This window comes from Melanerpes formicivorus, unplaced genomic scaffold, assembly GCF_026170545.1.
Source record: "Melanerpes formicivorus ecotype bairdi unplaced genomic scaffold, bMelFor1.0.p_v2 SCAF_1, whole genome shotgun sequence".
Classification (NCBI taxonomy): domain Eukaryota; kingdom Metazoa; phylum Chordata; class Aves; order Piciformes; family Picidae; genus Melanerpes; species Melanerpes formicivorus.
Genome location: NW_027142353.1, coordinates 54,622,169 through 54,845,294, shown reverse-complemented (window position 1 = coordinate 54,845,294; position 223,126 = coordinate 54,622,169). Strand labels below are relative to the sequence as shown.

The window sequence follows — 223,126 nt, the reverse complement described above, 5'->3', positions numbered from 1 at the left end:
TAATTACATCTACCTTGATGGACTTTGCAGTTACTTTGGTTTAATGATTTTTCAGCAGAGAACCAAGAAAACTGCTGTAGGAATGGCCTTAAAGACAAACATTGCTATCAGCTGCTTTTAGCAAGCCTTGTCTCAGCACAGGGTAATGGCTTGGAAATCATTACATATGCTCTTCAAAATTGTTGCATCTGAATGGCAGGAGCTGTCAGGGGTTTTAGATTGTTGTTCTAATTACCTTTGCTAGGAGTGGAGTATGGCCAATGATCATGAGATGGATGGTCAATAAAAGAAGATATACACAACCTTATTAGCAGAGCAACTTCCAGACACTTTTTCAGGCCCTCATGAGTTGGTGTCACAAAAGTCTGGGTTATGTTTATAGGCAAAGGCCAAGGTTAACTGTCTCTAGTGAAGCTGCTCATTGAAAGTATATATTGGGCCTTCTGCCTTATTTCTTGTGTGCCAGAAATGAGGAATTTGGCATGTGCCTGGTTCTGCCAGCAAAGTCCCTCAGGATCACCTGGACCTCCTTCCTCCTCCTGATGCAGTTTCAGTTTGAAAAAAACAATCTAGGAAAAATAGTCAATAAATCTATATCATCTTGGTTTTCCCCTCTGAGTACACTCCACCTTGCTCTTCTAATCACTGCCCTCTCACGTTTTTCCTTCTCAACTGTGCTGACACCATACTCCAGTGATGTGGACACCTTCCAGCTTTGCTTGTCTGTGGAGTGGTTTGTCCATCTTTGCCGGTGGCCAACTCTGAATGCTTAAAGCACTAAAATGACTCAGGTAAAACCTTGTTCAGGTGACATCTCCTGTCCATTCCTACCCTACCCCCCTGTAACTAGGTGGCACAACTGTAGCATTAACAGAGGGAGGGTGTGATGGGTGAGGATCACTTTTCTGGTGCAGCCAGCAGTAGAAATTATCTGGGGATGTCATATCAATTCATAGATTCACTGATTGCATTGGGTTAGAAGGGTCCCTCAAAAGTCATCTTGTCCAAACCCCCTATAGAGAGCAGGGACATCTCCAACTAGATCAGGCTGCCAAGCGCCACATAAAGTCTGATCTTGAATATCTCCAGGGACAGGGCCTCAACCACATCCCTGAGCAACCTATTCCAGATTCTACCACTCTCACTGAAAAGAACTTCCAGCTAATGTCCAACCTAAATCTACTCTGTTCCAGTTTAAAACTGTTCCCCCTCATCCTATCACTACAAGCCCTCCTAAGCAGTCCTTTCTCAGCCTTTTTGTAGGTCCCCTTCAGATACTGAAATGCAGATACAAGGTATCCCTGGAGCTTTCCCCTCTCCAGGCTGAACAGCCTCAACTCTCTCAGTCTGTGAATATAGAGTCTATACGGGGAGTGGGGGGGGTGTGTATGTGTACAAACATATACATGTGCACACACACACCCCTGTTTTTGCAACCAGAGCCTAAATATCTAATAGTGGGAGTATGTGAATTCTCAGCCTTAGGTACTCACCAGGACAACCAGAAGTCAGTTCTGACTGCAGTGAACAAAACCTAGTGCAGATCTAAGATTAAAAAAAACCCAAAAAACAACAAACATCATCATGTTGTGCTGACAGTTTATAAACTTTTGGCATATTCTCACAGCTACATGTTCTCCACCTAGTGAGAATAACTGAGTTCTGAAAAATATGCAGAAACACACTAAATATTCCCATGTTTTCCTTACAGACTACATGACATACAGTCATCTATTGGTTTCTCATTTCTCCTTCGGTACTCTAACAAAAAATGTCTCTGCTGCCCGCAGAAATCATCATGTAGCTTCTAAAAAAACTCCCAAGCACAAACACAAAACACACCCCAAAAAAACCACCACCAACCAAACAAGAACCCCCCCCGCAAACCACGACACAAGCAGCACTATTGCTGCATGAATTAAAAGCTCTAAAAGCTCTCAAATAACTTGAAAGTTGATGGTATAGAAAGATCTTCAGGATTTAGCCTGATTGCCAGACCATGAAATGAAATACACAAATGAGCTCACCATGGCCAGATGAATTGCAGACTCCTTAGAAAGCCTATTGATCACAATGTCCTACTACAGTGTTTGTTCAGAGTATGTTTTCCAGTCATCTGATCTGCTTCACTAAGTGCTCAGACCGTGCCTTTCACTTTGATATTGGAGCACTCAGGACACATCCCACTGCAGCAGCAGTACATGGGAAGCCTGGGAAACTCAGCTTTGAGGTGAACCAAGAAACAGAGATAAGAGCTTGGATATTGGAAGGAGGGGAAAAGAACTGGCAAACCCAAGTGTTCTGCCGGCACCGAACTTGCCAAGGTAGTTTTAATGAAAAGATTTCAGCAAAGTGTGTTATTTTGTTAAGGCTAAGGAATCACAGCAAAACATAATTTTTGACACAGCCTTGAGAAGGAAGGGCACACTCAAGCATTTTCAGATGTGGTCCCCTGCTCTGTCAGAACAAGAAGAAACGAAAAACTCCCCTGAATCAGAGCAGTAAGTTCAATCTGCAGCAGTGTTGGACATTGCTCCAGCAGGTTAAGTCTTTTCACTCAAATTAATAATCATAGAATTGTCAGGGTTGGAAGGGACCTCAAGGATCATTTAGTTCCAACCCCCTTGCCATGGGCAGGGACACCTCACACTAGATCAGGTTGCTTAGAGCCCCATCCAGCCTGGCCTTAAAAACCTCCAGGGATGGAGAACACACCTTTTGGATGAACCTTTCAAAAGGTTTTGCTTTTGTTCCAAAGAAACCAGTATTTAGTCCTCTTTCTCTAAGCCATAGTACTTTAACAAAGTCACAATTCTCTGATAGCTGGAGCTTTATTAATGCAGAAGCTGCATTTGCATTTACCTCCAAGGAGGACTGTGGGAGCTGTTTGCCAGCACAGTGATTGCGGATGCATATGGCTGGATAGTAACCAGGATGGAGACCCGGAACCAGGTTTAACAGTTGTTTAAATGAACTTGTAGTGGGAAACAGTGTAGCTGTTACTGGAAAACCAAGAGAGGAGGTGATGACTTGTTTGCTTTAAAATAATTAATTTTTTTGTACAAAAAGACAGTTGATGCATTTTTGCATCACAGAGGCTATTTTGTGGACAATAAAGAACCCCACCACATAAAAAGTTAAAACTGCACAATAAACTTTGAAAAGACACAGCTGAGGGACTTCAGCATTGGACATTATTTAATTCAAACATGTACAACAACAGAAAAAATAATGGGAATGTCAGTTTTGTACTTATTTCCAGAAAATAGATTCATTTGACAAACAATGTTCCAAGAGTCAATAAACCTTGTAATGCAATTACTGCAGAACGAATGCGCATCAAGCTACTGCAGTCCTATGCGCTGGACTTCAGCTGTCAACAGCCACTTAATTCATCTGCTCTGTAGCCAGGGTACTTCAATTACAACACGTGTAACAGCACACAGATGGAAAGACACACAAAGCAATGCACGGAAGAGAAAAGGTTACAAAACACTTGTCCAAATAAAATATTTATATGCAAGTCATCCCCAGTATTTACAACAAACGGTTTTAAATTAGAGATCGGTCAGAAGGCATCTCCTACATACAAATGCCACACATACAGGGGGGAAAAAAAAAGGCAGAAAGGCAGTCAAAGTAAGGTACTGCGTTAATTATGGCTAAAGACCTTTGGCTCCGAATCTGTTATCATTATTTTCCAAAGACAACTAAAATGTGGAACATTTGAGTAGTCTCTCTTTGAACTCCGTTATTACACTGACCACTAAAACTCAACATGAAATTTAGCATGGCAAGAGCCACTTGTAAAACAATCTTATTATTTTATACATCAGATGCTCTTGAGTTAGGTGCAATTATGGGTTGGCGTTCTCCTAACTCAGAGGGAACGCATTTGAGGACAATTGTATTTTACTGCGTCTCATGCATAAAGTCTGAGGTTATCTGCTCAGCAGGCCGTCGGAAAGGCGCTGGCTGTGCTTTATCTCAATGAGGCACAAATGTGCTTAGTAGTTTCCCCTAGATTTTTATATAGTAACTTAAAGCATTCAAAAGCAAGAGCAAAAGAACAGATGTTGCCATCACACCTGTCTAGTGGAAGTTTTGTCATCAGAAGGAGGATCAGGGCAAGACTTGCTAGAATACAAACTTTTATATTTTAGTTGCAACTCTTTTCTTCCAGGAGACTATAGCATCAGGCTGAACCCAAAGTATTTGCCTGTGTTTGTTGTGTTTTCATTTTTCATGCAGCTATAATGTGTCTTAAAGATTATGGTGTAGTCTAAATTTGGCCCATTTTGGTTTATTTTATCTCAATCTGCTGCAAAGCCTGATTTCAAAGAAGAATACAGAGAATATTACAAACCAACCGTGTCTACATGTAGAATACCATATGCAAAACTGTCCTGAGTTATTTGCACCATGAAACACTTGCTTTTTATCTCTCTGAAATTCACTTCTTGAGATAAAAAATGCTGCATCCAAAACCATGTGCAAACATTCCTGTTCAGTTTTAGGGCTAAGGCACCAGCATTACTACAAGGAAACAGACTTTTTTAGCAGTGACATGTCAGATGATGCATCCCAAAACTCTCTGCCCCCCAGTACTCCACAGAACTGAGCCCTGGAAGGAAGTAGGTTTTAGCAAAGACACATATGTAAGCGTGGATCTCATAATGTCTTCAGGTCCAGCAGGGAAAATATCTGGGTGAGTGCTGCAATCCAGCTTCAGACATTTATATTTTTTTGCATCTACAATAAACCTTTCAAAATGTGATTATAAAAAACTTCATCTCCACTTACACAGTACATGCGCCGCTTTGGTTTGCAGGCCTGAATGTGGCAAGTGCCCACAAAAATGGGCATGTGAAAAACACAAAAGGGTTACTCATTTCAGAGGAAGGGCATGTATCCATGCCTGCATTTGGAAGTCTGCTCCTTGTGTTTAAACTGAGCATTTAGAATTATCTCTGAAAAAAAAATCTGCACAGAGATGGCTTGTTTTAAACATCAAAAGAAAAATACAACCCAGCCAGCTTTTTCCACTAACTTTCCCATGCATTTTCTTTAAGCTGGACCATTGAAGATGTCAGTGCATATTTCCAGTTCTTAACTGTTTCGGGTCATCTTCCAATGCTATGGAAAGCACAAGCAACGAAGTTCACTATGCAGTGAACAATTTGGCTGAGCATCACCAGACTTTGCATTATTGCTGAGCTATATACACAAGGCATTTGAAATGTACAGTTGTCAAAAGTATGTCATTTAAAATCAAAACCACAAACCTGGGCTTTGCAGGAGTTGCCACAAAGTTATCAGATCACAAAATCTAGTGACTAGTGGACTTCACAACACTGATGATAAATAAAAATATAGAGGTAATCATAGTAGTAGGAACAAATACATGTTTGAAATAAGGCATTTTACATTGTTGTTAAGATGCCTGGCCTCTAGCCCCTTGTTTGTTCTTCATATATTACAGATTCATGACAAAGCTGATTGTGTCCATTGTCAAAGAATACCCTTGGATCTGTTCTTATCAGATAATGCCCCTAATCAGCAGCATAGGATAAAGTATTGTGAAGACATTCATAGCAAATCAGTTCTGCAACATATGGGATCTTTCTTTCCTTCCATATTACTAGCAGTCTTGTCATCCTTAATGAGACCTATCAAGCAGAAAGGATCAGTGCTGCAAATATCAAGATCTTTTTTCTTCCTGGTGGCTTTTAAAAGGTTATTCTCTCAAATCAACTTCACATCACTAGGCAAATCGTTGCAATGCAAATCATGTATTGCATATGCTGGCCAGAGCTGACCTGTCAGGGCCTTCCCATTCCAAACCAGTCTGACAACTCTGAAACAAAAATCCACACAATTTCTCTGTCCCTTCCAGTAAGATTTTCTCTTTCTTTGTGAAGAAATAATTGGTCACAACCCATTGTCAATTGACTGTGTATAAGAAGCATGGATCCAGACTGCGTCACTATATTTACATGACCATTCATCCATTTCCTACGTCAAACTATATGAATACAAGTGTGAGAACTATGTAACACAGCCAGCAGTCAGCATGTACTGCCTCAACTCTGACTTTGTACATTCACATTATCTCTGTCAGATAATAAAAAAAAAGGGGAATAAAGTACATTTTACACAAGAGAAATAAGCATATTGGAAATATAAAGAAGCATCTCTCAGGCAAAGAAGTGCGCAAAAGGTGATATAAAAGCTCTATACTGAAGAGCATACATGCATGCAGTATATTGCTGTGACTGAAAGTAATCAATCTGAGATGCCCTGGGCTCCTCATTTCCATCCGTGTGCAATAAATGCACAGATCTTTACGGTCCATTTCACACTCTGTTCATGTTTCTACATGACAGAATAAAAGGTTCCTGTTCCAATCTGGAATATGGTAAGGCCTTGTGGGATGTTCTGCCATTTGGCAATTCAACAGAAGACAACAGGAAGGATTAGGGTCCACTACATTCCGCAGCAGCTGGTTAATCACATGTCTCCACCTGGTTTTAATGGAATGGATGATCTCTGCTCAGTGCTCCAAAAGGAAGGAGAAAAATCTCCTAAGATTGCTCATACACCCCTTAGGAAAAATTCCTCCCTACCTTAAATTTGGCCATCAATATAAGGTTAAAAAAAATGAAATGTTACAATGACCTGCATGACTCCATCACTACTTCAACATAACTAAGAAACAGAGAAGAAACACTGCTGCTTCAGAGTAACAGCAAACTTTCTTTGTCAGAAGGAAGACTGCTCTTCATCAGTAATGCTGACAACATTGACTTCAGAGCAGTCTTAAGGAAATTCATTCTTCTAGACAAAGGTGCTATTTCTGGCTCAAGGGAGCCCAAGGTTTTCCCTCCAAAACTGGAGATTCACTGAGCTCGAATAAGCTTAACCATATCTCCAAGGTCTTCCCCTGGAGCAAGTATCCCTCCATGCCAATATCCTTTCCAGGTCCTTGGCCTCTCACTTTTTAAAGGGGGTGAGTTTGTTGAAGGTATGCCAGAAGAGGGATGGCTTCCTCTTGGGCTCTGCCAAGGCAAAAACCTGCTGCTGTGGGATGCTGGTAGGCACAGTGATGTGGCGCTGATGAATAGGATGGAGGCTTTGGTGTGGAGGAGGCACGGGGCACCCATTATAGCTGACACCTGCAAAAGAAAACATATAAGAACGTGTATGAGTCAGCTAGCAGAGCAACCAACACTGGGAAAATTTAAGGATAGGACCAAGGGAGAAATTCAACTGCCAATAATGCCAGTATGAATTTTGCTATGATCTTGAACAGAAGCACGACTTAAAGGTTACCTTTCCTGGTGTTGGGCTTTTTAATTGCTGCGTTGATTTGGTTTAAGAGAATAATACCAGTAAAAATAACTTTACAGAATCACCAAAATTAAGCAGCAGTTTCATATAGCCTAGCTATGTTGTTTGCATAAGTAAATTCTGGTGTTTCAAAGGTATGACTTAACAGAGTAGCTACTCATATTTCAGTCAGTCCTCTGAATAAGGCCAAGTAAAATATTGCTACCAACAAAAACATTATTTCTTCAATATGGAAAAGAGTTTTCCAGGCTGGTGTTCTCCGACTTTGACCTTGGTGGATTCTGAAGAGAATCTCCTGATCACAATTTTCAGCCACTCCCCTGAAAATCTAGGTAGGTTTTATAGGTATCTAATTGTCATTAAAAGTATTTCATCATATTAATCCCATGGAGCAGAGGACTACCCAACATCAATTCCTTTACTCCTAAACTCAGACTTAATTTATGTTCTCACCACACTAGAGATTTACCCATATTTGCCTTCAAGAGGGAAAAGGACAAAGTCACAACACATTTTTTTTTGAGAGAAAAGGAATAAAAAAGCTTTTCATGTTTCTAGTCCATCCTTCCTTATAGTCTAGGGCAGAAGGAAGCCATTTTAAGTGTGTCATCAGAAATACAGCAACAGGTGACTTTCAAAGAGAACTTTAGGATACTTTAACCAAAGCACAGAACTGCTAAAGAAGAATGAGCTGTTTGAGTAAAAGCAAAGGAAGGAGTTTGTAACCCTCATTCCTGCTTTAATTTCTGGGTGCACTTATTTACATCCTTAAATGAACCACTTCCCTTTCCTCTTGGGTTTCTTCTCTAATGAAGAGAATTACATGGAATTACATAGAATAAACCAGGTTGGAAGAGACCTTCAAGATCATCGCGTCCAACCCATCAACCAATCCAACCCACCTAAACAACTAAACCATGGCACCAAGCACCCCAGCAAGTCTCCTCCTGAACACCTCCAATGATGGTGGCTCCACCACCTCCCCAGGCAGCCCATTCCAATGGGCAATCACTCGCTCTGTATAGAACTTCTTCCTAACATCCAGCCTAAACCTCCCCGGCGCAGCCTCAGACTGTGTCCTCTTGTTCTGCTACTGGCTGCCTGGGAGAAGAGACCATCATCCGCCTGTCTACAACCTCCCTTCAGGTAGTTGTAGAGAGCAATAAGGTCACCCCTGAGTCTCCTCTTCTCCAGGCTAAGCAGCCCCAGCTCCCTCAGCCTCTCCTCATAGGGCTTGTGTTCCAAACCCCTCACCAACTTCGTTTCCCTTCTCTGGACTCTGAAGGAGACTGGGGAACTGATTTAACATAGAGTTTACAAAGGCAATGGGATTTGATCTAAAAAATGCTGATTAATGGAAATTATTTTAACTCCATGTAAGCTGTGAACATTTTTGTTTTATATTGAAGAACTCAACCGTAACCAGCCTGTGCTATGTCCTAACACAAACAACACTCAAACACAGTAAGAATGTAAAGCAACTCTGAACACTCACCTTTCATTTTTCCATGCCTTGACTTACGGGCATTCTGCATGGCTTGTTTCTTCTGGCTTTCTGAGATTTCCATTCCTATGTCAAAGTGTAAAGTAGGGCACTGGTATAAAAATACTGTATCTAATACCTGATTACATTAAATTAAATTAAACAAAAAATTAGTAAACTGTATTTTAATCAATTTTGTAAATCTTAATATGTCTGAAGGTTTTAGAACTATGTTTGACTTTGTCATATGAATTTAAAGATAGTTTTTCACTAGGATAACAATAGGAACATTAATTTGACTGTAGATTACTGGGGAAAGTGGCTTTCCACTTCCTGTGAATGGCAGTCACTGGGGAACTAACCACAGAGAAAGTTCTTTTTATAGATCAATCCAGATTACAAGAGATCTTTTTAAAAGTGTAAATAGAATAGAATAGCATAGAATAGAATGAACCAGGTTGGAAGAGACCTTCAAGATCATCGCATCCAACACCATCTAATCAACTAAACCATGCAACCAAGCACCCCATCCAGTCTCCTCCTAAACACCTCCAATGATGGCAACTCCACCACCTCCCCGGGCAGCCCATTCCAATGGGAAATCACTCTCTCTATGAAGAATTTCATCCTAACATCCAGCTTAAACCTCCCCTGGTGCAGGCACATTGCTGGCTCATGTTCAGCCTACTATCAACCAGCACCCCCAGGTCCCTCTCTGCCTGGCCGCTCTCCAGCCACTCTGACCCCAGCCTGTAGCACTGCATGGGGTTGCTGTGGCCAATATGCAGAACTTGGATGTGTTAAATCTCATGCCATTGTATTCTGCCCATCTGTCCAGACTGTCAAGGTCCCTCTGCAAAGCCCTTCTACCCTCCAGCAGATCAACACCTGCCCTCAGCTTGTCTGCAAATGTACTGATGATGGACTCAATCCCCTCATCCAGATCATCAATGAAGATATTAAAGAGCATGGGGCCCAGCACTGATCCTTAGGAGACACCATTAGTGACTGCTTGTCAGCTGGATGTGGCACCATTCACCAAATTAACACCTCTGAAAGCTACAAGCCACTTCTGAAAGTAACAGATCACAAATGCAGATCTCTTTCTTTGTTTCACTCACTCTGAGCTAAACTGGGATAACAAATTAAAGTCACTGGCATCGCAGCAGTACAAGTTGTGGTACCTTTCCCTCCACTCAGACGAGACATAATCTGCCAGGCACCAAAGCTAGCTGTGATGTGGCTGTGGTTGCATAAGACTGCAGCTGGCTGTGTTAGACTGTGTCTGGATCCATCACTCCACTTTCTCATGTAATTACTTGCACACTTGTATGATTAACATGGTGCAAGTGGTCAACCCTGTGCAATTTACTATCATACCACAGGTGTATGATTCATGTGTGCTGAGTACAGAGATGCCAGATATCTGTTCTGAAGGTTGACACCAGTACAGGGACTCCAGTTTCCCCTCTCTGTGTGCAAGACAGTTAAGATACTTGGATATGTTGCATTGCAGAAGGAGGCAATAGGGTGCATGTGATGCCACTCATTTCACTCACATGCCCACGAAGAGCACAGAAGTTGTGATCGAGATGAGTGTCCACTTTGGTTCCATTTTGCATTTTCCTGCAATCCCCTATACTTTCAAAATCCTCTTTAATTCTTTACCTTGAACTTAAGAAGTTAGTAGAACTCAGCCTATTAACTTACAACACAGTAGCTATGATGTGGGGGCAGCAGAAGTTTAGATTATTCTTCAGGACTTTTGTTTTCCTTTCTATAAACATGGAAACATAAAAGAAAGCCATTTCATCAACAGAGATCAGACCACTTTGTTAGGGTTACTATTAGTGGTTTGGAGAAGGATTTTCTGGCTGTGGCCTTTTCTCCCATATATTCATAAAAGCTAAGAAAAGCTAGATATGGTTTGAGGAACAGTGACTCGCACCAAAGTGTCTTTGAAAATAGAAGTAAAATGCCATTTGCAGTTCTGAATTGGAAGAGTATGTATTTGCTTCCTGAGTGGTTAGATTAGAGGCTTTGTGTGAAGCCCAGCAAGATAGCTTACGAAATCAACAAGATAAATTTAAACCTGAGGTTGAGAATACTGGTGCCTTCCCATTGGTTTTGGCTAGAGGAAATGTTCAATTATGCCCCAAAAATGAAATTTTAGAAAAGAAGCAGTCTTCTGGGTAATGGAGGAAACATCCAAGCCACTGTGACTCATAAGGCCAGATGGGCATTAGCTGTTAGAACTCAATTATCTTTCCTCTAGTTCATGATACCTGTGCCAAAGCAAGTACAGTGGAATAATGAGTTGTGACATTCAAAAAGCAAGTTTCCAGAAGGCTGGATGTGACATGGGCAGAAAAGACTGCACATGCTCCCGTGCCACTATAAAAAATACAGTTTCTCATTATACTGAATTGTCTTCATTATATTGCACAGTCCCTGAAGAGCAGCAAGCACAATGGATCCTCCCTTGCAATCCTTGCACTCAGCACCATGGGAATTTGTGACACAGCCCTAAATATGAGTTAGTGCTATTACAACAAATCTCACTGTTATCACTGCCACTGCCACCACTGTTACACTGTTGCACTTTTGAATATAATACACTGATGTTTATGAGGTCCTGGTAGAATAAGTAATGACATTAGGGCTGTAGCTGTTTCAGTTTGCAGTTTCCTCATTCTTGTGAATTTCTGCAACAGTGTCACTTAAAAGGAATGGTAATGCCCCACTGCCTGCACAAGACAGACCTGCTCCTGCCCAGGGCATGCACTAGTGTGAGCCTCAGAAGTATCCTGACTTACAGCATTTAACCCTCACAACATACTCTCACGGTACTCCATAAAGCAACCACTGCACAAGGAGGTGTAGATGCAGATTTGAAGAGTGCAGGAATGCTGCTCAGGAAGGACCGGAATGGAAATTGTTCACCTTTTAACTTCTTTTACTCAATCCTGATCAGAAAAGTGCAGGAGCAGTTATTTATTCCATATCATCCTTCCATAGGACTACAACTGTTCTCACTGTATGCTTGAAGGGGAAACTTTCTATAACCTTATTGTAGGAGGGATTTTTTGGACATTCCTCATCAGATCATCTGCATTAATTGATTACCTACTTGCCACCTTCACCCTTTTGCAATATCCACTTTATTTTAGAGTTCTGTTTAGGTCAGCTAGAAAAGGCAGCCACCACTCATAGTTTCATAGTTTCATTCAGGGTTGGAAGGGACCACAAGGATCATCCAGTTCCAACCCCCCTGCCATGGGCAGGGACACCCCACACTAGATCAGGCTGGACAGAGCCTCATCCAGCCTGCTCTTAAACACCCCCAGGGACGGGGCCTCGACCACCTCCCTGGACAACACATTCCAGGGTTTCACCACTCTCATGGTGAAGAACCTCTTCCTCATGTCTAGCCTGAATCTCCCCACCTCCAGCTTCATTCCATTCCCCCTAGTCCTATCACTACCTGAGATCCTGAGAAGTCCTTCCCCAGCCTTCCTGTAGGCCCCCTTCAGATACTGGAAGGCCACAATTAGGTCACCTCGGAGCCTTCTCTTCTGCAGACTGAACAGCCCCAACTCCTTCAGTCTGTCCTCATAGGGGAGGTGCTCCAGCCCTCTGATCATCCTTGTGGCCCTTCTCTGGACACGTTCCAGCACCTCCACATCCCTCTTGTAATAGGGGCTCCAGAACTGGACACAGTACTCCAGGTGGGGTCTCCCCAGGGCTGAGTAGAGGGGGAGGATCACCTCCCTCGACCTGCTAGCCACACTCAACCCCATGAGCACAAGAAGACTAAACAGAGCAACTTGTGAAAGCCATCAGTATGGAGCACGACAGGATCATAATGTCACACTGTGATGTTCAGCACAGAAGAAGAGTTTGGTTTGAAAAGTTTGGAAAGCTTGACATGAGATAAGCTAGGGCTGCTTCTTTGTTTACTCAAGACTAGAGGTGATTTGGGTTAATTGCAAGAGGCGGTGCAATAGAGAAGAGTTAAATTTGCTTTTAGAATCCTTCAGCTTATGAACTATCTACAACACATATGGAGGAAATCTTACTTTCGTTATATTAACAATTGCAAACAAGAGAAGGCTGCTATGCTCAAAAGGTTTATATTTGTAATCTTGGGGTTATTCCTGCCTTGCTGTTCTTCTGACTTGGTGTTTTAAATGAACAAGGAATATGAGATTTGGAATCTTGTTTAAATGTTAAGAATTTCTGAGTTTTTCCACTGAGCTGCACTTCCAATTTTAACCTGCTGTCATCCAAAGCCTGAGCCTGGCAAGTGTTATACAAAGGAGCTCTCATGCAGTCAACACACACAGATGCACTAATATTTTCATTACTTATTTGGGAATATGGAAGTTTTTTCTTATTAGTGTTGTTGTCTTCTTTGTGCATGCTTTACCAATGGAATTTTGCCGGAGCTTTTGTCACTGATCTTAAAGGAAGCGTGAAAAGATGAAAACAAAATAGCAATCCTAAATGTACATTCACACAAGAGACCTCAGAGTGTCCCACAGAGTATGGGTCTAAAGCTGATCCTAGCATTTGCTTTACTTTTTTCCCCTGCTCACTCAAGGTTAGGCTTCATTTCTCTTTTTATTATTGATTGGTCTTTATGAATTGCATCTTGTCATATCTCATTCTGCTCCATAAAACACCAGAATTACACGAGCTACACTGTGCCACGGATGTCACAGCTAACTGCCCTGGACCTTTGTCCCACAATGACATGGTAAACACACCTGAATAGGCTTCACTTACACAGCTAAAGGTCATGTTGGGTAAGAAAAATACACCAAACCCAGAAGGTTGAGTGCACATCTGCCCAAAGCATAAAGAAGTGTAAAAGCAAGCACATTCACCCTTGGTTTTACCACCTTTTAGAGAGGAAATCCTCCTACTCACCCATCTCCTTATCTTCCTGAACTCTTCTTCTTTCACTTTCGCATGCCTCCATCCATCTCTTTTTATCCTCCTGTTTTTTTGCACAGAATAAATGAATCTCTTCTGTTGCTCTGTTTATTATCTTAAAAGCATTCTTGATATTAATGTTAAAGTCCTTGTCTCTGCCATCTTCAGTGTCCACAATTTCCACCTCATCCATGTCAATACGATCTTTATAATACAAGATGTCCCTCCTCAGTAAGTCCTTCTTGCAGAACACAAGCTGATGGTCAAAGAGGAAGAAAGTCCTCTGCTGGCTTTTGCCTTGCTTTGATATTTTGGTCAGTTCTCCTGAATGGATCAGTTCTGAGCTTCGGGCTAACACATCTGGCCCCTAAGAAGACACACATAGATAGGTAGCAAGTAAATAATATTTTAAGATCTTTCTGTGTGCCTAACCAGTTTTATAATCAAGTCTTATGTTCACTTGGGGTTTTTGTGTAGTTTTGTTATTAGATTTGAAATTGTCACAGAGTGCAGATAACCTCCATGCAGTCAAACTCAAGGAATGTGATTCTGCTCTCCTTTATTTCTGCATAAATCTGAGGGAAGCTCAATAAAATCAGTGAAATAGGTTCGAGTTCTGACACAACTACCAAAAATCCAAAGGAGATTCTATAGGTCTAGCATTTTAAAAAGATCCTTTTTTTTTGTCATCTCAATCCAGTGTCATCTCAAAGAAAAGTGTCCATGTTCATAGATACTGCTCTTCCTCATTTACAAACAAGGTAATCAGTAACAGAATCACTGCAAATAAAGCAAATGGACTTTTAACTTAGCAATGTCCAGTTGGAAAGTAGACACCATAAACTACTTACTATGCAGAAAGACACATGCTGGAAGTCACAGACAGGACATGAAGTACTGTACACAGTACCTTTGCCCAGGAAAGGGGCAGGCTCTTACCTCCCAGTCTACGATAGAGACTTGCCAACGTGCAATCTTGTCTATGCTTTCTAGTCTTCGTTTTCGCTCATTGATCAGGCATGCCACATTCTTCATAGCCTCATATGCAGCTTTTATATTGTTGTAATCACTGTGAAATAAATGTAGGCACTTTTCAAAGATCACTTATGCAATGGATGTGATGCAATCATAAACTGTGACACAGTGCTTGAAGTATCAGCCTGTGCTGATCCATCTATTCAGGGTACTTAAGTAAGAGAAACCTGACTCTCAGCTATCCTGACCCTTTCACAGAGTCTGCACTGCTAGGCTTTGGAAATAACTGCTAGAAGAAGGAAGAGGAGGTAGATTAATTAACTGCAATGGTGTCTCTGCTGAAAACAATGGTAAAATTCCCATTGACCTCAGTGATACTTACATTTCACCCCAAAAAAGTTGTTTCAAAGTGAGATTTTTGTAGGGTTCCATTGGGAAGGGCATTAATTTAATCAGTTTTTACAACTGTATTTTTAATGTCCCATTTCCAATGGCTGTGTCAGTGAATGCAAACAAATAATGCTATATGGACAGAAAAAGGTATCCAAAGCAACCTCAAACAGGGTGAGCAAAGAACCAAGAATGCAGCACCAGAGAGGAATTAAAGGAGAAAATGCTGACAAAGTGGCCTGCTTTCATGCAACTAGTGTGCGAGAACCAAGACTGTCATTTTCCCCTGCCTGCTCCAGGTCAAATGCAAGCCTCCTGCCCTTCTTCCATTGGTCTGCTCCCCTCCTTCTTTCCCTGACCTTCTCCACATACTTATGAATCTCTGCAATCCGTAGGCAGGTTTTTGTTCCCCTTTGAAGAGCATCCATCACTCCTTCACCCCCCCTCAAATGGAGTCTCTGAGAAGAGAGAAGGAAGGAGACGTATTTCTTGCCTTAAGCGTCCCAGCAGAGCAGCTGCCTTCTCTCCTTTATCAGAACACCTCTTGCAGAAAAGGCAGCCAGAAGTAGAAAGCAGCACAAGCCAGAAATAAACCCTGCAAAGGGGTCAGCCTTGCTGTCCTTTTTATCTGCTTCTGTCTCAGTTCCTATTTTCATCAGCTGCTGCTGATAGATGCACTCCCCTTCTAAATCTATGTCTTGCTCTCCTGTCTATATCTGTGGAAACTCTTTTCTGTCACACTACACACAAAAAGTGAGATTAACAATAACAGGACCCCACTAGCATCAGGGAGATATCATACAGGGTGACATCCATGCTGCTACTCTTGCACTTCTTTATCTCGGTTCCTTCTTCCTCTGTTAGTGTGTACATTATTCCACACTTGCTGGACTAGCAGGCTGTGCATGTCAGATCTTCAAATGTTTATGAATACAAAACAAAAAGCCACCAAAAAAAGCTCAGCTGGCTGGAGCATTAGCAAGGCTCTATGAGGGTATAGGTCTGGCTGTTTGTGAGCATCTCTGTACGCTGGGTGCCTGTCTGTACTTGCAGGCATTTCTGGATGCTGTATTACAGAAAAGGAAAAGAGGTACTATGGGTGAAAGGTGGTAAAACCTTGCTGTCACTTCATCTGCAGGTCTAATAGCTCACAGAATAATTCTCTAAAATTAGCAGCAGTGAAAGAGGCACTTGCAGTAGTAATTGTTCTTGCAGGACTTCCCAGGTAGCCACAGAACTAGATGGAGGCATTTCACACCTGCATGTCAGCACTTCACATCCCCTATATTTTGCCCCTGGCAAAAATCCCACAGTCTCCAAGAAGAGTTTCTCAAGGTTAAAAAAGTGCAGACTGTGGCTAGGGAAGAATCGCCTCAGGCTGTGTTTGGACTTCAGGCACAGGGGTCACAATGGAACATTTTTCTTGCAGTTGCACACAGTGAAAAGGTAGACATTTAAAGATAAAATCTTAACTTGGTCAGATTTAATCAGCCATGTGGTATACCAGAAATGCTAATAACCTGCAATTTCATTTATCCCATCTGAAAATCTAATATCTAGATTTTACTGCAAACAAAGGCAGTATTTATTACTAATAACTTTCTAAAAGGCATTACTCCCAAAGTTGCTCAGACTCTGTTTTTTTCCTAAGGCACTCTTTACTTTTTCTTGTATCCACATTTATGCAGCTTCTCACTTTCTTCTGTGGATTTCCTTCTCCTTTGTCTCTTTGGCACACTGGCTTCTTCTCTGTTTTACATCCCTCTCTGAATTCTATTTCAGTACCTTCTTCCTTTCCTCCTCCCTCTTTCACTTATTCCTCATTCTATCTTGAATCCTGTCAGCCCTCTGTACTGCATTTTCAGATACTGTTTTAGTTAGTATTTGTGATGGTTTAAAGATGCCTTTCTAGTTAGGAGCTCCAATCTATAATGATCAATGGGAGTTTTGTTTCTGATCTCAAAAGCCTCAGTGCTGTGTCACCCAGAAAGTTTAGGTATTACTAATATTATAAGATTTGGGTTTATTCATTCTCTCACCTGTGCTCCTGAGTGGTGTATTTGAGCAATTCTGCAAGCTGCAGAGGGTACTTGCAGATTTTCTGAACGGGCGTGAGAAGAAATCCATCAATGGCAATGTCAATCATCTGCTGAAGCAGGCGACAGGCCTCAAAGAAGTGACGGTACTTGCCCTGCTTCATTAGTCTGGAAAGTTCAATGCAGGCACTGGGATGATTGTTGCAGTACTCTGAATAAATAGCAAAGCCTTCTTGCTATTAAAAAAATAAAACACACCAAAGTTTTAGCCCAAGTATTTGCCTATAAAGGAAGAAAGATATTTTTGTAACATCTATTGTATCTGATTAAATAGAATAGACTAGACTAGACTAGACTAGAATACAATAGAATTAACCAGGTTGGAAAAGACCTTTAAGATCATCGAGTCCAACCTATCATCCAACACTATCTAGTCAACTAAACCATGGCACCAAGCGCCCCATCCAGTCTCTTCCTAAACACATCCAGTGGAGGTTACTCCACCACCTCCCTGGGCAGCACATTCCAATGGCCAATCACTCTTTCTATGAAGAACTTCTTCCTAACATCCAGCCTAAACCTCCCCTGGCGCAGCTTGAGACTGTGTCCTCTTGTTCTGGTGCTGGTTGCCTGGGAGAAGAGACCAACCCCCACCTGGCTACAACCTCCCTTCAGGTAGTTGTAAAGAACAAGAAGGTGTCCTCTGAGCCTCCTCTTCTCCAGGCTAAGCAACCCCAGCTCCCTCAGCCTCTCCTCATAGGGCTTGTGTTCCAAACCCCTCACCAGCTTCGTTGCCCTTCTCTGGACATGTTCCAGCAAGTCAATATCTTTCCTAAACTGAGGGGCCTAGAACTGGACACAGTTGATTTTCTATGTTGTTTTCAGGCTGATCAACTTTGAAAATATGCAGAACTCTACTTTGTAACTGTCAAAACTGCATACCTTCTGTGTAAAGCACACAGAAATACAGGCCTCTATTGAGTCAAGATAACCAAACCCACTTTAAGAAGAACTTTTCTTCAGGGAGGACAGCTATAGGCTTAGCAAATGTCTATCATGAACGCACAGCCTCCTTGCTCACCACCTTCTTCCCTTATTTCCTTCAGAAAGTTTTTGCATGCCCAATATGAGATCACTGCAAAATAGTCCTGCTCGTCTGTGGTTACCACAGTTTTGGAAAGGAAATTTAGAATTGTGTACAAAGTTACATGAGTGCTAAAGATGAGGAGAAATGTACACACACAAAAAAATGTTAATTATATAATTTCACATTCTGAAGTGCTGTCTATACATAATTGAGCATTTGATAAGCATTTTTTTACTACAACCCCTTCCTACCATGGCAACTCCGCATTTTCCTATCACATCTTGTTAATTTCACGAATAAAACCGATCTTTGCTACATACGTGTTGAAGAAAACATGACCCTATTTCACTTAGATGAGGCTCCTCTTTGTTGTACTGTTTCTCCAGATCCTTCAGAAACTTCCTTTGGAACTTGTAAATATCTTCAATATTTCCAAAGATGGTGCTTAGCTGAGCTGTGGTGAACATTCCTGTGTGCTTGCGACACTGACGAATATAACCCTGGAAATGAAATTTCAAAACCCTCTTTAGTCTGAAGAGGTGAAAACAGGTTCAGTCCTGACCAAGCACATCTGAGCTGGCAAAAGCCCTGTGATCTATGGGCAGGTGAGTGGTTTCCCAGCCATGCACATACACACGGACATGCAATGTCAGATTTGCATCTGAAACATTTACATGTTGATTCTTGCAGTCTGCAAATGAGTCAGGGAACCAGAGCCCTGCAGTGTGTGTAAAGCCCATTTGCCTCTCCTTGTTGTGACTCCCTGCCAAGCTGGAGATGTGCCCAGTCTCAGACCCTATCCATGCTACTACTTCAGCTGCTGAGCTTTCTCACAGCAATTTATCCATGCCATAACAGTTCTTCCCTATGCACATAAGAACAAACCCTAAACCTTTTATTATAAACCCAATTTATACTAGGGCTAAAGTACCAGTTCCTTAACCAGTAGTCAAGTATGGCATAGTCTAAGCAAGGGAAGCAAAAAAAGAGCATATTACAATGCATTCAGAATGCTGCTGCTTGGTAAAATCCATACAGTATTGGCAGGAAGTAAGTATTATCAAGACTGCATACTAAAATACAAACACTTTTCCATACTTCTTTTCTTGTAAGAACATCACAGGGTCCCATTCACTTTATCATATCCACTGTTAAGGAGAAACACAACTGAGCCCTCCAGTTTCAAAATGCCCTCAGAGCAAATGCTGCTCTTCCATCAGTAACCAATATTAGATCACATCAGCAGTCACATAGCTAAGAAGCAAGGGTACAATCCAGGACCTCTTAAGGCTGAAACATGCAGCAGTAGCTGCCAGACACAGCCAGCACATCCTCAGGTAGCTAACTGTTCCTCAAACCTGAGTGTGGCAAGGAGGAGTGCAGAGGCTGAATATGCAGGAGCAGCTGTGCTCATGTTCTCGTACCAGTTACCTGCTGGGGTACAGATGAGTGCAAAGGTTAACTGGCATGACCTGGTTATCTGGTTATCTTTTGCTCCAGTGCTCTCAGGCGGGTTTTCCCCAAATCCGTTTGTATAAAGCCTTGCAATTGCTGCAGTGAGGTTAACCAGGAAGCAACTCTGAATATTGCTTATTGTTATGAATATTCCTGTCTCCTCCACAGCCATGCGCTCTGGGAGATGTGCAGTGGCAATGCTGCAAGCCAGCCACTTCATTCACTAATGTTAGGAGGATGACTCTGACAAGGAAAACTAATTCCTGTGCAGCTCTTGAAATCTGGACTGCAGACGTTTCTTGAATGCATTTTTGGATTACCATCTGTAGTTGTTCTGGCTGTTCTGGCTTAGACTGAGTATATTTCAGTCATATGTCCTGCTTGAACCACCCTACAGATTCCCTCTGAGGAAAGCAGACCATCTCTACCTCATATGTTGAACATGGACCATCACTTCTCTCTCTCCTTGGAAAATGTGTGTTTACACTCTTGTACTAAACTCAGAGTTATGTTTGATTTTTTAGAAAGGAGGTATGGGCTGTATCTATTAGTTATTTAGATCAGTTTAAGAATTGATAGGTAAGTAAAATATGAAAGTCATGCCCTGGAACTTGGCTAATCATGGCAGCAACACAGCTTTGTGTTCAAACTCCATTCTGATCTTTTAGGCACGCAGACAAGCTTACTAGTTTAAATAAACACTGAATCTAAATGACAAAACTTACATTTCATGTTTTGAAATTGGCCAATTAAAAACCCATTTTTACCTTTTCATTGTATTTTCCCTTTCTTAAAGTGCATAAAGAAAGGCTGATCTAAAAAAAAGGCAACCAACCAACCAAAAACCACCCCATGTTACTGCCCATGAAAGAATGTAATGATGAGCAAACTAAGGGTACAAAGAATATTTTGGTAGGTTGCTTAGCACCCTTCCAGATGCTAACAACAAATACAAGTCAAATGCAGGTCAAGTGTGTCACTGTCCACGTCAGCAAAAGCAAACTTCAGTGAAATGTACTGAGAAGATTCTTGCCCACGTGTAGGCCTTCAGCAAAATTTGAACAAAAAAAGCAGAAAACCCCCTCCATTTCATGGGTCAAACAAGGAAGGTAGTTTAATAAACCCCATGAAAGACTTCTTTGTAGCTTCCAGCAAAAATCACTGAGGGGAGGGGGGGAATCTTTCCCAGCAAACACTCTCTGCAAGTTACTTTTGAGAAGTTTTTTCCCTGAACTTCAATTGATTTTATTAAAGTTACTCTAAGTTTCCTATCTGAACCCAGAGGTAAAAAGTTCTACATAAACTGGACTTCCTTCTCTCATTACTATGGAAATAACAGCCAGATAAGCAAAGCACATTTCCATGTCAAAAGTGGAAGGGTGTTTAGTTTTTGTTTTGTTTGTTTTTAAAGGAACTGTTTCCTTGTGGCAGCTTGCAGAGAGGAAAGCTTTAAGAGGACACAAGAAGGACCTGACTGACAGCCTCAGAAGTGCAATTTGGAATAGTGTGATATGAGAAACCACTTTAGCTCTGAGCTTATATGGGATGTTTTGTTCATATGAGGTCATCAGAATGTCCTCAGGTTAAAGCATGTACCTCACAGATGTCCTTGAGGTGCTTGATATAGACTCGTTCTGTGTTCATAATTTCCTGTATAACGTTGGTTCTCATCTGGTCCTTGTTTTCAGCTATTTTCTGACGATGCTTGCTAATATCTGCATCTTGTTCTTCATCCTGGATACTATTACAATTTTCTGGCACTTCTTCCTGATTAACTCGCAGCTGCAGCCAGAACAAACAAAGCAAGTTAGAGTAGAATAGCAAACTTTCACAAAATGTGATAAAACAGTTACAAACTTCTTACAGAGAACTTGCTACAGGAACGTTGCCATTCTCACCTTACAGAGAGGAGTCCACAACTGGATTTCTCTCATTCTGTCCACTGCACATTCAAATAAAGTGTTGACATTTCTGTCTGGTTAAATACATGGCTGTCTACTCACAGTATCTGAGAGATAACATGTTGTGTTGCCTGTGCATTTTTCAGACTTAAGCTTACTTCTTACCCACACTAATAGTTTATGTGCTATTTTTGCCAGCCCAGCACACAGGCAAAAGTTACAAGCACAGAAAACTCACTTTTCATCAGTTTCCCCCTGCCCCACTTCCCCATCTATATGATGTGGATAACAGCATCTGCTTTTCCACCTTTTGTCTGCTTTCCCATTTTTTGGCTGGAGATCTAGAAAAGGAAAGGCAGGAAGCATCTATTGCATGTAGTACTTCATACAGTGTAGCCCAAGCTTCACCAGAGGCTCTCAAAAAGTACTTTCATCTCTCAAACATAGTTCAATTTTATAGTATTCAGGAGTTACTCTGCCATTAATCTGGCTGAGTTCTGAATGGGGACTTCAAACTGTGAACCGGATTCCTATACAGTGTTGTGATAATAAATGAAGCCCTATTTTACCAAGAAATCCCTGCAGCATAGATTTCTCCACTTCCATCATGAACTGCTGCATCTTGTCTCTGTATACACTGATTGCTCCTTGTTGAGCTTCCTGCCACCCTCATTTCGCTTGAGAAATTCCTTTAGTTACAAAAGGACCACATAAAAGAAGAAGCCAGAGTGAAAGGCATTAAAGAAGTTAAGAGATTTTGGGGTGTAACTCTATTGCTTTTTCCCTTGAGAAGCCATTAGGAGTTATGTTACTGATGTTCAGATACAAAGATGCTAAGAATCACAACCTTCACTTAAATGTACTGCCAAGGCCATTGCTGTGGTCCTCTGCTGGGAATCTTATGTGAATGGTTCAAAAGCAAGAGTCAGCTACTCACTCTGACAAAGCTAGCTGGAAACCAGGCTTCCTTGTCTTCATTTCTTCCCCACCACCAGTCTTTGTTGGAAGCTTCTAGAACTCTAATGACATCTCCAGCTTTGAAGCCCAGCTCTTGATCATCCATAGTCACATGGTCCCAGAGAGCTTCTGCATAGACAATGCTGCCATCGCTGATCAGCTGAGATGGGAAGAAATTGAGGTTGTGAAGGACAGACAAATAACAAACTGCTTATGAATTACTAAAAGATCAAAATACCTCACTAGAGTGCCCATGATTACTCCTACTACAGGATAAAATTCAAATGCTGGATTTTCAGAATTTTCATAGAATTGCTAGGGTTGGAAAAGACCTCAAGGATCATCCAGTTCCAACCCCCCTGCCATGGGGCAGGGACACCTCACACTACATCAGATTGCTCAGAGCCACAATTTTGTGTGCATATTTATTATTGAGAACAATAAGAGTCTTACTCCAGAGCAGTTACATAGGCTAATGATTTACACTCCCAGTGAGGTACTAGTCTTTGTGCTCTTCCCTTGGCATCTGCTCGTGGGCCCTGCCAGAGACAAGACCCTGGGACTGCTGGGTTCTTTGCTATGCTGCCTCCTGCTATTGCACTTTTTATTAACATGAAACCTCAGACCTGTGGAAAACAGACACCCACCCCCCCACCCCCCACCCCCCCCCCCCGTTGTTACAGCAACGCAAGGCCCAGGACATTACCTCATTAATTGCTAGCTGTTCCCCTCCAGGCTGCAGGTACCTGGGAGTGGCTTGGCAGAGCTCCTCGTAACTGTAATCTTCCTCACTGCCATTATCATCCACTAAGGCTGAAGATTCAGTCCCACCATCTGCAGCAACTAAAACAAAGGTGCAACAGCTGTTTGCTTCATCTTTTTTATGATTAGGAAGAAAAAACCAAAACCAACAAACAATGCAAGAGGAATCACTAAGAAGTTGCCTTTGTTGTCACTAATATAACAATAACAGCAGAGGAGGAGGGCAGCAGAGCTCTCAGGAAAATCACTTTTCCACCATGAAACACTTTTTATTCTTCTTTGGAATTTTCTCTTGTAGCAGCTGATAAAAATTAGAAATTCTGTCTTCTTTTTTTTTTTTCCCCCCATGAAAAATAGGATTACAACCAGTGTATAATTTTTTACCCAGAAAAAAATCTCAGATGCCCTGAATCCACGCTGTTTCTCACATGGCAGATGAGACAGCTCCAATAAACCACTGCAAGGGGGCTGCTGTCAGCCCTAGACTGGGTGCAATCACATCCTCACATATTACATCCTTTGCAGGGGTGTGACCACCCAACACCTCTGTTCCCAGTGAGGGGTGCACAGCCCACAGAATGCAGCCCCTGCTCTGAGTGAGCTGCTGTCACCTCTCCCATGTGCCAGGGGAGGCTCCATCAGGACTGAGATATTTACAGGGAGGCCTTAAGGGACAGGGAGTCTAAACTGAGCAGTGAAACTGCCTGAGTTAAAACTTGTTCTGAATGCCCCAAATCACAAAGAAAAACTTGGTTTGGACTTTATCTTACTACACAGCTGCACAAACCAAGAGAAATGTCATGTACGTGACTGCCACTACGCACATGTAAACCTGCAGTTACTGTGTAGAACTGTAAAGCCTGTTTGAGATACGTCACAGGGTGGTCAATCCTTTTGGTGATCATCTCTGTGCTGTCAGATAAATAGGACTAGGGACTGGTATCAGTACCAAGCAATACTCACTGACTCACACTGACACTGCTCAGTGACAGACCTTTCCAGAGGAGGTTTGCTTTTGAAAGCCAGTTTAACCAGGTCGGGAGATGAGCTAATGATAAAGCAGCATTGTGACCATGTTAGTTTATCCTCAGAGCTTTATTCCTATGGCAGGCCTAACCCAGGGATTCTGAAGATCATACAGTGATCAAAAATTAAAAATAAAAATAATTTTTACAGAATTCTGGATGGGCTGCTAGCATTCAACTCTTTTTCTAATGGTTTCTGTCTCCCACAGAAGTTGCATGCAGTCTACAGAGCATCCCTCTCACTCCAGAGAGCCTGGATGTACAAGTGGACTTATTTAACCTTTCCCTTCTACCTAGGAGCAAGGCTGAGCAGCAGGGCTCTGACCCTGCCTCTTCGCTGCTCTGCTTCAAGCCTGGGTATCGCCTGCCTGACGAGCTCTGGGCTCCACATGGCTGAGTCACAAAGAGATGACTTCTGGCTTTACTCCACAAACCTACACAACTAATAGGCATGCCATTGCCTACCCATTATTCACCTTACAGGAATTCACTCTCTTGTTATGGGTGTTCATACCATCACTAGCATCTTTTGCCATTTGGGTGTTAACTCGTACGAGATCTACTCCCCAGCATTTTAGATACACAAGCACATGAATGGTATCATCTGCCTAACCAGGGAGGATGTAGAATCCCTATTTCTTTAAAGGATTTTTTTTTTTTTCCTTATGGAATCATAAACCTGAGCACTGGTAAACTTTGAAAACAGACCTGGTGAAACTCACTGAGACTGCTTTATTTCTGTATTTATGTTTAAATCTGCAAATGCATAATACACTGTGTCAATTTTTAGATTATAAAGCAACACTAAATATATATATATATATATATTATATATATATATATATAATATATATATATATATATATATATATATATATAAACTCCTTTATACATCTTCACTGTAGTGCCAGTACTGCCTTACTGCCTTTTGGTTTGTTTCAGTTACAATAACACATGAAAATAACCCAATTCATTTTGGCTCCAGATGAAAAATGACTGATCTGAGGACCGATAGCTGCTCATTATTCTGTACCAAATCAACAAGCTTACATTGTCTTCGTAGTTAAGACTCAAGCAAAAGCCAGTCACTTGTATTCTGTGTCTATTCCTCTATTGTTTATAGACAGAAATATCAGAGGTTGGGGGAGTTGGGGGGCTTTCCCGATCACACCAACAGGATGCAAAAGCTTAGGAGCCAGCATGGGGTTCTCATCTCGTAGCAGTTTGGTCACTAGTGAGAGGCAGCAGGCTGCCGTGGATGACACTGTATAGGTGTGATCAGAATCAGCCCCCCTGACTGCCAGTTCAATCTAAAAACACTGCAAAAGAGAGAGTATGTTTTACTCACACGCACCCATCTGAAGGCTCTCCAGACTCCAAAATCGTGCCACTCCCCCCCTGGCTACCATGCTGCCGTCAGACTCGACTCCAGGGCAAGGGTTTGACCCCTAACAGGTGATGCTCGGTCCTGAAGGGCTGGCGGAGGATCACAAAAGGCTCGCAGCTACCCACAGCGTGAAGAACCAGCCTGTTTGCTGCCTTCAGCTCCCGGCTTTGCCTCGGAGGCTGAGCCTGGCTGCGAACTGCCAGCAGCGTGCGCTCAGCCTGGCCACCGCCAGCTCCTGGCTTGCTGACATCATGGGGTGCCCTTAGGGAGGAAGTTCCAGAAAAGAAACAAAAACCTGGCTGCCTGGCCCTGGCCACGCTGTGCCTGCAGCCGCCCAGACCGCTCCCAAAGTGCCTGAGTGTCTCGAACACAGCAAGCCAAGCAGTACATTTGTTTTTCATTAAAGCTGCTTAATGTGATTTCAATCTATATTCAAATGACTGCAATTCAAAGGGAAAGACTATTTGGATGGGAGCTGGGAGTTCCTTGTATTACAACACTGTTCAGAGTATCGGTGTGTCTGTGTTACACTATACTGATTAAAATCCTAGTAGAAGCAAACAATGAGGGTATTTTTTGCACTTCTCTTGCTTAACAGGCAAATGCTGTATCATTATTTAGGGCACAAGCAGCCGAAGTGTTAAGTCTCCCAGAAAAAGAGGGGAGGATTGAAACAGTTTCTCAAAGTAGTAACTTAATTCAGTTGCTCCAGAAAATAGGGAATGAAGTAAGAAAGCATGCCAATAGTCCAGCTTTGGGAACGACCCAATACAACCTCATTCATTCACCATGGGTCAATATTCACCACCTTTACATCTTTGTGGTTCTACAGCGAAGCTGGATGAGTTCCTGCACTGAAAGGAAAGGCAGAAGCTGCTCCCATCAGCATAGTGCAAAGCCTGCTACAAGCTGCTCTTGTACAAAGCACTACATTTATGATTTGGAAACCTCTATAACTTTTATGGCTCATTCTTTACCTCCAAACCCTGTTGCTCAGCTGAATCTGTCCTTTAGCTGGGGACTGCAACCTCCAGAGATGTGTTCACAAAGCCCTGGAGGGATTTCTGCACACAGCAACCTCTCAACACCCACGCAAATCACGTGGTTTTCCCTAGCACTGCATCAGACAAGAGAAGAAAAGGCCAAACATCGCCCTGCAATATTAATGGCATCTTCCTACAAAACTCCAGATTGTGCTGCACTGCACAGGAGACTGAGAGGAATTCTCTTCTGCATCCCCAAACGTACCTAAGATTTCTTGCTGCATGGACACTTGTTGTAGAGTACAATAAAAACAGGCTACTGAATCACAGAAACGTTCATCTGGGGAAAAGACCCTCAGGATCACCAAGTCCAACCACTAACACCACTCTATAAAGTTCACCCCTAAACCATATCCCCAAGCACCACATCCAAACAACCTTTAAACACATCCAGGGTTGGTGACTCAGCCACCTCCTTGGGCAGCCCATTCCAATGCCTGAACACTCTTTCTGTGGGGGAAAAAAAAAATTCCCTATGTTTTATGAGATGTTTATACACAGCCCCACACATTTTTTTAGACACAAGTCTTTAAAAACAAACAAACCAGCAATGAGAAGTCATGCTGAAGTGCTGGTGGCCCTGGAACCCACAAGTGAAGGCTTCATGCTTTAATCAGCCAGGGCAGAGCACAAGCTCTCTGCGTTAAACCCCTATCTGCATGGCAAAACCTGCTGAACGGCCAAAGGACAATGAGATCAAACCCCACACAGTTCTTCTAAAAGATACCTTAAAAGCTATCTCTTAAAATGTCATTTGGTTTGATTCTTGCAGAACAGAATGGACTGCTGTGCTTTTGCCTGATGACTAACACAGTGCCACCCTGGGATGCTGCCTGGGGAGGGAGGGTGGATCTATTCTCTCTCCTCTGCACAGGCATTTCTAGCAACTGTGCAGCCACAAACTGCACCACAAAAGTACTCGTTTAGGGTGAGCTGGTGGTGGGTTTGTTTCTTTGCAGGATCAGCCAGGGACAGGAGGAGGCACCAGCTGTCCTTTGTAGTGGCAGTCCACAGTGACCCTGCCCAAATGCATACTGAGCTGGCTTACCCACTACACAGGGCACTCTGAAAGGGCTGTGGGTAGCACATACTGAAATAGTAAAGAAACAAGAGAGTTTACTCACTTCAAGACAATCTAGTTCTAGATATCCCTCTGGGTAGATACCCTGGGGTAGACCAAAGGTCCCTCCCACCCACTGTTCTGACAGCATCCAAGCAGCAAATGCCCAGAGAAGAACATAAAAATAGATGAGGCATGTAATGGCTTTATTCCGATGTAGTTTCCTAAATTCCAGCTATCTGCAATCAGAGTCAGACCTCTCTTGGGGCAGCAGTGATACATCCCAGCTTAATGAACTGAATTTTTCAAACCACCTTCTGAATTTCTGTAAACTTTTGAGATGTGAAATGTCATGTACAGCAATTAGCTTCATTATTTAACTTTATAGACTGTGGAAACTATCCTTTATTTTGAACTTGCCATCTGATGATTTCGTTTGGTGCCCTTTAGTTCTTCCACTACTGGAAACAATAACTATTAATCTGTTCACTTTTCCTATGCCAGTCAGACTTTTATTCCCCTACTGTGCCTTTTTTTCAAGTTGCAGAGCCCTAACCATGTTAATCATTCCTCACACAGGCACTGAATAAGTTTCCTTGTCCTTTTGTCTTTCTCTGTATCGTCCCCTGTGAAAAATGCTTTTTGAGGTGGAAAGGAAAAGGGAGATGCCCCCCACATGCTACACCAGTGGAACAATTGGGCTTTCTGTTTTGTTCTCTATTCTATTCCTACAAATTCCTACCCTTTTATTTACTGTTTTGACTGTTACTATGCACTGAGCTGGCATTTTTGGATTGCGAGGTCTCTTCCTGAATGGCAATATGGCAGCTCAAAGTCCATCCTTCTGCCAGCATACCAGCTCCTGCTCCTCCATGCATACACTACCTTGCATTTATCAGCACCAAATTCACCTGCTGCCAGTGCAATGCATTGTGTCTTGGTACCACAAACTCCTTCTGCAACTCCCTCCTAGCAGCTTATGCACTTACTACCATGAACAATTCAGCATACAAACAAGAATTTCAAGCTGTACCTCCCTACCCACATTATTTGTCAAAACATTTAACATCCGATTCCACTCAGGAGCTCTCTCCTTAAGAAAACTGACCGCTTCCTCCTCTTACTCAGCGCTTACTCACCTGTTTAAGCATGGGAGGATCTTCCCTCTTATCCCAGCCCCCTATTAAGAAATATTTGTAAGAGATCTGCAGTGTGCCCAGGCAGCCAAGAGGGCCAATGGCATCCTGGCCTGCATCAGGAACAGTGTGGCCAACAGGAGCAGGGAGGTCATTCTGCCCCTGTACACTGCCCTGGTTAGGCCACACCTTGAGTCCTGTGTCCAGTTCTGGGCCCCTCAGTTTAGGAAGGATGTTGACTTGCTGGAGCGTGTCCAGAGAAGGGCAACAAAGTTGGTGAGGGGCTTGGAACACAAGCCCTATGAGGAGAGGCTGAGGGAGCTGGGGTTGCTTAGCCTGGAGAAGAGGAGACTCAGGGGTGACCTTATTGCTCTCTACAACTACCTGAAGGGAGGTTGTAGACAGGTGGGGGTTGGCAGGGATGCCTCCTACTAGACCAGGTTGATCAAGGCCCCATCCAACTTGTCTTTAAACTCTTCCAGGGTTGAAGCCTCCACAACTTCTCTGGGCAACATATACCAGTACCTCACCACCCTTGTAGGGAAGAACTCCTTCAGTATGTCTAATCTAGATCTAACTTCTTCCATTTTGAAGCTATTGCCTTTCATCAAGTCCTGGCTCTGAGCCTGATGTTACTGGCAGCACTTCAGGTTTTTCAGTCCTGAGTTGGTATACAACACACCAAGGCAGCTGGCAACAGATGGGATACACCTGTCTCAGAGAGGGAAAAATGATCCTGGGGCAAGAATTAACAGGACTCACTGAAAGAGCTTTAAACTGTATTGGAAGGAAGAAGGGGATATAACTGGGCCTGCTAGAGATATCTCCAGAGGAAGCATGCCAGTGTTTGTAGGATGGTGTGCTAGTGAGGACCATTTTTCTACCATCTCTGTTATTCTGTAATCTCAGTGGAGGTAGGTGGTAAAGATCACAGAATCACCAAGGTTGGAAGAGACCTCAAAGATCATCAAGTCCAACCTGTCACCACAGACCTCATGACGAAACCATGGCACCAAGTGCCACGTCCAATCCCCTCTTGAACACCTCCAGGGATGGTGACTCCACCATCTCCCTGGGCAGCCCATTCCAATGGCTAACAACTCTCTCAGTGAAGAACTTTCTCCGCACCTTGAGCCTGGCACAGCTTGAGACATGGAGCAGCAAAGATGCAAGGGTTATTGATGAGTTAGAAGCCAAGGAAACGCCTGAGAATGATCGGGTAGGAATTAGGGCTTCCACCCACAAAAAAGTGTTGGGAACATTAACCTGTCTGAAGTGCATCTACAGTAATGAACATAGCATGGGCAACAAAAGAGAGGAGTGTGGCAGTTTTAGGCTGATGCCTAGGAAATTGTCCACAGATTGAGCAGAAAGTGGTAGAATGTAAATAAATTACCACTGGATGCAAAAGAAGAATAATTATAAGGTCTAAATAATCCCATTGGTCTGATAGCTAACATAAAGTTAGTTGGACATCTCTCCCTTTCAGGGCTTTATCCCATTGTTACTCCCCCTGGTAGATCTTTGAAAACATGGAGCATGTCCAGAGAAGGGCAACAAAGCTGGGGAGGGGTTTGGAGCACAAGCCCTATGAAGAGAGGCTGAAGGAGCTGGGGTTGCTTAGCATGCAAAAGAGGAGGCTCAGGGGTGACCTTATCGCTCTCCACAACTACCTTAAGGGAGGTTGTAGACAGGCGGGGGTTGGTCTCTTCTCCCAGGCAACCAGCACCAGAACCAGAGGACACAGTCTCAAGCTGCACCAGGGGACGTTTAGGCTGGAGATTAGAAAGAAGTTCTTCAAGGAAAGAGTGATTGGCCATTGGAATGTGCTGCCCGGGGAGGTGGTGGAGTCACCATCACTGGAGGTGTTTAGGAAGAGACTGGATGGGGCGCTTGGTGCCATGGTTTAGTTGATTATGTGGTGTTGGATGATAGGTTGGACTTAATGATCTCAGAGGTCTTTTCCAACCTGGTTAATTCTATTCTATTCTAAAAGGCCAGAACCCGCTCTTTTGAAGTCCAGCTTTCTGCTCACCCTCCTTGTTGTCCTAAAAAGCCTGAATTCACCCATTCTGTGTCTGCCTTTGGGTTTCACATTCCCCACCAGCCATTCATTGTTAGTGAGAACAAGGTCCAGCATTAGTGCCTTTTCTCACTGGCTTCTGAACCAGCCAGAGAAGGAAATTGTCATCAACGCATTCCAGGAACCTCCGTTAGAAGTCTTGGTTCCTGCAATTTGTTACTATTCATTTGGTTACACCAAAACTTTTACTGACATTTTGACACAGATCCTTATCTAATTTGAGCTCAGGTTTCATTTCTCAGTCACTTACAATGCCTACAAACTGTCTGGCAGTCCACCAGGCACTCATCTTTTTTAAAAAGGACATTGGTTTTAGATATCCTGTAGCTTTTCATCAAAATTGCCAGAGGGTTTGTTGGGTTTTTTTCTGTTTGGATACAGTTCAGCAAGCTGAAGGATGCCTTTTTCTTTTTAATTTCCTCCCCCAATAGATTCTTTTTCCCCTGTGTTTAATGACAGAACCCTTTTCTAGTGTTTCCAAATTCTGTTTTGACAGGTGACATGGATTTGCTCTAAACATCTAATATGTTGACCTTGAGCACCCTTTGTGCTGCCTGCAAACACTCAACACAACTTTCTGCTCCTTTCAATTCCTTTGTTACATAAAGGACTTTGCTTTTATTTACTTTCCCTCTTCTAAGTTTTATTACTCTACTGGATGTTTTCAGTCTTCTCACCCCTACAAGGATATTTGCTCACAAAGCATTGTGGACACAGAGGGCAAGATTCGCTGTCTGTCTGTATTTGGTCAATGAACAGCATCCTAAGTTATCCATGTCTTCCAGTCAAGGTCACCTAGTTAAGCTTAGAAGGCTGTAGAGTCAGATGAGACACATCCCATCCTTACAAAACAGCTATTATGTGTGATCCTGCACATACCTCAGGAATGGTTCAAGAGTTGCTTCCCTTCCTGTAGATCTCCTGATTAGCTGCACCAAGGATTAATTTATGGTACACCTAAAAACCATAGCATTGTTCCCCTTAGGAGTGCTTAACCCACACAATAGCAATTTGAGTCTCCTTATAATGACTGTGCTTGCTGCCCTTGAAACTTCTCTGGTGGCTTTGATTTGTCACAGTTACTATCACCATCCTGGTGATTCTAAGTGCTTCAAAATTTAATCCTGTCATGATACTTTTTTCCTGTTTAGACATGGCATTCTAGTCCCCATATCCTGGGGCACTTGAAGATCCAGTCATTTTTTTTATCTGATTTGGCTCTTAGTCTGTCTTTAATACATTCAAGAACCTCTTTCACTGGTACAATCTTTTCTGTAATTCCTGTACAGCTTGCACAATGATGATAGAATATGCTAGTTATGCCCCACTGATGATCATCCTTCAACCAAATGTCTGATGTGTGCCATCTAGCTTCTTCTAAAATATGTTTACTTCTCCATCTTACTTTTTAAGCTTTCACTACTACTGATAGGGTTGCTTCTATTTCTAAATCCCATTTAAACGTCTGTCCAACTGTTCCTGAATATTTCTTGCTTAAGTTCTGTTAGCTTCTGCCTCATCCTTCATTTGAGAATACAGTGATCACTGACATCAGCTGTAAAGGGTGCACTGTCCTATACTGTGTATTATTTCACCTTCATAGCTGCTGATTGACAGCCGCCTAAACATGTGTGGCCAGCAGGAGCAGGGAAGTCATTGTGCCCCTGTACTCTGCATTGGTTAGGCCACACCTTGAGTACTGTGTCCAGTTCTGGGCCCCTCAGTTTAGGAAGGACATCGAGACACTTGAACGTGTCCAGAGAAGTGCAACAAGGCTGGGGAGAGGCCTTGAGCACAAGCCCTGTGAGGAGAGGCTGAGGGAGCTGGGATTGTTTAGCCTGCAGAAGAGGAGGCTCAGGGGTGACCTCATTGCTCTCTACAACTACCTGAAAGGTGGTTGTAGCCGGGAAGGGGTTGGTCTCTTCTCCCAGGCAACCAGCACCAGAACAAGGGGACACAGTCTCAAGCTGCACCAGGGGAAGTTTAGGCTCGAGGTGAGGAGAAAGTTCTTCACTGAGAGAGTCATTTGTATTTGGAATGTGCTGCCCAGGGAGGTGGTGGAGTCACCATCCCTGGAGGTGTTCAAGAGGGGATTGGATGTGGCACTTGGTGCCATGGTCTAGTCGTGAGGTCTGTGGTGACGGGTTGGACTCAAATGATCTTTGAGGTCTCTTCCAACCTTAGTGATACTGTGATACTGTAATTCTTTGTTTAGACACTGCTCCATAGTCTTTGATTTGCATGTTAGCAGCCTACTCCTGTTTTGGTTTAGAAAACAAAGCATCTTTTTATTTCAAACATTCCTCAGTTTATAAATAATCTCAATCACCCTCTTTTTAATACAACTTTCTGCATGAATGTGTCTAGAGGTAAAAAGGTCTCTCAGTCTGACACTGAATGTGCTATTGGCAGCACTTTGGACAACTTTACCATTGGGGTTCTGGTCTTTTAGCTTCTTCTACCTGACAGCTTCAATTTTACCTCTCTCCAGTGCTTGCCTCCTGTCTATCAGACTCTCCCTGGTACCCACCCACCTACAACTATCACCTCCACTCTGGAGTCCTCAGGACTGCCTAGATGCTTCATCTGATGAACCATCAGCTTTCAGCACCTGCTACATCCTGTCTGCATCACGAAGCCCAGCTATCTATGCAACTAAATCCCATTACCCACCAACATAGCTTTCATCTTTTCCTATCAGCTGCAAGTCCCATCCTTCAAAGTGTCACATAACCATCACATTCCAGTCCAGACCTTTTCCTGTCCCCAGCAACACTGGGACTGCTTAGCCTGTGGTAGTGAATTTCAACATGCCCCTTCAGGTCTTCTTCCTTGAGCTTTTCAGGCACTCTGTCCACAAAACACAGTATTCACCATGGAGCTGCTTGCAACATCAGACATATTCTACCCACCTCCTGGTAATCACAAATACAGCACTCAGTGTAGTAGCCTCGTAATTTATTTCCTGCACAACATCCTCACTTTTTGGGGTGGAGGAGCAGGGACAGGGCAGCAAGGAAATGGTAGCCTAGAGGGAAGTGATCAGTAACTTCTCTTTGTTCACTTCCATGGCTAATAACCTATCCAAGGTGGAGTTTATTTATCTGATTGTTGATAGGAATGGAGAACCTGAAAATCTACTCTCCCCAGGAAGCAGCTGGTTTGCACCTCAGTTCTTGGGCTGTGCTCCATACAGTTATCCAGCTTTGATGAACTGGCATAAACTTGATCATAGTTTAATGTTGCAGGCAAATATCCAGGACAGGAAACCACTTGAATTAAAGACATCTGAATTGATTAATCTAAATGTCAGAACCCTCATTTGAGTGAACCAGCAGATATTTGTGACAATTAAAACAGCTGAGAGAGCAATCTACCTCATCCAAAAGCAGTTCCTACTCTAACCTTCACTGAGCACAACCAGCACTACTGTTTTAGCACTCTGGATATCCTGCTGGCCTCCAGCCACCACAGAAGAAAGGAACAAGTCTCCCATAGGTCCTCTGTCATATCTGCCAGCTGCAGGCAGATGCTCAGGTACCCCACACAGCACTGGACCCTGGGGTGGGTAACTGAATCATGCCTTCACTATCTGTAACAGGTGTTCTAATGGATAACTCTTATGTAGGTACCTACATTTTGAGTAAATTTATGCGACTTAAACATGAGCTGAATCCCATCCTACCTGCTCGAAGCTGAGACTATCTAAAGGAGTTTGCCAATTAATTCAGCCAAAATCAAGTCCCACACCACAATGAGCAAAATGGATGGGTTAGGTTTTTAAGACACTTTAAAAAATTGCTCTGCTGTGATAAAGAGGTAATCTCTTTAATATCATTAAAAACTTGTAACCCTTTAAGCACAAAAAGTAACATTACGTCTTCAGGGAATTTTCCCTTGCATGTTGCCCTGGTTGTTAATCTCTCTCCTACAGTATGATGATTTTTTTTTGTCTTGTGCCAGCTGTTTCTCTAAAATTTTACACCTCCAGTTCTACCTCTCATTGTTGTGGAAGCAGACATACTGTGTATTTGGCTTCAGCAGGCAACTAAAATAAGATACCTCTGGTTTTCAGGGCTTGGGTTTAGAATTTCTTTCTATAATAAAGGGCTTTTGTGCTTTCAAATTTCACTGTACACAGGCAAACAAAAACCTCTCACATGTTCAAAGACAAGGAAATGCCTCATGAATATAAGAGAAAAAGGGGAATGATCAGAATATGTGACACCAGTCACTTTACTGTTTCCTGTTGGAGCTACTTAACGAATCTTTGCAATTGCTGTGCAAAGTCCACAATATTGCCAACTTGCCTTAAAGCTTCGATTTCAGCTTTTCCTGCTCAACTTCTGTGTTTATTGTAATGGGGCATAAAAGTCATATCTACCATAATCAATATTGCTTCCGCTTCATGGTCATGAAAAGTGGCAGATATCTTGCTTTGTGTATTTGTCATACTGATGTTTATGTTTAGGAGACCAATTATTCAAAAGCTAAATAGCTGAAACGATAATATTCTTGGGCAGCTGTCTAGGTAACTAATATTGTTTCATGTGGTTTCCAAATATGAAATGGAAAGGATAACTGAAAAACAGGAAAATAATTCCCAGTCCACACTACTTAAAGCACCTTCTTGTTTTCAAAACTAGCTCATGGTAAACTTGTTTTTCTGTGAGTGGTGTTTCTGGAATCAGGGACTGAGATACCACATCACCTCAACACGGGTCACAGCATTAGATAGCTAATTTACCTCCATGTGTAATCTGAATCATAAAGTATACTTAGGTACATACAGCAAGGACACACTCCAGGCACGGGTATTAAAGTAGTTCCCAATATTTTACTACAATATAAATTAAAAGGAAAATACAAACACGGCGTATAAAATGTGTCCCATTGCTGCAGTTAGAAATTCTCAAGTCTGTTCCTTGGAGAGCACTTTCTGCAAAGAATTATCATGCTCTACTGAAGAGCAGAAAATGCAATTTTACCAGCTTCTTACATAAACTGAGGGAGCTGAGGGACTTTTTGAGCAGAATTTGGACATCATTGCAGCTAAAACTCAGTTTAGAACCATAAAAAACCAAGTACTGACTAGGAAATCTATGTTTAATTTTAATAAAGAAACACTAAAAATGCTATTTGTTAGTTTCCTACTTTGGTCACAAGAAGCCCTGATCCAGACACCCTTATTCTTTCCACACAGAGGCAGAGTGAAGGTTCCCAGTAGTGTTTTGCTCACTGTCAACAGTGAAGGATATGAAGTGAAAATTGTGCTTTTATTTTTGATCCCTGGCCACTGAAACGTGAACAACTGTTCAGATTATGTTCACAGAGGTGTGAAAGAACACAAACAATATTAACCCAGGTTGTTCTGGTCCCACTTGCCAGGAGATGTTCCACTAATACCAGATATTACTTTCTATTAACACAAGAGAGTGGTGCATGTTAATAGTGAACAATTACAGCAAAAAAATACATGGAGGACATCAGAGAGTGATAAAGGGTAATGGTTCCAAAAAGACAATCGTTCCAAGAACCTATCCATCATGTGCCATAACCATGGTTGGGCTACCCCCACCACTGAGTATGCAACTGCACACAGTTCTCTGAAACAAGTTGCTTAATTATTTAAGGCTTGCCTGTCAAGGTAGCTAAGCTGTATGCATGGCAAACAGAAAATGAAATTGTATCTTACTTTCTTCATATCCTATTGTCTTCAGGCATGTGTATAAACAGTGGAAAATACAGGAGCATAAGTAGTACAAAAGAATAAACCATAGCAGTGCCAAACAGTAGATGTGAAAAACAAGTTTTACGTGAATGCAACAGCTACTAATGGGAAACACAAAACAAAGGAACTTAGTTGGGGTCTACTTTGCCACTGAGTGAGTCTGCAACCTTTCGTGTTCCACACTACAATCTACTTCCTAACCAAGATGGATTATGAAATTGAGGTCTAGAAAGTTAAAAAAGCCTTGTCCGTCTTACCATTCGATGTTCTCATCTGCCGCCTTCGCCCAACGCGGTCCAGGCCAATGGGGGTACTTTGTGAAAAGGTGAGCGGCCGGAACCTGGCGGAAACAGCTTTGTAAGGGGGTACCTGGTGTGCTGGAACAGGTGGCCGTGTTGCAGGCTACAGGGAAAACAGGAAAATCCAGTATTAGTAGAGCTACCAGCAAGTCCAACTGAGCTGTTTCTTCAGATAGTCAACCTAATTACAGGGGCAGTAAACCCCCCCATTGCTTAAACCACTGCATACCATGTCCATCAGCACCACAGAAAAGATTTTATTGTGTTGCAGTTCTCTGTTATATTAAAAACTCCTGAGCCTTCTGCTAAGATCAGAAACAGTCTATAATTTTGATCTTGCAATACTGCATGCCCAAATGCTCTAGGACATAACTGCTTTGGGAACAGCCTGTGCAATACTGGTTGGTGTTGTAAACACACACCTGAAGGGAAAGCCAAGACAAAAAGAATGACCAGAAATGCTACAGCTGCAAGTTGGGTTCACTTGCTGGGACACTTGCTTTCTTCAAATAAATGTATTGCTTTTAAGTAAAATAAACATATTTTACAAGACAAAAATAATTGTCTAAATGTTCCTCTGTTCTGAAGTTACCAGGAGTCTCGTTAAAACAGGTAATACTAAGTTGACTCTAACTTTACCTAGAAGACATTTTTGTTACTTAAAATCATTCATTTGCTTAATCATGACTAGAGAACATTCCCTTGTTTTATTTTGCAAACTGAATCTAACTTTATGTTGTCCCTGAACTACTCCACATTAGCCAGGCTGAATGACCTTGCATGAACATGCAACATAAACCAGCCAGACCTCAGCACAGCAGCTTCAGAGAAACTTATCTTAGATCTTCTCTTATCTTTCAGTTGTTTAGTTGTTACTGTTCACAAGCCCTTCCATCAAGTACTCTTGAAACATCAGGGATGGTTTTTAAATGAGCTCTCTCTTGACACTGTTACGAAACCAGTGATTTAGTATTGTTTGAAACCATTTTCTCACACCTAAGCTGTCAGACCAAAACAAAATACAACCAAGAAGGAATGTGCATTATATTTTTTAGGCAGTGTTTCTGCAGGATTTCAAATCTTCTAAGAAAATAAATCATCAATGTGAAAATCAGTCTTTGACGGCCTCACATAAAATGCTTCTAGCACATGTATTCCTGCTTCATGAGTCCTTCTTACATTCCAGCTACAAGTTTACTTTCTAAGGTGATTGCCAAAATACCTCACTGGATATTGAATATGATTTAACTACCACCTCATCTTCAAATCTCATTTCCTTAATGCTTTAGCAATATACCAGGATCCCATCACTGAGTAACTCCACAAAGACTAAGTCTAGTAGATTGGATCAAATAGCTAACAGAAGTGATGGCTGTTACTATATTCAAATACCTGCCTGATTAAGCAACAAAGCTATTTATTTCTGGGCAACTAACATTTTCTTGTAATGCTTTGGTCCAGTGGTCCAGATCCCTTCCCAGGACAGACAAGGATGTGCTGCTACTCAGTGGCAGGCCTGGGACTGGGAATGTTCCACAGTTTTGCTGTTGTCCCCAGTGACCAGCAATATGCTCATTTAACCTCAGCCAGCCCTCACAGCAGCATCAGTCAGCTCAAATAGCTGCTTTGATGCGTGCTCCTCCATTAATAAACTGATGCAAGCAGGGTTTGAAGAGAGATCAACTTGTTTTCAGCAGTAAATGAAGGGCTTGGAGAGAGTTAAGTCACTTACATGGTACAGCAAGGATTATGTGTGTTGTCAATACTTACTAACTTTTGAAATCCATCTACTATTCTTGAGCCTAAAATTTATAATAATCATTTTATTCCTTTTTTTTTTTCCTCCAAGCTAAGCAGTGATAAAATTAATTTTACAATGTTCCAGTTACATAGGGTTTGAAACAACAGCCTTTGCTGGTTCATTGCTTTCAGTTGGGAGTTTTGCCTCAAGATGCATTTTTTCATCAGGCAATTATAAAGAAAAAAAAAATGCAATATACAAGAAAAATGCTCATGCTAAAAATTGCTCTTCACAGGAGACTGAAAATTCTGCCACTGTTTCAGCATTGAATTTCAGGCAGGGGAGTACCACTAAACTTCCCAGCAGGAGATTAAGTGGCATGAGAAAGATTGAGTGCATTCAAAATCCATTAATAACCATTAGAATCACTTTTTTTTTTGAGCATGCAAATACTATTACTTTTTTTCTGTTGCTTTATCAGCTTGACAATTGCTTTAAGTAGAACTCCTCCAGCTTCTCTGGAAAGTGGGAAACTCGTGATCAGCACAGTGCTACAAAAGCCTGTAAGACTAAAGCTCTGTAACCAGCTGCAAGCAAGAGTCACCACGACCAACATGCAAGTTCCTCTACACATTGCACGCACTCCAGTGACAAAGGAGCTATTTTTATCTTTCAGAAGGTTTATATTTCTCACTTTCTCACCTAAGCCAACAGAGATGGAAAGTAAGAGTCTAGGCAGGGCTCATGTACTAAACCAACCATGTGGTATTTTCTTACAGTCTTCCTAAATTCATTCCATCAGGTCAATTTAGTGCAGATGTTTAATATTGTCAGTTTTCTCTAGATTCTTTATTCCATTAATTTATCAATATATTACTGCTTTTCTTAAGCAGGATCTTTATTATTTTTAAGTATCCTTGCAATGTCAATACCAAGATTTTGAACACCACAGCAATCCTGAACAGGCCTGTTTTGGGGAAAATTGAAATGTTCTATAAATAATGTGTTGTTGTTATCATGTCTGTTTGTATTCCTCTGTTCCTCAGACTCTGTACCCTGCAAGGAAACTAAACACACAGCTGTATTACACACAAAAAAAGCTCCAATGTGAGACACAATGACCATTCCAAGGAAAAGAGATAGTTAATTTACAGTACAAATAAGATTATGCCAAAGTCAGCATCAGTTTTATTCCATGCTGGTTTGTTTTTTAACAAGAAGACAAAGTAATTAGTCACCAGGAAAGCAGAATTGTAAGTACACGGATGTCAGCTTGACAAAAGGGAAGGAAGAGAAGGAAGCAATCGTTCTATTTTCTAGGCTGAAGATAGAGACAAGGAAGTGAAAGGGTCTTTTGCAGTTTGCAGAGAGCACATCTCGTATCTTACTTGTGTCAGCAGACCTTCTATCTCTTCCGCCGGACCGCTTCCATAGAAATTTACCCCACCTATTACAGAGATGGGTCTTCTTTTTCTCCCTCTGTGGTAGCCTACTGTGTTGCTTTGGGTCACAGGCTCAAAGGAAGCCAGTCCTGGCTGATTTTCTCCGTCCATGCAGTCTGTTGGAGACTCCACCGCAACAGAATCTTCTGGTATAGATAAACTTCTAATGGATATTTGACCGTAGTCTGAGAGAGGTCTGGGACGAGATCTTCTTCCAGAGCCCCATCTCCTGGGTATGATCTTTTGTGTGTCTGCCTTTTCTTCATCCTGGGATGGGGACCTCTTCCAGTGGTCATCAGAAACAACCTTTTTAAATGTGAACAAGTCAAATAAGCCACAGAATTTTCTGACAGTTAATCATTTGTCAGTTTCTCACATGGCAGATCTACTTAACATTGCTAAAATGAAAAAGTGCCCAGAAATGCAACAAACGCAAATGACAATTCAGGAAGTAACTCTGCAAAGGGTGTGATGTTTGTGCTGAGTAACCATGAACATCTCTAAACAAACATGACTAAGAACACTAAAAACTCAGCAGTACAGACAGACCCTATGATAAACACTGAATTCACTGAATGATGTCTTGGAAAGACAGCTCTGGCACTCACAGGAGTTGTTCCTTTGTACAAGTAGGCTGCTACATGTAAGACCACTAAAAATAACACAACCAGCATGCTGTGTTTCTGGACTTTTTACCAAAGCCTGTAGTGAGAAGACAACAAGCAATGACTTTAAACTGATAGAGGGTTTAGATTGGACATTGGGAAGAAAATTTTCTGTGGTGAGGGTGGTGAGATACTGCAACAGATCCAGTGGATGCCCCCTCCCTGGAAGTGTTCAAGAATGGATGGAGCTTTGGACAACCTTATCTAGGAAAATATTTTCTGCCCTTGGAAGGAGAAGATCTTCAAAGGTCCCTTCCAACCCAAACCATTCTATGATGTCCCTCAGATTTACCTTTATTCAGTAATGAAAATAAACAGGAAGGCTGTGGTTTGACTGATTGCCGATCCCAGGTAACTGTAAGTCGATACCAGTATGGGCAGTTGCACCACCACCCCCCCCCAACCACTCACACCCACACTCTCACTTGGGTCAGATCTAGAGATTGTGCAGCCACGTGAGAATTGGGTGAGCGAGCTCATCCAGTTTAGAACAGAGAAGCTAATTTTCAATATGCCCAAGGAGGTTAGAGCCTAGGATTTGTTAGTCTACATAGATCTGGACCTAGTCTACAGACCATGACCAGAGACCCATTATAACACAAACACAGGAAAAACTGATGGCTTTATAGAGGAAGCTTGGAAAATCAGCATGTTGTTCCTATTTAACAGCACATCTAGCTCACAGAGGTTAATGCCTACAGATATTATAATTGCACTGGTACTAAAAGTTTGAAAATAAAATAATATCAATTGAAGTACTTGTTAGGGGGAATATTGTTAGGGATCTCAATATATTTGGAATAATACTGCTGCAAACTTTTCAGGCAAAACCCCTGCAGTTTTTTTGTGGGGGAAAAATAATAATAATAATAATAATAATAATAATAATAATAATAATAATAATAATAATAATAATAATAATAATAATAATAATAATAAACCCTAACATTTTCTATTAACTTTTCCCTCAATTTTCCAAATTCTCATTGTTTTCCTGACTGCTTTATAATGAGCAGAAAAGAAGCAGAGAAAGTAAGATGGCTGATTCTGGGCTGGGTGGCAGCTTGGATGAATGTCTGATGGAGTGAATGATAAACTCCAAAGCACTGCTGAACAAGTGAACCATGAGCCAAGTTCTCATACAAACGATGAACCAATTCTGACTTTCTTTTTCAAACAAATCAGCCTACTTCTTTAGACTGCCCAAGTGCATTCCTGACTATGTGCAAGAAAATAAGTACTCCAAAAATGAGAGGCATTATTTTGTCTACCTCTGGCTACATCTTCTTCATCTGTTTCAGACCAGATGAAGGCATTTCAGGTATTGTATAATCGAAGTAAACATGCAGCCAGGAATCAGCTTTTTACAGTGATGCCTGTGAAAGAGAACTAATCTTCTGTCACCACCTTCTTCTCCACCTACCATTTTCAAACAGGTTAGCACAACCAAATCACCTGATAAGAGTGGACAGATTTTGCTTTTTGTTTGAAAGACTGGTTAAGACAAATTTCACTATATGATAGCACTTCAGCTAGTAGGCAGAGCTCTTAAACAGTCAGCATGTCGATGTGATTACTGCAATTAAGGTATTTGAAATTATCAATGTCATGCACTGCTCTACAGCAAATTATTTCACTTACAGCATGAGACTTCTTCTAAATAAACCACTTGCATAAATTCTGATTTCTATGGCATCACACCTGTCACTCAAGCATGCTTGATTTTTCTTTGCAGACCTTAGCTCAAGACCAGTTTCAACAGCACAAACAATTGTGCTGAAAGTAACCCTCTGGCTGGTACGCTGACATAACTTCAACAAAGCTGTCTCTTAAACACAGCCCCTGCGAGGTCAGAGCAGCTGAATTACCAGTTAAATACGGTTCTTACCTCAGAATCAGACACAGGTAAAGGGTCTCCACATATGCAGTGACTGAGAAAGGAGCTCATGAGAGTCATTTCATGTTTTTGTTTTGCAAAGACTTCTCCGCAAGAGCTACAAAAGTGACAACGCTCTCTGTGTAACCAGTCAGGCAAAGTTCATCCCATGATCCTGTACTTTTAGACTGAAGGAAGGACACGTCATATGTCATCTCCTAATCTGCTTTTTACACCCTTATCTTAAGCAATAACATTTGCACAGAGAGGACTGCTTTCCTTCTGCAGCACTCCACCTACAGTAGTGATCCAAATGACAGCCAGATTAATTGCTGCTGTGCAATAAGCAGTGCTGAAGGACATGTGCTTTCAGGCTTGGATCTATAAGCTGCACTGAAGAATAATAATAAAACACAAAACAAAACCCCCTCATAGCAAAAATCAGGAAAAAACAGACTAATGACCTCACATTCCTCTAAGTAGCCTAAGCAGGACTTGATATCAAGTAGCCACTTACTAGTAAGAATAAAATACCCAGCACACAACTCACAGGCTCCAGTACTGCAGTCACTTAAGCATAACTGTGATTCTTGACATCAATCAAATAATTCTAAGGAAATAATTCTGTTCCACTTGTCACAGGCTTTGTACTGGTGCAGTGCCACTGACCTCAAATTACCTTCTCTTGATTAATCCTCTGTACAAGTGAAAACAGGCTAATGTCACACAATTATTATTGCTAACATCTACAGACATGAGTAGGGATACACAGCACACATCACATAGGATGAAAATCAAAACAGCATGCACTGACTCATGCATTATAAGCATTGGTCAAAAATGTCAATGTATGCCAAGAATAGAATAGAATAGAATAGAATAGAATAGAATAGACCAGACCAGACCAGACCAGACCAGACCAGACCAGGTTGGAAGAGACCTTCAAGATCATCGCGTCCAACCTATCATCCAACACCACCTAATCAACTAACCCATGCAACCAAGCACCCTGTCAAGTCTCCTCCTGAACACCTCCAGTGATGGTGATTCCACCACCTCCCTGGGCAGCCCATTCCAATGGGCAATCACTCTCTCTGTGTAAAACTTCCTCCTGACCTCCAGCCTGAACCTTCCCTGGTGCAGCCTGAGACTGTGTCCTCTTGTTCTGGTGCTGGCTGCCTGGGAGAAGAGACCAACCTCTGCCTGTCTACAACCCCCCTTCAGATAGTTGTAGAGAGTGATAAGGTCACCCCTGAGTCTCCTCTTCTCCAGGCTAAGCAGCCCCAGCTCCCTCAGCCTCTCCTCATAGGGCTTGTGTTCCAAACCCCTCACAAACTCTGTTGCCCTTCTCTGGGTCTTGGGTGACAAGTTGGACTTGATGATCTTTGAGGTCTCTTCCAACCTTATTGATTCTATGATGCTATGTCTTCTGAAAAGTAAAGGTCTAAGCAGCATCCACATTTGATTTTCTGCATTTCACACCTGCTAGTCTAGTGACAGCACAGGATCACCAATGCTAGCAAGCAAGATTATTTATCTTGCCCTTCAGGCTGCATTATCAGTTAGATTTTCCTTTTTTTTTTTTTTAAGACTGCAAATACCAACAGCTCTACTTATTTATACTGATGCAAATGGATTCATTGCATCTGACAGCTAAATCCCTGTGGCAGAGTATTAGTTAAATTGTTGCATTTTGACTGCTTTCCTGTTTCCTGACAGTAGTATTTCTATAAATACAGCTATTTCAAATGAGCACTCTTTTTGATCCATGTTACACTTTTATATGCTATTGTTCCCATTTACTGTCTCTCCCTTAGAGTGGGGATTCAGCTCCAGATTGACACATCTATGTTTTGATGTCTGCAGTGGAGGTATCTGTATGCTAGCTAGATGTTAAAGCTGTCATTTGAGCCTGTAGAAATCTAGGGTGAAATGTTGTTGCCTGAAAATAGGCCTTCAGGACCATTTCAAATGTCTTAAGTGTTCCAATCCAAAATATCTCCACATATCATGCATCATGCAAGTATGATGCATCACACAAGTATGACATAGGACCTACACAAGGCTTGGGACATCCAGAAGCAGCCCATGGAGGGGGAAACCAGTCAGAACACCTCCAGCAGCACTGGTTGCTTATGTTCTAGCAATCAAGTTGAGCACCAAAACAAGAGTGTCAGCCAAGACTACAGTGCACTATGGACAGGAATCAGGTGCCAAACCTGATTGCAGGTAGATGTAGATTGTTTCTCAGAGCTCTGGAGAAGCCTGCTTGGTCCCCACCTCCTGCTTCAGCAAGGTGCAGCTTCCTCACAGGGTGCTTTCCAGCTGGCTTGGATACCTGCCCCTCACTGCATTTGGCAGCACTGTTTAGATAACTCAGCTCAGTTCTAGGTGCCACTTTCAAGTATGCTGTTTAGGGTGTGCTCCCCAGTGTCCCCTGACCCCCACCAACCAGGTTGGGGAGCTTTCCCAGGTTGCTCCCAGGTAAGAGAATTACACTACAGAGACTAAGCCCAGCCAGATCAAATCTCTTTATTGCCTGGGCCCAGCCTGATTTCCCAATCCAGGCACAGAAGCTTCAAGGACTTGATCATGATCTCACTCAGTTTGACCTGGCACTGGTACAATCCTGCTGCATTTAATGGCACATGACTGCTGTTGGCATTACCTGTTACTCATTAATACCAATGTAAGCAACATCAGCATCAGGTGTTTACTTACTGAAATCTTAGCCTAGCCTTTAGAGCCAGATGGGAGCCAGGTTCTGCAACTACTACTCAGATTACAGTGTATAGTTGATAAATTCAGCACCCAAAATTGTCCTCAGAGGGAGTGCTGCTCAAGGAGCATGAGATCAGTACAGTACTGATAAAATGTTGCTTATGTGGATGCAATTTTTATCAGTGAAATGGTAAAAAAACCTGCCAGCACCTGAAATTGCATGGCAGGACTTCTGCTGGCACAGTTACACCAATCATGACAAACACTTCATTCTATACCCGACCACGTCCTCCACCGCATTAAAAACCTAACCTCTTAAGCCTAACCCAACACAGCCTGCTGCTGGTCATCTTGCTGCTGCTGGTATGCTTGTGAGGGCTGACACACTGATGTGATGGCAAAGAAAAAAGAATCTCTGTGTGACTTTTTGCTAATGTGTTCATGCCAATAAACTCTCTAAGGAAAATAAAATCACTGCTCTATAAACCTGTTCATGCCTGCGTACATCCCTGAGGTTCACACTTAACGAATCTGCATTTCAACTCCTACCATTACCTAGCTGGACTTTTTTTAATTGTATTTTTCTGTTCTACATTATAAATACAATTACTGCCTCATAATGTATACATATAAACAAGCATGGCAGTATAAGGGGACACTGAAGTCTTCCCAAAGCTTGTTTTTTTTCTCCTTAGCTCCACAATAAACTGCAATGCTTCTTGTTTCGGTATCTATTTTTGAGCTGCCTGGCTGAAACGCAGCCTTGCTAGCCATGGCTCCCTTTTTGTAACCTAAAGAAAGCAGAAAGTCAGATCTAATCAGAAAGTCAGATCTAATAATGCAAATTAATTTCCAATCTCTAAAAAGGTGTGATAAATTAAACAGATAATTCTGCCTGAGAATAAGATACAAGGATAACCTGAGCAGGCTGAGAAGTTTCAGAACACGATTACTACACATTCTCAGTGGAAACTTGTGATAGATAATCAGTCATCCTCTCCTGTAAATGACAAGAATGAAAAGCCTCACAGTATTTCTGTTACATTATATAGGTATCTCTGTACTTTGATGGCATGAGTACACATTTCTGTGTGTACATTTAAGGGTCTCTATAAAAAAATGTACAAACTTCTTATGCAAGCCATGACAGCTACATGCCAGGATTATAACTGTGCCTATTAAATAGCTTACATTTCTGTCTAACACACTAATTGCCAAATGCTACAAGTCAGCAGCAACATTAGAACTGATTTCTCAGTTCATGTAAGCCACCAAATACACAAAGGACCAAGTGACCATGACATAGTGCCCATAAATTATCACCTTCAATTAACAGAGTGAAAGTCCGGACATCATGTCTCCATCCAGGTACATGATAAAAGGCAACCTTTGCACTTTCTCGTCTTGTTAATAGCAGCTGGGAAGCATTAGTGGAAGTTCATTTATCATTACAACAAACTGAGGGCAAAAGCTTGTTTTACGTTTCTTGGATATGATCAATATTTTTATGTGCAAACTGCTGTGATAGGGCACAGAGGTTATGAGATTTCAGATACAATGAAGCCTCATATAGAAAAAAATATATATGCTTTCTATCCAGGTGTTATAAAAAGATCCAAAAGAGTTATGAGAGACCAGTGATTCCTTGTTGACCCAGTAGGCTAACAATTTCCAACACTGATACCACTGACTGCTTTTACTGTCGAAGGAAGCACACATTCAGGCAGTGTTTGCAGCTTCTGTCACAAACTAACCAGAATCATTAAACTAATTAAACTCACCTACAGGAAGAAAACTTCCATCTATTCCTAATTAATTGCAAATTGCACTATGTTCTAGTTCTTTATATCCTTCTGCCTCCTTTGCTACTAGCATATTTTCTTTTCAATTAGCTTTTGAGAAGACACAAAATAAACTAATTGATTATCTCACCCTAGAAAACACAGTGCTATTCAAGCAGCAGTCTGATGGACAGGAGAATACAACCTATGCAGTAACTGCAAAAAACCCAAATATTTAAGAACATATGAATTTACACCTACACAAACATGAAAAGCAGAAGAAATCAAAGTAATATAATCTTATTAAAAAATTAACCTAAGCTTTAGCAGCTCAGATGTTGTAAACATTACAGCAAGAAAATCTGCCTTTTCTTCCACCCCCTGAACTTGAGTAGAATAGAATAGAATAGAATAGAATAGAATAGAATAGAATAGAATAGAATAGAATAGAATAGAATAGAATAGACCAGACCAGGTTGGAAAAGACCCTCGAGATCATCGAGTCCAACCTATCATCCAAAACCATCTAATCAACTAAACCATGGCACCAAACACCCTATCCAGTCTTTTCCTAAACAGGAGGCTCAGGGGTGACCTCATTGCCCTCTACAACTACCTGAAAGGTGGTTGTAGCCAGGAAGGAGTTGGTCTCTTCTCCAAGGCAACCAGCACCAGAACAAGGGGACACAGTCTCAAGCTGCACCAGGGGGAAGTTTAGACTTGAGGTGAGGAGAAAGTTCTTCACCGAGCGAGTCGTTTGTCACTGGAATGGGCTGCCCAGGGAGGTGGTGGAGTCACCGTCCCTGGAGGTGTTCAAGAGGGGATTTGAGGCAGCACTTGGTGCCATGGTCTAGTCATGGGGTCTGTGTTGATAGGTTGGACTCGATGATCCTCGAGGTCTCTTCCAACCTTAGTGATACTGTGATACCTCCAGTGATGGTGAGTCTACCACCTCCCTGGGCAGCACATTCCAATGGCCAATCACTCTTTCTGTGACGAATTTCTTCCTAACATCCAGCCAAAACGTCCCCTGGCACAGCTTGAGACTGTGTCCTCTTGTTCTAGTGCTGGCTGCCCGGAGAAGAGATCAACCCCCACCTAGCTACAACCCCCCTTCAGGTAGTTGTAGACAGCAATAACGTCTCCTCTGAGCCTACTCTTCTCCAGAGTAAGCAACCCCAGCTCTCCTCATAGGGCTTGTGTTCCAAACCCCTCACCAGCTTCGTTGCCCTTCTCTGGACACATTCCAGCAAGTCAACATCTTTCCTAAATTGAGGGGCCCAGAACTGGACACAGGATTCACAGTGTAAAAGTTTGCAGAGCACTGCTTCATAGAGGGACTCCCTAAAGGAATACCACTGAACTATACTAGTATGAGCTCCTAGAATAGATGCAGGAAATATTGTGCATTGTAATAAAGTAAAATTAGTGATTGCCCATTGGAATGAGCTGTCTGGGGAGGTGGTGGAGTCACCATCACTGGAGGTGTTCAGGAGGAGACTTGACAGGGTGCTTGGTTGCATAGGTTAGTTGATTAGGTGGTGTTGGATGACAGGTTGGACGCGATGATCTTGAAGGTCTCTTCCAACCTGGTTTATTCTATTCTATTCTAAACTATACCTTGTAATGTCGTAAAATCAATCCCCACTAGCAACAAAAACCACTGTGGTAAAGACATTCAGTTTGGAAGTTTTAAAAGGTGGAAAAAATATGTATAATTCTACCTCTGGGATTTATCAACACCAAAGTAATTGTGGTGTTCAAACTAACATATACACCTATAAAATCACATTAAAAGATGACATTTAGCCACAGAAATTTATTTCTAAGGCATTTTTTAAAGCAGGTTTGCTTCATTTCACCTGATCTTTGAAAGCCTGCTTACTGTAATCAAGCAAACCGCTTTCCCTCTCAGGAACACGCTCTACCAAGATTAGAGAATTCACCTTCATAATATCCTTATTTCACAGATAAGGAGCAGACACAAAGTAGTTAAGTCATATAAGTCACAGAGGTAGCATAAGGTCAAACTGGAAATGACAAGCGGATCTCATGACTCTCACATCTTTTCTTCAGCCTCGAGGATTTCCTTCATGCTCTTCTCTAACTCATTTCCTAAACAAAATCAGCTAACATATTTCCAACTGGGATAGGGAAGTTTGCAGGGAAATGTATTTGCTTTGCAGAAATAATCTCCTCAGTCATATAAAAATGCAAGTGTGCTAAAACCAGTGAAGTGTTTCCACCATTTTTCCAGTGAGTGATACTTGAGGGCAGCTTGAGGGTAACGCTCTAATGCTGTCCATTCTTCTATCCTATCCTATCCTATCCTATCCTGTCCTATCCTATCCTATCCTATCCTATCCTACCCTACCCTACCCTATCCTATTCTATCTGAACTGGGACAGCAAGCAATTACATATAGCAAAGGAGTATTCATATCCTCCACCTCCTTTTAGACATATAGGCATTAATAACCCAATTTCTTTGTCAACTCAGAACACATCAAATCAAGTAACAGGTCTAAAAAAAACACATTTATTTTAAATCTATTTTCCTTTTATTTAGCAAAACAGCCAACTTTTTCCAGGCTGTCTTTGTAATATCTGCTGGTGAGCTTCAAGAACCAAATTATAATCACAGGTTGAAAGTGGAACAAAGCAAAACATAAAAAGCCATAGGCTTTTGCATCTCTTCAGTGTCACTCCAGGTGGAGGCCTTCTGGTCCCTGTGCTTTCCACCCTCCCAGAGCAAAGCCTCATGGTCCCTGCCCAAGCCAGCACCCAGACACCAGCAGTTTCCAACAACAGTTATAAACTCCAGCTTCCTTGGGGTGGAGCTGCCTTGTGCAATCTTAGGTCTGCATACTATCACTTCCGGGATCATGAAGTAAAGACGAGGTTGCTGTAGTTGAGCTTGGAGTACAAAGAGTCCAGGCTGCTGTACTGTCTCCTCCAGCACCTGGTCAGTTTCCCAGCCTGCCACAGCATCCTGCTCAGCATTCTGAACTGAGCAGCACAGCACATTAGGAGGTACAAGTAGCACAGCAGCCTCCAGATGTCAGTGAGGGGAATGTAAGTGACTAGGAGGAAAATCTGCAGCTACTTCTGCATTGAGGTGGATTTTCAGTTCTGACATTCAACATTGCACTTGAAGTAAGACCAAATTACATGGCCAGAAGTGCTATTCCGCTCCTTGTGGTACTATTACTCTTGATCCCAGGGTAAGCAGCGCCTGGGGTACTGAGGTGTCAAAGGAGGCCTACAGCAGAGTCAACTATCAGATACCCTGAAAAGGCAGAGGAGCACAAATGTAGCAAGGAAAGAGAGCTGCTTTGGGTTTCTAGCAATGTGCAGTGGTTTCTGGTTTAGCTCTGTGCAAGTGCTCCTGGAAGTCACTCTCTGAGCAACTCTGGAGACATTGTGTAAATGCATCTTGACTCAGAGCAGCTCAGAGTTTATTGTAACATCAGACCAACATCACTTGGTCTAACTGAAACCTCAGTTTGCTGTCAGAAATGCTGTTGAGAGCCTTTTACAGTGCTCTGTTGCTCTGTCCTCAGGCCCTATAGCCAGCAAGACCGGAGTGCCACTGGAGGGGTGAGCCCTTCCTCCGAATTAGAAGCACTCCTTATCTACTTTACCTAATTGTCCTTCACAGTTTAGCACTTTTTCAGTTATACAGGTTCAGCTGATACATGGATGAACCAGAGGTGAATAAATAAATAATAAATAAATAAAAAATCAGAGAGCCAAAACAAGCTAGCTCCCAGCAGTTCTGCTCATGCCCAGTCCCACTACACTCAGGAGCTTGTGGTAGGTACCAAGGATGCCCATCCTTAGCTTCTGGGTGCTGCATGCTCCTCATGAATACTGACTATGACCACATCCAGCCACTACCTTTTGGTGCTTTACTGTGAGGACCCTTCCTGAAATAGAGTAAAGTAGAGCAGAGCAGAGTAGAGTAGAATTAATGAGGTTGGAAAAGACCCTCAAGTCCAACCTATCATCCAACACTATCTAATCAGCTAAACCATGGCACCAAGTGCCCCATCCAGTCTCTTCCTAAATACCTCCAGTGATGGTGACTCCACCACCTCCCTGGGCAGCCCATTCCAATGGCCAATCACTCTTTCTGTGAAGAACTTCTTCCTAACATCCAGCAACCTCCCCTGGTGCAGCTTGAGACTGTGTCCTCTTGTTCTGATGCTGGTTGTCTGGGAGAAGAGACCAACCCCTATATGGCTAAGAAATAGGGAGGATGAACTGTGAGGACAGGTCTAAATCCTCTCCATATTGCCACCCATAGAGAGCTTCTTCCTCTTCTCCATAAACTGTCCCCCAAGTTAAGCCATCAGTGCTTATTGATTCAGAGTCCAGACACCTGTTTGGGACAGACCAGCTCAGCTCTGCCAACAGCTGTGTTCTGGGGAATTGCACAATGTGGATTAGCTGAGACCAGCAATTTTCACACAGAACAAACACACCTCTTCACTGGAATTTATCATTCACTTATAGTGATGCAAACAATATATTTAAGTAATAAAAAGTCTTGTGTACTGTGAAACCAGATGCCAGCAAGGCAACTTAAATAACAGGTGTTCTAAGGGTTTGTGAAAGGCTGGGTAAAATGTCAAATAACTCAATTGGTCTTTTTTGCAACAAATTCAGAACAACATTTTGCTGAGAGAGCCTTCGTGGTTGAGACATGCCAGTTCAAAGCACAGCATTTAAGTTTCCATTATCTACAGTGACATGGGGTTCTTCTTCAGGAAAGACAATGCAAAATAGTCCAATTACAAACCTGTACTTAGTCACCTCTTGATGATGTTGAAAAGCAATGTATTGGATACAAGTGGCAATGGCATAAAGCAGAGACTAGGAAAGCACAGGCTGTCACAGACAAGCTTTGGTGATTCACACCTGCGTAGCTTAAGAAGTGCTGAGGCATGGATTCAGGCTGCACTTAACTAGTTCTTCCTTTGGAAGCAACCTCTGGCAGGACCAACAACAAAGAAGGCCACACACCTTCCCTGCTTCAATCTAAGTTTTACACTTTGGTGAAATCACAGAGGTGACAGAAGTTACAGGATCTTATGACTGAACCATACAGGGAAAAAAAAAAATCCCCAAAACATCGAATTCAGATCAATGGATAGACACACTTGTGTGAATGCTGGAAAACCTGCTTTACAGCATAGGGAAACACAAGGTAGAAATGTTTAATTTCCACATTTCAAAAAATACAGAGATGGACCAACCTCCATAGACTTCATTGGTTAACTAGTCTACTAGATGAGTTAGTAAGGGAATAAATTAGACTTGCTTCCAGCTGTGGTCCTAAAACTGCCACAGGCTGCCACCATTTAGTCCTGAAAGGGGAACATGTTTCAGCCTGACTGCTTAGCATCCTTGTACTGAAATACATCTCCTAGCCACAGGGGTTTTAGTGGCTGTACTGGAATACATACTGGCTTTTACATTAAATCCCTACAGAAAAGAGCATGTACGAGACATGGAAACAGTGCAGATCTGTCCATGCACACAGTGTGTTTAAGGTTCAGACAAAGTCTTAGCAATCTGGAATTTGCCTGGCTCAGCACTGTGTCTCATGTGACTGTTGAGAACGAACCAAGTGCTTGGCTGTCACAGGAACAACTTGCTGGGTAGGTACAGTTCTGTAATACAGAGGTGTAAGGTAGAGTTTGAAAATTAATTGTAATCAAAAGTTCAAACCCCAGTGACCTCATTGTGTGAGTATGCAGCATTCATAAAAGTGCCTGTGGGCTGAATAAACTCCAACTAAAAAAGAACTTGTCATAGGTATCTTTGGTACCTTCATGCTGAGTTCAGCATGCTGTAAAGATGGAGGAAATGAGCAATGCAACCATACCACTCTCTCTGTTTTGTAGTCACTGTAAGTGCCACAGCTTTCAGACTGCATATGGGATGAGAAGGCAGCCACCAGTGCACACTCCATATTTCACACACCTGAAGTGAGCACTAACAGGCACTCACAATTAATATAAAATTCGTTATAGTATAAGGAGAAAGTTGTCATTCCATGCTAAATAGTAACAGAATGTGGTAGCAAAACTAAAACTGCAGTAACTTTTATCCACCCACGGTACACACTCATTTAAAAATCTGCGCTGGCTTGTTTGGAGCCAAGGGGAAGGACCAGTTGAATTTCTCTGGGGTTATGATCGCAGATCACCACTAGATGGTAGATGAGTAGCACTCATTCTACCTCCCTCTTTATTCCTGAGAAATGGAACAGACACACATCCAAGCTAGGACTCTTGCCTCTTCTGTCAGTGTGAAAGCATCTCCTTGCAAACGCTCTTAAGTGAGAGTTTTGGAAAAAATGCGGTGTTGAGGCAATTCTGGAACTCTGAGGGAGCAATAACCTCAGAGCTTTTCCAGTCTTACACAGCAGCAAGCACTACAGTAGACAAACTTGCTTTTCTCCAGCAGAACAACGATATTGACAAGCTCTGTAACCATTTATAGTTAATTTGACAAAACCATGCCAGGCTTTTAAGAGGGCTCCACAGATATTGTAAGTGTTTACAGCATGAAAGGTTGAAGTTTGTGCAGCCACAACTGCCTTTGTCTATCTCATATCTAAGGTGTAAAATACTTTCAGTCAAATGTAGGTGGCTTAAAAGCTATGTCAGCTTTATTTTGTAAATGGCTTCCATATTCATACAGACTATGAGGGATTTTTGCCCATAGGTATTTTTCCCAATGAGCAGCAAACCTTTTTCTGCCACCTCACCTCATCTAGCTCAAAATCTCACTGGTGTGCAGCAGGGACTGAGGTGAGCCACACCGTTTTGAGACAGGTGCAGGACACATCTGACAGCTCTTCACCAGCACTGCCAAATCATTGCGACTGCCTCAGTGCCAACTGCCCCAGTGCTTTAGGTAAGGGCACAGCACAGGGTTATTATGTGAACTTACTCCAAAGATGCTGCGATACAGCATGCTGAGAGTAAGAAACTATGCATTAGGTGCAGTAAAATGCTAGTCTTCACCAAAACATTAGTGACAACACACTCAGCTCAACATCTATAGTACTGCTGTTTGAGATTTGAAAGCAAATAAACAACCAGTTTACCCTCAGCATGACCATCACTGCACACTGAAAACATTTGATATGACTGAATGCTTAAAACTCTACATCTTCCACACCACAATGCTCTACAAGTATCACCACGTTCTGCAAGGCTTCCACAGGCCAAGTGTTTTACATTAAATCAACACTACTTCAAAATATACAGACTCTTTAGAGACCTTTCAGCTTGGAAGGAAATACAGCCAGACCTTGCTCAGGCTGGTAAAATCTGACAAGACCACATGACAAGGTGGTGTATCTGCAGGGTGCAATAAGCTGCCCTTGAAAACAGACAGGAATAGCTTTGCTGCCAAGACTTTCTTTGATATTAATGTACAAGAAAAAACTAATTTGATGTTATTATCCAAAGAGAATATATTAAAGGAAATAATTGCTGTCAGCATATTTTAGCAATAACGAGCTGCAACAGCCATTAGCATTCAGGTTAGTTTGCATTGTTTGCATTGTTTTACATTAATAAAGACAAAACCTAATAGATACATATTCCAGCTTCTAAAGGATTTTGCTTTCCTCTTACCTCTTCCTTTTTCTCTTCAGCACCAGAGGGTAAATTGAGGCTCAGCTGGGAGTGGCTGCTTATGCCACTGTCTTCATTTCCATCATCATAGTACACAGTTTGCACTGAGTCCTGGAAGCAAACAGGATTCCTGCCCAGCTTCATCCCCAGTACTTCAACTCTCTCGTCGCTCTCTGATGAGCTCAGTGACAATGTGCTGTGATGGTTTGGACACTGGAAATTCATATTGCACTTTACCTTCTCTGCAGTGGGACTTTGAGGCTTTGGAGTAGTTGGTCTGACAGGAACATGAGGGTGTTCAGCTTCACATGGAAACTGCTGAGTAGATTTTGGTTCATCTGAGTCCGAATAAAACACTTCATTGGGAAATGGACTAATGTCATTCAGCGTGGGTGATAAGCTATCAGAGTCTGGGATACCTGATGACGTCCTGAGGCTTTTGTCTTCAGCAACGGCTACATTCATTTCAGCCTCTTTATCCTGAGCAACTGAGGAGCTCTGCAGACAAGGTGTTCCCGGCAAGGAAGAGTCTGGACTAGATACTGGGGAGGTGCATCTCTTTCTGTCATGATCCGTGCTGCTGGAAACCCTGCGGGAGTAGTCATCATGCAGTCTGCTGTTTGACCTTGTTCTCTGGGACTGATCACTGGGAGCGGGAGCTGTGGCCTTAGGGCTATCCTTCTTCCATGCAGCATCTGCAACATTACCGACAAGTTTCAAAACTCGGTCGAAATCCTTTGCCCTGATAGGGCTCTTCCATCGCTTGGATCTCCTCTCAGGATTCCCACTGGTTTTGGCTGAGTCAGCTGAAGTAACGCTCACAGTCCTTGCTGGTATTTGTTTATCATTTGCAACCTTGAGGTCAGTGAGGTTTGAGGTGGACTTCCGTTTGAAGGAGCTTTTTTTCAGAAAGTTCAAATTATCTGAACTTTTGCTCCTCCGGTAAATGATCCTGTTGTTCTCAGAGTCTTTCACCAAAATTTCACAGATCTTTGCCTCGGCAATGACAGGTGATGTTGGCCTGGTACAGTTGTGATGACTCTGAGCTTTGTCCGTGTCTACCAAGTTTATGCGGCCAGCACCATAAGCCCGCCTGATGCTGCGTGAGCGATGAGTATTCCTCAGGAAAGACTCATCACTATCCTCTGCATCGGAGCAGTCAGAAGCTAAGCCATCCACTGCATTCTGGAAGTCGTGTAGAGGCCCCGAATAGGAATACCGGTTAGTCTCAACTCGCATCACAGCCCCGTTTGAACTAGGCTTGCCTACACCATTCTCACTTAAGATGTCTGAGCATTCCCTTGTTTGAATTCCTTGGAGAACTGAAGATTTCAGCTTCTTGAAAGATCCCATTTTTCGGATGGAAGACAAAGCATTCCACGTGGATGAGTTGCCCATCAAAACCAGAGAACGAGGCCTGTCAGAACTGGAATTAGCCCGTTTCCGAGGGGTGGTGAAAAAGCGCATGATTTTGGACGGGCTGAGTTTATCCTCATGAATTTCCTCCTCATGACTGTCACTAGTACTGTATCCACCATTATGACTGATGTAAGTAGTCTGGTTTTGGGGCTCTTTATTATCCATAACTATGCAAGTAACAGTGGTGCCGTTTCCACAGCCATTTGGAAACGTTGTCATGTTCTCGATGCTGTATGCATGGAGATGGAGGCTGGGGTAGCTCAAAGCAACACCACTATCCCCAACAGCTGAGCTCGCTGCCTCTCCTTCATTTGCTGCACCTTGGTTTGTCTTGCTTTCACATCGACTGGATAGGCTGAGCTCCTCAGGCTGCACTGCCTGCATCAAGAAAACAACTAACAGTTAGAGAAATTTTAACAAATCCCCAACAAAGAGAACTTCAAACCTTATTGTAGGAAATAAAGATATGCACGAAAAGAAGTCCTTTTTCACCAAACAACTCTGGGTTGCAGAGGTGGGAAGACATTCATAACTCTCTCAAAGTATAATTGCATTCATTAGCAATTTAAGAGACCAGAGTAATTTCAATATGTACTTGCTGCTCTAATGGTTAATCAGCTAATAAATTCACTATGACTACCACACCTACCTTCCAACACCAAATATAATCCACATATACTCTTAAACAGAAACCCCCAAACCCAGCAATTCAGTCTTCTTCCTCACAGGACTCAGCACAAAGCCAAGACACATGAGTGTTTTTCATCCAAAAAAACTGAGCATGTCCATCAAGTGCCACCTAATCCTCAAACAGTAGGCAAAAAAGGCAAACAAACATATTTCTTCCTACATTTGCTGACAGAAAGCTTGCAGGACACTCAACTGTCTTGTCTGTCCCCCAACAGGTAAACATAAGAGTGACATCAAGTGCAGAGCAAAGCATTTTTTCCTGGCCAAAGAAAACAAGATCCAAAAGTACATAAAGCCAGAGGCCCTCCTATGCTGTTGTGATGGCATGATCAAAACGTGTATTTGGAAGTGACCAATGTCTGTGACTGGGATGTGCTGTCTCCATGAGCTGAGCATGGCAGATCCAGCAGCCCACAGCACACCCTCGTGCTGGGGAGAGAGCTGTGAGGTGACCACTGGCCATGCCCTGCTCTAGGAAGGGGTCTTTGCTGCGCAGGCAGGTGCTTGGATCACCGTGCTATACAATACCGAGAAACATCTGGCATGCCCACTCCAAAGTTGGCACTTAAAAACTAAAGTCATGACACGGTTCTTTCTGCAAGGGCCAGTGGGATTTTCACAAAACTGTCGCTGCTTGGGAGCTAATTCCCCCATCGCCCTAAAGGAGAGAAAACGCATAGCAGTGCCTGAGAGAGAGAGGTAGCCCCAGCCCCTCTTTTGTCTCCTTCCCACCCAAGTGGCCGCGGGGCCAGCGGGGATAAGGGGTGGCTCCTGGCAAGCGGAGGGGATCGGGCCAGGCGAGGGACCGGCGGCAGAGCCGTCGCAGGATCTGCAAACGCTTGGCTGCATTTTTCATCGCGGCAAGGCTGCAGCGAGCAGCAGATGCCCCGCAGGAAAACCCCGACTATCACACCAAACGCGGGAGGGTTGGAGCCCGTGTCCACTGTTTTCGAGGCTGCTTTCTCCCGAGTGCACTTTAAAAGTTTTGCAAGCCTCTGCTCCCATGAGGTTAAAAGGATTTGCTAGCGCTTCAGCGAGACGCCCGAAATCTCCCTCGCCGCAGCTTTTAATCCCCCTCATTCAGAGGGTCCCAGCGGGAGACTGCCGGGCTGCAAGGCAGAGCCGAGCTGAGCCTGCCCGTACCGTCGCAGCACCGGGGGCCGGACAAAAGCCCGCCGGGCACCGAAACTTCGGCCTGCCCTTGTGCTCTTGTACCGCTTGCGAATTTCCATGCTAACGAAAATATGTCTAACAGGAACAAGACACTGCTCTCGGCAGAGTTCCCTGAGAAAGCAGCTTTGGGAGAAACTGCACCTGAGAATGCAGAAAGGGAGCGGGAGAGCAAGTACAACGGAACGAAAGAACCGGGTCACAGCGTGGAGCCCCGGGATGCTGCCGCTGTCGGGAAGCAACTCGCGGAGCAGCGCCTTACCTGGGGGGAGCGGGAGAACCCCGCCAGCACAACCCGTCCCCGGCGCAGCCCGCTCCCGCATCGCTATGGCAGCGGCCGCCGCGGCGGGGCGGAGAGAGGGCGGCGAGCGGGGGCGGGGAGCTCCGCGCACACGGGCAGTGCCGGCCGGGGGCGGTGGCCCAGGAGGGCGGAGCGGAGCGACCCGGGAACCCCCGGCTACTCCGGCCACACCGGCGCCGAGTCTTGTCTCCCGGGCAAGGGTCTGCCTCTCTCCGCCCCCATCCGCCCGGCCTGAAGTGACTCCCGCAGGGTCTCCAAAGCTGCCGCTTGTTTGAAGGAGACTCCCCACCACCTGCCCTGAGCCACAGTGATGCCTCAGTAGAAAGTACCTGACCACACAAGGATGATCATGTTTAGTATGTTCAAGACATCATGCGTGTGCATCCGTGCACAAGGGAAGACATATGTCATCTATCTGGACGTTTTTTAAACCTTTTACACAGCACCGCCCCTTCCCCTGCCCCACCCCCCCCCCCACCCCCCCGCCAACATCCTCTCTAAACTGGAGAGATATGGATTCGATGGGTGCACTGTTCAGTGGGTAAGGAATTGGTTGGATGATCACATAAAAAGGCTAGTGGTCAACAGCTCAATGTGCTAATGGAGATGAGTGACAAGTGGTGTCCCTCAAGGATCTATATTGGGACCAATAATGTTCAGTATCTTTATCAGTTATATAGACAGTGAGGTTGAGTGCACCCTCAGCAAATTTGCAGATGATATCAAGCCGAGTGGTGCAGTTGGTAAGACTGAAGGACAGGGTGCCATCCAGAGGGACCTGGACAGGCTGGAGAGCTGGACGGAAGACAAGCTCATGAGGTTCATTCAATAAGGCAAAGTGCAAGGTCCTGCACCTAGGTCAGGACAATGTCAATAAAGGCTGGGGAATGATGAAATTGAGAGCAGCCCTGCAGAAAAAAAAACTTCAGAGTACTGGTCAATGAAGAGCTGGACATGAGCCAGCAATGTGCACTTGCAGACCAGAGGGCTAGTCGCATCCTGGGCTGCATCAAAAGAAATGTGGCCAGCAGATCAAGAGAGGTGATTCTGCCACACTGCTCTGGTGAGACATTATTTGAAGTGCTGTGTCCAGCTATGGGACCCCCAAAACAAGAGAAACATATCCCTGCTGGAGCAGGTCCAGAAAGATGGTCAATGAGCAGGAGCACCTTTCATACAAAGACAGGATGAAATAATTTGGGCTGTTCAGCCTGGAGAAGAGAAGGCTCTGGGAACACCTTATAGCTACACTTCAATATCCAGAGGGAACCTACAGAAAGGCTGGGGAAGGACTCTTTAGAAAGGCTTGTAGTGATAGGACAAGGGGTTTTAAACTGGAGCAGGATAGATTTAAGTTAGAAGTTCTTTATAATGACAGTGATAAAATATTAGAACTGGTTGCCCAGGGATGTGGTTGAGGACCTGTCCTTGGCAAAATTTAAGATCAGATTTGATGTGGCCCTGGGCAACCTGATCTAGTCAGAAGTGTCTGCAGGGGCATTGGGCAAGATGACCTTTGATGGTCCTTTCCAATTCAATGTAATCTGTGAATCTGTGTTGTCCCACCTCACCTCACCACTCAGATTGCATTTCTAAGTACGTGTGCTCTGCTCCCCCTTGCTTTTTTTGTAGGCACAGTCCAGTCATTGCCCAACACGTGTACCAGTTCTCACCCCTTCTCAAACACAAGTTTATTTTCCCAGTTATAATCTGTGCATTAAATAGTCCACTTCATTTCACAGTATAACTGATCCTCCCAGTAAAGCAAAAGCATTTGGAAAAAGCCTCAAATCATCTACCACTCTTTTTCACCCTAGCAAAATATACTTAGCAGCTAGTTGATTATTTTATAGCAAAACAATCTGCAACGTGGAAATATATTTTTGTTTAGTATTTAAGTTGGTCTGGGGCCCCATTGTGTTTGTGGTGCCAAACACAGATTTCTCACTGGCGAACAAATCATCATATTTCTCTAAATGTGGTTTGCTTTATTACACTTAAAGAGATGAATGCTGGAAAATAAGTGCTTGCCAATCTGCAGGTTCTTTCAGATACTCATGCTTGACTCTTAAGGCTGCCTTGATGTTCCAAACCTGGAAAACTTTTTGGTTTGCCCCTGCTCATCTAGATTTATCAGCAGTAGCAATATTTTATGCACAATCCGAACAGCTTTCATGCACTGTAAGGAAAATTTTGTGATACAGTGTCTTACAGCCCCATGTCATGACTCCTGACAAAAGTATGCAACAACTGGTAGTGCTTGCTCAAATAATTTGCTGTCTAAAAGTATTTCTACATTTGCACTAGAGCAGTAGACATAACTAAAACTTTAATGAACTCTATGAACTATGATTCTAACTCAGGTAAAATGGAAGTGGGACAACACAGGGTGGATGGCAGAGCAAACTCCTTAAAGAATTAACAAAGGTTATCAGCCCCACTGCCTCTATTCCAAGACTGGTATGACTGTACACACTGTAATTACTCCTCTGGAGAGCAGTATAGACATATTCTCAAAGGCAAGGTGTAGTTAGGGAGTGAGGCAAACAAATGGGCTTAAGGGATGTAGGTCAAATGAGGCAGCAAATAACTCTGGGAGTGACCACAGGATTGTCTAGCAGTCAGCAGCAACCTACCTGCCCAGGTCTTACTAGCCTCAGCTTTATGGTGCACTCCATGAAAGGAGAAAGTTTTGAAGAATGACTCAAATGAGGTAATAAAGTGGTTGCTCTGCAGTGTTGGGCATGGGAGGCAAAGGGAGATTGGGATTGGAAACACTGACCACTGTGTGGAGAGGGTCCATATAGACCATGGGTGGTGTGTTAGCATAGGGCTATCTGGAGGAAACTCTCAAGTCAGTGAAGACAAGAATTATCTGCTTCAGACTGTGGGAAAAGGAAGTTACTGAAGGGGGACTCAGTGAAGGCACTGAAATGGCCAAGAGAATGATGTCAGCAGCATTATTAAGGGAAATACTTTTTTAAATTTACATGAGACAGGAGGTGCATCAGAAATTAACTCTGAACACACTTTCAGCAGGTCTTGTAAACTTATCTCACAGTTTCCGTGGTATCTCTGAGGCATTTGTGCTGGTTGCTTAAAATCTCCTAACTACTGGAACCTGAATTGTAATGCATTTCTGTTCCTATATTCCTGCACATTCCTTTCCATAAGTAGCCCAATGACATCCATTATGTTAACTTTTAACATCCTTTTTAATCCACCAGCCCTCTCAGAGAAAGGAACTCCCATTTCCTCCTGTGTCCTCTGTCTACCAGCTGGACAAAAAAAAAACCAAAGCATAAAAAACCTACTGAGTGGAACTGAGACACTAATTTGGATTCCTCCTTTATCCAGTCAGCAACATTTCTAAAGCATCAGAAATTCTGGTAACTGTGAGATCTGAACCCTCCTTTCAAATATACTTGAAACTCATCTGCAGGTTGAGGAGAGGGAAGCGACATGAGAAGATGTAAACAACATGCTCACAAGAAATTTGTGGGGAAACCATGCTAAAAAACTCACTTCAGATAATTAGATAACAGTATAGTCTATGCTATGTTCCTTAAATGTCACTACATTTCATAAAGGAAATACCTAGAAAATTGCCATTACAAAGGTAGCAGCACTTAGTCCATCAGGTATTTATCAAGTCCCTGAAAATAATTGCTACAGTTTTAATGTTCCGGACTTGCTTGCCATAGAACATCCATGACATGGTAGCATGCTTAAACCTTCTTCTAACTCTTGCAGTTTCACTGAGCCAAAGTCTTTCCTTCCACACATTCATACTATCTAGCAGAGCATGGATGCAGCACACTGAAGAGTATATCTGAGAGAAAGATTAGCTTTCTGGACTGGAGACCAGTAATTCCTCAAATATTTCCTTAATCTGAAATATTTTTGTTTGGTTTTTTACCCTTTTTTGTTGTTGTTTTTGTAGTTTGGTTTGTTGTTAGATTTTTTTTTGTGGGTTTTGTTTTGTAAGGCTGGGAAATGTACATAATGTTTGGGTACCTTCACATCAAAGTTCAGTAAAATGATGCAAAGCAAAATTTTTCTGCTGCCATTTGAAGGCAAATCTTAGTACAAACTTAAACACTTTCCATCTTAGAATAAAATGGAATTAACCAGGTTGGAAAAGACCTTCAAGATCATTGAGTCCAACTTATCACCCAACACCATCTTACAATATCTGAAGAAAAACAAGCCATAGTGTTTACTCCAAGTTACAAAGCTTCAGTAGATTCATCCTTTCTGTATAAAGTTTTTTCTACAGTCCTAAAGAAACCCAAGATATCATCTGAATTTCTGATCAAAAATAGTGCCTTTGAACTGGCATTCCTGGCAGGTTATCACAGTATCATAGTGTCACCGTATAACTAAGGTTGGAAGAGACCTCAAGGATCATCGAGTCCAACCTATCAACACAGACCCCATGACTAGACCATGGCACCAAGTGCCACGTCCAATCTCCTCTTGAACACTTCGAGGGATGGTGACTCCACCACCTCCCTGGGCAGCCCATTCCAATGACGAATGACTCGCTCGGTGAAGAACTTCCTCCTCAACTCAAGTCTAAACCTCCCTTGGCACAGCTTGAGACTGTGTCCCCTTGTTCTGGTGCTGGTTGCCTGGGAGAAGAGACCAACCCCTTCCTGGATACAACCACCTTTCAGGTAGTTGTAGAGGGCAATGATGTCACCCCTGAGCTTCTTCTTCTCCAGGCTAAACAATCCCAGCTCCCTCAGCCTCTCCTCATAGGGCTTGTGTTCAAGGCCTCTCACCAGCCTTGTTGCCCTTCTCTGGACACCTTCAAGTGTTTCGATGTCCTTCTTAAAGTGAGGGGCCCAGAATTGGGCACAGTACTCAAGGTGCAGCCTAACCAAAGCAGAGTACAGGGGCACAATGACTTCCCTGCTCCTGCTGGCCACACTATTCCCAATGCAGGCCAGGATGCCATTGGCCCTCTTGGCCACCTGGGCACACTGATGGCTCATATTCAGGTGGCTGTTGATCAGTACCCCCAGGTCCCTCTCTGTTTGGGACATTATCTGTTTTTCAGGTTGTTTGATTGTTTGTTTCTTGAAAAGATTAATACTGTTTGCCAGTGAGAATGCTTGAAAAGCTGTAAATAAGAACAAATTTCACAGGTATTTTGGAACACCTGAGCTATATACTGTGTTATTTGCAGACTAGTGCTTTGGCTCCAGATGAGTAACAAAGGCTGCAGTGAACTGAGAGGCAATGCCAGCATTATGTGTTACGGTTGACCAAGTACAGTAATTTCTGAAGAACTCCAGGAGTAAATTCCAGATTGGTATGTGCATGAGATTTTTAAGAGTGACTTGACAATGGTCATCACACTTACCAAAACAAAAATGAAATGCTTGCTTTAGAAGCTCTTAAGTCTGTAATTTAAAAAGAGGTTTAATGTGCATGTGACAAGGAATGAGAAGGATTATTCTGAGTGTAATACAGGTGGGAAAGGATTACAAAAAATGTGACATGGGAGAAATAATATAGAGTCTTAATGGTGAAGTAACAACACCCACAACCCAACTTTTGCTAGGCAGTGATACATCTCTTAGGTTTTTTTTTAAGAATAGATAAGGATGCATTAAAGTAATAAAGTCAATCAAATCTCAACATTTGAAGTGAGAATGATTCTTTCTACTTAGTTTAGAAATCCTTTCTTTCCACTCCCACAACTCTGTTATTTCTTTCATGGTTCTTTTATGAATGCTTTCTAAAAAGGTATTTTAGAGTAGTCATTTAGTTATTTATTTATTTTAGATAGGTACTCTTAAATGAGAGTACCAAAAAGAAAGAGCAAAAAAGAGTGAGTTCAGGAAAACATAAAAGCATTTGTCCTACTTCAATAGCTATTGGGCAAGATGGCAAAAGAAGTAAGTCTCTAAGACATACTCTAAATTAATAAGTGTCCAGATTTCATTATTAAGATGCAGGATCAGAGAAATAAGAGAGCTCTTTGCTTTAAATGACAGTGTCTTTTCCAGATTGCAGTACATGGCTAATGCTCCAGTTTTGCAATTTGCACCTTCCATTTACATCCCAGGCAGATTCTACTGCAGGCAATTAACCTCCAAGGAATCTTTACACATTGCAGGTCCCACAGGGGGGACTGAGCTGAGTCACGCATCTATTAATGTTAAAGGCAACTTCCCCACTGACTTCACTGACCACAGGATCAAGATCCCAATTTCTGCTGTTGAGAAATGAGGTAAGAGTAACATGTTGGTGTATGCAAGCTCCAACTAACATAGGCTGCTAATTATTTTACTTTGTTTCATATATGAGCCGTGTGAAATTTATACAGGATTTTTCCATTCACGTGTATCTGCTACTAAACTACTACTAATAAATTGAAAGGGATTTTCCAAATTCAGGACCTTTGTCATCTTGGCACTGAAATAATCCATTCCAGAAAATGAATCATGTTGCTAAGGAAAACACTGAAAGGACAGCTTGGATTAAGTTGCCGTATTAACTTCTTAATTTGCTCAGTGAAAGTCATCGTTGCCCTTGTGCAGGAAGCTGGTATGCTACTTCCAAAAGGCCAGATCCTGTTGCATTTACTTTGCTGCTGATAAAGGCAATTACTGCCCAAAGCGAGAAAAGTTTATCACAATTTGGTCTAAATCACAACATGTAACAAACTGTTTCCCCCTCTAATCTTTTTAAACGTGCTTTGCAGAGGTTGTTTCGCCGAGCTTGCTCAGCTCTGTTAAACACAGCGTCCTAATTTAGGGAGAACACAATAGCCCAATGGAGTGACGCCATCAATGAAAAATGACCCTTGTGTACCAGGTTACCATTATCCCATCTCCGAGTTGCTCTTACTCACCCACCTACACCACTACAGCTGCATGCAACTTAATGATGGCTTCAGCCTTTCAGGCTGCCAGAATGCTATTTATAACCCCACAGGGTCTGACTGCGATGCTATTCTTTCTCCCCACCCTCAAGAGGCATTATTCAGACAGCATGACATGAAGGGATGGCTGGTACTACAGAAGAGCAGTTTCCAATAAACAGATCATTGTGTTTAAACATAAAGAAGATGTCCAGTTACCAATTAGGAAGGCCGAATTCCACCTTTATTTTGTGTCTCACAAAGTGCACGATGTAGGAAGGAAAAGGACTGCAGAGATGTAAAGTAGACAAATAGGAAGGAAAAGAGACTAGTCAAAAACTTATCTTTTTTCTTTTCTCCCTTGCTTTCTATGCAGTGTATATTTTTTTCTTCTTCTTGTTTGGGGCTAAAAATAGTTACATTAGACTTTCTGTTAAATGGATGGACTGGTTGGGAGGAAACAATGCAATCTCAGAAAGGTAGTTGTAATTGTCCCACTCTGCAACCATTTTCTTTCTCTTCCTTCTCTGCTCTGCCTGTCATCCTTTCCTATGTCACACCCTCTCTGGGGACTGTGGTGGCCCTACAGCCATTCTGTATTTATTTTGCTTGCTCAAAATAATAGCATGTAAAAGTGACTATTAAGAGCTCTTTATCAACCTTCTTCCCCACCCACCTTAATTATCCAGGCATCCAGTCCTCTTTATTCAAAACTGTCCTTCCAAAATTACCTGATGATATGAAGATGCCTTGTTATGCAACCAGGAGGCCAGAATAAATCAGTGGAAGAATAAATACATAGGGAAAGGATGTTGAGGAGTTGGAGGACTGAGGATCACCTGCATTGGGTGTTTACACTGCTCAGGCCAGGGGCTGGAATGACAGTGAGGAGCTGGCACATGTTGTACATTTTTGCATGAGCTGTGGCAAGAGTCTATTTGATTTATGAGTGGTGGTCCTTCTGCCTGAGCTTGGGAAGGAAGCACAAGCAGCATCTAACCCTCACTTAAATCGATCAGCTGTCCTGAAGGGAGGAGGGATACAGCCATGCCACAGAAGTATGGAGTCCATCAGATGGCAGAAAAGATGGAAATGCTTTAAAAGTAAAGCAGTTAGTGGACTTCATTAGGAATTATGCCACATCACTAGAAATTATGTGAAGTGATATAAGATCACCTTGCTTTTGATGCTTATTATAATAAAATAACAGGTCTCAGTAGAATAATTGGCCCAGCATGATGCAACAGAAATACCCAACTGGTGATAATGCAGCTGTACACCTTAGTTAACTCCATGGTGGCCAGGACAAAAGGTCCTGAAAAATTACAGCTTTTGAACAGTGGATGTCTCAGTAAGATAAAGAAAAGGACAAACAGGTAGCATTTGGGAGGAAGCACTGGGGGTGCTTCAAGAACCAGAGAGCTGGGTTTTTTTATCTGTACTTTTCTTTGTTTAGACTCCTTTTACAATGACAAACTTGCTGTCTTTGTTACAGTCTGAGCTAAATTAACATTCATGGACACATTTCTTGTGCCAGATGATTGAAGTACCATCTCCACTATTTTTCTCCTTCTTTTTCAGGGGACAAAAAAAATCTTGCTAATTCTGCCTCTAGTATGTCAACAATTTCTACTTTTTTAATTTACCCTATCACAGAACCAATTTAAGCAAAGTAGATACCAATGAAGTGCTACAACAACATTTATGTGCTGGGCCCTTACAATAAGATTTGTGCTCTGAATGCAGCCTGCCTGAAAACTTCAAAGCAAAGATAAGAATAAACCTTTATTAGAATAAACCAAACCAGGTTGGAAGAGACCTTCAAGATCATCGTGTCCAACCCATCAACCAATCCAACCCACCCAAACAGCTAACCCATGGCACCAAGCACCCCATCAAGTCTCCTTCTGAACACCTTCAATGACGGCGACTCCACCACCTCCCCGGGCAGCCCATTCCATAGCGCAATCACTCTTTCTGTATAGAACTTCTTCCTAACATCCAACCTGAACCTCCCCTGGCACAGCCTGAGACTGTGTCCTCTTGTTCTGGTACTGGCTGCCTGGGAGAAGAGACCATCATTCGCCTGTCTACAACCTCCCTTCAGGTAGTTGCAGAGAGTGATAAGGTCACCCCTGAGTCTCCTCTTCTCCAGGCTGAGCAACCCCAGCTCCCTCAGCCTCTCCTCATAGGGCTTGTGTTCCAAACCCCTCACCAACTTTGTTGCCCTCCTCTGGACACCTTCCAGCCTTTAACTAATGGTCATTGCTCTCCTTCTCTGGTGCTGCACTAACTAACTAATTTCTTCTTCATTAATACTAAAATCAAGAGTAATTTTTTAGTGTGGATGATAAAATTAAGCAAATTGTCTGTCTATTTTGGCAGGAAAACAAGGTGCCTGATTTTAAAGATGCAGAAAACACAATGCTGCTCACTTGAAAATTGTTTGTCTGGACACAAAATGAGCCCCATGAAAATTTACAAATATGAGAGTCTCTTAGTCATCCTGTTGAAAACAGACATACAAACTAAATTAGCTCTTTTAGCAGCAAGTTACTCAAGGAAATCTCCTCTTGAAGCCTTGGGGGTTTTATAATATTAAAATTGTTTCTAAGAGGTAATACAAATAATATCACAGTACCACAGTACCACAGTATCACTAAGGTTGGAAGAGACCTCAAAGATCATCAAGTCCAACCTGTCACCACAGACCTCATGACTAGACCATGGCACCAAGTGCCACGTCCAATCACCTCTTGAACACCTCCAGGGATGGTGACTCCACCACCTCTCTGGGAAGCCCATTCCAAAGAAGAATTACTCTCTCAGTGAAGAACTCTCTCCTCATCTCGAGCCTAAACTTCCCCTGGCAATACATACTGACTGCCTCTCTAGGATATTGCAGCTCCACAAGTTAGGAAGATTTTGGTGGGAAATCAGAAGTTCATTTAAGATCAGAACATTGGAATCATGTGGTTGTCTTCCTGTTAGAAAACTGGAAGAAAACCCAAGTTAATTAGTCTGAAATGGAGTTAGTTATGTATATCTAAGATTCCAAATGTCATAATTGTCTGAAATAAGTGGACCAGAACCAGTGCCCCACGAGACCTTCCTGGCTCATAAGACTGTATTCCTGTGAGTAGAGGTTATACAGTTCTGGATTTTACCAGGATCATCTGAAACCAGTGAAACTCCATCTGAGGCAGGAAAGATATCTTTGTTGTTGAGTCTGGGGAAGAGGGATTCTCCATTTGATTTCTCTCTGACCTTGGCAGTTCAGAACACTTTTCTCAGCGTAATTGTCATATGTGTAAAATAAGTGATGATAAGAGTAGTAGCTTATAACCTGTGGGCCTGAAAGGACAAATTCATCAATGCTTTTCTGGCATTTTGATGAGAGCTAAAAAAGTGTATGCACAAGAGCATAATCCATTATCTAGCCATGAAGAAGACAAACCCTCAAGTCTAGCTTTTTGGAAGGAGATCAGGCTGAAGTGCCTGTTTCAAGACTAAATTCCCTATTTTGATGATGGCCCATTTATCTTCTAAACTGGAGTTTGCAGATCTGACTAATAATTTATGTCCTGTGAGAGTACAGTGTAGCTCTGAACCTTTCAGATTACACACTTCCTTACTACAAAAGTTAACTTACATTAGTGAGCTGTGTTGGCCTAAACACTGCAAACAGCAAAACAGCCATTCCCTTAACATGCTGAGGTACATCATTAAAATATTAAACTGGAGATGTGAGCCATGTTTCCAGCTCCAGTGTGAAAGAGAGACCACTTGCACCAATTCTTAGGGTTGTCTTTTGTCTAAGCAATATTAAATGCCTAAGTCAGGACTCTTTCCATCTCTCTTTTTTCATGACATAATTCAGCAGACTTTCTGTGAGGAGTGGGATGGCTGCTTTGCTCTCCCCTTACCACATGCTAACCCAGAGATGCTGTCAGTCCCCACAGACCACCTGTGAACTCTGTGGATGAAGGTAGAAGTCATGGCTTGAGTCAATCTGAGAGCATGCCACCACATAAAGGGAGAGATGCTGGAGTGCCTTCTGCTTTTTCCTGCCAAGCTGTGAGTTGAAGCAGCTCCCCTGGCTGCACCCAAGCTGTTGCAGGGCAGGAGGTAAAAGTGAACATACAAGAACAAGGAGGAAAGCACAGGAAGGTGAGTGGAAAGTCCTCCTTTTGCAAGCAACAGAGCTCCTGAAATTACTCCAGACTCAAAAATTGTCTCAGGAACTGACCAGAAATGCTGTGAACTGGAGAGGGAGAACAGGGAAGTGCCTTCAGTTTATTCCTTGTATGTTGTTCCAAGGATGTAAGGTGCCAGGAGATGTGGGTGTGAGGTGAGTGTGTGGATGGGTGTCTGTAGCAGGTTTACAAAAGAGACACAAATGCAAATTCTGTGGCAGCATCCCAAACAGAAAATATTTTTAAGCACACTCTCTGAAAAAGCAGAAAACTACTTTCTCCAGCAAATGGTTAAACAGATTTCCTATGAGGTGCCGTTGTATAAAAATAGTAGATTTAAATCAATCATTAAGGTAAACAGAGATTTAAATCTGCTGTACATTCCATCTCAGTTTCAATTCCAGCTTAACCACAAAAATAATGTAATGTAGTCCCAGTGCAAGGACACTGGAATTGCTCTATACCTCACAAAAAGTGCCATTTGTAAAATATCTCAGGAAAGACGCCATCTGACTCTTTTTTGATGCAAAAAATTTGGCAGGCCACTCTATGCTGGCCTCAATTCAGTCTCAGTGGTAGGATGAACACTGCATAGAGCCTAACATTTATTATTGTGCTGAAATTAGTTGGTTTAAAACCTGTTTTCATCAGTCTCTGCAGCAGCAGGGAACAGGGCCTCCCTGTCCGGTGCCTGCAGCCAAGCCAAATGCAGCATATGTTCAGCTGAGCCACTGGTGACACCCCCTGTCAGCATCTGGTAATTTTCCTAGCAGGGACAAGATGCACATGAAAGCTTTAACTCCGAGAAGAGCCACAGACAAATGCATTCCAGAATAATTGTTTCAACCAAAGAGTCAGAGGTGCACCTTTACAACAAGCCAACTTCATCTCTCTGTAGTGTCAGTCTTATACTTTACCATACGAGGCCAAGAGAAGATGCTGAATTTACCAGAAATCCTGCTATCCTTCAGCTGATAAACAGCTCCTGTTCAGTGTTCAGCCCCCAGAGTCACAGGTATTGCTGCCTGAGAAACACTGAAAGAGCAGCCATCCTGCCCCATGCACAAAGTTCCATATCTTGATTTGCCAACACTTTGGTAAAATACATCATACGAACACTTAGTAATAATTCAGAATTGACTATTACATTTTTCATTGCCCACTCTGTAAATGGGCAATGAAAAATGTAATAGCCAATTCTATGAAAAAGGAAGCAAAGGGTGTTTAGGCTCTCCAGAGAAACAAACCCTTCCTAAGGTTTGCAATAAAACATAGCAACTTCTACTAACCCATTTAATATCCTAATGAAACATACTCTCTTTTCTCACCAGTCTTGCTTCTTTCACTGCTACAACACTGTTACTAGTAAAAACCAGCACGTAATTTTTAGCCAAATCTCATTTTACTGGAACCTCTAAGCTTTTGAGAGCTTATTAGTCCAGATTTAACCTGATATTAAATGAGAGGAGATTGAAATCCAGGCTTTACAGCAAGTATTAAACAGATTTGCTAACACATAGTAAAGAAAGGGAATTAGCATACAACCAACCCCAGGCTCATTTCCCCTAAACCAGGAGCTGTTTTCCCAGGGAGGATATTGAGTACTTGTGACTACTTTCTGCTGCAATATTCTTATATGGGATCATGTGGTGCCTCCATCCAATGCTGAAGGTTTTGGAAAACACTGGCATCAACAGTTCAACTTTTGTTCCCATAAACTTCCACCTATTTCCCCACTTTCTTTTTAGTGGGCAAACAACTCAGTGTTGCTAGATTAGCTAACTGTGCTTACAGTTCCACAGAAACCACTCTAATTTACTGAAAACTCCTAAAAGCTCTGTTTTGTTTGGGTTTTTTGCTTATCCCCCAGATAAAGCACAGCAGCCGACATCACATTACTCCAAGAAAATCGTCATTGAGTCGCTTAATTTTCAGTCTACTTACATGCTGATTTCATACTCTGATTCCAGCTGTAGTACATCAACAGAGCTGTGGTCTTGTAAGGGTTTTCCATATGATTCTTTTCTATTACATGCTTAAAATCTGATTTCAGCTTTAGTACATCACCAGAGCTGGGGTCTTGTAAGGGTTTTACATACGATTCTTTTTTATTACATGCTTAAAATCACACCAAGCTCAAGAGATAATCCACACATAAATGCAACTGACAGTTAACTTGTGGGAATGAGGGCAAAGGCCAGCATTGTGATTACTCTTTTTGAAGAGAGATGGTTATTAACAGACAGAGGTGACTGAATTACGGTGAGATTCCTCCAACATTCCCATAACAGAGCTGTGCCTTGCTTTTTGGCCAACCCTAAGTACAAGTCTGAATGCAAAATTCAGGTTTGTTTTTTCAGTTCCTAATTACCACTATTTACAGGTGATACTAAGACCAAAATCAAAGAGCACCTCCTTGCTTGCCTAGCATGGTAGGGTGTTGAATAGGGAAGGCAGGGATTGTCTTTTTGGTAGTTAATTTTCCTTGCAGGTAGATGAAATTAAACCCAGTTGCTTAAAGGCTTCAGGTCACAGGGTTTTTTTTGGTTTGTGGTTGTTTTGGTTTTTTTTCTGGCAAGCAATGGAAGACTATGGTCTTCATCTGCATATACACCAGGAAGAACAACTTTCCAGAAACAATGTTACAGCACTTTTTCTGTGCCATATTTGTCTGATTTTACAATGCACACACAATTCTCCAAAACAAGTTTTGGAGAAAGACTAATAATTAATACTCTAGTTTGCACAGGCTACACCATATCTTGGTTTTATTAAGATGCATTTGACAAATAATAATCCTGGCTTCCTAAAATGTAAGCAACAAACCAGCTTAGTATCCTTTGGTGAAGCCTACGTTTCAAAATGCCCAACTCACAGCAGAGGACAGTACTACAGTCCAATGCCATCGGTGGCAATGCATCAATGCAGGCACTGCCAGCATCTCTGGCTGGGTGGGCTTCTGCCCACAGTGGTTCCAGAAAGCTGAGGTAATGCCAGGGAATCTGCCACTGCTCGTGGGATCCCCTTGAAGCTGCAGTGCACAAAGCATCCTGTTGTACAGCGCATAAGCACAGTGATGTATAAAGCCCAAATGTCTTTGCTAGATGAACTGCAGAGATCATCTGCAGCTCTAAAAAAACACATACAGCTTGACAGCGGGGCAAAGCACACCGCAGCCAACACACAAAGGATTAAACATTAGTCTCAGTCACCATGGCTTTGTACTTAATTGGAACAACTAATAAAACCATAATTGTAAAATATAATTAATTACCACCATACATACCCAAATGTTTATGTCTTCCAGCAGCCATGAGATCTGGTTTTCTGGATAAGATTTAATCTAAATGTCTGAAAATCCATCACACAAAATATTGCCCAGTTACAATATGACCCTTGTTCCAGAAAATCTGTTTGGTTTGTGAAAAAAGCTTGTTGTTGCCTGGATTCAGGGCTCAGTCCTGTGAGGTACTGAGTATTTTGTAAGCCTTTAAACGCCACTGGGAGGGAAAGGGACTCAGCATGATCCAGAAGCCGTCAGGCCCTTGCGGGATTGAGTCTCAAGTTAATATATAACAAATGGCTGCACAGCCGTGTGTGAAATGAGCAAGTTAAACATACACTTAAAATAAGTGTAACAAGAGAGAAGCAAGCATATTTACAGGAGCATTTAATTAGAATCTTTGTGCTGAATAGTCTCCTGTGCAGCATTCCTACGTATTTACCATATGAAAGCAAAGGTTTGGGGAGTGTTCTAGTGAAATTAAAGCTAAACATCTAAGGCAGAAATATCCTAAACTCGCAACCAAAGACTCCTAGTTAAATATTGTGCAAACTGTGAGCTGGTTGTTATCAGCTGGCATCTACCCTAAGGAAATGCACCTGACAGTGTGGACAAAATGGATGACCCAAAATGGCCCGTGCTAAATATACACCTGCAAAAACGAAAATAACAACAAACCTCAACATTCTACCACTCAGATCTAGTATTTTCAGGTGTCAGCAGCAGCACAAAATGCCAAAAATCACACCTGGTCATTTACTGCAACAAATTAAAGAGGTAGAAACCAAGTGTATAATTATGTGTTCGAGCTCTGTAAAGCACCGCAAGAAAGTAACTGGGTGTGCAGAAGGCAGGTGGGGTGCACAGTTATCCCAGTGACAGAACAACTCCGTGCAGAAAAGCAGTTACACCCTGCTTTAAAGATGGAACCTGTGCTTCCCTGCTTTTGCTGGCTGGTGTACTGAAGGAGCAGCTACATTGTCCTGGAGACCCACATTGATCCCAAGAGCCTGTCACAGTATCACAGTATCACTAAGGTTGGAAGAGACCTCAAAGATCATCGAGTCCAACCTACCACCACAGACTTCATGACTAGACCATGGCACCAAGTGCCACGTCCAATCCCCTCTTGAACATCTCCAGGGACGGCGACCCCACTACCTCCCTGGGCAGCCCATTCCAATGACAAATGACTCTCTCAGTGAAGAAATTTCTCCTCACCTCAAGCCTAACTTCCCCTGGCACAGCCTGAGACTGTGTCCTCTTGTTCTGGTGCTGGTTGCCTGGGAGAAGAGACCAACCCCTTCCTGGCTACAACCATCTTTCAGATAGTTGTCATCACACACAGAATTGTAGAACACCTCTGGCTTTGTGCCCTCCAGTCATAAGGAACTGTACAGCTCCCTCCTATATATCCTTATACAGAAAATGAAGCAATATATAACACAAGTTCTGTTAGAATGTGATTAAATCTTCTTATTGCCTCAGAAGAAGAAATAGTAGCTTCCAACCACTTTTTTTCCCCCCTGAATTAGAGTAGTAAAATATGAAGAATAATTGCATTGTGAATGCAAAAGAACACACAGTTCCAAGAGAAATTAATTTCAGTCTTACATTTCTTGGAGTTACTTTGTGAATAATCACCAGGAGAATTTTTAATGGCAATATTATATTAATCTCTCAAAGTAGAAATGCCAACAGATTCCCTTAATGATAGATTTACCTATCCAAGATAATTTTCAATATTCAGTTAATGATTTATACTGAAATATGAGGCTTCACATATGTCTCATGCAATAATTTGGAATTCAGATATTATTGAATTCCCATTAATTAATCACAGGAATTTTAGCTGAAAGATCTACTGGAATCTCAATACCAAGGAAACTATGTGGGAGTGTAAACACAGAGCTACAATTCCATAATGTTTGACTTATGCTCAAAACCTTCAGTGAAAAGAATGAAGCAATCTTCTCACTGCTGATCTCTTCTCTTTCAAGGCTGGGCTTTTACCATTTTAAGCCTTCTGAGTCAGATACAATGCCCATTAATGTCAAGGGGACTTTCCTCTGCTTCATAACCATAAAAATTATCATCAAGGCTAAGTCCAAGTAAGTTTCATAGTCTCAAATCACTCTCCAAGGTTTTCATCTACAGTGCCTCCTGAATGTTGATTTTGATCATGGTCTGGGTGTGCACTGAGGGGGAGGGAAGAAGATACCACCACATCTTGCTTTGTGGTTTGAGCTTTTATGAGAAATTGAATTGCAAATAGTACTGCATGGCACAAGCCGATCTCCAGGTAGTTTAAAAGTGCAAATAGAAGTATTGGGATTTGGTCATATATGAAAACTAAAAATAATGAATAACAGACATAAATGTGATAAACATCTTTTCTTGCAATTCCAGCCAATGAAACCTTGCTCATGCTTAGGATATCAAATGCTGTTATAGAAGACAGACTTATGTTTAGAGAGCTGTATGATGCTTAACTTTCTAGCGAGACCAGCACCAAAATACAGTCCAGTTGTGGCAATTCTAATTATAATACCTTGATGAGGTTCCTGCTTAAAGGACAATAGCTAGTGATATCTGTACCTGAATTGCACCTGCAATCTCGGAATCTTCAAGTATATTACAAGTTTGAGTAAGCTGAATGTTTTGTGTGTATGAAGCCTCTCCTCTCCTCTCCTCTCCTCTCCTCTCCTCTCCTCTCCTCTCCTCTCCTCTCCTCTCCCTCTCCTCTCCCTCTCCTCTCCCTCTCCTCTCCCTCTCCTCTCCCTCTCCTCTCCCTCTCCTCTCCCTCTCCTCTCCCTCTCCTCTCCCTCTCCTCTCCCTCTCCTCTCCTCTCCAAAATTTCCTTCACAATTTAAACATTTCAGATTTTAATCTGGTTGTTTGAGATGCTGACATCCAAAATGTGAACTAGTCAAAATATAAAAGCAGTGTTGAGATTTTGCTGAAGAACAACAACCCCATGCAGTGCTACAGGCTGGGGTCAGAGTGGCTGGAGAGCAGCCAGACAGAGAGGGACCTGGGGGTGCTGGTTGATAGTAGGATGAACATGAGCCTGCAGTGTGCCCAGGTGGCCAGGAGGGCCAATGGCATCCTGGCCTGCATCAGGAACAGTGTGGCCAGCAGGAGCAGGGAGGTCATTCTGCCCCTGTACACTGCACTGGTTAGGCCACACCTCGAGTACTGTGTCCAGTTCTGGGCCCCTCAGTTTAGGAAGGATGTTGACTTGCTGGAACGAGTCCAGAGAAGGGCAACGAAGTTAGTGAGGGGTTTGGAACACAAGCCCTATGAGGAGAGACTGAGGGAGCTGGGGCTGCTCAGCCTGGAGAGGAGGAGACTCAGGGGTGACCTTATTGCTCTCTACAACTACCTGAAGGGGGGTTGTAAACAGGCAGAGGTTGGTCTCTTCTCCCAGGCAGCCAGCACCAGAACAAGAGGACACAGTCTCAGGCTGTGCCAGGGGAAGTTCAGGCTGGAGGTCAGGAGGAAGTTTTACACAGAGAGAGTGATTGCCTATTGGAATGGACTGCCCGGGGAGGTGGTGGAGTCGCCGTCACTGGAGGTGTTCACGAGGAGACTTGACAGAGTGCTTGGTTACATGGGTTAGTTGATTAGGTGGTGTTGGATGATAGGTTGGACACGATGATCTTGAAGGTCTCTTCCAACCTGGTCTATTCTATTCTATTCTATTCTATTCTATTCTATTCTATTCTATTCTATTCTATTCTATTCTATTCTATTCTATTCTATTCTATTCTATTCTATTCTAATATTATGGAGAATAGTCTCTAGAACAAAGAATAATCAGCAGAGGAAATGTGTATTAAAAAAAAAATTTACTTAATGAAAAAATCTCAAGAGTTAAAGCAACCAAAACAGCAAGAGGGACCTACAGAAAGCCAGTAATTGACCAGTCAGAATAACCTAGTTAAAAATTACCAGGAAATCAGAACTGGCCAGGCTAATGACCTCATTTTCAGAAATGCAATACTGCTGTGTACTACTTCCATCCTAACCTTTCTTATCCATGTTCGTATTATAAACTACAAAAGCACATTTCCAAAATTAGTGGGATTTAGGGGCTTATGTTAACTGCACAAGAAACAGGGAATATTTATCTCAGTGGAAAGTAACTTCCTTGTACCAAAATGATTTTTACTGTTTGAAATGGTAACAATTTCAAATCACTACCAAAGGAAATATAAATACCTGGCTTACTGAGATCTAAGTACCAAAACTGAGCAAATGTCCAAGTGGGTGAAGTTTAGTGGAGTTACATTTTAGGTCTGAGTACCTGCTATTCCCTTACCCTCAGTTTATGCCAAATCTTTCACCATAGTCAGAACACAGGAAAACAGCAAAGAAAGAAATTGGAGGGGGGTGGGGTTGTGAGAAGCAGGCATGTCTGTATGTTGCTATATCAATTACATATTACATTAAGGCATCTCAATCTTAAAAGCTCCACACAGTACAAAGCAGGTCCTGTAAGAAGGTCAACCCTCCGTGCAAACATTCAGCACCATCCATAGGACCAATTCATCACCAGGTCATACAAGGCAATTAGGCCTGACCACTGGATGCAGAGGTGAGAAGATTAACCATCACTACCTGAAAAGATGTTTTAAGTGGTCCTGGTTTATTTTTAACAATATATTAAAGCCCTTGAGAAGATTAATTCTTCCACTGAAGAGCTGAGTACCTTGCTGCTCTAAGATAAACCGATGTACTAATTGAGTCCTTAGCACAGCAATATTCTCTATAGGACTTGGGAGTGGTATAGCTTTGACATGGCTATTATCAGCACAGAAAAAAACACCACTGTCCTTTGCCCCAAAAGTCTGATTTCTTTGCACCAAGATCAACAGGTTCCTGTAATTTTCTCTCCTTCTTTCTCTTTGATGGCCTTACATAGAAAACATGCAACAGATTGCATCCATGAAAGCAAAACCTGTTTATGTGTGTTCTCCTATGTAAGAATCTTCATAATGAAGACTGTAAAACAGTCATCAAGGACGTTATCTATTCAGTACTACCAGTGGTGAATAAGGGAGTTTCTTACACTAACATTGCAGTGCAATTGATAAAACACAAGAAATGTATCTATTTTAAAGATACTCTATAAGATGACAACATTTAAAATAGAACCAGGTACACTGGAAATAAACAGTGAAGGATTCAGGAAAAGATTTCTGAATGTCATTCTCAGGAGAAAGTTGCTGGATAGGACTTGAGGCATTAGAATGGAACAAAAGTCATCTATCCAACTCTCATCTCCAAATGGCTTAGGGAGGAACAAGAAACAAGATGAATACAGAAAAAAATTCCCTCTATTTTACTTTTCCATCTTCTGGCAATCTAAAGTTTAGAGTCTTCCTACCTAAATCAGAGCCTGCATACAGAATACACTATTTTCTAGTTCTATTGGGACACTCTTCCCTGGATTTTCCTGGTTCTTTTTTATCTTCCTTGTCCTCATATTTCACTGAATTCCCATAATTAATTGGTATCCTGGGTGAAATGTATTCCCTGTGATTTGATTTTAATCTCCTGCCCAGGTGATGCTGTGTCTATTTGAAAACCTAGTCCTGCCGGAGGGTGCTAAGACCTGGGCACCTCCAGCCCCACAGACATGGGTGTTGAAAAAGGTGAAGTAACAAACAGGAAGGATGGGTTTCCAGGAGAGAATGAGAAAGGGGAGAAGACATGGCAAGAGGACTTATAGGCAGATATGCAAGATACTTTCAAACCAACTTTCAAGCATTAATTTTATACTGCCAAAACCCAGTCAAACTTCCCATTAGTCATCCATTTCCCAAACTGATGCTATCAGTGAGGAAATTAATTTTAAACAAGGTTTCTATACAAGATTTGTCTTTAAAACTTTTGCATTGACATCGAAACACTTGAACGTGTCCAGAGAAGGGCAACAAGGCTGGGGAGAGGCCTTGAGCACAAGCCCTATGAGGAGAGGCTGAGGGAGCTGGGATTGTTTAGCCTGGAGAAGAGGAGGCTCAGGGGTGACCTCATTGCCCTCTACAACTACCTGAGGGGTGGTTGTGACCGGGAGGGGGTTGGTCTCTTCTCCCAGGCAACCAGCACCAGAACAAGGGGACACAGTCTCAAGCTGTGCCAGGGGAGGTTTAGACTCGAGGTGAGGAGGAAGTTCTTCACCAAGTGAGTCGTTTGTCATTGGAACGGGTTGCCCAGGGAGGTGGTGGAGTCACCATCCCTCGAGGTGTTCAAGAGGAGATTGGACGTGGCACTTGGTGCCATGGTCTAGTCATGGGGTCTGTGTTGATAGGTTGGACTCGATGATCCTCGAGGTCCTTTCCAACCTAAGTTACACTGTGATACTGTGATACTTTCCTAGCTGGTGCAACCTAATGTATCATCAATCATCATCATTGGCATCACTATTATTATTATTATTACTATTGGGTTTTCTTCTTGTCGTTGCTTGAATCTGGGTAGCTGGGTGAACTGTTGAACATCTGAACTTTGAGCATCACAACAGACTGTTACTTTCTACTGTCCCATGCACATAAAAGCCTTCTTTGTTTTCTCACCCTAGGAAATGGAGGACATATGAAAGAGAGTATGTAAACAGTGCTGAGAAGTTTGAACCAGAATCGAAGAATACAAATCAAGTCGAAACCACTGGGATGATTAATTTATTAAAATCTCTGCTCCTTAACTTAATGAGGAAAACAAAGAAAGAAAGTTGACCAGGATAAAGAATGAATGAATTACTTATTAAATCTAATAGGATGCAGACAGCGACTAGTGGGCAAATCAAGGTCACCTTTAGCTAGAGTTCGGTGGCCTAGCCCAATAGGATTGTTTGGCTGAATAAAAGGAATGAGTTGGGTTTGCATGAGAGAACTGGTTCTTGTGCACCCAATTAACTCTTACTTGATGCTACCTGTGCACACAGCAGTAGTAAAGATGGGCTCCAAAACGCAATGCTGTTTGAAAGGAGCATATGTAAGGTTAGCCCTGTGCAGAGGCAAAGCCAGGTTACAGTGTTGTTAAACTGCTCTTCAATTTAACTCCTTTAACATAATCAAATTCAGTAGGTTTTCAGGGAGCAGAAAGCATTTGCACAACACAATGAAATATGAAAAGAAAAAAAAAAAGAAGATAAATGCCAAGTATGACATTCTTACTGTGTATGAAAAATCCAGGATGAAATCAGAGTCTTGCCTTGAAGGCAGCAGCAATGGTTCCACAGACTCCAGTACAACCACAGGCTAGATACCTTCTAGCTGACTCTCAGATACAGGTGAAAGATGTGGCACCGAGAGAGACATTTCAGACAAGTGATACTGTCCAAGTGTTAATCTTTCTCACCTCTCCTGTGAAGGGCTAACAGGTAGATTGGAGAAAGCTGTATATATTAGCAGGGTCTGAAATTGCTCCTGGTTGGATGCAGAGGATGAAGTAAACTGTCTGGGACTCAGAATTCATTCTCTCTGCAATACTTTTATATATATATATTTGTTTGGTTGATTTTTTTGGTGTTGGACTTTTTTCCCCTACAATAACTATATTTTCTGCCACTGCCTTGTGGAGTCCAACCCTGTAAGCCTTTTTCCATTTATTGAAGATAATCCAGTTAGTGTGAGTGCAACAATAGTGGTCCTCTAGGACCACTTAAATAGAATCATAGAATCAACCAGGTTGGAGAGACCTCCAAGATCATCCAGTCCAACCTATTACCCAGCCCTATCTAATCAACTAGACCATGGCACTAACTGCCTCATCCAGTCTTTTCTTGAAGATCGCCAAGGACGGTAACTCCACCACCTCCCTGGGCAGCCCATTCCAATAGCCAATCACTCTCTCTGTGACAAACTTCTTCCTAACATCCAGCCTGAACCTCCCTGGCACAACTTGTTCTGTTCTGGTTGCCTGGGAGAAGAGACCAGCCCCCACCTGGTTACAACCTCCCTTCAGGTAGTTGTAGCTAGCAATAAGGTCTGCCCTGAGCCTCCTCTTCTCTAGGCTAAACAACCCCAGCTCCCTCAGCCTCTCCTCATAGGGCTGGTGTTCCAGGCCCCTCACCAGCTTTGTTGTCTTTCTCTGGACACATTCCAGTACCTCAGTCTCTCTCTTGAATTGAGGGGCCCAGAACTGAACACAGTATTCAAGATGTGGCCTAACCAGTGCTGAGTACAGGGGAAGAATAACTTCCCTTGTCCGGCTGGCCACAGTCTTTTTGATATAGGCCAGGATGCCATTTGGCTTCTTGGCCACCTGGGCACACTGCTGGCTCATGTTCACCCTACTATCTACTAGTACCCCCAGGTCCCTTTCTGCCTGGCTGCTCTCCAGCCACTCTGTCCCCAGCCTATACCACCGCCTGGGGTTGTTGTGGCCAAAAAGTAGAGCCCTTATTAAATTAGCTTTATTAGCCCTTATTAGCCTTATGAAATTTCATCCCATTGGCCTCTGTTCACCCATCCAGCTTGTCAAGGTCATTCTGCATGGACCTCCTACCCTCCAACAGATTGACACCTGCTCCTAACTTGGTGTCATCTGCAAACTTACTGATGCTCGACTCAATTCCCTCGTCCAGATCATCAATAAAGATATTAAACAGGATGGGGCCCAGCACTGATCCCTGGGGGACACCACTAGTGACTGGTTGCCAACTGGATGTGGCACCATTCACCACCACTCTCTGGGCTCAGCCCTCCACCCTGTTCCACATACAGTACTAACACTTTGAGAACAACAGCAAAACCTAATTCTCTGAAGACCAAATAATATAAAGCATTGTCCTCTCCTTGAACACAATGTTAACCAAAATGAGACATTTCATGAACATTAGAAAGAATGATTAATGAATGTTTCAAATACAGACTGATACCATGTGACTGAAGAATAGAACATGTGGTGCTTATATATTTAAGAAACAGGTGGAGGATTGTCTGGGAAATTAACTGACTTTAGTTTATGGCATTGAACTCAATAATATTTCGCAGTCAAATCCAAAAGCAAGACTGCTGAGAGAAAAGTTAAGGAGCTTTGCTCCAAGACAACAAAAATATGTACTATAAAGGAGTAGGTGATGTGAGACAGGAATGGCAGTCAGAAGATGAGGGTAATACAATTTCAGGGATCAAACAGGGATCCAGAATATGGAAAAAACAGTGATGTGATGCTTATGAATGTTGCAGGAAGGGCAAACACCACTGAGGCCTGGGGAGGTCTCTCACTGTACATGTAATTATGCAGCCCTTTGCCTCTGCAGAACACTGGACTGCCATACCCAGTGATGGTGACCCCTTCCTTCTTCCTGTCTTGTGGTTTTAGAGCTCCATTCTGTAAGGAGCTACAGACCAGAAGACAGTGGCAGAAGATATAGTTATTGTAGGGGGGAAAAAATCAACACCAAAAACCCCAACCAAACAAATATACATATAAAAAAGTATTGTAGAGAGAATGAATTCTGAGTCCCAGACAGTTTACCTCTTTGCATCCTCCTGATGAGGACCACTCCTGAATGATGGGGGTGGGGTTAGGGGAGGGAACTCAGAATGTTTCCCTGGTTTTATCTCTGAATTCCTATTCATCACCACTGGCTATCTCTTCTAGAGAGAAAGACTTTGAATTGTTTTCTGCAATATAGCTTCATAGCCTGGCATTTGTGTTTGAGATGAGATCCCCAAAGCTAATGGATTTCTCTCTAATTTGGGTGTGTGGGGTGTGTGTGTGTTGTTTGTTTTTTATTTTTTTTTGCTTTGATGGTGGAGAGAGACAAAATTGCGTGGGTTTGGGGTTTTGGTTTTGAATAGTCAGCATGGATCAGCTGATGACCCAAAGCCCATGTCCAGAGAAGGGCCACGAGGATGAGCAGAGGGCTGGAGCACAGGCTGAAGGAATTGGGGCTGTTCAGTCTGGGGAAGAGAAGGCTCTGAGGTGACCTAATTGTGGCCTTCCAGTATCTGAAGGGGGCCTACAGGAAGGCTGGGGAGGGACTTCTCAGGATATCAGGTAGTGATAAGACTAGGAGGAATGGAATGAAGCTGGAGGTGGGCAGATTCAGGCTGGATATGAGGAGGAAGTTCTTCACCATGGGAGTGGTGAAGCCCTGGAATGGGTTGTCCAGGGAGGTGGTTGAGGCCCCGTCCCTGGAGGTGTTTAAGACCAGGCTGGACGAGGCTCTGGCCAGCCTGATCTAGTGTGGGGTGTCCCTGCCCATGGCAGGGGGGTCAGAACTAGATGATCCTTGTGGTCCCTTCCAACCCTGACTGATACTATGATGAAAAGGTTGCAAAGCCCCTCCCCCCCCCAGAAAAAAAAAAAAACCTCTGCTGTTCCAGCCTTTACCTTGCTGAGTAAGGTGAGCCTCTCAACAGGGCACTCTTAATGCCCCAAGATCTATAGTCACACAGCTCTCCTGACACATACAGGACATAACACATAGGAGCTATTAAAACTCTGCCTTTGGGGAATTCATATAAGGAAGACTTACAACCAATATGTCATAACAGCCTTCACATTCTCATTACCTACCAGTACATCCACCTGCTGTTCATCATTAAAATCATATATATATATGTGTTTGCACTCATGTGTGTATAATTATCCATCACAGCATTCTTAGATTATTACAGTGTGAGACCTAAACATGCATGAATCAGGTTCACACCTTGAATACATGCTTGTCTCAGTATTTTGCAGTGTTATGATACTCTTGGGGAGAGCTGTCTCTCTGTGTTCTGCAGGAAAAAAACACAACTATATTGTTTAAAGAAGTGATGCCAGCTATTAAAGCTCTACAGAGAGCGATAAACATTTCACATTTACAAATAAAACACCTGAATCAGCAGATTTGTACTCATGTGACTTTCCTTTTTGCTTCACTTGCTAATTGGTCAGTTGTGCCAGGTGTTTTGTTTACAACTAGATCAGACCAAGACATAAAATAACATTTCAGTGTTTCAGGTTGTGCAATTTGGGATACTTGGTTTACATGGTGTAAAATTAAGCTTCGAGTACATTGCCTTGTGAAACTGGAAATGTCTCTCAGAGCGGACTACCTGTATGCTGCCTCAACAGTGCAAAGCACACTAATTTCCTGTGACATGGGGTTGCTTTTGCAAGTTGTAGAAAAGGGTCTTAAGAATTCCCCTGCTGGATCAATCCATTACACCACTGCCGTTCAAAAGCTGTCCACACCTCATGGGGCATATGAAGACTGCTCCTGCACTATACTGCCGTGGCAGTTCACCCACAGCTGTGATTCTCATCTAGTTGGGAAGCTTGTTAAAATCCTCTGATTAAAAACCTGTGTGGCCTTATTTAGAATAGAATAGAATTAACCAGGTTGGAAAAGACCTTTGAGATCATCAAGTCCATCTTGCAGCCCTTGACACTTTCAGCTAAGACATATATAGGTGTGGTAATCTTCTGTATCACAGAGGACAGGAAGAGCATTAGTGTCCGTCTCCTAGAGACTTCATCTTCCCACAAATATTTAGGGTTTTGACATTTGTTTGCTTTGAATGGACTACAATGAAAGATTAGGAGTCATTAACTGAACAGGTAACAGCTAAAAAACAAGTCAACCTCATTTTCTTACAACAACATTTTTTAAAGACTCCAAAAATAGAAATATTTCTGAATATAGTCACATTAAATGGTTCTAATAAGCATAAACAATTTCCCCTTATTCCTTTCCCTTTAAGAATTCCATCCAAAGAATGCTTATCCAACTCATTAAGAGTCAACAACTTTTTATCTGAATAACAGACTTAGCTTATCAGAGCTGCCTCATAAACTCTTGGAAATGAGTTCTGCTTTTGTCCTTCTACGGCTCTGGAGATGGAATATGCAGAGAGAAAGGCATCAAGGACTGGCAAAACACAGCATTCCCCGAGTGATGGAATCTAAAGGACGGTTGTGTTTAGATGACAAAAACTACACAAGAGACAGGGACTGCTAAGCAGATGCAGAGCATTGTTGATGTTCTTTTCAAATCTCATAGGACAACATGTTATTATTCTTACAAGAAGAGAAACAAAATCATGTAATTAAATATGAAATTCTCCAACAAGGTTTGTGACACCTCTGAGAAGAGATGACACTTAATGCCAATATCAGGAATGATACTACAACTTGGAAGAAAGGTGATAAGTACCAAATTAGTCAGTCACAACTCTGGCATGTTTCACTGCTCTTCATTTGAGGCTTGCTTGCTGATTGTACTAATCCACACAAAGGCAAAAGGGTTTGGAAAGGATTTACAAAGTACACAAGGAAATCTTCATTTCCATCTCTCCTTGAGAAATGCATCTAACCAATGGACTGTGTCTTCAGAAATTAAGCATAGCAATTTACTTCATCTAAAGGCATGAAAGAGGAGGGGAAGGGAAAACTAGCTTGGTTTTAAGGTCCCTTATTAGCCTTACCTGCTCAAATACACATCATACAATTAAACTCAGCCCATTGATCCAGCCAGTGCACATGCCTCTGTATGGCCTTTCTAAGCCCAAGCTGACCAACACTCCCTCCCACATAAGTGTCATCTGCAAACTTACTGAAGGTGCACTCAACCCCCCTCAACCAGATATTGATAAAGACACTAAGCAGAACTGGCCCAAACACTGAGCCCTGTGGAACACGACTTGTGTTCCCTGCCAACTGGATTTAACTCCATTCACTGCCATTCTTTGGGCCTGGCCATCCAGATGGTTTTTCACCCAGCAGCATCCACCCATCCAAGCCATGAGCAATCAGTTTCTCCAGGAGGATGCTGTGGGAGACAGTGGGAGACTGTCAAAAGCTTTTCTGAAGGCCAGGTAAACAACATCCACAGCTTTTCCTTCATCCACTAAGCGGGTCACCTTCTCATAGAAGGAGATCAGGTTTGTCAGGCAGGACCTGCCCTTCATGACCCCATGGCAACTCAGCCTGATCACCTGGTTGCCCTGCACACACTGCATAATGGCTCTCAAGATGACCTGCTCCATGATCTTCCCCGGCACCAAGGTCAGACTGACAGGGCTGTAATTTTCCATTTTGATGCAGTCAAGCCCATGCAATGATATGGTACCTTACCTACAGTGTGTCACTGCAACACCTATGCTGCGATGTGAGCCATCTGATGGCAGAAGGGGAAGAATCTAATCATGAAGGCACATGTCCAAGATCAGCCAAGTTCCAAATCAAATCCAACAACAAATCATAGAATCATAGAATCAACAAGGTTGGCAAAGACCTCAAAGATCATCAGGTCCAACCTGTCACCCACTCATGACCACTAGACCATGGCACCTAGTGCCACGTCCAACAAAGATACTGCCTAGCAATAAGGTTTATCTTAGGAGAATTTAATACTCATGTGAGGCAGAAGAAAGAAACCTGAACCTGGAGCTCTTATCAGTGAGATTAGCTGCAGTGAGGCAAAGTGGAAGCCCACCAAGATGGGAAAAGGTCTGCAGAAGTGAGACTCAATCAGATCACTGACCTTTGCCTGTTCAGGAAGGTTAGCCAGGCTCATTCTACTACTAATACAATGGTAGTGACGGGACATGGTTATGTGGATGTCTTTGCTGGGCTGAAGACTTTCATGGGACAGACAGTCAGGGAAGGAAATGTCACAAGGGACTGATGGCCCTAGCACATGGGACAGAGTGTACACTGCACCAAGAGAGGCTGTAGGCTTTCACCCACTTCCTCTGACCCCCTTGCAAACCTCTGTTTGAGCTGAAGATACATAAATTACTACCACAGTTTTACTGATATATTTTCACATACACAAACTGTGACACAACACAAATTATTCTCATTTGAGGATTCATCTTTATAACCATTTATAGATCTTAATGTGTCCATCAATCACATCTCAAGATCTGAGCTGATGGACACACAGCTGTCAAAAAACCTCTAAGAAAACATGTTAAAGGGAAAAAAGCAACCCTCCTCACATTAAACTTTGTAGGGTAAGGGGACCCACTGGTTGCTTTGACAGCTGCTTGTGGGGAGGAAATGTGCTTGGAACTCTGCATGAACCCTGCAAAGATGTAAATCCAGGCAGCTCTTTTGTTGATTAATACCACTGTGGAGCCTGAGGCATTCCTCAGGAATCTGTCATGTGTCCAGCAGGTCTAGGGAAGTTCTTTTACCTCTCTATTCTGCCCTGATGAGACCACACCTGGAATAATGTGTTCAGTTTTGGGCTCCCCAGTTCAAGAGAGACAGAGAACTGCTGGAGAGAATCCAACGGAGAGCCACAAGGATGGTTAGGGGACTTGAGCATCTCCCCTGTGAAGAAAGACTGAGATCCCTGGGGCTATTTAGTCTTGAGAAGACTGAGAGGAGACCTCATCAATGTGTATAAATATCTGAGGGGTGGGTGTCAAGTGGAGGGGGCCAAGCTCTTTTCAGTGGTGCCCAGTAGTAAGACAAGGAACAACAGGTTCAAGCTTGAATGTAGAAGATTTCACCTCAACATGAGGAGAAACTTCTTTACAGTGAGGGTGACAGAGCACTGGAACAGGCTTCCCAGGGAGGTTGTGGAGTCTCCTTCTTTGGAGACTTTCAAAACCCACCTGGATGCATTCCTGTTCAGACTACCCTAAGTGATCCTGCTTTGGCAGCGGGGTTGGACTTGATGATCTCTTGAGGTTCTTTCCAACCTCTAATATACTGTGATACTGTGATGACAGAGTGCTCACAGGGAAGGCTTGAGGGAAACAACAGACCCAAAGTGGTGGCAGAGCAAGAAGCAGGAGTTATCCAGTGATTGTGAACATGCACTAAAGTAGAGGTGGGATATGGGGTAGGAGAGCAAGAGTGGACCAGGCTGGGGGAGATGTGAAAGTTATGGGGAAGGACCATCACATCAGAAGAGGCTGGGAAGAGCAAGGGGGTGGGAAGAGAAAGCTATAAAGGGTCCAGAGAGGCCTGTGGATGGTGATGGAGAAGTGAGTCAGCAAGGGGAACCTGTGCATTCCCAAGGGATTCCTCTCACCTTGGCACTATAGGAAAACTTAAGGAAATAGCTTAAACAAAGGAGCAAAGAGCTACAATAATGTGGGAAAGGCAGGCAGAAAGAAGGACATTTAACTGTAACAGTTTTCACACAGTTTTTCACAGGATTTGTTTAAGCTTGAATGAAACAAAAGCAGCCCAAGGCACTTAAAGCTCACAGAGTGAGCCAGCAAACATCCAGCTCACCTGAGGTCTCTGGCCTTGGCAACACTGTGAGTGCTTTATTTTCACTCATGTTAAACCTTCCATGAACAATTTATCCAATGCATTAAATGTAAACACACTTTCCTTTTGCATAGGTAAGTATTTGTTCCTACCCCTGTGATTTCCTCTCCTAAGTCAACTATTTTTATGTGTGGAACCACTGAAAGAAAACAAATCTGAAGCTTCTCTTTAATTACTGAGTTTCCCAGGACTTCTCCTGCAGTGTCTGGAGCCAGAATCCCATGCCACACATTTTATTTTGTGGAGTCTTTCCATTTTATGACTCTTGGAACAACTGGTCATGTTTATTGATCTTTCCACACAGCTGTTTTTTTTCATGTAGGAGCACTGAGATGTTTTTTTGGTGGCCTAATACATGAGGCCCCATGTGTCTCTGTTAAAGTGGGCTTATTGCTGTCAGAAGGCCGCAACTTTTTAAGATTCAGAGTTTGTGGTGAAAAGGAAGCAGAAAATGCTACACACTGGCTTCAGTTCCATTGTAAAAAAAATGTGCTTGGGTGATGAATTCCAAAATCCCATGATTAAACCAGCCCAAACAAGACTAGCTGTGATACAATAGGATGGAGTGGAGGAACTGCTAGAGACTTGTGCTAGAAAAAAGAGGGATGAGAAGTGGGCAGCCACACAGGAGAAAAGTGATGGAGCATCCCCACAGAACAACTCCAGCTACACGCAGGCATCTCCCAGCATATCTCATGTACAAGGCAGCACTGAATCACTGAATTCTCAGCAACTTCTAGTATTCCTTATCCATCTGAACTAATTTTACTGGATCAGACATGAGCAAGAATGATCTCATGTAGATAGAAGACATGTCTCATGCAATAGCAAAAATTACAAGTGCTCACAGCCCCAAAATAACCCCAAACTTGGGATAGCATCATCCAGTTGTGGATTATGTTTCAGAGTTTTCCGAGGGCTTTAGGCACACGAGACTCCAGAGATTAACACCCCTGTGGCTGTAGTCAAGGTTCAGATTTGGAGGGGTGAGTGTGCCTGCTCATAAGGCCACCTCTCTAGCAAGGGTGCCTCACAAGCCACAGAAATGCAGCCACCCCTTGGACACAGCAGCGACCGTCACACAGACAGGCTTGGAGGCTTCTGGAGGTAACAGCACCAGGATGCTGGTGAGGGCAAAGGAGAGGCAAAGGAGAAAAGAGCAGGAAAGGAAACTTGTCAGAGAAAATTGCTCTCTTACCTCTCTGCCGACTCCTCAGCGCAGCAAACGCTTGCATATATCAATCTTCACCTCAGAAAACGGATAAGGATCTCAGCTCAGCACGAAGAACAGTAGGAGTGTTCTCATTCTTCCTTGAAATGCCCCACCCCCTCTCTGAACAGCCCAGGTCACCCTCCGTGAGGAACTCCAGTTTTCCACGGCTCCTCCGAGCTCTTGGGGGTCTCCGAAGGAGACGCCGCACCCTGGAGCTGTTCTTGAGCTTCCCCTGCGCTCAGGGGGAGGAACAGCTGGAAGAGTCAGCACAACACGCTCCATAAATTTTCCCTCAGCCTTCTGCAGACGTAAGTCCTTGAGAAAAATGCCTAAATCTTGTCGTTTGTTGACATAGTAACCACGCTTAAGTTTTTGCCTCCCTCAGAAGCCATTTGCATAAAACAATTCATTACGAGGAAGATTTGTCCAGCCTGCAGCAGGCTGCTTTATGCGGTTTCATTTGTCTAAGGAAGACATAAAGAAAGTGATTGTTTAAAAACTAGAGACTTCACAGACCCCCCAGACCAAGGGATTGTTTCCTTACAGCAGTTAATGTTAAGGACTTCCACAGTTCTTTGAAGGAAGTGAATTTCCAAGTAAAAGGGGAAAATCCATTACGCACATAAACAGCCCATTTCTAATGCGTAAGTGCAGTAAAACTTTAGGAACTTTTAAGGAGGTACCAAAATGTATTTTTCTCTGACTCATTCACATATATTTATCAAATGCCTTCAAAGATGCTTGAAGCCTCTTAAAAGTTCTCAGTAAAGTTTATAAAACCACAACAGACAGTGGGAGAAATAGCAGAGGGTCAGAAACAAGTAAAGCCTGTGGCAGACTTTACTCTCCCAATCCTATGGAGATGAGCCCTATGGAGATGAGCTCTTTAGTCTCCGGGCAGTGAAGGAGAGAGAGATAAAAGAGAATTGTGCTGCAGGGGTCATGCGGGTTTTAATGGGTTTTAATGCAGCCCCTCATCCAAACTGCTGCCACCGAGCTGATCTGTATTCAGATTTCTAGCCGGTTTACTGGTACTTTCGGCTACAGCAGCAGACTGGCAGCATGAGCAAAACCCTGCTGCCCTGCGGGGCTTTTTCGATCTTGCAAGAGGGGAGGAGTGGGGGTAAAGTAACAAAACCCGACCCTTGGTACTTGCAGTTGAAAAAAGCTTTACAAGCAACGTTTCAGTGTTTTAACTCAATGTTGTCTTATAAAAACCTGTCTTATTTACAAATCTCTTTAAGGGTAATTGTATACTATTTACTACCAAAAACTTGGTTTTGATGAAGGTTATACGTGTGCTTAAGCTTGGAAACAGCAGAGTGACACAAAGAGTGAGAGATCTAGCAGTCTGGAAGCAATAACCTCTTTTCCTCCAACCCTGAGATTCATAACCATAACCTTCCTTCCAACACTCAGGCATCCTCATCTTCCTCATTTCTCTAACTCTACACACTGTAAGTGACTGAAAGATACTGCATTGCAGCCACACAGGTGCAGGAGGCATATCAGTAGGCTGAACTCAGAAAGTTTGCTTCAGAAGGTGACTGAGATATAGTACCTGTGATCCACTGTACCTAGTATGTAAAATTAGTCATCACAAACTCAAAAGCTCAACTTCAAATAATATACTGTCACTCGGTAAATAATGATAAAATATGCAAGAAGTAAATCAGGTTTATTGCTGTCTGCTGTGCCTACCAAACAAATGCTGTCAGCAAGTACTAAAGCCTCTCTACTAATAGGAAATTGAGCCCAGTTTCCATTAAATAAGCTATTATTTGGGGAATACAGGCAAACAAATCAACAACAGTGGCATCAGCCCCTTTTTTAGCAGGACTGTAGAAACACCTTTCCTGGTGAACATACACAATGTAGTTTGTGCTAAGATCGGTTGGTTTGGTTTTTCTGACTCTGCTTTTGACCAAATAGCAATGAAATCCTGCTTTCCTCAGAAATGATATCATAGTCGTGCTGGTTTACCATACATCGATACCTTACAATTTTAGCGACTGGGCAACACCATCCCCTAGATTTCAGGAGGTAACAGAAAGTTGCACGAGTATACTGACCAGGACTGCTGTTGAAGATGAGCCACTGTTCTGATGAGATGACAGAAAAGTGCTGACTCCCTTTGTAATGGTATTTTGAAAAGCAAAGCACGAATGAGCTCTAGCCCAGAGCCGCAAGAACAAAGCATTAGCAGATGATTAGTGCTATGTTTGCAAATGCTCTGGTTCCTGTAGAAACACCTAATCCTTCCTGAATTCTGGCCAGCATTTATGGTTATGTGCAGACAGTAAAACACTGTTCTCAATTACCTGCTTCTTATCTCTATGGTCCGTTTTGTGTGACAATGGATTTCAGCTGGATTTTTAAAGCTTAATTATTCAGGCCACGTACTCGGCATCTATTTACATTGCTGTGTGCACCAAGGACCTATTTGGTGGGGGCCACACAGTGGGATGAAAATTTTGGTTACTACTTTAGCCATAGGGTACAAAAGAAAGCAGGTAAAAGACAGGAAAATGCAGAGCCTGTAATGCCAATCGTAAACCTTCTACAGGCATTTGTGAATTATTCTCTAGGATGCAATACTGAAGTCCAGCAATGAGATTCTCAAACACCATTCCAAAAGCGTCTGAAGGGAATAAGCAGATTGTCAGAGATGGGGCTGAGAACTCCTTTCCATTCCAAGGTGAACCTCCTCTGTGCTCTGACTGTAAATAGGGATTTACAGTATCATTTCCTAAGGATCCTGCTCAGTCTCACAGGATTTAGTCCACAAGGCCTTCTCCATAAAAGGACACAAAATTCTTAGGCAAACTTAAAAGGCAAAACTCAGAATACAAATCACACAGCAAACAGAACAAGGTTTGTGGCCCACTCTCATAAAGGCAAAGGCTGAAATTCCTGTTCACTTTGAAGGGATGCCCTTTATCCAAATCAGATCAATGACCTGAGCTCATTCCGTGGCTGTTTCACTCACTTAAGCTTTTTAAACTTTGTACATGTACCCCTGTTAGATATGGTGTTCTGGAAAGTACCTTGGCATCACCTTATTGAACTAAATACCACAGAGCTGGATATAGCAGCTATAGCAAACGCACCATGCCCAAAGAGGCAGGCACTCTGTATTCAAACTGGAGTACAAGTGCAATGTCTTTGCAGCCTACAGCTCTTGATGACAAGCTGTGTTACTCTTAAGAGCAGCTGCCATTAAAAGGGCTGCCCACTGCCCATCACTTTATGCTGGAGCTGCTATTTGTCATGACTCCACCATTAGCTGCTTTATCTTACCCAGTGAGCAGAAAAATCTTCATTTCATTCCTGTTGGATTGCTTTACCATCTAATAACTCTCTGACCTGCTCTCCACAGAGACAAGACAAGCATCAGTGCTTCTCTGAGGGAAACAGCAGGAGTGCACCCAAGTGGGAAGGGGAGAAGGGATGCCTGGCACTTTTTGGCAGTAGTTCCATTTTAGTCCAGTTTAAATATATTTCCTGCCTGTACTCTTAGGCCACAGCCAGAGATGTTGTCCAGGCTTCAGATGAACAGGGTCAAGAGGTTGTTTCTTTATCCCTCTCATACTTCCCTGAAGATTACTGTCTCCTCAGATCTCCAACAGGGTGGCATGTTTTGTCCCCCCTCCTCTCAGTCTTAAAGTGATGTGGAAAAAATCTCCTATGAAAATCACCAAGTCCAGCACAGATAATTTTCACAGAGCTGTGTGTGACAAAATGAGCATTTATACCACTGCACCAGAGGGTAAGGTTTCACAAGGTGCATGCATGCCTCAGTGAATGACTTGCTACCACTGAAACAGGGCAGTGAATCTCTCCTCTCCCTTTTGGGCAGTGATCTTCACCTCTGCTTAATTCCAGGTCTGCTATTCCTCTGTCAGTCTGATGAGATGACTCAAGTGACAGAAAATGTTTGTTGCTTTTTGTTGTTGTTGTTTTTCTACAGCTTGTGAGATGAACCAGCTCACACAGGAATGAAAGAGCATTCACAACATGTGGTCATGAACCAGGAACATGCTTGGGTTAGGGTGCATCCTGATGGGAAAGGAGAAGAAGAAGTGCTCAGTGTACACTAACATCTTAACATGGGTCAGTTGCAGCCTCTCTTTAACAATAGCCATTATTGCCATTTCCTAGCTGAGCCTGGTATCTGTCCCAGCAGATATTTTACAAGCTATGGTGAGTATAGATGGATGGTTTGCACAACACTGGAGATCTTTCATCTCCTCTCAAGGAAAAGCTCTTTCTTGACATACACAAGAACAACTCTCATGGAAGTGTTAATTTGTTTAAGGCTTCTATGCAGCTCCCTTGGCCTTCAGAGCCTTGAGACCTTTAAGCCACCAGTCTATTGAGATGATGCAATACTTGTACTTCAACACACTCTCAGAGGACTCTGGTAGGAGAAAAATGAGGAGAAAAAGAGTGGACATTAAATTCTCTCTTTCCACACTCCTTTGAATCCCTACATTCTGATTTACCAAACCACTTTGTGAATCTTGGCTGATTTGTTTGCAGGTCTACACCAGCTCCGGTATGCTGACATCATCTTCTCCCTTCACATTAGTATTCACCCACTGATGAAATATACTTACATAGAGGAGGAAAGAAACTCAGGGAGTGTTAAACATTAGTCTAGGTGCCAGCATACCATAGCAGGCTGGTGCAGTCACCTCTGGCTTTGCTTCAGAAGGATTTGGGTAACGTCAGTTCTTTTTGTGCCATATTTTGTAGCAAATACTTTCAGGCTGACATCTTCCTTCCCTTGCTGGCTTTCACTGCACAGGTTGCTGTGGCTGGCCATGCTTCAAAGAGGGCTGAACACTTGTGGAAATGATTTCAAATTACTTTCTAAGCGTCAGGGAGTCACAAGCTTTTAAGGAAGTGGTTTGCTTTCTAAAAAGGAAAACTCTTTCAAAGGTCTCCCAGTATTAGTCCTCAAGTCTCTTGCTCAGCTGGCCCAGCAAGTTGAAAGACCTGTTTGCATCCTGCGTTGTCTGACAGTTATGAGTTTCCTTCTCCAGCCATGAATCTTCTGGATAAAAAGTATTCTGAGAGGCAGGGCTTGTAAAATGGATGCGTTCCCAATCTCAGCCTTCTTGTGCCACATCAGTCAAATGATCAATCAGAACTGGAATATTGTTCTTTAAACATGTGATATAGCTGAATGTAGTCCAAGAGGTAATATCAACTTCACTAGCAGCCTCTGTAAAGGATTTTGCCAGAATCTGCTAGGTTTACTCATACTGGAGAGTCCCCCCATGACTGCTGCTGCTCAGGAGGAAGCTGTGGTTGCACACAACCACTGAACCATGTTAAAATCTGTCACAGAAAGATTTTTGCTATCCTCCTTTCCAATTGCCCTTCCCTCCCACTCCCATTTTCAGAGGCACATTCCTTCCTCTCTCTATTCACTTGTTTTCCTGACTTAATTCTCTGCTGTTCTAGTGAGTTGAATCAGCTTATTCTGTAACTGGAACAGTGCCAGAGCTAGCAAAAAGGCAGGCAGCAAGGATACATCGTAAGGAAAAGTGGAAGGAATAATGGGTGAAGGAGCTGTATTTCACTCCTTTGGCAGTGTTCAAACACAAACACGAAAATGCACCCTAATAGAGACCCAGAATGCAGGGCAGTGCACAAAGGGTCTAAAAGCTACAGATAAAGTGAAGACTGCAAATCATGCCATATCTGTGTCTGTACAGGATGCTGTAGTCTGAGACACTCCCTGTGAGTAGCTGATTTCCCATCCTGGTTATATGCAGGTATAATGCCAACACAGGAGCAAAGAGTTTGTCATTGCTCACTTTCACATTCTAGGCAGTTTTGGTATGAACCCATGACTCTCTAGTCATGTTGCATTGGCTGTTCAAGTAGCCACAGGAGAAAAAAGTGGCATGTGACTGTGGGAAGCATATGTAATTTATCCATTTAAGTTCCCATTAAATAAGCCCTCTCCTCTATATGGCAAGCTTTGCTCCATGGGCAAATCTGGCTCCCCTGGACCTTGGGAACACCAATCAGGAAGGCAAACCCTCACAGTCTCTACAGCTCTGGTGAGCTCCACAGGCCCCAGCTAGTGGCTGCTATCACACTCCCCAGGGCTTTCCACATGACCTGCCTTATTTGGGATTTCCCATTATCTGGGTTATTGCCTACTGGAGAGTTGATTAGCTCATCTTCCAGCTACAGTGGTCCCATCCCAAAAGAATGAATGAGAAAAATGACTCGCAAGCACACAGAATTGGCCATTTCTCAGCTGCCATGAGGGAATGGGAAGAAAGCCTTTGAGCAGCCAGCTCAAAAGACCTCATGGTATCAGCACTGAGATCCTGAAAAGATGTTGTCATATTTTCCTGCCATTGAATTTGAAGGTGATCATCTTTTAAAATACATCGGTCCTATACATAATCAGTGCCTTACTAGATTTCCAGCAATGCAAAGAGACTAATAGTGAATTTGGAAACTATATGGAAGTAACTGTTGTTTTCATACTTACCAGTGGTTTTCCACATTGTTCCATGCAACTAAATTAAATGTTCTGATAAGAGTGCTAGGAGGAGTGGAAAAGCCAGCGTACCAAATACATTTGGCCACTTCTCATATTTTACATGCTGCTTCTTGGTCACAGCCAGTGAGTTTAAATGCCTGGGAGCTGGAGCTAGAACAGTGTGTAGAGAGCCCTTGGTGCTGGAATTCACCCTTTCTTGCTTCAGCTGAATCCAAGTTTGTTGAACTTTGTTCTTATCTGTTCACTAGGGCAAGAAACACAGAGCTTTTTGCATGATCCTTCATATGCTGATCTGCAGCCCACATGGTTGAAGGCCTATTAGCACTAAAGGAGAAGAGTAGTTTGGACCTCCCCTGAGAAGTCTTTGAACCTCAGGACTGCAGGAAAACTTCAGTACAACAGCAATGTACTGCAGCTATCCATTCACAACATTGCTAGGATGCCAAAAAAATCAGAATATATTTTTTTCTGGATTACCTGAACCATGTCATTGTGAGCATATCTTGCTTACTGAAGTCTACTTTGGAGTTTATTGCACAGGTTTTGTCACATTTTCTTTTCACCCTAGGCTGTCAGTTGGGGAGGAGGAGCTGGCCTCCCAAGTTTTCTGCCTTTGGAGCCCGTCAAGACAACTTCAGTGGCCAGGCAACCCAGGGCAGGGCCAGAACTTGTTCACTGGCACTTGAGGGCAGGAGCACGTGTGGAGAACAAAGTGGCCTCTTGTTTAGAACAGAAATCTGTTAACTATGACACTAGTGACACACTGCAGGTGCTGTATTTACCATTCATACCTGTACTGACATCCTGCTGTGTGAGTGCACAAAGTCCAAAATCAAATTAAATCGACAGTGTTATTTACAAGACATTGACTCCTGTGTGGTGGCACTTGATTAGTTTGTTGATGAGTGCTGTGGAAATGTTAGCCTATTAAGAAAAGTGAAGCAGAACCACTTAGAGATCATAAAGTGACCCCTGCTGAGTTTGGTAGCATCACGAACGTGAGGACAGTGCTGCTGTCCTGCTGGTCCTTTGGAAACTCTCCATAGCTCTGTAAGGTCAGCAAAGACAGCACACACTCCCACTTGTGCTCTGTGGAGCGTATCCTGTCAGGGCTTTATCTCTACTCCTCTGTGAGCATCTGACACTGCTCGTTTATCCCTGCTCACAAAAACGTGGCTCAGCTCAGCCTTCACAAAGCTCACTCCCGACTTTTGCAAGAATCTTTCTCTGAGCCCCAGGGGCCCCACTGGCATTTTCAGCCTGTTTTGCCAAGCAGCATGTCACAGTTCCTACAGTCAGTCACCTTGGGCCGTACGCTTAGTTGCCGGTGAGTCAAGCATGGTGTCTGTCGGATTACAGTCAAGCCAGTGCTACAACCAGAAGCCAAATGTGCATTGACACAGAACTTCAGCCTCCTAAAAGTGGAGTTTGTAGAAGGGTATTTTTCTCTCCAAACAACAAGCTCAGCACATGCTTTTTATAAAGTCACAGGAAACTGTACAGTAAACAGAGGGGTTTTAGGGAGTCATGTCATTGACAGTGGGAGAAAAAGCATCTTTGTTATTATTTTTTAAGAGAAAAAGCATCTTTGTTATTATTTTTTTAAGACTCTAGACTAAGTGCCATTTACTTTGGCTTTCTCGGTACACCCTGCAGTGTTTACCAGCAGGGATGAGAATTTACACTGCTTAGGCCCCTCAGAGAAGCCACCACTATGTAAATCAAACCAAGAATAGTTTGCTTACAGCAACAGTTTCCCCAGAGATTTATGTTGTGTCTTAGGTTAAAATATAGCAATGCAAGTAGAAGGGTGATGACTCAGGTAAAAGTACACAGATCTGTTACGTATAGTAAACATCACTTATGCTTAGGATTCCTCTGAGACTTTAAAAAGGCAAGTTTAAATGTACTAAATTATCACTCCCTGAGACTCCATAGGTTCTAACTTAAGCAACTTCAGTAAAGTCAATGTATTAATTTTGAAAATATAAATACTTCTGCCCCTTTTGAACTAGTCCAAAGGGCATCTTTCAAAATAAAATGTTATTACTTTGTCCATAAATAGCCTGCTGGTATTTTCTGACTTCAGAAAACATGACACTTGGTTCTACCTAGAAAAGGAAAGGATGTGGGGTTTGCCAGCTAACCTTTCCTGTTTGTACAAGACCCAAACCTCTGAGCTGGACTGGACCTCCAGACCCTTCCATGGGATGAAGAATTTCTGACAATGCCTCTCTTTCAGACCCGCACAAAACATTCCTCAGGCACAGGATAACTTATTCTTGAAATGAGTTCCGTCCCCACCTGTCCTTATCTACAGGGCAGTGTACTTGGTTAAAACAGGGGATGTATAGTGACTCAAAAGAAGGACAGTCATGAAGTTGTTTCCTTTTGCAAATAATTTAGCAGGAGAATCTTGCCCACTTTTTTACATCAGTGCCTAGATATATGTTTCAATTCTGGTCATGTACACCAAAAACTAGAGTCAGCCAAATGACAGCAGCACAGTGACATACATTGGAATACACTTTTGCAAGAACAGCTACCTCTCTGGAACTTGAGCTGCAGTAGCAGTTCCCAATGAAATAACAGGAAAAGCACACTGAAACATTGTTCTTTCTTCCTACTATAACCTTCCCCATGTTTTCTGTGGTGTATTCCCTCTGCAGTGGCGCAAACAGATGGAGGGACACTTGAAAGTAGCAGAAGTCACAGCCTCTTCCCCAACCTCCATCAGTGCTGCAGGCAGCTTTTGCACAGTGAGTAAAGGAAGCAGTTGGGGGGCCAGAGGACAGCTGTGTTTGCTCTCTTTGCCTTCATTACATATGCATGCATAATGAGGCATTTAGGCAAAAAGTATCCTCATATTCTTCATGAACACATACTGAACTAAGCTGTAGTGAAAGAAAACAATATGGAAGACAAATAAGGCCTGCCACAAACAGGTATATGTGCCAAAGCTGTCCTCAGCCACAGGGAGATCTAAACTACCAAACACAGATTTCCTTCCACAAACTCTGGGAAAGGGCCCCTGGACAGATGAGGGCAAGCCTGGGTCAGTGAAAGGAGGATATAGGTCTTTTAATGTGTAATGAGGCAGAACCTAAAAATCTACTGAAGACAAAAGAAAAGGAGCCAGGTCAATGGGGAGCGTCAGATGCAGCCCCGAATCTACTAGAGGCTATGGTGGGTTCAAAGCATGTTCAAGACCCAGACACAACAGGGACTCAATTAGCTGAGTCCCAGTATTCATTTTCTATCCAGCAAAATCCCAAACCGTAGGCCTCACTTGTCTTTATGTTTTCTAGTTTGTGCTATGATCCTGGAGATATAAGAGCTACTCAAGACTGCCTTGGTCATGAAAGGAGGTTTTGGGATTCCTAACAACCTCTCAGATACCACCCACTCCCATTTGGGTGTCACTCATGCCCTCGGAGCAGGGCTCTGGGAGGGGAATCAGAAAGGGCAGGGAGAAATGGGTGAGTGTTAATACTTCTTCAGCCCTTCTGGTAAACCCAGGCCTGACTAATTATTCTTACAGAGATCACCAACAATTTCCTTTTAATTTTCTCTTCCACAAGACATGAATACCTTCTCTCTTTGTATAGTTATGTTACTCAGTTGGGCAAAACCGTCATGCTTTCAGAAAATGGCAGAGACAGATGCAACAAGCCAAGAAAGGAGAAGATGCAAGATGACTGCTGTGAAAAATGATATTGATGTAACTGGTGCACATTCAAAGGAAAACATTCTGTCACTAACAGATTAGTTAGAAAGCCACAAGCAATATCACAGGCAACCACCTTGCAGAGTCAGGTGATCTAAGGCATCTAGAGCCTTCACTCCTCATTGACCTCTATTTTCAGAATGCCCACCTCTAATAATCAAGAAATGGAAATCAGAGGGTAGGATAAATGGGCAACAGACTCCTACTGACGACTAGAGAAATGGCTTGCATGATATTTTCCCCTCAGAATTTGTCTATTTGCCCTGAGAAAATCAGGTGATCAGAAATTTCCAAAGCACCTCTGGCTGCTTCACTGGGTCCTCTGAGCAGCTGGCATAGTCAGTAAGTACCATGCCAAATAATTATGCATACTAATGGAAATGCTTCTTTGGTGTCACATTGTAAATCAAAACACTGCATGTTTTAAATGGAAAGGGTGGGTGACAATGGTCTTTTCATCTTCTCTTCACATCGCCTTTTAATCCTCACTAACAAAAGAAACTTCCTTTCAATTCTGTCATATTGTGAAAGAATTCATTAAAATGCTGAGCACTAAGACAACTTTTCACAAATAACAAGCAACAATAATAAATAATGAATGAATTTAGCACTTGTGAGAAATATCAGACTTAAATGTAATCTATTACCTTTTCTAGAAAGAAAAGATAATACCAGCAGTGGCAGCTCAACCACGCTCCTGCTGCCCAGGAGAGATGGCCCAGCCTGGCAAGGCCACCCCCAACCTCAGTGATGCTGAAATGACACACCAATACAGTCACTGGTCTGTCACTCTGATGAGTGGACATCTTTCTGCAGTGACCAGTGCCACATTTCATCTGCTGAAGTGCATTTGTTCATTGCATAGTACAGAGTTGTGATGCTTATCTTGTGTTATCTTAAGCAAATGTCCAAAAAACTCATGCAAAATTCAGCAACAACTGAAAAAAAATAATTAAAGGAAGGACTGGAAGGCATTCCCTTGCCTTTTCCTTTGCTCCAGAGCCAGGCAAAGGTATAAAAAGCATTGTCACTTAGAGTGCTGGCTTTACTCAGAGCCACTGCTTGAGCCAGCAAGTCCTGCAGCACTCGGTTATTTTTATTATCCAGTTCTCTGTGGATTGCTTTAGATTTTACAGGCTTATTACTCCCACTGATGTAGGAAATCCTGAGGAAAGTACACATAGACTCTCTATAATACAGTCTGTCTGATTCTTAGCCCCTGGAGCTGCAAATCCTGGGGGACACTTGCAACATCTCAGGCAAAGCAAGCTGCTTTCTGGCCCTAGAAGTGAACTGAAAGCTGCCGGAAGAGACTAAGAGCTGAACAGGCCAGAGTCTTGTCAAACTATGCAGAAAGCAATCACGTGAGGACCAGCCCTTCCAGGGCCTGGGTAGATACCAGTCCTGAATCTCCTCTTCTTAGCAGCCAAGATCCAACAATACTTGCATTTCTCACATCTACTTGCAAATAATACTGATACCTAATGATGTACCACAGCTATTTCTGACCCTCCATAACCACTTCAGCTCACCACAACCACTTCAGTCCAGAACTGCCACAGCTGTGGAGGTATATGAAAAAACACAAATATACCTTCTATCTCTTCAGATTTTTTACTTTGCATGCCACATTTCTGGAGAGAAAGCAACTGAGAAGAAACACAACATCAAAGTTCTACAGGGAATGTAGAAAGCTAACATGTGGAGAGCTGGCTTTCTTAGCCTAAATTGAAAATTACTTAAATGAAGTAATCAGTTAAAGATTTTTGTTGTTGTTGTTAGACATAGTAACCCAGCTATTAAAAGTAATAAAGATCTTCTTGTCTCTGCTCAGGCTGGATGAACTTCTGAATGTCTAGTTTCAAGTTCAGTGAAGTTACCTGATTATACACAGCACAGGGGTAGACTTCTGGGCAAATCATTATAGCTGCCTGCAAGGTAACAGTGTGGAATGAGAACAAACCATTTTTTCAGACATCTGCAGGTCAGACAGCTTTTCATCTGGTCTTGATTACAGAGGAACAAATTCCCCACATCTGTGCTCAGCATTATGTAATCAGCAATAATAAGCACTTTGCACCCCTGTGCTCTAGCCCTGCTCAGAACAAGCTGGGAGGAAGGAGAGATCAGCATCCTGCAGACATCTTCTCTTTGTGGACCCTGCATAAATAACAATATGGTTGGAAGTTCATTCCAGGAGACAGACTATTCCACATGCAGCAGTATTTCAAATGTAGGCAGCTCTGCAGTTCAGATCTTCTGAACTTTCTCTGAGATTGCATCATGACATAGACAGTGTAATCATTATAATGACAAAAGAAAACAAAGTGGCACATACATTCTATAAAACTCATAGCTTACTCTTTCTCACTCTCACCAATGTCATTTATGTTTTTCTGTTTCTCAAGTGATAGAAAAAAAAATTAACTAAGAGAGCCACAACACATCAACATCATGTCCCTGGTAGCATTGTGAAGGTGGGAACATGGGAGGCTGGTCACACCGCAGCAGGGAGCCTGAAAACTGAGTTTCCAAGCTGTCTGCAGAATGTGTCTCCAAAGTGTGTTAGAGCTCAGCAGTCTCTCTGATGCTTGGTGCCTCTTAGTGAAGAGGAAGCTTATTGCTGGATCACAGATCATCTGCATTTGGCATGTAGGACCACAGAGGGACACTTCGCGGTGGAGCTGCAAATATATGGATGCAGCAAAGTAGGAAACCAGAGACAACTATGTGAACGTCACATTTAGCACATTATATTCAACAAATTCTCTGAGGTGGTTTAGAGTATTGTAAGTTCACAATAAAAGGTAAAACAGAAAACAAGTGATGGTAAAATGTGCTATACAAACTGGCTGATGAAGAACATACCGAGAGACTGGGACTACAGCTGTGAAAGTTTCATACTTGAAAAGCAGGATAATACAGATGTGGAAGGGAAACCCACCTCCCTGTACACCAATGCAAAGTCAAAGTTCAGTCTGGCTGTCTGTGAAATAACAGAAGACATAGTACAAAAGTAGAGGAAAAAGTTTTAAAAGTCTTGCTGTGAAGGGTCTCTGATGAACTGCAAACTTTCATGCTGAACTGTGGCTCTTGAGGCCTTAAGTGAATCTCTTGTTCTAAAATAAGTTGACATATATTGAGCCATCTTGTGGTTATATGAAGCAGACTATGAAAATCTTGGAATAAACCCACAAATCTGGCATTGCCAAATCCAGATATACTAAGTGTACATCTGACAATAGGAAAAATACAATTTGTTGTTTTACGACTATAAATGCATTCAGTTTTCCAGCTTGAATTCTCCAGGCTAAACTCTGTGTACTTACAATCTTTTTGAGGCCCTGGAGAGATTCCCTAGGGATTAGACAGTGCAGAACAAGCATCCCAGATATCTTTGGGACTCCAGGAATCTAAATGATATGGACTCTGCATAATGCACAGTGGTAGCTTTACCCTCAGGATATTTGAAGAGGCCCAAGGAGCTCTAAAGCAGATATCATACTCTCCTGATCCAGGGCTGACCAGGGGCTGTTTTAGTGCTAGTGAACCTCAGTTCTCCATGATCTACAGTGATGGAAGGTTGAACAGTGGTGTCCCATTACACCCAGAGCACAGCCACCTATTCATGTACTCCTTGCCTACCATCTGCATTTATATCAGGTAGTGATAGGACTAGGGGGAATGGAATGAAGCTGGAGGTGGGGAGATTCAGGCTGGATGTGAGGAGGAAGTTCTTCACCATGAGAGTGGTGAAGCCCTGGAATGGGTTGTCCAGGGAGGTGGCTGGGGCACCGTCCCTGGAGGTGTTTAAGACCAGGCTGGATGAGGCTGTGGCCAGCCTGATCTAGTGTGGGGTGTCCCTGGCCATGGCAGGGGGGTTGGAACTAGATGATCCTTGTGGTCCCTTCCAACCCTGACTGATACTATGATACTATGAAATATCAGCCTCTTTCCTTCTGTCTTTAGAACAGACATTTGAGGTGTTGTGAGTCTGACGTATCAGGGGTTAAGGTCTGTGTTTCAAGAGTTTCTTTCCCAGGGCTTTATTTAAAATACACTGCACTGACATGTGTTTTTAGATTTCCTCCTTAGGTAAGATTTAAATGTTTATTTGGAAATGGTATGTACCTCCAGGCAACTCAATGCAATTGCTATTTTGTCTTGAGCAGAACACCCCATCACCTTAAGCCATATGTGCATAGAACAAGGACTCATTTAATGATATGTCAGTACTGGGTGAACTAGATAGCCCTGTCTGAAGTCTACCCTGCACTATATACACCTAAATGTGGGGGGCAACATCTAAACCTAAAGAGACATCTCCCTGTCCTTTCACACAGAAGGCAGGCTGTTATCAAAACACAGTGGAAGGAAAAAACCTGATACAAACTACCTGGTGGAGTCACAGGTGCTAAATAGGAGAGTAATACCGCAGTTGGAGTTGGCAGCTACAGGACCAGTCCAGGCAACAGGGAAAAAGAATGGACCTGGCCAAAGATACTGCTACAGGATGACACCAAGTTGAGTGGTGATGTCAATATGCTAAAGGAACGGGATGTCATCCAGAAGGACCTGGACAAGCTGGAGAGGTGGGCCCAGGTGAAGTTCATGAGGTTCAACAAGAGCAAGTGCAGGGTCCTGCACTTGGGCCATAACGATCCTCACTATCAATACAGACTGGAGAATAAGGTGATAGAAAGAAGCCCTGCAGAAAAGGACTTGGGAGTTCTGGTGGATGAGAAACTGGATATGAGCAGGCAGTGTGCACTTCCAGCCCAGAAGGCAAATCACATCCTGGGCTGCATCAAAAGATGTGTTGCCAGCAGATCCAGAGAGGTGATTCTGCCACGCTGCTCTGCGATGGTGAGACATCACCAGGAGTACTGCATCCAGCTCTGATGCCCTCAACACAAGAAGGACATGGACCTGCTGGAGCAGGTCCAGAAGAGGGACTGAAAATGATCAAGGAGCTAGAATGCCTTTGCTAAGAGGACAGGCTGAGGGAGCTGAGGTTGTTCATCCTGGAGAAGGCTCGGGGGAGACCTAATAGCCTCCTTCCAGTACCTAAAGGGGGTCTGCAAGAAGGCTGGAAAAGGACTGTTTACAAAGGCCTGTAGTGGTAGGATGAGGGGCAATGGTTTTAAATTAGAGAACAGTAAATTTAGGTTGGATGTTAGGAGGAAATTCTTTACCATGAGGGTAGTAGAACACTGGAACAGTTTACCCAGGGAGGTAGTTGAGGACTAACCCCTGGAGAAATTTAAGGTAAGGCTTGACAAGGCTCTGAGCAACCTGAGCACACTGCAGGGAGGTTGGGCTAAATAACCTTTGGAGGCCCTTTCCAACCCAAACCATTCTATGATTCTATAGCCATGAACTATGCAGGGACAGGGTCTCAGTGAGGGGCACTGGGGTGATAGCTTCCAGTCAAGCTTACACTCTGCTGGGAGACTTTACCTTCAAAGCCCAAACGCAGGAGGGACAGTCTCTAAAGATCCCAAAAGGGAATCTTCAGACATCCAGATAGCCTTGTGCAACTTTCATTGCCCAGCTAGTCCCTTTCTGCCTCTCCTTTCTCATCCCACCATCACAACCTTACTCTCTTTACACCTTCTAGAGCTCTTTCCTCGGTACTGGCCCCCTTCATGTGATATTGTCTTTCATTTACCTCCTTAGCCGTTTTCATCTCCCCACAAATAAGGCAACATGGATGTTTTTTACTGGTCTGCCTTTTTAGTATTTCCTCTCTTTCCCAGCTCTTGAACTTCATTTCTGATATCAGTTGTGAGGGCATATATTTTTATGTCTAGCAGACTTTCACTTGCCTTTGGCCAAATGAATCTTTTCTGAACCCATGAGGCTGTCTACCATTCTGTTTGTAAAACAGCCAGCACAACCATCTTTCAAGTTTGCTGTTTCTTTACACTCATGATAAACATGAACAATAACATATTTCTGTTACACAGGAGTATGTAGAACATTAACTAGACCTCCTATTTTTTCAAAGCATTTTTGCAAACACTTTGACAAACTAATGCTTACAGTGGTTAGCTACCTTTGTCCTTAGCGGGGCCATTTCACAGAGATGGAGTGACATAAAGACTCATGGAGCCACAGAGACAGAGCAAAAGGAGCCTGACTGTACATCTTAAGGACCCTACATCTTACAAATTTCTGTTCACAGTACCACTAATAGATTTTACACATTGATTCTTCCATGCAAAATGCATAATCTGTTCCTGCTGCAAAAGAAGAATGGGAAAGAGTCACAGAGCCAGGCTCCCCACTGTTCATTCCCTTTCTTTGGGTTTCTGAAGTTCTCAGACTTTTACTACACAACGGCTTCAACACTGGGCAGAAATTCTGAAGAGTAATTCCCATTCCTGTCTGATCTCAGACCATGTCTTAGAATGTTAAGCTGTGGATTTGAATACATTGACAGTGACCTGGGCCTTCATTGCTTGATGACTCCTGCAACCTTGGGCTGGCATTTTAAAGTTCCAGAGGTCTGAAACTGAAGATTCTTTTTCTATTTTGTGTGGTATAGTTAAGAAAAATAGTTAGTCTTGTTTTCAACTACCTAATGGAAGACTGCAGAGAAGGCAGAGCCAGATTCTTCTCAAAAGTGCACAGCAGAAGGACAAGAAGTTTTAAACCATGATGCACCAGAAAGTGGCAGAGCCTCCATCTTTCAGAGAGATTCTAAAACTGACAGGACAAGGCCCTGAGCAATCTGCTCTTATGGGAAGTGCTTTGAGCAGGAGGTTGTGCTAGAGACTTCCAGATGTCCCAGATTTTACTACCAGTCCACCTGATTCTATAGAAATACTCCTGCTCAAATAATCCCTGCAGGAGAAAAGCTTCCCAGAAGACTCTCAAAGAGAAGATCCAGGGGCTGTGTTAGTATCTGCATTAGGCAGAAGCCACACCAGATACTAGAAACCACTTAATTATGGTACTGTAATGTAGGTTAATTTGCATTGCTTCCTGTGGTCTTGCTCAGGCCTCTCTGTTTCCCTTCTGACAGCAAATACAAACTAGACCAGTACAGGGTGGTTTGCAGTGTGAAGTCAGCTACTTGAAAACGACCACATATTACTGATAAAAGGCTTGGTGGTAAATGTAGAACTCATAGGCTTGTCAGTTTAAGTACTCCTGCTGTTTGAAAAGGTGCTGTATTTATGACAAGGCTGAAACTAATAATTTCTTGCTTCAGAGAAAACATCAGTTCTCTGTAGATTTTGAATTGGCTGGAAATTTTCTATGATCATTCCTAGAAACCCATTTTATTCTGCTGAGATTGCCACCTCTAGCCTCATGGAAGGCTACCTGAAAATCACAGGAGTTCACTGCTTCTAGGATGAGTATATCGCTGTCAGGTGTTAAGCAGGCAATTATGACAACTTTCCAGTCCTAACAGTACTTGAATTTCCTTACTGCCAAATACTAAAGTAAAATTTTGAGAGGGCAGCAATGAAGAATTAGTTTGCATAGAATTCATTGTAGCTGCCAAAAACAAACTGCCAAAAAAAAAAAGGTCTACAGAAAGGCTGAGAGGTAAGGTTTAATCTTGTTTGAGTTATTTTATGCCAAGGGAAATTTTCACTGTTTCTCATCCTCCAAACTATATTCTTTGCATAACTTCGGAGGATTTATCTAAGGATCTTTATAGTGAGATCAACCCTGCACACACACACACACAAACCCCCCCAAAAAAATCTATCTCCATCCTTAGCCTTATTTTCAGCTTTGTTAAATGTGCAAGCTCTCCATGTGGCAGATTAGTTCAGGAACTAGGAAAGGAATAATTTTGGTGATTCTCCAAAACCTGTCCACTATTTGCTCAGAAAATAATTAACTTCCATGCATCAGAATTGTATTAACAGCCATTCGCAGAAAATGGGCTTCCAAATGGGATTAGCAAATGCATCAGTGCTGTTTTGATAAGAAGACAGTCATGGGACATACAGTATTTCTTTCCATGCACAAAATACACTGTATTTTCTGTGCACAGTCCTTTGATGATTAAGCCCAGAATATAAAGGGATTCACATGTGAGGCTGTACAACATGAATGTATAAAAACACCAATTTAGAGTGAAAAGAAAGCTTTTAATCCTGAGTCCACTCACAGTCGGTCAGATACATAAGACAACAAACAACTGGACAATGTTGAAGCTTTATGAGAAAATATCAAATTTGCAAAATTCAAATCTGTTTCCCTTTCTGTCTGGGTGGCATTTGGTAACATCTCAGAGGAGCCAGTACGTTGCCAGAGCATGGCCAAAACCAATTTGCAGAATAAAATGGTTATCACAAGCAATTACTATCTGCTTAAACCCTTGGAACGAGAGTCCTAGCCACAAATTTGAAGATCTACCATCTTTCTATGTAATTAAAGACTTATGCATATTCTTTCAGTGCAGGCTGTAATTACTATCCCAAATTAAGCAGTGTTTAGATATGTATTACATGCAAGCGAGCTAGCTGATAATCCGATTAGTTAAGCAGTGGTTTTCCTCTGTAGTTTACAGATCCCTGAGGATCAGGGAACTACTTCTAAAGAATTGGGAAAGGACAGCTGTGGGACGGTCTCATATAACACCAAACCAGAACAATTCCAATTCAGTCACCACAATAGGCTGCCTGAACATCTCTGCTGTCTTTATGACACCAGAACCAGACAAGCAATTGAGGAGCTGTGGGGCAAGTCAGTTCAGTTCACTTTCCCAACTTGAAAGAAAATTCACTTTCCAATAAAAACAACCAACTTAAAAAAAGTTTCTACCCTTACAAAAAAAGGGTAGAAATAGAAAAAGAAAGGTGGGAAGAGGTTAGACAGTTCTGAGAAAGTCTGTAGTTACCCTAGGTTAGATGCAATTAATGTGATATTGCACCCATGCTACTGTCAACAAGCATATACATTCCCTACAGAAGGCTCTGCACTCAGAGGATGCATTGAGGTCTCCCAAGACAAAAAAAAGCCTGAAACCTCTTAATACTGAGCCTTCTCTGTTTTCAAAGTCTGTTTTCAAAGTCTGTTTTCAAAATTATTTATTAAAATAAATGGTTTTGCTTTTTTAAAGCAGAGAAGTAGCATAACTAATATGTTGCTACTGTAGTAATTTCACTACAAAACTACAAAAATGTAAGATATGCCTTAGCCTGTCACAAAAGTCATTAGGCCTCAGCATCTCCATGGTGGTCTACCTTTGCTTTGCAAGATCATAATCTCAAGTCTCAGCAGCAATATCCTCCAAAGTAATCTAGTGCTGCAGAAACTGAAAGCACAGAGCAGCCTGAAGGAGCAATCGTTCTGCCAGGTAAGTCTTATCCCAGATCAGCAAACAGCACATATTGTGTACCTATCAAAGAACAGGTGATGATGTCACAGGCCCAAACATAACCTCCCCACCCTTCACAAAATTTATTATAATCATTCAAAGAGGGTGCATAGACCAAAAGGAAATAAACCAGTTCTAAGACTTTGCAAGGCCCTGCTGTAAGTATTAGAAGTCTGCATCCAATGGCATACTGGATAGGTAAAGTGACAAATTTTAGTTTCTTCATGAAATGTCTCAAAGACTACTTGTCCTAACACAGAGAAAATTGTGAATGCCCCAAATGGGAGTCTCAAATGCCACTGAAGTATTTAATACTACTACTACTACTACTACTACGAATAGAATAGAATAGAATAGAATAGAATAGAATAGAATAGAATAGAATAGAATAGAATAGAATAGAATAGAATAGAATAGAATAGACCAGGTTGGAAGAGACCTTCAAGATCATCACGTCCAACCTATCACCCAACACCACCTAATCAACTAACCCATGTAACCAAGCACCCTGTCAAGTCTCCTCCTGAACACCTCCAGTGACGGCGACTCCACCACCTCCCCGGGCAGCCCATTCCAATGGGCAATCACTCTCTCTGTGTAAAACTTCCTCCTGACCTCCAGCCTGAACTTCCCCTGGCGCAGCCTGAGACTGTGTCCTCTTGTTCTGGTGCTGGCTGCCTAGGAGAAGAGGTCAACCCCTTCCCAGCTACAACCTCCCTTCAGGTAGTTGTAGAGAGCAATAAGGTCACTATTATTATTATTATTATTAATAATAATAATAATAATAATAATAATAATAATAATAATAATAATCAACCAGGTTGGAAGAGACCTTCAAGATCATCACGTCCAACCCATCAACCAATCCAACCCACTTAAACAACTAACCCATGGCACCAAGCACCCCATCAAGTCTCCTCCTGAACACCTCTAATGATGGTGACTCCACCACCAAACTTTCCCTTCTGTACTCTTAAATCTTGGGCATTTGTGCAGAGGCATCAGAGAGATGGGTGCTCACCCATGTACTCAGGGAATTTTGGGGGAGCATAATCTCCCTTTGAATAGGTTGCAGTTTTTCTGTCAATAATAGCTTTTCACTTCCAGAAAGCTCCAAGCTTTTGGGCCTCCTCCTGTGCCCACAGGAAAACAGCAGTACTTTGGATGAAAACTAAAAAAACTTTTTCTTGAGTTTGCCACTTGAGTGACCTCCAGGCTAGGATGACATTGAGGCAGGTTTCATGTAGACAAAGAGGTTAAAAATTGAGATGATCATCCTTTGATTTCTCTGTTTTATGCTGAATTTGAGTCACTGTAATGCTATATGACAGAAATGTTCTGCATGGCTGAATAAGAGCTGTGTTTGTTACCAACTTTGTCACAGATTTAAATATGTACAGAGAGAAAGGATCAAACATGGGAAAGTCAGGGTTACAGTGCAAATGCACTGATGAGAAGGTCAGTGTCCCTCTCTTTTCCTCCTACACATGACAAATCTCTCACTTTGTTCTCTGAACACTGGCTGACCCCTCCACTTTTTGCCTTTTAACATGTTCCTTTTAGGGGGACTCCCTCATCTCTAGAATTTTCATTTGTTCTTTCATTTCAAAGGATGTTCTTCTTATACAGTATGGCAGTGTCATACCCCATGGGAACCATGGAACTGCTTACTCAACACTTGAACATACACAGGTCTTAATTGTCATATACAGAAAGAGTTTCTTGCGTCACAACTCATTCCATCTTCCACACTGCCTGCTAAGATATAAAGTCTTTGTAGAAAAGACTTTTTACTTGAGCTCAACTAAAAAGTCTTTTCTATAAAGAGTTATGAGCTCCATGGTTTCCTTCTTGTCTCTCCACCCATCTCTAAATGACACCTCTTGCAAACTGACTTTCTGAAGGAGACTGGTCTGTGTTCTCATTGTAAGGATATGGTCATGTTATACTCAGTCCACAGCACATCTCCCTCTGCATGGCAGACCACAAGCTGTTACGCAGTAGCCTGGTTTTGGGGTAGCATATCTTGGAGTGACTACATTACATAGCAAGAGACTCTGCACATGCACACACACACACACGTACATATATGATATTAGGAAAAAGTCCTTTATCATGAGAGTAGTGTAACACTGGAGCAGGCTGCCCAGGGAGGTACGTGAGGACCCATCCCTGGAGATATTCAAAGTCAGGCTCAACAAGGCTCTGAGCAACCTGATCTATTAGAGGATGTCCCTGCTCACTGCAGGGGAATTGGACTACACGACCTTTGGAGGTCCCTTCCAACCCAAACCATACTACGATACAGGGCATATATAGGATTTATTTCTTGGCTTAGAGCTATTTGTGCCACAGTAATGATCCAGTAGGTGTAATAATATTTTATTTACTTTTTCTATTTCTTACAACTTGTTTTAACAAACTCATACCTGTAGGTAAGTACTTTTTTTGTTAAGCCTTGATGCCTTGCTTTTTAAAAAATCTGACCTTTTAGGACTGTCTCTGGACAAAGCTCTGTAGAGCTAAAATATTTCTGAGGGGCAGACTGGTTGTCCTACATGGGATTATAGCAATTTATTTGAGATGCTTTAAAAATGATTGTTACTCTGCCCTTGTCTTGTTCCACCTAGAAGCTTACATTCTGAAAAGCACTACTTTAAGATGTATAAATATGCCAGAGGTGCTGGTATATGCTGAAACTTTGGTGTGATTTATGTGAGTAGGCCTTATATATTTTTGGACACCCTGCTGCTGTGAGTGCTATAGGATTAGTACAACACAATCAACACAGTTTTAGCTGTTTGCTGTGAAATGGCACCTGAAATGTTTTCAGATTGAGTACTTTTACTTGTTACTGTGTTCATAAGAAGTCAGTTACTCATGAAAAGAAAGTATACATAGTGAACAACTATTAAATCCAGTCCTTCTGAAACTCTAACAACAAAATTATTTTGTGCCAGTGGACAATCTGTGACCTTTTATAATTCCTGGAATGTCTTCCCTCTCTCTTCTCCCTTCCTCCTCTATGCTGAACTGAGCTTAGCGAGCTCTTCTGTGACACTATACTGTCATAATGATGTAAACCATTGCTACCCCTGTTATCTCTCATCCTTGTTGTGACATACCTAGATTTATGATAGCCGTGTCCTGATGTATCAAGCCAAGCCTGCTGGGAATCCTTTGAACAGCCTGTGGCAACACTCCTACCATCACGCTGCTGTGCAGAAGGCAGCTCTTAAGTCATTAATAAAGTCATTAATAAAAACTTGTGATTTCTGTGATTCTGGACCCTGGCAGAAGTGAAAGTCCTAACCAAAATTACATCCCCCAGCAGCTGGGAGTTCTCTTAGTGGAAAAAGCAAAATATCTTGGCGATGCACATCTTATATGTCAAGCAGCCCAATATCTCAGCTCCCTCTGTCCTCCATAAATATCTTTTTATAGAGGCCATAAATATTCGAGGACTATTGTTTTCTAATGCATTTTAAAGCAGCGGCAGGAAGTCTAATACTGAAGTATCATATTCTTTACTTCCAGGAATTATTTGCTGATCCTTTTTTATATCTTATATTTAAAATAAAAAAGCTTTTCAATTTTAATTTCCACAAAAAATATCACATACTGAGTTGGTCTGAGTGGGAGGAGGAGAAAATGGCCCATTTTTTTTTCAGTATATTCCAGTTTCCTGTCAGCTATATATCTAACAAACTTTTCTACATTAGCCTATACAGTCTTCTAGCAACAAAATCCATCCAGCCCCCCAGAAACCGGAGCCAGGTGAATACTTCTTTGCTGCACAGTGACAGAAAGGTGGAGAGTAGGATGGGTGAGATGCTTTGCTGCTCCAGTGTATCATAAAAGCAGTATCAGCTGCCTTAGGAAAAAGGCATAAAGGATCTAGCCATAGAGAATAACATAAATTAACATCTAAACCCAAGAAGCACAAGCTTGAAAAGAATAGGAAGACAAGCCACTGTGCTAGGGGTGTGCACTGTCAACCTACAAAATTTTGGGGAGTGGAGTAAAAAAAACCTTTCTGTATTATTTATCAGGAAAAGTTGGGTTTGTATGCAGAGCTTACATGTGATCTTGAAGCACAACAGCTTTGGGACTGCAATGAACAGGCCTAGAGCACATTATGCAAATATTACCCAGGAATTTCAGGCTGGATGTGCAGAGGAGGTTCTTCTCCATGAGAGTGGTGAAGCCCTGGAATGGGTTGTCCAGGGAGGTGGTTGAGGCACCGTCCCTGGAGGTGTTTAAGACCAGGCTGGACGAGGCTCTGGCCAGCCTGATCTAGTGTGGGGTGTCCCTGCCCATGGCAGGGGGGTTGGAACTAGATGATCCTTGTGGTCCCTTCCAACCCTGACTGATACTATGATACTATGAAATTTAAACACAGAAAGAGCTATGAAATAATCAAATGCATTGGGCAGTTCTCATGTTTGAAAAAGACCAGAAATGCATCTATGGACTATCCAGATGAACTTAACCCAAGGTATGCTCTTTAACATCTTCTGAAGGCAGACAGATTGAAATGAAACATGACTCAATTAGAAATGCACTGCGTTTAAATACGAAAAAAATCAGCAATTATTTCCTCCCTTCCATTGTGTCAGATTGAAATGTTTTTCTCTGCTATCCTTGGAAAGGAGCCTGCAAAATTTCTCCAAAAAAGAATGTTCTTGATAATAATCCATATTTAATGAAACTGCATGGTGGTTATATAACCAATGCTGATTTCAGACATAACCTAATTTAGCCTTCATAAAGTACCTAGTACTTATGTTGGAAAAGTTTGAACATGTTCTACTAGGTCTGAACAGATAGTGTAATTGGCAAGAGATAAATGCTTCAGACAATTTGGTGCTGATATTTCAAGTCTCTTCAGAAAAGATAGCAAACGCACCAAAAGAAATATGAACAAAATTAATCTTGGCTGCAATTTTTGCTCGTTCTGATAGTGCTGAAGAAGAGAGTAATTCAATATTTTAATTACTCAATTCTGTACATATGTTGCAGACAGTAAATTTGGTGATACAGATCACTAGTGGACTCACCTTGTAAAAATACAAGCAGTATCAGATAAGAAACCAAGATAAGCATTCTATGGCATGCAACTAATGTTCTCCAGAGGTGGGCTAAACCTTCATCAACCAAGGAGATAGTTGACTAAAACTTTAAAGGGAAAAAGAAAAGCAAATAAACCACCAAACAGGAGGCTATGTCAGTACAGAACTGCAAATATTTCACAATACATTATATAGGAAAGTTATTGCTGGCTGTGAGCCAGCGCTCCAGAGATGATGTGTGGAGGCTGCTCTGTGGGTATGCTTTGGAAATGAACTTTGCTTGTTCCAGATGGCTGGCTGGATTGCAGAGCTTGTTTTAGAGGCTTGCTGGTTAGATGAATATCTATGAGACAGAAATTCTCATTTATTGGGCTAGCTGTAAGTAATGCAAATAAAGGTCATGCAGTGTGCAACCAGATGTGTCCTCAAACGAGATGTAGCTAGGTCTAATGAAAAACCTATAATGAACGCATAACCAGGTGATAGGATCAGCCTGGCTTAAGTTATGCCAGTTAGTAAGTCTTCAATCTAACAGTGTCTGGTTTGGCCTTTCAGAACGCAAACAGAATCACAGAAGCATTCAGGTTGGAAAAGACCCTCAGGATTGCCAAATCAAACTAATAACTCTACTCTACAAGGTTAAGCCATAAACTGTATCCCCAAGCATCACATCCAAATGACCCTTAAACACATCCAGGGCTGGTGACTCAACCACCTCCCTGGGCAGCATATTCCAATGCCTGACTACTCTTTCTGTGAAATTTTTTTTCCTAACCTCCAGTCCTCACCTACCCAGTCGCAGATTGAGGCTGTTTGCTCTTGTTCTGTCACTAATTCCGGGAAGGGGTTGGTCTCTTCTCCCAGGCAACCAGCACCAGAACAAGGGGACACAGTCTCAAGCTGCACCAGGGGAAGTTTAGACTCGAGGTGAGGAGAAAGTTCTTCACCGAGCGAGTCATTCGTCATTGGAATGGGCTGCCCAGGGAGGTGGTGGAGTCACCCTCCCTGGAGGCATTCAAGAGGAGATTGGACGTGGCACTTGGTGCCATGGTCTAGTCATGGGGTCTGTGTTGATAGGTTGGACTCGATGATCCTTGAGGTCTCTTCCAACCTTAGTTATACTGTGATACTGTGATACTGTAATTACCACCAGCCTCTTCACAATGTCTTTTCAGGTAGTTGTAGACAGCAATGAGATCTTCCTTCAGCCCCTTCTCTTTGTCAAACAGCAGCTCCAGCCCCTGCGTAAGATTTATTCTCCAGGCCCTTCCCCAGCTTCATTGCCTTCCTCTGCACTTGCTCCAGCACCTCCACATCTCTCCTGTATTGAGGTGCCCAAAACTGGACACAATACTCAAGGTGTGGCCTCACCAGAGCTAAGTACAAGGGGTCAATCACCTCCCTGCTCCTCATGGACACAGTATTTAAAATATAAGCCAGGATGCCATTGGCTTTCTTGGCCACCTTGGCACACTGCTTGCTCATATTCAGCTGCTTGTCAATTAGAACACTCCAGCATAAAGTGCCTTGGTTTAGTAGGCACTGTAAGAGGCACAAATTTAAATTGATTGGTTTTGGTATGGTATGAGACTCAAGTTAAAGAGATTCCAGCATGAAATTCCCTCCCACCTGGCAGAAAAACATAGCTAAGATTTAGCATGGAGACAACTGAGCAGGACTTGATGTGAGTTTAAATGTATGTGTGGATTTTAACATTAGGGAAGTGCCTTAGCCGGCGCTGCCGCAGCCTGTTGCATGCAGACTAGATAGAGGGCACTTATCTCTGGCATTTTTTTTTTGGCTTGGAGGTTATATAGGTTACTTGTACACCATTCAAGTCACACCTGATGGTAAGTTAAAGCTAAACAGAACAAGAATAGAGGCAGTGCTGGCAGGCAGGAAAGTATAAGCAGACACAGTTAGATTTCATTGCAGATATGCAACCACAATCTGTAAGTCATCCTGCAGTTTCAGTCTCCTGGAGTTTGTCTGCAGAAGCTAAGCTCTCCTGTTGCCTTCTCCAGCACAAGGCAGTTGGGAAATGCTGCTGCAGCTGAGAAGCTATCTCCAGCTCTGCTAATAGCAATGCAATGTATCTGGAGACTTTTATAAGCCCCAGCATATCATCTTGAAATACAAAATATAAAGAGGGCATGATAAAATCTCAACGTTGTTTAGATAGTGAGAAAGACTAAGAAATTACTTGACCATATTGTGTAATGCCTTTAATGGAAGAAAATACCAAGGAGCAGTGAAGATGAAAGTAAAAGCAGTCTGTCCATCTCGTTAATGTGTAAGGATGAGAACAAAGAATTCTGTTTTATGAGGTTTGCTCCTGGAATGCCAAAACACTGTCAGCATCTTCTGGAAATGGGATCCTGTCTGTGCTGTATGGCTTTGTTCTATGCTTTAAGTTTTCATCTGAATACAGACATTTGCATGTAAGTATGTGAGTCACTAGCTTGAACAGATAGCTGTATACTGCCATGATGGTGTAATTTTTCATTTCCTTTAACAGCAATCTTTTTATTAGACTTTGTGAAAAATAATTTGGTCTTATCAAGAATAATCAAGGAAGACTTGGGAATTAATTTCAAACACTTAACCTTCAGCAAAGGGCAACGAGGCTGGGGAGGGGTCTAGAGCACAGCCCTATGAGGAGAGGCTTAGGGAGCTGGGATTGCTTAGCCAGCAGAAGAGGAGGCTCAGGGGGAGACCTTCTTGCTCTCTACAACTACCTGAAGGGAGGTTGTAGCCAGGTGGGGGTTGGTCTCTTCTCCCAGGCACCCAGCACCAGAACAAGAGGACACAGTCTCAAGATGTCCCAGGGGAGGTTCAGGCTGGAGGTGAGGAAGAAATTCTTCCCACAAAGAGAGATTGCCCATTGGAATGTGCTGCCCAGGGAGGTGGTGGAGTCACCATCACTGGAGGTGTTTAGAAGGAGTTTGGATGAGGCACTTGGTGCCATGGTTTAGTTGATCAGATGGTGTCGGGTGAGAGGTTGGACTTGATGATCTCAAAGGTCTTTTCCAACCTGGTTAATTCTGTTCTGTTCTATTCTATTCTAATAAGCAATGAAAGGTAAAATGCTAATTTCTACACAGCCATTAATCCTGTAGGTCTATGTATCATTTTGTCTAACTATACAAATTTTCCATAGTCAAGTATCTCTCTCAAAAATAAAAGCAGCTTCCAGGTAACACCTGGAAAATCATTATGCATATGAAGTGCATATGCAGTTGTGCCTTCTTCTGTCAGATCCTTTCTGCACAGCAAAGGTTTTGCCAGACTGCTATTTTACTTCTGGGTTACTCATAATGTACTGGGGTATGGAGACAGGAAGGCTTTGCATATGTTTAGTAGGAAAACATTGTTGATTCAGACTTGGTGCCTTGTCAGTCACAGAATAACAGGTTGCTCCAGGGATGCACTGGGGGGTTGATGAATTTTTAATGAACAGTATAGTAATTTACAATTGTCCCAAGCAGATGTAGGATGAAAATTACATTAAGTTGAAAAATCCACAGGAAAAAAAAAAAAAAGGCTCAAAAGATTTAGAGAAAATGCCTTGCAGTAAAAGACTTAAAGGGGTAAAATTACTTCATTTATCAAGAAGCAGGTCCACAGGAACTCGAGGCGTCTTAATTTAGCGGCATCTTAACTTAGCAGCAGAAGAATCAGAATCAATGTCTCAAAGATGAGATTGGCAAATGCAGAAATAAGGCCTATTTTGATGTCTAAAATGAGATGTAGGGAAGGTTTAATTGGGTAAGGCCAAAATAAATTTTTTAAAAAATAGTAAGAAGAAAAAGGAGCAGCAGCTTCTGCATCTTCTTTAGCATTTCCACATTAAGCTTCCTGCTCAGCCTGAAGGTTTTCCAAATACCAGTGGTGGCTCATCTATGCTTGCTGGATGCCTCAGAAATGTGAGGCTTAGCTGTGGGGCTAATCTAATGTCTCACTGTTGCTGAAGGGGAAGGTTTTCACCCTCTTTCCAGGCACATTGTGGTCCTTTCTACCCTTTCTGTTTCTCAGACCTGTCTGCCAGACAGTTTAATTTGTTTATGCAGCAGGGAGATATTTAGGGAGTCTCATCTCATGGCTTGGATTCACAGGCTGCCCAATGACTGCTGGGTTTGGCATAAAAGTTGGTAGTAGAAGCAATTGATCTTCTGCCTCACAGTGGTGTTCATCTGTTAGATCAGGTATCCTGTCTCCTGAAACCATTTTTACCTTAATTGTCCAAGAAAGCTAATTGGGTAGGTCCCCTGTCCAAATATAATTCACATTCATATTCTGTATCTCCTTTACAAACCTCATAGCCACGAGGCTACAAAAGAGACAAGGAGAAGGATCCTTCTAAGCATCTACAGCTGAGCTTCTGTATCAGGACTTCAGGAACCTTGTGATCTGGAGGGAATCAGGTTTGATGGGGTCTCATTGTCAGATACTAGAAGTTCATGTCCCTTACTTGGAATGGGCTATGACTTTGGACACTCAAGGTATAAAATGATAAATAATATTGGGGGTAGAGAAGAAAACCCAAAATCCTCTCCTGAGGTAAGAGCTGTAGCTACTGGGCTAAGTCACCCTCCTAGTCACTCTCTCTCCTTCTGGCCTTGGGTCTCAGGTGCACACAAAGACTGTAGTATCTGCTTTTCCCATCAGAATGAAATTTCAGGCCTGTAAAACTAAAGGGCTGCATGTCTCAGCTTAATGCCAGTACCAGTGCAGTTCCACTGACTATAAAGATACTTGAACGTGTCCAAGTCAGCTTGAAATGTGCTCGCACAGGTACTGGCAGCAACCCTCCTGCCAACACTGTGCTCAGGGCATGCTCATTTGTCTTGCTGACAAACACTCTCTGCCATGCTTCTGAGATGTGATCCTTGCGCACAGATGTTCCTCCAAGCCTCCTCTGTATCAGCCTTGCATCTTTCTAACTGTCAAGCTCATAATTTCTATTATGAGAACACACAGAGACACAGTGGGCAGAAGGTGAGCTTGTTATTCTAGGGTATGGTGTTTCTTGTTCTTCTGATTTCTATATACAAATATGGATGAAGTTGTGAGTCTGCTAAAACAGTGTAAGATACACATCCAGTTTGTATGGTTCTTTCTTTCATCTGAATCTCTTTGACATGAATAACATTCTGCACTTCACTGCCCATCGTTTTCCCTCAAACACTGGGTTAATTAGGCACTGCATGCAAGAGTTACAGGTGTTACAAACAAAGGCAGGTAGATGAAAAACGCCACCCAACAGGGCTCTGCAGCTTCACTGTGTTTGGCGGGAGAGTTTTCCACATCTACACTGAGCAGGAAGGAAGGTGACTTTGTTCATCAGGCTGGATCTGGAAAGGCTCTTTGGGCTCCATGAAGAAGCCTCTGATCCACTCTGATGCTATGATGCTAACAGGATCAGAGGACTCCTGGGCCCAAATCTTCAATCCTGGGATCTGAATTTTTGCTATGTTATGCTGTTTCTTCTCTCTTCTCACCAGAGATTGTTGACCTAGTTATATTCCTACAGAGCTGATCTTAGCTCATTGTCACTTTCTGTTTTTAAAACAGAATCTCAAAGGTAGCAATGTTTTATAATAAACAGGGTGTTAGCTTTTTTAATACACTGGAATACTTTTTAAAACCAAAGGATGCAACACATTGGGAGATAAACTTCTGATGGGAGGGAAATGAAAACTTGGACCCAAGAATATTGGCAGGAGTGATTTAGCCTTAGTTTTAGTCTTCACACTTCCTATTAATTTCATTCTTCCCTTTAATCTTTTGTTAAATCTGTTAACATGCACTGAAGGCTGTTTAGACAGAAGCCTTCTCCTTGAAAATCATGCCTATCTTAGGGTTTTTACTGGAGGCAAAGATAATGAAAACAGCACACAAAAATGCTGAGGCAGAATGTTTTCAAAGTGGGAGGGAAGCATATATCCTTAGTACTTTCTAAAGTGTTCCAACATACGAGACTGTTGATGGCAATGTAAACAAAAAAGCCAATCTTCCCTGTGAAGAATGCAGAATCATCCTTAATTACTTAAACTCCTACTGGGAGCTCATAAATGTCAGGATATTGAATTGTTGCATGGTAATGGAGAGTGATTGGTTTTATTATTTATTCTGGGGGAGTAAAGTAAGATTTCTGAAATTCACAGTAGCAGCAAGTTATAAACCTGGTGGAGATAAATAATTATTCAATATGAAGTAAAATTTTAGTCGCTACCTCTGAACTCAGTGGGTGTGATGAATCTAAGCCCTGCTTTGCCAGCAGACACAGCTATAAACTCAGGAGAGGGATGCTCTGGTCTTACAGCTGGGTGCTCATTCCTACCTTTGTGGCTGTGATGGGAATGGCTACCATTCCTTCCCACACCACAGATAGAGCTGTGGCTGTCCACAGGAAGCTGCCCAACAAGAGCTGTCTGGGGCAAGAGTCCAGTCTGTGACCAAGCAAAAGGACTGCATCATTCAAAACCAGTGCACTCTGACAAAAGAGTGAGTTTTCCTCCAAATAGTATGGGTGGGGGGAGCAGGCAGGTTTACAGGCTAAATACAAGCACACACAGACTAAAATCTAACTGGAAGATTTGGTTTATGCAGATGCATGTGCTGGGATATCTGAAGACTTACCCTTAGTGGTCAGCCAGCCCCAAAAATTTCTCAGAACAGAAAGACAATATTGAGACACAGTCATTTCTTTTACCCTTTTATCCATAAGGAAGACATCTGCAATTTCAGCTGGCACCTCTTCTAGCAGGGAACACTGCTGGAAGCTCAACTCTCAGGAAATAAGTAGAAGCATTTTAAACTGTACTCACTGCCTACTCCCTGAACCACAGTTCTATCTGTACATAGGAAGGAACTGGCGTTGACAGAACCCCTGGGGGAATGCATTATGCCATCACAACAAACATGCCTGAGGAAGCATGTGTGAACCAAGCCCCTTCTCTGTCCTGGCAGAACCAGTCCTGGTAGTACAATGGCATCAGTGCACTGGCAGGGTGGAAAGCAGCAGGCTTGCCACACCTCAGAATACTGTTGCAAGACTCCAAGTGATTATGCTGAAATGGACAAAAGCCAAAGCCCAGTTCCTCCTTCCTCCTGTGCAGCTTAACAGCATTTGAATAAAAATGAGGGAAGTTACCCTTGTGGAACCAGTGCAGCAAATGCCATTCATTGAGCATGCTGGTGGCATCGTGCAGGTATCAGCATCCTGAGTGTCTCTGCATCTATGAATGGTGTTACCAGGGGTGCTTGCTCAGAAGATAGCTCCCCTGATCCCTTTCCATCCTGCTATGCCTCTGATGAACAGCCATAACAAGAACCAACAGGGCCTGTGCTTATGCATTAGCCCTTCCATAATGTTAAGATTCAATTATCGAAGATGCAAGAGTTCCTCCAGGAACAGCTATCTTCTGTGCTTAACAGGGCGAGTCAAATGAGATTATTCACTTAATTCACCTAATTCACCAGAGCTGCTCCCAGACAGCTTTTCAGACAGGTTAATTTTACCTGGAGTGCTTCACTCGTTCAGTTCCACCGTAAGGTTAGCAGAAACGAGTGGCCATGGAGGCAGAAAGGGACCATTTCTTTCATCAGAGAGTGACAGGTTTTGACAGTTCTAAGTACATAGAGCCCAGAGAAGCTGTCAGCATGTAAAGAAGATGTACATTTAAATTCCTTCGTGATGCTAATGCCATAAGAACACCACCACACTCAAATGCTGTGCATCTGAGCACCATCCAATCTAACACAACAATAAAACTGAAGCTTATCTGATACCAGGCAAATCTTCATAAAATAATTTCCTGATACTGATTCCTTGTGGAACATTGCATTGACTCAATTAATAAGCAGAATTGGTTGATTCTATGCAACTTTGTAACATGTTATTAGGGTATGTTTACTAGCACTACATCATAACTGCAAGCAGAACTAGTAGATATAGAATAAACCATATAGAATAAACCAGGTTGGAAGAGACCTTCAAGATCATCGCGTCCAACCCAGCGACCAATCCAACCCACCTAAACAACTAACCCATGGCACCAAGCACCCCAGCAAGTCTCCTCCTGAAAATCTCCAATGATGGTGACTCCACCACCTCCTTGGGCAGCCCATTCCAACGGGCAATCACTCTCTCTGTATAGAACTTCTTCCTAACATCCAACCTAAACCTCCCCTGGCGCAGCCTGAGACTGTGAGATAGCCTGCAAAACTCCACAAAAGTAAAAACAAACCTCCTAAAATTATTTTTAAAAGTTATGTGACTGCAAAAATCATAAAAAAAACCCCAAACCTCCTAAAAAATAACAGAAAATTGACATAAACTCAATTACCTGCTTTGAAATTCACTGTCAATCAAAAAAAAGTGAGGATTTAAACAAAGAGGTGTATACTTAGAAGCACTGTAGGTGAGCAGTATCATTTCTCTTTCAAGGGGAGATGATTAAGGCTGCATGAAGGATGAAGTACAAAAAATGCAAAGGAATGCCTCTTAAAAGAGACTGTCAGAAAATGTGGTGTGTCTTGGATTATGCTCACTCAAGGACTGTCAAGGGCAAGAACTTTAATGGCATAAAAGCACCGAGAAAAAAAGCAGCTCTCAGCCCCTCAGTTTAGGAAGGATGTTGACTTGCTGGAACGAGTCCAGAGAAGGGCAATGAAGTTGGCGTGGGGTTTGGAACACAAGCCCCATGAGGAGAGGCTGAGGGAGCTGGGCTTGCTTAGCCTGGAGAAGAGGAGACTCAGGGGTGACCTTATTGCCCTCTAAAACTACCTGAAGGGAAGTTGTGGACAGGCAGAGGTTGGTCTCTTCTCCCAGGCAGCCAGTACCAGAACAAGAGGACACAGTCTCAGGCTGTGCCAGGGGTGGTTTAGGTTGGATGTTAGGAGGAAGTTCTATACAGAGAGAGTGATTGGCCATTGGAATGGGCTGCCCAGGGAGGTGGTGGCGTCACCATCATTGGAGGTATTCAGGAGGAGACTTGATGGGGTGCTTGGTGCCATGGGTTAGCTGTTTGGGTGGGTTGGATTGGTTGATGGGTTGGATGCGATGATCCTGAAGGTCTCTTCCAACCTGTTTTTATTTATTATTATTATTATTATTATTATTATTATTATTATTATTATTATTATTATTATTATTATTATTATTATATACTTCACCAGGATGTATATTAGCAACAGACAGGGCTCTTTTACACTCCTGATGTGTTTTTCTGTCACTAATTACTAGCCATATATGCAAACTCAAACAAATTACAATGATTAAAATGCAAATGACCAATGACTGAACAATAGCTCCCTGCTGGATGAAACCATTGCAAAACAAAGTAGCTCAAAACAGTACTCCTTGAGCTCAGATATTATGGCACTTTTTTTGAGCTGAAGTAAGATATTTGTGTTTTATCTGCACTGCTGCTCTAATGTGCCAAAAGAAATTCTAATCTTTAGCCTAATCATATTTTAGTGCTCCAGCTGGAACTATGAAAGAAGGTTGTTTGCAAGTTTAATAGCAGGTGAGAGAAATATCGGCACCTGAAGTCCTTGAATAGCCTTTCATCCTTGTTTCTAAATGGAAAAGAAACCTCTGATTGCATGAGTCATTAAAACTAATTAAATTGACTAACTATGTGAAAACTTACTTTCTTCCAAGTAGTTTACTCCCTGTAATGTTGTTTTCTTTTCTTCTTTTTAACATTTTCAAAATCTATGCTTTTCCATGGAAACCTATTTTTTAAGAAAGATTAACTGTGCCTTGAAATCTTCACTTCCTGCTTCCAGTCTCACATTTGTGGAATGCTGATTTTGAGGAGGTTGGGACACAACGTGTAGAGTCTTCTTCCATACAATATGCAGTAACTGTATGTTATCAGGCATTATTTCACTTTTTCACTTCAGTGAGCTATCATAACAATACTCAAGACAAGTCTGTCATCTTGGGGACATGTTTGCAGTTACCTGCAGAAAGAACAGATCTTGCAGGTTTGCTAGCCTTTTTCCTTGAAATCTTTCCAGAGCTCCTGCCAAAAACAAGTGTGCAGTTGAAGGTGAACAGAGTTTATCCACTTCTTTGTGGGCAATGAAACTTTAGCTGCTTTTCACAGCCTGGGAAAAAAAACATGTGAGTTTATCAGGTTTTTTTTTCTGTACTGCTAAGATACCAGTTGTCAGTTTTTTTGTTGTTTGCTTTAGAAGAGAAAGAAAGTGTCAAGCTACACAGCCACTGCCACCTGGTCTTTTGGCTTTGAACATACATTAAAAATACATATAATTTCTTGCAAATTACGCTTCCCAGTTTCCATTCTTTTAAGGTTTCATAAGAATGAGATCAGTAAGTAATTTTTGGATGAAAATGAGCTGTCATTCAAGTTTGGTAATCTGGAATTGTGTTTTCCTGGGGCTATGATCAATATGTTCTCTTCTTGAATATGCTCCTTTCATTCCATGGTCTAGTCATGAGGTCTGTGGTGACAGGTTGGCCTCTATGATCTTTGAGGTCTCTTCCAACCTTAGTGATATTGTGGTTTCACTGTTGTTTTCAGTGCATTATGAAAGCATTTCTGAACTCTAGATTAAATTTAGAGGAAACAAACACTGTTCTTTAGTGTGAAATTTACCAGTTTGGTTCTTGGCATGTACTATGGCAGGAAACCATGTATGATGTATGTCAGTAAATTAATGCTTTGTGAACTAGATATGTGCTAATAGCCCAAGTATTACAGAGCTTGTCTTCTGTGAGAAAAAAAAAGGGAAGTTCTGAGCTTTCAAAGAATATGGACTTTCCTGCATCAGGTTAGATTTCCTCCATGGCATTTTATGTGACAATTCCATTAAAAGAACAGTCAGTGTCTTTGCCATCATTGACTGATTATCAGGGAGGAGAATTAAAGGGGAGGAGGGAATTATATCAAATACGTCAGTCACATCACAGGCACCACTGAGGAATATGCATATGCTATCCTTTCTGTAGGTATTACTGCAGATCATATAAAATAGAACAAAACTATGGTTAAGACATACTTCTTAGCTTAAAATAATGTATTTCAAATAATTGTTCTCTTTTTTTTTATCCTGTGATACGCTATACCAAATTACCACCTCTTCCTCTCTATTACCAATTCCTAGAAATAACCTTGCCAATTCTAGTATCCATTTCACAGTATCACAGTATCACAGTATCACCAAGGTTGGAAGAGACCTCAAGGATCATCGAGTCCAACCTGTCACCACAGACCTCATGACTAGACCATGGCACCAAGTGCCACGTCCAATCTCCACTTGAACACCTCCAGGGATGGTGACTCCACCACCTCCCTGGCCAGCCCATTCCAATGACGAAATACTCTCTTAGTGAAGAACTTACTCCTCACCTCGAGCCTAAACTTCCCCTGGCGCAGCTTGAGACTGTGTCCCCTTGTTCTGGTGCCGGTTGCCTGGGAGAAGAGACCAACCCCTTCCTGGCTACAACCACCTTTCAGGTAGTTGTAGAGGGCAATGAGGTCACCCCTGAGCCTCCTCTTCTCCAGGCTAAACAATCTGCTTTATTTTAATTTCCTTCATAGATATCCAAGCAGCCATAGTTACATAACCTTTATCCTAGGAAGACTCCTGTACTCCAGTTAATATCAAAAGAGAACAATGTAAAGATAGGAAGCTTTGCTATGTCCTTTCAAAATTCCCTGTATTATTTTAGTTTGCTATCACCTTTTTGTTTGTATTTTTTATGCACTGCCAGAAATGTCCCGCAGCAAAGCTGGCAGACTGCTCTCAGTATATTGCATTACAAGTAAATCTACTTCACCACTTTATCCACATGATCTGATGTTACTCTGAGAAAGAAAATAAACAAAATAAAATAGCAGTGAACATCAGGAAAGTACAAAGTAATAAAAGCAAACAACCTCAGTAAAAGCTACCTTAGCCCCGAACATTGACTCTTCATGGATTGGGATTTAAATTCTCTTCAGAACAGCACAGAACATCTTCCGTAGTGTCCCAGCTCATTTTCTAGCTCATCACGTTAATAGTTGAAAGGACATATGACCTCCTCATAATACTTCTGCTGGTATTGGACTTAGAGCCATAAGCTCATTTGCTAATGAAGAGGAATAAAGCAAGGCTGATGGCTCTCTTCCTCCTCAGAGAAGTAATTAAAAATCTTTCAGACTCTTCCTCAGTTTATACAGCCAGAGCAGCTGTTACAGATCTTCCAAAGTACCTGGAAATAACCTTACTTCCTCAGGGGTTACAACCTCATTCCAAAGCATGTATCAGCATCAAACTGGATTTTGAAACAGTTTGGCAATAAACATAACTGGTATTGCAGACAAATATTTTTCAAACACTAAGCAACAGAGATGCTGCAGATATTGAGCCAGGTCTTTCACTCCTCTCAAGAAACTGATTTTCTTCTGTATTAACTTAGATGAGCAATTCTAGGCTCTACTTCTGCAAGTTTATTTTGCATGTACTTTAGAAAAATGCCCTATAATGGTCTTTTTGCAGCATCTGATGTGAGTGCTGCATTTTTGAAACTGGTAATCATTACAGGAAGGCAATTAATAAATCCTGTGACTCTGGGAGTTCATACTTGGTTTTCATCCACCAAGAGTCCCAAGTCCTCCTCTGCAGGGCTGCTCCCAATCTAGTCATTGCCCAACCTGTATTTATTCTTCAAATTTCCCCTTGCCCTTGGCCTTGTTGAACCTCATAGGGTTCTCACAGGCCTAACTCTCATCCTTTCAAGGTCCCTCTGGACCACACCGCTTGGTGCTGTTGATAGACTTGCTAAAGGTACACTTAGTCCCAATCTCCATGTCACCAACAAAGGTTGGTCCCAATACTGACCCCTGAGGAACACCACTCATCACTGGTTTCCACTTGGACATCAAGCCATTGACCACAACTCTTTGGGTGTACCAATCCAGCCAATTCCTTATCCTGGTCCATCCATCAAATCCATGTCTCTCCAATTTAGAGACAAGGGGTTTGTGTGTGCCTATGTAGAGGTTCATTTCAAATGCCCAAGAGGGGCAGACTTATGAAAACTGTTGCAAACATCCAACCCAGCCATTGGTACACAGCTTGTGCTCCTTGCAGCTTCCAGTATTGGCCTCTACGGATACATTTGTTGTAGAATAAACCTTTATTTATAATAAACCAAACCAAGTTGGAAGAGACCTTCAAGATCATTGTGTCCAACCCATCAACCAATCCAACCCACCCAAACAGCTAACCCATGGCACCAAGTACCCCATCAAGTCTCCTCCTGAACACCTCCAATGATGGTGATTCCACCACCTCCCCAGGCAGCCCATTCCAATGGGCAATCACTCTTTCTGTATAGAACTTCTTCCTAATATCCAACCTGAACCTCCCCTGGCGCAGCCTGAGACTGTGTCCTCTTGTTCTGGTACTGGCTGCCTGGGAGAAGAGACCATCATCCGCCTGTCTACAACCTCCCTTCAGGTAGTTGTAGAGAGTGATAAGGTCTAGTTCAACAAACAGTGGCATAGACATTGTTGAGCTTTCTTAGCTTCCCAAAAGGGACTTTATTCACACTGCTTAGATGAGAGCAAGTGCCAGCTCATCTGCAGCTGACCTATACTGGGAAGCTTCCTAACAAGCTGGCAATAAAGACAGCTGTAACCCTGTGCATGAGTCCATGACCTCTCCCTTCTTAAGTCTTACGTAGTCATAGTCTTTAAGTTTACTCTGAGGTAGTTTACGTCAGTGTATACTTCTGTTTACTTCACTGGAATTACCCAGGCAAATAAACTCATATAGAGGCATTAAAGTTGTTTGGATTATGGCCCACGTGTGTCTAATAAACTGATGATCGATTCTAAGTAGTTAGCTTCCAGTGCCTCAATGCATGGAAGACATGCTCTTTGGATTTTGCCAGTCCTCTTGCATCTTGACAGAGTTTTGAAATCTAACATTTTTTATTTGTCATTTAAATTGAGAACGAATTAAAAGGATTCTTTGCTGAAGAAAACATAAATGGGAAAATCATACAAAAAGAAAGAGATAAAGGATATCTCAATAAAGATGTAAGAGGAGAGAAAAAACATCTGGGAGGCTGACTATTCAGGGAGTTCAATCCACATTAAATTGTCAAGCAATCAATCACTTGCATAAAATTCATGAGGTTGGTAATTGCTTTCTATATAATCACCTAAAAGCATAATTCACTAGTGCACTGACAGTACCCTCCCCAACTATTATCTGATTCACTGCACAGTGTAGCTGAAATGTTGTATCTGAGTTCAGCTTGCTCAAACTCTACAGAAAGCTGTTCAACCACTTTTACTTTACACATGAAAACAGGTTAAAGCTGTGTGTTCTTGTGTTTCTACAGCTCTTATAACAAATTAGTTTACTGGGACCATTACTCTAATTTTTGTGTTATGGTTGCACTTTGAAATTCCTATCCAGTTTGTTAGTAAACAAAAGGAATGCAAGTGACCATCCCCAAACCAAAAAAGTTTACAAGCCATTTGGATGTGCCAGGCAAAGGGAAGAAGGACAGAAGCACACTAATATTTTAAAATGAGTAGTCAGCTTTAAAGAACAAGATACATCTCCCTTGTCAGTCACAAACAAAACCAATAATAGCATCTAGGTCCAGACCGAGCTACTTAAGGAGCCATGATCAGCATGGGTTTATGAAAGACAGGTCCTGTCTGACTAATCTAAGTGCCATGGACATTGTCTACCTGGACTTTTGTAAAGCCTTTGACACTGTCTCCCACAGCATTGTCCTTCAGAAACTCATGGCAGAAGGCTTGGACAAGTGCACTCTGCACTGGATAAAAAACTGTTGGGATGGCTGGGTCCAAAGAGTTGTGGTGAATGGAGTTAAGTCTGGCTGGTGCCCAATTACTAGTGGCATCCCCCAGGGTTGCCTGTCCTCTTTCATATCTTTATCAGTGATCTGGATGAGGGGATTGAGTGCACCCTCAGTAAATGTGCAGATGACCCCAAACTGGGTGGCTGTGTCAATCTGCTAGAGGGCAGGGAGGCTTTGCAGTGGGACCTGGACAGGTTCGACCAATGGGCCCCATACCACAGAAACACTGAGTCCCCAGCACTGAAGCATTGGGTGAGATCTGAGTCTAGGGAGGGTGAAGCAAGGAGTCTGAGCCGTGCACTGCTTTCCACCATGGTGCTGTGCACCTGAAGACAAGGAACACAAGGGCCCAGCACTGCTGTCAAACTCCCTCCTGGATCCCAGGTAACCACAGAGGAGAGGGGTGTGAGAGAAGACAACAAAAAGAAGTGCTGCCAGATGGGTTATGGTACAAACTTCCCCCTTCTTTCATCTGCAGACCTACAGTGCTGCTGAGAATGAAGGGGGCAGGGAAGAAGATGAGACTGTGGGTAGAAGACTCACAGAGAAGGTGCTGGAAATCACCGATGCAATTAATTCTTTGTAGCAACAAAGCATAAAAATAAAGATTACTTTTAGAAATCACTAAGAAAATAGAATATGACTAGACAAGAAGTACAGTAAAACCAGAGACAAGTCTACAATAAGGGGGGAAAGGTTCTCATACTTTTTTCTCATCAATTGTTCAATACAGACACTTCTGCAAACAGCATTTACTAATTAGCATCGCTCAGAAAGACCAAACACACAGCCTTTGTGTTTTCTAAGACTGGCTCTGCCAATACTCTTAATCTGCATTTAATTTGAGAAATCCTAATTTTCTATTGTTACAGTAAGCTCTATATACTTTTGAGGCTATGAGGGAGGATGCTTCCTGTCAGAGGAACAATTTCAGTTGAAAATTAGCACTGAAGTGGAGAAACAGGATGTTTTCCCACATAGATAGGGACACTTGTGCAGTTGTGCTGCACAAACACACACAGTGCTATGTCTCAGTTTTGTATATTTTTCCAGAATGGGGACCTACAGCAGCACAGGCTCCTCCTCACTATGCTCTACATCAGCTGCATCCTAGCCACTGCCTAAGGGAGCCATCATTGCTCCTGCCTCCAGCCTTCTTCAGATCAAAGCCCGAAGTCCTGCCTGCAATAACAGCATGTGAACAGAGGAGCAAATTGCCAAGCAAATTTTTCTCCTGAAAAATACATTTTACAGAGAAGCTGAAAGTCTTCATATTTGCTTCAGTTAAAGCACCAAACAAGAAGATTTTAAGGTCTTGGGCAGCAGTTGTGATGCAAAGAAGCCATTTGTCCAGTTGCAGATCAGTCTGTTCCAAATGCCTGCTGGTGAGTAAAGTCGGAGACCTTGTACCCTGCTCACCAGGCAAGGGATGTCATGCTGTTCCTCAGCTCTGTTCACCTGTATGCCAAGAGCTGTGGGATGCTCATATGCCTATTTCCTGCCATTGGGGCTATCGTTTTTATTAAGACAGACAAAACATTTGTTGAGGGAGATGTACCAGGCTGTCACATGCTGCATTTCTTCATGGTTTGTCATCCAAGCAGCTGGGGAGTGTTTTGTTTGTGGGTTAAAACTAGGAGAATTAGGAGCCACACAGTCGAGTACTGGGGCTTTTTAAAACACTATTTCTGTTTCCAGGGAGGTAAACAAGAAATACCCTCTTCAGCCTCTCAGCTTGTTGCAACAGGCATGAGTGACATGTGGCAATAGCCTGGGCTAGCACATGGCAAATACAGAAATCTCTTTTCAGATTTGAAAAGACAAAACCATTTACTGCTCTTTTCCTTTTTGTGTGTGAATAAATAACAGAATCAAGAGACCAATAAATCATGGATGAAGGAGGCATGCAACATTCCTGGAAGTGCCACAGTTAAGAGTGTTTCAGTATCATTTTTCTTCTAGTCAAACAGTTTATTTATTAAAAGGCACCACGTCTTCACTGGTCAGTCATTTACCAGTGCCATGCACTGATCAAGCTCCTTCACTGAGCTGCGCTTCATCCTTTCAGCACCACCGATAAACCCTAGTAAGTTTTTACCATACCTGTCCATAGAAATCATCCCCGTTAAGTCCTCACTTTTCATAAGTGCTACTTGGGACATAACTGTATGACTATGACAAGCTCCTTCGGTTTTAACCCGCTTCCCAGGCACAGGCTGGCAGGATGCTGCACATCTGTTTTGCATGTTTCTACAAAGAAAAAGAAAAATCTTTAACATACTCATTGTGGTGGACAGCGCTGGAATAACAAGGAGCATGGGTGAGATGAGTGCAAACCTTAGGCTGTAGCAGGATGTTGGACATTTTCCCAAGCACTGAACTTCCTGACAACCTCTAAGCTGTGAATCAGTGTTAGTTGGGAGGCTGTTCTGGGAAGTATCCATGCTACCTTTCTCTTTTTCTTCTCTCCTCCCTGCAACTTGCTTTGGACTAAAAAATGCTAGTTTAGATAAATCTTCGCTAATCCATGGTTGACCTTCAGCCATGAATGTGAGTGAGGAGTGAGGAGATTTCTCCTGCGTCCCCCTACATTTCCCTGTCCCCGCTCCTGCCAGCCATAGCTGCTTGCACCGAATTTTATTCTACCATCCATCAAGCACTCTGCATGGGTGGCAGTCTGCACTCTATGTCCTTAGGCAGCCAGTACTTTCAGAAGTCCCAGCCCAAATTATTTCTACAACAGAGCAGAGAAATAAATCTACTTTTATTTGTCTCAGGGAGCTCCAGAGCCACTTGGGCACCCTTCTTTGCTTAGGACTGTGCTTCAGGCTTCAGTGAATGATCCCTTTTGCTAACAAATTTGTTCCTGTATGCCTCTTACAGTTGAAATTATCCTGAAGTGGGAGAACTTCTTATGTGATGAACAATTTCCTAGGTTTCTCTGGGAGATATATATATATATATAATTTACAAAAAATATAACACAGAAGAGGACCTACAGCATGCAGCAGTATCAGGACAGCATTAACTCCAAAGGACCTTACAGACTGGCTCTGTACAAAACACCCTCCTGCTTCACTGAGAGAGGCTGGCAGGAGCACACCTGAAACAGACTACCTTTGACTGGCAGCCATGGGACTGTTCTGGTTTAGAGTCCAGTGCTGGCTACAAAGCCAGCCCTAAACAGGGTGACAGCTTCTCGCTGAGCACTTTTACTGGCACAGCAACCAGAGCAGCAGCAACCAGGCTCAGTCTTATGTGTTACTTTGGGGTCAAGGCCACTTATACAAGTTACAGGCACAGCAATCACTGCAACTCACATCTGTATTTAGGGGTTGGCACTGTCCAAAGTAAGTGGGTGGTATTCCTCCCTTCCATACACCTCTGTGGAGAACCACCTTTGAGCCTCAGTAGTATGGTAACAAGTCACCCCTCAAGATACAGTTCTCTTCAAAAATCATTTTGGTTTTCTGACTCATCCTGCCCTCAGATGATTCAGACTAAGAACAGGGGTAATGTGAAATGTATCCTCTAAAACACATTTTTGTTCCTGAGGATGAGTTGGAGAGCCAAGTCCCATAAAGACCAATTTTTTTTCTACTTAAATTATGGATAAATATTCAGAGGAAGAATCTCACTGAACTCCCTGGAAACCAGAATAATCAGCTTTTCTGCATAAACTGAGGTGTTTCACACTCGAAGGTGTTTCAGTAATCAAGTGATAGCTTGCAGCTAAATATGACTTGATTAGATATATAATCTGGTCCAGATGAAGCTGGGAGCTCTTCTACTGTTATTTTCATGTAATTCCTAGCAGCACGTATTGGGTCACAGATTCTGTGTTCTGATGGAAAAATGCACAATAAAGACACAGGCAGTTACAGAGGACATGTTAATAATGATATTTCAGGCTGATTTTCAGCAATTATCTGAAAGGCATAACATATGCATATGGGATACCTCAGATGAATGCATCTGCAAGCACTGTGACAATTTTCCAGAGAAACAATTCCAGGAGGGATCTGACTCACCCACCCTGCTTGGCACTTTGGAAGTATTTTTTGCATTTAGAGAGGCAGCACAGCCCAGTTTTTAGGAAATGGTCCAAAGAGACATTCTCATTGCTTCACATGAGGAGGTAAGACCATCTAGCTCTCAAGTTAGGGTTAGTCTGAATAAATAATAAACCCTCAAAGTCTACAGCCAACTTGCTTGCATCATCTATTTACAGGGAAAGGTGCAGATCAAGGTGATTTAAAGTGGCAAGACTATAGCTTCTGATGTACTAGAATGTTCTGTTGTAAATAAAAGTCTTCCAGGGACTCTGTCAAATGCTATATAGAAGCTATTTTTAAATATAATAATCAGTAGTGGAAATGTGTAGATTGGCATTTCTGAAATCTGTTGCTTCAATTTGTCTCTAAAACTTGTGCAGCTAGAGTTCCAGGCCTGCTTCAAAGGAAAATCACTCTATGTAATCACTCTATGTAAGGTTGTTCAAGATCCTTTTCCTTGCCTCCCACATGAGATATTCCTTCATACCACATGCAGATCCTACTTGGATGGAAACAATAAAACAAGCCCACCAGGAAATCCTGTTATCAAATATCTTTCCGGTATTATCCTGAGTTTTGTGAAACATTATCACAGATAATGTGGTAATGACACTGCAGGCATGTATCTCTGCAGTGAAGGACTGAAACCACATCTCTCGTGTCTCTTAAGTACCAAACAGACTAAAGATTTCCTTGGAAATTGGAATATGTGAGTCCAATTCTGTCTTTGAATGCAACACTACAACTAAAGAAGTCATGGAAAAACAAAGAACCCAGAAGATGTGAAGATGCTCCATCCTTCCCAATGGCACTGTCTGAAACAGTGTGTGCACTCTAAGTCACGTGCCATACCCACCTAGTTGTGGTCTCCTCTTTCCCCTTCCCCACATGGTCTCATATGGAAACTCCTGTGGTTTTAAACTTTGACTGTACTGGGACAAGAAGATTCCTTTAGTTCAATGTCCTGTCTCTGGCCAAAGGCAAATGTCTAGCAAATAGTGTGAAAGAACCACAACAAGCACATGGTGGCAATTCATCAGAACACGGTCCAGCCTTCAGGGGCTTCATGAGCCAGAAGTTGTATCCTCACATGTAACAGCTCTTCATGGATTTCTCTTGAATTTTGGTAAACTTGAAACATCCAGAACATCCTGTGGCACAATTCCTCCATAGGTTAAATTCCCATCGAGTCATGAATCATCTCCTCTTCTTTATTCTAAACCTATGATACAAGCAAGAATCTCCTATCCGTTCTCTACATGGTGCTTATTAATTCATAGATTTCTATTGTAGTTTCCTTTCATTTGTCTGTGCTTCTGCAGACTGACATATCCTAACTCCTTTGCTCCTTGCACAGAAACCACAACAAAATATTTGTCATTCTTGTAACTGGATCTTTTTAGTGGTGCTGTATATTGTTAAGGTGGGGAGAGCAGGTTTCTGCACAGTCTTTAAGTTGCAAGTGAAGCATGAATCTGTTTATTCAATGGCATCAAACCATTTTATTCCTTCCTTAACAAGTCTTAGTATTTTATTTGTTTTGGTTTGGGTTTTAGGGGTTTTGTTGGGGGTTGTTTTGTGGGGGGGTTTGTTTGTTTTAATTAGTACTGAGCATCAAGTTGACATTTTTGCAGAACTATGTACTACAGTCCCAAGAACTTGGGCAAGAGACAGTTTTACGACGACTGTGTGGCAGTGACCACAGCAGGATCTAGGGTTCCTCTGGGTCTCTCAAATCCAAACTAATATTTTCCACTCAGCAATGACATGTACGTGACTATAGTACATTTAGGATCTTAGATGAAGTGGACAAGAATCTGAACAGGCACATTTGTCTCCCTTTGCCTTTGAAAGCCATATGACATATATCTACTGTACATGGCAGCTTGCATATACTCTGTTCTTAAAACAAAAACAGTATGAGACATTTTTAAAAGCTAATTCATGCACCTTTCCCAAGTTCCACAGATAATCCAGATTCCTGGGTTTATAAGAAAGGCTTTATCCTCTTGACAAGCATGTTGCTAAGTAGCAAATTCAAATACATTATCTAAACCAGATTTTTGGATTATAAGATATCCCAGATCTACCCAGTCTGGGCTTTTATTTATTTATTTATTATTTCTTTAGAAGAAGAAAACTACTTTCAAAGGCAGCCAGGGAAACATTCCTGTTTGAAATGACTGCATGTAGCTCTAACATGTATAGCAATGGATTTATTCCTAATGGATTGAGTGGAATCTGTGGTAGCTCATTACACAACATTTAAGATTAAGAAACAGTCCAAGATTTTAAATGGATCTTCAAAATCCTCCAACAAAACCACCTGAACACACCAATTATATTACATTGGAGAAGATAGGACACAAGTGACTAAACTCCAAAGTGCTTTTAAATGCAATATAGTTAACATGTCACTTCAATAAATGTTTGTCTGACTGCAATAATTCAAATCAGAGGACACAGTCTTCTGGGTTTGTGGATCACAAGCTCTCTTTGATGTCCCACAGCTATTCTCACAGGGCAGCTCAGAAATCATTCAGTTTTAATCCATTCTGATTAATGCCACAAAATGAGTTTTCCTGACACGGGTAATTTTGTTCTGCTGGGGAATGATTGAAGAAGATGGGCTTTCATCCCAGCACAGCAAATCACTAGCAGCCAGCTGCAACAGAGTTAACCATCTTCTTCAGCAAATGAGATGAAACTGTAACTTGTTTTCTTTTAATTAACTCATCACTAGATTGCTCCAGGTCCTCCTGGCACCCCTCAGTGCCAAGACAATAGCAGCGCTCCCAGCTAGGGTAGGATTTTGGAGCACTCTGGTTTCCTGGGAGTAGCCATGGTCTACAAGAGGTGGGTCACAATTTTCTCACGCTGTCTGAGAATGCCTTTGGAGAGACTGATTGTGGCCATAAGGCAAGTTGAACATATCTGAAGCTATTTAGACAAACTCAGTATGCTGGTGAGTCAGGATGACCAGCAAAGATAACATATCAGCAACCCACACCAACTCCATTGCTCATAACGAATCCCTTTCTCTGTGTTTACTTTCCAATGATTACTCCCTTGGTTTTCCAAATTTGGGATTACTGCTTTAGAACTCCCAATTCTATTTAGTTTATGTCTCTCTGTGTGCTTGGTTGTTCATTTCTACACAGTTAGGCAGTGGGGCAGATCACAAGAGCTGTGAATAAGCCTTTAATATACAAAGTCTGCCATATTATCTTTATACACAATCATATAGGAACACTGCAGCAGTGCCAGGAGTTGGATCTAGAGAGGAGACTGTGGTTAGGACGCCAGCACAGACTGCATACAGGGTCACTGTACACATCCAGAGCCTTCTGTACACAGAAAGAAGTTGTTAATGCAGACAGTGCAAATGCTTCCTGGCAGGGACAGACATGAGATCACATCAAAGGAAAAAGCAGTAGAGACTTGCAGGAAGGATGTGAAGCTAGGAACTAGAGTACAGTGTATGTGCTCCCAGAAAAATTCCCCCAAAAGTGAGGGAAAATGCTTATATTGATTTAAACTTGCAGAACACAGTTTCTTCTGTAAGTAGGTAAAGTGTGTCAGTAAAGTATGTCTAGCTGAGTCTCCCCTTTGGTGCAGTGAAGGGATTGAACAGGGAGTCTGTTTGTACTACCACAAATGAATAAATCATATTCTCTACAAAATGTATCATTAGTTTATAGTGATGAAAGCTTATCTCCCTCTTTCTCTGAAGCGATGCTGATCAATATCCAAAACCCACAACAGATGTCCACATGAAAGGATTTTGTACATTTTGTTCAGGTAATAAAATGTACAGTTCATTATGCATTTGGAGAAAAGGTTCAGCCAGTGTGATGAATTCCTTCCATAAACCAGGTATAAGCCAGGTGTCTGAATCTGCTTCTGGAGATGCATTTCATTTCATATTGACTAGAAGGAGAACCTAGAATATCAGTTTATACTATGTGTCTAATTCATTTCAGAGCTCTACATCTAGGTCAGATCTCTCCCACTGAGCATAATACAAAGTCCAAAGTCAATATTAATTTTCTCTGGGCCCTAGAACATCAAATAGAAACCATCATAAGAGCTAAAACCTTATTCTCCCCTGTAAAAGATGGACTTTCAGAGAATCAATGTACAATTATCACTGGTTTCTGAACAATTCACACTTGATAACTAGTGCAAAACACATTTTGCAGTAATATTACAAAGCCTGGTTCATTGTAGTTAGTGCCTTTCTCATAATTTGCAAGCGTGGTTTTAGGATAAGTATTATATCCTAAACAGAAATCAGCATGGTGTGAAAAGGCATGAAGACTATAAGACTAATATCATTGGCAACATCAAGATTATATGATTTTAAACTGTTGTAATAGTTCTTATGTTCAAGTTGCTCACATAAAATAGGAAAAACTAATATTGTCATAGTTATGCTTTCTTTGAGAGGGCAAAACAAAAATAGTCATCATTGTTTAAACAACAGTTGAGACAGTGGTTAGACAAGAGCATCAGTCTCTTCTAAAGATAGTGAAAATCCAGGCAGAAGTCTGGTGTTCAGGCACATTTAGTAACCCTCCATGTTTGTTAGCACTCTGTTCTGGAACCTTAGTGTATTTGCCTCACACCCGATGGAGACATTTCCTGTCAGTCAAATCTCAGAATCTCAGAATGTTAGCCATTGGAAGGGACCTCAAAACATCATCTAGTCCAAATCCCCTGTCAGAACAGGATCACCTAGAGTAAGTCACACAGAAATGCATGCAGGTGGGTCTTGAATGCCTCCAGAGAAGGAGACTTCATAACTTAGCCTGTTCCAGTGTTCTACCACCCTCACAGTGATAAAGCTTTTCCTTATATTCATGTGAAACATCCTATGCTCCAGCTTGCACCCATTGACGCTTGTCCTATCATTTGACATCACTGAGTAGAGCCTGTCTCTGACTTCCAAACATTCACCCTTCACATATTTATAGACATTAATGAGGTCACCCCTCAGTCTCCTCTTCTCCAAGCTGAAGAGCCCCAGCTCCCTCAGCAGTTCCTCATAAGAGAGGTTCCACTCCCTTAATCGTCTTTGTGTCTCTGTGCTGATCTCTTTCAATCTGTCCTTCTTGAATTGAGGAGCCTGTTAAATCTGCACCACAGAAACGTCTGTTTAGTAGAGAGCAAACCCCAAATTTCATCTACACAGATATCCCAAAACACAGTAGGCAACATGCACACAGGGACATTTTCAAATCATCTACTGAAAGTCTTCTGAGACAGCGTGCTCAGCTTTACAACGGGACTGGTAGTTGTGCTAGTTGAGGAAGATGTTAATTTAACATCTGTGTTTCTGCAACACAAATGGCTTTTAAAAATAAGCCAATTCATCAGACTGAATTTGAACTTTAATTTGACAATCTAGTTCTACATTCCCAGTTTTAATTTATAAGAATTCTAACAGACACTGATACATGGGTTGTTTGAATCAGACTGTGGGATTCAAGACCTGGAATCATTCCAGCACTTTGAAGTCTGACAGTCTGAAGGATTTTTAATTCAGATTGGTTTTTGTCCAGTCCAGTTTTGGGAAGAAGGATGGATTATCTACTAACTTTTAACTTCTTGCTGAACAGGGACATGAAATGAAAAGAGACTGACGTAAGATATGAAATCTACCATCAGAGAATCATAGCAAAAATTTGAGCTGGAATGATCTATGGAGATCTCTCTTCCAATTTCTTACTCAAAGCTGAACTAACTCAAATAGTAAATTAGTTTCCTCAAGGCCCTGTCCAGACAAATAGTGAAAAGCTCACAAAGGAAAATTCCAAAGTCTCTCTTCACAACCTATTACAGTCCTTCACATCTTTCTCAGTGAACACCTTTCTGTATACTCCGGCAAAATCTACCTTGCTACAACTGTCTGCCGTGGCGTCTTGTCCATTCATTGTGTATCTGTAACAGAAGCCTGTCTCTGCCTTCTCCATACCTGCCCTCTAAGCAGTCAGAGGCAGCAACCAGAACTCCCTTACCATTCGCACCTCCATGTTGGGAAACTCCATTTTATTCAGCAACCTGTTCTGTGCCATATGTACCAGTTCTCTGACCGTCTGAATAGTCCTTCTGCAAAGTCTCTACAGTTCCTTGACATCTCCTTTGTACTGGAGACCCTAAAAATCAGATACTATACTCCATATAGTATCCGCATGAGCACTAACACGAAGAAAATGCTTACATCCTTCAGTCTACTGGCCACAGTTCTGTTACTAGAGCTTCAGAAAGTGTTTAATCATCATTACTGGGATGGTCCACTGATGACTCAGTAGTGTCAACTTTATTAAGGTATCAAATATGTCAATTTACATTTCAGTTTTCCAGAATGGCATAGCACAAGCACCACCTGCCTTCCATCTTCATAGCTACCACCACTATGCTTTGTATCACCAGTGGGTAGCTTTCTGGTCTCTTCTGGAAGGGAATGTAATCAAGAATATCTTCATCAGTTACCATAAGAGTGTTCAAGGGTTAAAAATTTCTTTTATTCTCTGGCACTTCAATCTCCTTTATCCCAAGAGCATTGCCCTGTCCATTTTAATTCTATGAGTGTTACTAGCACATAGCCATGAGCACAGTACTTTCCATCTTTTCAATTCTATCTAAGATCAGCTTCTGAACATGAAAGGTTATCTTCAGCAGAATCATCAGTACTTCTTATTAGTGTTTTTTGCTTTGTTGTTTGGGGTTTTTTTAATATGGTTCACTGTAAAGCTAAAATTTATATAACAACTTCATTCTGGAAGTGTATAATCACTGCTGAGGATACCAGACCCAAAGGATAACTCACTTCTGTAGATTTATCCAGACTAAAAATAGATACATTCCAATAAGCATCTTCTTCAGATAAAGCATGAAATCATAGAGAAGACTATAAAATTCTTCATCACATATTGCTGTGGAAGCAGCTCTGCAAAGCTCACAAAGAGCTCGCTGCTGCTGAATCCTGTGGCCTCAGGATTAAGCCATCTAATATCCCAAGTATAGCCTGAAGCAACCAGGCTGTATGACCTCAGTTTAGTTTCATCCACAAAATTATTGTTGAAGTTTGTATAAGTACGTGAGCCAAAGATTAAAAGAAGAAGAAGAAGAAAAGAAAAGGCAAGAAGAAAACACAGGGATGTGATTGCTGAATAATAATTGGCAACAGTTACTATTATTAACTCAAGCATTTGAGAGGAAAAATAATGAACTGATATTAAACCCTAAGGAAAGAAAGCGGAGCACTGTCAGATGGAAACTGAGCAACAGCAAGGACCAGTCAGTTCCACCTGATTGATGGCTGGCTGGCCAATAAATAATTTACATTTTAAAGCAGTATATATCCTCTTTGCAAAATTCTTGGAGTAAAAATAGCTAAGCAAATACAGTAAGAAGAGGTTGCATGGCTATCTTGGATATCTTGAGACTCCCGAAGCTCAAGAAGAAATTGTTCTCATTCATCAAAAAGATAAAGGATCAAAATCACCACCAAAACTGAGTGTTCATTATTCACCTGGGCTGTTAGCAAGAAAGTCACATACAAACAATTCTAGGACCTTCTCAGACAATTCCAAGGGATTTTGTTTGTTGATAGGCAGTTGGGAGTTTGGTGTTGTTTCTCACTGCCTTCTCCAGTAGCTCATCTGTGTGCTGGAAATAGTTTCTGAAATCTGCTAGGCGACCAAGAAAGCATGGTGGATACTTGCAGACATGAACTCACAAGGGTTTTGAAGACCAGACACATGTGAGGCAACTCTGCAGTCAGAATATGCCTAAACCAGCCTCCCTGCTCACCCAGTACTGAGAGATCTTCTAGTGATATGGTTGCCACTAGCTCACACTTGAGTGCTAATGCCAAGAGTTGAGACAACCTAACTCTGTTTATAATACAGAGTTCATGGCTAAGCAACCACAAAATGTTTTTATAGCTCAATTCAGCATGTAATCTCAAAGACATCCTGCTGGTTCTGACCTTTACTTACAGAAACATGATGGCAGAGGAAGCCAAGTACTTCCTCAGGGAGTCTAGTCTTGGGGGTGGTAGGAGTTCCTGCTTCATATGTTTTTCACCATCAGAGAAATCAAGTGGGAAGAAGAGGATTTTCCTTCAACCATGTGAATACTAATTAGAAAATTAGTTCCAGGAGACCACAATGAGTTTTGACATTTTTTGTAATGTCTTAATGTAGAATCAGTTGTCAATTACCTAGCTGTTGTGGAGATTAACATCAAAAGCATATAGATGGAATGGAATGGATCTCCCTTACAGTCCTTGTATCAGTTTAGCTTTATAATGCTCTATGGGCACTATTGAGATGAAAACTATGAATGAAGGCATGTATTAGATTATTATTGTCCTAATGAAATGCATCATGTGGGGAAGTGAAACAGGGCATACTTTCACTAGCACTAGACAGTTTTTAGCAACACATTTAATAATTCCCCTAAAAAGCAAAGTAGGCATGCAAGCTGGCATTTTCCTATATCAAAGCTAATAATCCTGTTATTCCAAGTGCTGCAAGTTCATTAACAAACAGAGGTTGCCATTCACTTGATTTTCATGTAGTTCCCTGGTCATAAAATTATTTTTCAATATACAGAGAAATGAGTTTGCTACTTCATATGTAACTCTTTTAGATGTTAACAGATTTCCCTGACAAATGAGTTAGCTAGATCATACTGAATGCATCCAGCATGGTATTCATCTTTTTATTAATTCCTGTCATAAGCTGCAGCATTTTCCTGACAGACAGCTGGTAGGCTCATACTTTGAAAATAAGAAACAGCAGGGTGAGAGCTGATACACACTGAAGCCACAGTCAGTTTCCAGTAGCATAGAAAGCTCCAGTTTCAATGTTCTCTGCCCTATATTACCTGGACTTTAAGGACAAGTTCCTATGGCAGAGTTTATGCCTTGTAAACATAGTACAACAAAACACATTAACAGCAAGGCTAAATGAAACACCATGGGAGCTTTTTGATGTCCAAAAGAGCAGTGTGTGAATGCCTAGCTAACTACTCTTGCAAATAAAGCCAATCATAAATATCTTTCCCTTTGCAGAGTTTAGACAATCTGTGTTTCCCTTTCAACAGCTGTTGGCAAAACAAGAAGTCTTGTGGGTGACAAACTGAATTTCAAAATCTTCCACTTGTTTGGGGCCAAACTGGAATGACTTTCACCAGTTTCCTCAGCTGTCCCAGTTCCAGGTTGGAGTGGTGCCAGCAGGCAGCATGCTGTTCTTAGTCACTCAACAACCGGCCAGTTCCCAGTTGATCCAGTAACCTGCCCCATTCAGTGTCCTTTTCCCTACCCAGTTGCTGCACATGTTGCAAAGTGAAAACACAAGAAAAATAAGCAAATCAGTAGAGAGAAATTCTTGGGTACAAATCAGAAAACAGATGGTGCCCAAAGAGTATCAGTTCCCATCTTTGACAATGCCCAAAGAGAAACAGTTCCCATCTTTGTTAGCAAAACCATTAACTGATTGGTGAAGCAGCTGTATGAGAGCTAGTGGTTTCAGCTCTTCTATGTGTGAGCAAAACAGACTTGCTTTTTGGCTTCATAGTGTTAAGAAGCCTTGGAGTTTCACTTTGTGATCAGCATTCAAAGCAAGCTAGAAGCTCAGAATGAACATCAGCTGGAATTAATGACTTTTTCTGAGCTGCCATAACACAGTTGTTATTACTCAACACATCCTGATTGAGCAATCTTTCTCCAGGGACAAGAAAGAAGTTTTATCCAGTCTTACTTGTTTACAGACCATGTTCTCATTTAATTTTACCAATACAATTTTCATTGGAGAATCTTGGGTAAATTCAGGTTTTGATTTCCATCAGCCTGCATTTCAGTCCTCATAACCAAAATGCCACAAGAAATCCAAGGGCAAAAGAGACTCTAATGCTAGAAAATGGAATTTCCAACTGCATTATATTATTTGATTATACTCTTTTTAATACCTCCTTCTTTACAGAAGGTTTCCTCCCTTAGTATTCTAGATATTTTGTTTCTCAATATTTGCAATTCACTTTTTGGATTCCTATCTTTAGAAGAGAGAAGTATATGTTGCTTCAGCTTACTATGAGTGAAAGGTCAAATTATTGAGTTGAGTGAAATATAGAATGCAATTTATTTATATTTTTATTTAAACAGGACATCCAGCTGTAGATATTTTTACAGGGTACATATTCACTATGCTAAAGACCAAAAGTATAAGTAGATATTTCCTTCAATAAATCATAGGCAAAAGGATTCTGTACATATCCTAGAAATATTCTGGGTTTGTGCCTAACACTGAAATTGCTTACAGCATTCTCATGTCAAGGTTTAGTTGAACATCCAAAAACACATTTGGGGACTTTGAGGTTTTTAAAGTTTCATGCAGATAGTCAGTAAAGATGATATTTAAGCCCAGTTTGTCACCTTTATCCAGATTCTTAATATACTAGAGATTCCTTGCACAACTCACAGTATCACAGTATAACTTAGGTTGGAAAGGACCTCGAGGATCATCGAGTCCAACCTATAAACACAGACCCCATGACCAACTCAGTATAGCAAGCACTTAGATGCTTAAAGAGAAACAGATTCACTTCAAAATTAAATATGTTTTATCTTTACTTAGGACTACATCAGGCAAAAGGAAATGGAAACAGAAGATAACACCATAAGAACTAAATTCATTCAAACTCTTAGAAAAGTCCCTGCAGACACTTGCTGAAGCATCCTGCATTTCTACAGCTCTTAACCAGCTTCCACACTCTACTGTTGCTTAAGCCATCCTACAGTATGTCTCAAAAACCAGTAGACCTGATTTATATTTGACCTGGACTTACAGAATAAAGTTGATTCTCCAGCTAAATAGCCAATGGATAATATCAATACATCTGTGATATTCCCTTTAAAGTAAAGTGGCTTTTCAAGGAAACGATTCACACAAGTGTGGTCTCTGGTGCTGAAATTTTTCAATCCCTTGCCTGAATGCCTGCTCAGATTAAACCAAAAATGTCCATAATCCCTGTCTCCAAGGTAGGTACAACAAGGTGAGACATGCTATTAAAATACTTGCATCCCAAATATTTTCCTGATATTCTTACTGCTACAACATCATGAGCAGCGATACTGTGTGATCATCATTAAAGGTGCTCTGAACAGAGGCAACGGAAGATCAGAAATTACATAAATTCTTTCCCTTCTGTGTTGAACCTCCGTGGGACCAGTTACATTAGTTTGATGGCAACTGAACATTGGCCAAACTTTCTAGCTGGCCTAAGAGCAGAGTTGAAGAGAAAACCTCCAAAATTTCATATTTGCAGACTGTAAAACATTCCCTTGTTCTTAACTGTACTATTCTCATATTCCCTCAAAGGCTTTACTAGTTTTCTATGCCATCATAAACAGCATTGTGCATCTGGTCAGAAATTGTCATTCTTTGAGGACAGAGATATTCAATAAGAAATTTTGCTCCAGAAATTTTGCTCATGTAATGCAAAATAATGCTACCATATTGCTAACCATTTATGATTAGTGCCTTTTTTGTTCAGTTCTCTAGGTTCTACAGTTACATTACTCATACATGTTTGTGTGCATTTTCTGAAATCATTCATTGCTCCTATTCAGTATTGGGCATTTAAATTAAATAAGCAAATTTAACTTTGCTAATTGTATTGGATTTGCTGTAGACGCAGAAAGTTGTCTTAGTTCTGCTCTTTGTGGTACCTCTAGTATAACTATTGATTTACAATAAATAGCATGACTTTCAATTCCATATCCCAGCAATCTTCATCTCAAATGCACAGCAATATTGATCCTCCTGTGTGGCTGTTTTGCCCATTGATTTCCACCACAATCTCTAGCCCTGTCACTGAACACAATTTTCAGAACAATTTTCCTCATGAGATAAATTCAATTAAGTTGTCTGACAATTCAAAGACAATTAAAAGCAACAGGTTTTCAGAGCAGGAAATGCAAATGTGAAGACCACTCACTGTCACTTGCCTGCCTCAAGTGCTCAGCCCCTCTAAATCTAAGCCTTTAAATATATTGGTAGGGCAGTAAAAAGCCAGAGAAGTTAGCAGTCTGCAGCATCACAGGTACATAAGTAGGAACTAACCACTGTACTGGCTCAGAAAGCAGCCACCATAAGGTTCTTATTAAAGACCTTCATTTTGAGCCTGTCAATTTTTTACAGCTTTAAGTTGTATTTTCATGTTATTACTGTCAATTTTTTACAGCTTTAAGTTGTATTTTCATGTTATTACTGAATTGAAAAAAAATAATAATTTACTTTTCTCATCCTTGACAAACTTAGGACTGTGCTCTAAATTGCACAGTCACACAGTCACACTCACATTGCTCGAGAGAACTTTTCCTGCGGGTGTTTCGAGAGCTGATGCGCAAAGACTCCGGCAAAGAGTCTGATCAGGGAAGACTGGCGTTTAGCCACACTAAGTTTGCAGCTGTCTCTATGCCAGCATCAAAGCATTGCTTTAACAAGGGAGAAAAGGACAACAGGTCTGAGTGGCAGGGTGTACTCTTCCTAGTCCCTGCAGGCAGAAAGCCTGCAATGAAAAGAGCTATTATGGGACACTTTCAAGACAGCATTTATAGTGCAACTCCACTAACTGAGTCATGTCCTCCTTTCAAACACAGAGGAACATTTTAAAAGCAACTTTACCCAAAATGTCAAAAATTTGTAGTCTGTTTACCACTCTGCATATTGGTTTCTAACAATGCCAGAGGGCATAGACACGTTTCCTAACTACCGAAGCTGGCATGCTTTATAAGCCACTCACACAAAGTGCAACTCTTGCTGAGAATGTCAGGGTGAAAGGCCATAGTCCCATCCAACCATGTGCTGTGCTGGAAAAATGTATCACATTTTTTTGTTTATAATATTAAATACTTTTCTAGTACTGCTGCTATGTGGTCAGTGTCCACATTTAGCCCTTATCTGGGGTTAAACTGCACTCTATCACTGAGTGAAGGGGAATCAGGAAAAAGAGAAAAGACCCACAGGTTGAAATAAACCTGGAGGTGAGGAGAAAGTTCTTCACCCAGAGAGTCATCGGTCATTGGAATGGGCTGCCTGGGGAGGTGGTGGAGTCACCATCCCTGGAGGTGTTCAAGAGGAGACTGGACGTGGCACTTGGTGCCATGGTCTAGTCATGAGGTCTGTGGTGACAGGTTGGACTCCATGATCCTCGAGGTCTCTTCCAACCTTAGCAATACTGTGTGATACTGTGTGATAAAAATGGATTTAAAGAGATGGCCAAACTAATACCAGTATCAATACAGGATATGCAAAGTTATATTCATTCCAGCTAAAGTGCAACAGCCATGATATACAGGAAGGCAGTCCTCAGGAGCAGGAGAGGAAAGAGAAACAGGGTGATAACGCATCCAAGCAGGAGGCTCAAGACAATGGCTCCCCTCTCCTTGGCAAACTTCTTTTATACTGAATGTCATGCTCATGATCTGGGATACACCTGCAAGCCACCTCATATGTCCTGTCTGACTAAACCACTAGTGGCCTGCAGCCCATGGCTAGCCTGGAATTCTGTGCCAGCAAAACTAGGACAGTCAGATACAGTGTGTCCTCACAAACTTGTCCTGCACTTCCGGGCAGAAGTCTGGTCACTCATACTGAATGGTTCAACACAACAGCACTTTTCTTTACTAACACCTTGCTCACTGACCTGTCAGCTCAGGTACTTGGGCAAAGTCTTTAGTAAGTGACATTTGTGCCATAGCCAGAGACTCTTTGATAAGCCTTACCTGGAGAAGAAAGGTCTGGTTTGTTTGGTTTTGTTTAAATGAGCAAATAGAGAAAACAGCTCTTTCCCTCACTCTCTTCCAAAACCAGGGACCCATAAAGAAGCAATAGGCCAACAGGTCATATCTCCAAAGCAGACTTGACATACTGAAGGAAATTGCTGCAGATAACGAGAAAGAAGGTTCAGCAAAAGTTGGGAAACTCTGCACTAGTGCTGCTTTTAAAGCAGGTCACAAGTTTCACATCTCAGGGGAGGCAGCTCATGCATATAACAAGATGCATAAATTTTTAATTAGAACATGATCCATGGAAATATTTTGAGAAATAGAAACCTCTATACTTCTCCACATTTGAAGAACATCAAGAGGAGGCCTGTCAAAGAAGACAGTTAATGTGACCCACATCTCAGACTTTCTCAGGAAAACTGGAAAAATGTGGACAGGAAATTTAGAAAACTCACAGCTGGTGATGCTCTTTCTTACCAGTGAACAACCCATTGAGTGCTTCTGCTTGCACTTTCTCCATGTCACTGTGCAAAACAAGCTACTGGACAACCCAAATGTATGTTGTAGATCTACTGCTACTGAGATAACACCAGCACTTCAGCACACAGATGCATTAGACGCTGACAGCAAGAACCAAAGATCCTGAGATATGTGGCAAAACGAATTCTCTTAAGCAAGAAGAGTCCAAGAGTCTCACATAAATTACAAATTTCTAGATCATTTATGACCAATTTGGCCACAAAAGTATGAGGAAGTATGAGGTGCCATCCCATTGTGGTCCTGAGGAAAAATGGCCAATGCTCTGATCAGAGAGGATTCAGCAGCCCCTTCTCATAAAGGTAAGAAAAACATAATAACAGAGAACAGAATAAGATAACATTTAGGCAATATTTTCAGAACCTAATTCAATTGAAGCTCTGAATGAGCCTCTGGAAATGGGAAGGAGAGGCAATTTCACAAGGCCCTTTGAGGACAGGAAATCACTGATCACAATAAGCATATTGCATCTGTTCATTGTCACAGTGAATTAGGGTGAAAGAAGCACAAATAATGCAGAGAGTGTAGCTACTCTGGCTTTGAATTTACAACATCACCTCTACAGGAACTGTTAATATTGCCACCAGAAAAAATGGACATGGATCCTACTGTTGGCATTAGTAGAAGTTTGTATTTTCACAGTGTAGTCAGAGGTTTGATGAAAAATATAAGGCTCAAGCTACTGTTGTCTTAACAGGTTGTCAAAAAGAAAAGTACAAACTGTAGAGGGATCAATAAAACAAATAAAGCCTTTTAACAGCAGGAAAGAATTTCACAGAGAGGAGTAGAATCATAGATGCATCAGGTTGGATGGGACCTTTAAATGTCATCTAGTCCAAACCCCTTGCAGTAAGCAGAGACATCTCCAACTAGATCTGGTTGCTCAGAGCCTCATCGAGCCTGAACTTGAATGTCTCCAGGAATCAGGCCTCCCCCATGTCCCTGGGCAATCTGCTCCAATGTTCCACCAGCCTCATAGTAAAGAACTTTTTCCTAATGTCCAATCTAAATCTACCCCTCTCTAGTTTAAAACCACTGCCCCTTGTCCTAGTCCTACGTGCCTTTGTAAATAGTCCCTCCCCAGCTCTCTTGTAGGCATCCTTCAGGTACTGGAAGGCCACTGTGAGGTCTCCTCAGAGTCTTCTCTTCTCCAGGCTTAGCAACCCCAACTCTCTCAGCCTGTTTTTGTAGTGTTTTCTTAAATTCTGAAGACCTGTTTCTGATCCTAGAGATTTCAGAGTACTTAAAATGTGTACTAGTACTTCTAAAGGTCATTATAAATGTATTGCTTCCTAGTATATGCTAAATAGAGAGATCAGAAACAGGTCTTCAGAACTTCAGAAAATACCATAATCCTGACCTTTAGGAAGACAAAAATCCTCAGCCAGTGGCTATGTAGCAATTAACAGTTATGCACAAGACTGGCAGAATATTTGTTGCGTTGATCTTTGTTCATCTTCAGGGTTTTGTGTCGATTCTTAGGCTAAAGCCTTTTGTGCTGGTAAATAGCTTCAGGAGAAGAGAAAGGATTCAACAAGGTATTTAGCTTTTGAAGGAGCCTTTTCATTAGCTTATTTCTGAAGACAAAGAGAAGATAATAATACCGCTGGTGTTCACAGGATGTTGTTCCGCTTTCTTCCTTCCAGTCTTCCTATTTTTTCGACTCAATCTGACTTTAGAAAATGCTGCGCCAAGGAGATAAAAAACCTATGACAAATAAAATTATCCAGAACCAGAATTATTCAACCTAATTGGATCCGTATTTTATTTTCTTTCAGAAGCAGCAGGGGAAATGCTGCTATTGTTCTGATGGTTTCTAATTAATGTCTGAGAAGCATAATGCCGGGAACAAGATGCTTCAGAAACTTATGACTCACTGAAAAGCTAAACACGAGAAAAAAATTAATGAAGAATTTGTTCATATTGTTAATGTCAGGGGGGGAAAAAAATATTTCAGAGGTTCTGAAACAAGTCCAAGTTTCGCTTCCAGCAATGTAACGCGTACAGATCTAACTGAGGAGCCAGAAGCAGGAGAAAAACAAAAGGAACCTTTTTCTCTGGCGATCCCGCACTAGGCGCTGTGAAGCGCTTCACCCACCGCGACCTCTAGCGATGCACCAGCTAATTGCAGCTTCAGGCTTTGCCAGAGCGCGTTAGCAGCAGCCTGAGAATTCAGGTTTGCACATATGTTTAGCATTTTGCATGTAAATAACTACTTCATCTGCACTAGATTAAGGACGCTTAAGAACAGAGTGGATATTTGACTGGAGAGTTTGATGCAGCCTGGTACAAAGCGAAAGGTCATTCACAAACCCTCCATCAAAAGAGGTTTAAACTCCCACACATTGACCAGGGTCATTCTGATCTGCGCGTTTGATTTGTGCCTATCCTCACTCCAGAGAAGACGACAGCTTAATAGGCATGAGAGAACACATTTCAATTAATAATTTGTCTGAAAGGACCATTTCTAACTTGATTTGAAACAGCTACTTTTATAGGGTGGTGAGAAAAAATGTTTCTGTACCATGTCTGTTTAATTCCCAGTTTCCTCCTCATTTTCTGGCTTTGTTCAAAACCAAATTCAGAAACATCAAAACACCTCAGAAATAAAACGTATATTTATTCTTAATACTAGAATCAGGATTCCTGGCTGAAAAGCATCCAAAATAGTTCCTGAGAGGAAATATTCCAGAGAGGTTATGATAAGCCATTTTATCCTACAGTCATAGCCATAGCAAAAATTGTAGAGACATATTTCTTTTAGTAGTTATATTCTTACTGTTGTCATATTATTTACTGTACCAGTAGAAGGAACACTGGCACAATGTTTAAAGATTATTCTTCACAGCTGCTCTGCAGCAATTCCCAACCCAATGAGTCCAAATCACACTGTAGCAATGGCTCAGTAGTCTAGTTCACAAATATTGAACCAACATACCATAGAGCCTGCTGTATTAAGGGAACATGAAATCAGAACTGGCTGCCAGACCTGTATTTCTGTCACAGAAGATGAGCTAGTCCCACTTTAGTGGGAAGATCACATGTCACAAATGCATAGAACTGCACCAATCCTGAAATAGGCCCTAAGCCTTCTTAAAGGATGTCTGTGTCTCAGAAGTTCATAAAGCAAAATGCTAGATTGTTCTAAAGGAAGAAATATCCAGCAAGCTCTAAAAGGACATTTACAAAGATTGTGAACACATCTGGTAGCAAAATGTTTCTTACCAGAATTCATGTAAGCTGTCCCTTGGTCTTTGCAAATGTTATCCACGCTTCTCTACACAATGTGTTTTGCAATTGCATTATATGAGCGTCAGCTAATTCTAAGGATGATACAGGGGAAAAAAACCTCAACACTACTGTCTTCCTTAAAAACATAACATTCTGGACCTATTCAAGTCATGGAGAGTTGCTATGGATTTTAATAGCTCTAGGACTTCAATAATAAAATCTGCTGATTGCGTGTAGCTTCCAAATCTCATTTTCAAGTACTCTGAAAATAAGCTGCAGAAAAGGTGTGCTTCATCATGATTTCACATGCAGGTGTTAATGGCACAGACCTTATGACAAAGTTCAGCAAAGGGGGGGAAAAAAAACACCCTAATAAATAATGAAGGGAATTTCCTAAAAGCAATGACCATGGGGTAGTTCCTTAAAAGAAAAAAAAATATTAAAATCCCCATCAATAAGCCTACTCACAGAATAATCTCCCAATCCCCACCACAGACAAGATCTTTCTTGTCTCTAAACTACATGAAATTGACAGTGGCTTGTGTAGGAAGGGTGAAACTTGTCCAGGTCCCTCTGGATGATATCTCATCCTTCTGGCATATCAATAGCACCACTCAGCTTGGTGTCATCTGCAAACTTGCTAATGGTTCACTCAATCCCACTGTCTATATCATTGATGAAATTATTAAACAGTACAGGTGCCAGTATGGACCCCTGATGGACGCCACTTGTCACTGCTCTCCATCTAGCCAATTCCTTATTCACTGAGCAACCCACCCATCAAATCCATATCTCTCCAACCTGACAAGTAGGATATTGTGGGGGACCATGTCAAAGGCCTTGCAGAAGTCCAGATCACATCCATAGGTCATTCCTTATCTACTGACATAGTCACTTTATCATAAAATCCACTAGGTTGGTCAGGGAGGATTTGTCCCTAGTAAAGCCATGCTGGTTGTCTTGAACCACCTCCCTGTCCTCCATATGTCCTAGCATGGCATCTATGAGGATCTGTTCCATGATCTTCCCAGGCACAGAAGTGAGGCTGAGAGGTCAGTAGTTCCCAGGGTCCTCTTTTTTACCCTATTTAAACATTGGTGAGATGTTTCCTTTCTTCCAGTCACCAGAGTCTTCACCTGACTGCCATGACTTTTCAAATATCATTTCTTTCCCAGCATGTTAAAAAATACAGATGTCTTCACAGAATATAAGTGGCAAACAAACTTCTAAGGCCTTTGCTTACTAAATAATTTCTGTTTAAACCAAACTAGAATTATTGATTTGTAAATCCTCTGGGTTAGAAATTCTTCACATCCACGTGGGTAGCATCTAACAGAATGCAGCTCAGTTATTAACATATTTTGTGGATGGAAACCACACTGTAATGGTAACTAAATAGTAGAACAGATTTCTGTACATAGATATTTCAGAAAGCACCATATGTTATCCAGGTCAGCATGTTCCACCAAACATTATTGGCCCTTGTTATTGGCTTTTCTATCATTCATCTGAACTCATTCTGCAGCTCTTAAGCAAGCAGAGGGTGTATCCTTTCCTCTACATATACAAGTGTAGATATCTTCCCTTATTTGGTAGGTGTATTTCCTTGCAATGTTGCAATATTCAAGTTTTATCTTCCTTAGACTGCAACCAAGTAATGTTACAGCAACCAAGTAATGCTGGAAGTAGATCAGCTGAGTTTCCATTTGCTTTCTTCTCCCATATAAAGCAGTTAACTGTTGTACATTTAAAACGTTAGGGTAGAAGATAACCAAACCCCCTATATCAGAGCAGCATCATCCCTGCCTACTGTTCGTACTACTGTTAACGCAAGCCTCTTACATAGAGTACTTCACCAAGGGGCAAAACAAGACTTTTGATGCTGTGGACAAGTCTTACAGATTACTGGAGTAACAAGAGCACCAGGGAATGGCTCATTAACCTCAAGGGGTTGCACTGATATAGCAACATTAAAAATTACAAAGGTCTTCAAGGCAGAGGGTGCTGTAGGTTTCTACACCTTCCTGCTCCATTTACTAGCTCTGTAACTTCTGCTTGCTTTTAATTAGCAGCATTTTAAATGTCCTATGACACTCAGGGTCAGAAACACAAATGGTCCAACACAGACACCCTAAAGATGAAGAAGGCCTTCCTTTTATCTAGAAGAAAAGATTGTCCAGGGGATGCATTTCTAATCCTTTATGAAGCCTTGTACATCTGTGTGCTTAAACAGGCCTCAGTGGAAAGGATTATAAATTGCATTGCAGTTCCTATGTAACTTATCATGCTGGATCTGTGCTGCTTGTCTGACCATGATGTCAGTAAATTAAGAAATACTGTGGTCATAACAATTTTCAGAGGATATATCTGCCCATCCATTCTGATTCTTCAATCTAGGCATTATCTCGAGGCTTCTGAAATTAATCTTCTCCCTCTATGCTAACCTAAAAGAATACAGCAGCTCTTTGCTCTCTGCCCGCATCTGTGTTTTTGTTTGGGAAACACAGCCAGCTTGACTTGACATTGTAGATCTCAAAAAGAGTTATACAAAGCCTGGAAAGCTTCTGCCTGGATTTATAAGGCTTTAGATTAGACCCCACATGTCCAGAGTGCTGTCCCCTTTCACCAGCTGAGACATTCAACCCTGTACCCGTCAGGGGCCATATAATTTAATGACTGTCAGAGGGTATCTTTCCCAGGTTAACCGGCCAGTTCAGAATCAAATGTGTGAACCACGGATGTGATGAGCTCAGTTCATTTCTTGGAATCTGCTCTTCATTATATAAAGCATATGGATTTGAGAATGGAAAAGCTGCCAAGATACTGTGAGAGCTACCAACCGATACTGGATATCAGTTAATATTTAGAAACTTGGATAAATTGTTCCATTCTTGCTCCAGCTTTGCACTACCCCTGATTAGGACAAGAAATTACAATACTTTATCACATTAATATGACTGTTTAGACAAATATCCATCTTGGATGCGTGAGTAAACCGAGCCATGCTTTTGGAAACCTCAATTCAAGCTGATCATATGCTGGGCAGTGCATATCTGACCAACAGACAGCTTGAAGCCTTTTTTGTGTTTAGAATAACTCTACTTGCCTTGGTAGGAACCTAATGAGGAGCCTGTTATGCCCTCCAATAGTTTATCTCAGCTAAAAACAGTGACATTAATTTATGCTTTCAGAAACAATTTTGGTAAGGATGAGTTTTCTTGTGTCTGGGTGGAGTTTAAAGTTAATTTCTTCAGCAATATTTGAAATTACTTTGTGTTTAGAGCATTGAAATGTACAAGAACAAAGGTACTGGGAAATCCTAATATAAACATCAGAAAAGGTCAGGCTTTCACAGCGAATTTCCATAATTCATTATGGATTCACTACACATGGACTGGCTGCAGTAAATCGTCCTGCTGACAAAACTTCAAAGAACAGTGAATGGAACAAATTGAACTGCTCACAACACAGGGACAGCAATAAGATCTCTAATCAGAGAAAATTCATTCCTCTGAGAGATCAGCCTGCAATCTCAAAGTTTTACATCTGAAATGAGGCAATTACAATATTCCAAATGATAAAGGGTATGTTACATGATACTTTGTCAAAATTCTTCTAAATGATGTATTCAGTAAATTATAAACCATCCCCCTCCATGTAAAGCAAGAGTTACTTTGCAATGCATGCAGCGAGTTTGAGAGGGCAAGGCAGTGGCAGCTTTCAAAAGCGGCTGAATACTTTTCTATGCCCTGGCTAAAGCCAGGCTTTGTCCTATTGCTTTAATAGGGTTACTTTGTTGTTTCTTCACTTTGGTGTGGTATAAATTATTCCCTTTTCCTACTGAGCTTTGAGTGTAGAACTGGGCAGAATCTCAAAGTCTGGAGATCATTTACCAAACCTGTATCTTTTCACACTGGCTAAACCTTGGCACAAACAAGAACATTAGTCACTGTTATGACTAATGTTCATTAGTAACATTTTTGAGCTCTGAAAGGCAATGGCCCAGATTATTCATTAGTTTAGACAACCAGTCCTTCAGTTACTGGTCAAAGGAACTGTGTATTGCTCACAGGTAGAAAAGTCAAATCTAATATTTGACAATATCTGTCCTAGGATCTGGGAATGTTTCCCACCTCTCGCATCAAGGCTCATTCTCTGGCTGAGTATTGAATGTACTCAGCAATGTATACCACTGCTCATCCACGTCCTGAACTGTCACACAGCTTCCATAGAAAAAATAAGAGGAGGTGGGATCCCCTGCACAGTCCAACATGCCTCCCTATAAAGACAACTGAGGTACTAGGGCTTTTGGGATACCTGTAGCCAGGCCCATAGTTTGGAAACAGCAATTATTTTATCTAGTAGGAGAGGGCTAAGCACACACAGAGGCCTTCCTAGCTTTGCTCCAGAAGTGAAAATACTGTGTGCTTCCTAACCTAGAAATTTGGTCCTTAGAGATCTCCCTTAATGAGACTCTTCAATTATTAAAGTCTGAAATCAGCAAGCACTTCACAGCTGTTAACCTGAAAAATATTGAGAGAAAATTGCAGAGACATTCTATATTTTATCAAAATATCAGTAAATATTCCAAGGACTGAGTGACTGAAGAGAATGATACACATGCTTCAGGATGGTTAATGTTTTCTGTAATTCAGGGGTGAATCCTAGTCCAGAATCCTTTGAAGTGGTGGGCACTGGACCCACTCAGTGTTCCAGTTTCTTTGGAATACAGGGATTCATTGTGTTGAGGAGTCACTAATTAATGGTTATAATAGTGTACAATAATAGTGTGTTACTGGAATAGCTAATCTGAGCTTGTGGAAGGTAAACAATTCCTGCAAACAGCTGGGTCTGTCATTGCTTTAATATACTGATAAGCCAAAAGACAGGTTTTTAAAGTGAAGAAATGCCTGGTTTAATGTTGAATCAAACAAGTATTTCATTGTCGTTAGGAGAGACCTTTCAGATCATTCAGTACAGCTGTTAACCCAACACTACCGCTAAACCAGTAAACCATGTCCCTCAGCACCACATCTAGACCTCTTTTAAACACCTCCAGGGATGGTGACTCCACCACTTCCCTGGGTAGCCCATTCCAATGCCTCACAACCATTTCAGTGGAAAAAGTCTTCCTAAGATTCAATCTAAACCTTCCCTGACACAGCTTGAGGCTGTTATAACACTGCATGCTACTTGGAAGAAGAGATTAGCACCCACTTTGCTACAACCTCCTTTCAGGTAGCTGTAGAGAGCAATAAGGTCCCCCTCAGCCCCTCCTCTTCTCCAGGTTAAACAAAGCAAACTCCACACATTACAGATATGTAACCAGTCTCCCAAAACACAACTTCAGGGTTCTGTAATTGCAGGAGCTCTCTGCTGTCAGCAGGGTAAGAGGTGGCAATCATTGTGTTAAATGCCAATACAACACCTTTGCTTTCAAAGAGAAGTCAGATTTTGGCACTCAAATGAAAAACATGTTTGCAAGTGACTGTTTATGTAACTTTTGGTCTATGTAAGTCTCCTGTTAATGCATTAGGACCTTAAAGAAGTTTAAATGGCAAAAGCCTCTCAGCTTATCTTTGAGCTTACTTGGAGTTAAAAGTGTTCATTCAGAGGGGTTTTTAACTCTGCTCTGGTGATACCTTACTTGTAGTACTGTATCCAGGTCTGGAGTCCTCAATATAGGAAGGTCATGGACCTGATGGAGCAGGTCCAGGGGAGGGTCACAAAAAAGATCAGAGGGTTGGAGTTCCTCTGCTACAAAGGCATGCTGAGGGAGCTGGGGTTGTTCAGCCTGGAGAAGAGAAGGTTCCAGAGAGACCTAAAAGCAGCCTTCCAGTACCTGAAGGGGGCCTACAAGAAGGATGGAGAGAGACTGTCTACAAAGGCCTGCAGTGATAGGACAAGGGGCAATGACTTCAAACTAGAAAAGAGCAGATTTAGCTTGGATGTTAGGAACAAATTCTTTACCATGAGGGTAGTGGAACACCGGAACCGGTTGCCCAGGGATGAGGTTGAGGCCCCACCTCTGGAGATATTCAAGGTGAGGCTCAACAAGGCTTTGGGCAATCTGATCTAGTTGAGGATGGCCCTGCTGACTGCAGAGGGGGTTGGATTAGATGAGCTTTGGAGGTCTCTTCCAACCCAGACCATTCCATGATTCCATGAGATAACAAGCCTGTCAATACCACATGCTCTACACCTTGGGCTATGCACAGCTGTTTCATTCATTTTATCTCGTGATACATGGACTAAAAATGGCAAACTTTTTTCTTACTCCCCTCCTTTAAACACCTTTTTTTTTCTTCCCAGCATTATTCTACTGAAATATGTGGCATGAGCAGGGCTAGCATTCCTCCTCCCTGTTATAGGGCCCAGGCAACACTAGTTGAAAGTATACAGCCTGCCTTAGCTTTGTACAGCCTGGAAATGAGCTGGCAGATAATGACAGAGAGGTGAAATATCCCAACTTAATGGGAAATAAGGAAAACAAGAGAGAACAAGTTTATATTGGAGAACCCTTCCTAAAAATTCTTAATTAGTACATAAGCTCAGCACTGCTCACAGCCTCTTGCCACTGCCTGTGTGTGAGGGGTAGAGGCTGCAAAGCTGCCACAAGCCAAGTCTAGGGCTGGCCAGTGGAGGCCAACATGTTGCTGGGTAATGCTCAGAGGCTTTTGAAGTTCTGTATGGAGTCAAATAAGGGAACTCTGAGTGTGTTTGGAGAATTATGTTGTGCTTCTGCTTGGGTTAGGCTCCTCATTCAGCTTAGGTGTTGAAAATCAGAGATAAATGAGATGCAGTGACCAGGCTGACCCAGCATAACATCCTTACAGAGCTACTTGCTGATCACTGTAGGATGTAAATCTTTCTTCAGGAACATTAAGAAAAGATCCACTGCCATCGTCAATACGGTCCTCTGAAATCCTCCCTTGGGAAGTGTAATGTGTTACAATCTTGATTAGATTACATCTAAATGAGAGACATACAGGGCTATCTAGCCCTAGAGGACAGAGAGAAGGATGCTTAAAGGCACAAAAGAAATGGCAGGGTCTTTCCAGAGAGTTAAATGCCTGTCACCGAACCTAAAATTGCCTACCTAAGGAAGCTGTTCTACAGGACTTCCCTTCTCACAGAGGACCCCATGGCCAGTAGGAAGGACACATTTCCATTTCACTATGAAGGTAGTGAGACCTAAGAAACTCCATCTAGTATCCTGTATTTCCTAATCCTTAGGATCAGCAACAGCAGGGGAACCAGCATAGCCTGATCACATGGGTAAACCAGATAGTTTCCTCGGGAAACAAGTGAATATTTTGCACTGTGAAGGCTCAGAAGCTCAAAGAGGCGAAGGTTCCTTGGTTGGTTTTTTTTTTTTATGGTTGTATATAAAGATTTCTAAACTATATTTTTCTGCCTGGCTCTCAGGGAGATGATGTTGCCAGGGGACATTTTTTTGTGAAATGGCTGTTAGCAATGCAGCAAAGACACTGGTAAATATTCCCTGCTGCTGAGAACAGTTTTACAAAGACTCACCAGGATTTACAAGCCTGATTAGAAGTCGCTGGCCTTATAAAGAAGCTTGAATAGAGTATATCTCAGGGAATATTTCTTCTACATTTTGTGACCACATTGAGAGTTGAATTATGTATGTAATATCTGTTTTCTCAACTGTCCTACCCTCAGAACTTGGAGGTCCCCGTCCCTGCTGCAGAAGTTGCCAAAAATCTTCTAAAGCTGCAAGAAAATCTTTGTGATTTACTGCATGGCATATTAAGATACATATTTCTTTTATGTTCCAGGTTGTAATGTGATTCACAAGAGCTTGTATCAAAAGTAAAAATTGAGACTGTCATCAGTCAGAATTCTTTAAATGCCAGATAATGTCACATAGTCCTTGCCTCTGTAACAAAGTTAGGCTGACTTCAAAAAGGAAAGGGAGAGCTGGACATGGTTTGATGCCCAGGTTCTATAAACTACACACCAGAGTGCTTTCTTTAGAGGAGCTCTGGGTCTCACTCATCCCTGCACCATCTTGCTCTCATTTATCATGTGTCCTGTCATGACCGAGCTAAAGCAGAAAGTACTTTGGAGCAGGGACCATGTCTTTTTATGGTGTGTAAAGCACCTAGGCAACTTTTCATTGCACCAAGAAAATGGATATTATATAGTGAGGAATGAATTATCACTGCCATGGGAAAAGATTTCTACACTCTGCCCTAAGTTTGCAACTGCATTTTTTTATTAGATTAATAGTAAGAATAGTTTCAAATGTCATTAAATACAGCATAAAGTGTTTAAATGAGCTACAATATCCCACTATTACTGTAATTGCCAAACACTAAACATAAGCCCTAGAACAGAAAGTGATTCCCATGGACAAAATATAATTGCTCTATTGTTTCATAATGTATTGTCATTTAAAAAAACCCAACAGTGTTTCACATAAAGCAAGTTTGTTCTTTTTGGTCAAAATCTAAGACTTCACTTTGACAAGACAACTCCTACGCTTCTCCCATACACACCTGTTTGTTTTGATGCTGTGTCATCATATTTTCCAGCCTTGGTACTGCTCAAATCAACAATTATTAGTCTTCAACAAGGACCTTGCAATTTCCACTTGCAATTTTCTGGCTTTCTAGGCACTCTTTCCAATTACAGCATTCAATTCCCCCATATCTGCTCTTTCCTTCCTGTGTCTTACACAGATTCTTACCCACCTAACAAGACTATCACCTCCAACCTCCTTTTCCAATATGTCATGAAGCCTGTAAAAGGTGACCAAAGGGAGACCTGATGCTAACTAGTAAATGGACACTGTTTAAGTCTAGTCTAGTATTTGAAGTAGCACACACCCATCTCTACATTACTGCAACTGTATTGTTTGCATCTCTTAACAGATCTGCACATATGTGCTTGTATTTTAAACTATTTGAAGGAAAACAAAGCACTCATCACTTGTACAATCAAATGTGATTAAGCAAACATTTGACTTCAGTTTGCATTTGATGTCAGCTTCCTGGGTGGCTGCATTTCTGCATTAGGCTGTTGTTCCATAATGGTGTATCTAAGCACTGCCAACAGTATAAAATTGATCTGTTCAGAGAACGTGACTGCAGTTCAGCCAAATTAAACACACTATAGAGGAGAGAGCTGAAGCTGTGTGATGGTTTCACCCTTTATGTCGGCTGCAGGAGGGCGGATGTCCCATGACCTAGCATAAAAATATACAAATAAATTACATCTGATTGGGCATAAGCAGTACAAAACATCCATCGGTGGTTCTGAACAAATATGAATCAGCACTGCGTTAGTGTTGGATCAAAGCTTGGCTCCAGATGTCCACGGCATTTCTGATGAAATATGAGGATCCCTGAAGGCAGCTTTACCAAACTGCCGAATCATGATGTTCAAGTCACTGATATATGCCCTTTTCCAGTTCTAGCTCTGTCAGATTAGGTTGTTAGATCGACTTAATATCCAAACCTTCCCCAGTGCACCCCTCTCCAAAGCATATGGACCAAAAAATACCAAGCTTCTGGAACTGATTGATCATCACCTGTGCCAAGAACACAGCTCAGCTGTAGGAGACAAGTGTTGCTGCACAAGGAGGACTTTAATTCCCTGTCCATGTAGTTCAACATAACATACATGAACACCAATACTACTAACTGATGCCAATGGAGCTGAAAGGACTGAGGCCAGCTATATCTGACAAGGGCATGGAAGATATTTAGGTATTGCTAGTAATTGCCAAAAAATAGAAATATTTAAGATCAAAGGAGACTCCTGACAACTTCAGATTAAATCCTCAGATACATGGCATAAGCACTGACAGAGGCATAGGCAGTCTTGCTTGCATTTCGCACTGCTTTCCAGAGCAAGCTGCCCAGTGAAAAGAGCAGGAAAATATAGCAGCTGAGTTCTTTCCTTTCTATTCTTAAACTTTAACCAATGGAGACATTCTGGCTCAGAATACAGCAAGTGCTGGAAAAGTAGTACATTTGTGCATAATTTTTATAGCCATAAAAAGCCAGTCTTGCTATAAATTTGATTTAAATTACTTTTTTTTCTTCTCCCCCCACCTCTTTCCCCCCCTTCCCCCATTTCAAGAAACTAAGATAGGAATCAGTTTCAATGTCAGACAATAGAACTAACTCTTAGGATTTTGGTCACCAACCACTTACTGCTGGAGAAATGAGCACAAAGAGAATGTTTCCCAGAAACCACTTACAGAATTGAACAATGTTTGCATGAAGGAGTCAAATCTCCAGTAAATTAGTTAAAAGTAGAGGTGGTACACTTAGTATGAAAAGACATTTCCTTCTGGGAGTTACACCACAGTTTAGCAGTTTTCACTTTACCCTCTCTCTTTCTCCTGTCTCTTAGTTTAGCTGCTATCAGGAAAAAGAATCTGAGAAGTGTTGTCACAACAAGCCATTTGAATGCACAGCATACAGAGTGAGAGAAAGTGGTGATCAACAGCCCATCTCAAATATAAAAGAGCTAGAGCTGGTACAGCTCAGAAGGAAAACAAACAAATGACTAGAAACAGCCTCAGTACAAATATCCATCCTGAACTTTCCACGTCTTCCCTGCAAAGACAAAGGGTCAACATATGCTGGCAGGGCTGACCCAGAGCAGTTTCGATTTTATCATACTGTTCTGAATCTTGTTGATTTGCTACACTGCAAATAATGGTCCCTTTCTGTCACCACAAGAACAATAATCATGCCACCGAAATGCTTCTCATGCCATTCAGTGCAAGTCACTGCAATGGTTTTATGCTGTCCTCTACTTAATTCTTCTGTCCTGACTGCAGCAATATTTCCATGGTTTCCGTGGTTCTTCTCCCAGTTCCGAGTTGCACAACTACTTTGTTTACAGCTTATTTCTCCGATGAGGCACTCCAGCCCTTTCCCATTCAGAATCGCCACGAGGCTCACAGGGAAGGAGATGTTTGCTACCATCTGCTGGTGAACTGCAGCTGGGGATCAAACAAGTATCAGACTTCATTTTCTGCTACCCGACTCCTAAGCAAGAATCTGATAATCCGTTTGAGTCACATTCATTCAAGGATTTAGTAGGAGACTAAGCAAATACTGATATTTTTGTTGTGTGGTAAGAAGCCAGCAAAGGTGGGCATGTCATATTGTAAGAAAAAATTAGGGAGAAATGGAGAAAGGGATTTCAGACCTCTAAAGATGAGCAAATCTCTGCTAGCAAGACATTTGAGAAGACCTATGGGACCTACAGAACTCCCAGATGCATACTGGCAGGAAGAAAACCTTATCAGAGGTCAAGAAAATATAGCTTTGTGATTGTTGCTAGAAATGATAATAAGAAGTCATCACCTCAAAAAGTATTGCTTTTATTGCAGTAGCTCATCATTCTCAAGGTGATTGTGTCCAAGTGCAGTTGGGTTCAGGGTTGCTGAGACAAGTATCTCAAGCACAGATACAAACAAACAATACCCCCACACACGCCCTCAAACAAAAGAAAACAAAAAGCCCCACCAACCAAACAGAAAAAATTAGTCTCAAGGGCTTGTGAGCCTTGAACAAAGTTCAGAGAAGCTGGTGTACAAGTGTCTGACATATATACTGGGGTACTCTTTAAAAGTAATGTGGGGAAAAAAAGAGTATTTCAAATTAAGATTGAGTGTAATAGCTGTTTCTGGGGTTGTTTTTTTCAGGGAACTTGCACTTGGAAGTATTTAGCAGCTCTTTGTTTAATGGTTAGAAATTAAGTGCTTACTGTTCAGTGGGAACTGCACGTTTCCATAAGCTGAAAACAATGCTCAAGAACAAGCTGTGATTCTTCCCCACAGGTGCTGAGCCTCCTCAGTTGTGTCACCTCCTCAGCTTTAACATCATCTTGGGAGCAAAGCAGCTCCTTGGACTAATGCAAGACCTTCCTGGATTCAGCCCTAGAGCAATCCACCACAGCATGTGCCACAGTCATGTTACTCTCCTCCTGCACTCACTTCTCTCCCAGGTGTCGTCACATGGGGATGACAGTCATCATCACCACACTCTTTCTGCTCGTGGTCTGGTCCTTTGCTGGGGTGCACTAAATCCATAGATCAGCCTGTCTCTGTACCGTATTTACTGCTGTGGGTTTTGACTGTGGGGGTATTTTCAGGCACTACCACAAGACAGTACTAAAACTACTCATTAATGTGCACCTCCCATGGCTGAACAGGGCATATGACTGTTGCTCTATGTAAGCCTAACTGAGATTTCTGAAACAGCAGCCAGGAAGGTTATTCTGAGCCAGAAAAGCTGCTTGCTGCTGCCCACTTCCCACATCTCGCATCCTACCTCCCCACAGGCCCTTCACAAGCAGAAGCACTGCATTCAACTCACCACAGAAAGAAAATTATCACTAAGATCCCGATTTTTCTGGATTCCTTGTCACAGGTGTTGCTCCCTTCATAGGATTTAAGCATTGTTCCCATATCCTTAGGGAGGAGTTTACATCATTATTTCTTAACAGCCATTCAGACGTCAGGTCCCTGCCCCAACGGCTGTAACTGCCAGAGAGAGCAAGTCATTGTGCAGCTTTCAAACGTTGGCAACAACGTGTCTGGGTCGGCCTCCAACTGCCTGCAAAGCTGCCCTCAGCTCGTTTATCTATCGATGTCAGGGAGATAAAGCACAGCATCAGTTGGCAAGAAAGCCCTGAGTTAGGCTGACTCCCATCAAGTGAATTTCCTGGCCTGGAATAGAAAGCCACAAGCCAGTAGTTTTTGCTGCTTTCCCCCATACAGCTGAGACAGAATTCTACAAAAGCAAGCCACCTATGATAAGATAAAATCAATAGGATTTGAGTGTAGCTTAGTCCTCAATAAGCAAGTACATTCTGTAACTAAATCTGCTGGTGCCCTGCAAATTTGAATTGCAGACATCTAAAAAGCAGGTCATCTATTTGCAGGTAAGAAAATGAGTGGTAGGAATTTGTTGGTATACCAGCAACTGCCTGACCTTGCTGTCTATTCTTAAGTCGAGGTATAGGACACATGAGATTCCCCAAATATTAGCAGCAACTGATTGGAAATTCAACAATTCACAAGGGTGACACCTGAAAAGGCCTTTGGAGAGGGACTCTGGCCAAAGTGATACTGGCTGAAGTTTGATTTGTGCAAACCATGTAACTGTCAGAGTGCTCAGCCCTCTGCTCTGCTGACCAGCTCCATGCCTGCCAACACATCAAGAAGTACCAGCAGTTTGTTCTATTAAGGAGCAGGAAAATGAGCAGAAGTATACTGACACAGAGAAGTGAGAAAGGGCAGCCCAGTCGCCTCTTCCAGGTGTTATAGAAAAGATGCTTATGGCTTGGCTTATATTATATATATATTATAATATATGTACTATAATAAATCTGCTTCTTGCTTTGGTTTTCAAGCTTTGATGCCTATGTGAAAAGGCACATTCAATGCTGAGCCCTCTGCATGTTAACAGCCTTTTTGTCTGTCACTTGCCTCTCATTGTCCTATATTCATACCCTCCCCCACTTCTAATTAAGCTAGTTTCTACAAAACAATGTTTGGATAAAAGCAGTGGGCTTTATCTCCTACAGACTGAAATGTCTGGGGCAGGAGTCCCATCTTTCTTACAATAAAATATCATACAACTATTTTATATACAATTAGAATAGGCTTTAGTCAGAATATTTTTCACCAATACTTCTACTGAGAAATCTATTTCTAACAGACATGAAAACTGCACAGCATAGGGCAGAAAGACAACAATATGGGACAGAAGTTGTACTGTTCCTCCTGGTTTCAAGATGTCTGCTACACAGATGCCATATCCTCCTGGCCCCATCACACCATGATTGTCTTGTAGTATGTGGAGAAAAGCAGAAAATCCTGCAGTCTGGGACACTTAATGATTGGAAGAAAAAGACTTTGCTGTCTGAAAGCAGATGTCTCTGTTCTCCCTTCTCCAGCAGTGATGTGACCTCTTTCAGCTTTAAAGGCTTTAAATTAACTTGCAATACCAGTGGTGTTATGGCTGATATAAGGACATAAGCAAGATAAGGTTGTAGGGAAACAGTATCCTTCCCTAGTCTCCTACTCTCAAAATGGAAGGCTTGTGTGCTTGAGAGCCTGTCAGACTTTTCCAACTGTAAGAGTCGGTCAATGGAAAAATATTATTTCCCTCCATAAAGCTTTGCCTAAATTAAATTAACATTAGTTATGTAAGCTTTATTGCAGCACCACACCTCCTGCTGGCTTGGCATCCCACTTTGTTTTTCCATATAATTGTGCCCACTTTCTGACATTTTTTACTTAGCTCTTCAAGAAATTTCAGGAAGTTCTATTGTACCACATTGCTTTTTAACTCTTTACTTTTAACTGTTTTCCCCATGTTTCACCGTACCAAATCATTTATGTAAATAACAGGAGAGAGAGAAGTGGAAAACTGTGCCAGGGTGCACTTTTCATTACTTGCCAGTTTGCTCCAAAAGGATTTACTACAATGAACTTACATCTAACAGCCCTTAGCAATGTAAAAAAGGAGCACTGAAATGCAGCACCCAGCTGGGTTATATTCACATCCATGTTTGCTGTACCAAGAGCTTATGAGTCAGGATCAGGTGGGAACACTGCAGCATGGTAAGATCCAGTACTACCTTTTCCATTTCAATCCCCTCTTCTAAGTGCTTTGCAGCCTAAAGGCAGAGAGTTCTAAGTCCTCACAGCTCTGATACAAAGGCCAAAAAAAAAAAAATCTAAGCACACCATCAACAAGCACAGGTAAGGCCATTCTGTGTTGTGTTGAAATTATCTTTTCAGGTTTGGGAAAGAAAGCTTTCCTAATAAACAGGGAAACCAGAGCAAAATCACTAAAAATTCTCCAGAAAGAGAGGGTATCCAATAAAATAATTTTTGTGTGGATTTTACTCCAAACATTCTTTGCCCCAGTACAGTTTTTCATTTACTGTCTGGTACTACAAATAGAATAAATCTGGGCTGCAGCCACACTGTACCAGGCCCTTTAAAGATTTTCCAATAACAGCTTCTGAGCAGTGTCTACCCCAAAAGTCAAGAGAAAAGACAGGTCCAAGAATGAGAAAACAATACAGAAAAGATATGACAACTTCTTATGCAGCATAATGAACCATGAAGAGTTAAGAGCAATTACCCTGCTCTGCCACAATATCTCGTTATTCATAATTGTCTCACATCTGAAGGTCATAATAACAGATAGAAGTGAGGTTCCTACAGTAACTGCTGTACAAGATACCAGTTCTAAAATGGAGGTTTTTAAGCAACATTTGAGAAGCTCTCTTCTCAAACTGCACTACACTGAAAGCACACACTCACTGGAAGGAAAACTCAATGAACCTGGTCCCATCTAATCTTCTATACACTTGTCTCAAGGAAATGAAGATCTGAACTGAATTGCTGCATGGGAGAAGGAGTTGGTGTGCAAAGCATCTCTGACTTCTGCCGTGTCAGGCAAATTACACAACTAAGATTCTTTTGCTTCAAGTCTCTTACCACGGGAATGCAAGTTTTTCTAATTTATTTTACCTTGGTACAGTTCACAAATCTTTGCAATCCCCAAATTTTCCCCAAACAATGACCCTTCCTTACTGAAATAAGGAACTTGTGCCTCTCTGGATTTGCTCTCAATACAGTAGCATTTCCAGACCAGAATGATGAAAGTGAACATGAATTCGACTATTTTAAAAGTCAGATGACAAAAGCTTTAAAAGGCAGTGAGTAAACAGCTCTCCAGAACCAGATCCATTTAGTCTAGCTCCACCAGTCATCCATATGATACTTTGAAGTGCAGTTCCCTTAAAACATTATTACTCCCCCTTACAATTTTGTAAACATAGCCTGTGTTTAAGAAAACAGTTTAGATATTCATTTTCCTGTGCCATCAACCTTCATATATGGTGCATAACTGAGCTTACCTTCCATGTGACGGAGGGGCAGGCTGCCAAGGTGAAGGTAACTTTCTCTGTCACTACATTGAAGGTGACACGAAACATGGTTTGTATTCCGGTGGCCTCAGAACCCAGGGTAGAAATCTTCAGGGACGGTCACACTGCTCACTTGTGTACATGCTGCCAGGCTCCTGTCACACTGCGCTATACATTCAGTAAACCCAGAACATTATGATCTAAGCTGAAGCCTGAAACAGCTGTAAGGGTCCAGCTTTTCCCAGCAGCCTGGCTCCTGTGTGTCAGAACTAATCAGATTAGCTGGTTTTACTTGTCTGAGTTGGGACTAACAGGTTAGCAGAACAGTTTGGGTGGGGGAAGGGAGGAGTAAATAAATCAAATTAGGGCATTTACTAAGCAGCTGAGATTTCCTTCCTGCTTGCCTTTGTCTCTCTACAGGACTCTCACAGAGCCAGGACAATGCACCACAAAAATGAAGCTTTGTTTTAGAGCAGCTCTTTGTAGAGGAGAATGTCTCTAATTTTGCCTTGATTTGATTCGTTTTTGGTTGCCAGTGATCACCAAGAGGAGAGCTGTCCTATAGTGGCCTTGATGTTGCACAGATAAACAAGTCTCAGAGAGAAAAGGCATGTATTGTGCTTTTTTCATCCCACACTATCCAACAGGGCAACACATTGGCTGTGCCAAGAGATCAGTCACACAATCTGCTCTGCATAGTACTAGATAACAAGTTACACAGATGGCCTAATCTGGAGACTAGGGCAAAAGGGTCAGAGGGACAGAACCAGAGAAGACAGGACAAGAAAGGCACTGCTTCATGACCCTCAGCTTGCTTCAGAGTACTTTTTCCATCTCTATTACTGGCTGAGGAAGATTTACCCTCCTGGGAAGGAAAATTCAAAATAAGAAAGAGAAAATGGAAAATTAAGTAGCACAATAGCCAACATTAACAGTGGCTGTCTGGATGCATGGAGATGCTGTACATGAGAGACACTTCCCTCATGAACACAGTGGACACAGTCAACTCTGATACCATCATGTAATAGTATCAGCACACACGATACAGACTGAGTTTGAGACAAGGTAGCTTGTCTCTCACCTATATGTATTTTTCAAAAACCAGGTTTCTAGCTAAGTTTGTATTGACATTTCAGAAAGCTGATGTGACTTGAGATTAATACCTCCCTTTAAAACTTCTAGGGAGTGTTAAAGCCAAGTTCAAAGATGCGTTGGCCTTCTTTTACTTCCTTGTGGGTCTGTGACTCTAGACAGATCCTTGCTACCAAATGAGAACACCATCAACATTTCCTGAATACAATTTATGCTACTAGTCAGTAACTAGAGTAACACATTTGCAGTGTTGGAAAGAGGCCAGACTGAAAACCCTTTTTTCTTGCCAGTGAATACCTACTCATACAAAAGTCATACTGGCACTGGACAGATGAGACATGGAACCAAGGGGCATACAATATTGGCAGTCTGATCCTGTAAGAGTTCACTTATCCTAATAATCTAATTCTTGTGTCACAGAAGCAGCCATGTATCCTGTAAAAGCTAAAGAATGCCCCAAACTTTCTGATGACAGCATATAGCTGGATTCCCATACAGTAGTACCTGCCCTGGTAGAACTAAACCCCACAGTGTTTAAAGAGCACAAGAGTCATGCTATAAAACCACTACTTGAAATCCTAACAAAGCAACCCCATAACTCAACTCCCAGTACCAGGATCCCTCTCAAGAAGGTCAACAAACCAACTAGCCAGTGTCCAATTACCTTCAACCTGAGTAAGATGAAAAAAAAGAGAGAACTTTGTAGGAATCCCATCGGAACACAGGCTTTGATGCACACCATTAAAGGACAGAATGATGTGTGATGTCACATCAGGACTGAATGGAGAGACAGAAATCATCTATTTGCCAAGATAACAAAAACAGAATAAGATTAATTTTACTGTAAATAATCTATTCATAATAACATATTTCTGAAAGGTGTTTTTTTCCTGTTCACAACCAGCTTCCTACAATATGCTTTCACTGAGTTGGCTATTCAGATTCTTTTAAGACTCTTTAAGCACCAGTCAATGAAGTGGAGGCAAAAAACATTATAAGAACTATCTTCATGCTTTAGTTTTAAAAAGTCTACATTCTTTCTTTTCTTTAAAGTGCAGGCATACTGGGAATCTGAAGTAGAAAGTTTCACTTGTGAGAAAAGGTATTTCCAAGATGGTTTCCCTGTAAACTCTCTTCCAAGTGTCAACAATTGTTGTTTGTATGAGGTGCAATTGTCACAGAAAGGCTCAAGTTGAGGCTGGTTCTCTGGTTCTCTCTTCCACACTGATAGAGAGCCTTGGGGATGAAAATCCATGTCATAAAGAAAAGTGAGCTTTAGGTTGACACAGTCTTAGTGCCCACTGTGCTGCTCAGAGTTTGCAACAGTCATTGTTTATGTCTTTAATAAAAGCAACAATCCATAACTCCAGAAAACTACCATAATCAAGATTCAAAGACATTGCAGACGCATAGCTGCTTGCAATGAGTTCCTGCTTCCCAAGAAACAGAGATCAGGGCTTGCTAAATTGTTTGGGGGGAGAAGAAATATCTGTGAGATACTGCTACAAAGGAAAAACTAAAGGCAAAAATATTTAGTCTTCTATGTTACACAGTCTCACTGCATAAATAAATAGGAATTTAGCTGTAATAAGATGGAAAATGCATTTTATCCTGGAACTGCTAAATTTAGAAAGTAGTTTTGGCATATAACTCATTGCCTATAGTACCTATTCTTCATAATAATTTTCTGACTATATTATCTTAGATCTCAATCATGCAAATTAAATCTGAGACAAAGACCACCTTTGATTTCCATCTTTTCACAGCAAAGCATCTAGCACAAGGTCACAATCTCTGAAAAGGTCACGGTAAGAAAAACAACTATATATCTTCTTCTCCCCTCCATGCTATCACTCAGTTTCATTGTGCTCCTTTCTCTACTCCTGTGTAATGATTTATACCTATTTTTCATGTCCTCTAAGCATTTGCACTGTAATTTCCTCAGGGCAATATTTGATTTATCCTACGTACAGCCCCAAAATTATGCCTGAGTACTAGCAGGGTCTCTTGAGTGCAAATCCATTAAAATGAAACTCAGCATTAAGAAAAGGCAGTTCTGATTTCATTCAGTCTGATCTACTGCCTAAAAGCATTTAGAAAAGTTATTCCTCAGACACCTCTTCTCCTCTTATTAATCCAAAGACATGTGTAATACATACATTTAAAACAATTATTCTCTTAGTATGCTGGAGACATTGATTTAGCAAATTGTATAGGACATCACAACTGGGAGCTCAATGACAAATGCTGTTTGATGGCATAGAAATAACTACCATTACTTCCCTTTGTTTGCCTACAGCCCACATGTCCCTATGCATCTTGGTTTTCCATGACACCCCATACTTTTCTTCCTTCCCAAAGAAATTAGCAGATCAAGCAGCACATCCCAACACAGTACCAGCTGAAGGCATAGTTCTTGAGATCCATCCAGAGAGCCAGACCTCTGATCAGTTACAGCATACAACAAAGGTTAACTGAGACACTGGTATTTTGTGTTAGTACCTGCTTCTCCCATAGACAGCTGTAAGTTTTATTCTGTGAAATATGTGCAGGATTGCTTCTTGATAGTGTCTTACAGACAAGCAGTGTGACCTTCCTCCAGAGACAAGGCTATAATAGCAAAGTAGGCTATGAATAGCAGTGGACAGACTTAATTAAGGTTTTGGTCCCAACAGTGATTTAAAGACACAGAACATGCCACCCACAAACCACCATCACAGATTTTTAAGCTGCTGTCACATAAAAGCAAGTGTAAATGGAAAACAGGCAGAAGCAATATAATGTGCTTTCTGTTGGTGTGACTTTTTTGATCAAATATAAAGGACAAATCTCATAGAGGAAAAGCTACTTATAAACCCAAATACCTCATTTTCTATGAATCAAACCATGACACAGCTGTGTTAGGCTAATAGTAAATAACTGCACATTTTCACATCTCAGAAAACACATAGCAAGTGACTGGTGCATTCTGATTGCCAGTCAGCTTGGGTGAGTAGAATGTTAAGTTTCATTTATCCTTATGGACATTGCCCTTAGCTCTCTGATGTGTTTTGCAGGTCTATTAGCCTAACCTCTCCCACCTGACCTAATGGAGAATGGCAGCTTCCTCACTCCCTGTGCTTTGAAAATAAATGGTTAAACCTGCCTCAGTGAATTTGGATTTGGTTAGTATTTGTTTGCACATGTTTAAGGGGTGATGCCCAAAATCTCTCCTTGAAGCATCTGAAGCCTTGTGTAGTCAGCTTTCATTACTGCAATACACAGTGGATCAGATAAATATGCAAGATTCTAAATGAGAATTTGCTCTGTGGCTCAAAGCTGGACTTTCCAAGGAAGACAGGGTGCCTGCTCCATTATTTTATTGCTTGCCCTGCTGCATCGGGAATTCCTGCTTTGAAGGAAAAGCGTTTTGAATTCAATAGCTCCTTCTGGTGGTCTGAAAGAAAATGCTTGGTTACAGTCACCTCCAAGTAATCCAGGATTAATGCACAAAACAGTCAGTAATCTTAAGTATAAATAACATCTAGAAGTTATGCCATGAGTAAAACAAACATTAAACTCATGATTGAAGAAATACACCATGGCAACTATATTCCACATTATTTTCATAAAGGAGAAAAGGTTTCTAGGAAATCCTCCTTTCTTCCCACTCCACCACAGTATTATGATGAATTCTATTCCATATGGTAACTAAGGACACATGAAGAAAGGTGATGGGATGAAAAGTGGCAGAAGTCACAAATTCAGGGCTACTGACCCACCAAATTTAGGAGAGGGCCTGAATCTGAAGGAATGATCACCTTATAGGACAGGGATTTGATCCAAACCTTCCTGAAGACAGAGACACCTCTACTACCAATGGGAGTGTGCTTTTGGTCTGGCTCAGGGACACCATCTTCTAGAAAGAATACATTACAAAATGTCTGATCAACAGACTTTGAGATGCTTAAAAGCTTTTATTTTTTGTTTTTATCTTCAGATTGTCCAGTGGTAAGACAGATACTATCCTCTTCTAGGGACTCCTCTGAAAGGGTGACCTTCACACAGCATTTACAGGGAATGCATTTCTTCCTAGCCATTCTCAGTGACCTCCCCAGCTACCTAAATAAAACATTGCCTCAGGAGTTATAAGCAGCAGTCCCTACCCTTATTTCTAAATGGTGTATTGTCTTTAACAAAATTCACTCTTAGGGCTTTGCAAATGTATTTCCTATCTGATGGTCCTTTTGAGACTTATCTGGTAAGACATGTATTGCTGCTGTCAGAGGTCTCCAGAGATCTTTCACATCCTACTTCCAGCAGGAAGGTGATAACTCCACTCAGCTGGATCCCTATTGTCTTAGATTCTGCTTAAACAAAGCAGCAAATAGAGCTTCAAGTCACATCAACAAGAGAAATGTTATTTAAAAATACAACAAGTGTTCAATTTTTCTAATCTGCTTGTCTTTCTAGTCAATAGCCCTCATTGATGTCACTGTGAATTTTGGAATGGAATAGACCAGGTTGGAAAAGACCTTTGAGATTGAGTCCAACCTATCATCCAACACTATCTAATCAACTAAACCATGGCACCAAGCACCCCATCCAGTCTCTTCCTAAACACCTCCAGTGATGGTGATTCCACCACCTCCCTGGGCAGCCCATTCCAATGACCAATCACTCTTTCTATGAAGAGAGGATATGGTTTGGGTGATACCAACACTTAGGTACCAAAGGAAACCTAATCTCACATGTTAAATAGTGATTAATTTTTAACTTGATGCTAATATTTTGTCAGAAGCCCGCTCAGAATATTGGGTAAAAAAGTGTTTAGGGTTTACTGTGTGACCAACAGGAACAGGGAAGTAATTGTGCCACTGTATTCAGCAGTGGTGAGGTTGCACCTTGAATACTGGGTTCTGTTTTGGGCCCCTCACTACAAGGAGGTTGAGGTGCTGGAGCATTTCCTGAGAAGGGCAATGAAGTGGATGAACGATCTGGAAAACAAGTTCTGTGAGGAGTGGCTGAGGGAACTGGGATTATTTAGTCTGGAGAAGAGGAAGCTGGGGGGTGGTCTCATTGCTCTCTGGGTGTTGATCTCCCTTGTATCAAGTGATAGAACAAAAGGACATAGCCTCAAATTGTGGAGGTTCACACTGGATATTAAGAAAAATCTATTTATGAAATGGGTGGTCAAGCATTGTAATAGACTGCCCAGGGAGGTGGTGGAGTCACCATCCCTGAAGGTGCTAAACAACAACTGTAGACATGGCATTTTGGGGCATGGTTTAATGGCCATGGTGGTGGTGTTAGGTCAGCAATTGGACTTGATGACCTTAGATGCAGTCTCCAGCCAAAACAAATTCTGTGATTCTATTCTGTAACTGCTGGATGTCAAATCACTATTAGCTAACAGAAGGTCTCCCTAGCCAGTCTCTAGACTCCTAGAGTAGCCACTGCTGGGGACTTAGGAAAAAGCAAAGATGGGGACAAGTTTACCTCAGCTTTTTTCATAGGTCACTCCAGCTTTCAGCAATATTTGCTTAGGGTCTTCCAAAAGCAAAGTTATTGAAGTGTCTTTGTATTTAGTAAATTATTGAAACTTCTTCCTGTGACATCATCTACATACTCTGTAAACCCATTTACATTTGTGCTGCGTGATGATTAGCTCTAGAAGTGATTTATGAGATTGTAAAAAGGAATTCTGTCTTGCTTAGTTTTCTGGCTTGATACCTGGTAAGTTCATTGGACACTAAATCATGGGTTTCTATGCCACCTCCACATGACACCCATAACTCCATAGATAGCTGTTACACCATTACTCTGTTTTCTCATTTCTAGCCTGAAAAGAAAATTGAGCTGCAGTAGTTTTCCTCATAGAGACATTTTTCTAACTCACTATGCTCCTAATGAACAAGAGGTCCAGCTCTAAACTACTATTGAGTAGGCCATTTCTTTGGTGAGGTGAGAGTCCATTTGTTTCTCCTAATTATCACAAACTATTCCAAGAGCAGTGACCAAAGCTGAGATCAACGAGTTCATTGTGCTCAGTGGGATGCCCTACTCCTTTTGATTTGTCTTTGAGAGATGTGTAATTGGTATGACTGATACAATCATCCTCTGAGCCAGCAGGTAATAAAATCAGAATACAGTTACCTCTCCATCATGAAAATCTACCATTTATACATTATTTGTACTTTGATTCAACTGCTTTATTCCTTAAAGAGCCTCTGGGCAGGAATATATCACAGGACTGCTGAGCTCACCTAATAATTATTTTTCATACACTCATTGACTCCAGTGCCCTGCTATATTTGTGAAGTTTGATTTTCCACTATAAAACCATCACAGCTCTTTTCCCCTATACCATATCTATTTGCCCATCTACTAATGGCACACCAGTGAGAAGCTGCAAAAAGTAAAATTTTGCTTAAGGAGAACATGTAACACCAGTCATCTAGGTAAAAACCAAGTTGTATGTATGATGATTCAAATGGGAGGGAACAAGGCATTTAACAACTGGAAGGCTGTTATAGTGAGATCAGTAACAGCAGGCATCACAGACTAGAGTTTCAGAACACAGAATTAGCCAAGTTGGAAAAGACCTTTGAGATCATCAAGTCCAACCTAATTTCATTCTTCCCCTCATTGCTGACCTGGTAGATGAGCTAAAATAAGCCACTTTGCAACTCTCTGCTGCTCTTCCGCTCCTTTGTAAAACTTCTTTAAGGGTAAGGCTTGTTTCTTGTGCAATACTTTACTGCTGAGATGCTGGGAGGGTTAACTCAAGGCCATGAATTTCAGCAGCAAGTCTCCTGATTGTGCACATCCAAAAGAAGACCCATGAGCTATGCCATTGTGTCACTGAAGGCAGAGAAACCCACTGAGGAAAATGGGACTGTAGACTTGTGCTTTTTGACAGAACAGATTGCCTGCAGCTCTAAAGGAAGCCTGTAGCAGCATAGGAGGTAAACCCAGACACTTTCTGCAGTTCAGTTCCTTACCTGCAAGGCTTTATTACTTCCCTCCACAGAATGTGCAAGAGGAAACCTGTGTGTCAAAACATCTTTAGTCTGAAACCAGACATCTGGCACAGTGTCACGGTTTAACCCCAGGCAGCAAGTAAGCACCAACAGGAGGATCAAAATAAAAAAGAGGTAAAACTCACAGGTTGAGATGAGAACAGTTAATTATTAAAATAAAATATTATAAATGACAATAACAAAACTATGGTAAGAATAATAATAGCCATGAAAAGGAATAAAACAAAAAGACAGAAAAACAAACCCCAAAAGACATTTGACACACACTGCAGTTGCTCACTACCCACTGACCAACCCCCAAGAAGCAATCCATTCCTCCCAAATTAACTCCCTCCACTTTATATACTGAGCAAGACATTCTGTAGTATGGTATCCTTTGGCTAGTTGAGGTCAGCTGTCCTGGCCATGCTCCCCTCCAACTTTTTGTGCACCTCCTCATTGGTGGGGCATGGAAAACGGAAGAGTCCTCGACATGGGATAAGCAATGCTTAACAACTAAAACATCAGTGAGTTATCAACACTACTCTCACAAATACAGCCACTTCACCAGATACTAGGAATAAAATTAACTCTATCCCAGCCAAAAACAGATAGAAGGTTAGCAATGTTGATAGCAGCTAAACTGAGTTTAAGTAAATGACAGTATATGTGTTAGGAGGATGACTGTGACTCTGGGGAGAATTAATATGTCAAAATACATTTGTTTCATATCAGCTGAACTGTAATCACCAGGGATTTTAACTTTTATTTCAGCAAATAATTTCTATTCATTCTTGGGAAAGATTTTTATCTTGCTTGCTCTTTTCCACTGTTACTGGTAGGAAAAGGCCTCTGAAAACATAGATTACTTTATTAAACAAATCAACCAAATAATTTTTAGATAGTTTGTTAAACTCTGGTAGCATTTTAAATGCATTATGAGGGCCAAAATTTCTTATGATTTGGACTGGCTGACTCGACAGCCTAGCAAGGAGGTTTAAACACATGACAAAAACCTCTTTCTAATGTTTGCTTCAGCTGATGAATTACAATCTAAGAAACTCTACAGGGTGATTAAAATTAGTCACAGGTATCCAAACCCTATAGCAAAATAATGTACCAGAAAATGAATTATTCATCTTTATTAAAATTATAGATGGAGGGAACCTCAATCATGAAACCTTAAGAAAAAATATGGATTTTTGGCTAATCAACAATCTACATTTCCAGAAATCATTCATTAAAAGTTCTAAACCACTTGAAGGACTTCTTTTTCTACTTGACTTAGGATTGTGAGCTGTGCTTTTCCTGGTTTGTTGAAGAGAGATTTAAGCACATTCTCTCAATCAAAGAGTCAATTCCTTGTTCTAAAAATAAATGTTGTGTTCCTCCTGCATGCACAAACTAAGCTAAATTAAACCATTCCAAATGCATCACTTCTTAGCCACTAAACTGAAAAACAAAACCATAGTCTAGCGCACTACCTCTTCAATTTACTGGCCATTAGCATGGTGTTTGAGCCACTCACGTGACCCACTGTCTGGTTTAGATGAGGAAGAGCAAGATCTTCATACTGAAGATGAGATTAAGAAATTATGTGAGTGATGCTGTCACAGGAAAGTATTAAAAAATATATATATGAAAAGTAGTTACAATTTCTTTGGTTGGAATCTGCACTTGCATCCACAACTGGCCATTGCAGTGTGTCATCTTGGAGCACTCCTGCATCCACAGCTAACCACAGCTAATGCAAGTTTTCTCAAAACAGCACCACAAGTTACACTTGCTACTGCTCCAGCCAGCCAGAAAAATTCTCTTTCAACCCAACAAGTGATGACACTCTCTGTGTATCTCATGTCTTCATCAGAATTCATCGAGATCACAGGATTAATGCATGCATCCATTTTGGAAATCCAGTGGGCACATTCAGTTTATCTCCTTGACCAAGTTTCTGTCATGAGCAGACAGAATCTGTGCTTCACTCTCACTCCTCCACTTCCCAAACACTGATTAGATGTCTGTCCTCATCTTTAAGATTCTTTTTTGTCTTGGTCCCAGCTCAAGTATGAAGACTGGGGTTTACAACTGTTACAGTAATGCAAAGTAGGCACAGGAAGCTTGTATTTAGAATTATAAAAGCTGTGCAACTGAATGGCTCGAGATTGTTAAGAGATAAGCAGATGATTAATGGATTAATGATCAAGGTGTCTGCAGACCATCAAAGAACTATCAGAAGTTTACACAAGAAACCTTTAGTGTGGCTTATCTCATCGACTAAAGTGTCAGTACAATGAGGATAACAGACCAGGAAACATCTGAATGTGAACTCAGAGGGTGCTGACATTGATTACAGTTTGGGTGCACGGTTAGCACATGGATAAAATAAAATGTTAGCTAAAATGGACAACAAACAGATGTGATCAGATAAATGAAGAACTGCTTAAATATTTACACAGCAGTAACTCCACACAAAGAGAGAAGAAATCTGTCTCACGGTTGTCTAGACATCCCCATGAGCAAGTCGATCAACAAAGGAGAATTATATTCGTTACTTGCAGGATGAATAAAAGAACCTGAATCATTGCATCAATCCCTGAACTACTACAGATTTTCAGACAGGGATGGAAGCTATAAACAATGTCTTTAGTCCTCTAATACAAAGGAATTTTGTACAAAACCAGACTTGTAGCGAACACAGCTCTCGGGTCTTGATCCAAGAATGGAAGGATAAACATCCACAGAAAGTGTAAGAGCATCACAGACCCCAAAGAGACAATTAATTTCTTTAGTCTTGCCCTGTTTCACACAAAACAGTAATATTTTATTACAAAAATCTATAATAAACCCTCCACTGATACAGTACTGGTGAGACATCCTATAACTGTTAGTGCCATTGCTTAACCCACTACTAATGCAAAGAATTCAGAAGATAAACCAATGCACATTACACACAATCCTCCTTGATAACACAGTCCCCCAAACTACAAAAACTGGGAATGAAAAGCCCAGTCATTGTAGTTTCAACTTTACTTCCCTCACCAGATAATCAATGTCAGGAATTGTGGTAATTATCTGGAAGAGCTGCTGCTGCTTTTGGTCAAGGGTGTGCACTGAGTGTCCTCTCTATGCCAGAGAGGAAGCGTGTAGGTATAATAGCATTTATTGCTGTGTGTAAGATCCTGGGTACCATGGAAGAGCTCACTGCCCAACTGTTTGCATCAATGGAGCAATATACAAGCCATGCTATATTTTACTTCTAATTTCCTACTCATTCCTCATCCCCATGCAAAACAGTTTTTTTCACCTGCTTCACCTTTCCTGTGCCTTTATTTTTCTTTTTCTTCCCCTAATATAAACTGTGCCATCTCTCCAGGCTTAATTTATACCCCTGGCTAATTTGCCTTAAATCTCATCCTTCTCCTTGTTCTGCTGCCTGTTTCTTCCAGCTTCTTGTTTCACTTTCCTGCACACATTCTTCATGCTGATGCTGAAAATATCTTCTCTTCCACTGTTCTTATGAGACAGAAGAGCTCCTGTCTGCCAGTTCAATTCACCTTCTATCCTCATCAGAAGGCATTTACGGTCTTGTGCCTCTTGCCATCTCTGCAGTGGTTGCATAACTACTCTCACTAGATGCCAGCAGACAGGCTTTGACTTACAGGTGATGAGGTGATGTCCCAAATACAGCTCACCATGCATACATACATGTGCTTTTTCCATCCCCACTGTGCAGCTCAGCTGTCCGTCACAGTCTCACAAGGCAGAAGCACAAATGCACTAAAATTTATGATCCTGCTGTGTATGATTGCTCTCACCTATTCTGCATGGCTAATGTTTCTTCTAGACAACTCCAAAGGATTGCATAATTACACATACATCAGTAGTTCCCTCAGCTCTCACTCCAGAGAATATAATCTCACATGTACCACTGCTATGATGAAGGCAAATCACATGCTGGTACTCAGAGATCTCAGAAGTGACAACTCATATGGCTCACTATTTAACCAGATTAGTTTTGGAGTAGCTTACCCTTACATACCAAAAATTACTGAGCTGGTGAACTAAAGAATTCCAGAGGATCTAACTCTGTAAAGACATTCTTTGTACATTTGCTTCTGGCACAAGATAGTGAAACTATTTCGTACAGCTGCAGAATGTAAGAGACATCCCCTTCCTCCCTCCCTCAGTAGATATTTTGTATCATTGTTTCCCAGAGTTTATGTCATCATTCCAAACACAGAATGTCTGTTGTGCTACCAAACACTACCAACTGCTGTGCTCTTTGTCTTCTCTACAGGAGGCAGGCTTAAGAAATAAATTTAATAGGAAGGTTTATTATAGTCCTACAGAGCCAGAGAGCAGAACCTCCAAACCTGCTTCTCATCTTGAGCCTTTTTCGGCAAGACTTAAATTAGACTGATTTATCTTGTTTCTAGTTATGTAATTCCTAAAAGACTAAGGCAAGGATGCTGACAACATTTTGGCAGTCTGTGGTCTGCTCTGAATCAGGCTTGGAATTTCCCCTGCTGTTGCCCACTATTCTAGCTTTCCCAGAAATTTCCACTCCTCCATTTCTTTGCAAAGCCAAAGCAGCTGCACAGCTCCTCGCCAGGCCATCAGCTCGTACGAGTAGCTTGTTTGTCTTTACGTCAATAGACAGTTCTTGAAACCTCCTTGTCATGATAACAAAGCAATACCGTTAAGATCACAAGTCAGCCCTGAAAACGTGTAAGCAAGCCTGTGAGCTTGCCTTGTGAAGTTGCCTGATAGAATGCAGAGCTGCCTCTCAACAAGAGTCAGCTCTGGAGCATCAGGGCTCCTGCTGCTTCCACCTCCAGGACAGACAAACAACCCTTTGGTCAGTCCTGGCACTTTAAAAACCTGACAGCCTGGATTTCATTAGCCGTGTTGTAGCATAGGAATACAATAGTAGCGATGAGTTCTGGCCAGCCACTTCTGTGCTAGTTGTGATGAATAGAGCACTGTGTGCCTCAACTCATTTGCTTTTCTGTCTGATCATGTTTATAGTGAGCTCTAAAAATTACCATTTCAAATGTGGCTATCTGAACATACTTAAACTACCTAGAAGATGAACTTTAACTGAAGAGTAATTGCGTGCCCAGCAACCCACACACACCCCTCCATATAAAAGTACATGTAGTTATAAACCTAGAGCTTAGAGAAGCAAATACTGATTACAGATTTTTGAGGTGTTCTTAGTTTGGTTTATGAGGGTTTTTTAATGTGAATTTATTGATTAAGAAACACTATGATCTGAAAAGGCCTAAAACCACTTGGTTTGCCCTGTAGCTTTCTGGTGATTTAGATCACTGTGTAACATTATAATTCTGAAGTGTAAGAAAAATTATTTCATCTCCTAACTGATATACATTGAATTAATTTTTAAAGTTGTTGAATTATGCTAACAAGATCACAGTAATTAAAAAAGCTTCAGGGGCAAGAGGGTAGAGTTGGGAGTCAGCTTTGCCATCCCTGTGAGAGGAGAGATTCATCTTTCCTTTTGAGCTACTCTAAGCTAGCAATACAAATCCTCAGAGCTCACATCAATGCAAGCCTGACTGACAACCTACCATTCAGAGCAACCATCTCAGGTTTCTGCAATTAGCATGTGCTCTAAAATTTCTGATGCTGTAGGCTTGGCCCCTAATTTACATTTTGAAAAGGCTCTTAAGAAGGAAAATGCCGAGACTGAGCAAATTCACTGCTCTTGAGACACATTCTGTATATCTGCGAGTGCAGTAAAACTGTGTTTCTGTTAAATTCAATAGGAGAATTATCACATGGGAAAAAAATGACTATTCTTACCAAGTCAGGAGCACTGATGGCTTTCATGGAGAAACTCTGGAAAGAGACAAAAGAAACTAGTCAATGCAAATAGAGAGACAGCTTATTAAGTAATACAGAAAGTCTCAGACAGCACTTGCTAATCCCTGAAAATCTCTTCATAGCCTTAAAAGTAGCTTTTTATATGGAAAACTGCATGGTTGAGATGTCCAGATGCAACTTAATCACAGGAAAACAAAAAAAGAAGGGGGGGTGGGGAAGAGATATGTAAACATCCCATCCCATCTGCTGCCAGTGACTGACATTTCTCTTGGTCAATATTTGCTTTAGAAGATCCAAAAAATTAGATGATTTATGATGTACCCAGGAAGATTATTTTCATTTTGAGAACACTTTCCTGAAGAAAAGGAGATCTGAAAAGTAATGACATACAATCTGTAAACATCAGTGCTTAGCTAGGTCTTATAACAGAATGCTGAAATCAGGCCACAATGAGTAAAACAGTATTGGTGAGATCACTTTCTGACAGTTTCATTGTGGATTGGACAAACGTTACAAACTTGAAGTTCCACCAATTTCACCCTAGTTTTGCTGGACTTGCAATACAGTTTGTGTTAGACCAGGATCTTAACAAATAAAGATACTGAATTGTCTTTGTTTTGTGAGTTTAGCCAAGTAATTCATTGAACTGTTTTTGACTACCTCTTTACACTGGATGACTTAACAGGGGGTTTTTTTGGCTCACATGTGAAGTCAGAAAAGAAACGTTAAAAGACCTATTTAAATGGATTTTGGGGAGGAGGTGGGAGGGGGAAAGAAGACATCAACTGCTATTTAACCAACTCAGAGAGGTATCAAGAATTAATGTCTAGATGAATACCATTTAGTGCTGTCTAGCTGCTCATCACACTGATATCCACTTTGCTGTGTCTAATAAAAAATTAAAATGCTGACATCTGTTATTTGAATATATGAATGCATTAGCTTGACTGCATTTTCCCCACACAGAAAATCAACTCAGAATTTTACATTTACCATTTTCTACTTCTACCTCTTCTATGTGGGAAGCTTACATTTTAACTCTCTGATTAAAATGACTTTGAAAAATCCATGTAACCTCTTCCTTCAGTTACTACACAGTGCACTGCATTAGCATGTACATAACTAAAAAGTTAAGGGACATAAACCTTTATTAGAATAAACCTTTATTAGAATAAACCAAACCAGGTTGGAAGAGACCTTCAAGATCATCGTGTCCAACCCATCAACCAATCCAACCCACCCAAACAGCTAACCCATGGCACCAAGCACCCCGTCAAGTCTCCTTCTGAACACCTTCAATGACGGTGACTCCACCACCTCCCCGGGCAACCCATTCCAATGGGCAATCACTCTCTCTGTATAGAACTTCTTCCTAACATCCAACCTGAACCTCCCCTGGCGCAGCCTGAGACTGTGTCCTCTTGTTCTGGTACTGGGTGCCTGGGAGAAGAGACCATCATCAGCCTGTCTACAACCTCCCTTCAGGTAGTTGTAGAGAGTGATAAGGTCACCCCTGAGTCTCCTCTTCTCCAGGCTAAGCAGCCCCAGCTCCCTCAGCCTCTCCTCATAGGGCTTGTGTTCCAAACCCCTCACCAACATGATCTGTTCTTTCTGCTTATTGCTCTTGGCCATGTCTAAATGATTGTGTCCAGGTTTAAACTCCTCAATAAAAGAGAGATATTGAAAAATAGGACAGTTCACTTGCATCCATGGGATAAACAAGGTCAACGCACAGGCTAGAGGTCATGCTGTGACCACCCTGGGAGCAGGTTGTCCATCTACACACCTCGTAGCATGATTTTGGCCTAAGTCAGCTTCCACTTTCATATGCCACATCAGGGTGGAGACAAATAATGCCCAATTGCAATTGTAAATGCAGGCATTCCATTTTGGAAAGAGGCCTAGAGAGCTTAATTGCAGGAAGGCAAGCTGAATCACACTATTCACCCTGCAGTCAGCAAGTCCTGTCCTTGTTTCATCCACTAGTACAAATGTTGTCATTAGACCAATATGAAATGCACCTCTCAGCTTTACAGTCATGCATGTACAAAGTAAAATAATCCATAATGAACTATAGCAGGATTTTTACCTCCTCATTTTAAATCAGCACTAAACAAATTAACATTCACTTTTTTTCCTCCACAACACATGATTTAAGAAAATAGCTTAAGAATATGGAATATGCCCTGGAACTTTAATGGAGAAAGCATGAAATTCTTCTAAATGGAGTCTCTGCAGCTCAGGAAAAGGCTCAGTTAATACAGTGTAGAATCTTAGCTAGTAGCAACATAATTCTTTACCACTAAAGACTTGGCAAACCTCACACAAGGCTCAGAATTACAAATACAGGTGATCTCAAACAGAAATTACTATTTCATCGTAACTGATGAATTTTCTTTAGATTAAAACAATCATGTAGGTTACTGACCTAAATCTGCTCAACAGACAATGGCAGAGCTGTTCTTCACCCCCTACCTATAGCTCCCTGCATGTGATCCAGCAGCCCATCTTATCTGTACCAGTCACAGGCAGATATTGACATGAACAGATATCAATAAACAATGAAACTAACAAAGCCAAGGGAGGGCAGAAAGAGGAAAAGAGAAAGCAATGATTGGTGTTTGTAAAGCCACTCATGAGTTTGCAGAGTTAAAGCTAATTCACTACAGGTCAGACATGCTCTATCCATCATGCAACCTCTCAGCTGCTATATCAAGTCCACACACAAGAGTTGGAATTTCAGTAATTTCAGATGGTATACAATATATTTTTAAACCACCAGTTATGTGCTGTGTTTGTAAGAGGCTGAGGGAGCTAGGGTTGCTTAGCCTGGAGAAGAGGCAGCTTGGGGAGACCTTATTTCTGTCTACAACTACCTGAAGCGAGGTTGTAGCCAGGTATAGGTTGGTCTCTTCTCCCAGGCAACCAGCACCAGAACAAGAGGACACCATCTCAAGCTGTACCAGGGGAGGTTCAGGCTGGAGGTGAGGAAGAAGTTCTTCACAGAAAGAGTGATTGGTCATTGGAATGGGCTGTCCAGGGAGGTGGTAGAGTCACCATCACTGGAGGTGTTTAAGAAGAGACTGGATGAGGCACTTAGTATCATGGTTTAGTTGATTAGACAGTGTTGGATGATAGGTTGGACTTGATCTTTGAGGTCTTTTCCAACCTGGTTAATTGTATTCTAATACAATATTGTTGCAACTTGTGATGCCCCAAGGATATAAACAAACAAATGTTTCTAAAGGTGAATTTGATGGAGATGGAAAAAAATTCAAAAGCACTCAGGCACATAAGCCTTTTTCAGTTCTAAATAGCTAAATTACACCAAAAGCATGAATCATTACTCTGATTTTAATTTAATTTGAAGAAGGAGGGCAGTTGATACCAAGGGAGCATAACAGAATATTAGCAGAATAATTAGCACGGTGGGACAAGAAATTAGTAATTACTGCCTACAGAAGAGTGAGATCTTCATGGAAGATATATTATGGAGAAAACACTTCCCAGCAGTTTTTGTATTGAATCTGTGATTTTCAGTATCTGAAGTGTGATTCTTAGTTCCCAGGCTGATTTCCATAGGCATTTCTCATTATTCACTTAAGAAGCAACAAGTGAGAGATCAAACTCAGGCTTTCTGAAATATTTCCTTACTTTTCACTGAAGGTGTCAGGGGCTTTTTTACAATTACCTGTGTGAATTGAATCTGCTGCTTAACGCTTGTTTCGTTTCATTCTTACAGTCTTCATCAGGCACTCTGGATAAAGTATATCATCACACCCTGGGACATAAGAATAAACACATCCAAATCCAGGAAGACAGGGGATAGGAAGACATATTGCAGAGTATGATCAGCCCAGACAGTGTCAGCTAATAGTAAGACAGGATGCCAACGTAGGTACAACCATAAAATGAGAGGGGATTTTGAGCTACGGTAAGTCTGTACATACTAACAATCTCAGATTCAATCTTTTATTGGAGTAAAAAAGGAAACAATTTTTCTTCATACACACCATAACTAATCAGCTACCAATAATCTCTGTAGCAATGATAATCTATTCCCTCAGTAGTGCAGCAGCTGACCTGACAGGCACCAGACCCAAGCATATATTATTAGCCTTTAAAGAAGTTGAACTTAATACTCTTACAAGCGTTCCTGATATGAAAAGTACTTCAGCCACAGAAAAGGAGATAGAAAGGTGCTAATAAGTTTAAAAGCAGCTATTAAAAGTGCACTCTCCATACAAAATAAGCAGGTTGATTTAAAATGCTAACAAGATTAGGCCTGTGAATTGCAATGTCTTTCAATCCAGTCTTTATCAACTGACATTTAATAGTTGGACTTGATGATCTCACAGACCTTTCCCAACCAAAACAATCCTACAATTTGTCTGTGGTGTAGAAGGCACAGGCTGCAGAAAGATTGTCACCATCCCTCATTATACATTCTTTTTTACAAAATCAATATTCCTGGAGGCAAGACCATCCACTCTAAGGATGGAAAAACCACTATAGGTTTCTTTATAGACATCAGGTGCAACCTGCCTAGGTAATATGACAGAGATGCTGCAAGATTCCATTACTGCAGTGGATTTTTCTTTTGAAAGTGATATCTGTTCTGCCACATGTTGGAGTGGACAAGCAAGAGGCAAGGGTCCAGCAGAAATGTCATATGGGCTCCAGTCATGGCTATTCACATCAAACTGCTTATATGACCTAAATTAACCTTGAGGTGCTCTACATGCAAGAAAACGTTTCTGTATCAAGATGAGCAAGTAGTCTAGAGCAGATAAACATGTTAAATAAGAACATCAGGACTTTCCTGGTGCAGTAAATCACCACACACTTTGCACCACTAGGCATATTTCCCAAGACAACACATAGCTACATTAATCTTTCAAAAAACAAGCTGTTTTCCCAGATGCTATGAGAGCCCCAGGTTGTTTATGGAGGAAGAAAAATATGCTACCTTCTCCCCCTATTCACCCGGTGCAGACACCTGCCACATCCCTTCCTGAGGCCAGTATGAGGATAACACAGCTTCCAGCTTCACAAAAGCTAGACTCCTGCCTGTGCACTGGACAGCGTTGGCTCCCGAGAGGAGCTTGACACCTGCACGCTCATCCCTGTGCCTGAGGAGAGCTTGGAATTGAGCAGAAACCACTGTGACAGACTAGTCTGCAGTTAGTTTTTTAAATGCTAAAAGCTCTGAATAGGTATCTTCTAATCTAAATTAAGTTCAGCAAAGTAATTGTAAATTCCATTACAATTGAAGTCTGTTAATGCATGCCAGTTTTCCATTTCAACTTAGCCAAGACACTGGGGACAGGATTAGAAATCTCTAGTGCTGCAGCATATCTCTACAGCAGGCAATACAGCAGGTATTAAAGATATAAAGCCTCCATTGAGGGCAGCACCAGTGGTTTATACAAAAATTAAATTAAGAAAAATCCCATTAAAGCATTCAGCAGTGTGCATGAACCAGCATCACTCAGTGGGGCTCATGGCACTGAAAATCCTTCTGGGCAGCACAGGACTAAACAAACAGCATTACAGATTGGTTAAATGTTGACTGCTTCGGAGGTGATTAATACCCATGGGTATCTAGCTGTAGGGAATGCAGTTTTGTTTCCTTCCACAACAGAATAATTATTTCTCTCTGTTTAATACCTTTGAGGAAAGGAAAATCAGATTTTAGTGAGGTAAAAAATGAACTTTCTTTCCCTGATTTTCTTTATGTCCATTAAAACCATCTACAAAAGATCTTTTTAAAGTTACTTATAATTGAGATTGACTGATACAGCAGCAGAATTTTAAGTTAACTGATAAACTATTTATTTTAGCTTCTTGATATTCAAACTTCAAGTCTACAACAGTATATTTTCCCTAATGCTTCAGTACAGATTGAAGTTGTAAAAAAATTACAGCTGAACACAATCTGAAAATTGATTACGGACAGTAGCCTACTCAACAGGTTTAAGTCTTCATCTTCCAGCAGGACTAGGGAGGTGATTGTCCCCTGGTACTCAGCTCTCATGAGATCACACCTTGAGTATTGCATTCAGTTTTGGGCACTTCAACACAAGAGAGATGTGGAGGTTCTGGAGTGAGTGCAGAGGAGGGCAACAAAGCTGGGGAAGGGTTTGGAGAATAAATCTTACGAAGAGTGACTGAAGGAGCTGGGGCTCTTCAGTTTGGAAAAGGGGAGGCTTAGGAGAGACCTCATTGCTCTCTACAACTACCTGAAAGGACATTGTGGAGAGGCTGGTGCTGGTCTCTTCTGCAGCTAATTAGTGACAGAAGAAGAGGGAACAGCCTCAAGCTGACTGGGCATGTTTAAGCTGGAGATTAGGAAAAAAAATTTGATTGAAAGAGCAGTCAGGCATTGGAAGGTGATGCCCAGGCAGGTGGTTGAGTTGCCCCAGATGTAAAGATTGTTTGGATGTGATGCTTGGGGATATGGTTTAGGGTTGAACCCTGTAGAGTAGGGCTATGGGTTGGCCTTGGCAATCCTAAGGGTCTTTTCCAACCTGGATGTTTCTGTAATATCTGGAGAGACAATTGAACACAAAGCAGTTTTGACCAAATGAAAATGATACTTTGATCTTCAGGTACTTATGGAAAGACAGTGATGTTGGCTGTTTAAAGATGTGAAGCCTTATTTATTGCTGAAACAAGAGGAGGAATATTCAGTATATCATCACTATACTTAGCAGTCCCTGCCCATGATAAACTAAAAGAATTCAAAGAAAATTATCCCCAAAATCTCCCATATAATTTCTTTTGCCCAGCTGGTCATTTAGAAATCACATTTTTTTCATGCACACTGACACAGAGAGAGCATTGAGTCAAAATACTGACTGTCACTGAACCTGGAATCAGGAGAATAAAAAAAGCCACTCTTAAGTTCTGTCATCTGCATTAAAATGCAAAAAACCCAATCAACCAACAACAGACAGACATGATTATCAATGCCCCACAGGGTGTGATATGTAATAGTTACACAGGAAAACTTCCATGGTACTTGGAGAAGTTTTCATTACCTTATCCAGGATTCATGACAAAATTTGTTACCCAAAATGGAAAGTGTTATAAAGCAATACTCATGAATGTTCTCTGGACTTGCAGAAATCAGTAGCAAATCTCCCATTGATTCAAGCATTCATCATTTCACCAGGAAAGAAGGGAATGTAGAGTTGGAGGAGGAGCTTTCTCCTTTTCAGTTTTCACTACATCATTAGTTAAGCCTCAACAATTTTCAATACAGGTCATAATTGCTTGAAAGTGCTATGCTCACATGATCAGTGTCTTCTGCAGACAATGTTGCACCATAGGGAGTAGTTAACATAATTATATAGCACAGTTCAGCTTGAATTAATAGTTCTGAGAGTTCAAGTTCAGACAGATTTGATTTCAAAATTATCTAAATCAGGTGCCTAAAAATGCCTCTCTTTGTCTCAGTTTTCTGTGAAATAAAATAACCACCAGCAAAATTATTTTGGTTTATGCAGGGCTGCAGACTTTCTGGTGCTGCTTGGAGTTAAGCACTCCAGCTGCTCTGAGGCACATCAATACAAGTAGCAATGGCCAAAGGAGTTCTCATAGGAGTGCCCTTTACCCTACCAAAGTTCTCTGCACTTGACTGCACCTGCAGAACTAGCAGAAACAATACTTTTTATGGCAGGCAACAGAAGTGAAGCTGCCAGCTAGATCTGATATCGTGATAATTCCTATCCTGGGAGCCTTTTTCCAGGCCTTCACTGTTTGCCAGCTGTCAGTCACCGAGTTAGAGATCTTCTGTGTAGGATGCCTGCCTCTGGTTGATTTTTTTGGATGTTTTAATCAAAACAATTAATGGTTTTATCAAAGAGATTACAGAAAGTTACAATCTTTTCAAGAACTCTTTTTAAGAATCTCTAGCAGCACTTTCTTTGGGACACAGACTTGAAATTTGGTTTTAGTGAATTTTCTGGCCCCAAGCATAGGCTTTTGTTATTGCACTGGAGCAAAGATGCTCTCTCTGCTGTGTTCTTACAACTTTATTGGTGAGCTGGAAAAAGCTGGATTTGAGCACAGAGTGATAAGAAAAGCAAGGAAAATTACAGGAACAGGATAAAAGCAAGTGAGTGAGAGTGGCAGAGGAAGTCAAACAGACAAAGAAAAGCACCTATATGCCCTGAACAGAGAGAAAGGAGAGAAATTCAAGGTGGAAAGCACCTATAACTACAGTAAAATTCTGAATTATAAGACTTTGAGCTGATTCTAGATTTCCCTATCAGTGGGAAAACTGTTTCACATATTAATAAGCCTCTCATGTTCTAAAAAGCTATTCAACTACCCATATAGTTTATTCCATAAACTCTAGCAGTGGATCTCTGTGCTGAAAATGTTGGTAGTATCAAAGGTTAAACCACCGTGGCGATTCAATTAGAATATCAGTGGCTCTCCAAAGGATAAATTAACCAAACCCAGATATTCATGCATTCCCTCTGCATACCTGAGTGCCTATTTGAAGGGCCAGGGTTATAGCAAAGAAATTTTTTCAAAGCTGGAAATGAGGGATTCAACTTTGACTCTGCAACCTTGCTTTGGCAAAACAGGCTCCTGTGCTGTACTGTTGATGTAGGGTAAAGGAACACCAAGCCAAACATCTCTCAGGTCCTCTTCTCAGATCTTCCATTTAAATTTTCTCCACAGTAAAACTGATGACTTCTCAATTCTCTCCCTAAACTGAAGGCTTCTGCCACTGTACTTTACCACACATAAGGGGACTTTCTGTAAGATTTTTTCATCTTTCTACTGTGGATTTGAGGTTATTAGTTAAAATTTTGGACATTACTCAAATCCTCAAAGCCATTTCATATCAGATTTTCTCCACTGCCTAGTGTCCTTTGAAGTACCTAATTTCCTTACTTGTCTACATTTTCATTGTTAAAGTCTCAATGTCACTGACACATCTGCTGCTGGATATGCACCATATGCTTCTCCTCCTCTCCAGGCACAGCAGTTACCTGAGCTGTGAAGCTCTCCAATGCAGGATAATTTAATGAGTCTTCTGCAACATGAAAATGTTCCTTTAAACTGCTTTCCTTACAGATTCATAATAATTATCCTAATTTACTGATAGAAATAGGCCTATTAAGTCCAGTGAAAAGGTTCACTACTTGCATGACTAGAGAGATCTTAATTAACTTTCAGATAATTAAACCTTTTCAGGCGATTAACCCAGCTTTGGGATTTGTATGGACAGTGCACCAAATTATGCCAGAAGGCAACAAAAACATTATGAATAGTCATTTCTAAATGGTCCATCACAAACTATTGTAGAATATAGGAAACATCCCACACTGTCAGAAGACAGACTTGTATTATCAGGCTTGCTGAAAGTAACCCTTTTAGACAATGGTAACAGCCTTTTATGAGGGAAAAACCCCAATATTATTCATACCTGTTTCTTATATTGGAGCTGTCATCTTAAAAGTGTTCTTTTCTCTAAATTCATTACATCTAATTCAGTTCTGATGTCATCTCCCACCCTACTGGCACAGTAACTATAGCAGACAGTACACTCCAGATCTCTGTACTTTGAATTAGCAGGAAACATTTTATTAAATACTCTAAGAAGTTATTTCAATCAAAACCCCTAGAATAATAAATCTTAGTCTTGAGTGAGAAATTGATGGATTGGACACATTTATATTACCAGTAGCACTTCAATCTCTTTACAGCAACTTCTTTTAAAGTCTTCTCACTGAAGTTAATTGAGGTTTCCTTCAATATATAAACCTTCTTGTGGTAGGTTGAAGTTTCCCCCCAGCATAAACTCACCATGGACTAACTCAGAAGCAAATGAAAGTTGTATTTACAAGCAAAAACTACACTCTACAATGGAATGCAATGAATATATACAAAATATATATAGTATTTTCAGTATTATACAGATATTTACAGTTAGCAAATAATATGGAATCCCCCCGGCTCCCAAAAGAGAGCAGGGAAGGTGCTCCACTGCCCCTCACACCTCTCCCCTACTGTACCAGAGCAAAAAGAGAAGTTGAGAGGAAGGAATGTTAATTCTCATCTTCAAGGCCAGCCAGAAGCATTATCATCTCCCAAGTACAGCAGAACAGCCAAGCCAGAGAAAAAGAGGACTGGGTACAGAAGTGAAATGTGAAAGATTATGGTACAGGTGCTCCTATCCCACATTTCATCCAATGAATTTTAGAATAATCTTTTCCTTTCCTTTTTACACCCAACAGTGATTTATTTATATTTTTCTACTTTTCTGCTCAAAACCTGCAGCTAATTTTAAAGGCATAGCCTAAAACTGCCACGTTTCTAAGATAACAAACACCTGAAAATACATTCTATTTATTATTCACAACACAAGTTAATCAAATTCAGTTCAGTAATAGGGTCACTAAACTTTAGGCAGCCTCTGTATCTACTCAAAGCAGTTCTGTCATCCCTGACTTTGGCACAAAGAGAATGAAGAAAATAAGAATAAACTGGTCAGCTCAGGTTTCAGTTATCTTTGCTGCTACAGTCCATTTTTACAGTTCCCAGTTACATTAGATGAACTACAATATTTGAAGCTCTCAGTTCTTCAACAGCAGACAGTGCTGTTTGGTAATATTAGTTAACAGGAAAAATTTGTTAACATATGAAGGGTATTTCTTTTCAGAAGAAGCTTCATCCTAGTTAACACTAAATAGCTAAGAAACTTGATGTACAAGGATTTCCTTTGTTCAGAAAGAACATAGTTGAAACGTGAGAACTTTCTAGCCACACTCATTTTTCTTAACCTTTCTTAAGTCAAAAAACAAACCAACCAACAAAAAGCCCCACCCCACACACATTAAAACACACAACCACACACAAACTAGAGTTCCCCAAATAAACTCTAGGTGATTGTAAGCACCACATGCCAAATTGCTGAGGAGTACATCAGCAACTATTGAGTAGCAGTATACTACCAAACTGTACTTCAGCAGCTACAGAGATGTTGTTACTCAAGACTTAATTAGCAGCCATTATGTTGCTATGCTGTTTTTCGCCTCTGAGAAATACCCCTAAGCAGATAGCCAGGTAGTATAGGAAGCTCATTTCTTGCTGCCATCAAATCCTCTTCTGATGAGTGGAGGACAGCTCCAGAATTGTCTGCATGAGCAAGACATTTTCCTGAATACCTGAACCAGGGTTTTCTTTATATTAATATTATTTTCACTGCTAGCTTTCTCTGAGGATCTGTTTGAATGGCAGAATTGGTCAGAAGCTCATACACCAGGGTTTAACAGCCAAAAGGAATCAGAAAATCTTCAATTAGCTGAAAGTGATTTCAGCCAGACAAGCTGTGAAATGTCAGTTTACTGAATGAAAATCGGCAAGAGCTAATTTAGCACTCATATGTTCTAATTATCAAACTGTAGATGAACAAATATTTAGGGTCATTAAAAGAAAAAACTCCAACACTAATAAAGTTAATTAATGAAATATTGTAATGTTTTTGGATCATACAAGTAATATACTTGCTGAGAATATTGGAGTGTGAATTACTGTACTGAATTTACCTAGCAGGCCAAATCCCAACATCAAATAACTGCTTGCATTTGAAACACTCTTACTCTCAGCAGTCTGTTACAAGCTAGTTTCACAAAAAGTCTCAAGGTTACGTTGACATTATTGGGGGGGGGTGGGGGGGAGGGAAGAGAAAGAAGAGAGCAGGGAACTTCAAATACATTTAGGTGAACAACTAGTTTTTCTTTCCAAACCACATATAATCCTCCCCTATATGGTTCATTATTATTTCCAAGGCAGCAGTGTTATGAGTTTTAGTTGTGCCACAGATTTCCTTTGTGCTTGATGCAGTACACAGAACAAAGAGATAATCCTTGTCTCAAAGAACTTACAGGCAAACACATGGCTATTTGCTAGACAATGCTTTGTAGATAACTACCTCAGTTGTTCCAACACTGATCATCTCTCCTCTTTCTTAATAGAATGAAGTTATTGACATCATAGTTGCTGGCTATAGAGTATGGGCTTACATGAGATGATATAAGAGGGCTGCAAAGTTATTGTTGAATTCCTTATTTAGAAAGCACATAATTTGTTTGCACATCAAAACCAAAGCAGTATCTGACAAGTCAGGTATTCTCTGAAAATATTTCATCAGACAAAGCTAATTCAGCTTTGCTGTTCATGAGCATCTGTGCATTAAGCCATCTGCTTTTACAGGGGGCAGGGGGAAATCAGGTCAGTCAGCAGCAGGAAGAAGTTAAATAAAACTCAGTTTGATTAAGAAGAAAATCAAAATGTAAGCTAATTGAGACATAAGTAAGTTAAAACCACTGCCTACTGTCACTTCTGAAACATTATGGCTTGTCGTTTATGAGCACTGTATTCTGTGTATCCCTGTCAGTAATAGCTACAAATTGCAATGTTTATTATTGCCTCGAGGGCTTTTTAAAGCTTGTCCTCAATAGAGCAGCAGCAGACTTTCAACATACCTAATCACATTGCTTAACCACAGCCAAGAGTAATTTAACCTGTCCTGTTTATCATTGCAGAAGGAACAGGTTTTGCATCACAATTCCTCCTTTCTTTTGTTCTCTGCTAGATTCTGGAAGCATGTCACAGTTTTCTTCAAACTGAAAAAAAAAAACCTTCATTTCCAACAGTCAGGAGGAGTCATACAATGATTTCACAGAAGTCAGAAATTCCCTGTGAGATTTAAATATGACCTGGTTTGGGTTATTCCTTTATTAAATCCTTTGCAGTGGAAGACAAATTATATTTCAATCTTAAAGACAGCAATTATTTTAAAAGCTGGTGTCCTCTCTCAAGACATTCTTACTGTACCAAGTAAATTCCCCCTTTTGTCAGTACAGAAAATATTACTCACCACTGCTCATCTTCCTCTGCTTTATTCTTCATCAAATCATACTCTCAAACAGAAGTAACTGTACTGGCACCCTTCTGAATTATACTTCACCCCTTGTCCTTAAATTTTGCCACCCCTGTACATCAGCATGGAAAAGAATAAGGTCACAGCGCTATAGCAAACTCCATAACAACAGTCTACACTGTTAGACTTCTAAGTCAGTTTCTGTAAGAAAAACCTTTTTTTATTGGCTTTGCAAAAAGAATTAGCATGCAATGGAACGTCGTCATCTTTGCCAAGCAAATCGCTGTAGATATGTATTAAACACTCCTAAGTCTCTTTGATCCCATTTACTCCCCACCTGTCTCTCAAACTAAGCATCCCATCCAGGCAGAAGCACAGAAACCACACTGAGTGATACATAATACAAGCCTATGTATTTTAAACATGCAACTTCTTGCCTTGCTGTTCCAAGCTTTTGCATGGAAAAACACACACAGTCAAGAGATGGTGAAACAAAGCCAGTCAAACCAAGCCACATTCACCTTAACAAATGTATGGCATTCACATGTTTTCTGAGAGCTGAACTTCTTTTAGGGGCTCAGCTGTATAGACAAAGCAGAGGTGGTGTTTGTATGTATGTATGTTGTATTCCTATGTCAGAACAAGAGGACACAGACTCAAGCTGCACCAGGGGAAGTTTAGGCTGGAGGTGAGGAGAAAGTTCCTCAAGAGTCATTCATCATTGGAATGGGCTGCCCAGGGAGGTGGTGGAGTTGCCATCCCTGGAGGTGTTCAAGAGGGGATTGGAGGCAGCACTTGGTGCCATGGTCTAGTCATGAGGTCTGTGGTGACGGGTTGGACTCGATCTTTGAGGTCTCTTCCAACCTTTGTGATACTGTGTATATATCACTGTGTAGACACATTGCTGCATGCCCATGACTGTAAGAGCAACAAAATACAATATTCAGAACACAGTGTAGGGTTGATCTTTAATCAGCAGCAGGCTTTGAATCTCAGTTGCTAATCAGATATATCCACAAACACATGTGATGCATTTGTTTCTTGAACAGCAAACATTCCAACCTGAGACATGGAAGTCAGAAAAACTGCAGCAGGACTATCCTTAAAATGGTTTACTAATTTATAGAAGTTTTCCTGAAAGTTAATGGTCTCCCCCCAACCCATACAACCTTTTAACATGTTTTCATATTGCAAAATACATCTGAACACTTTATTTTTTACATTCTTACTGAAACATGTTTCATAATACTTCCAAGTCATGAGAAACAACACTGCATGAAGCAGGAAAAGAGGGTAGTTTTCCTTCTGCTATCTAAGGGTTGTTCTGTAACCTAGGTTTTGCAAACAGCTGACCACATCAAAGCCTGTTCTAGTTGATTCCATTGCTTTATTAGAGTTGAAACATACAAGTCAAGAAGGGTGATCTAGAAGGAAGCAATAAATGAAATAAATGAAAACCCAAGGATAGAAACTGATAAAAATCTGTGACAAGACTTTGACAGAAAAAATTCCTTTGAATTTGTCATGAAAGCATAGATATAAGACACAAATTTAGCAGATAATACCAAATTGAAGGGACCAGTAGATGATTTGAAACCAGAAGGACCTAGATAGACTCAGGGGGGGCTTGGGGGGAAGTAGACTAACTTCATTAAATTCAACAAGAACAAACAAAATCTTGTCTCTGGGAAGGAAGACTCTCTGGCAGTGATGCAGGCTGAGGACCAATAGTCTGTGGAGCAGAAGCTATGGGAAGAAATCCCTGGGGGACAGCAAGGTAATTTCAAGCCAGCAGTGAACCCTGATACTAAAGCCAACAGCATCCAGAGTAACATTAACAGGAGCCAGTAGGTCAAGGGAATTGATTTACCTCTTGCTTCATTTGACACTTTAGATCACATCTGAATGCCAGGACAACAGGGAGGTGAAAAGAAACAGCCAAGAGGGCTTCACAAAGTGCAAACTGTGACAGACTCATCTTGTAGTCTTTTGTGATGAAGTGATTACATTGATGGATAAGGGAAGAACAACTGATGCAATCTATCTGGATTTCTGCAAGGCCTTTGATACAGTCCCACACAACATTCTTGCCTCTAAATTGGAGAGATATGGGTTTAATAGGACTATTTGACAGATAAGGAATTGGCTGAATGGCCACACCCAAAGCATTGCCCTCAACAGCTCAATGTCCAAGTGGAGATCAGTGACAAGTGATGTCCCTCTCCTCAGGGGGCTTATTGGTAGACACAACTGAGGGACACTACTTAAATATATTGTTCAGTATCTTTAGTAATAACACTGGGATCAAACAAGTTTGCAGACACATTGAATAGTATAGTTCATTTGCTAGAGGAAAGAGATGCTATCCAAAGGGACCTTGACAGGCTTGAGAAATGGTTGCTAATAAGAACTTATTGAAGTTCAAGGCCAAGTGTAAGGTCCTGCACTTCAGTCAAGGCAAACCCACCACCCTACCCCACCCCGGGTATCAATATAGACTGGGTGATGAATGGATTGAGAGCAGCCCTGCAGAGAAGTTTGGGAATATCAATAAGTATAAAATTGGACATGAGCACTGGTAACCCAGAAAGCCTGTTACATCCTCAGCTGCATAGAAAGATTCATGACCAGCAGGTCAAGGGAAGTGAGTCTCCTTCTCTACTCTGCTTTCATGAGACCCCACCTGGCATAACACACCCAACTCTTAGGTCCCAAGTAAAAGAATGACATAGATCTGCTCAATTAGGCCCAGGCCACAAATATAGGCAAAAGGCTGGAACACCTCCCATGTAAAGAAAGGTTAAGAGAGTTAGGGCTGTTCAGCTTGAAGAGAAGATTCCCAATAGACCTTATTGGAGCCTTTCAATATTTAAAGGGGGTTTACAGGAAAGATGGAGGGAGCCATTTTACCAAAAATGTGTTGTGACAGGACAAGAGGTAATGGTTTTCAACTGAAAGAGGGTGGGTTTAGATTGAACACAAGAAATTTACATGGGTGGTGGGAGATGGGAACAGGCTGCACAGAAAAGTTGTGGATGCCCTATTGTTGGAAGCATTCCAGGTCAGGTTGGCTGAGGCTTTGAGCAACTTTCCCCCTCTCACAGCAGAGGGATTGGTCAGATGATCTTTGAAGGTTACTTCCAACCCAAACCATTATATGATTCTAAAAATCCTGCATCCAGTTAGACTCCCCAGTTGGGATGAGTTCAGTGGAAGGCCATAAGAGTGGTTGGGGCTGAAACATTTGGCCCTCAGGAAGGTAATAAGGACTAGAGTTTCTTCAGCCAGAAGAAACAATGGTTTCAGAGACAGCTAACAACAGCTCCCAGGGCCTGCGAAGATGTGAGCAAGAAGATGGAGCTTCATTCTTTATAGCAGTGCATGATGGGATGAGAAGAGACTTCAGGTGTAAGCTGAAGAACACTGGATACACGAAAGAATTTTCTGCAAGGACAGTCAAATGGAAAAATAGGCTGCCCAGGGAGATTGGACCATCTCCATCTTTGGAGGTAATCAAGACTTGACTGGACACAACACTGAGAAGCCTGGCCTGGCCCCAGTGAACAGAAGGTTTGACAGAAGGTCTCTTTGAGCCTGAATTATGCTGTGTACTTACAATTCCTGTCTGTCAGTTATTACTGGCTCTCTTTACAATCAACATTTCTAGAAGTTTATTATCAGTCCCTATTTTAACTGAGAATGGTGATATATGACTGACTGTTTCTCCACTATGAAGACAGTGTCGACAGCTAGCTTAGTTCCAATTATCAACATGTAAACTGTCCAGAAATCAAGTCAGGTATATCCTATACTGGCTGATTGTGCTCCCTAAATGACCCAGCTGGATACCAGGGAGGAAAAAGCTATTTCTGCAGAATCAGAGCAGTTACACAATTTCCTCCAAAAGAAAGATATCTGAAATGTAGATCATATCCCACACACACACAGAGGTTTTTTTTTTAATAATCCAAAGATTCCTTGATACCAGACTGATAAATCTATAGGTTATGGATTTTTCCATCTCAGTTCATTCTGTTTTTCTTGCCTGATTCCCTGTTGCCCCTTACATCTTGCACAGAACTGTGCCCTCTCTCTCACACGGAGCTGTAGTTTCTTCCTGACCAAACCACAGGGCCTGCTGCTACCAAACTTATTACTAGTTTGTCTCAATACCAGTAAAATTATAAATAGCTCATCTACCTGCTTCTCCTGGGACTAAGATTTGTGGCAAAGGCACACATGGTAATTTTAAAACTGAATTGGCTAAAAAACACCTCTCTTCATACAATTTTTAAATAGGCTACAGAAATAACAGTCATACTACCACAGCACCTCAATTCTCTTACCAGTGTAACAGTAGCTCTGACAATCTGTTTATAGATACATTTTGTAGCTGTGTCTATAGACATAGAAAGCTTTGTCCTATTATTGTTTGCTACCAACACATTAGAAACATCACAATTAAGTACATCAGTGAATTATTATAGGGACAGTTGTTGATTTTCCTTTGAATACTCTATTCAAACTATGTATGTGAAAAAGCTCAGTAGTTTTAACCCTAATTTAAGCTTGATAGAAGCTATTACAAATAGTCCACAAATCCCATGGTGTGTCCAGAGCACTAATTTCTAGATTCTACAATATTTTAAAGATTAATTACAACCATGGCTTTCCATGCCTCAGTGTTCTATGCTCCATGATTTTTGGCTTGGTCTCCATACACTCATTATATACAGACACTTTGTACCTTGGTGATTCAAGCAACAATATCTTTGCTCTTAGTAATTCAAAGCAAGAATGCAATACTACATTTAAAGGCATAAGTGTTCCTGACAGCTCTTGCTTCTACATGGTACATTTTGCCTTCAAACACTACCAGCCCAGGGCACATGTGTGACTGAGCCTTGGGAACATACATTTCCTTTTGAAGTTTGGTTGCCTTGCTAATTCACAACAGGCTGCAAAGTTAAGATTTCTGCACACAGAAGTAGGCGCTGATTAGCATTGTTTGATTCCTGGCATTCCATCCAGAGACACGCACATTGTTTCCATAATTATTCCTAACTGCAGACTTCATACATATTGGCAGATTAGAGGAACCCGGATGAGCTGGACAGATGGGCAGAGTCCAATGGCATGAGGTTTAACACATCCAAGTGCTGGGTTCTACACATTGGCCACAACAACTCCATGCAACACGACAGGCTGGGGTCAGAGTGGCTGGAGAGCAGCCAGGCAGAAAGGGACCTGGGGTTACTGGTTGATAGTAAGCTGAACATGAGACAGCAGTGTGCCCAGGCAGCCAAGAAGGCCAATGGCATCCTGGCCTGCATCAGGAATAGTGAGGCCAGAAGGAGAAGGGAGGTCATTCTGCCCCTGTACTCAGCGCTGGTTAGGCCACACCTTGAGTACTGTGTCCAGTTCCAGGCCCCTCAGTTTAGAAAGGATGTTGACTTGCTGGAACATGTCCAGAGAAGGGCAACAAAGTTGCTGAGGGGCCAGGAGCACAAGCCCTATGAGGAAAGACTGAGGGAGCTGGGGTTGCTTAGCCTGCAGAAGAGGAGGCTCAGGGGAGACCTTATTGCTGTCTACAACTACCTGAAGTGAGGTTGTAGACAGGTGGGGGTTGGTCTCTTCTCCCAGGCAACCAGCACCAGAACAAGAGGACACAGTCTCAAGCTGTACCAGGGGAGGTTTAGGTTGGATGTTGGAAGGAGTTCTCAGGAAGAGTGACTGGCCATTGGAATGGGCTGCCCAGGGAGGTGGAGTCACCATCACTGGAGGTGTTTAGGAAGAGACTGGATGAGGTGCTTGGTGCCATGGTTCAGTTGATTAGTGTTGGATGATAGGTTAGACTTGATCTCAAAGGTCTCTTCCAACCTGGTTGATTCTATTCTATAACTCATCCTTCTTATGATCAAAAAAGGAATAGAAAGAAAAAAGCTAGGGAAGAGTTACTTTATTTGTGCAAACAAACTCCTACTCCAAGTCTTTAACAATGGAGTAGATGAAAATTGTGGATATATGCAGAACAATGACTTATATGAATGGCTAAAAAGAAAATAAATAGCATTGAAATGTGCTCTCATACAAGGCTTCTATATTTTTTATTAAAAGCCTGTATGTATGTCCTTAGTTAAAAGAGACATTGCTCAAATATGGAAGCAATTACTCCAAACAACTTGCTTAGTCCTCCCTTGAAAAATAAAAGCTATGATAAAATAGAAAGTGACTGTTGATTAGAGCACCACCTCTTCAAGTCCTATGATAATTTGAAAGATGAGGAATGTTTAGAATGATGGATTTCAGTCCTGATTTATATGGACAAGCTCCCTAGAGATTAAGCTGCAGCATACAGCTGCATTTTTTATGGTTATAATAAAGTGCTACTTACTGCTGGTTTCATTTTTGATCATGACTACAATTGTTACTTGATTTCCATTATAATGTTGGAATAACATTCAATTTTCATTTTTTTATGTTGATCAAATAAGAAAAAATTCTGGGTATATGAGAATAGAATAATAAGCCAGGTTGGAAGAGACCTTCAAGATCATCGTGTCCAACCCATCAACCAATCCAACCCACCTAAACAACTAAACCATGGCACCAAGCACCCCATCAAGTCTCCTCCTGAACACCTGCAATGATGCTGACTCCACCATTATGCATATCTGTTTGTAATGCCTCCCTACTTTCCAGGTGTTATTCCCCTTAGAAGGATTTTATTAACATCACAAGCATTTTGACTATTACAGAGTTTCAAATGGAGTTGGAGTCTCAAAATCAAGTGTGCAGCTCGTTGCACAGTGTGAAAATGAAGACTTCCAGAGGAAAAAAAAATGATAATCGAGATTCCAGTAGTTCTTATACACATGAAATATCCTCATTAGTCTGATTGACCATGGTACAGTCTGTAAAGACTTTAAGTATTAAACATTTATATGCTTTGGGAAAAAATAATCTCCAGCTCAGTTCTTGCTTCACTAGCATTATAAAAGGATGGATTTTTTTACCCTGCATGTCATTTCAGGGGGGGGAAAAAGACCAAAAGCATTTCTGAAGAACAGAAAAAAAATATATACTTGGTATTTTCCAGCTCCTTTTTGTATCTGTTTGTACAGCTCACATTGAGCCACCTCAGCTGCTGGAGATGTAAGCACAAGAAGCAGCCACTCTAATAATTGTACCAGAAGCTAAAAAAAACCCTCCTCAAAGTCCTTTTAAGATTCTTTCCCCTTTGTCTAAGGGATCCTAAGGCTTGCTGTACTCTCAACTGAACTCTGGGCAACAAATTACAGAAAAAACTGTCACAAAGTATTGACAACCAAAACACACAAAGAGAACCTTTGTTCCCCAAAGTCTGAAGCCAAAGATATCTCCTAGAAATGCCTGTGGCTTTTCACAGAAACCCCCACACTACCATGCACATCAATCACTTGTGCAAGGCACTGATCAATGTTTTCACCTCAGGATACAAATCCACAACCAGATCTACAGCAAAGACTGCACATTTAGCACATCTCTGGATGCTTAGGCCACACTTTGAGAACTGTGTCCAGTTCTGGGCCCTTCAGTTTAAGAAGGACATCGAGACACTTGAACGTGTCTAGAGAAGGGCAACGAGACTGGGGAGAGGCCTTGAGCACAAGCCCTATGAGGAGAGGCTGAGGGAGCTGGGATTGTTTAGCCTGGAGAAGAGGAGGCTCAGGGGTGACCTCATTGCCCTCTACAACTACCTGAAGGGTGGTTGCAGCCAGGAAGGGATTGGTCTCTTCTCCCAGGCAACCAGCACCAGAACAAGGGGACACAGTCTCAAGCTGCACCAGGGGAAGTTTAGACTCAAGGTGAGGAGAAAGTTCTTCACCGAGAGAGTCATTCATCATTGGAATGCGCTGCCCAGGGAGGTGGTGGAGTCACTGTCCCTGGAGGTGTTCAAGAGGAGATTGGATGTGGCACTTGGTGCCATGGTCTAGTCATGAGGTCTGTGGTGACAGGTTGGACTCGATCCTTGAGGTCTCTTCCAACCTTTGTGATACTGTGAACCCTTATTTCTCTCCCTGACTGCAACACACTGAAAGATCACTATAGGACTATACCTTGCCATTTTTTACCTACTTTGTAAAACCCCTATCTTATCCTACTGTTACTTCACATTTTCCTTTTGTCCCTCAGATGACACTACTTCCTTATCAGCAAAGAGATGAACACAAAAGACAGTAAAAATCCTTGGCTAGCTGTTATAATAACTAAACATTCAGCAGTGGAGGTATTTTCAACAGTGTTTCACCATAATTGGGTGGCTCCTACCCAGTTTTCAAAGCTAAAGCATTCTCATAAAAATACAGAGTTTTTAGGGTTTGGGCTGCTTGGAATATCAAGCTCTGTGCTTTTTTGATCAAGAATGATATAAAACGAATTGCATACATTTTCTCTTGGACCAATGACAGCTCTTGATCCCCATCCTTTCTATCAAACAACCTTTTAACCAGCTAGGTTTCTTAGGAATGCAGAATAATTTTGTATACTTCTGCTTCTGGCATGCCAGTTCCTACCACAGCAATATTTATTAGTAGTTAAAATGTTATGTTCCTGAACCTCGTAAGAAATTTTCTTACAGGCAATAAAGTAAGTATCTCCCTACAGTGACAGTGTTACAGAAGTGAGCTTTTCGTTGGTATAGTCAATTTTTCATCTTTTTCTGTAATAAAAAGTAAAATTTAATCAAAATTTCAGGATTTACAACAACTCTGACAAGAACTCATTCTCCAGAAGTCTCATTAATAAACATCAGAGTACCATACCTCTGACAATTACAGGAGCTTGGAGATCTTTGCTTTCCAAAAAAAAGGACAACTCTTAGTTGTTTTAAAAATCCTTTGTTGTGGCAAGTAATAAGAATTACATTGATCCTTTTACTTGCCTTGTAGATGAAGGTGTCTTTGATCATATAAGTATCATGATCTCCCATAGCAATTTAAATATTCCTTTTCCTATCCCTGAACCCAAAGTACAAACAGCTGCTAGAGGGGAAGAGTGATTTTTAGATTGACAGTCATTAGATGTTGGTTCTTAAGCAGAGTTTCTTTTTTCAGAAGGACAGAAAAGAAATAAAGATATCTATGACATGAGCTTTACCAAAAGAAAGGAAAGACATAATCCTGTAAATCCTAAGCTCCTTCCATAAGCACAACAACATTTTGCAATATAGTGATTTTGTAAATAACTTAAGACTCTACCTCAGTAAGAAATAAAACTTCAGCATTTCATTAAAGCCAAAAGTAAGCATCCAAGGTAAGACCAGAAAGCAATACCTCTGCCTCATGCCTTTCTTGACTATTCTTCTCAAATGGAATGATATCCCTGTTTGTCTGTACACCACACAGTGGTATTTACCTGACCAAGTTGGAAGGGGCCCATGAAAATCATCAAGTTCAGACCCCTGCTCCTTGCAGGACTACTTAAAACATATGACTTAAAAACATTGTCCAGATGTTCCTTAAACTGTAATCACAGTATAACTAAGGTTGGAAGAGACCTCGAGGATCATCAAGTCCAACCTATCAACACAGACCGCATGAGTAGACCATGGCACCAAGTGCCACGTCCAATCTCCTCTTGAACACCTCCAGGAATGGTGACTCCACCACCTCCCTGGGCAGCCCATTCCAATGACGAATGACTCGCTCAGTGAAGAGCTTTCTCCTCACCTCAAGTCTAAACCTCCCCTGGTGCAGCTTAAGACTGTGTCCCTTTGTCCTGGTGCTGGTTGCCTGGGAGAAGAGACCAACCCCCACCTGGCTACAACCACCTTTCAGGTAGTTGTAGAGAGCAATGAGGTCACCCCTGAGCCTCCTCTTCTCCAGGCTAAACAATCCCAGCTCCCTCAGCCTCTCCTCATAGGGCCTGTGCTCAAGGCCTCTCACCAGCCTTGTTGCCCTTCTCTGGACATGCTCAAGTGTCTCAATGTCCTTCTTAAACTGAGGGACCCAGAACTCAAGGTGCGGCCTAACCAATGCAGAGTACAGGGGCACAATGATGTCCCTGCTCCTGCTGGCCACACTATTCTTAATGCAGGCCAGGATGCCATTGGCCTTCTTGGCCACCTGGGCACACGGCTGGCTCATGTTTAGGCAGCTGTCAATGAGTACCCCCAGGTCCCTCTGTTTGGGAGCTCTCCAGCCACTCTGACCCCAGTCTGTAGCTCTGCACGGGGCTGCCGTGGCCAAAGTGCAGCACCCAGCACTTGGGCAGAATCCAATGGGATGGCATTTAACAAGTCCATCTGTCCAGTCGGTCAAGGTCCCTCTGCAGAGCCTTTCTACCCTCTAACATCTGCTAATATCTGCTCATCAGGCTTGGTGCCACAACCATTTCCCTGGGGAGCTTGTTACTGACCAACTTCCTAGTGACTCCTCAGTTAAGGGAGAAAAGCAGGTACCAACAGAAGGCAAATTATCACATCTTCCGTTTTTATTTATTTTGCTCAAATCTGAGCAAGAGCCTTACTGTTCAAGAACATCCTTAGGAGTAGATTCTTCATTTTGATTGATTATCAAAGGAAGAAAGACTCACATCTGTTAAGACAGGTCTGTGCTTAAAAAGAAATGAAAGCATTTTTGCAAATCAGTCACAGGAATATTTATGGCCACAACAGACAGTACAGCCATTTTCCAATTACTGTGTAGGTAGAACTTCATATCAAATTTCTGAATGAAAATGCACACCATGCAATTTCTCTACTTTCCCTCTCTCTATGGCTAATAGCATCTGGGTCGAGGCAATCCCAGGCACAAATACAGGCTGGGCAGTGACTGGCTGGAGGATAGCCCTGAGGAGAGAGACTTGGGGGTGCTGGTGGACAAAAAGCTCAACATGAGCTCTCAGTGTGCACTTGCAGCCCGCAAAGCCAATCAGATCCTGGGCTGCATCAGGAGAAGTGTGGCTAGCAGGTCGAGGGAGGTGATCCTCCCCCTCTACTCAGCCCTGGTGAGACCCCACCTGGAGTACTGTGTCCAGTTCTGGAGCCCCTATTACAAGAGGGATGTGGAGGTGCTGGAACGTGTCCAGAGAAGGGCCACGAGGATGATCAGAGGGCTGGAGCACCTCTCCTATGAGGACAGACTGAAGGAGTTGGGGCTGTACAGTCTGCAGAAGAGAAGGCTCCGAGGTGACCTAATTGTGGCCTTCCAGTATCTGAAGGGGGCCTACAGGAAGGCAGGGGAAGGACTTCTCAGGATATCAGGTAGTGATAGGACTAGGGGGAATGGAATGAAGCTGGAGGTGGGGAGATTCAGGCTGGATGTGAGGAGGAGGTTCTTCACCATGAGAGTGGTGAAACCCTGGAATGGGTTGTCCAGGGAGGTGGTCGAGGCCCCGTCCCTGGGGGTGTTTAAGAGCAGGCTGGATGAGGCTCTGTCCAGCCTGATCTAGTGTGGGGTGTCCCTGCCCATGGCAGGGGGGTTGGAACTAGATGATCCTTGTGGTCCCTTCCAACCCTGAATGAAACTATGAAACACCTGGCAGAAAATTGCTCATTGAAGTTGATTAGCTTCCAATTATCACCAGTTAGATTTCCAGCTGTTCTGTTTCATCCTAGACTTCTTAATTTATTCATGTGTCATATTCAGATCTGTTTCCCACACACACATTCATGAGCAGGCAGAAACCCTGTTTCTGGGGAATTAATCCCTTATCTGTCAGATTCACAATTGCAACTTCATCAGTAACCAAGTGCCAGTAGACATGCAATTTACACTAATTACATTTTCACATGGACTCAAGCCAGCTCTCTACAGAGTTGTTTAGGGATACACATTCCAATAAAACTCATGAAAACAAACCTGTGTCATTTGGGGAATTGAAGCTATGCATTCTTAACACCGCTTTTACAATGAAGGTCACCCAAACCTTGATATACTCCAAGGCTGGAAAATTAAGTTCTCAAGTAAAATGCTAAGAGCTCATTAGTCTGTATCATAAACATTGATAAAGTGAGTACTACACATAGCCTTTGGCATCTAAAGGAAAAAGTGAAGCTGCTTTTCTCACATGGCATGGAATGATGAACCAGCTATTTGGGGCGAAAAAATATCAGAAGAGAACATTAAGTAGCCCTGTCAATTCATCAAGTATATAAACATTGATTTCCTCAAATACAGTAATCATCCCAACTTGATTTGTGCAAAAATTTTGATTTTCCCATATTGACCATGAATACTGAAAATGTGAATTATGTCCTAAGGCAATTAATTACATAAGTCATTTGTCGTTTCTGTCCCTTAATTGGATGGCAATTTAATCATTCCTCCAAGGGCAAATTCATAGTTAGGGCTTGTGAAACACTAGTTATTTGCATGACTACAATCAGCTTTTTCTAAGTACTTGTGCAAGCAAAATTATTTGGCTCACAAGTAACCAAAAAATGACCATAAAGGCAGTATATTGAGAGGAATGTGTAAATAGTATGAACACTACTGCATTTGTTAGTAGTTGTGCCCACTTTTAAGTGAAGTCCCTACACGGCCCTTCTTCCTTCATGCACAGTTGCCAATAGCTCTAGTACCACTTTTAGCTGAAAGAAGGCAGGCAGACATCCTTTCACACCACTGGATTTCCATTGCTTTCCCTTGAACAACCTAGCAAGGTACAGACTGGATGAGTAATCTGTGAGCTTGGTAGGAAATTAGCTCACAAACCAAACTCAGAGGGTGGAGATCAGTGGTTTTCACTCAAATTTTCTTCAAAGTTTATTTAGCCTCCACTGAATTGCAACACAGTAAAATTATATTGTACCAGTATTGATACAGTAAAGGGATAAAGATGTCATTCTCCCATTCTACTCAGTGTCGTACCTTGAGTACTGTGTACAGTTTTGGTTCCCACTGTACAAGAAGGATACAGACAGGCTAGGAAGGGTCCAGAGAAGGACCACAAGAATGATCAGAGGACTGGAAGACCTGTCATATGAAGGAGGCTGTGAGAACTGGGTTTGTTCAGCCTTGAGAAGGATGAGGGGAGACCTTAAAACCACATACAAGTACATAAAACGCAGCTGTCACAAGGAGAGAGATTTCCTTTTACACAGTCACATGCAGTGCTACAGGCTGGGGTCAGAGTGGCTGGAGAGCAGCCAGGCAGAAAGGGACCTGGGGGGACTGGTTGATAGTAGGCTTAACATGAGCCAGCAGTGTGCCCAGGTGGCCAAGAAGGTCAAAGACATCCTGGCCTGCATTAGAAATAGTGTGGCCAGCAGGAGCAGGGAAGTTGTTGTGCCCCTGTACTCAGCACTGGTTAGGCCATACCTTGAGTCCTGTGTCCAGTTCTGGGCTCCTCAGTTTAGGAAAAATGTTGAGCTGCTAGAACACATCCAGAGAAGGGCAACAAAGCTGGGGAGGGTTTTGGAGCACAAGCCCTGTGAGGAGAGGCTGAGGGAGCTAGGGTTGTTTAGCCTAGAGAAGAGGCGGCTCAGGGGAGACTTTATTTCTGTCTACAACTACCTGAAGGGGGGTTGTAGCCAGGTGGGGGTTGGTCTCTTCTCCCAGGCAACCAGCACCAGAACAAGGGGACACAGTCTCAAGCTGTGCCAGGGGATGTTTAGGCTGGATGTTAGGAAGAAATTCTTCACAGGAAGAGTGACTGGCCATTGGAATGAGCTGGCCAGGGAGGTGGTGGAGTCACCATCACTGGAGGTGTTTAGGAAGAGACTGGATGAGGTGCTTGGTGCCATGGTTTAGTTGATTAGATAGTGTTGGGTAGGACTTGATCTCAAAGGTCTTCTCCAATCTGGTTAATTCTATTCTAAAGACAAGGGGTAATGGGTACAATTTGCTACTGGGGAGATTCACACTGGTTGCCAGAAGGTTTTTTTTCCCACCACTAACTGTTGGACATTAAAATAAATTCCCAAGGGAGTTTCAAGGCCCAGCTTTACAGGATACTGGGCCATCTCATTTAACCAAATTCTTTTCCTGAAAGGTTGGATTAGGTGATCCTTGAGGTCTCTTCCAACCTGGTATTCTACAAATTTTTTACTTTATATCAGAGATTTGTTCAGAGAAGTATGTATTAATAGGGAATTTATCTTTCCCAGAAGGAAGGACTAAAAGTCACCAGTATTAGAGGGTACATTTGGCACAAAAAGCCAAATAATTGCCTGTTAGCAGAGGAGAGCAACCTGATAGTAATATTTATTTGCTGTTATCAGACCAATGTTTTTATGTTCCAAAGTGAAAGTATTAGAGACATCTCATCTGAGAGCTCTGTCATTCAATCCTGTGAATCCTATTTACACACAGGCTGGAGAAATTAAAATTCATCACAAAAACTGCATGAACATCTGCTTGTTTAATTAAAACTACATATGATTCTGTGCTCCAAGCTACTAGTGTGAGTGGCATGACTTACATGGCATTACAAAACTGAAAAAGAAAACTAAATGAAGCTAACAGCAACTGACCTTGTTGTAGGTCTCTTCTGACATCTGTGAAGATAGAGAAGAATGAAAATGTACATTTTGAAAAGAATGCTGAAGGTCAAAAGATGAGAGTACCACATCAGAAGTAAATAATTTTTCTTGAAAGTACTATATTTCAATATTACATTTCTAATATAGATTATCACTGTATTTTAAAGTGGTATGTATTTCACTTATAGCAAATGTATTTAATATAAGGCAATCAAATTCAGCACTAAGTACCTAGAAGACAGTGAAGTTACTATTATCCTGATAGATAACACATTTTAACTTTCTTTAATAAGTGATTGACTTAAGCAGATTAAAAAAAGCAGGAGCTGTAATGTGACTTGCCTTTAGTTAAGTTCCAGTTAGCTGTTCTTGGAACCCAAAGTCTGATTATAATATTTATTCCATATTAAGCACATGCTTCAGGAAAGCAGTTTAAACCATGTAGTAGCCACAGGTGCCAAACACCTGAAAAACTAAGGTCAAATAATAAAATAGAATAGAAGTAACCAGGTTGTAAGAGATCTTTGAGATCGAGTCCAACTTATCATCCAATACTATCTAATCAACTAAACCATGGCACCAAGTACCCCATCCAGTCTCTTCCTAAACACGTCCAGTGATGGTGACTCCACCACCTCCCTGGGCAGCCCATTCCAATGGCCAATCACTCTGTGAAGAGCTTCTTCCTAACCTCTGGCCTAAACCTCCCCGGTGCAGCTTGAGACTGTCCTCTAAAGTTCCCTGTATTCCTAAACACACACTTTCAAACAAGACCTGAAATTTCCTTGCTTAAGATTATAGATGCCAAAGATTCCCTGCAATTTGAGACAAGCAAGGAGGCTCTCCACCAAAGAGGTCCCACAAGCTACAGCTGCTCAACACTCAACCACCCTGCTGGATGGCTAGAGCAATTGACTGGCAAATGGGTTCCAGGTGCTCCCACACCTGGAGGGGCTGAAATCATACCTTCTCCTTCCCACGAGGAATTTGTCCTACCCCTGCCTTTCAAAGACACAGAGCCAGAGCACCATCATACTGATATCAGTACGGCAAAAATACTCTATCTCTGTCCTTCTCCAAAAGGCTGCAGTTGCAGTTAGCTTAATTTAGTTTTCTTTTTCAGTTTTGTAATGTCATGTAAGACATACCACTCACATTAGTAGCTTGGAGCACAGAATCAGCAATTCTGTGATCTGTGATGAGATCCAGTAACAGAACTTGTTGATTCCTGTAGCACCCATCACTGTGAAACCTGAAAACAGGTAGTGATTCTGCTGATGCAACTACATGCTCCTGACTGTAGTACCTGTTAAATGTGATTTGCATCATTAGGATGCTCTGTTGTAATAAGACACAGAAATTAGACCTAAACAAAAGTCATGGCAAAGAAATTAATGTTCCCTTTAACAGTAGGTGCTCAACCACAGTCTCAGGTAAAGTAAACCAGTGGACCTTCCTATTTTCCCTTTTGAATTTAAAAATATAGAATGTTACATATCACTACCTACTTATAGAATCATAGAATCAATAAGGTCAGAACAGACCTCAGAGATCATCAAGTCCAACATGTCACCCAACACCTCATGGCTACTGAACCACGGCTTCAAGTGCCAAGTCTAAATCCCTCCTGAACGCCTCCAGGGACGGTGACTCAACCACCTCCCTGGCCAGCCCATTCCAATGGCCAGTCACTCTTCCTGTGAAGAATTTCTTCCTAACATCCAGCCTAAACCTCCCCTGGCACAGCTTGAGACTGTGTCCTCTTGTTCTGTTGGTGATTGCCTGGGAGAAGAGACCAACCCCCACCTGGCTACAACCTCCCTTCAGGTAGTTGTAGACAGCAATAAGGTCTCCCCTGAGCCTCCTCTTCTCCAGGCTAAGCAACCTCAGCTCCCTCAGCCTCTCCTCATCAGGCTTGTGCTTCAAACCCCTCACCAGCTTTATTGCCCTTCTCTGGATGTGTTCTAGCAACTCAACATCTTTCTTAAACTGAGGAGCCCAGAACTGGACACAGTACTCAAGGTGTGTCCTAATCAGTGCTGAGTACAGGGGCACAACAACTTCCCTGCCCCTGCTGGCCACACTATTTCTGATGCAGGTCAACATGCCATTGCAGCACTGCATTTCTCATTCACTAATAGCAATAGTTTACCTCATTAAATCCAGGATTAATTCTTGCAGTTAAAGTATCTACACCTAGCCCACTTCTGGGAGTTACTCCAACACCCAATGACCCCACCCCAGAAAGGAAAAGAAATTGAGAAAGAGAGAGAAGACCCACAGGCTGAAACAAAATTGCAGTTAATAAGGTAGTCAAATTAATACCTACATTAATACAAGATATATGAAGATACACGCAGCCCAGCAACTGTGCAGCAGTCACAATATCCACAAAGGCAGCCCTCAAGAGCAGGGACAGGACAAGAAACAACCAAAACAGTAGGCACAACCTACTGTTGTGTCTGGGCTTCCTTCCCCAGACTTCCTTTTATACCAAGCATGATGCTCATGATATGGGATACACCTGTGAGCTAACTCAAGTCAGCTGTCCTGGATGACTCTGAAATGTTAATAGCCTGCAGCCCATGGCTGTGTCAGGATTCTGTCCCAGCAAAATCAAGACAGTAAGGAAAATGAAGTGGCTAATTTACTTATTATATGTAATTAAATGTGCATGAGATTTTTATAATCAAAAGGCAAATGTAAGTATTGACAGTCTCTTTGTTCTTCTCTAGCATGACCACTGTGAAAAGCCAGAGCCGTTTGGTTATTTGGTCATACTTGGTACATTGAAAATCTAGATTTTCACAAAGGCAATAGCAGTCTGTCACTGTCTCTGTCATCTGCAGTATTTGCATATGTAGATTCACCTATCCCTATGCTAAACCCATTATCCCCATGTGCTGAATACACAGATCTACCCTGAACCTTTACATCAAGTATTTCATTTATTAAGTGGTAAGAACCCAGTTTTCACAGATGAAGGTACAGAAACTCCCGTTTCTATTTCATGCAGACTATGGGAAAATTAAAATGCACTGGGAGCCCCAGTTCTGTCAAAGAACAATTATTTCTTGAGTATCTTATTTCATTTTGAATTCTCTTTAATGCCAAGCTTAGGTGATGGGTGATTCATGAAATTGGTTTAGGATTAAAACAAAAACAAAGAGCAAAACGCGTTTTATTAAATGACAATTAGAATGATGCCTCTGTGGTGCCAGCCCCAATAGCCTACCAAACAGGCCAGTGAGACAACATGTCCTCAGAAAATGGAAACAAAAACCCTTTGTTTCAGGGAATTCCTGCACCTCCTTTCAAGTTTATTTTTTAAAATAGCTGCCTCTGGCATCCATCCCACACTAATTAAGGACTTGTTACTCCTGAAAAGTGTCACGCTTTAATTCACAGGGAACCTTTCACTTCCAAACCTCCTTGCCAGGTTTAATTCCTTCTCAGAAAGCCATTTTAATCAGAGAAAAAAAAAAACAACAAACTTCTGGTTTTCTCCTGGACAACACCACTCTGATCACCTTTGACGTTAAATGTTCTCTTCACCAAGAATTAATAACCACTCAGTAGTTGTTCTAATGTAAATTCTAATAGAACAACATGCTGCTTCCAAGTAAGCTGCAAATGATTCCACTCTTTGGTTTATTAACACCTTACACTTATTTTTAACAAGCAGTAATTGATCATTAATCCTTTCTTTAAAACCTTGCTATAAATTGCAAACATGGTATAGATAATGCTGCCAAAGTCACCTCAGAAACATACAAAAGTGTTGTTAGCCAGGTAAGTGGCTGGAAGACCCTGTAGCTTCAAACCCACTTCTCTCCAGCTGGTGACAGATATGAAAGTTGTTTTCACAGAATCACAGAATTGTTGAGGCTGGAAAAGACCTCTGAGATCACCATGTCCAGCCCATGACCTAACACCATGATATCAGCTAAACTATGGCACCAAGTGCCACATCCAATCTTTTCTTAAAGACCTCCAGTGATGGCAACTCTACCACCTTCCTGAGCAGTCCATTCCAGTGCCATATTAGCCTTTCTGTGAGGAAGTGCTTCCTAATATCTGACCTAAACCTCTCTTAGTGCAGCTTCATACCATGCCCTCTTGTCCTGTCACTAGTTGCCTGGGAGAAGAGCCTGACCTCCACCTGACTACAACTCCCTTTTAAGTAGCTGTAGAGAGCAATAAGGTCCCCTCTAAGCCTCCTCTTCTCCAGGCTGAACAACCCCAGCTCCCTCAGCCTTTTCTCATAAGTCTTCCCCTCCAGCCCCCTCACCAGTTTCATTTCTCCTCTGGACCCTCTCCAGTACCTCAATAGCCTTCCTGTAGTGAGGGGCCCAGACCTGCACATAGTACTCGAGCTGAGGCCTCACCAGTGCCGGGTACAAGGGCAGAATTCCATCCCTAGTCCTGCTGGCCACACTATCCCTGATACAGGCCAAGATGCCATTGGTCTTCCATGCCACCTAGGCACACTACTGGCTCATGTACAGCTGCTGTCAACCAGCACTCCCAGGTCCCTCTCAGCCAGGCTGCTCTCCAGCCACTCTTCCCCCAGTCTGTAGCCTGCATGAGGTTATTGTGGCCAAAGTACAGGACCCTGAACTTGGCCTTGTTGAATCTCATACCATTGGCCTCAGCCCATGGTCATTCATTGTGTTATGTCTAAAAAAGCATTAAAAACCCCACCCCAAATCCCTCCTTCATTTTTGTAACTCCAGTTGACACTCTTGAGAGCTCTGTACCCTTGAGATCTAACTGTGAAGGTCTTTCTTTAATCATTCACGGTGAGAATGGAAGCTCCTCTGAGATAAGTGCCCCTCTTCAGCTGGTGTTGAACAAGTTCCTTCACACTTCTTTGCAGCATGAGGGATGTTTTGGTGACATCTTTTCACTTTCATGGAGTACAAAGGGTCAGCGATGCAGTGCGTGGTGGTAGAAGCTGAGGTGAATCTGCAACTTCAATATTGATGACTGAATCTAATGCTGTGTGCCTGTGACTTTCTCCCTGTTTGCAAAATGCACACTGAGGACACACTGTTATTTGCCTTTAGTTCAGTAATTAAAAATATTTTTAAGTCAGTGGAGAAATTTGTGCTTTTTTCTGTGGAAGTACAGTTAGACCTTAGAGCTCACCTAATAGGAAACACAAAAATAAGATGATTTGGTATGCAATTAGATATGTTCCTCTATGTAAAAAACCAAACAGTCCTGGCATAACAGTTTGTGGCACAAAGTATGCTGAAGCCATACACTAAGGAACTGGAATAGATACTGTGTAACAAGAACAATACAGACCTGTGTATAATGAAACCTGATGTTTTTTTTCTTGATCTGCTGGATCATCTGAGGCGGGATCATCTCATTTTAACACTCTGCATCTGTTTTATCTTCTACACTTTACTTGCTGAGATCCGTAGCCTCTTAGAATCAGGAAACAGCTACAAACTGTTGGAAAGCAAAGCAACGAGTTTGTGTCACAGAAACACAGAATGTTAGGGGTTGGAAGGGACCTCGGGAGATCTTTGAATCAAACCCCCCTGCCAAAGCAGGATCATTTAGAGTAGTCTGTACAGGGTTAGAATAGAATAATAATAATAAACCAGGTTGGAAGAGACCTTCAAGATCATCGTGTCCAACCCAGCAACCAATCCAACCCACCTAAACAACTAACCCATGGCACCAAGCACCCCATCAAGACTCCTCCTGAACACCTCCAATGATGGTGACTCCACCACCTCCCCGGGCAGCCCATTCCAATGGGCAATCACTCTCTCTGTATAGAACTTCTTCCTAATATCCAACCTAAACCTCCCCTGGTGCAGCCTGAGACTGTGTCCTCTTGTTCTGGTACTGGGTGCCTGGGAGAAGAGACCATCATCCACCTGTCTACAACTTCTCTTCAGGTAATTGTAGAGAGCAATAAGGTCACCCCTGAGTCTCCTCCTCTCCAGGCTAAGCAACCCCAGCTCCCTCAGTCTTTCCTCATAGGGCTTGTGTTCCAAACCCCTTACCAACTTTGTTGCCCTTCTCTGGACTTCCATGCCATGCCTTTGAGCACAAGAAAACAATAGTATAGCTCAAATTTCTCTAAGACCCATGACATAAACATGTAAAAACGACAGAGGTCAATAGGGAATGCATGGAATATGCTGGAGAGGTTTAAAGAGTGTTTGTACCCACAAGGCAGTGTCTTATTGTAAGGGCCAGGCTGACCATTTGGAGGTGACCTCCACCCTTGACAGAGAGGTAGCCTACATCCTTTGCTTTCCTAGCAGATGTTTTGACATCTCCCAGAGTGCAAAGTTACCACTTGAATTTTATGTCACACTGAAATTCTTAAAATCCATATTTGTGCTTTACTCCATATCATATCAGGGACTCAAAAATCCTGATTTCGAAGTTGTTTTGTATGAGATTGGGTAGATGGAGATCAATTAGTTCCACTTTGTCAACTTTGAGTTATTCCAAAGCAGTTTAACAAAGGCTTTTTAAGCAAAAAGAAACAGCCTGGTTTCACAGAGGAGTACAGCAATGTTTCCCTGGGTCCCTTGGTGTTTAGAGATCTGTATGTTAACTATTAACACCTACCGTGGGACATCCAGCCTGAACTGGAGTAGCACCCTGCCAGGAAAAGCCTTCTCCCCTCCTCCCCCAGTGAGTCCTTTGGCATTTCCTAATTAGCAATCTGGAAAGGAGCTGGGTCATTTTAAACACAAGGTCAAGGGAAACTTAACCGAGAAAATCACGCGGCTGCTTTGGGGCTTTTCCTCAGCAGGATCAAGCTGGGCAGAGGGAGAGGGCAACTCTTGATGGTCTGGAACTCTCAGCAGGCTTTGGGGCCTTCTTCTCTATGCCACCCCCTCGGTAACCCCAGCAACCCGCTGGTAGGCCCCAGCGATGTGATAGAGTTTCTGGCTAACAGCCTCTGTTTCCATGGCCGCCCTCTCCATGGCCACCCACTCCTTGGCTGGGCTTCTGGCCAGGCAGCTTTTTGCAAGGGCTTTGCAGGATGGGCAGGGGCAGCTGCTCCCTCTGCCTCTGCCTGCCATCCCAACTCTGTGTGATGGGCTCCTCCAAACCTGTGCCCCGCAACTTGTGCCACTGCATGCACAAAGTTACCTATTTCTAACCCCCCTTCACCCCCACAGGTGAAATATTTGGCTTAAGAAAACAACACCCTACCTTTCCCAGCATTTCCAATGCAGGCTGCAAGGCTGGTCCTTGGAGCAATTAAGGCACCCCACAAAAAGATTTAAAAATATAACCCCAACCAAGAAAACCAAACCAATTAAAGAGACAGTTTTGTGACTGAAGAAAACTCTTTGGAGATGAGATAGTTGTTGTCCCTGTGGTCAGCTGAATTTCCAGTCCTTGTCTGCATGGCAAGAGGACAGCGTCAAGAAGGCACTGTCCCAACAGCTGTGCCACTCCAAGCTGTGGCAGACCTGGACCCCTCTGGCTGCTTTCACATAGGAGTGGACATACAGAAAAGGTGTTCACACAATGAGCAGCTGCTGCATGCCCATAATCAAGGTAACACTCCAAGGACTACTCAGAGGCTGGTTGAAAGCTTGATCTTTCACCATCTTCTTGCTTCCGGGGATGATATATAATGCATCGAAAGGTGGAGCCAGGCTTGATCCCTTTTAATATTTTAGGGATGGGAAATCAGAGATTACTTTGGAATTGGAAATGGTACCAACAGTCTTTTGAGGATTAGGTCTATCCTGAGAAAACTTAGAGAAAGGGAAAACCTTTCTCCATTCTGGCAAAGTCTTAGTTCCAAGGAGGTTTCATTCTAGCTGTCCTTCATTAACAGAGTTACACTTTTCAGTGGAATACGTGCTTTTGAAAACATATAGACAAGGTAATTTGAGCCACAGAGGATTGAAGCCTCTTCCTTTATAAAAGAGCTCTGCAAGGCTGTCTTCAGGAAGCTTGAATACTAAGCATGCAGATGCCTCTACTGCTCAGGAATAACAGTCTAGCATGTTAGAGGTGCACAGCACATCTGCATTGCATCCTGCTGAGATCCCAGAGCATGGGGTAGCAAACATTGCCTTTCAGACCTTGTTGAATCTGGGGACTTAAGCTTTCCTTTGGTACTGCCTTCCTGACAGACTCAATGAATCTGCAGATCCTCCACACCTCTGCAGCCCTGGACAGCTCTAATATTCAGAAACCTTCTGTAAGTGATGCAAAAACATCACATTTCTTTGAGAATGACCTTTATCATGTTCAGATTTTGTGCATTTGAAATATGTTTCCATGCAGTTTGTGTTGAGGTTTATGTGGCAAAGTTTTAGTAGCAAGGGATCTGCAGGGGTGGTGTCGTGGGTTAGAGAGAAAGTCTCAGCCTTCTTCCCCCCACAAAGAGAGGAAAAACAAAAATTGACCACAGCTAGCCAGCCGGAGGAGCAAAGAAACGCTGTATTTACAAGCAGTTTTAGGGACTGCAGGGTATATATACACAATTTACAGTATTTACAATATATACACAGAAATATACAGCAAAGTAATCCAGGAACAAAATTCCCCCCCCCCCCTTCTGGAGGAGGGTTCCCCCCCTGTACCCCCTTCTCTCCCTTTTTTCACCAAAGAGGGTTAGAAAGAGAGGAAAGGAGCAGTTGTTAATTAAAAGCAGTTATAAATTAGAGCAAAATGTTAGTAAGTTTGTAGGCCTCACGCTTATCAGTCCAAGGTCAGTCTGGCAGAGAGCCTAGAAGCAAAAAGGGAGGAGGGAAAGTGAACTGAGGAAAGTCTCAGTCGTACTCAAAACTTAAAGCTGCACTCTACCAATCCACCAATGAAATCCGTTTAGACCTGTCTTTTGTTTATAAAACATTCAGCCATAGTGTCCCTTTCTTAAAGGCACAGCCTCAAACAGTCACAGGTGGCTTCTCTGAAAAGAAGTTGCCCCTGTGTTGTACAAAGCCAATTGCAGTAGGCTCCATTATGGACCCATTACTCCAAGCCCATCAGCAATATTGTGATAATATATTTAAGAAAGAGTAATAAATGCTGATCAGGAGCATTGAGAGAGGAGTGAGAAAAATGTGACAGTCATCACCATGTAGTCACTGAGATCTGTGAAAAAGGAGGATGTGTTCCAGATGCTGGAGAAGATTCCCCTGCAGCCAGTGGAGAAAACCATGGTTGAAACAGATTGTCCCCCTGCAGCCCATGGAGGATGACAGGGGAGAGGAGATTCAAACTGAAGCCCATGAAGAATCCCATGATGAAGCAGACTCATGGCAGGACCCGTAGCCTCACATGAGACCCATGATGGAGCAGTCTGTTACTGAAGGACAGTACCCTGTGGAAAGGACCCATTCTGGAGCAGTTCTTGAAGAGCTGAAGGTTTCAAAAATATTTTGCCCTCTCATGCAATGCTAATAGAATATTGAGCAGTGTATACAAAAATGTATATGCATGATAGCTCCTGAACTGTAAAAAAATATGTAGGTGGAGAAAAAAATCCATCTGCTCAGTAAATTCACTCATCATGAGTCCTAGAAGCTTTGGTCAGTGTATGTACTGTGGCAGTTCTTTTCTCTTTCTGCATATACACTCTTGAAGGAAATACTTTCCAAACAAGGCACTCAGTGTCATAGAGCAAGCCAGGCATCACTGAAACACCAGAACTGTAAGGTTTTCATTTGATTCTTGAAGGGGGCACAAAAGCCTTTGCTAACCTCCCACAGGCATTTCCATACCTACACAAAGCCAGGAGCATGGGTCACCGTGATGGGCACTTACTCACATTTCAGATACTGACTGCTCCTTCCAAACCTGCCTTTGTGTGCCAGAGACTCAGTGTATTCTCTCTGGGCCGGAAACATATGCATTTTCTGAAGGTGGGACTGGAATTTGCAACTCCATGGACCTATATTGTGATAAAACTGCCACTTTCAAAAATGGTCTTGCATTTCCCATGAAATCTGATTTTACCACCTCAGCAAACAAGCAAGATCTGGGAGCTTTCATCTAGGAGCCTTGCTCCAAAAATAACTATCAAAGCTCTCTGAACAAGCTTCACATGTTTGAGTTATAAATACCACTGTTCACTGTGAATTTAACAAGTAAAAAGAACATCTATAAACTTTCTCTGAGAGAAATCATAGTGTGTCTCTGCAAGCTATTCCTGAACGGATCAGCACAGGGCAACTGCAGCCTTGTGGAGAACATGAAGGTGAAGGTCACGGACATCAGAAGTCCTAGTTAAGAAACAGAGTTCACATAATGACTGCATAAACTCATTCTGTATCTACAGAGCACAAGATTAAAAGGGAACTCCTGAGACACCCTGTTCAGTTGTCAGCTGTCACAGGAAACCATGACATCACAAGTCTTTTTCATGGTATATGAAGTTTAGTCTTCAGAATAGTTGGGGGGGGTTTTGCAAATGTGACCTGTAGAAGAAGGCTTCTCTAAGTCAGATTGCCCTGTTAAAAATCATTTTGTAATTTCCTACAGTTAATAGTCTCTTGCTCTTTTGCAAACGTTATCACTCAACTCAGGTATCTCTCCCATCTTTATAGGTTTATAGGAAGTATTTATATCTTGCTGCAATTCAGAAGAAAGTTGCTTCTCTCCCTTTCTTTTCTGTTCTTCCTCCAGCAGTGAATGCAGATTAGAAATTAAAATGTCAAGGCCACACCGACCATCCCATCATATTTTCCTATCTGTGATTATAGGGGGGTAACAAACTGTTAGCACATGTACTACGCAGAAGCATATTCCATTCACAGACCTTCCAGCTTCCCTGAGGGAATGACAACCATGAAGCTGAAGTATCACCCTATCTGCAGATGTGTACTAGCAAATCAGAAGGCCAACAACTGACAACTAAATGGTACAGATGATCACAGGGTAGTGTTAAAGCCAGTTCCTGAGCACTGTTAAATTTACTAATCAGGCAGCTTCTGGGATCTAGTGGAAGCCTATGCCTTAAAGTCTTTCTCTGGATGTTATTCTTTATCAACAGAAATGTGTTTCTACAGGAATTGTAGAGAGTATTCATGTCTACTCTGGCCCATAATGCCTTTCTGTAAATCCAGAGCAATGAGGGGTTTTACTGCTTACCGCTGATCACAGCAGAAGGTCTCTGACTGCAAAAGAGAAGGCTCTGCTAAACAGTGGAGTGCAGCCCAACTAACTCATGGATGTGCGGGACTGCAGCATTGTGGGTCAGCCACTGTCTATAAAAGTATCAAAGTGTGCAGCTCTTAAGAGAAAACTAACAGCATCTGAGTCCACCTCTTTTGCTGAAAAATGTGAGCCTGTGATCAATAGTATCGAAAGAATGGAATGGAATGGAATGGAATGGAATGGAATGGAATGGAATGGAATGGAATGGAATGGAATGGAATGGAATGGAATGGAGTGGAATGGAAGAGCAGAGAGAGAAGAGAAGAGAAGAGAAGAGAAGAGAAGAGAAGAGAAGAGAAGAGAAGAGAAGAGAAGAGAAGAGAAGAGAAGAGAAGAGAAGAGAAGAGAAGAGAAGAGAAGAGAAGAGAAGAGAAGAGAAGAGAAGAGAAGAGAAGAGAAGAGAAGAGAAGAGAAGAGAAGAGAAGAGAAGAGAAGAGAAGAGAAGAGAAGAGAAGAGAAGAGAATTAACCAGGTTGGAAGAGACCTTCAAGATCATCGAGTCCAACCTATCATCCAATACTATCTAGTCAACTAAACCATGGCACCAAGCACCCCATCCAGTCTCTTCCTAAACACCTCCAGTGATGGTAACTCCACCATCCCCCAGTGAGCCCATTCCAATGGGCAATCACTCTTTCTATGAAGAACTTCTTCCTAACATCCAGCCTAAACCTCCCCCTGGCACAGCTTGAGACTGTGGCCTCTTGTTCTGGTGCTGGTGAATTAATAGGTTCATTATTTTAACTAATAGAGAAAGTTGTTACAGCCCATGTGAGCAGGTTGATATTTTCCATCTGATAAATTAAAACAAACAAACAAACAAAATGCTTTGTAAGTGGTTGAATTAAAAAAACACACTGCAGTTTATGCTGTTTTGACATCTGTGAAGTACTTTCAGCATTTTTGCTTCTAAGAGAATTCAGTATTATAAAAGAATGAGGTTGACATCCAAGGAAAGATACCTATTGGCTTAATTCACATTTCAGGTACATTGGGAGCATCTGGCTTGTTCTGAGCTTTTGAAGATGACTATCCACTTTGAAGTCTCTCTTTTCTGTCAATGAAGCCGGCAGTTTTTCGTTTCTGTCAGTGGAAGCTATGAGGTACTTTGAAGTTTTCTTTTTATGGCATTATTAGCAGAGCTTTAAAACTACATTTCATGAAAGACACTTTTGGGGGAGCATTGTCATGATTCTCTATAAGAATATTAAGTATGAATATATATTTAATTTCTGTGTTTTAGAGTAATGGCTCCTATAAAGTGTGGTCTAAAAGATACAATCTGATTAGCCATTTTGAGCCTCATCTTTTGGAATGCAAATACTGCTTTAAATCTATGTAAGGTAATAACTAGTTAGAACAATCAGCAAATAAATAAAAGGAGCATCAATGAATATTAAAATTATAAGCAAACAGAACACCTTATCCTGTGTTTTCATTCATATATTCTCACATATGTAATGAAAATTGAGATAATGGCATGGTATGAGTGCATTGATCTAAATCAGACAATGCAGACAGCAATGGCAATGCCTGAAGTTGAAGTATCACAGCATCTGGGAATAGACTAGAAAAGCAAAGTGAACAAGACAACACAAAGTTCTAAATAGTTCAAATGTTTTATATTGCTGAACTTCAAGATGATGACTGTCAGATCCCTCTGTTTAATCAAAAACTCTTTAGCTGCAGTACAGCAGATTAGAATGATAGGACCATCTTTGTTGGAAAATGCCTTTAAGATCATCCAGGCCAGCCATTATCTAACTCTACCAAGTCTGATGCTAAACCATGTCCCTTAGCACCACATCTATTCATCTTTTAAACATTTCCAAGGATGGTGACTCAGCTACCTCCCTGGAGACCCTCTTCAAGTATTTGATAACTCTTTCAGTGAAGAAGTTTCTTCTAATATCCAATCTAATCCTCCCCTGATGCAACTTAAGGCCCTTTCCTCTTGTCCTATCACTTATTACTAGGGAGAAGAGACCAACAGCCACTCTGCTACAAGCTGATTTCAGGTAGTTGTAGACAGCAATAAAGTCCCCCCTCAGCCTTCTTTTCTCCAGACTAAAAACTCTGTTTCCCTCAGCCGCTCTTCATAAAACCCACTCTCCAGACCGTTCACCAGCTTTGTTGCCCTTCTCTGGACACCTTCCAGCAACTCAATGTTTTCTGTTGTAGTTAAAGATCAAAAACTGAACACAGTACTCAAGATGTGGCCTCACCAGTGATGAATACAGCAGGACAATCATTTCACTACTCCTGCTTGTTACACTATTCCAGATACAGGCCAGGATGCTGTTTGCCTTCTTGGCCACCTGAGCACACTGCTGTCTCCTGTTCATCTGGCTGCTGATCAACAGTGTAAAACATCACACTGCATTTCTGACTGAAAGACCTCACTACAATATCATCCTCCAAATATTGGTGTGCTGCCCTTGGGCTTACTTCTAGCAGGCCTTGTTTTGTGCCCTTCCCCCTCAAATGCAGTTTAAAGCTCTTTCAGTAAGCCCTGCTAGCTCCTGTGCTAGGATGCTTTTCCCACCTTGAGACAGGTGTACCCTGTCTATTGCCAGCAGGCTTGGTGTCATGTAATCCACCTTGCTGTGTATTTAGTTTTAGCCCCGAATCCTTGAGGACAGGAGCAAAGACATATATCTTGGCTTCTAATTATATTTAGAAGATCACTGAAATGCATTTTATCTAAGTAAAAGGGAAAGCCTTTCATCTAAGAACAAAGAGTTCATCTAAGAAATGAGAAAATTGGAATACAGGAATTTCATTTGAACACATGAAACTACTTTTCTTGCTGGAGGGTTGTTAAACACTGGAACTGGTTGCCCCAAGAATCTGAGGAGTTTCCTTTCTTGGAGATATTCAATACTCTGCGCATGGCCTTGAACAACCTGTTGGAATTGACTCTTCTAATCAGAGGGAGACAGCTTTTCTGTGATTCTCTGAATAGTGGTGACTTACTGTGTCACAGCAGAACTCAGTGTGATACTGTTGCTTGTGTAAATGTGGCTGAACACAAAAGCAATAAAATACCATAAACCATCAGGGAAATATGTAGAACAGTGATGAAATAAATGCCTGAATTCTTAGCTCAGTTCTGAATCCTCACCTCAAAAATTATATTGAAAACCTGAAGAAGAGTCAAAAAGAGGTACAAAAAAGGATGAGTAGTTACCTAAAAAAAACCCAAAACAACACAAACCAACAAAAAACAAACACAGAACTTCTGCTTGGTTGACTGACAAGATGTCCCTGATCACAGTCCTACAGGTTCATAGAGCAGGGTGTTTCAGTAATGAAGAGTGTTATAATACAACATTTTAAAAAGGAAGACTGAGTAGTTGGCTCAAAACAGCCAGGCTAGAAAGCAGATGTACTTATCAGCATGAAGAATGACTTATCATTTGAGTAAGTTACATCCTGGGAGAGTGCTGGTAGAGCAGTGGATGTGGTTTATCTTGATTTCAGTAAAGTATTTGACACTGTCTCCCACAGCATCCTTGCAGCTAATCTGAGGCAGTGTGGTCTGGATAATCAGGTAGTGAGGTGGATTGAGAACTGGTTGAAGGGAAGAAGTCAAGAGAGTTGTGGTCAATGGGACAGCGAGTAATTCGAGCGAGTAATTCGTCATTGGAACGGGCTGCCCAGGGAGGTGGTTGAGTCATCGACCCCGGAGGCGTTCAAGGGGAGATTGGACATGGCACTTGGTGCCATGGTCTAGTCATGGGGTCTGTGTTGATAGGTTGGACTCGATGATCCTTGAGGTCCTTTCCAACCTAAGTGATACTGTGATACTGTGATACTGTGACAGGACTCAGTACTGGAACCAGTGCTGTTCAATATATTCATCAATTACCTGGATGAGGGCACCAAGTACACTGTCAGCAAGTTTGCTAATGACACCAAGCTGGGTGGAGTGGCTGACACTCCAAAGGGTGGTGCTGCCATTCAGTGAGACTTGGACAGTCTGGAGAGCTGGGCAGGGAGGAATTTAATGCATTCAACAAGGCTGAGTGTAGAATCTTGCACCTGGGAAAGAGCAACCTCATGCACCAGTACAAGTTGGGGATTGAGCTGCTGGAGAGCAGTGCAAGGGAAAAGGACCTGGGGGTCCTAGTGGGTGGAAGTTTGACCATGAGCCAG

The 223,126-nt window shown here is 41.9% G+C and overlaps 1 protein-coding gene across 7 annotated transcripts; it reads right to left on the bottom strand.

Moving 5' to 3' along the window:
* Positions 1-3,172: 3,172 nt before the first annotated feature.
* Positions 3,173-193,346, bottom strand: SPATA13 (spermatogenesis associated 13). 7 transcript variants are annotated; one of them, XM_068143820.1, is made up of 14 exons: positions 193,330-193,346; positions 180,405-180,440; positions 54,982-56,778; positions 40,228-40,587; positions 37,057-37,201; positions 23,279-23,415; positions 22,553-22,732; positions 21,311-21,496; positions 18,580-18,759; positions 17,176-17,408; positions 14,711-14,840; positions 13,766-14,138; positions 8,846-8,920; positions 3,173-7,175 (listed from the first exon to the last, which is right to left on the bottom strand). In XM_068143820.1, exons 2-14 carry the CDS (start codon positions 180,429-180,431, stop codon positions 6,994-6,996), a joined length of 4,005 nt encoding a protein of 1,334 aa, XP_067999921.1. In that variant the 5' UTR covers positions 180,432-180,440; positions 193,330-193,346; the 3' UTR covers positions 3,173-6,993. The 7 variants fall into 7 exon arrangements, with proteins under 7 accessions (XP_067999921.1, XP_067999913.1, XP_067999930.1 ...); XM_068143812.1 differs by lacking the exons at positions 180,405-180,440; positions 193,330-193,346 and adding an exon at positions 166,477-166,645; XM_068143829.1 differs by lacking the exons at positions 180,405-180,440; positions 193,330-193,346 and adding an exon at positions 125,984-126,046.
* Between the last annotated feature and the right edge of the window lie 29,780 nt (positions 193,347-223,126).

What these genes read in the sequence shown, in the direction of transcription:
- SPATA13 (XM_068143812.1), bottom strand. Translation starts at nt 166,554, where the DNA reads ATGTTTCGTGTCACCTTCAATGTAGTGACAGAGAAAGTTACCTTCACC. An exon ending in GGTCATGTTTTCTTCAACAC is followed by an intron (nt 17,409 to 18,579) that starts GTATGTAGCAAA and finishes TTTTTTTAATAG; the next exon opens with CAAGAAGGCTTTGCTATTTA. An exon ending in AAGGCATGGAAAAATGAAAG is followed by an intron (nt 7,176 to 8,845) that starts GTGAGTGTTCAG and finishes TTTCTTTTGCAG; the next exon opens with GTGTCAGCTATAATGGGTGC.